This window comes from Nomascus leucogenys, chromosome 1a (assembly GCF_006542625.1).
Source record: "Nomascus leucogenys isolate Asia chromosome 1a, Asia_NLE_v1, whole genome shotgun sequence".
Classification (NCBI taxonomy): Eukaryota; Metazoa; Chordata; class Mammalia; order Primates; family Hylobatidae; genus Nomascus; species Nomascus leucogenys.
The window spans coordinates 67,677,048-67,965,405 of record NC_044381.1 but is presented as its reverse complement, the minus strand read 5'-3'; the positions used below and the strand labels follow the sequence as shown (position 1 = coordinate 67,965,405).

At 41.3% G+C, this 288,358-nt stretch overlaps 3 protein-coding genes across 10 annotated transcripts; 2 read left to right on the top strand and 1 right to left on the bottom strand.

The window, feature by feature from the left end:
• Positions 1 to 52,342: 52,342 nt before the first annotated feature.
• TRIM9 (tripartite motif containing 9) lies at positions 52,343 to 169,550 on the top strand. 7 transcript variants are annotated; one of them, XM_030810448.1, is made up of 13 exons: positions 53,289 to 54,281; positions 119,025 to 119,120; positions 121,447 to 121,569; positions 134,226 to 134,336; positions 135,493 to 135,646; positions 143,899 to 144,056; positions 146,562 to 146,700; positions 158,628 to 158,816; positions 161,377 to 161,418; positions 161,833 to 161,856; positions 162,695 to 162,944; positions 165,257 to 165,419; positions 167,467 to 169,550. In XM_030810448.1, the coding sequence occupies exons 1-13, from the start codon at positions 53,460 to 53,462 to the stop codon at positions 167,527 to 167,529; spliced, it is 2,334 nt and encodes a 777-aa protein (XP_030666308.1). In that variant the 5' UTR covers positions 53,289 to 53,459; the 3' UTR covers positions 167,530 to 169,550. The 7 variants fall into 7 exon arrangements, 6 of the variants coding, with proteins under 6 accessions (XP_003267727.2, XP_012359937.2, XP_030666308.1 ...); XM_030810439.1 differs by having other exon boundaries at positions 162,695 to 162,998; XM_012504483.2 differs by lacking the exon at positions 167,467 to 169,550 and having other exon boundaries at positions 53,070 to 54,281; positions 143,911 to 144,056; positions 162,695 to 162,998; positions 165,257 to 167,460.
• A 27,287-nt stretch (positions 169,551 to 196,837) lies between these two features.
• On the top strand, positions 196,838 to 236,741 carry PYGL (glycogen phosphorylase L). Its single transcript, XM_003267673.3, has 20 exons — positions 196,838 to 197,207; positions 203,812 to 203,913; positions 206,473 to 206,551; positions 210,191 to 210,294; positions 217,894 to 218,025; positions 220,922 to 221,033; positions 221,370 to 221,452; positions 224,900 to 225,043; positions 225,275 to 225,367; positions 226,040 to 226,186; positions 226,515 to 226,678; positions 227,200 to 227,314; positions 228,859 to 228,960; positions 229,688 to 229,835; positions 229,955 to 230,013; positions 230,119 to 230,260; positions 231,884 to 232,091; positions 233,029 to 233,163; positions 233,647 to 233,713; positions 236,403 to 236,741. The coding sequence occupies exons 1-20, from the start codon at positions 196,965 to 196,967 to the stop codon at positions 236,565 to 236,567; spliced, it is 2,544 nt and encodes an 847-aa protein (XP_003267721.1). The 5' UTR covers positions 196,838 to 196,964; the 3' UTR covers positions 236,568 to 236,741.
• Positions 236,742 to 236,987: 246 nt separating this feature from the next.
• Positions 236,988 to 266,711, bottom strand: ABHD12B (abhydrolase domain containing 12B). Of its 2 annotated transcripts, XM_003267677.2 has the most exons (13): positions 266,486 to 266,711; positions 260,664 to 260,791; positions 259,896 to 259,998; positions 258,147 to 258,266; positions 257,091 to 257,121; positions 253,447 to 253,492; positions 253,211 to 253,340; positions 252,408 to 252,445; positions 250,180 to 250,259; positions 240,030 to 240,112; positions 238,484 to 238,562; positions 237,765 to 237,883; positions 236,988 to 237,618 (listed from the first exon to the last, which is right to left on the bottom strand). In XM_003267677.2, exons 1-13 carry the CDS (start codon positions 266,587 to 266,589, stop codon positions 237,591 to 237,593), a joined length of 1,089 nt encoding a protein of 362 aa, XP_003267725.2. In that variant the 5' UTR covers positions 266,590 to 266,711; the 3' UTR covers positions 236,988 to 237,590. The 2 variants fall into 2 exon arrangements, with proteins under 2 accessions (XP_003267725.2, XP_003267724.2); XM_003267676.2 differs by lacking the exons at positions 259,896 to 259,998; positions 260,664 to 260,791 and having other exon boundaries at positions 266,486 to 266,598.
• Positions 266,712 to 288,358: the final 21,647 nt, after the last annotated feature.

The window sequence follows — 288,358 nt, the reverse complement described above, 5'->3', positions numbered from 1 at the left end:
TTAGTAGAGACAGGGTTTCACCATGTTGGCCAGGCTGGTCTCCAACTCCTGACCTTAAGTGATCCGCCTGCCTTGGCCTCCCAAACTGCTGGGATTACAGGTGTGAGCCATGGTGCCCAGCCACACAGGAAATGTTTTTTAAATGAAAACGTTTTATGTCAGATTCCTCATTTATTACTTTACTTGAAAAAACTCTTATTCTCATGTAGCAACAATCAGAATTAATAAGAGGTGTCCCTTGCAAACTGCTCTCTGCCTGTCCAAAGCCCTCAGAGGGTACCTTCACCCACTTATCCTACTTGTCTGACTCCTGGGAGCATCTATTTGCCTCCTCAGGCCTGATACCTTCAGCCACTCAGCTGCTCTCACTTCCTGTATCCTGAGTCCATGTTCATCATACAGCCTTCTAGGGCTGGCCTGACTTCTTTTCTTGGTCTTCTACAGTGAGAGAATGTGCTAGTCATGTTGATGTGAGGACTCTTGCCGATGTAACAGTTTTATGTGCCATAAAACTGTACAAACAAACTGGCAATTTGATTTTACTGATCAGTCTCTAGTAAGTCAGCCTTCAAGAGATGGATTCATTCTTGGTGTGTGCACAAAACCAAGCACTGGTCTTCAAGGCTGAGAGTCAAAACAGCAATGTAGTTGCTGCTAAATTCACATTGATTGTGCTCCCTGGTAAAATGACTTGGGACTGAACTGCCAAATGTCACCATATGAAAGCCTCTACAAACTGAACTTTTCTAAACTGTATTTCTGTATTCAGAAGGTATTTCATGCACTGATTTTGTTTTATAAATCACATTTGCTTTACAACATTATACTTTTATATGTAGGGGTGTGTGTGTGTGTGTGTGTGTGTAAAAATCAGAAAATGAGAGATTAAGTTGGTAGAAGAGCATATAAAAATTTCAGGTCAAAAATAAAATTATTGGCCTGGCATGATGGCTCATGCCTATAATCCCAGCACTTTGGGAGGCCAAGGTGGGTGGATTGCCTGAGGTCAGGAGTTTGAGACTAGCCTGGCCAACATAGTGAAACCCTGTCTCTACTAAAAATACAAAAAGATTAGCTGGGCATGGTGGTGTGCACCTGTAATCTCAGCTACTCAGGAGGCCAAGGCAGGAGAATCGCTTGAACCGGGGAGGTGGAGGTTACAGTGAGCCAAGATTGCACCATTGCACTCCCCAGTCTGGGTGACAGAGCAAGACTCCATCTAAAAAAAAATTAAAATAAAATAAAATAAAATAAAATAATCTTTGTCTTTGTAGTCTCCCCTTCCTGCAGAGGGCTGGTATATGTTTTTGGTTGCTTAATTCTTTCTGTTGGTATAATATTTCGTGGCTCTTCATAAATTGTAAAAAAAAAAAATTGCCTTTTCTAATTATCTGATTCTTATCTTCTCCATTTTATTAATGTCATTGCCTCTGCACTCACCCACTAGCCTCCTTTATTTTATAATTTAGCAAATGTCCACCTACATATTGCACCTTAATTGGGTCATCTGCCAAAAAGCAAGTTGATTGGGAAAGAAAATCTTAAAAACACTTCCTACACATTCACACATTGCAGAGGCCTTACATCACAGGCATTTGGGAGTCCCAGTGTGTCTGGAAGAACTTTAGGACAATTCATGCAGAAGACAACTTAGGAAAAGATGAACGCTGAAGGATTCTCTTTAGCACAAGTATTGCAGTGCTGACTCGTGTAACAGCTCAGAAATGTTTAAGATCTTCCAACTCTTGCCCCACTGCAGCCATAAACGTAAATATCTCATTCATTCATTCAAAAATTGGTTATCAAGCATCTACTACAGACATGTGGCAAAAGACACACCTAAAGCCATTGGAAAGCAAAGTTTTCCTAAACTCAGAGTCAATGATGATGATGATGATGATGATAGTAAACAAAGACATTTTTTGTTTTTGCAATGACATAAGTGATTTCTGCTGTTTTGTTTCTTGTGTTCCAGAATAGAACCGTTTGGCAGCTTACAAGAATTTCCAGAAAGTACCAGGTAGATCTATACTTATGATTTGTGTTTTTCTTCTATAAAGAAGTATCTTTGGATGTCAAATTAAAGATTGCTACAGAATGCAGGCTGAAAGCTGACAGCTAATTAGAGAATATTTCTGAATACTGCTTCCAATTAATTTTAAAAACACATCAGAATGTCAGAAATTTATTTTCTATCCCTGTCTTCCCTGTATCATTCCTATGTCAGCATCACTTATGGTTAAAACATCTTAAAATGAAAAGTAAATGTGAATTATATTAATAAATAACAAATTAATAGATCTCCAAAGTATGTCTTTTAAATCACATTTGTAATTGATTAATAAATCAGTCACAAATAAAAGGATCCTAATTGAGCAACTTCTGAGGCGTTTAATTTCTAAAAAAAAAATGGAATACTTCCTGCCGGGCGCGGTGGCTCACGCTTGTAATCCCAGCACTTTGGGAGGCCGAGGCAGGCGGATCACGAGGTCAGGAGATCGAGACCACGGTAAAACCCCGTCTGTACTAAAAATACAAAAAATTAGCCGGGCGTGGTGGCGGGCGCCTGTAGTCCCAGCTACTCGGAGAGGCTGAGGCAGGAGAATGGCGTGAACCCGGGAGGCGGAGCTTGCAGTGAGCCAAGATTGCGCCACTGCACTCCAGCCTGGGCGACAGAGCAAGACTCCGTCTCAAAAAAAAAAAAAAAAAGGAATACTTCCAAGGCTGACATTTCAATAACTAAAATACAAAAGGCACATTTCATCTTCAACAACAGAAAGAAGTGTTTGGGTCAATTATTCATCAAGGGTACAAACTTTAAGTTTATTTTTGTTCTTGCTTTCTGAGAATCAGAATAATAGAAGAATAGAAATAGAACCACATTTTTAAAGGACAAAAAATTGACGTTTTAATTATAGAATTGACAATCCAGCTCCAGTCACACTCACTCGCATTGGTATAGGAATGGGTTTTATCCCAAAAGAGTGATGTACTTTGTACTTTTAGTGAAAAATTAGAATTCAGATTGAGATGAGACTATCATATATATATATATCATATACATATATATATCATATACATATATATCATATACATATATATATCATATACATATATAATATACATATATATCATATACATATATATATATGAATGATTTTTTTTTGAGGCAGGGTCTTTCACTCTGTCTCCCAGGCTGGAGTACAATGATGTGATCATAGCTCACTGCAGCCTTGAACTCCTGTACTCAAGCAGTCCTCCTGCCTCAGCTGCCCAAGTAGCTGGGATTACAGGCACATGCCATCACACACTTGGCTAGAGATATAATTTTAAGTAAACATTAGTGTATGTAAGATCCACTCCCTTTTGTCCTAAAATAGATCAGCTCAACTAAAAACTTTTTCCTTTTTCTGTAAACTCTGTCAGCAACAAGCTAAGGAATTTAGTAACCTGAACAAGTGTTCTGGAAGGCATGTGAGATATATTGTTAAAACTGCACGGAGTTACCGTTAACTTTTAAATGATAAGAGACATTGCACTATTTTATAATAAAAAGTGACAAAACAATGACTGTGAGTTTCATATGAGAATCCCGTGATTAATTTTGAAACTGCCTTAGTAATCTACAGGTAGACTTAAAGATGTGAAACCAATGAGGACATTTGACAGGAGTGGACTTGATATGGTATTTTATTATAGAAGGGGAAAAAATCAAGCTGAATGCCAAGTATCATGGATTCTGTAAGGAACCACAGCATGACCTGCTGGAAGATAGCATACATATTTACCCGCACTGCTCAAAGCCACTACCAAGCTGCTCCAATTGTGAACAACAGAAGGCAGATGATACCCCACTGCCTGATATTTGCTTTGAAAGGCAAGGACTGCAATGAGTCCATCCCACTCCAGAACCACAGGCTTCAGAACTGGATACTTGGGATATATGTGACCTTAGCCAGTTTCCATAACCTGAATCTAACATTTTACCTATAACATTACTGAATTATTATCTGTCAAAATACAATAAAAATTCTTATCCCACAACAACACAGGATTGTTGTAGGGACAAATGAGATCATATCCTTAGCAGTGTGCCTGGTAGATATTAAGTGCCCAATAAATGAGAGGAGTTAGAGTGACTCCCCCACCCTCCACTGCTGCTGGAAGCAAAGGAACGAGCTGCCCCTTCTAGATGCTGCTTTGTCTTTGCCTCACAAATGTCAGCAAAGTAGAATTACAGAAGCTTCTTCTGGTTTCTTTCTAGAGGATGAAAGTTATACATTTAACGACATAATGTATGTGAGTCCCCCTTGTTGACATTGATGAGATGCCAATAGAGGTTGTTTTCCTGAGGAGGACTGATGGAGGGGAATACGTGTATACACTTCTATGTGGGGGCCATCCAGTGTAATTTATAATACCACTATAAACCAAAGATAAATTTCCAACCCCCGCAGCTTAACTGACTGTGAATGGACCCCTTCTTCTTGACCAAAGGGACCCAAGGAAACCTGAAAAACTAGTTTATGCCATAATGAGAAGGAAAGGGGGTCTCCTCCTTTTGGAATTCAGGCACAACTAACCAGCATTAACATTCAAAACATATCTTCAGACTGACAAAGCAGACTCTTTGTAGCAATAAGATACCAAGTTCCAATCTGCCTCTAGGAAATGAAAATATATTACCCCAAAATATGTTTCTTTGCATATTCTGAAATGGCCCTGTAAAGCCATCTTTTGTAGAGGAAAATTTGCATCTGTAAAGAATCTCTAATAACATAACTAGAGCTTTCCCCTTCTAGCCTCTCCCAGTCCTGAAGAGGTTAACTGAGAGTCTACCACCTTTTAAAAGTCTAAGTAGGACACATTTGCCATCTGTTATTTTTAAGGGCAGCCACCTATGAGACTTCACCTACATAATAAAAACCTTGGTTTCCACAACCCCTTTTCTTAATGCAGACACTCCTTTCTATTGATTCCAGATCTTTAGATAGTAACTTAACTGTTTCAACCAATTGCCAATGAGAAAATCTTTGAATGCTCCCATGACCTATAAGCACTACCTCCTGCACCTCCTCCCTTTGAGTTGTGCTGCCTTTCCAGACTGAACCAATATATACCTCACATGTGTTGATTGGTATCTTATGTCTCCCTAAAACATATAAAACCAAGCTGTAACCCAACCTCCTCTCAGGACCTCTTGAGACTGTGCCTCAGGCCATGTCACTCATATTTGGCTCAGAATAAATCTCTTCAAATATTTTACAGAGTTAGGCTTTTTTCATCAATACCACCATGCCCATAGGAAACACAGGTGAAAACCATTTTCCTTATTATGAGTGGGGTTAAACTTTCCCCACCCCGGCCAGGCACAGTGGCTCACACCTGTAATCCCAGCACTTTGGGAGGCCGAGGTGGGCGGATCACTTGAGGCTGGGAATTCGATACCAGCCTGGCCAACATGATGAAAGCCAGTCTCTACTAAACTACCAAAAATTAGCTGGGCATGGTGGCAAGCACCTGTAGTCCCAGCTACTCGGGCAGGCTGAGGCACGAGAATCGCTTGAACCTGGGAGGGGAAGGTTGCAGTGAGCCAAATGGCACCACTGCACCCCAGCCTGGGCGACAAAGTGAGACTCCCATCTCCAAAAAAAAAAAAACTTTCCCCACCCCATGAGACTTCATCTACATAATAAAATGACCCCATGGTCATTTCCCAACTGAAGTCATTGCTCATATATTACCTCCTCAATGAGGCCTCATTTGACCGCCATCTTGAAAACAGCAACCAGTCTCCTCATCCTGATGGTTTCCTTACGTTTTCTGTTTTTTTCTTCCTGAGACCTGCTGATCTAATGGAAAATATTATTTTCAAATTTATTATATTTATTGTATATCATCTGTCTCTTCCAGCTAGAATGTAATCTTTTGGGGTCAGGGAGCTTTGTTTTGTGCCTGGAACAATTGGTAATTGGTTGAATGAACAAATACATAAATAGATTTATTCATATTTGTATATGCACAGAGAAACTCTGGAAACCTTGAGAAAATAATAACATTTGTTGATAGCGTAGGGAAAACTGGAGAGGTGGTCTGTGTGAATTGGAGACAAGAGTGGGAAGAAGATTTCAATTCTTAATTTTTGAACCATGTGAATGATTATATATATATCTCAGACATGACTGGTTCTGAAGTCACCAGCCATCCTTGACAGGCCTGATTTCTTTCTCTCCACTCTTTATAAAGAGACCTCTCTCCCTTCTCTTTTCCCTGTACCTCCTTAATTTCTCCGTCAAGCCTCAAAATAGCAAATGCTCTTCCTGCTACATATGCGCATGCATCTATACATATCTTTTCTGTGTCAATATATGTTTTAAGAAAAGTGTGAAATTAAACTTCAATTTCAAAACAGATATTCTACTCAAATACAGACTGTAATAAAAACATCTTTAATAAAGGCTTACTGAACAACAGCAACAACAAAAAGTTGAATTCAAAGAAGAAGGCCAACCAGGGAAATCCATGGTGACTTTAGAGGGTTTGATGAATTGGTAAATGATGGCAGCTTCTTTAAAGGGCATTGCCTTCATTCCCAGGGACCACATGATGGAAGGTCCATTATGGATTAGGTGAAGTGACCTCTGGGCTGGGAACAGGGACTCTGGGAAGTCCTTGCTGAGCATTCCCTGAGGCCAGGGTGTCTGTGCCTCTGGGCTCCCTCCTCTTCCATTCTGATCAAAGGACTCATTGGTGTTATGGCATTTGAGGCAAATGCCTCAGATTGGCTGAGAGAACACAAACAAGCAGATCTACAACGTGGTGCAAAGAAAACAGAAGGGGCACGTGCATTGAGATGTGTTAAATATTATGAATTCATTTACATAGTCACCAGAGGAAGAACGTGATCTAAAGTCAAGATGAAGCCAAGAGCCTTGCCTTCAAAGCTCTAGCATATTGGAATATAACTAAAATTTAAAAATATATATGCTTTATTCTTCCCTTCCAGCCTCTTTTTCTTCTCCCTCCCATGTTTTCCAGCCAGTTTTAGCCAAGTGAATTATTATTCTAGCCAAATTCCTCTAGGAAGGAAAGAATAAACTCAATTCATCTTCATTTCTCTCCTCTGACAAAATGGGTAAGACAGTGATGATATCAATCTTTTACTGGATTTTGCTCACAGGGATTTAATGAATATTTGTTAATATACTGTGATAAGCAATGCAAAAATATGAAGGCCAGCAGAGTGATAATGGCCATGAATTACAAATTCCTAAGCCTTTATTATGCAGAAAACTAATTTGTTCTTACTACGTTGAGATCTGACCAGCCACAGACCCAGTACCTTTTATGTAGTTCTATGAATTTTCATTATGTAAATAATTAAAATGTGAGGAAAAGAGTCATTTTAAATATAAGGATTTACTTCTAATTTCTCGCAAAATTATCTCTGTTTATAAAGAAGAGCTGGTGAACAGTAGTTCTCCAGCATGGAAAATTGTCAGAATCACATAACTCGATCTAAAAATGTCTTGTATTAAAACAAAGCCTAAAAACGTTTTTAAACAGATTTGTTAGCTTGTCTATTTAATCCACTAACCTAGACAATTAGGTTAATGCAACTGGAAATCGAAAGCAAAATTTTCTATATTGTTGCCTGATACTCTTCAGTGTTGGCGGGTGCTTCTATCCTGAAGCATTGTAAGACACCACTGCTTGAGAGCCTCCCTCTGAAAACAAGACTGTCACATAACACCAGAGCAGCAAGTAGTTGCACATCATTCAGTTCTTTGGTTTGCCCCCTACTTACTCACCACCCTGACTGTAATTATTTTTCCACTGTAGGAGTCACACAATGGAAGAGGAACAGTTCCCGTTACATCTCCAGGTTACATAATCACCCAGCCCGAAGGGAACAACCCAGATCCTCTGAGCAGCACCCACAGAGAGAGGGTTCAGACCCAACATAGTAACTTTGCCCTGAGCAGCAAAAAGAGGATACAATTCCCCTATGACACCCATAAACTGCAATGCAGTCTTTGTAGTTGCAACTGAGCTTTCCTAGAGTGCTCAACAGAAGTCACACCCCAGTGGTCAAGTGCTGAAGGAAGGACCAAGACAGAATCAAAGTCCTAGCAGTTGCCATGGCAACAGCAATAGGGCAATGAAAGGTTTCCAGAAGCAAGTCTGTCTCAAGAGTTTATAATGCAACCATATGCTGTCTCTGTCTAACACATGCCAAACGAAGACAGATTCAGTCTGTTTTCTGACTCCCTCCATCAGTTTGCATTAACTGGTGAAATTCTGGAGAGGCAAGTCAGATGAGGCAGTTCCCAGACCTGGGTCTTCAAGTTACTGTAACAAAGAAGGCTTAGGCCCTTTCTTTCTAGCTTGTGCAGGAAATGCAGGCATAAGCCATCACTTATGTATGTTTAGCTCAGTTGGCTAAAATTTCTGGTTGTACTGTAACCTTTACCAGCCTCTAAGTGCAGAGTGGCTGATCTAATCACAAAACAGATTCAATCATTATTGTACAACTTGGAAATACTAAGAGCTAATCCAGATGCCACAAGGGAATGTTCCTTCTTTGACTCTGAATTTGTTTTAGAAAAAGCAACAAGAGGACATTTTTTTTTCTCTTGATTCCTGTGATGGTGTATTTTATGTGTCAATTTGAGCAGGCCACAGGTTACCCAGATTAGACATTGTTTCTGGATGTGAGGCAAAGGTATTTCTGGCTGAAGTTAGCATTTGAATTGAGTCTATTGTTGGACTCAGCAGAGTAGTTTGCCTTCCTTGATGTGAGTGGGCATCAACCAATCCATTGAGGGCCTGAATAGAACAAAAGGTGGAAGGAAGGAGAATTCACCCTTTTATTCCTACCTCACTGCTTGAGCTGGTAAATCTAACCTCTTCTGCCCTGGGATTGCTCCTGTGGTCAGCTCCCCGGTTCTCAGGCATTTAGACTCAGGCTGAATTACATCACTGGCTTTATTCAGTCTCCAGCTGGCAGATGGCAGATCATGGGATTTAACCTCCATAATCACAAGTGCCACTTCCTCCAATAAATGTCCGGTGTGTTTGTATGTGTGTGTGAGAGAGAGAGAGTGTGTGTGTGTGTGTGTGTATCTCCTATTCTCCTGTTCGAGGTTCATCCATGTTGTAGTATGTGTTAGAATCTTAGACCTTTCTAAAGCTGAATAATATTCTATTATATGGATATACCACATTTTGTTTATTCATTCTTCTGTTGATGGACATTTGAATTGTTTCCATCTTTTGGTGAATGGGAATAATGCTGCTGTGAACATTGGTGTACAAGTATCTGTTTGAGCACCTGCTTTCAATTCTATTGTGTATATATCCAGGAATAGAATTATTGGGTCATGTGGTAATTCTATTTAACTTTTTGAGGAGCCATCAAACTTTCCTCCACCGTGGCTGCACAATATTTTACATTCCTGCCAAGTCCTCCAGCACTCCCTCTTTTAAAACTTATTTCTTCTTAAAAAAAAAGGGATTCATATGCAGAACATGCAGGTTTACATAGGTATACATGTGCCATGGTGGTTTGCTGCACCTATTGACCCATCCTCTATGTTCACTCCCCTTAACCCCCACCCCCCAACAGGCCCTGGTGTGTGTTGTTCCCTGTGTCCATATGTTCTCAATGTTCAACTCCCACTTATGAGTGAGAACATGTGGTGTTTGGTTTTCTGTTCCTGCATTAGTTTGCTGCTGCTGATGGCTTCCAGCTTCATCCATGTCCCTGCAAAGGACATGATCTCATTCCTTTTCATGGCTACATAGTATTCCATGGTGTATATGTACCACATTTTCTCTATCCAGTCTATCATTGATGGGCATTTGGGTTGGTTCCATGTCTTTGCTATTGTAAATAGTGCTGCAATAAACATACATGTGCATGCATTTTTATAGTAGAATGATTTATCATCTTTTGGGTATATATCCAGTAATGGCATTGCTGGGTCAAATGGTATTTCTGGTTCTAGATCCTTGAGGAATCACCATACTGTCTTCCACAGTGGTTGAACTAATTTACATTCCCACCAACAGTGTAAAAGCATTCTTATTTCTCCACAGCCTCGCCAGCATCTATTGTTTCCTGACTTTTTAATAATTGCCATTCTGACTGGCATGAAATGGTATCTCATTGTGGTTTTGATTTGCATTTCTCTGATGATCAGTGATGTTGAGTTTTTTTTTTCCATATGTTTGTTGGCTGCATAAATGTCTTCTTTTGAGAAGTGTCTTGATATCTTTTGCCCACTTTTTGATGGGGTTGTGTTTTTTTCTTGTAAATATGTTTAAGTTCCTTGTAGATTCTGGATATTAGCCCTTTGCCAGATGGAACAAATTACAAAAATTTTCTCTCATTCTGTAGGTTGCCTGTTCACTCTGATGACAGTTTCTTTTGCTGTGGAGAAGCTCTTTAGTTTAATTACATCCCAGTTGTCAATTTTGGCCTTTGTTGCAATTGCTTTTGGTGTTTTTGTCATGAAGTCATTGCCCATGCCTATGTCCTGAATGGTATTGCCTAGGTGTTCTTCTAGGGTCTTTATGGTTTTTGGATTTACATTTAAGTCTTTAATCCGTCTTGAGTTAATTTTTGTATAACGCATAAGGAAGGGGTCAGTTTCAGTTTCCTGCATATGGCTAGCCAGTTTTTCCAGCACTATTTACTGAATAGGAGATCCTTTCCCCATTCCTTGTTTTCATCACGTTTGTCGAAGATCGGATGATTGCAGATGTGTGGTGTTATTTCTGAGGTCTCTGTTCTGCTCCATTGGTCTACATGTCTGTTTTGGTACCAGTACCATGCTGTTTTGGTTACTGTAGCCTTGTAGTATGGTTTGAAGTCAGGTAGTGTGATGCTTCCAGCTTTGTTCTTTTGGCTTAGTATTGTCTTGGATATATGGGGTCTTCTTTGATTCCATATGAAATTTAAAATTGTTTTTTCTAATTCTGTGAAGAATGTCAGTGGTAGTTTGATGGCAGTAGCATTGAATATATAAATTACTTTGGGCAGTATGGCCATTTTCACAATATTGATTTTTCCTATCTATGAGGATGGAATATTTTTCCATTTGTTTGTGCCCTCTCTTATTTCCTTGAGCAGTGGTTTGTAGTTCTCCTTGAAGAAGTCCTTCACATCTTTTGTTAACTGTATTCCTAGGTATTTTATTCTCTTTGTAGCAGTTGTGAATGGGACTTCATTAATGATTTGGCTCTGTGCTTGTTGATTGTTGGTATAAAGGAATGCTTGTGATTTTTGCACATTGACTTTGTATCCTGAGACTTTTGAAGTTGCTTATCAGTTAAAGAAGTTTTGGGGCTGAGATGATGGGGTTTTCTAAATATAAAATCGTGTCGTCTGCAAACAGAGACAATTTGATTTCCTCTCTTCCTATTTGAATACGCTTTATTTCTTTCTCTTGCCTGATTTCCTGGCCAGAAATTCTAATACTATGTCGAATAGGAGTGGTGAGAGGAGAGCATCCTTCTCTTGTACCGGTTTTCAAAGGGAATGCTTCCAGCTTTTCCCCATTCAATATGATAGTGGCTATGGGTTTGTCATAAATAGCTCTTATTATTTTGAGATATGTTCCATCAATACCTAGTTTACTGAGAGTTTTTAACATGAAGTGATGTTGAATTTTATCAAAGGCCTTTTCTGTATCTATTAGATAATCATATGGTTTTGTCTTTGGTTCCATTTATGTGATGGATTACATTTATTGATTTGCATATGTTGAACCAGCCTTGCATCCCAAGGATGAAGCCAACTAGATCATGGTGGATAAGTTTTTTGATGTGCTACTGGATTTGGTTTGCCAGCATTTTATTGAGAATTTTTGCATCTATGTTCATCAGGGATATTGGCCTGAAGTTTTCTTTTTTTGTTGTGTCTCTTCCTGGTTTTGGTATCAGGATGATGCTGGCTTCATAAAATGAGTTAGAGAGGAGTCCCTCCTTTTTAATTGTTTGGAATAGTTTCAGAAGGAATGGTACCAGCTCCTCTTTGTATTTCTGGTAGAATTCAGCTGTGAATCCATCTGGTCCTGGGCTGTTTGTTTGTTTGTTTGTTTGTTTTGGTTGGTAGGCTCTTAATTGCTGCCTCAAATTCAGAGCTTGTTATTGGTCTATTCAGGGATTCAACTTCTTCTTGATTTAGTCTTGGTAGGGTGTATGTGTCCAGGAATTTATCCATTTCTTCTAGATTTTCTAGTTTATTTGCATAGAGATGTTTATAGTATTCTCAGATGGTAGTTTGTATTTCTGTGGAGTCAGTGGTGATATCCTCTTTATCATCTTTTATTGTGTCTATTTGATTCTTCTCTCTCTTCTTCTTTATTAGTTTAGCTAGCAGTCTATCTGTTTTGTTAATTTTTTAAAAAAACCTGCTCCTGGATTCATATAATTTTTGGAGGGTTTTTCATGTCTCTCTCTCATTCAATTCTTCTCTGATCTTAGTTATTTCTTGTCTTCTGCTAGCTTTTGGATTAGTTTGCTCTTGCCTCTCTAGCTCTCTTAATTATGATGTTAAAGTGTCAATGTGAGATCTTTGTAGCTTTCCGATGTAGGCATTTAGTGCTATAAATTTTCTTCTTAACACTGCTTTAGCTGTGTCTCAGGGATTCTGCTGTGTTGTCTCTTTGTTCTCATTGGTTTGAAAGAACTTCTTGATTTCTGCCTTAATTTCATTATTTACACAGGAGTCATTCAGGAGGAGGTCATTCAATTTCCATGAAATTGTGTGCTTTTGAGTGAGTTTCTTAATCTTGAGTTCAAATTTGATTGCATTGTAGTCTGAGAGACTGTTATGATTTCAGTTATTTTGCATTTATTGAGGAGTATTTTACTTCCAGTTGTATGGTCAATTTTAGAATAAGTGCCATGAGCACTGAGAAGAATGTATATTCTGTTGATTTGGGGTAGAGAGTTCTGTAGATGTCTACCAGGTACACTTGATCCAGAGCTGAGTTCAAATCCTGAATATCCTTGTTAATTTTCTGTCTCGTTGATCTGTCTAATACTGATTGGGGTGTTAAAGTCTCCCACCATCATTGTGTGGGAGTCTGTCTCTTTGTAGGTCTCTAAGAACTTGTTTTATTGGGTGCCCCTGTATTGGGTGCATATATATTTATAATAGTTAGCTCTTCTTGAATTGTTCCTTTTACCATTATGTAATGCCCTTCTTTATCCTTTTTGATCTTTTTTGGTTTAAAGTCTGTTTTGTCAGAGCCTAGGACTGTAACCCCCGCTGTTTTTTTTTGTTTTTTTTTTTTTTGAGATGGAGTCTTGCTCTGTCACCCAGGCTGGAGTGCAGTGGCACGAACTTAGCTCACTGCAACCTCTGCCTCCCGGTTCAAGAGATTCTCCTGCCTCGGCTTCCCTAGTAGCTGGGATTACAGGCACCCGCCATCATGCCCAGATAATTTTTGTATTTTTAGTAGAGACAGGGTTTCACCATATTGGCCAGCCTGGTCACAAGCCGAACTCCTGACCTCAGGTGATCTGCCCCCCTCAGACTCCCAAGGTGCTGGGATTACAGGTGTGAGCCACCATGCCTGGCCACCCCTGCTTTTTTTTTTTTTGCTTTCCATTTGCTTGGTAAATTTTCCTCCAACCTTTTGGAGCCTGTGTGTGTCTTTGCAAATAAGTTGGGTCTCCTGAATATAGCACATCGATGGGTCTTGACTCCTTATCCAGTTTGCCAGTCTGTGTCTTGTAATTGGGGCATTTAGTCCATTTACATTTAAGATTAGTATTGTTATGTGTGAATTTGATCCTGTCATCATGATGCCATTTAGTTATTTTGCACACTAGTTGATGGAGTTTCTTCGTAGTGTCATAGGTCTTTATATTTTGTTGTGTTTTTGCAGTGGTTAGTACCAGTTTTTCCTTTCCATATTTAGTGCTTCTTTCAGGAGCTCTTGCAGGGCAGGCCTGGTGGTGATGAAATCCCTCAGCATTTGCTTGTCTGTAAATGATTTTATTTCTCCTTTGCTTATGAAGCTTAGTTTGTCTGGATATGAAATTCTGGGTTGAAAATTATTTTAAGAATGTTGAATATTGGCCCACACTCTCTTCTGGCTTATAGAGTTTTTGCTGAGAGGTCTACTGTTAGTCTGATGGGCTTCCCTTTCTAGGTGACCTGGTCTTTCTCTCTGGCTGCCCTTAACAATTTTTCCTTCATTTCAACCTTGGAGAATCTGATGATTATGTGTCTTGGGGTTGATCTTTTCATGGAGTATCTTAATGGTGTTCTCTGTATTTCCTGAATTTGCATGTTGGCCTGTCTTGCTAGGTTGGAGAAGTTCTCCTGGATAATATCCTGAAGTGTGTTTTCCAGCTTGTTTCCATTCTCCCCATCTCCTCTGGTACTCCAGTCAATCATAGGTTCGGTCTTTTTATGAAGTCCCATATTTCTTAAAGGCTTTGCTCATTCCTTTTCATTCTTTCTTCTCTATTCTTGTCTGCATGTCTTATTTCAGTAAGGTGGTCTTAAAACTCTGATATCCTTTCTTCTACTTGGTCAATTCAGCTGTTGATACACATACACGTGTATGCTTCACGAAGTTCTTGTGCTATGTTTTTCAGCTCCACTGGGTCATTTATGTTCCTCTCTAAACTCGTTATTCTAGTTAGCAATTCCTCTAACCTTTTATCAAGGTTCTTAGCTTCTTTGCATTGGGTTAGAACATGCTTCTGTAGCTCATTGTAGTTTTTTACTATTCATCTTCTGAAGCTTACTTCTGTCAATTCGTCCATCTGATCCTCCGTCCAGTTCTGTGCCCTTGATGGAGAAACATTGCGATCATTTGGAGGAGAAGAGACACTCTGGCCTTTTGGGTTTTCAGCATTTTTTTTGTTGATTATTTCTCATCTTTGTGAGTTTGTCTAGTTTCAGTCTTTGAGGCTGCTGACCCTTGGATGGGGTTTTTGTGGGGGTCTTTTTGTTGTTTTTGTTGTTGTTGATGATGCTATTGTTGTTGCTTTCTGCTTGTTTTTCTTTCAATAGTCCTGTCCCTCCTCTGTAGGGCTGCTGCTGTGTGCTAGGAGTTCACTTCAAGCCCTATTAATCTGATTTGCTCTGTGCTTGGAGATGTCATTCAAGGAGGCTGGAGAGCAGCAAACATGGGTACCTGATTCTTCTTCTGGGACCTCTGACCTTGAAGGACACCAACCTGATACCACTAGGATTGCTCCTGTATGTGGTGTCTGACAACCCATGTTGGAGGGTCTCACCCAGTTGGGTGGCATGGGGAGCAGGACTCATTTAACAAAGCACTTTGTCCCTTGGTGGAAAGGGTATGTTTTGCTGGAGGGAAACCCACTTATCTGGGCTACGCAGATTCCTCAGAACTACCAGGAGGAAGGCTAAGTCTGCTGGTCTACAGAGACTGTGGCCACCCTTCCCCCTACAGACTCAGGCCCAGGGAGACCTGAATTCTGTCCCTGAGCCTCTGGCTGGAGTTATTGGAGATCCTACAGGGAAGCCCCACCAACTAAGGAAGAGGCTTGTAGTAGAGACAGGGTTTCATCATGTTGACCAGGCTGGTGTGATACTCCTAACCTCAAGTGCTCTGCCCGCCTCGGACTCCGAAAGTGCTGGATTGCAGGCATAAGCCACCACTCGCGGCCCAAGTTCCCCCTTTTAATGCCTTTGAGAAGGTATAACCTGTGTCACTTTCTCAGATTTCAAGGTCCAGGGGTAGATTGCCAATAAACCCAATTCTGGGAGTCAGTGTCAGTACATTTACCTGATATCACCCCGAAATCCTGATAAGTTAAAGTCAATAAACATTAGTTGAACACCTGGTATGAGTCAGGCAACATGCCAGGCATTAGAGATACAAAGAGCTCATAGGCTGGTGAGGTGGACAGACATTTAAATGCAAAAATATAGTATAATGAATCCAATAGTAGAAGGATGTGCAAAGCAATAAAATGGCAGGGAAAGCTTTGCAAGAGGAATGGATTGAGGTGGGTTTTGAATGATGAACAGGAGTTTGCCAGGTGGGAATAAGGAAAATAGCACAAGAAGGGAAAAGTAAGTGCAAAGCACATCCAGGGGAACATTGTACTCTCAGGGAACTGAGCATGGTTCATTGTGGCCATAGCTTACTGCCTGGTTTCTGACCTATTGGCACCCCCTCAGAAACTCTGTGGAGAGGGCAGGAAGACATGCATGTGTGTAAGCATATGTTCATCTATGCACTTGAATCTGAGGGTAGGAAGTGATGGCATTTCACAAGGCGGTGTCTGGAATCTTGTGAATTGTGGTCAAATGCAGGAGCCTAGTGATGCTGTGTTAGGAAGGGGATTGCAGGGTGACACCTGACTCCTTGAGGCATTGAGATGATTGTTAATAAACAAAATTATAAGACACCTGGGTGTAGGAAATATGTCCCATTTAGGACTTTAAAAAAATCAACTTTTGATTGATCCAATTTCAGCAATATGGCAGACTGAGAAACATGAAAACCCTCCCACCGCAATGCTTAGAAAGGATTTATAGTTTCTTTTGCTGTGCAGAAGCTCTTTAGTTTAATTAGATCCCATTTGTCAATTTTGGCTTTTGTTGCCATTGCTTTTGGTGTTTTAGACATGAAGTCTTTGCCCACGCCTATGTCCTGAATGGTATTGCCTAGGTTTTCTTGTAGGATTTTAATGGTTTTAGGTCTAACACTTAAGTCTTTAATCCATCTTGAATTAATTTTTGTATAAGGTGTAAGGAAGGGATCCAGTTTCAGCTTTCTACATATGGCTAGCCAGTTTTCCCAGCACCATTTATTAAATAGGGAATCCTTTCCCCATTGCTTGTTTTTGTCAGGTTTGTCAAAGATCAGATAGTTGTAGATATGCGGCATTATTTCTAAGGGCTCTGTTCTGTTCCGTTGATCTATGTCTCTGTTGTGGTACCAGTACCATGCTGTTTTGGTTACTGTAGCCTTGTAGCATAGTTTGAAGTCAGGTAGCGTGATGCCTCCAGCTTTGTTCTTTTGGCTTAGGATTGACTTGGCGATGCGGGCTCTTTTTTGGTTCCATATGAACTTGAAAGTAGTTTTTTCCAATTCTGTGAAGAAAGTCATTGGTAGCTTGATGGGGATGGCATTGAATCTATAAATTACCTTGGGCAGTATGGCCATTTTCACGATATTGATTCTTCCAACCCATGAGCATGGAATGGTCTTCCATTTGTTTGTATCCTCTTTTATTTCATTGAGCAGTGGTTTGTAGTTCTCCTTGAAGAGGTCCTTCACGTCCCTTGTAAGTTGGATTCCTAGGTATTTTATTCTCTTTGAAGCAATTGTGAATGGGAGTTCACTCATGATTTGGCTCTCTGTTTGTCTGTTATTGGTGTTCAAGAATGCTTGTGATTTTTGTACATTGATTTTGTATCCTGAGACTTTGCTGAAGTTGCTAATCAGCTTAAGGAGATTTGGGGCTGAGACGGTGGGGTTTTCTAGATATACAATCATGTCATCTGCAAACAGGGACAATTTGACTTCCTCTTTTCCTAATTGAATACCCTTTATTTCCTTCTCCTGCCTGATTGCCCTGTCCAGAACTTCCAGCACTATGTTGAATAGGAGTGGTGAGAGAGCAAAGAAACTACCATCAGAGTGAACAGGCAACCTACAGAATGGGAGAAAATTTTTGCAACCTACTCATCTGACAAAGGGCTAATATCCTGAATCTACAATGAACTCCAACAAATTTACAAGAAAAAACCAACCCCATCAAAAAGTGGGCAAAGGAAATGAACAGACACTTCTCAAAGGAAGACATTTATGCAGCCAAAAAACACATGAAAAAATGCTCATCATCACTGGCCATCAGAGAAATGCAAATCAAAACCACAGTGAGATACCATCTCACACCAGTTAGAATGGCCATCATTAAAAAGTCAGGAAACAACAGGTGCTGAAGAGGATGTGGAGAAATAGGAACACTTTTACACTGTTGGTGGGACTGTAAACTAGTTCAACCATTGTGGAAGTCAGTGTGGCGATTCCTCAGGGATCTAGAACTAGAAATACCATTTGACCCAGCCATCCCATTACTGGGTATATACTCAAAGGACTATAAATCATGCTGCTATAAAGATACATGCACACGTATGTTTGTTGCAGCACTATTCACAATAGCAAAGACTTGGAACCAACCCAAATGTCCAACAACAATAGACTGGATTAAGAAAATCTGGCACATATACACCATGGAATACTATGCAGCCGTAAAAAATGATGAGTTCATGTCCTTTGTAGGGACATGGATGAAACTGGAAAACATCATTCTCAGTAAACTATCGCAAGGACAAAAAACCAAACACCGCATGTTCTCACTCATAGGTGGGAATTGAACAGTGAGAACTCATGGACACAGGAAGGGAAACATCACACTCCGGGGACTGTTGTGGGTTGGGGGGAGGGTGGAGGAACAGCATTAGGAGATATACCTAATGCTAAATGACGAGTTAATGGGTGCAGCAAACCAACACGGCACATGGATACATATGTAACAAACCTGCACATTGTGCACATGTACCCTAAAACCTAAAGTATAATAATAAAAAAAAAAAGAGAGTAGTTTTCAGAATAACTATTCCCAAAGCCAGTCTATGGAAAAAAGCAACATTCTGAAGTAACTTTTTATGATATTTAGGGTACCAACGAATGGTTTGTGAGTATGGCCTGTTTATTTTTAACAAAGCAACAAAAAATGCCTGAATCTGCATCATTTATTTGCTACGATAAGTAGTCCACCTTAGCACTGAACACCATCAGTTGAACAAGAAACTAGAATCCTCTGGAGCAAATTGACTGAAGCTCAAATTGCTTTCTTTAGGTCTGACCTGGTTCTACTAGGGTCATTACCAGTATTCAAAACATGCACTCACTTCCTCTGGCAATTATGCTGCATGTCAAAGGAGCTTCCTCTAAGAAGTTGAAAAATTCTATTCATTTCACTTGCCCAAGGCCATATATGGAATTTTTTCTTATTTGGCAATGTTTCCCAACAAAATTGAAAAAGGCTATAATGACAGCCAAAAATCATGTCTCTTAATGGCAGAATGTCACTATTAAATATATATATTTTTGCCTTCCTAGTCTCCTCTGTCTCAATTTTTTTAATAGGTTTTTTTTTTTTAACTTGTCTGGGGAGGACATGGCAAGACTGTTGTTTCTTTTATAATAAAACTGCATTTATGTTGTGGTTCTTCAAGTTGCTGAGAAACTCCTCCTTCTATATCTGCTAAACAGAGGTACAACTTAAAGAAAGGAAAATACAGACTAATTTAGTACTAACCGTGAACCAAGTGCTTTATGTATGTTAGCTGACTACTCCGTAATTGAGGTATTATAGTTCCTGTTTTATAGTCAAGAAAATCAAGGGGCTTTGAGAGAAAGAGAGAGAGTTTTGTGTGTGTGTGTGTTTTTTAAAGAGAAAGGGTCTCATTATGTTGTCCAGGCTGGCCTGAACTCCTGGGCTCAAGCCATCCTCTTGCCTTGGCTTCCCAAAGTGCTGGGATTAAAGGCGTGAGCCACCAGGCTTGCCCTCTCTTAAAGATAGTAAATTACTTGCCCAAGGCCATGTATGGAATCAGAATTTGGCGCCACATGGAATCTGACTCCAAAGCCAGTGATCTGTTCACTTCTTCTTTCTCAGTTGGATTTTAATGAAACCTACTGGAATGACACTTATAAATTCACCAAGATTCAACTAATTTAATTTCTGGAGCTAGGATTATTTCCTCATCTTTTTAATTTAATCTACAACTTTCTTATGTTTCACTCGTTTTAGTTGTCAAAAATGTAAGTAATACAATTAAAATACAGTCCCCTGTGGCAAAAACCAAAGTTCCCTTGACTCACAGGCAAGAAAGACAAACTCTTTGCGCATACTCAGAGGAAGCATCATGCTTTAAATTCCTGGCTGTCTCATCAAGTAAGCCTATGTTCAAATCCTCCAAGGGCTTGTTTGAGGACTAAACAAGGTCACGTATGTAGTAAGCACCTAATTAACAAACTCTAAATGGTAACTTAATTTAATGAATGTTTCCAGAGTGGCAAACAAAGCTGACCCATTCCTGCCCCCATTAGAGATGCTGGTTCATAGAAGGGGAGAAAGGGAATAAAAAGTGAAGGGGAGGGGAAGAGGGAAAAGGGGAAGGTTCTCAGGGCCATGGAGCAAAACATAGCTAAGAGCACACAGAGACTAAACCTTCCGCTTTACAAAGTCAAGGGCTGTGGCTTTGCATTATATCCAAGGCTTGTAAAGCTTTCTTCTCCTGTTAGAGAACCTTCCAATTCCCACTTGAGAGGGAAACAATCAAGCTTGACAGATAACAAGCAGTTCTGTGATGACAACAATGCTCAGACATCAAGCCTGTTGACAGAACAAGTTGACAAGTTCAGATCCTCTATGCAGGATTGCAAATTCTCAAATGCGTTTTGCCGCCTTCGAGTGTAGACAGATGTATTTGGAAAAAATGATTTTATTGCAAATTGGATTTCTCATGTGTTGCCGAGCACCCCCTGCAGTTTTGACAGGTGCAAGAGAGGCGGTGGAGGTAGGTTTTCAAATCTAGCCATGATGCCTTCCCCAACTGTGTGAGGGTGATGATCAGCAGGGTGTGCCGATTCAATTCCCATTGGCATTTGTTCCATCAGGATATAAGTGACGAGCTCTGCCTGGAAGAAGCCTTTCTAAACACACCCCACCTGCGTCTTTGATCCTTGATGGTAAAGTTCTTTAGGGAGCTTAATGTGACCAAGCACTGTTCTAAGTGCTCTATGTGTAGTAAAGCACTGTATCTTTACATAGCCTGTGAGGTAGCCACTGTATCATCCCCATTTCCCAAATGAGGAAACAGAGACACAGAGCCGTTAAGGAACTTGGCCATGGTCATGCTTGTAAGTGGTTGAGCCACGTTTTTAACCTAAGCAGAGAGTGCTAGGGTCCACGTGACATGCAGGGTCTTCTATTTGGACAGCAGAGATGCTGGAATCCAGTCTTGGCTCTGCCACTTCCTCATAACAAGGGCTGCATTCACTGAGTGGATGCTGGGGTCCCAGCTCTGTGCTAGGCATCTTTAATAGACTTCTCATTCAATACAACAGTGGAGAAAGTGAATACCATTATTATCCTTTAAAATGGGGAAACTGAGCCTGAGGGTAAAAAACTTACCCAAGTTTGTAAAACTAATTCAGTCTGTCTGACCCCAGAGCTCTTGCTCTTAACTACTACAGTGCCTGTTCTTGGCCTTTACTAGTTGTTTTGTGTATTTTACCTCTCTAAGTTTCAGTTTCTTCATCTGGGAAATGGGGATAATATCAATAACTATCTCAAAAGACCATTGTGCAAGTGAGACAAAGAAAGGCATATGAAGATGATCTATGATGCTCTGTGCAAATCTTAGTTACCTATTATTTTTTCTGAATTGCTCTAGCTTTGTTCCTTAGCTCTTTCAAATATCTATCCCCAGCGAAATACAAGTTTCTCAAGGGTAGAAACAATGATTTATCTGCTTTTTATTTACCTTTCATAGAATTTGGCACTTTTTGGGTGTGCTTGATAAATGTTTATTAAATAAGTATAGATATGTGAGACAGCAATGCCAGAGGTTTCGTCTCAGGAGGAAGCTTTGTTGGGCCACTTTGCAAGGGTTAATTCGGGCTTTTAGCTAATAGTTGTCCTATTTATACTGTAATAACCATGAAATGTATACACATTATTTTCATTTAAAATATTACATAAACTAATGAAAATCAATCTCAAATCAATGTCAGAAAAAACTCCAAGAAAAAAAAAAGTGTCACGGCATGTTACCCCTTATTCTGAGGTGTCCTCCTCACAACACCTGTCCCAAAGGATCTTGTGATTAGAACAAGTAGAGTCCACTCTGTGGGAAATATATGATGATTGTATCAAAACTCATGAAAATGATTTTACTTTTTCTTGAGTTTTCTAACCCATTCCTAGTGTTCAAAGATAAACTCTCTAGATTGTGTTAATGAAAGGATTCTCCCTAATACTAGTTTGTTTGATGTGTGACTATTATGTATATTATCAATAGATATTCTCTACAAGACATGCTGTAAGTTCATATTCTTCCCTAAGCAAATTAATTCTTCAAAATGCTGAAGGTTTGGGCATGTGTGTAGCTCCTCACTGACTTATTGACATAAACATTTAGAGGGCGGAGAGAGAAAAGAAAAACAGAAGGAAGGTCACTTTATTCTATTTTCCCCACCAAGTAGTTTGTGCAGGGGCACTGAAATTCGAAAATCACTGAAGCATGGCCATGCTTTTTAGTCTTCAAATAACGGTGAGAGAATGGCCAATAACTGAGCCTTTTCCTGCAAACATGACAAGGTTCTAATGTGTCAGGGTCTTTGCATTTGCTCCTCCTTCTCTCTGTCCCATATTTTCCCCACACTGCCTCCTTCTCACCTTTCAGATCCCTTTCTCAGAGAGCTCTTCATCCCTGGCTAAAGTAGTTCTTCTCACATGGCCCCATCTGGTAACCCTCTTTGAGCAACTCTGCAACATTTATCTAGGCCTGAATTGATCTTATTTGTTTATGTGTTTATTGTCTGCCTTTTTCAACTTGAGCATAAGCTCCTCAAGAACAGGGAACCCTATTGTGCTCGCTGCATTCCAGATGCTTGGCACAGTGTAGATGCTCAGTAAGTATCTGTGGACTCAATTATGAGAAGACAAGCCTGCCAGCTCCAAGTTAGGAAGGCTGTATTGAGGGTACATCTAAGGAAGTTCCCCTTCTGGGTCCTTGGTGATGCCCTGCAGTCTCACAGTGATACCAGCACTGTAGCCTTGCCTGCAGCAGCCTCAGCTCAAATCCTAATTCACATATTCAGTGCATTTTTCCAAGAATCTATATGATGACTGCCCTGCTCTGAAGCTTGCTAGACAGATAACCTTGAGCTGCTTATTTAAACCCACTGTGCCCAAGTTTGTTTATCCTTGCAATAGAGATATATAACACTTATCCTGGAGAGTTGTGAACATTCACTGAAATAATGCAGGTACCAGGCTTGGCCCAGTGCCTGGCACAGGGTAAGCTCACTATAAATTGCAGCTTTGAATTTATTACTGATGAAAGATCATTTATATTTGTGCCACTATTCCCTCTCCCATGGTAGACCTCACTAATTGATTATGGCATTTTTTTCTTTAAAAAAAAAATGGCCTCACAAACTTCTCAACACCGCCCTTACCTAGACAGTCACTACCCATCAATCATTTGGAGTTGGTGTGCAAACTGAAACGTACTAGCCCTTCCTGACTCAGAAGGCACTTAACAGGCTGTCAAACAGGATTATTCACATTGAGCTGAGTGTCCAAAAGTAAACTGGTAGTTAATTTTGCCTCTAGACAAGTGGCAAATTCAACAGTATGCCCCATGGACAAACTCACTGGCATAGGAAGAGAAAAAGTAATGGGAGAATCTGGCTCTTGATAGATGAGGGTAGAAGGAAGGCCCTGCTTTCTTCATTAGCTTTGGCTCCCAAAAGGTTATAGAAATAACACTTGGAAGGCAGGATGTGAGCAGTGCTCTGGTTTACTTTCTGATATACTCCTTTAGATGAAATAGCTATGATGGAAATTGGGAGTTCACGAAAAACCATCCCTGATGTTGATTGGCTTCCTGTGAATTTCTTATTAAACATTCCAGATACCCACTAATGATTTCTGGATTCCAATCTATATTAACAGGTCTATAATTTTTAATAATATTTTTAAATGATAGAGAATCTAGCAGATTATTACTTTTTTTTTTTTTTTTTGGTCCTATTTCAGAAGTTACAATGGGATTTGTTCAGGACCTTTTCCAAGAGATGAGGAAACTGCCAGCTTGGTTGGAGAGCAATGATGCTTTCAGAACAAAAATGAGAAGAAGCTAGAAAGATTAAATATAGAAACAAAATTAGAAAATGATGCTGTGTTTAATTTAATTGCAGAAGTTTGGTCCTAGCCAAAACAGCAAATTAGGAGATGCTGTCCTTCTAGTTTCTGCCCTTGTTCCCACTTTTGATGGCTTTTCTTCATTCCCTAAAGGACCCAGAGCCCCCAAGTTTCTCCATAAGTTTCACCATCCAAATCTTCTTGCAGGAAATTAGTTGGGGAAAAACTAATTTATACCAGAATGGAAATGTCTAGCTGACTTGATATTTCCTCTTAATGGTAATACACAGACTTCATGGTTTAAGGACTTTTATGAGTTGAACTGTGTTCCCCCCAAATTCATATGTTGAAGCCCTAACCTTCTGTACTGCAGAATGTGACTGTATTTGGGAATAAAGTCTTTAAAGAGATAATTAAGTTTAAATGAATTCATTAGGGTGGGCCCTGATCCAAAATGAGTGGTATCATCATAAGAAGAGTAGATCAGGACATACACAGGCACGGAAGAAAGCTCATGTGAAGACACAGGGAGAAGATGGCCATGTACAAGCCAAGGAGAGAGGCCTCAGAAAAAACCCACCCTGCCGATGCTTTGATCTTGAACTTCTAGTCTCTAGGACCGCAAGGAAATAAGTTTCTGTTGTTCAAGAACCCAGTTTTCGGTACTTTGTTATGGCAGCCTTAGCCAACTAAAACACGTCGTTAAACTTAACATTAGAATCCCAACTCTTCCATTTAGTGACTGTGAGATCTCAGGCAGTTAACTATCTGAACATCAGTTTCCTGAACAATAAACGGAAACAATAATGTCTACCTCATGAGGAGGCTGTGAGGATTAAATGAGGCAATGCACGTTATTGGTTAGCACAGTGCCTGCATTGTACCTGGCACTTAGCTCTTCATAAAGTACCATCATTACTACTGCTATTACTATTATGTTAGCATTTTAACTGGATACAAGTGGATGAAATCAGTACTTCTGTACCGTCACTTATCTTCACACGGTAGAAACTAAAAGATATTTATTAACAAATTACTGTTATGAACAAATTCGCTGATGGCTTTTTACTCCTAAGGGGCCCTTAGTTCCTATACAGGTGCTATTAAAAGCTACAGGTATGGCCTTGGTATCCAGAATGTAGACAAGAATACTGAAAGAATAGAAGCGAAGCCCATTATACAATAAAAGAGGCAGAGAATAGTCTAATCTGTGAGAAAATGCCTGCACCAACTAAAGAATTTTAAACTTATCGAGCTATGAATGGTTACAATTTAAAAATAGCTTATTAAACCATTCACACTAATAAGGAAGTAGTTTGTTTCTAATTAATTTTCTAGGAAAGGCTGTTAAACATAGGTTCTCAGGTAAATGTCTTTTTTTTTTTTTTTTTTTTTTTTTTTTTTTTGAGACGGAGTCTTGCTCTGTCGCCCAGGCTGGAGTGCAGTGGCTCAATCTCGGCTCACTGCAAGCTCCGCCTCCTGGGTTCACGTCATTCTCCTGCCTCAGCCTCTCCGAGTAGCTGGGACTACAGGCGCCCGCCACCACACCCGGCTAATTTTTTGCATTTTTAGTAGAGACGGGGTTTCACTGTAGTCTCGATCTCCTGACCTCGTGATCCGCCCGCCTCGGCCTCCCAAAGTGCTGGGATTACAAGCGTGAGCCACCGCGCCCGGCCGGTAAATGTCTTAACTTGGAGAAAAGGTGTCTAATAATTATGACTTCAGGTCGGCTACATTAAATTTCAAATAAACACTTTGAATTTGATATTTAAATTACTTTTACTAATAAATCATTTCTCTAGCAATAAAAACTTTCAATTTGGGAAGGGAATACATCACTAAAACTTACACTATTTCTCCTATCCCACTGTTTGACAAAAACATTATGAAGTGGATTACTCAAAGCTAGTAACCCAGTAGGCATTATACACAGTCATTATAAATATATTATAAATACGTCATGTTCCCTTATTTCACACCCCGCCCCCCGCCCCTCCCCAGGAAGCAGGAACAGAACAGCTTTGGCCTCTGGGCTCTGGAATTTTAGAAGTGAGTACATTAACATCCACTGCATGTTTTAAGACTTTTCTCATGGTTTTATCAACAAATGGACATAAAGCTGAGGTTGAACCAGCCAGGCACACAACATAAAAATATAAAACTGGAGACAGCTTTCCTTCTGAGTCACATCGCTGATGTGCACAGACAGCCTATACCTGGCCATTCCTTCCCAGCGGCAATGAGCTGTCTCTTCTTTGTCTCTCCCAACTCTGGCAAGAGATGTCTCCATTCATTAATCTTGAGTCCAGTCCATGACATTATCCATTCTGTAGCTGTACATTCTATTCTGCACATGTTGTCCCTCTTGCCAGGCCCTTACCTCCACTCTCTAGTACTCAGAGCCCACCATGCCTCCTCTTCTCAAGATCTCCTCCTTGCCTATATCCTTTGTAATACAGCTGCTAGCATGGTGCCACAGATCAAGGAATCTTGAGCAAAGAGGGTTAGAGGAGGGGAAAACTGGCTCCTATTCTCCTATCAGGCCTCTAGGAGTTTCTGGAGCATAGCTATTAAGAGTATATCATTAGGCCTAGCACAGTGGCTCATTCCTCTAATCCCAGCACTTTGGGAGGCTGAAGCAGGAGGATTGCTTGATTCTAGGAGTTAAAGACCAGCCTGGGCAACATAGCTAGACCCCATCTTTACAAAAATTAGTAAAATTAGTGGGTCTGGTGGCACGTGCCTATAGTCATGCTGCATACCAGCCTGGGCTACAGAGCAAGACCATCTCTCTTAAAAAAAAGTTTTCATTAGCCTGATAATTCAACATCTCCCCAAATCTAGAATCGACCCAATGATGAATTTAATGAATATGCATTAAAATCTTTGGAGATGTAGTCTAACAAAAAAAAATTAGACAAAGGTTTGATTTTTCTAGACTTGTTTTGTAATTAATGACCTCTTCAAAAAGAATATAAACAAGATAATTGCCTTTGAAGTGAAATTCTCTGTAGTAAATGGTTATTTACATGAGACTTGCAGAAAACCATTTCTCAACATCTGCATCCGAACAGGAATGACCACCGTGACATGTTCCCTTAGCATCCACTGGACATCACCCCATCGTCCAGCAGGAGAGAGTAAAGGCTGATGTGTAGTTTTTATAAATGATATAACTAAATCTTGGTTGCATATATATTTTTGCTCACGAAATCTCTGAACCCAGCAATGATGTCAGTATTTGTTTTCCGATTTTCATAACTAATGACAAATCAATTAGTTCATTCAGCTGAGCCTCTTGACATTTACATCTCATGGTAAATCATGGGAGTGGAAGACAGGACCACACTTGGTTACTTTGTATTACATCCTTCAATCTCCAAGAAGCTTTCCTGACTGTTAAGATGACCTCACTCACTAGGCTCCTTAGCTAATCACAGGTAAACTTGGTTTGCAAGTGTACACCCATAGTCTTTGATGCAGTGATTCCCAGCATCACTGAGATGAGTATACTGACTGCCTCTCCTTTCATCACATGTAATTTGTCAGCCAATTTTATCAACAAATCAGTGTTTTTCTTTTTAAAATTATTTTAATCTGTACTGATAAAAGAAGACAAAAGCTGATAATGTTTTAAACCTCCCAGTTTTTTTTTCTAGTGGTTCACATAAGAATTTGGATTAATATTACTGGCTTGCTAGCTTCCATGAATGTTCTGTGATGTCACTTACAGAACCAGATAAAATCTTCATATGCTCTCACGAACAGATCTATACATGGTATATGCAAAAGAACATACTAGACCATATATTTATGATTAGCTTAATCACAGAATTTCCCAAGAATAGTAAATAAAAGCAGAGATTAAAAATGAAATTAAAAGCAGCAAATAGAAAAAGCAGCATTGTTCCTTATAAGCATTTAGTAGATACTTATTAACCGACTAAGAGACAAAGAAGATTCCAAAATGTAACTCAGGTCTACACTGTCAGCGGCCACAGTCACTGACAAATCACAGATACTCATAATGTGAGGCTTCATCAGTCCCTGCAGCAGGTGATGGGGAAACTTGCATGGGGGTAAGTGTCATTTAAAAGGGAAAAGATTTTGTCCTTAGCAGTGGTGATATCAATAAAACAGCTTTCTTTTGTTTAGTGAAAATCACCTGACTAAAGAAATTCTCACCTATTGTTTGGTGGAAAACTGTACCTGTTCATTGTTAACTACAATGCACAAATTTCCAGTTGAGATGGTCAGTGTTCTGTTCCATAATGTATTGGGTCTTTGTCCTTATAAGTAGAAGAAAATTTTAAACAAAGTTTAGCCCCAGTCTGTACTGTCTTTGAAAAATATTGTAAAACTGAATAAGCCAGACTTTAGGAAATGTACTATCAACTATCTGGACTGTCCAAAAGCTCTGACTGATGTGGACTCACTCCTAAAAGGAATGGATATTTCCCCTGTCAATCTCTGGGGAGAAGAAAGGACACACTCCTACCAATCATCTCTGAATGGGAATGGAGGTGGGTCTTGCAATGAGGCAGGACTTTTCTCTTTCTCTATGGTCAGAGGTTATACTGGCTATCTAAGATATGACAGTGGTTGGCGATTTTATTTATTTATTTATTTATTTATTCAAAGAGGAAATGCCTTTATTGGTCATTGCCAATTTTGTTTTTGTTTTTGTTTTTTAATTTTACTTTAAGTTCCGGGATACATGTGCAGAATGTGCAGGTTTCTTACATAGGTATATATGTGCCATGGTGTTCTGCACCTATCAACCCATCACCTAGATTTTAAGCCCCGCATGCGTTAGGTATTTTTCCTAATGCTCTCCCTCTCCTTGCCCCCGATCCCCTGACAAGACTCGGTGTGTGATGTTCCCCTCCCTGTGTCCATGTGTTCTCATTGTTCAACTCCCACTTATGAGTGAGAACATGTGGTGTTTGGTTTTCTGTTCCTGTGTTAGTTTGCTGAGAATAATGGCTTCCAGATTCATCCATGTCCCTGCAAAGGACATGACCTCATTCTTTTTTGTGGCTGCATAGTATTCCATGGTGTATATGTGCCACACTTTCTTTAGCCAGTCTATCATTCATGGGCATTTGGCTTGGTTCCAAGTCTTTGTCATTGTAAATAGTGCTGCAGTAAACATAAAACATACGTGTGCATGTGCCTTTATTGTAGAATGATCTATAATCTTTTGGGTATATAACCAGTAATGGGATTGCTGGGTCAAATGGTATTTCTGGTGGAGATTTTTTTTTTTTTTAGTTTGAGCCAACCTCTACCAGTTAGAGGCCTATTTAGTTATGAGCCTAAGAGTAACCACTTTGCATATCATAGCTAAGCTAGTCTCAAAAGCCAAGTGACTGGCATGAGGCAGTGCACTATCTTCTTTGTCATTTGCAAATCCTATTCTGAATCTAAAAACAGAATGAAATTTCTGAAATGAAATTTCGTATTCACCTTTGTATCCCTAGCATCTAGCATAGTTCTTGGCACACATTTTGTTGGATTGAATTTTTTTAATATTCAGGGTGTCACACTGTCACTTAGGCTGGCATGTAGTGGCATGATCATAGCTTACTGCAACCTCAAACTCTTGGGCTCAAGCGATTGTCCAGTCTCAGCCTTCCAAGTAGGTGGGATTACAGGTGTATGCCACCATGCCCAGCTAATTTTTCTTTTCTTTTCTTTTCTTTTTTTTTTTTTTTTTAGAGAAAACCTCTCACTGTGTTGCCCATGCTGGTCTCAAATTCCTGGCCTCAAGTGATCCTCCCTTCTCAGCCTCTCGAAGCACTGGGATTATAGGCGTGAGCAACCATTCTGGCCTGGATTGAATTTTTATAAAATTCTATGGAATTATCAGTATAGGAAATTTACCTGTATTGAATAAAGAAAGCTAGCCTTTGTGTGACTTAGATTTCTAACTTGAGCTATATCTATGGACAAGGTCTTGTTCAACTATTCTGTTTTCACTTTGTAAACTGAATTTGTTGGTCAAGTCATTGAAAACAGGTGAACCCATTAGTGTTCCCAGATAAACACCAAGAAGCACATCACTGCATCATCCCACCATTCATTCCATGCCCTGTCTCCATTTCACACAGGGCAGGCTTCAGCTGAGCTAGCAAAAAGCATCAAAGCTGGCCGGGCACGGTGGCTCATGCCTGTAATCCCAGCACTTTGGGAGGCCAAGTCAGGCAGATCATGAGGTCAGGAGTTTGAGACCAGCCTGACCAACATGGTGAAACCCCGTCTCTACTAAAAATACAAAAATTAGCCAGGCGTGGTGGTGCAAGCCTGTAATCCCAGCTGCTTGGGAGGCTGAGGCAGGAGAATCGCTGGATCTCAGGAGGCAGAGGTTGCAGTAAGCCGAGATCACACCACTGCACTCCAGCCTGGGTGACAGAGCAAGACTCTGTCTCAAAAAAAAAAAAAAAAAAAAAAAAAGCATCAAAGCCAATATTGGTTTGTTTTCCCAAGCCATGTTGTAAAAACATCATGTTCTTAGCTCTAGAGATACTAAATCAGATACTGAATGTTATGGTTTGGATATTTGTCTCCTCCAAATCTCATGTTGAAATGTGATCCCCAATGCTGGAGGTGGAGCCTGGTGGGAGGTATTTTGGTCATGGGAATGGATTCCTCACAAATGGCTTAGTGCCCTCCCAATGGTAATGAGTTCTCACTCTATTAGCTCATGTGAGAGCTGGTTGTTAAAGGAGCCTGGCTTGTCCTCCCCTGTCTCTTGCTCCTCCTCATGCCTCTCTTGCTCCCACTGTCACCATGTGATGTGTCTGCTTCCCCTTTGCCTTCTGCCATGACTGGAAGCTTCCTGAGGCCCTCACCAGGAGCAGATGCTGGTGCCACACTTCCTGTACACCTTGCAGAAGAATAAGCCAAAGTAAACCTCTTTTCTTTATAAATAACCCAGTCTCAGATATTCCTTTATAGCAATGCAAACAGACTAAGACAATAGTCATAAAAACAAAAAAGGAATTAATTGTTGAAATATATAGTTAAGTGTAATCTTTATCTGAGGATGGAAAGAAAGTCATGTCTTTAGAAACTTGGTATGTGAAATGAAATGTGTTGGATGCTTTCCCCAGTAATTTTCTTGTTTAATTCCTCAATACGAATCTTTGAATTGGGGATATTTCCCATCTTATTAATAATAAAATGAGGGTTCATAAAGCACCATTAATTCACTCAACAAATATTTATGAGGTACTTGTTAAGTTCCTGGCACTGTTCTAGTTACTGGGAATATAGCAGCAAATGAAACAAAATCCTCGTGAAATTTATACCTATGTTCATATGGCTAGTTAGTGGATTTACATCCAGATCTACCAGATATCAGTATTCATGCTTTTTTCACCACACGTGGCAACTGGGATGGAGGATCTCAAAGAAGACTGCAATATTTGAGTAACCTGAATAGATGCTATCTAGCCCCGCCTCAGCTGCCCTCTTCACCAAAAGAGAATAGTATCAAAAAAGTGAAAATACTTTAGTTCTTGATTCTAAATTGTCTTTTTAAACAATGAATGTATATTGTTTTAGTCATTAAAAAGCATACTGTTAAAGATCATTTTTTCCTGTTTATTTTTGTTGTTGTTTTTGTGTTTTTTTGTTTTGTTTTGTTTTTGTATTTTTGTGGTTGGTTTGTGTTTGAGACAGGATCTTGCTCTGTCACCCAGGCTGGAGTGCAGTGGTGGATCACAGTTCACTGTAGCCCCAACCTCCTGAGCTCAGGTGATCCTCTTGCCTCAGCCTCCCAAGTAGCTAGGACCACAAGCATGTGCCACCTATACTTAGACAATTTTATTATTATAGACAAATTTATTCTTTATAGAGATGGAGTCTCCCTATGTTTTCCAGGCTGATCTTGAACTCCTGGCCTCAGGTGATGCTCCTGCCTTGGCCTCCCAAAGTGCTGAAAGTACAGGTGTGAGCCACTGCATCCAGCCCCTTTTCCCTCTTTAGATCCTGGAGAATATCAGATTTTCACTAGTTAGCAAGGAGTTACTCTAAGTCTGTCAGAGGATGCTAAAACTCACGGACATGTTTCTGCCCTGAAGTCCAGCTGCTTCTACCATCCCTATGATCTCATGCCATATATGACCAAAATAATAACTCAGGGCTGATGCCCCTTTACTACATTACATGGTCAAAAGCCCCAAGCTGTAGTTTCTCTGCTTACTGCATGCCCTACTAATCATTTTTCCCTTCCTCAGCTCCTTCTTTTGAATCCTACCCATGAAGACTTCCAAACCTCCTCCACATGTGCTGCTTTCCCTCTTCTGACCCCTGCCACACTCTGGACCCCTTTCCTGGCACTCGTGGTCTTATACTCTGATCATAAATGGCTTGTCTTATACTCTCTAATAAAGCAATTCTGACAGGGCAGGGATGGCTTCATTATATATCTCATAATTAAAAAGTGAGCAATAAGTATTTTTAAATTGAATTGTGTTATTTTAAAAAATTGAGGCCATAATTATCTTTACTTGGGTGTTTTGAACTGCTCTTTTAGAGAACCAGCTATTTTCAAAACCACAAAGAAACTTGCATAAAAGCCCCAAGTTGCGGTTAATTTGAATCTGTAAGAATATAAAAGAAGATGTTAGTTTGACCCATAAATATTTATTACCTATACTGTGCAAGGAGTTATTCAAGGAGAATTGAGGGTCACAGTGAAGAACCAAATGTACAGCCAAATTTGTGAGGTGGTATAAAATAATTCAGCAGTGAATTAATTAAGAGGTGATTGTCAGCAACTCGAAGAGATTTAAATTGTGGATTTGAGGCAAGAAAATGATCATTCTCATTCAGGTTCTCATCAGAAGTAAAATTAGAAAGTTAGTAAAATTTAAAAAGCTAGGAGTTCCAAAACCAGCAACGAAATGAAACTATCCAAAACTCTACATAAAGGCATTCTAGTATAATGTTAATTAGTGGCATCATGGAAGAGAAATATGGAACAGTAAATATTAGCCATCTCATAAAATTTGGCATTTCATTTTACTATATAACTACCCTATAAATATTGCTGAAGCTGAGAAAATGTTACATAGTAGAATGCCACTTCTAAAAAATATGACAACAAAAATTATCTGACAAATTTGATTTGCCTACTCCACTGTCGTCTGCATGAACCTGAACACACTATGTAATTTGTCAGAGCCTCCATTTCTTTAATGTCACTTACTGCCAGGATAGTGAGGACCAAATGAGATCCAATACGTGTTAGTGAAAAATTAGGTACCATACCAAAAGTATTTTAATTTTTTTATCTGCTTGCATTATCAAGCTAATATTTTATTACATTAAACTTGGGTTTTATTTTTAACCATAAATAGATATTCACTGCTTGACAAATTGAATACAAATTTATAGCAAAGAACAGAAAGTAATAATAAAATGGCTAGTAATACTATAGCCATATTTTAGCAATTTTCCTCTCCTGAATGAGCTTGAACTCTATTTTATCCTATTTAGATGTCACTTAAGCAAGTAAATCTGACCATTTATCTGTGCAAGAATGTACCCAAGATGTTTCAAGCACTAAGTGGACCCCAGAGCCCATCCTCATTCTCATCAGGCTGGAGGAAAAGTAATCTGAACATTTTTTCCGTGGAGACTACAGAGCAGATTCTCTTTCTCCTCTTCCTTCTCCTCCTCCTTCTCCTCTTCCTCTTCCTCCTTATTCTCAGAAATACAATGTACGTACTAAAGTCAGAGATTGACAAAGCTTCAAGGGACCTGAGGAACCATCTAGATACTCTTAAGACTTGGAAACTTTAGACCCAAAAGCTACAGGACTCACACAAAATTATACAGCTCATATGATTATGAGAAATCTAGTTGTAGAAGCACAATCGGTACTTTCCCTGTTTAAGGAATGGTCAAGTTGAAAGAATCAGTCCATTCAAGATCTTTAGGCTCATGCCTGTAATCCTAGCATTTTGGGAGGCCAAGGCAAGAAGATGACTTGAGCCTAGGAGTTTGAGACCAGCCTGGGCAACATGAGGATACCTTGTCTCTACAAAAAACACAAAGAATTAGCTAGGCCTGGTGTCAAATGCCTGTAGTCTTAGCTATGTGGGAGGCCGAGGTGGGATCCCTTGAGCCTAGGAGGTTGAGGCTACAGTGAGCCGGTATTGTGCCACTGCACTCCAGCCTGGGTGACAGAGCAAGACCTCCAGCTCAAAAATAAATAAATACATAAATAAATAAATAAATAAATCTTTATATTCAAGTCCGAGATATTTATAAATTCTCTTACCTTATTCTTTCTCTCATTAACTTTTTTTTTACCATTAAAAAATAATAATTTTAGGCCAGGCGCAGTGGCTCACGTCTGTAACCCCAGCACTTTGGGAGGCTGAGGTGGGCGGATCACGAGGTCAGGAGATTGAGACCATCCTGGCTAACACGGTGAAACGTTGTCTCTACTAAAAATACAAAAAATGAGCCAGGCGTGGTGGCGGGCGCCTGTAGTCCCACCTACTCGGGAGGCTGAGGCACGAGAATAGCCTGAACCTGGGAGGCAGAGGTTGCAGTAAGCCGAGATCGTGCCACTGCACTCCAGCCTGGCGACAGAGTGAGACTCCGTTTAAAAAAAAAAAAAAAATTTATTCTTGCTTTTCTGCTAGCTCAGTGTAGTGGAAAGAGAACCGGATTACATGTCAAAAGTCCTGGCTTGGACCTGGCTCTGCTTGTTACTATGTAACCTTAGAGAAGTCATGAGAGTTTTGCACCTGTAAAACTAAGATGCCTGCATTGATTACCTCCCACACTGTAACAGGTTAGATAATGAATACGAATATTTTCTATATATTATACAGTCCTGAATGAACACAGGCACTCTTGTTATATATCCTGTGATGTCCAGAAATATTTTTAAAGTTTAAAATGGAAAATTATATTATACATGCTAGAAATACAATAAACTGAATTCTATTTAAAAATGGAAGGGTGGGCCGGGTGCGGTGGCTCACGCCTATGATCCCAACACTTTGGGAGGCCGAGGCAGGCAGATCACAAGGTCAGGTGTTCGAGACCAGCCTGGCCAATATGGTGAAACCCCGTCTCTACTAAAAATACAAAAATTAGCCAGGCGTGGTGGCGGGCGCCTGTAGTTCCAGCTACGGGAGGCTGAGGCAGGAGAATAGCTTGAATCTGGGAGGCGCAGGTTGCAGTGAACCCAGATCGCACCACTGCACTCCAGCCTGGGGTGACAGAGCGAGACTCTGTCTCAGGGAAAAAAAAAAAAAAAAAAAAAAGAAAGGTGATATCGGCAAGATGGTAGAATAGGAGGCTCCAGTTGTAACTCCCTTGTTAAGAGACCTAACAAGAATGCACAGTCCAAAATCTCTTTACAGGAACTCCAGGAACTGGTTAAGAAGTCAGAGTACCCCAGGTGAGCACAAAGCTGAGAACAGCTGCATTGAAATGAAGGTAAGCCATTGCCTTCTACCTTCAATTACCCCTTACCCAATTTGACATAGCCCAGCACAGTTGGGAGAAAGTGTCCAATTTGTGGTTTCTCCTCAGGAGAGAAAGAGAAGATGGGAGTGGAACATGCATACAATGTTCCAGCTTTTCAGAAGCTGGTCAAGGGACTGGTTTCTTTCTTGCCTAACTTAGTCCTGATGAAACCTGCATACTCTGGATACCTAGAAGCTCAGAGAATAAAATAGAACTCAGAGAATAAAAGTGGCTTCCTTTGCTGCAGCATGAGAGAATCTGCAGCACCACAGTCAGAAGCCAGCACAGCTCAGTGCTATCAGGAGATGATACTCAGTTCTTGGCTTGAAAGAGAAGGGCGCAATGTGCTTCTAATTTTCCAGCTTGTAGAGGATGTGGGGGCTGCCTGAGGGACTGGTTTCTGTCTCACCTGGCTCAGAGTGATGAAAGAAATAGCATACTTTGGATGCCTGGGAGCTACAGAGAGCAAAGGAGAGCTTAGCAACTTGTTGCAGCACCAATAACCTTCAGTACAACAGACAGGCACCAAAGATAAGAAGAGACTACAAGCTCCTGAAAAAGAAATTCACAAACCTCTCTAACTGGGAAATTACATGCACAAGGCTAGAGAAGACACATCTCCAGAAAAAGATTGAGAGGCCCTCAGAATTCTGATCCAGGCTGATTGGTGATGATCTCCCCTTCTCTTGAAGCTACTCAACAAAGGTAAAGAGAAGTAGCTGGTTTTTTAAATTCCCAAGTCTCAAGAATAAGAAAAAAAAAAAAAATCACAAGCAGCCAGGCATAGTGGCTCACGCCTGTAATCCCAGCACTTTGGGAGGCTGAGGTGGGCAGAGCACTTGAGGTCAGAAGTTTGAGACCAGCCTGGCCCATATGATGAAACCCTATCTCTACTAAAAATACAAAAATTAACCAAGTGTGGTGGCAGGTGCCTTTAATCCCAGCTACTCAGGAGGCTGAGGCAGGAGAATTGTTTGAACCTGGGAGGTGGAGGGTGCAGTGAGCCGAGATCATGCCACAGCACTCCAGCCTGGGTGATAGAGCAAGACTCTGTCTCAAAAAAAAAAGAAAAAAAAAAAAACACAAGCATACGAAGAAACAGGGAAACATGGCCCAAATAAAGGAACTAAATTAATGTCCAGAAACTGACCATAGGGAAGTAGAGATCTATAAATTATGTGACAAAGAATTCAAAATAGCCATATTAAATAAGATCAGTGAGCTTAAACAGAACACAGACAATTGAATGAAATCAGGTAAACAATGTATGAACAAAATGAAAATATCAACAAAGAGGTATAAACTTTCAGAGAAAGAGAGAGAATGAATGAAACTGAAATTTTGGAGCAGAAGAGTACAATAACTAAGTTGAAAAAAATCACTACACCAGTCTAACGGCAGGCTTATTCAAGCAGAAGAAATTATCAGTGTAAAGGCAGGTTATTTGAAATTACTGAATTAGAAGAGTAAAAAAAAAAAAAGAATATAAGATGTTTTATGTAAGCCTATAGTAACCACAAAGAAAATACATACAGAAGATACGCAAAAGAAAAAGAAATTAAAATACATCACTACAAAACAATCAATGTGCCAGGTGCGGTGGCTCACGCTTGTAATCCCAGCACTTTGGGAGGCCGAGGCGGGCGGATCACGAGGTCAGGAGATCGAGAACACGGTGAAACCCCGTCTCTACTAAAAATACAAAAAAAAAAATTAGCCGGGCGTGGTGGCGGGCGCCTGTAGTCCCAGCTACTCGGAGAGGCTGAGGCAGGAGAATGGCGTGAACCCGGGAGGCGGAGCTTGCAGTGAGCCGAGATTGCGCCACTGCACTCCAGCCTGGGCGACAGAGCGAGACTCTGTCTCAAAAAAAAAAAAAAAAAAAAAAATCAATGAAACAAAAAAGAAAACAGCAAGAAAGGAAAAGGAGAAAATAATTACAACTCAGAAAAGTATTAACAAAATGGCAATAGTATGTTCTCTCCTATCAATAATTACTTGAAATGTAAATGTATTAAACTCCTCAATCAAAAGACATAGAGTGGCTAAATGAATATAAATCAAGACTCAACTATACGTTGCCTACACGAGACCCATTTTAGACTTAAGGACACACATAGGCTAATAGTGAATGGAAGGAAAAATATATTCAATGAAAGTCATAAACCAAAAAAAGCAGGCTGGCTATCCTTATATGACACAAAATAGACTTTAAGTCAAAAACTCACAATATACAAAGAAACATTTATTCACAATATTTATTCACAAACTCGCAATAAACAAAAATATTTTTGTAAGGATAAAAAGGTCAGTTCTCACAGCATTAGAGCACCAAAATACACAATGCAAACACTGGGAGTTCTAAAGGGACAAATAGCAATACAATAGTAGTAGGGGACTTCAAAAACTCCACTATCAACGACGAATAGAACATTAGAAAGAGTATCAGTTAGAAAATAGTGGATTTAACATTATAGACCAAATAGACCTAATGGATATACAGAACTACGCACACAACAGCAGCAGCATACTCATTCTTTTTAAGCACATACAGAACATTTCCCAGGAGAAATCATGTGTTAAATCACAAAAGAAATCTTAAATTTTGGAAGATTGAAATCATACCAAGTATGTTTTCCAACTACCGTATCTAGTTTTATCAAACTAGAAATAATAGCAAAAGGAAAACTGAAAGTTTCATGAATAGCTTGAAATTAAACAACACACTCTTGAACAACCAATGAGTCAAAGAACAAATCACAAAGAAAATTAGAATATAATTTTAGACAAATGAAACTAAAAATACAACATGCCAAAACTTACTGGATGCAACAAAGCTGTACTAAGAGGAAAATTAGTAGCAGAAAAATCCTACATTAAAAAAGAAAAATGATCTCAAATCAAAAGCCTAACATTACATCTCAAAGATCTAGAAAAAGAAGAGCAAACTAAACCCAAAGTTAGCAGAAGGAAAGAAATAATAAATATTAGAACATATATAGGCGATATAGATAACAGAAAAAACAATACAAAAATCAATAAAACTAAGAGTTGGATTTTTGAAACAAGATTTACAATATTGACAAGACCTTAGCTAGACAAACTTTTTATGCATTAATCCCAGCTTTTCCTAACAAATCTAAGAAAATGAAACCATATGTTTATCCTCATCTTATAAAAGGATAAATTGAGGCCTAGGGAAGGAAGGCAAGTTAGCCAGGGCCTCATACAACTCATAAAAGGAAAAACTAAGGCCGGGCGCGATGGCTCACACCTGTAATCCCAGCACTTTGGGAGGCTGAGGTGGGTGGATCACCTGAGGTCAGGAGTTCTAGACCAGCCTGCCCAACATGGCAAAACCCCGTCTCAGGCATGGTGACGGGTGCCTGTAATCCCAACTACTCAGGAGGCTGAGGCAGGAGAATGGCTTGAACCCAGGAGGTGGAGGTTGCAGTGAGCCAAGATCGTGCCACTGCACTCCAGCTTAGGCAACAAGAGGAAAACTCTGTCTCAAAAAAAAAAATAAATAAAAGGAAAGCTAAGACTGCAACCCAGGTTTGTCTGACCATAAACCCTGTCCTCTGAATCACTGTATTATCTTCTACTGCAAGTAGATCTGTAACCAAAATGTCATGTAGTTGTAATAATATAGTATGTATAGTATGTAGCCTTTTTAGACTGGCTATGTTTGCTTAACAATATGTATTTAAGGTTCTTTCATATCTTCTTGTGGCTTGATAGTTCGTTTCTTTTTATCAGTAAATAGCATTTTATTGTATGAATGCACCACAATATGTTTATCCATTTACCTAATGAACAATATCTAGGTTTGGAAATTTTAATAAAGTTGCTATAAACATTTATGCTGTGGTCTAAATGTTTATCTCCCCCCTCCATTCATATGTTGAAACCCTAACCTCCAAGGTGATGGTATTAGGAGGTGAAGCGTTTGGGAGATGAGTAGATCATGAAGAAGGAGCCCTCATGAATGGGATTAGTGCCCTTATAAAAGAGACCCCAGAGCCGGGCACGGTGGCTCATGCCTGTAATCCCAGCACTTTGGGAGGCCGAGGTGGGTAGATCACCAGGTCAGGAGTTCGAGACCAGACTGGCCAACATAGTGAAATCCCGTCTCTACTAAAAATACAAAAATTAGCCAGGCATGGTGGTACATGCCTGTAGTCCCAGCTACTCAGGAGGCTGAGGCAGGAGAATCGCTTGAACCTGGGAGGCGGAGGTTGTGGTGAGCTAGGATCGCGCCACTGCACTCCAGCCTGGGCAACAGAGCGAGACTCTGTCTCAAAAAAAAAAAAAAAAAAAAAGAGACCCCAGAGACCTTATTTACCCCTTCTACCATGTGAGAACACAGCTAGAACATGTTGTGAGCCAGAAAGCAGACTCTCACCAATCACCAAATCTGCTGGCACCCTGATCTTGGACTTTGACTTCAAGAACTGTGAGAAATGAATTTTTCTTGTTTATAAGCTACCCAGTTTATGATATTTGATTACAGCAGCCCAAAATAGACAAGAACAATTTATGTGCAGCTTTTTGTGTGGATATAAGTTTTCAACTCATTTGAGTAAATACCAAGGAGCATAATTGCTAGACCAGCAATTGGAGTTGTCAATGTTTGGGATTTTAACCATTCTAGTAGGTGTGTAGTGGTACCTCACTGTTGTTTTAATTTGCAATTTCTTAATGACATATATTGCTAAGCATATGAAAATATATTATTTATTTTTGGTGGTATTTCCATTAAGATCTTTTGCCCATTTTTAATTTTTTTCTAATTTTTTAGTTTTAAGAGTCCCTTCTGTATTTTTGGATGTAAGATCTTTATTGGATATGAGTTTTACCAATATTTCCTCCCAGTCTGTGGTTTGTCTTTTCATTCTCATAACAGTGTCTTTCAAAGAGCAAAAATTTTTAATTTTAATAAAGTCCAGCTTATCAATTTTTTTCATGGGTCATGCTTTTGGTGTTATATGTAAAAACTCATCACCAAAGCTAAGGTCACCAAGATTTTCTCCTACCTTTTCCTCTAGAAATTTTAGAGTTCTGCATTTTATACTTAGATCTCTGATCCATTTTGAGTTAACTCTTGTGAAAGGTGTAAAGTCTGTCTGTATTCATTTTTTTTGCATCGAATATCTAGCTGTTCCATCATAAATTACTGAAAAGACTGTCCTTTCTTCATTGAACTGACTTCGCTCCTTTGTAAAAAAAAAATCTGTTGATTCTATTTGTGTGGGTCTGTTTTTAGACCCTCTATTCTTTTCCATTGATTGACTTGTCTATTCATTGCCAATACTACATGGTCTTGATTACTGTAGCTTGGTAGCAGGTCTTGAAGTCGGTAGTGTCAGTTCTCTCTGTTCTTCTTCAACATTTTGTTGACTATTCTGTGTTGACTTTCCACATAAACCTTAGAATCCATTTGTTGATATCCACAAAACAACTTCTGAGATTTTGGTCGTGATTGCATTGAATCTATAGATCAAGTTGGAAAGAACAAATATCTTAATGATACTGAGTCATCCTATCTATGAACATGGAACATTTATCCATTTACTTCAATATTTTTGACTACTTTCATCAAAGGTTTTTGGTTTTCCTCATATAGATCTTATCTATATTTTGTTAGATTTATACATACTTCTCCTCCTCCTCCTTCCTCTTCTTCCTTTTTCTTTTCTTTCCTTTTTTTTTTTTTTTTAAAGACAGGGTTTCACTGTCACCCAGGCTGGAATGCAGCGGTGCAATCTCAGCTCACTGCAACCTCTGCCTCCTGGGCTCAAGCCAACCTCCCACCTTTGCCTCTCGTGTAGCTGGGACTACACACCACTACATGTAGCTAACTTTTTGTATTTTTGTAGAGACAGGGTTTCGCCATGTTGCCCAGGCTAGTCTTGAAGTCCTGGACTCAAGTGATCTGCCCACTTCAGCCTCCCAAAGTGCTGGGACTATAGGTGTGTACTACCACGCCTGGCCGCCACCACCTCCTCCTCCTTCTGTTCCTTCTCCTTCTTTTCTTTTCTTTTTTCTTTTCTTTCTCCTTCCTTCCTTCCTTGCTCTCTCTTTTTCTTTTTTTCCTCCTTCTCCTTTTCCCTCTCCTTCTCCTTCTTCTTCCTTCTTTCTTTCTTCTTCTTCTTTCTTTCTTCTTCTTCCTTCTCCTTGTTTTCTTTTTCCTTCTTTTTTTGCTGCTAATGTAAATGGTGGTGTGTTTTTTATTTCAACCTCCAGTTGTTCAGTTGTTTATTGCCAGTGTATGGGAAAGCAATTGACTTTTGTATATTAACCTTGTACCCTGCAATGTTACCATAATCAACTACTCATTCCAAGAGTTTGTTGTTGATGATAACTAAATTTTTATAGATGAACCATAAATGTATGAATTATATATTAATTTGTGTCTTCAATCATGCCAAGGGTAAAGCCTGACTAATGGACTCTGATAGGCACAATCCTTGACTCCATGCTATAAAGATCTCTAAAGCACAGATCCCTGAGGCCAAGACAGATGTAAACAAAATTAGTCAAAAGAAGCACAGGAATGTATATATCAGAGTGAGTAGAATGAAGAGTACCAAATTACAAATGACCGTTTAGGCTTCTATCAGATCAGAAGAAAATGGAAGAAATTGGCACTCTGAAAAATATAATCAAAGCATAGTGGTGGTATCATCATGAAAGCAAAATAAGTAATACAAAAGGCAGACTGGACAGAACATCACTAAAAATAGATGAAGAAATGACAACTCCATGGGATGAAGCTTCTCTTCATGGCCTATTTATGCACACAGTCAATGGTTTACTGGTTTGGATTTCTCCAAGAAGTATACCCTGAGTCATGAATTAAAGTGTAAACATTTCATTTGAGGATAATCCTAAATAAGACCATTAAGGAAGCGAAATAAGAAAAACTGAGAAGGTGGCTAATAAAGAGTGAGTTTTCAAGCCACTGTGGGCAACTAGTGACACTTGGGGCAAGCCACTTTGAGTTCATGGCAGACATGAGTTCATTGTTCTGGAAGACAATGTGGAACATATCTCAAAAATATCTCACTCAAGAGACAAAGAACCTAGGTATTTATCCACCCAAACCATCACCTATCCAGTATAATTGATTTGTGATATAGTTTGGATGTTGTCCTCTCTAAATCTCATGTTGAATTGTAATCCCCAGTGTTGGAGGTGGGGCCTGGTGGGAGGTGACTGGGTCATGGGAGCAGCTTTCTCATGAATGGCTTAGCACCATCTTCTTGGTGATAAGTGAGTTAATGTGAGATCTGGTTGTTTAAAAGTGTATGGCACCTTCCCCTTCCCTCTCTCTTACTCCAGCTCTGGCCACATGATGTGCCTGCTCCATTTCACCTTCTACCATGACTGAAAGCTCCCTGATGCCTCCTTGGAAGCCGCGCAGATGCTGACATTATGCTTACAGAGCCTGCAAAACCATAAGCCAATTAAACCCCTTCTCTTTATAAATTACCTAGTCTCAGGTATTTCTTTATAGCAGTATAAGAATGGCCTAATACAGTTGGGCTACTTCCAACAGGATTAACTCTCTGGATCTTCTGACTTGACCAATGTGTGGGCTGAGCTTGCTCTCTTACTTAGGAAAATCCCTCCAAGACTCATAGGATTTTGCACTAAGTGGCCTTCAGTGTGAAGAAGTACATGCTAAGAAAATCTGGACAAGGCACCAATAGCATCTGGTACAATGGAGATCTGAATATGTTAAGTGGTTAAAATATGACTAACTAAGTAATTTGATTTTGATGTTTCGATTGCAAGGAAAAAAGGCAAACTTAAGCTAACCAAGAAATGTAAGGTTATTGTAAAGATACCAATAGATTCATGGGCATACAAGTACAGAAACCAAGGTAATGCCAGGCCTAATGGGAAATGAAACTAATAAACCATTAAGAAGCAATGTAGCTACCGTGTCTTCTACAAGGGACACACCCATGACTTGTCTCTGCCTATTTCTTCCCTTCATCTCTGTTGATGAAAAGAGTCAAACTCTGTAAAATATTTGAGGAGATTTATTCTGAGCCAAATATGAGTGACCATGGCCCGTGACACAGCTCTCAGGACGTCCTGAGAACATGTGCCCAAGGTGGTCAGGGCACAGCTTGGTTTTATACATTTTAGGAAGGCATGAGACATCAATAAAATACATTGGTCTGATTCAGAAAGGTGGGACAACTCAAAGTGGGGGGCTTCCAGGCTATAAGTAAATTTAAACATTTTCTGGTTGACAATTGGTTGAGTTTATCTGAAGACCTGGGATCAATAGAAAGGAAATATTCCATATTTCCATAAAGGATTGTGGAGACCAAGTTTTATTGTGCAGAGGAAGCTCTCAGATAGCAGACTTCAGAGAGAGCAGGTTGTAAAATGTTTCTTATCAGACTTAAAAGGGTGTCTGGCTCTTAGTTGATTATCTCCTGGATCTGGAAAGGAAGGAAGGAAAACAAAGGGGAAAGAGGATTCTCTATAGAATGTGGATTTTTCCCACAAGAGACTTTGCAGGGCAATTTCATGGTATGGCAAGGAAATATAGTTTGGGGTAAAACATTTTTATTTTCTTCCTTGTTAGGCCAAAGTCAGATTGGAAAGTAAGTCATGATATACAGGGTTAAATAAAACTCATTTGATGAGAATTTATGGTTTGTAGGGCATGATTCCCCAGACTCCTTAGATAGGAATTTGGGCAAGATAAAAAAAATCAGAGCTTAGTCCTCATCTCTTTACTGCTGTGTTAGTCAGGTTAGGCTACGCTATGTTACACTAATACTGATCCCTCATACCTTCACAACCAAAGTTAATTTCTCCTCTGTTGTTCTCCAGGCAGTGACTCAATGATTCTGATAACTTTCCATGTGGAGATTCAGCTGTCCAAGCAGCTTTGATCTTGTGGTGACACAAAATCTCAGTACATTCTCCATAACATTGTGCAGGAACGATTTTCTGATTTGGTTTAAAAGTAACACTTATCATTTCAGCACACATTTCTTTGGCCAGAACTAGTCACAAGGTCTTACCTAATAACAAAGAGTGTGGATGTATAGTCTCCCATATGTCCAGGAAGGAAAAGACACCGAGATACTGCTAAGCACTACTAATTCTACCACACCTTGAAACATTAGATTCAATATAACCACATTGGCTAATTTGGCTCTGGTACCTCATTACCTTTTTGCCTAGCCCTCCAACTAACATACTCAGTCTTTCAATTTCCCAATTTCAAAATCCTAAGAGTAGAATTCCTATACTCAGTGTCTTCTAGCATTACCCAAAGCAGTAACCATTAAATTTAAAAGAAATTGTGGTGTGAATAACTTCTGACTTAATACAGAAGAGCCTGGGGAAACATTTACTAACCACCTAGAGAAAAGAGATTTTACCAAAAAATGTATTTTTCTGGCAAACTATCTTCATCTTAAAGGCAGGGAAAAATATTTAAAAACTTACAGAATGTAGAGAAACTCACCAGGAAGACAGATCCAGAGAACAATATAGGGAACAATGGCATTGAGACTGTATTGGGAGGCTTAAGATGAAAGTAGCTATGATTTCTAAGAAGGACAGAGCAAATGATATGAATCAGATTAACACTGTAATAGCACACATAAAGTAGAATTCCAAAATAAAAGATTAGAAACATAAGAGGGGTTTCAGAATTCCATTGTGTAACCATGAAGATTAGATAGAAGAATGGGAATCCCAAAGTAGAAGTGCTCACAGTCCTTCAGAAATTAATTCAAAAATCTATTAAAAATTATGTACTAGATGTTTTTCAACTTATAACACATTTATCACATATACTTGTTATAAAAAGTAAAATAACCCAGTCCAATGATGTAGAAAGCCAATCATCTCCCTTTATACTGCGTCCCCAACCCCAACTCCATAGCGATGCTAACAACATAGTATTGTGCACCGTCTTTCTCCTTGTTCACACGTGTAAATTCAAGTGAATGTATTTGTATCTAGGGGTGGATGCGTTGGTTGGTGGCTTCTTAACAAAAGAGAATCATAATACACACATTAGCCTGCAACTTGGTCTTTTTCATTGGATAGGATATTAGAATAACCACATATATCAGTATCTATAAATCTAGGTATTTTTCTTTTAAAACAGACGTGTGTGTGTGTGTGTGTGTGTGTGTGAGAGAGAGAGAGAGAGAGAGAGAGAAAGAGAGGGGGACATACAGTCACTCATAAACTTAGTTTACATAAGTAAAATATCCCATATGCTGGGGAAGTAAAATTGGTACATTTTTAACGGCTTATACTCCACCCCCTCCATCTCCACCTATAATTCACCCCGATTTTTCCAGGTAACCATGGTTTACAACCTGGTGAGCATGCTTTAGTAAGTTTCCACGTCTTCATATAATCATATGTAAACATATGTACATAGAGGTGTTTTAAGGAGGGGCACTGTCAGCCTGACAAAAGTGAAATTATCTTATATACCCTCCTATGTATCTTAGTTTTCCCAATAACAATATTTGATGGAAATCCCTCTAAATCAAATGCTAATGAATTCACTATTTTTAATGGATTTATCACAGTCCATGGCATGGATGCAATCTAATCTATTCAACGATGACACTATCACTGGAAGTTGATTTTTTTTTCTAGTTTGGGGACAATATAAACATCTTTCTACAAGTATTCTTACATATTGATGTTTTTTATAATGTAGTTTTCTAGCAATGGGATTGGTGAGTTGAAAAGTGGGTATATTTTTTACTTTAATGCTGTTTCCATAAAGCTTATTTAGAATCTTTACATACAATTAATTGATTATAGATGTGTGAGTCTATCTCTGGATTCTATTCTTTTTCATTGATCTATATGTCAATCCTTAAGTCACTAACACAATACCTTAATTACTACAGCTTCATAATAAGTTTTAAAATCAGTTAGTATGACTCTTTCAAGTATTATCTTTTTTTTCAAAACAGTTTTAGCTGTTCTAGCTTCTTTGCATATTCATGTACATTTTAGAATCAATTTATCAATTTCCACCAAAAAACAAACCTTCTGAAATTTTTACTGGGAGCATATTGAATCTATATAGATCAATTTGGAGGAAATTACCATTGTAGCCATATTCAGTCTAAGTATATATTTCAATTTAGTGAATATAGCATATTTTTCTGCTTATTGAAGGAGAGGTGGGGGGCCTGTGTGGGTGAGAGGCAAGGAGGAGGGCTGACCCCCCTGTCTCCATCCCATATGAAGAGGAAGGCGTGAGCTGCAGCCCCTCTCACATTCCACTTTCACTTCCATCTGTTTTGCTTCCAATATGGAGCTGCCTTGGACTGGCAGGTGGCCCCTGACCATCCTTGAGGCCCAAGCTGTCAGGAATGGGGAGGGCAGCTTGTTTGCTACAGCTGTCTCTGGGGCACATGTGGGACTCCCCAGTCTAGGAATGCTTCATGCCCCTACCTCAGGGTCCCCTTGGGAGAAGATTCACACTGCTGGGATGCGGACCCCACAGGGGCTCGGATGTATATCTTTCCATTTTTTGAATATAGTATATCTTTTCACTTATTGAGGTCATCTTTAATTTATCTCTGGAATGCTTTATAGTTTTCAGTGCCTCAATCTTGCACATATTTTGTGGAGTTAATTTTCTTAATGTAAATGGTACAGTTTTAATATCAACTGCTCATTGTGCATGGTTAGTACACAGTTGATTTTTGTACATTCAGTGAGTTCTCTTCATTCTGGCTGAAGGGAATATGAATGATTCCTAGTTCTGTGTGTGCTCTTAGAATTGTTTGTATTACAATTCCAATAAATGCTCTTTCTTCAGAAGTTGTTACTGTCCAATCTGGTGGAGGTTCACCCTATACATGCACATACTGTGTTTAGTCAAAAGTCCAAGCAAATCCCCACACAGATACCTGAAACTCTGTTTATCTCTTCACTCTCTGCAAATTCTAGCTCTCTTGGCCTTCCCAAAATTCTCTGTCTCTTCAACTAGGGGAGTTTGGTGAGCTTCATTTGGGTTCCTCTTCTGTGTTCCAAAGCCTGGAAATTGTCATCTGGTAGAAATCCTGGCTGAAGGTAGGGCTCATCTCTTTGTTGGCTTCTCCCAGGAATTAAAGTCCTACACTTCCTGCCAGTGTCTGACAATGGTTGTTTCTTATAGTTATTCCTGCTTTTTAGTCATTGATGGAAGGAAGATTACTCCCATGTGGCCAAAAGAGGGAATTCTTCCCCTTTAATTTGTCATGTAATAAATTCTGTTGATAGTTTTCCTGATACTCAACTATATTTACAGTCCTAGGAAAAACCCTACTTGGTCATAGTTTGTTAATCTTGTTATACAAATCTGAAATCTATTTGCTGACATCCTATTTAGCACTTTTACATCTAAAACTTGGTTTTTGGGCCATAGTTTTTAATTTATTGTGTTTTCTATTAACTATATAATCATGTTTTGTTATTAAAGTTATGATGGCTTCATAAAGTAGACTGGGAAATAGCCCATATTTTTCTTCAGTTTTGATTATTTCAATATCATTAAAGTTGCTTGTTTTAAAAAGTTTAACTAGAACTCAACAGTGCAACCATTCTCTCCTTATTAATGATAAATCTGAAATTATCTTTCAAATCCCTTTTATAGAGGTTGGTCTACTCAATCTTTCTACTTTGAGGGATTGATTCAATTAATATATATTTTGGCAGAAAGTATCCCTTTCCTTTAGGTTTTAAAAATTGTCGTCGTAGAGTTTCACTGAATACTTTTCCAATGTGTGTTAATTTGCAAATTCTATTTTACTTTCCACTGAATAAATAGTTATATTCCTTTCCCAGGCCTAATAATACATGTAATATTTTAATATTATGTGAGAAAAAAGGATACCAAGTAATCCCTCCAACAGAAACATTTCATTTCCCACCTTTCCTTTCTCATTTCTTTCTCCCCAGTATCAGGTCCTTAGGATGCCTTCAGGTCCCCACTTGCTCCTAACCCATTCTGGGGACTCTGTTAAGATTTATTTGTTATTTAAAAGTCTTCTTAAGTATTTTTCTCAGATGGAATGTATGAGTGCTCTATTCTTTAAATTCTTGCAAATATTCTTCTTTGACCAGACAAGTAAATGATCTTTTGGCAGGCTATAAAATATTTAAGCTGTGCTATGGTTTGACTGTGTCCCCCAAAGTTCATGTGTTAGAAACTTGATCCCCAATGAGAAGGTGTCAGGAATTGGGACCTTTAAGAACTATTTAGATCACAGGGGCACCACCCTCATGGATGGATTAATGCCATTACCATGGGAATAGGTTTCTTATCGCGGGAGTGAGTTTCTTATAAAAGGACAAGTTCAGCCCCCTCTTGCCCTCTATCTTGCCCTCTCTCTGCCCTTCCACCATGGGATGATGCAACAAGAAGGCCCTCACCAGATGCCAGTGTCTTGATCTGGGCCTTCCCAGCCTCCAGAACCATGAGCCAATATATTTCTGTTTCTTATAAATTATCCAGTCTGTGGTATTCTGTTATAGCAGCAAAAATGGACTATGACAGGGTGACTTCTTTCACTTTTAGTAGGCTGTAGAATTTGTTTCACATTATTTTCACCTGTAAGGTTGTAGAAAGAAGTCCAATGCCAATCTGATTCTTTTTTCTTTACAATTAAGTTGTTCTTTCTGTCTGGGAGCTTGTAAAATGATCTTTTTTGTTTTCTTCTAAGAATTGTGTCTGTATATAACTAGGTCTTTTTTCATTAATATCATCTATAATTCTAAAATCCTTTCAATCTGTAATTTTATATATTTTTTTGGTTCAGAGAAATGTTTTCCAACTATGGTTTTTCCTCCACCTGTGTTATTTCCTCATTCTGAGATTCCTGTTATTCACAAGTTGGGTCTTCTGGATTTATCCTCCAGCTCTCTTACCTCCATATAGGATTCATTAAATCTTCATTTTCTCCGATTCTCCAGTCTACCCTTCCCAAAGCATCAGTAATATATTATTTACAATAAGAAATACTACAGAATTTGAATATGGCCATCTTCCAGTAGTACTAAATGGGAAAAAGCTCATAATTCACTATAATAATCAAATAATTAAAATTACCAAAGAATATCAACAATAAATGTTATTTAAGAATAGTACAAAATTATAAGTATAAAATTGAATATTAGTGGACTAAATGGGGTAAATTATTCCATAAAAGAAGTTTCTTCAGAATTTCTATTGAGAATAGAAACATCACATTTATCACTTTTCAAGTGATGGCCTTTTACAAACCACATGCAGCAAGACCCTTATTCAAATACCTTAATAAAATATTTTTATATACATGTCAGATAATCTTAAAATGTTAGCACCTAAGATCAGCTCCTTTCACTGATTTCCCCACACACACACACAACTAAGGATAGACTGCTCTAGGAGAGAATGTGGAAAGAAAAACCTTTCTTCTCTGTGTTCATTCTTTAGACTCACAGAGACTGTTTTGTTAATAATCAAGCATTGTAGTCAAAAGCAAATAGGAAAGCAACTCAATTTTTCATTGAAAAACATTTATCAAAAAAAGAAAAACATTTATCTTTCTTTAAAAATGCAAAAGCTGTTATTGCATTTTAAATGTAATTGCTCTCATCACTAAAGAACATAATTTGTGTGAATAGTAAGTTTCAGAGGATAATTAGGCACTTTACACAAAAGAGAACATCTGCAGTCATCCAGGAATGATGAAATTACAGGGCTATCAATCCTTGTGCTTCAGGGCATGGACTCATCACCAGCTGGAAGACAGAAGATATTCCCTCAATAGTATAATATTTCTATAATATTATCAATTACATTTCAATTTTTATTCCCTTTTAAACATAAGTCATTCGGGGGCTATAAAGCACATTATGGCCAAACAGTGCAACATGAGGGGAAAATCTTCAAAGGCCTTCAAAAATATTTTAAAGAAATGAATTCAAGAAAAATAGTAAACTTTTGGCTGGGCGTGGTGGCTCACACGTGTAATCCCAGCACTTCGGGAGACTGAGGCAGGTGGATCACTTGAGGTCAGGAGTTTGAGACCAGTCTGGCCAAAACAGTGAAACCCTGTCTCTACTAAAAAAATGTAAAAATTAGCCAGGCATGGTGGTGCACACCTGTAGTCCCAGCTACTCAGGAGGCTGAGGCACGAGAAACGCTTAAACCTGGGAGGTGGAGGTTGCAGTGGGCCGAGATTGTGCCACTGCACTCCAGCCTGGGGAACACAGCAAGACTCCAGTCTCAAAAAAAAAAAAGGAAAAAATACAAGTAAACTTTCAGGGAAGGTGAGCAGAATATCATAGAAGTTAACAAAGAACATTCTGGGTACTTACCACATTCAGAGCTTGAAGAGAGTAGAACTCAGCACTTGCTGAATGAATGAATGAATGAAGGAAGGAAGGAAGGAAGGAACAAACTTATATGTGCCTGGGTTCCAATCCCAGCCTCACCATATTTGACCTTGAGTACTTAAGTGTCTTTGCTTATCCTCAGTTTATTTATCTGTAAAATGGGAATATTTGTGCCTACATCTTCTTGTAATTATAGGGATTTAACCAAGTAATGTATACAAATAAATAAATCTCCTGTTTGGAACAGGGTGAACTCTCAACAAATGAGTCATTTTAAGAGCTCTCCTAGGATTGACTGATTTAGCTAATTCCTAAACAAACAGATCTAACAATGAAATCATCTCAAGCGACTTCATAGTAGACCAAATCTTTCTATATTGACTATATTATAAATCTGTGTTGTTTTTTTTGCGAACCCAACACTGCATTACACCATGAGACATCCTCTGAGATTCTCCTTTACTTTGAACTAAGCATAAACTTTCTGCTAATAAGATCTCTTAGATGATATACTATCATAAGCAGAGTTCAAATTCATACAAAGTGTAACAGCTGCTCACCTTGCTGGTCCAAGATATTGTGACTTGTGTCAAATGCATACAAAAGCCATAAAAGGACACTCCTTTCTAATATTTTCTCAATAATTAACTTTCATTACAATTCAATTAATACTATATTAAATATAATTATAAGTAATTTCTCTTGGGACCTATAAATTAAGTGTATCCTGCAAGTGCAGCTAATGTCCCAACCATACCTGAAGAAATTTTATCTATGTCTGTAAACAGAGTGCATATACCTTTGGATGCTCTGGTCTCAACTAGTTGAAAGCCAGCTTAAAAATAAATCACGTCACATTTATGATTAACATGTCTTTAAATAACAATGGGGACTTTATTCCCCCACACAGTGATCAACTACTGTTCTCATTGCAACTAAAGATGTTGAAAAGATAACCTAGTTTATTGGACAATTTCTACAAGGGCAGTGTTATAAAATGTCCATTTTTTTTCTGGACAATAAAGTACTTTTAAATCATCAACATAGCTGCATATAATCAAGTTATCTCCTGTCTGGAAGGTGGAAAATTGGAACATTTCTAGAACTTGCAAAAAGTTTTTGTCCTTTACTTCATGAATCATTCAGCAAAAGCCAGCTATGTACTATTTCAAATGTTACTACCTCAGAATGTCACTTGACTCAAAGATTTTCCTTTCCTTTTCTTCCTCCCTCCCTTTCTTCCCTTCCTTCCGCCTTTCCTTTTTCCTCCCTCTTCCTTCCTCCCTCTCTCCCTCTTTCCTTTCTTCCCTCCCTCCCTCCTTTTACAGGGACTAACACTAGAACCACCGCCTCACCATGCCCCTCGTTGGAGGAAACAGAAAGGCACACCATGCTGTAAGCTATGGCAGATGCCCAGGGCACGTGGGGTTGAATAATGCTGTTTGGAGTCAAACACTGAGACTCCGCAGTCACACAGTGATTCATTTACAGAGCTGTACTAAACTACGGGCACTCAAAAATAGACAAACTATTCTTGCCTCAACCGAACCAAAGGCCCTGCAGGCCTCGAGAAAGCTCAGCCAGGTGCTTTGGAAGGTCGGGAGGAGGAAGAAGGATCCGTGGAAGGAAGCACGTTCACACCACGGCACTGAGACCTCTGGGTCGAGCTATAATTTAAAGCATGAAACGATTAGTCATAGATTCTGACTAATGCTGACCATTTCCATCGGTTACCCAGTTGAATCTCATGGCGACACTAGGAAATCGACTTTATACATGCTCTTTAGGAAACGAAGGACGCAGGATGAAAGAAGCCAAGAGTGTGGCCAGGGCTTGCGCCAGCGCCGTCAGACTCCCGGGATGGAGGAGCTCCAGGGCCCGGCGTCACCGGATTCACGGAGAAAGAGAAAAGCCCCACTGCCGTGCAGAAGCCTAGGCCCGGGTGAGGCGCCTGCGAAGGCTGCCAGCAGCGGAAGAGAAGGGGCGTCCTCCGTGCTGCGCAGCACTCTCCCGCAGTAGGTGGGCGCGGAGCTCAGAGCTGGGAGCCAAACGCAAACGCTGGCGAGAAGCCCCAGCCCCCTCCGCCAGCCCACTCGCTGCGGGGAGGGGTTTCTCACGCCCCCAGCTCCTGGGAGACTGCACCGGAGGTCGGAAGGAAGCGGGGCGAGGATGAGTCATCCCACCTAATTCCTCCTTCCCGGTCCCCTAGCCTCCGCACGCCGGCCCCCTCTAGAGATCATGCAGCCGCGAGCGAAGTCTCCCCTATCCTCAGACTCTACCGAACCCCCTGTGGCCTGCGGAGACGAGGAGACGGATAGGTCTGGTGGCCAATGAGAGCTTCGATCTCTTGCCCCCCGCCCAATGGGCCGCTGCTCATGGGCCGGGGCGGGACTAGGAGGGCAGAAGGGGGCGGTCCGGGCTGGCGCGCGGCGCGGCGGCTACGCGGCTGCGGCTCACAGAGCTAGCGCCTCTCCGGGTGTCCGCGCCAGTACTGCGCGGGAAGGCACCACCACCACAGCCGCCGCCGTTGGCCAGGGTGCTGGGCAAGACGGGCCCGTCGGCCACCTCGCCAGCTCAGGCACCCGCTGCAGCCGTCGCTGCCTCCTCCCAGACCGGCCCCCATGGAGGAGATGGAAGAGGAGTTGAAATGCCCCGTGTGCGGCTCCTTCTATCGGGAGCCCATCATCCTGCCCTGCTCTCACAATTTGTGTCAGGCGTGCGCCCGCAACATCCTGGTGCAGACCCCAGAGTCTGAGTCCCCCCAGAGCCGTCGGGCCTCGGGCTCCGGGGTCTCCGACTATGACTATCTGGACCTGGACAAGATGAGCCTATACAGCGAGGCGGACAGCGGCTATGGCTCCTACGGGGGGTTCGCCAGCGCCCCCACTACCCCGTGCCAGAAGTCCCCCAACGGCGTCCGCGTGTTTCCCCCGGCTATGCCGCCACCGGCCACCCACCTGTCACCGGCCCTGGCCCCGGTGCCCCGCAACTCCTGTATCACCTGCCCCCAGTGTCACCGCAGCCTCATCCTGGATGACCGGGGGCTCCGCGGCTTCCCCAAGAATCGCGTACTGGAAGGGGTAATTGACCGCTACCAGCAGAGCAAAGCCGCGGCCCTCAAGTGCCAGCTCTGCGAGAAGGCGCCCAAGGAAGCCACCGTCATGTGCGAACAGTGCGATGTCTTCTACTGCGATCCGTGCCGTCTGCGCTGCCACCCGCCCCGGGGGCCCCTAGCCAAGCACCGCCTGGTGCCCCCGGCCCAGGGTCGTGTGAGCCGGAGGCTGAGCCCACGCAAGGTCTCCACCTGCACAGACCACGAGCTGGAGAACCACAGCATGTACTGCGTGCAATGCAAGATGCCCGTATGCTACCAGTGCTTGGAGGAGGGCAAACACTCCAGCCACGAAGTCAAGGCTCTGGGGGCCATGTGGAAACTACATAAGGTGAGTCCTAAGAAAACCCACTCCTAACTCTGCGTCTCCGATCATCCAGTTTTGCAGCAGACGGTCCCCGTCTCTTGCGCACAGCGCATCCCAGTGGGGGCGCAATGCAGGTGCCTTCAATGTTTACCTCCCCGGTCTGGTGCATTGCAGGAGGCATGGGGGAATCTTAACCGGCGCACGGGGTAGTTGAATGCCCCCACAGAGTTGTTGCGGGGATGCCGTAGAGCGGGTCTCTCGAGGCGCGCTGCCTGCGAGCGGGACTCAGGGCGCCCCCTCTCCGCGGCGAGTCTGCAGCCAGTGGCCGCGGCCAGTGTGGGGGAAAGCACTGCGTAGCTGGGTAGAGCCGCGCCAGTGCCCAGGGCCGCTAGGCACGCTCGAGGCAGGGCGGGCTGCGAACCCCCGGGGAGGGACTGGGATGGGGGCGGTGGGGTCGCGCGGACGGCAGGAGTCTGTCACTGCTGGATGGACGGACCTGGTGAGGCACGGCGGAGGGTCGGGGAGACGCCGCGGGTGGAATACTGATGAGCCCGGCTCTGGGCCAGACCTGACTCTAGAGCTGGAGAGAACTCGGGGTCCTGGTGCCACGTGCTCAAAAGACAGAGCGGAGAGGGCAGCCAGCGGTCGCCATGGCAACGCGACGTGCAGGCTTGGGCCCGAACCCTTCCGGAGTTGGGACCTGAGACTAGAGTGTCAGGACCGGAGTTTGCGCAGTCGCGGCCTGGAAGCCAGACAGGTGAATCTCCTACGGAAACCTTCTCCTCCCAACTATACCCACACCCACTTCTCCAGAATTCAAGCCCTTTCCTCTTTCAGTAGTTATATGTGCAAACTTTGGGACACCTGTTACCAGATTTATCTTTCCAGTCTCTTTTGATGATACTTCCACCATGGCTAGACACGAAGAGGCTTTAGCAACATGTTATGTCGTGCCACTTCTCAGCTCAAAACCTTCCAATTTTTCCCACGCTTCTCAGCCTGTCCTACATGACCCCTTCCATTCTGGCCCCCTCGACCTCATTGCCTCCCACTTACTCCCTCTGCTCCAGCCACACTGCCTCTTGCTGTTCCTCAAGGGATGCCAGGCACCTCCCCACCCCAGGGCCTTTGCATTTGGTGTTCATTCAGCCTGAAGCTCTCTTCCCCAGTTACCTGAGATCCGAATGGGTCCCTTACCTGCATCCTTCAGCTGTTTGCTCAGGTATCATCTTTGCAGCGCCACCCACCCAGACACCCTCTAGTTCCCTCTCAGCTTTATTTTCCTCAGTAGTATTTATCCCTGTGTGGCATGCTATATATTTTAATTATGTTATTTTTTGTATTTATCTATTGCTCCCTGTACACACACAGACATAAACGAAATAAGCCTCATGAGGAAGAAGATCCTTATAATATGCCCACACTGCTTAGAAGGAAGGGAACAACTCTTGAAGAGATGTGCATGAATTTGCTTTTCATGTTTTAAATGATCCATTTAGTTGGGGCTGTGGAGTGCAGGGCAGGGATTCAGGATGATTGGAAGGAGCTTTTCTTTACATCACTGCGTTGCATACCCAAGGATGAGATAGAGCAGTGAAGATGGTGTCCAGGCCTCAGCCGTGGCCTCGCTCAGCGTCTCCCAGAATTCCTTGGAGACTAGAAAGGGTAGCTTTTGCAAGTGGCCAACCGTGGAGTTAAGGCTGGAACATCGATATTTTGTTTACAGCAAGAAAAAAATGTCATTAATTTTCAACAATCAGTGAAAGTTTTCTCAACTCCTTAACCCAGTTGAATGTGATCCACGTTTACAGTCATTCTATTCTCACATATAACCTGTTAAAGCATATTAGTACTGATGGAGATTTCCTTTAGCACAAATTGAAGCCTAACTGGGCACACACCACTGTTTTCAGAACAGTTGAATTTAAATTTTTGAAAATGACATTTAATTTTGAAAGTTTTCAAAACTTGAGTTCACAGCTAGTTTTTTATTCATATTTTGATTTCACTTTTAAACTGCTAATTATAATCCATGTTGAATTGCCCTACAAAGTATCCTTGGAACTAAAAAATTAATCACTCTGTCAGGAAAAAGAATTTAGAGCCACAAGCTAATAGGATGGGTAAACCACAACATTATTTTTTTTTATGACGAGCCTATCCTTGATATATTAAGACCAAAAGAAACCTTTAAATCTCTGTCAAGCCCCTTGTCAATTTGAAATGTTAAATCATTTGTTTTATTGTCAATAGAAATTATGAGTAGACAGACACTGGTGCTGCCTGGGTTGAAATTTAGATATCTACCTGCCAAAAAATAATGTTAAAACCCTTGAAACATGACATAAGTAGGCTAGAAGACCATTTATTCTCTGATCTTTTGCACATTTTTTCCAAAACAGTAAGTACACATAATTTTTTTTCAGTCAATATGAGGATTACTAAACTGCCAAGAAAAAAATAAGACAGAAGGATGACAGATTTTAATATTCACTTGTCATCTGTTAGATGAACAACAAACATTACTCCCCCACCTTATTTACTTAATAAGGAAGTTAATGTGTTAGCAGCCAGTTTTCTCATATAGTTTATGTTTTAGTTAATGGTACTTCTATCTCCACAAAAGCTCATGGGCCAGAATTTCTATGCCCTGCAAAAATAGGACAGCAAAGAATTATACTAACTAGGTCTCCAAAATTGGGCAGTTAGTTATCAACACAGGTTATTACTAGACCTGAAAAGTTTTCATTCATATTCTATCATATTAGTCATTTCTACTGATAAAGCAAGTCCTGTAGATAAGTATTTCCCACAGGCATAAATCATCATCTTACACACTCAAGGTATAACAAAATGGCTGAAGTTTATTTTTAAAGTGGTATTAAAAACATCTGGTTGAAATTCACTAGTTTTCAACTGGCCAGATTAAAATGTTTTTCAGATATTTTTGGCCTTCAAAACTCCGTGAAAAATAATAACACATGAATAAGAATAATAATACTGGTCTTATAAGTTAAATATTTAAGCAGTTTTTATTTAGTACCAGTACTTACTATATTCTGTTATTCAACTTAACTTGTTAAAAGAATTATAATACCAAAAAAGTGATTTTGCAGATAATTTAAAATGGGCAATAGAAACCACTGCTATTACTTTGTGATTTTAAGTGGTTCACATTCCTAAATCCTGATATTATCCTTGAATTCCTAGTGTTTCAATAATCACTGAATCAGGGCTGGGCGCAGTGGATTACGCCTGTAATCCCAGCACTTTGGGAGGCTGAGGCAGACAGATCTCTTGAGGCCAGGAGTTTAAGACCAGCCTGACCAGCATGTTGAGACTCCATTTCTACTGAAAATACAAAAATTAGCTTGGCGTGGTGGCACATGCCTGTAGTCCCAGCTACTTGGGTGACTGAGGCAGGAGAATCGCTTGAACCTGGGAGGCAGAGGTTTCAGTGAGCCGAGATCTCACCACTGCACTGTAGCCTGGCTGACAGAGCGAGACTGTCTCAAAATAAAAAAAAAGAAGTCACTGAATCAGTAATATATTTATAACAATTATTTTGTGTTCATGTTACTGAGCAAAGATTTTCTTTTCCTTTCTATTCTAAGCACTATTCATTCTTAATCTTGTCTCAAATGTTATTTTTCTCTTACCTTTGTTTTTATAAATGAAAATTTGCAATTTAAACAATATTTTAAAATAAACTGTCAGTTAATATGCCTCCAATTCTAAAATATCTGGAAAAAAATATCTACTTAGCTTTATGGTGGCATCTCATTAAATATTTATGTAGCAAAATGTGTTATATAATGCCACTGAAATGATATTCAGTTAACTATATGTCAGCAGTAAACACAATATAGTCTATATATTCCTGTGGTAAATGTAACAGACAGCATATGTTCATGTTTTTACATTTCTTTTGATTTACTTCTAGTACAATTAGAACATTCTGTGTGCCATGTAAACATTTTTACAGATATTAAGGAAAATGTTACAGAGAAGACAGTTATTCCTCTTTGTACCCAGGCATAATGGAAAGAACTAGATAACAGGAGATCCAGGTTATAGAACCGATGCTGCCACTTACTTGCAGGAAACTTTTTGCAAGTATCATCACCTGTCTGTACTTCCCACCTACAAAGATGTAAAGGAGTTAAAACTACATTTGTGAAAGGATTTTGATAAGGTAACCTACATGTTTATAATTTACTAATTTCAGTTCAACACAACCATAAACTATTCATGTAAAACAGAAGTCAGTGTCTCACCAGTCAACAATTACTGCGTAAAAATCTCATCCCCCAACGTGGGGTACTTTTCTGGATCCTTTTCAGAGCATAGGGTACAGTCCAAAGCTGCTCTGAAAGGTGGCCTAAAAGAGTGAGCCTCTTCCTCATGGGTCCAGAGAGAATATTCAGTTGAATTAAGCTCAAGAAATAAGAATACTACACAAAGATTTATATATTAAACAAAAGTATTCTGTTTTTCTATAAGAAAGCTAAAATAGCTGATAAGGCTCAGTTTTTTTCAGATTCTCCAATAAAGATATTGTTACCAGTTTAGAGTAGCAGAAATTGTTTCTCCTGTATATGCCATGAAAAGATGCTATTAATTGGAGTTTCAGGTCAAATCACAGTTTGCATAAAGTAAGAGACAATTATCACAGCCATCTGTTCTTGTGTAATGAGAATAATGTACAGGGAACATTTGTCCTTACCATCAGTGTAATAAATTGCACTTTCCTCACCTAAACAAGTTGATGGACTTTTCAAAGTGTATATACGCATACAACTTAACTTTGGCATACAGAAGGATAGAAGAACCTATTACAAGATAAATGTTTAAGAACCAAATAGTTATAAATAAATATCATTTGTTTATCAGTTTTATCAGGGATTATTCATTGAAAGGATCAGAAACCCACTTAGGTGATCTCAGAGGATTTCATGGAAAGTGAAATAAAATCAACTCACAAGAAGAATGGAACAATAAAGCTAGAAACTAAGTTCACTCTATGTATCAGTCAGGTTAGACTATGCTCCAGAATAAATCTTCGAATCTCAGTGAATTATAACAGCATCTCATTTCTTACTTATTCATGTCAGTGTCCACTGAGAGTCTTTTTTTTTTTTTGCTTTAGCTTGTTTGTGTTGGTTTCCTGCCACTTGCAACCAAGAAGACCTGACTTATAAAAGCATATGAATTAACACATGTAAATACTTTATTTGAAGATTCTACTTTTTATTCATCCTAGATATTGTCTTTAGAATATTATGCTTAGAAGGCTGCATTCTGATGCCATAAATACAAATAGAGGGGCAGATTTTGATTCAATGAAGCAGAAATCATATCATATTCAATGCTATCTACCCATTCACCACTGGGTAGCTTTTATTAGCCTTTTGGTTGTTTTCTTCAGCTATTTTTATTGTGAGGTTGTTCACAAAGAGGCCGAAGAGAATTTTTTTTTTTAACCAACTCAAAATTACTCCATGTATGTAGTGATGACACTTTTAAGAACATTAGGCCAGACAGGGAGGTTCTGAAATCAAACTTCTGCCAATAATTGATTTGTTTGTTTTCAAAGGCAAGAAAACCTCTGAAGATATATATGAGCACTCCACAATTCTTTTTGTTTTATCTATACTCTAGGCCAGCATTTCTCAAACTCTGCTTCCACAAATTTTCCTTAGTTAAATAAGTTTGAGACTCTCCATTCTGAACAGACTGCGGGTAGTTCACATTGTATATTGTATCAATACGCCTATATATACACATCCTGCAGCAAACAAAGCCGCTTGATTCAATGTAGCATTTTCCAAATTTATCCAACTTTGGAAACTCTGTTAGAGTGCCACACAAGTTTGGAGAACACTAGTTCAGGCAGTTATTAGTGAATAAGTTAGTAAGTAATTGTTATTCATTTCTTGTCTATGTAGATTAGAATACCTAAAACTATGTCTGCAGCAAACCTATCCTTAAATCTTAAATCTTGCATTAATTCTTAAAGCAAATGTTAAAAGTTAAATTTATTTTATTTTTTAAACATTAAAAGTCAAAGAGGTAAAAATAATTAACATAAGTTTTGTAATATTTATATGTATGGACTGGAATACATGTTGTCCCCCTTTCTATTGTAAATAACTCAAAAAATGATTTTAGGCATAAGGAATATTAATGTAATATAATGTAAAAAACCACTTCATTCTACTTTAGACTACTTTTAGGTTTTGTATACATGATACCAAATGACTGGTCTAATTGAGTTCTTCATTAATCTGTGGTAGAGAAAAATAGATTGTTTTAAAGATACTTTTGATAGGCAGAAAAAGACAATATTAAAAGCTTAAAACTTTAATATTGCTCTGGGGACAACATAGCATAACAACTTATGAAGGTAAATGCTTGTTTAATACATTCCAGGTTTTGCTAATATTTTTATACTGACATTTGGGTTCAATTTTTAACCTTAGAACAAGAGTTATCTATAAAATGGCCACCACAGTGTACCTACACTATCAGAGACCATCTAGGCTTTGTTAAGCAGCATATCTAATTCAGCCCAAAGGACATCTCAAAGCCAAAATCCTTCCCCTGGGGTGTTCTCACAACCCTAAACTGGGCCCCTATCCTAAACTGAGACCTAACTCCAAGTGAGATTACCCGAGAAAACCTAGGCAAAATATATTTAACAGCAGGTTTTCTTTTTTCTAACTGCATCTGTGTCAGGGAAATCATCATGACATCATTTCACTTTTGTTTGGCCCTGGTTTTGCCTTCTTTTTAAACTATCCAGGCCTAAAGTGCAGCATGTTGGCCATGGGTCTAGTCACAATCCCATCTGCCTGCTTAGCTATCTTCTCCTTGACACCCTCTGACCTTCTCCATAGAGCCCCTCCCTTCCTGTCCACTAGGCTTGCCCTCAAACCTTCAGATCACCAGACCAACTAACCTGGCCACACCCAGTTGAGATGAGTCAGCCTCCACAGCTGTGGACCAGACCAGCCTGCCAACCGGGAACCTGATGCTGCTACCCCACCTACCAGAATTACACCCGCACCAGCAGTGCCTGCCACCTCCCCCCACCCCAGCTGTGTTTAATTGCAGACACTTTTTTATTAAATAACTGTAGAGAGGGAGTTTTCTTCATTTTGGCTGATTCATTTTAAGCTGAAAAAGCAAGAAAACTTTTTTTGAGTGTCTAGTCATGAATAAATAAACATCATTTACTTTTCCCCCCTCCTCAACACGCCTGTCCCAAGAAACTCATCCACTCCGTGGTTTCAATTCCTGCTTGTATCTGATTGTCTGAAACAGATCTGGTCATCTCAATCCCCTTCCTCTTCACAGTTTGGTCCCAGACTCTCTTCCCAGCCCTGTCACCTGTTCACCTCACCCTCCTCCGTAGCGTCCATATCTGTGTTCTAACCCTGAGCATCCTCTCACTGTATTATAACTGCTTCTGTGAGAAATCTTCCACTGAACCCTAATAACTCAATGCTGTAGACTGTTTCTTATCTATCTTCTTTTACTCTGTTTCTGTACTTAGTAGAAGTTAGATAAAGGCTGGTTCAATGAAGAAAATAATCAGTAGAGGAAGACTAATAACTAGCAATATAACCCGGTATTTTAAATTTCTCAAATTAGCCTGACAGTAATCATTAAATTTGAAAGCCTGTATTTTATACTTTTTGCTAAAATGTACTGGGCACTTACTACATGCAGGCACTGCTCTAAGATTTTTACAGCATTTTCTCATTTAATCTTCATAATCCACACATCTTCCTGTGAGAAAACTGGGACACAGGAAGATTATGAAGTCACACCCATTGTAATTGGCAGGGTCAGAGTTTGAATCCTGGCTGTCTGACCCTACAGCTCACATGTTTAACTGCTGTTCTGTTCTACTTTGTGATAAGCCCAGCAAGTATACCTCTAAAGCACAGTTTTATGAACTTACAAACTTCAATGACATAACAAATAGCAAATAGCTGGACTCCTTTAGTTCTCGTGTATGAAAGTTACTGAGAAATTGTGTCATTTTTCTCCTAAGATTCCTTGTGACAAAATAAATTTAGAAAAGAAATTATGGTGCAGGAGGAAAGAGGTGACAAGTATGTTGAATATTCCACAGACCAGATCATCGGAGGTACAGGCCCAATTACCTTGTAGGGAGTTCATCCTGCCTCTCTGTCAGAACTAAGTAACAAATAGGCAGTAAGATTCTACCAGCTCAACCATGGAGCATTGTCTCTCTTCTAACAAAATAATGCATCTCAAAATTTACAGACATAAAAACCATAAACTAATAAGTAGATTTTAATAATTACAGACAAAAACTAGAAGCTAATAAGTAGATTTTAAAAATAAAAATCCATAGGCATTTTAAGTATCTTTATTTCTGCAGATCTAAACATTTATAAGTCTATTTTTGAAAACACAAAATATGTTTAAATCTGTAAGCAAGTATCTGTTTATTTTCAGTTTTTCTTGTACCTTTTGCCTATGTGGTTAAAAGAAAATATGCGTATTCCAGTTCAGAATAGAAAGCTGATCCACCTTTCACCATATAAAAAGGAATATGTGAACCAAGGAGGGTATCGTTTAAGAATGGGTTTAAACACTGCCAAATAAAACTGTTTTTCATAAGCCTTGCACAGAAGCAGAACTGTGTGTTTTACACTAACAGTTCCGATCAAAGAAGAAACTGTTCCTTTTAAAGAGATGGCTTTGGAAATAGAATGCTAAACATTGTTCTTTGGTGCGGGAATAGCCACCTTCTGTCAGGAGTACACGTAAATGGTTAATTCTCATCCACTGCTGATTTATTCATGTGACACTGACTTTCTAGCCAAGTAGCATCAGTTCAGCTTTATTGAGGTTTTTGCTCATCTCCTCTTACTCTTACTTTGCTTGCAGCCTGCACGTTAAGAAGTAACTGTGTGGCACCAAATATTCATCACTCACTCCCATGCTCCAGGAGAGCCTGAGAGAATAACACTGTTCTGGCCTGCACTATCTATCAGTCTAAGGCATTATTAGTCTCTGAACAAAGCAGGTTGCAGAGAGGGGTAAATGGCAATATGGGGAATTAAACACTTTCTGTCTAGAGCAGGTCTTTATAACAGGCTTTGTGATTTTGTAGAGGGCAAAATCTTGGATGGTCAAATATACACAGGCTCAACTGTAAGCCCAGCTCATCCAAAGCCAAATGACTCTATGACATAATCTACCTCTTTTGATTGTCTGTACTTTAGTTTCTTTCATCAGTGCAAAAATCAACAGCTGATTTTACTACAGATATGTATTGTCCATTACCTAGCACTGCTGATATTTATGCAATCATGAAGTGCATCAATTCATAAAACTAATAAAATGGTGTCACTTATGCTGTCCCATTATCTTGGAATAATGTTATCCCAAGAGCATTAGTCACATAAAATCAAATGTAAAACTGGACATTCATCCAATCTAGTAAGTCTAACATGGCACAGATAAATCTATGGTGCTTTTAACAGTTATTATTGATTTTATTGACCATCAGTCATCTAGCCAAGACTTAGCAAGGAAATATGATAAACAGCTTTCGGCACATAATCAATGCAGTATGAAGCTGAATGATGTTTACACACTACCTTGTGTCATCTGGCTACCTTCTGCCATTATGGAAGTGAATCTATCATTGATGGAACTAAAACATTATTCAGTATTAAATAGAATTTTCTCCACTTTTTACTTTAAGGATCAAGAAATATGGAATGTAGAAACTTGTGTGAACACTGAATTTCCAGGCTGGCCTCACCAAGCTCGATAAACAAGGGTTCAAAAATGGCATATTTACACCTGAACTACGACATGGATTTCTGGTTGCTCCGGTCACTAAATATAAAAAAAAAGTGTGGAAAAGTTTGAATTGATAGTAAGCTCTTGTTATTTAGGTATAACGATTCTTACTAAAAGTGTTGGTATTGATTGTCAAATCAGTACATAAATATTTCTCATATATTTTTAAATACTATCAAGCTATAAAGAAAATGAATGCTTCTAGTATTTAGAATATCCTCAATTCTTGTTTAGTTGCCATTCATTATTTGATGTGACATTAACACAACATTTTGAGATTGCTATTATTATTTTCAAGCAGTTGAGTGATGACCTAGAATCATATAGCTTGACAAAGGCAGGGCTTGAACCTTGTTTAACTCTCAAGTCCATTGTACCACACTAAATACTATTTTGGTTAAAATGTATTTCAAAATGTCAGAAGTTCACATTTTTTGTTATTGAGGTCATAGCCATTAATCAAACATTTTGCATTGAACCCTAAAACTCGCTGGCATCTCCACTTGGATATGTATCTCAAGTCCCTCACATTCAGGATGCCCAGATCTGAATTCATCATCTCTCTCCATTTTGTAACTCCAAGATTTCCTTCTCTTACTTTTGGAATAGGAATCAATGAATGCAAGCATCTTAATTCCACAGACGTGTGAAGAATGTTGCTGCAAAGTATTTTAAAACTAAGGATCTCTGCTGGGCGTGGTACCTCATACCTGTAATCGCAGTGCTTTGGGAGGCCGAGGCGGAAGGAGTTTGAAATCAGCCTGGGCAACATACTGAGACCTGGTCTCTAAAAAAATTTTTTTTTTAATTAGCTGGGCATGGTGGCACATGCCTGTAGTCCAAGCTACTGAGGATCCTCCTGAGGCAGGAGGATCACTTGAGCCCAGGAGTTCGAGATTACAGTGAGCCATGATTACACCAATGCACTGCAGCCTGGGTGACAAAGTGAGACCCTGTCTGTAAATTAATTAATTAATTTAAAAAACTAAGGATTTCAAATACACTACTTAAACCCCACACATGTTTCAAAATGTAGGTATTAGAAAACTAGACAAAGATTCACTTCATGAAGAAAAGTATTGAGTTCTAGTCTATCAAAGGAAGCAAGATGTAGGAATCTGTTATATTCCAAGTACACAGTGGTCTAGGCACTGATCTAAGTAATTTCTATGTGTTAACTGAGGGAATTCCCACAACTCCATGAGGCAAAAACCATTACTATTCTCATTTTACAGATGAGGAAACTGAGACTAAGAAACCAAGAAACCCAAAGTCACTGTTCACAAGTGCCAAGACCAAGCTTTCCCCTTAAAGAGCCAGACTCCATATTCTGTGCCTTACCACTATACCCACCATCACTGCACAGAAGAGATCCTACATGTAGCTTTGGTCACACTCCATCTGACAAAGTTGAGGTGGCTTGCTCTTATATGGGGACAGCAAGTCACTTTTTCTTTTTTGAGATGTAACTCACCTACCATAAAATTTACCTTTTTAAAGTGTGTAATTCAATAGTTTTAATTAGATTCATTCACAGATTTGTGCAACCAGCACAGAATCTAATTCCAGAATATTTTTATCATCCCAAAAAGAAACCTCAACTGTTAAGCCACAACTCAACCCCCACAACTCCTGGAAACCACTAATGTACTTTCTGACTCTGTGGATTTGTGTAATCAGGATATTTCATATAAATGTAATCATAAAATATGTGGCCTTTTGCATCAGTCTTCTTTTACTTCGCGTAATGTTTTTAAAGTTCATCCACCTTGTAGCATGCCTCAGTACATCATTCTTTTTGATGACTAATTATCCTATAATAATATCCTATTGTATTGGATATAGCACATTTTGTTTATCCATTTGTCAGTTGGTGGACATTTGGGTTACTTCCACTTTTTGGCTATTACTAATAATGCTGCTGTGAACGTTCATGTACAGGTTTTTATGTGGACACGTTTTCAATTACCTTGAGTATCGTGATATAGTAAATAATATATTTGGTCTTTGTCCATGGTTCCTGGCTCAGAGCTCCTAAAACCCTTGGGATTTCCTGAGTTAGAAGTGTCTTTTGACCAGAGGTGACTCAGGGTGGGCCCCCAGGTCGCTTCAGGATGGGGGCTGGTCACCGGGAAGTCCAAATGTGAACTCTTGCGTTTCTCTAATGACTAGTGATGTTGAGAATCTTTTGGTCACTGGAAAGACCAAATGTGAGCTCTAGGGGTGGGGACTTTCAGTGCCACCCACTGACCTCTGACCTCCAGGGCAGGGAGGGTGGCTGGCGATTGAGTTCTATAAAAACTCTTGAACAACAAGATTTGGAAAGTTTCCAGGTTAGAGAACACGTGGAGGTGCTGGTAGAGTGGCACACAGAGAGGGTGTGGAAGCGCCACCCTCCCCCCAGTACCTTACTCTATGCGTCTCTGCCATTTGGTTGTTCCTGAGTTGTATCCTTTATAATAAACCAGTAAATATAAGTAAAGTGTTCTCCTGAGTTCTGTGAGTCATTCTAGTGAATTATCAAACCTGAGAAGGGGATGATCCAAGGTTGCAATCAAGTCAGAAAGAAGTTCAGGTAGCCTGGGGACCCAGGACTTGGCAACTGGAATCTGAAGTGAGGGCAATCCTGTGGGACTGATCCTTTAAAGCTGTGGAGTCTAACTCTGGTAGTTTGTGTCAGAATAGGATTGAATTGCAGGATGCCTACTGGTGTCAGTAAATTGGAGTCACTGAAGTATATACCTAGGAGTGGAATTGTTGAGTCATATGCTAACTCCATGTTTAAAATTTTGAGGAACTGCCCAGCTGTTTTCCAAAGAAGCTATACCATCTTACATTCCCACCAGCAGTGTATGAGTGTTCCAATTTCTCCACATCCCCACTAACACTTGTAATTGTCTGTCCTTTTTATTATAGTCTTTCTAGTGGATGTGGGGTGAAGTCTTGTAGTTTTGATTTGCATTTCCCTAATGACTAGTGATGTTGAGAATCTTTTCATGTGCTTATTGGCAATTTTATGTCTTTTTTAATACAAATGTCTATTTAAAGTCTTTGCTCTCATTTAATTGGGTTGTCTGTCTTTTATTATTGAGTTATAAGAGTTCTTTATGCTGGATACTTATTCACTTTTAAAATGGAAGAGACATAGGTGTGAGCCTCTCAATTCTCAGACACTCACAGGAGGAAAAAAGCAGACACAGACCTGCGTGGGAGGAAATCTTATCAAGACTGGCCTATCACGACCTACTGCAAATTCTTTGCGTCATATCTCAAAATAAGCCAATTCTGAGACAGAACTTGGATAAAGTCCATCTGGATTGGCTTTGACAAACAGGAAACATGGAAAAGTCCAAAAGCAGGAGGAGGAAATCATGTCTTTATCAGGGTCCCTGGATATAGCAGCTGTTCCTCCTCCTCTTTACCCAACTTCCACTTCTCCTCACTCTGGAAATGGAGTCTACCTCAGTATAATATCATAAGGTTCTTGCCATCTATGGCTCCTAAGGGTTACCGTGGCAGTATTCAAAAAAGTCACTTCCGGGTGTCAAAAAGGTGGCCACCTACTACAGTTGAGAGTTATAAATGGATAGAATTGGGACACTGGATCTTGAAGATCATTTGCTCAACCCTCTTCAAAGTTAGAAAAATCCCAGAACATTAAATCACCCAAGTGACACAGTACATATTGCCAAGACCCCTTTTTTTATTATTTACATTAAGAATTCTGAACCTCCAAAGACTGATTTTTTAGTTGTTTCTCCGTGTGTGTGTGTGTGTGTGTGTTCAATAAAGCTCAATTGAAACACCTGTTCTCCCTTTTGGGGACTCTTCCACGCCCTCAGACACCCAAAATCACATTTTTTCTATATTCCACATTACAACTATCAAAGTTTACATTAACGTTGTTTTCTCTCTTTAAGGGAAGTTATGTATGTCTATACTATTACATGAATGTTCCCTTGTTATAAGTAATATATTCTTTTTTTTTTAACATTGGCTTTCAATAGACATTACCTTTGCCCCAAAGATCAATCTATTGGTAGGAGTTTCCACATGTGTCTAGAAAAGAAAAAAAAATTGTTGATGTTTAGTTTTGCTATGCCTCTCACACAGAAAACACATAGCAGTATGACTGTCCCCTTGGATTGGCTGTCTGGTTGGCTCCTACCTAGCAAAAAGCACAAAAGAAGTTTCTGGGATGAGGCAAAATGCTCCTCTCCCCATTCATTTGCACTACTTGCTAGCTTTTTTGGCATCTTACCACTAGCACTCTCTTCTCCTTCCTTCTCCCTCTGTAGTCTCCTGTGTATCTTCTAGTTTCTGCCTTCATGTCTGCAAGCACGGCTTTGGTTCCAAGGTATGTGCCTTCCCTCCGGGTCATCTCTATGGCTTGTTCTGACCATTGTGTACAGTCTTTTCATCTAGCTCTAGGTCGTTGACCACAAACTGAGGAAGTCTGTCTACCTAGCCCACCTGGTGTGTGTACCCTTTACCTTCAGCCTTGAAGGGCTGACTTGCCCAGCCCTGGCATCATTCCCAGTGAAGATCCCAGTGCTGACAGTTCCTTGAATTATACTTCATGTGTAGCAGCTTTAGGGCTGGCACTGATCCTAACAATAGATTATTGTAATGCACTTGTCCAATAACCTGTAATGTTAAAATAAGATTACAACATACACATCTGGGCTATATAAAAAATGCACTCACATAATTCTTTTCTTTTGAAGCATGCCATAAAATGATTAAACTATATGTAAACACAGAATCCATTGACATTAGCCACCATGGAAATGAAATAGGACAGATACTTAGTAGAACCTGGAAGTTCTACTTACACTGAGGGCAGGAAGTAAAGAATAATTTATAAATTCCATCTGTAAAACAGGGAAGGAGTGAATCAGTAGGTCAGAGTTTATTATTCAATTTGGAGGCTAGCCAAAAATTGGCCAATTATTCTCTTCTGAGTGGAGCCAAATAGTTCAATTATTATTATAGTTTCACTCTCTAAAGTCCTCTATTCTCTTTTATGAGAACAAAGTCATCAATTTTCCATTCACATTATTTAATTTGCATATTATGAAGGCTTTTGGATTAGTGTCTATTATTAAGTTTTCTGAAACTATATGTACAAAAGATTATTGTGAAAGCGCCATCAAAAATTAAACAAGAGCATTTGATTTTGTTTTACTTTAAAATAAATGGTATTGTGCATATTTGAGGTTTACAACATGAATGTTATGGGATACAAATAGAAAAATGATTACTGTAGTAAAGCAGACTAACATTTCTATCATCTCAGCTACTTTTTTGTGTGTGACAAGAGCAGCTAAAATCTACTTATTTAACAAAAATCCCTAATACAATACAATATTATTAACTATAGTCCTCATGTTATACATTCGATCTCCAGGCCTATTTATCCTACATATCTCCTCCTTTGAATTATTGGACCTACATCTCCCTCATTTTCTCCCCACTGTGGTAACCATTATTTTATTCTCTATCTCTGTATATTAGGCTTTTTTAGATTCCACGTAATACTTTAAAATTATCATACAATATCATTGTATGTTGTACAGTAAATATCATACAATATTTTTCTTTCTGTGTCTGGCTTACTTCACGTAGCATAATTTCCTCATTTACTTAGTATAACCCACATTGTGGCAAGTGGCAGGATCTTCTTTTTTAAGGCTGAATGACATTCCATTGTGTATATATGTATTTATATATGTATACATACCATATTTTGTTTATTTGTCTGTTGGTGTACACTTAGGTTATTTCCATATCTTGGCTATTGTGAATCCAAGAGTGTTTTTAGAGAAATTATTTAATTTGTATATCTGAAAAGGTTACTATAAAATTTGTATAAATATTGGATTTGAAAACTAATTTCATTTAGTATTTGTTCATATCTCATGATTTTCTTTAGGTATTAAATCATATTTATCAGTGCCACAATATACCCACTACATTTCTTCCTGTCCTACTGTTCTTTTATCTTCCCAACCATGTTAAAGAATTTAGATCTGTGTTTGGAGCTCCATACTCACTGTAACTACCTCAAGGCCTGATATAGGCTGAGTGAGGCCCTTGCTGTTGTTGATTCAAGTTCAGCATACTGGTGATGAAACCACTGGCTCATCTGATAAGACTATTGATAAGACCGTGAGCTGTTCAGCAGGCACACAGCTTCAGGTTTACTTGGTTGCTTAGTTGGGACGTTCACACAGTGAATGAGATTTCTAGTTTGATGGCATAACCAAAACACTTTTATATGCCCAAAAAGAAGAATGGATAATCATTACACAGATAATGGTGTGTGGCTATTGTAATTCCATGATGCCTCTGAGAAAAACTGGTTTTTATAATATATTGAAACCAAGGTATGGAGCAGAAGTTGCTGGAACAAGACTTGCTATATGAACTATGCTATGAGATGTGATTTCATATCAGTGTCTTTTCCATCAGGAATGTTGATTTAACAGGGAGATTCATTAGAATTGGTTTAGGACAGCCATGAGTGGTGTCTCATGCCTGTAATCCCAGCACTTTGGGAGGCTGAGGCAGGCAGATCACCTGAGGACAGGAGTTCGAGACAAGCCTGGTCAACATGGCAAAACCCCGTCTCTACTAAATATACAAAAATTAAGCAGGCATGGTGGTGTGTGTCTGTAGTCCCAGCTACTCGGAGAGTCTGAGGCAGGAGAATTGCTTGAACCCAGGAGGCAGACATTGCAGTGAGCTGAGATTGTGCCACTGTACTCCAGCCTGAGCAACAGAGCAAGACACTGTCTCAAAAAAAAAAAAAAAAAAAAAAAGAATTGGAGGTGAGACTGAGGGCCAGGACTTAAGTTTGACAGCTCGTGGTTGCCTTACCTCAAACCTTAAAACACCCTATCTTGGCCACCGTGTCACCTATACTGTGTCACCTGTGGAAAACATGAGGCTGCATCCTCCCAGCTCCTAAAAGCGGTTGAATATGTATGCCATTACATTGTAGACAAATCAGTGCTTGTTGGCTGACTGCAAAGGATGACAAGCATTTTGACACTGTACATAAGTTAGAGAACCCAAGATGCACAGCAGAAATTCAAGTTAATGGACAATAAAATAGGAGAAACAGGAAATAGAATGAGCATGGCAGAAAGGCCTTAACCAGTCTCTGTTAAGCCCTTTTATAGCGAGTGCTAAAATGAGAGTTGGAGCCAGAGGACTAGATGCGTCTGAAGAGGCCTTCTCCTAATAAAACCATAGTGGGGCCTTCCCAAATGGCATTGGGCAGTATAGGGTCAGGAAAACTAGAATCTGTTCCAGGGTCTACTTCTATTCAGGCAACACAATTGAGGGGTTAGGAATAAGGACCTGTATTTCGTAGGGGGAAGGACGGTGGTAGGCTGTGAACTTGGGTTAGTTATTTGACTTCTCTGTGCGTTAGTTTTCTCATCTGGAAAATGGAGATAATCAGACCATCCACCAAGTATTGTTGCGAAGATGAAAGGAATGATAGACACAAAGCCCTTAAAACAGAGCCTGGCCAGAATAACCTCCTAATTAATGTGAGTTTTTGGCACATGTTAAATGGTGCTAGTAATTTCTGACTAGATCCAGGGTGGTGATGAGGACTGGATGACAGAATGAATGTATGAGAAAGCCTTTTGTAATAAACCCAGGTTTTTAGTATGATTGTGTATCTATACAGATAGAGGGGTACCTAAAGCATGGAAAGAACAGCTGAAATGCTTACGGCTGCTTCCCCTCACATGTGGGTCCCTCCCCTGGGAATGAGGGAAAGTCATGCAACCAAAGACACAGTGCCTTTCACAGAGCAGGAATGGAGGAATGGAGGAAAGGAGGTCTGGGGGACAAAATCTCTAGCAAGGGGTTGACAGTCCCTTAGAGTCACCCCTCAACTTGAGAACCTATTATTCTTTGGAAAAGGGGGACCAGTACATTCTGAGAAAGAACCCAGGCTTTGGAGCCTGAAAATCTCAACTTCTTCCTCTTGAGTGTGTCTTTGGTAAGTTATTTATCCCATCTGTACCTCGGTTTCCTCATCTGTGAAACAGGCAACACAACACCTCCTATAGTTATAGAGCAGGATCAATGAGATTGTCTTTGAAAGGTTGCCCAGCATTCGCAGGTATTTCATAACAATATCTTTTATCATTCAAAGGTCATTTAGCCATTTGTATTGGTGCTCCAGTACTCTTGTAGGTATTGGGAATACAGCAGTGAAAAAAAAATTAAAATAATAAATAAAAGTGTATTTAATGAAACATTTGTTGAATTCCTGTGTAATCACCTTTTAGATTGTATGTTCTCTGGCAAGAGAGCCCACACCGATTTTTTTGCATTCAGTGGGTTTTACACCAAACAAAGGCAGAAGTTGGGTTAGTCAGAAGGTGGCCAAGAGCAATGAGAAATTCAGATCTATCAGACCCACTCCCCGCCTTGGGAAGTTTTAAAAGGTAGAGCAGCTCAGGCATCCCCGCTGCCACTTTTAATTCCATTTTATTTCAAGGCCTTCAGACTCTCACTCACCTCAGGGAGTCTGCAAAGAATTCGGCCCATAACTTCAAGGAGAGCAGGAAAAATGGGGATAAAACGGTGGACAAGCAACAAGCTGCACAGGGGTGCTTCTGAAATGCAGCCCTCAGTGGGTATGAATTCCCGAAAACTTTGTATAAACTAGATTGGATTGTAAATGTCCTAGAGATATTTTTAATAAAGAAAAATCATTGGTATATAATTTTTAAATGTAAATACATGTGGCAAATCCACATTACCTAGATTCCAGTACACCAACAAGTTACTAACAGGCTTTAAAACGTTTTTTTAAAGAAAAAAACAATAAACAAGAAAAAGAATTACATGAAATAATTGTGAAGTACGTCCCAATTTCAGAACATTAACGTGGAGTAGGAGTGGGAGTGGGGCTCCATCAAGGAATCGAGAATAGCAGTGGCCAAATAGGGTAGACAAACTTGGAGATGCAGTTTGAGGCCCCTGTTTGGATCCTGTGCCTACCTCCTTGGGCGACCCACTTAACTCCTCTGCACCTCCAGCTTCTTGTGTATAAAATAAGAATACAGGATTACATATGAGAGCTAAGGTCCCAGTTAGCGGCAAATTTAATTGGGATCTAGACTTACTGATGTTTCTCTGACTCAGTTCCTGACAAGAGTCTCTTTGGATAAAAATGTCCGCTGCCTGTTGCTTCTGCCTTTGTGAAGAGACACTTTAAATTCCCTCCTCTTTCAAGCTTCTCAGTTGGGGCTTCAACATTGTGAGATCAAAAGGAGATGAACCATGTAGCTGCAGCATCTTTCATTCCCCTCATTTTACCTGGGCCTTGGAAGTGCCCTGGGGGCTCCACAGCCCTGTTGGCCCCTTGTAAGAGAGAGGCAGAAAAGCACAGGGCGGAATGACAGCTAAGTGGAGAGAGGAGAACACACACTGACCAGCTTTGAGCTCTGCCTCCCCATCCTGGGCGGAACAGCCCACTGGTGGGTCTGTAATCACCCTGGTCTATAGGCCACACTCATTGTCATTTCGTTGCTAGGAAAGAAAAGGGCAGGGTGGGGTGGAAGGGTCAAAGAGTAATTAAAAGGCCATTTTGGACTATTTACTTCCTAAAATGAGAAGTAAGATTTGATTGAGAGAGATGAAAGGTGAAAACAAAATGGGCGAATATGGGTAAATATGCTTGTGCCTTCTCATTCCGCAAGAGAGGGATTTTGAGGACTGAGTTGGGATGTAAGCCTGGCCTGGAATTTCTTATCTCAGGGCAAGAGCCAGGTTGGTGCTAAACTTCTTGGGGGAAGACAGTATTATTCATTTTAGATGCCAAATTCTTTGATTTCAAGTGATTGTTAGATTTTTACATACCATTATTTACATACTGTTATTTTCATTGTTGTTATTATTTGAATTTGAATTTTTTTCCATTACTTTTTTTTTTTATAGAGATGGAGTCTTGCTATGTTGCCCAGGCTGGTCTTGAACTCCTGGGCTCAAGTGAACCTCCTGCCTCAGCCTCCTAAAGTGCTGGAATTACAGACGTGAGCCACCGCACCCGCCTATTAGAGTTTTAAATGCAGATGTTTGGTTTCATGGTTATGATCATTACTATTATTCAGTGATTGTTTTGTTTTTATCTCTGTTGCTATTCAGTGGTGTGCTGGCAAACATGGAAAGCTCTGACATGTAGCATTTTCCATGGCTGCCTTCAGACTACCTACCTGAGGTTGCTGACCTTGACTTTTGGAAGTCAGTGCAAGCCAGCCCCAGCAAACCACTGCTTGTTGTCAGTTCTTTGCCTTTATATCCTATGGGAGGAACTGCCAAATTGCAAGTTTTCTAAAATTATTTCGAAGATGATGTAAGCCTGCAGCTGCAAAAAACAACAACAAAAAAGATATGTTACAGAAATTTTTAGTGAAGAAATCATGAATGTACATTTCAATGAATTTCCACAAACTGATCACACCTGTGTAATTAGCAATAAATCAGAAAAACAGAATATCAGAATATCATCGGCCTTCAGAAGCCCCCTGCATGCTCCCTTCCAGTCCAGAGCACCCACACCACACCCCTGCCAAGGATAATGTTCTAGCAGCGTGGTAACTTTGCGTGTGTTTCTGTTTCATATAAATGTCATCATACAGTATGCACTCTTATGCATGGCTTCTCTTGCTCGAAGATATGTTTTTTGGATCCACTCATATTGTTGCATATAGCTTTAGATCATTCTGACTGTTGTATAGTATTCCATTTTTAGGAATGTTTCACAATTTATCCATTCTGTCATTGGTGAGCCTCTTGATAGTTTCCAGATTTGAGCTACTAAGAGTAGTGCAGCTATAAACATTACAGTACCTGTCTTTTGGTGCATAAATGTAAGCATTTCTGTTGGTTGTATCCCTAGGAGGGCAATCACTGGGTGCTCGGGTACACAAACGCTCTGTTAGTATATCCTGCAAGAGTTACCCGATGATGGTGGTGCCATGGTACATCTCTCCCAGTAGTACTCCTCATTCTCACCAGCACTTGCTATTATTTGTCTTTTCATTTTAGCTGTCCTGGTGGGTGTACAGTGGTATCACAGTATTGTGATAACTAATGGTATTAAGCATGTGTTTATATTTTCTGGTCATTTGAATATCATCTTTGGTGTGGTGTCTGCTAAGTCATTTACCCACTTTTCCATTGAGTTGCCTGCCCTTTTAAACTCACTGTCTTTTAAATTTCTTCTTTATCCACAAATACAAAAAAAAAAAAAAAAAAAAAAAAAAAACCTTAATTCTGAAATAAGCTGCCTTTTCCTTGTGGTTTTGTCTTGAGAGCCAGAGGTACTAATCAGAAACAGTTTATCACTTCTGCTTTCTCTTGTAATTTTTTTCTCAGTGCAAATCATCTCTTATACCATACATTGCTCTCTATCAAATCATTATCAGATATTGTGCATATTTCAGAGCTTCACTTAGAAATATTATAAAGCAATTTAGGGAGAGAGGTTCTTAAGTGCAAACAGTACGAATGCAAATAGATTTTCAAAAGAGAACAATTCTTTCTTAAATGAAAGTAAGAGCTATTCAAATAGTCTGTAAGTAAAAAAAAAAGTAATAAATTGAAACTCAATAACCTCAAGAAAGTAATTGTGATTTCATATTAAACATGAATTTTAGAAAGTTTCCAGGAGGGATTATTCTTTTTCCTTTCCATTTTCTCAATAGAAAAACCTTGTTTTTTATTGGTAACTCTCTTTTTAAAAACCTTATCCACTAAAATTGAATTCCTCCTATGTATTGTGTAAGCTGTCTCATTTTAAAAATTCATATTTAGATACCTGGATGCAGTCTATTAATCCATAACTGATTCTATGCAGGAAAGTAGACTACTTTAAAGGATAGTTCACATTTCAGAGGTTTAGGAACTCTCGTTGGATGGCTGGATTCTCACAGAAGCGTAATTGCTTTCCCTTCCTTCGGTGTTTTTTTAAATGTAATAAAATAATAAGATAAAGTATTAAGACTACTATTTCAGGAGACAGAGTTAAGTTTCCCTATGAAAAAAAAGAAATAAATTTCCTAGAATGTTCCAGAAAGAACTGAGGCTATTCCTGGAACCTCCTGAAGGCTCTGGTAGATTTCCCTGAAGCCCAGGTGGCCCAGTCCTGCCACGTGTGCCTTTTCGCTGCACACAGCATGGACAGCCCAGAGAACACTGGGAAGGAAGGAAAGTTTCCCTTCCCTGCCTTCTACTTCCCTTGTGCTGCCCCTTCATGCTGCTCCCTCATGCTGCTGAGTCCAGGATTGGCAAATGTATAGCACCTCACCACCCCTCTCTTCTGGGCCCATGGCAAACAGCACTGTCAATCATGGCACTTTTCCCACTGACTCCAGGTGTGACTCAAATGCAGCTCAGAATTCTTTTTCAAAAATTATTCATTTATTTATTTTTTTGAGACAGGGCTCACTCTGTCACCTGGGCTGGAGTGCAGTGGTGTGACCGCAGCTCACTGCAGCCTTGACCTCCCGCTCTCAAGCAATCCTCCCACCTCAGCTCCTGAGTAGCTGGGACTACAGGCAAACACCACCACGCCTGGTTAAAATTTTTTTTATTTTTAGTAGAGACAAAGTCTCGCCGTGTTGCCCAGGCTGGCCCTGAACTCCTCAGCTCAAGTGATCCTACCGCCTTCACCTCCCAAAGTGGTGGGATTATAGGCATAAACCACCGTACCCAGCTGCAGCTCAGAATTTTTATCACAGCACACTGAGCAACTGGTACCCAGGTATCAGAGTTGGCATTTCAAATGAAGTCGATTTGTCTCCACTTTCTTTTCTTTTCTTTTGTCTTTTCTTTTTTTGTTTTTTTATTTTAGACGGAGTTTCACTCTTGTTTCCCAGGCTGGAATGCGATGGCGTGGTCTCGGCTCACTGCAACCTCCACCTCCTGGGTTCAAGCAATTCTCCTGCCTCAGCCTCCGGAGTAGCTGGGATTACAGGCATGTGCCACCATGGCTGGCTAATTTTGTATTTTTAGTAGAGATAGGGTTTTGCCATGTTGTCCAGGCTGGTTTTGAACTCCTGACCTCAGGTGATCCGCCCACCCTGGCCTCTCAAAGTGCTAGGATTACAGACGTGAGCCACTGTGCCTGGCCACCTCCACTTTCTTAGGTGACAGGATTCTTATTTTGTCTTCCCCATCAGTCCACCAAAACCCCAAAATGTAAATGTATTCCTTTTTCCAGGATCATTTACATTATTTTATATGGTAGTCCCTGGTCTCTGAATCTCTGACTCATCATTTTCTATTCTGGTTCTGGATGCTTCCCATCTCCACCAAAAAAAGAAAGAAAGAGAGAGAGAGAGAAAAGGAAGGAAGGAAGGAGAGAGAGAGAAAGAAAGAGAAAGAAAGAAAAAAGAAAGAGGAAGAAAGAAAAAAGAAAGAAAGAAAGAAAGAAAGAAAGAAAGAAAGAAAGAAAGAAAGAAAGAAAGAAAAAAACGTCTAGGAATGTGAGTCAAATACCTACAGGGGCCAGATGATACAAGCAAGGTGTGCATATTTGGTCCACAGGAATAACAGGAATAGTTTTTACCTTCAGAAACAAATACACTGTGCCATTTTTCTAATAAAATGTGGCCCTCAGTCTATCTTTGGTTTATCCACTTCTGTAAAAGACATGCAGTCAATCCCTGTTATTCCCAGTACAGGCTGAGTATTCTTAATCCAAAATGCTGCAAAATCTGGAACTTTTTGAGCACCAGTATGACACTCAGAGATAATGCTCACTGAAGCATTTCAGAGTTCAGATTTTCAGATTAGAGATGCTGAACCAGTATAATACAAATATTCCAAAATCAAAAAAAAAAAAAAAGAAATCTGAAACACTTCCAGTCAGTCCCAAGCATTTTAGATAGTGAATACTCAACCTGTAGTTATGTTCTATTAAGTCACCAAGAACGCTGAATTAATGAATACTGAATATTGCTCCTAGGGGAAATAGAGGGTTAGGTTCCTGTGAGCCTCTGGTCACAAAATTTTTTTCAACCAATCAATGCATAAACTTGTTTTATGTGTGTTTCTGTTTAAAGATACCTTATTTAATATATATTGTTCATTCATTACCATTGAACTCACAGCCATCGCACTATAACTCATGCTTGAACAACGCTTATCTAATGCATGTAGTTTCTCCACAAGCATTGCAGCCTTCTTGCACTTAGGAATGCTAGACAGCATTTAAGGATTGTGTTTGGGGCCATTTAAACAGCAAATGCACCACCAAAAAGCACCAAAATGAAAAACATGACACTGAATATACCATGAAAAGTACACTTGTTTATTGAATTAGAGCTGAAACAAGGAGCATCACCCTGATCAACTTCAGCTATGAAGTTACACATTGGACAACTCATTTTTTTGCTATTCTGTGAATGACCATGAAAGTGCAGTGAGTATTGATTTGGAAATTACAAGTAAATTTTAGCAAGTTTGCAAATTTGCAAATACAGAATACACAAATAATAGAGATTGACTGTATCTTTCCACCTTGAGAAAGATAAGAACAAAGATAAATGGCAGCTCTCAGTAATTGCTGAGCAGCTCTCATAAATTGCTATTCTCAGTAATTGGGCAGCAAATGGCGTAGACTGGCAAACCAAGGGCTGGGCGTGGTGGCTCATGCTTGTAATCCTAGCACTTTGGGAGGCCGAGGCAGGCGGATCATGAGGTCAGGAGATGGAGACCACGGCGAAACCCCGTCTCTACTAAAAATACAAAAAAAAAAAAAAAATTAGCCGGGCGTGGTGGCGGGCGCCTGTAGTCCCAGCTACTCGGAGAGGCTGAGGCAGGAGAATGGCATGAACCCGGGAGGCGGAGCTTGCAGTGAGCCGAGATTGCACCACTGCACTCCAGCCTGGGCAACAGAGCAAGACTCTGTCTCAAAAAAAAAAAAAAAAGACTGGCAAACCAAGGAATACGGGGTCAGTTATATAGTCCAGTGTAGGCTTGGTGCAATATGGGCACAGGGTTGGCAGATCTTCCAAGAGAAACCTGACATTTGGATCATTCTGATGTGACCTCTCCTGATTTTAAGTGTTGCTTTAAATTAAAAACACCAACAATGCCATGAAACAAATCAAATACATGCCTTCACTATGCCTGGCTTCTCCTGAGGGCCTTGGGTTTGCAGTTTCTCAGTGCAGCTTAGAGCAGGGTTTCTCAATCTCAGCACTGTTGACATTTGGGGATGGGCAATTCTTTGTTCTAGGGAGCCGCCCTATGCATTTACGATGTTGAACTGTATCCCTGGCCTCTAGATACCTGTGTATCCATCCCTCCATCACACTACTCACCTCTGAGTTGTGACAACCAAAAATGCCTGTAGACATTGCCAATGTCTTCTAGGAGGAAAATCACCTCCAGATGAGAACCAGTGGTCTAGATTAACACAGATGAACCACTTAAGGGCACCTTATGACTCATCTTTCTCTGTTCCTGACACTGCTGGAGACTGCTGCATGGACTCTGGAAATGGAATCAATCTGAGAAAGGAAAATATCCATGCACTTGGAAGAAGGCCCAACTCTCTCAGACCGATTCCATTTCTAGAGTCCATCAGTTCTCACTTCAATTCTTCTTTTATTCTTATTAAAATCCTTACCATAGTCCCCTATGTCCTCTCACCTACACTATTGAAATAATCTCCTAATTGGCACCCCACACTCATCTCCCTCTTCTATATTCTATCAGACCAATCACTGCCAAATGATATTTCAAGACACTTTTTAAAAATCATGTTGTCAACCTCATACCATCCCAACCCTCTTTCAAAAACGTTAATTAATGCTTCACTTAACAAATCATTGCTAAGGATCCAACAGTTTATTCAGGAGCTTATCAGAAGAGACATCATGGCAGTAGAACAAACAGGTACTCTAGAGTGCTGGGTGCCTGGTTTAAACCTTGGTTCTGCAACATGGGCTGGCCTCATCACATCTCGTCTTCTAATTCTACCCAACTTTCCATCCTTATTCTTCTCATCTCATAACCCACCCATAGTGGCAAAACAGTGTCTGGCCAAGAGCTTAGGCTCCAAGGTATGCACACTGGTGTTAAAATTCCTAAGGATTTCCTTAACCTTTCTGAGCCCCATTTTTGTCATCTGTAAAACGGGGATAAAAATAACATCTACAAGGTTGTGGTGAGAATTAACTGATGTTTTCCACATAAAGTACTTGACACATTGCAGGCACACAGGCAGCTCTTAATAAATGTCATGTAATATTTATTCTTATTGTATCTTCCCCTTGTGAGATCTTACAGATCTTGTAATCTGTGCTGCCTACTTGACACTTCACATATATTGATTTGGGTTTGTTTTTTGTTTTTGTTTTTGGTGCACACCAAATAGATACACTATTTCTTTTTCTGCTTTGAGTGTGAGCTTACTGGGGGCCAGACACAGGTGTTTACTCCTTTTTCATCCCCATGGTCCTGGCATGGTGCTAAGAAGATACTTGGCAATTAGTAAATACTAGTTCAGTGGTTCTCAAGATGTGGTCTGCAGACCATCACCTGGGAACTTGTTAAAAATACAAAGTCGTAGGAGACACTCCAGACCTATGAATCAGAAATTCTGGGTTTGGGGTCCAGCAATCTGTGTTTTAATAAGCTCTCTAGGTGATTTTGATGCACATTAAAGTTAGAAAACTTTAATTCATGTATTCAGCAAGTGTCAATTGAATGCCTGCTATGTGTCAGTAATTTTTAGGAATTTGGCATACAACAATACATAAGACTTTCTCTGCTGTCTTGGGGCTTAATTCTGTTGGAAGAAATAGACATAACACAAAATAAAATAAACATTTTCAGGTAAGGGCTGGTGCTGTGAGGAAAAGTAAATGGTAGAATGTAATGGAGAGTGTTTGGAAGGAGATGGTAAGGAGGTTGCTTTGTCTCAGGTGGTCAGGGGAAGCCTCTCTGAGAAGAAACACTGAACTGAGACCTAAATGTGATGAGAAGGGGCTGCCCTCTGTGAAGATCTGCAGGAAGGGCCAGCCGAACAGATGAAATAGCACATGCAAAGATCCTTAGGCAGGAATGAAAGGGACAGAAAGAAGCCCAGTGGGCTACAGCAAAGTGGGAGGTAGGAGACATGGTAAGAGATAAGGTCAGAGAGATAGATGGGGGTCTAATTACATACATCCTGGCAAAGGGTTTGAATGTTATTTTAGTTGTAGTAGGAGGCCATGGGAGTGTCTTAAGCAGGAGAATGATGTAATCTGATTTGCATTTTTAAAAGAGTACTCTGGCTGTCAGGGCAAGAACAGACTGTAGAAGTTAGTAGGCTGTTGCAGTGGTCCAGGAGAGAGGTGATGGTGGCTAGGACTAAGATTTTAGAAGTGGAGATGGTAAGAAACTCTTATATTTGGAAGATACTTACAAAAGAGAGAAATCAAGGATGACTACTAGGAGGGGGCCTCAGAAACGGGCTAAATAATGGCACTATGTATTAAGATGAAGAATACTGGGGAGGGAACTGGTTTAATATGTTGAGGGAGGAAATATTAATAGTTCTTTTTTGTCTAAGTTAAATTTGAGGTGCTCATAGACATACAGGTGAAGATGGAGAGTACAAAATCTAATGCCCTGGTCTACAGCTCAAGGAAGAAGTCAGATGTGGGTGATAAATTTGGAAGTCATCAGTCCTGTTAAATTAAACTAAATTTGGCCTGAGGACGCCTCCATACATGAGTCCTTATGTAAGAACTGCAGCCTAATTTAGTATGTAAACTAACTGAAAGCCTAATTTAAGAGTATACTTTTGTAATAAATAGCTAAGTCTCAGCCAATCACAACAGCAGAGCTTCAGTCAATCGCAGGCGGCCACCTGTTCAAACTGTGTTCAAATAAGGCAAACACCGGGCTGCAACCAGTGGAGCTATCTCTATACCTCACTTCCGTTTTCTGCACCTCATTTCCATTTTCTGTCCATAAATGCTGTCTGACCACGCAGCAGACTGGAGTGCTTTGAACGTGCTCTGATTTGGAGAGCATTCAATTCCAGAATCGTGACTAAAAGCCAGTTAAGATCTTTAAACTAGATTTGTAATTTTGTCTTTTAACAGTTCATATACATGATTCGAAGCCATGGGATAAGAGCATGTTGGAAAGAGTATAGAGGTTGAGCCAAGTGAGGAACCAGTAAAGACACTAAGAAGCGACAGCCAGTGACACAAGATGGAAAATCAGGAATGTGGTGTTCCAGAACCTAGTGAAGGAGTTTGAAGAAGAGCAGAATGTTCTCTGTGTCAAGGACTGCTGGGAAGTTGTATGAGACAAGGACAAAGTACTGACCTTTGGGTTTGCGAAGATGGAGATGAATGAGAACTTTTCCAAGAGTGGTTCAGTGAAGCAACAGGGATGAAAAGTCTGACGGGAATTGGTTGAAGAGAGAATGAAAGATGAAACACAGAGACTGAGTTTAGTCAGGACTTTAAAGGTGTTTTGCCATCAAGAACAGAGAAATGGGGCAGTAACTGGAGGAGATATGGTGAAAAGGAAAATTGTCTCCCTCCCCCTCCCCCTCCCTCCCTCCCTCCCTCCCTCCCTCCCTCCCTCCCTCCTTCCTTCCTTCCTTCCTTCCTTCCTTCCTTCCTTCCTTCCTTCCTTCCAAAAGAGATGCTCAGGCCTGCTTGCGCACCAGTGAAAATAATCAGTAAGTGATAAAGAAGTTGATGGCACAGGCCCTGTATTTGATGCTGGGGCTAACGGCTCAGAAAAATCAGGAAAGATTCAAAAATCTTTACCCTTCACTTTAACAAACTCTTTGGATCATTTCAGTTGTGTAAACTCACTTATAAATGTCAAAGCGCCCCCTTCAAGTGGGCCTTATGTTTTACTCTGAAAGGCATAGCAGCTTAAAGGAGCCAAGCTAATGTGAAATGATTGCTATTTAATCAAACTGTTTTCCCTTCCAGAACAATGTAGCAGCCACTTATTTGAATGTTGTCTTAAAATCTCATGCTCATGAAGTGAATCCCAACTCCAGGTCTCTACAGCCGCTTTGGTGTTAAAACCTTCCTCAGCTTAAATCTAACCTTCATCTCAACCCAGCAGTTATACTGTCTACACTTGTCAAAGGAGGGCAAAAATATGTGTCCTTACTTCTTCCACTTAGCTCAGGATTTGTCTTTTTTTTTCCGTGTCCCTTTTCAGAAATGAACCTTGACTTTGTGTTTCATGTAGCTAGATTTTGGCTGGAAGATGACACATTGTGACTGCCCCATACATTGCACTTCCTGGACTCTGTTAAGCATCCATTATCCATCAAGGAGGGTTTTCTGGACTATTGGTTTTACCAAAGCCTTCTCTCTAAAGAGCAACTGAAATTACCAAGCAGCCAGTAAAATATACTCAACACCAGTTTTTCCACCTTTGTTGACATTCAACGGTTTCAAAGTTGACTTCTTAAATAGGCTGATTTCATTTTCCTGGAACATTTCACACATATTGAAGCAATATGCACGTGCCCACATGTACATATACACACAGGGATTCATATATGTAATCCCTGAATTTATGGATCCTACTGTAACTCAAAGCTGTGAGGAAACTAGCCCACAAAATGTTGAGCTATTTTTTTACATTGTTAATATTATTGAGAAGAATTTCTTAACTTCTTGATTCCCTAGGTTTTGAAGGACTGTAAAGCCAGCTGGCTGGATCATAAAGCCTGCTGCAGTGGCCCAAAGTGAGGGGCCAGTCAGAGTTCACCAGTAAAATCATCTGTGCCTTAAGCTTTATTTATGAGAAGCCTTTTTATAATGATTTCAATATTTTAATAGATATGGGATATTCAGAAGTTATATTGCTTCTTGTCTCCATTTGGTTCATTACATTGCAAGAATTTGGCCTTTCTAAAATCTAGGCTGTTGTTGATTTCATTGTAATAAAGCTATTAATAATATTATTATCCTTTTAATATTTATAGGATTTTTTTGTGTGTGATATCCTCTCTTCCATTCTTGTTGTCAGTAGTTTGCGTATTTTCTTTTTGTTTCTTGATTAGTATTTTTCAGAAAACCAACCACCAACTTTGAAATATTTCTGTTCTCAATTTCATTGATTTCTAGTCTTTATTATATCCTTTCCTTTTTCTTCCCTTTACTTTTAACTTTTGATTCTTTATATTTAAAATACACTTTTTATAGATAATTATAGTTGAGACTTATTTATTCCGTCTGCTAGTCTTCACCTTTTAATTGGAGTAGTTAGACTTTTGAATTTAATATAATTATTGCTAAGGTTGGATTTAAGTCTACCATTTTTCTATGTATTCCACCTGCTTATTGCTTGTTTGTAATTTTTACTATTTAATTAAAATTTATCTATTGAGTAGTTGCAATTTTTATTTATTACAGTATTTTATATATTACAGTATTTATTCTAGCTACCCTAGAGATTATATGTTCTTAATTGATCATAGTCAATATACACAGTTTATGTTCTTAATTGATCACAGTCTGCCTACAGCTAACATTCACATCAAATATCAGAACCTTGCAACCATTCAGTTATTTCTCCCACCTTTAATTTTGTGCTGTTATCGTATATATTAAATCTTCATATGTTGTAAGTTCCATAATATAGTGCTATAATTTTTACCTTGGAGAACTGATTTCCCAGGACCATTGTGGAGGTGGGCAAAGCAGGGAAGCTCGTGCTGATTTTGGGGTTGGTCATAGGCCTGGCAGACTTAGCTCTTCCTTTACAGGCCTGTTCTCTAATTTGCCCTAAAGAACTTAGAGAAACTGTGTAGTCAGCCCAAGATTCCACAACCCTTCTTTCCTTCTATAGTCCCTGAAGAAAAATGCAAAACATTACATGAGAATTCTTGCTTGTATGTGGAGAGCTAAGAATATAACTCATTAAGTTTAAGAATCAGCAATATTCTTCTTATTCTTCCAAAAGCTTGTAACAAATCCCATCCATAATCCTCAGAGCATTTGTCATTTTGAATTAGTGTGATAGAGAGAGTCACACCATATGCAGCTGAATTGAAGGGGCTTAAACGTAATAGAAATTTATTTCTTTCATGTAAAAGACAGCTGAGTATATCTGTTATGTTGAAGCCATCCTTGGAGATCTAGGCAGCTGTGGTCTTGGGGCTATCCTCTGGCCCAGGGTGGCTCACCAGCGCACCACCCCAGTGGCCTTCTCACTACCACAGTGGGAACAGATGACGGGAGGGTGTGGCCTGGAGGATGCGTGTACCACTCCCCACTCCACATCTCAATGGCCAGAAGTCAGTTTCAGGGCCACACCCAGCTGAAGAGGAGCTAAGAAATGCAGTCTTTATTCTGGGTGAAGACAATTCACAAGTACCTGAATCAATAACCTAGCTAATACTACTAGATCTCATTTAGGCTTCCCAACCAAGAATGTCGTTAGAGTAGGCAAGGCAGAAATACCTCTTTCCATTTTGTAGATGTGAGCCTCACATCACCTGAGTAACTAGCTCAAGGATGTTTGGATAATAAGGGGTCATGTCTGGAATGAACCTAGGTTTTGGCTCTGAGTTCCATGATTGTGCCGTCCTGTAGTGCAGGGACACTCTCAGGACTACTCTGGGAGACTGACTAGTGCTGGCTTAGGCTGCTACATTACCATGGGACTTTTCTTTAATTTTTCATTTGTTTTTCAGTCTCTTTACTGATAGGCTGTCAGTTGTTGCTCTTACTATAATCTGTTTATAGAAGCATTACTTTCAATCAGTTGAAGACTTAGAAGCTAAATAATCAGGTTTGTTAGAATTTAATTTACAGTCAGAGTAAACTGGCTTGGAATAAGAGCCCAAAAGTCTATCCTTTCAATAAATTGTCTTTAACTGATCTTTAGTGGATAAACTTGTGTACAGACTTGGCTCTGTAGACATCCTTTCCACTTCCCTCCTGTTTCTTATATGAGTGTTTTCATCTCAAAAATCAAAACATAGGGGTTTTATAAGCTTGACCTACTTTTCTAGTCAATAGGCTACATTACTAGAGAAAGATGAATACATTCAGATTAAAAGGCCATGATTTTGATTTTTACCACAAAAATAGAGAAGAAAATAAAACATGATTTTCATGGCTTCTGAAATTTATAATGTGCAGTAATATTTTTGCCTATGTATTTCATATTTTGGGTGGACCATGAATAGTTGGCAAGCAGATTTTAAAGATTAAAAATTTTTAGAAAATTGCTGAATGACAAAAAATTGTTTTCAATTTAGTATCATTTATTTTAGCAGATATAATATACTATAAAAGATAGGAAACTCAGGTTTTAATAATACTAATTATGGTGACTTCCAGAAAACAAATCCTTTTATATACAAGAGGACATAATATTACTTCCATTATAACCATCTTGAAGAAAATTAAGGAAATATCTGTAAATTACTTTGGTAATTTGGTAATTTGGATTATTTTAGAAGACAAAAGCAGCATTTTAATTCTGTAAAAAGCAGCACTCATAATAATCAGGCTAATCGCAGTAATAGAACAATTCATTAGCTCAGTCATTTGCTTCAATAGCCATTCAAATAATCTGCTTCTCATTGAAATAGTGAGCAGCAATGTCTACCAAAGAATTGTGGGGTTTTAGGGTGATGAAAATAAGAATTGGAGAGCTGAGAGCACAGCATCTGTGGCCATGCAGATATAATATGTCTGAGGCCGTGTGCTGGCTACCCAAATGAATGCTTCAAAAAGAAGGCTCCAGTATGATTTTGTTAATGAATAGGAGATGGGTTCATTTATTCATTCTTTCTGATGGGCAGAAGCTAAACCAAATCAGATGAATATTAACAGGTACAAGATATTGCCTGAAATCTCTATTTTGCCTTAATAAATATCTGCCTCATGATTCCAGAAGCTGGAAACGGTGACCTTTGATTTGAGGGAAGATAAGGGAGAGGTTCCAGCAAATTGTATTTGTGTGACAAGACAGCAATGATAGAGGAAACAAAGATATAAGAAGAAAAACTGTTAGACAGAAAAATCAAGATCTTGGGCCAGTTGCAATTATGATCCTGGAACTGTGAAAGTGGGAGTAAGGATAATGGCCTAAGAATAGCAAAAGAATAGTTTTCTTAGATGATTTGCTGAGCTGTTGATGCAAACCACCTGCCTGGGTCATTCATTTTGTATTCAGAGTTGGGTGCCCTCTGATGGATAGCTCATGGTGCACATGTGAAGTGACATTTCCAAACTGCCTGGAAAATGTTGGACTTATTTGTTGAATGTCAGGTTTTGTATTTGAGATTATGAGCTCTGGGATCTAGAGTATATCTTATCTGCCACTGGGGATTATTTCATGATGAATTTGCTTATTTTGTTTTGTTTTTAGAAATTCACCTTTGTATTTAGTAGTTTAGCTGCAAACCATATGTTTGTATAGACTTACTTTCTAGTGGATTGGACCCACAGTTAACACAATGAATTTATTTTTTTAATTTGAAAAACAAATAAATACCAATTAATATTTTTCATTCTCTTGCAGGATAAAGAATTGCTGATTATAGACTAATTTCTGGTCTAGTTACAGAGGCTTTAAAAGTTTTAGAATATTCGAATTTCTTATTATTCTAATTTCTTATCAAAGATTATTAATCCATATGCATAATTTTTGTACCATTGTAGAGGTTTGCTTTTGTACATCTGTAATAAATAGAAGTGAACTAAACATCAGAGACACGGGTGGAGTATTGAGAAGTGAGGTTAGTTTTTGGACATACTTATCTGAATTTATACATTCCAGTGAAGGTTGTCTTCTGTGGCACAGGATTGCATTATTACACTTTTCAAGATTGTCTAAAACATTTATATGAATAATAGCTTAATAAAGCTCATGAATTTATATATCTAGTAAAACATAAATATTGTAACTTCAAATTTGTGCAAGTTATATCGTATTCATGGGTTCTAAAATGTACATTGTATTAGTTTCCTTATCCCTGCCATAACAAATCACAGAAACTTAGTAGCTTGAACAAACACAAATTTATCCTGTTTTACAATTCTGTAGGCTAGAAGTCTGACATGGGTCTTGCTGGGCTAAAATCGAGGTGTCAGTAGAGCTGAATTCTCTAGGAGACAATCCATTTTCCTGCCTTTTCCACCTTCTAGAAGGCACCCACATTCCTTGGCTCATAGCCTCTTCCTCCATCCTCAAAGCCAGCAAACTTGTTTCTCTCTAACCATTCATCCACAGTCGCATCTCCTCCTGACTCTCTTCTGCCTCCCTCTACCACTTTTAAGAGCCTTGTGATTACATTTTGATAGTCTGCCTGTTTACTGCTTAGCAACCTTAATTCCACTTGCAACCTTAATTCTCTTTTGCCATGTGACCTATTTATGGATTCCAGGGATTAGAATGTGGACATGATGTTTGGGGTGCCATTATTCTACCTACCACACACATTTTATAATCTTTGCAATCAATGTGGATTACAAGGATGTATCTTGTAATCAACGTGATAAGAAAACATTTTTTCATACTTCAATTGGCCGTGCTTTTATTTCTTATTGGAATATAAAATAATGGTGTGTCTTACAGTTGATGGCTTTTAGATTTAATGAAATAACAATATCATAACTTCAAAGTAATAAACCAAATGAATATAAAAATGAGTATAAGGGCCAGGCACGGTGGCTCACACCTGTAATCCCAGCACTTTGGGAGGCCAAGGCTGACGGATCACGAGGTCAAGATCAAGACCATCCTGGCCAACATGGTGAAACCTGTCTCTAAAAATGCAAAAATTAGCCGGGCGTGCTGGCACACCCCTGTAGTCCCAGCTACTCGGGTGGCTGAGGCAGGAGAATCACTTGAACCTGGGAGGCAGAGGTTGCAGTGAGCCAAGATAGTGCCATTGCACTCCAGCCTGGGCGACAGAAAGACTCCGTCTCAAAAAAAGAGGCCAGGCACAGTGGCTCACGCTTGTAATCGCAGCACTTTGGGAGGCCAAGGCAGGTGAATCACGAGGTCAAGACCCGTCTCTACTAAAAATACAAAAATTAGCGGGGCGTAGTGGCACGCGCCTGTAGTCCCAGCTACTCGGGCGGCTGAGGCAGGAGAATAGCTTGAACCCGGGAGGCAGAGCTTGCAGTGAGTCGCGCCACTGCACTCCAACTTGGCAAGACTCCTTCTAAAAAAAGGAAAAAGAGTATTGGCCGGCCGCAATGGCTCATGCCTGCAATCTCAGCACTTTGGCAGGCTGAGGCAGGCGGATTGCTTGAGCTCAGGAGCTCAAGACTAGCCTAGGCAGCATAATGACACCCCATCTCTAACAAAAAAAAATACAAAAAATAGCTGGGCATGGTGGCGCACGCCTGTAGTCTCAGCTACTCGGGAGGCTGAGGTGGGAGTATGGCTTGAGCCCAAGAGACAGAGATTGCAGTGAGCCAAGATGGAGCCACTATACTCCAGCCTGGACAACAACAACAAAAAAAAATGAGTATAAATAGGAGTCAATTATTTCTCCTCTGTATAAGTCATAAATCATGCTCTCAAATGATGTCAATGGCTGGTCATGGTGCTATACACCTATAGTCCGAGCTACTGGGGAGACTGAGGTGGGAGGATTGTTTGAGCCCAGGAGCACCAGGCCAGCCTGGTGAGATCTTGTCTCTAAAATTTTTTTTAAACTTTTTAATGATGTCAAAATGATTTCTAAAGAAAGATTAATTCTGTGATAGCCTCTGGACTTCAGTTACTAAGTTTTAAGATAATCAATTTTAAAAGTTAATGTTGGCCACTCATCTGTCTTTAGAGATGATAGCTGATTAAACTGATAACACGCTTTATTAGTGATTTTAAGACAGCAAAACCATTGTAGATTCACTCTCACCCATAATATATTTCTTTTCATTTGATAGTCAATTAGTCTTTACTTTTGGACAATAATTTGTAATTCTTACCATCCATAAGAATACCTATTCTGATCAGTTTTATAGTTGAGCTTGTGTGTCTGAGACATTCTTAGAGTGTGAACTACAAACTGATACAAACCGAGTATTGAATGAACTTTTCTGCATTTTGAGTTGAAGCATCTCCTGTCATGAGTGTGCACTGATTCATCTTAGGACTCTTAAGGTTTGATAAATACTGTGAGAGGACCTAAAATAAAACTCATTTTATGATCATTAATTAAGCATTTCATAAATATGAAATAAAAGTGCTCTGTGTAAGACATTTTTTAAGATTCTTTTTGAGTTTTTCTTTTGTTTTTACTCTACAGATAGTAAAATGACAAGTTTTCTTTTTCTTTTCTTTTCTTTTTTTTTGAGACAGGGTCTCTCTGTCGCCCAGGCTGGAATGCAGTGGTGCAATCTCGGCTGGCTCAGCCACCACACCTGGCTGTTTTCCTTGTACGTTTTTGTAGAGATAGGCTTTCACCATGTTGCCCAGGCTAGTCTCAGACTCCTGAGCTCAAATGATCTGCCCACCGGAGCCTCCCAAAATGTTGGGATTACAGGTATAAGCCACCGTGCTTGGCCTAATGGCAAATTTTCTCCATCAGCGCCAGCAATGAGATTTGGGGCTTGTATAGTGCTCCAGTAAAGTGAGGAGACCTACTGAACTCTAACTCTCAACAACTAGTGATTTATGGGCAATGACGTCTGTGTCCGGAGTCAAAAAGAGGGGGCTAACAAGGAATCTGTGTAAGTAATGAGGTCTGCATCCATAGTGCCAGCAGCTAAACTGAATGTTATAGAATCTTGGCCACCTCTGCCTGCATCAGAATTCCTACTTTAAATCAGAGGCTCATATCACTGAAAAGATGAAATGTCAGACAGACTGTCCTGCTTCAGGCAATCAGGATCACTGTCTCCTTCCCACTTAACATCAAATCCATAGGGATTAAACATAAATTAAATGATGCTAATAGCAACAATAGCCAAAAATAAATAACTCCAAGGGCTGGGGTTGTTGATAATGGAATTCAGTAGCTGGATCATTGTGCCTGTTATATAAAAGACCCTAAATCTGGATGGTTCGACTATTCCTTTCTTTTCTTTTCTCTCTTCTCTTCTCTTCTCTTCTCTTCTCTTCTCTTCTCTCTCTTCTCTTCTCTTCACCTCCCTCCCCTCCCCTCCCCTCCCCTCCCCTCTCCTCCTCTCTCCTCCCTTCCCCTCCTCTCCTCTCCCTTTCCTTTCCCTTCCCTTCTCTTTTCTCTTCTTTTCTTTTTGAGACAGGGTCTCTGTTGCCTAGGCTGGAGTGCCGTGGCATGAACTTGGCTCACTGCAACCTGCATCTCCCGGGTTCAAGCAATTCTCTCGCCTCAGCCTCCTTAGTAGCTGGGATCACAGGCACATGCCACCATGCCCGGCTTATTTTTGTATTTTTAGTAGAGATGGGGTTTCACTATGTTGGCCAGGCTGGCCTTGAACTCCTGACCTCAAGTGATCTGCCCACCTCAGCCTCCCAAAGTGTTGGGATTACAGGCGTGAGCCACTGGGCCCGGACTATTCCATCTTTTTCTTTGGATATCCCATGGTATAGCTCACAATCGATCTCAGTTTAGGGTGATTTATTAATAGCTAATTGCATTATACTCCTCTGCTAATTACACCCACAATAGCAAGTTATATAAATGCATCTCTTCCTGGGTTCTTTCTGTAAAAATCTCCCATCCTTAACATGTAGCAAAGGCCTACCCGGTAAGACTGCCTGCCCTCACCCAACCTGGCCCAAATTCCTCTTCAACTCTTTCTCCACAGTGCTAGTTTTGGCTAAGAGGATCACAGGTCCTCTGAGGGTCCTTGGGCAGGCCAAAGAGAGAGAGAATGAAGAATAACTGCTCCTGCTTCTTTGTCTCATCTCTTCCTTCCTTGCTCTCTTTTCAATCTGTGTCTTTTGAGCTCTCTTTCTCTCCCCCCTTCACTGTTCCCTTCCTTTCTTGCAAAGACAAAAGATATATGAAATTTTCAGGAACAACGACGGTTTCCTATAGTTATCTGGGTATGATAATTTTTTTTGTAACTGGTGAACCAGAACATATGAATTCCTTACTAAAACTCTCCAATGACTTTTCATCATGCTTAAAGTTAAATCTAAGATCCTTACCTTGAACTACAAAGCCTTCCTGAAATCTAGACTCAGACACTGAATAACTAAAAACAACTCATTATCTCTCACAGTTTCTGTGCTCAGAAATCAGCAGCAGCTTCGCTTGGCTTGGTGGTTCTGTTGGAGTCTCCCGAGAGGTTGCGTTCAGATATCAGTTGCTACTATAGTTATCTGAAGGCTTCAGCAGGGTTGTAGAATCCCTTTCTAAGGTGGCTCACTCACGTGGCTGGCAAGGCCGTTGGTGCTGGCTGAGATCCAATGGGGAGCATCCGAGGGGAAAAAATGGAAGGGAGAAAAGGAGAGGGAAAGGAAGAGGGGTGGAGAGGGGGATGGAGGGAAAAACAGAGAGAGTGAGGGAGAAGCCAGCCGGAAGCTGTATTCTTGTTATGACCTGGCTTCAGTAGGCACATAGGATCATATCTGTCATATTCTTTTGGTTGGGACAGTCACAGGCCCCTGCCCAGTTTCAAGGAGGGGGAACATAGACCCTCTGCTGTTGGAGGGTCACATTGTTAAAGACATTGTTTTAGTCTGTTCTCATGCTGCTGATAAAGACATACACAAGACTGGGTAATTTATAAAGACAAAGGGGTTTAATGGACCACATTTCCACGTAGCTGGGGAGGCCTCACAATCATGGCGGAAGGCGAAAGGCATGTCTTACATGGTGGCAGGAAAAGAGAGAATGAGAACCAAGTGAAAGGGGTTTCCTCTTGTAAAACCATCAGATCTCGTGAGACTTATTCACTACCAAGAGAACAGTATGGGGAAAACTGCACCATGATTCGATTATCTCCCACCAGGTCCCTCCCACAACACATGGGAGTTGTGGGAGCTACAATCCAAGATTAAATTTGGGTGGGGACACAGCCAAACCATATCAGGCACATTTCGAAAGGGATAAATACATAGGCATGGCCATCTTTGGAAAATACAGTCTTTTGTAAGAAGGGTGTCCTATGGCCATATGGCCATTTAATACTCTTTGTATGTAATTAGTAAATCAGATCAATATCAATCCCCCACTAAAAACTGTCTCATGGCTCTGCATCATTTACATCCAAAATTTCTTGCCTACAAATCCCTATGCGATTTAGCTTGTCACTCTGAACTCCTTTCTTTCCACTCTTAATGCACCCAACCCCTCCAGCCACACATTTTTGTCACCTTTTACACATACCAGAGCCATTTTCTCTGCCCAGATTATTATAAATGATTTATATATATATATATATATATATATATATTATATTTTTTTTTTTTTTGAGACAGAGTCTCGCTCTGTCACCCAGGCTGGAGTGCAGTGGTGCAATCTCGACTCACTGCAACCTCTGCTTCCTGGGTTAAAGCAATTCTCTGCCTCAACCTCCCGAGTAGCTGGGATTACAGGCACCCACCACCACACCTGACTAATTTTTGTAGTTTTAGTAGAGACGGGGTTTCACCATTTTGGCCTGGCTGGTCTTGAACTCCTGACCTCATGATCCACCCCTCTCGGCCTCCCAAAGTGCTGGGATTACAGGCATGAGCCACCGCGCCTGGCCTATATTATATATTATTACACTTACACATACACTATATTTGTTGAATGAAGGAATGAACAAACAAATGGATGGTAACTCTTTCTGAAGGTCATTCCCAAGTTGTGCTGAGCAATTGTGGCAGCCTTGTAATAGATGTGCCTGAAAGGATTAGGTAGGGTAAGACTCCACTGCACGCACAGCCCCTAACTGCTAAGAAGCATTCACAGTACGGCAAGTCACAGTGAGACCTGGTATAATCTTTTCAATCTGTAAAACAAAATAAGACCAGCCTGGTCAACTTGGCAAAACCCCATCTCTACTAAAAATACAAAAAAATATTAGCCAGCTGTGGTGGCACATGCCTGTAGTCCCAGCTACTTGGGAGGCTGAGGCAGGAAAATCACTTAAACCTGGGAGACAGAGGCTGCAGTGAGCTGGGACTGCACTTCTGCACTCCAGCCTGGGTGACCAAGCAAGACTCCATCTGAAAAAGAACAAGAAAAGCCCATAATGGTGCTTACACTAAACTATGTTCATGTAAATGATAAGGCCAAGATGGGATGTTTTCTTTTCTTTTTTTTTTTTTTTTTTTTTGAGACGGAGTCCCATGCTGTCATCCAGGCTGGAGTGCAGTGGTGCGATCTCAGCTCACTGCAAGCGCCGCCTCCCAGGTTCACGCCATTCTCCTGCCTCAGCCTCCCGAGTAGCTGGGACTACAGGCGCCCGCCACCACGCCCGGCTAATTTTTTGTATTTTTAGTGGAGACAGGGTTTCACCATATTAGCCAGGATGGTCTCGATCTCCTGACCTCGTGATCCACCTGCCTCGGGCTCCCAAAGTGCTGGGATTACCGGCGTGAGCCACCATGCCCGGCCCCCGAGATGGGATGTTTTGTTAAACCACCTCACCCAAAGTAGAACCAGGTGCTTCCTTTCGTTGATTACACAGCACCCTAGACACACACCTATGAAAGCACAGTAACCCTTTTATTTGTTTATGTGCCTGTCCTCTCTTCTGGATCCCCAGCTTCTTGAGGGCAGAGTCTGGGTCGTATTGGCCTTTATGTCCCTAGTAGTTAACCAATGACTTTCACTAGGACACACTCAGGATTTGATGGATGGACAGGCAGACAAACACATGAACTTTCTTAACTGTGCTCCATCAAGAAGAAAGCATAAACACTTACTCAGCATCCCGACACCATGCTCACTGTCTTTTCCTAGACCGTCGCAATGAATGTGGCTCCTATCCACAGGGTCTATAAGCTGAGAACTGTCAGGACTGGTCTCAGGAACAGAGCTGCATGGTATCAGCACAGCCTCTAAAGCCTATACAGATGGACATTCACAAGGCAGAGATTGCCCATGCACTGAGTTTTCCCAAAGCTTTTAGGGAACTGTTTAACCCTGAAAACCTCTGCACTTTCAGATAGTGGGGGGTTTAACTTGGTGTAGCTGTATATTCATTGTTCTAACATTGAGCACAGTCTTGTGTGAGTAGAATTTAAGAAATGGCACCTTGGAGCAAGCTATTAATTGGAGACAAAAACATTATTTATAGGTACCTAAATGAGGGCATTTACTATGCACTTAACGGATTTGGTAAGGGGATTTTGTTTTGTTTTGTTTTGAGACAGGGTCTCACAGTGTCACCCAGGCTGGAGTGCAGTGGCGCGGTCTTGGCTCACTGCTAAGGAGATTTCTAAAAAGATAAACTAGGCCGGGCGCGGTGGCTCACGCTTGTAATCCCAGCACTTTGGGAGGCCGAGGCGGGCGGATCACGAGGTCAGGAGATCGAGACCACGGTGAAACCCCGTCTCTACTAAAAAATACGAAAAAAATTAGCCAGGCGCGGTGGCGGGCACCTGTAGTCCCAGCTACTCGGAGAGGCTGAGGCAGGAGAATGGCGTGAACCCGGGAGGCGGAGCTTGCAGTGAGCTGAGATCGCGCCACTGCACTCCAGCCTGGTTGACAGAGCAAGACTCCATCTCAAAAAAAAAAAAAAAAGATAAACTATATGAGAATATATATACTAAAAATGGATTGTTCTTTTAATGTGAATGAAGTATAAATTTGTGTTAAAAAGCTGTGCGTTCCCTTAACTGAAAGCTTTGTTCTTGTTTTCTAAGATGCATTGCCCATAGCATTGGGTTGGCACCTCTTCATTGGCCATTTTATTTTTTACCTGATACAGATTGTTATATGCGTTTCTTTCTGTACTAGACTATACCTCCCTTGAGTATGTTCCCTTATCCTACTTATGTTTGTACTGCAGAGTCTGGATTACTGCCTTGCAAGTGTTAGGTGCATCATGAACATTTACATCAGAGGTAAGTCAAATAACTTGCTGCAGAGTGTCCTCTCTTAGTTTCTAACTTTATAATACCTCTGGGAACAAATCAATCTTATGGTGTCCTCATTGCACCGAATGATTTTCTAAGCTCTGTGTTCATTCCTCAAAAGTCACCTATAGGTCAACACACCTGTCCTTGTCCTCAAGGAGCTCCGGTGGGAAACAGCCATGGTGGAATGAATGCTGTGGCCCAGGTAGATGAAGATACTGTCAGAGTGATGACTGACTGTCTTACCTAGGGCGGGGCAAGTCAAGGACAGTTTCAGAGGAGGTAATGCTTGAGCTAGGGCTTGAAAGATATTGGAGCTGCTGGGAAGACAGGGAAAGGGAATTCTAGGAAAAAATGGACTGAATGTGAAAAGACCCAGAGACTTAAAGCCACATAGGACCTTCAGGGTAAACACAAGTGTCAACCCCAGCTCAAGCAGAGGCAGATACCGTCACAGGGCTTGAGAAACAACACACTATGCAGATAAATAACACTCCCTGTATCCCCATCCCCATCCTCAAAGGTGACTCTATCCTGAGTTTATATTTATCACTCCTGTGCATTTCTTTACAGTCTTACTCTACATACATGTTTCCATATTCTAGTATCACCTGGTTCAAACTTTATAATGTTCATATAATAAGAGCCAACGGTTTTCCTGGCATTTAAGATGTGCCAAGCACTGTTGAAAACGTTGTACATATATTGAGCCAGTTAATCCTCACAACTCCATGATGTGGATCCTGTTGTTATTCCATTTTACTAAGAAGGAAACGAAGGTATAGAGTTTTTAATTTGCCCAAGGTTTTACGAGTAATACATGGGAAAGCCAGAATTTAGTTTCAGGAGTCTGGTTCCAAAGTCTGCATTCTTTATCCTTGGCTTTTAAAGTCATTTTATTAATGAAATTCTCCTTATTTTTCTCTGAGAATGAAATTTTTATTTTTTATTTTTTATTTTTTTGAGACGGAGTCTTGCTCTGTCGCCCAGGCTGGAGTGCAGTGGCGCAATCTCGGCTCACTGCAAGCTCTGCCTCCCGGGTTCACGCCATTCTCCTGCCTCAGCCTCTCCGAGTAGCTGGGACTACAGGCGCCCACCACCACGCCCGGCTAATTTTTTTGTATTTTTAGTAGAGACGGGGTTTCACTGTGGTCTTGATCTCCTGACCTCGTGATCCGCCCGCCTTGGCCTCCCAAAGTGCTGGGATTACAAGCATGAGCCACCGCACCCGGCTCAAAATTTTTAAAATTCTCTGTTATAGAAGACCAAGAATATTTTCCAGGCTTTTCACATTTGAAGTGGTGTTTCTTTCTTTTTGAATTCAGATGACTGTCGATTCATATGCCATTGTAAGAATTAATGTACAGAAATCCCTTTGACACTTTTCCCAGTTTCTCCCAGTGGTAGCGTTTTGCAAAACAATAGTACAGTATAACAATATTGCTGGATACTGACAGTGATAAAGTACACTGATTTTATTCCCATTTCCCAATTTTCCGTGTACCCATTTGCATGTGTGTGTTGAGAGAGAGTTCAAAACGATTCTATCACCTGTGTAAGTTTGTGTATCCACCACACAGTCAAGATAATAACTAGGTCCAGCCCCACAACTATCCCTTGCATTGACCTATTGTAACCACACCTACTTCTCTCTAGCCCGCCCAACCTGGTTCAGCCCCCACCCCATCACCCCTGTCCCCATCCCTAATCCCTGGCTACTACTAAACTGTCCTCCATTTCTAAAATGTGGTCGTTCCAAAGCCTGCATTTTTACCTCTCTATCATATTGCAATTTGCTTTTTTTTCCAATGAACATTATATTTTGAAGTATTATACATTATGTCAATGTGTGTTGCACTGGTTCGTTTGTTGTAACTGCTGTTTGGGTATTCTCCAATTTATTATCTTTTTTTTTCTGTTGATGGAATTGAAGTTGATTCCAGGATTTTCTTCACCATTACAAAAAATCCATGAACATGCCTCCTTGTGCATACTGTTGCTTCTTTGCACTTGAATTGGGGTCTGCCTTTAATGACCAAAGAAAAGTGAATGAAAAAAATTATTTATTACAAATAATGGACCTATTTGTTATAATGAAGCTCATAGAAGAATCTGATCGGGGCCATTGAATTTCCTTTTTCTGACAAACATCCAGATTACTAGATCTGCCCTTTCACTTTTAATGAAGGTATTAAAGATAAAGCAAACAATGCCACAATAATGACAATAACCTCACATTTACTCTTTACCAATGTGGATTTGTGCTACATTGTTCCTTGAATCATAGGACATCCAGTTGGAAGGGACCTTCCAGGTAAACCACACCAGCGAGGTCTTAAATGCCCTCTACAATACTCGAAATGAAACTTGACATCCTGTCCCTAACCTCCAGGGTCAGGTGACGCAGCCCCTCTTCGGGCAGCCCATCCTGGTAGCTCTGAAAGGTGAAAGTTCTATTTTACATCAAAATGAAATCTGTCTTGTCATAAGAAAGATTGTTTTATGTGTCTGAGTGTCACCCTCACAGGGACACACAAGATAAATTTTGTGTTCTTCAAATATTTAGAGATGACTCTGATATCTCACTCTGTCCCATGTATCTCAGTTCCTCTCAGAGGAGGATCTCCAGGACCAGACATGATGCTCACAGGGGAAGGAGTCTCTGATTTCTCATCACAGATGCCAGCTCACCAGCTGAGCTGCTGGTGGCTTGCAGGCTGAAGCCAGCCCACAAATGAGTCTTGAACAACTCCCAACAATGTCAGACTATGCAGTATTTAATATTTTTTCCATATTTTCACATGACAATCAACAGAAGTTGAGAACCAACTGCCCTCTTAGACAAATAAATTCTCCAGTTCAACACCATCCTCACCAACCCTAAGGTATACTACAGCTATAATATTAGGCTAATGTTAGGATAGCCTGGATTGTTCTTTCTTAAAAGAAAAAAACAAAACAAAAATGACTGCTGACAGAAACTCTCACTTAGTGGAGATGATAGGGAGTGGTGGGAGTGGCAGTTATTTATCTAGCCCATCTCACTCATTTTTTTACTGGCCTCTTGTACAAGTTAGATTAGGTTTAGCCATATAACAAAACAAGGTTGTCTTAAAATCAGGATTTATTCTTCACTCACATAATATAAATACAAAGAAAGGCAATCAGCATACAGTGGCTGCACTCTCATCCGGGGCTTAGATTACTTCTTCCTGGTCCGCCATCCTTGGCCTGAAGTTTCCACTTTCTAAGTTGCCTCATGGTTCAAAATGGCTGCTTGAGTTCCAATCGTTAAGGCCGTGACTCAGAAAGCAGAAAGAATAAAATGGGGGAAAGGGCAAAATGGCACCAACACCACCCATCTGAGTCAGTTCCCTTTAAAGGACTTTCTCAGAAACCCCTCTCAAAAACATCAGCCACATCTCAGTGGCTAATCCTAGCTGCAGAGGAGGTTCAGAAATTATTTTTAGCCAGGTACATTGCTGCCTGGAATAATATAGGGATGGGTTAGGATGGAAGAAGAGGAGGCTTTCTTCCTGGATATTTAGAAGGCAGTTGGTAGCCCCTGGAACAATTTGGATTGTTGACCCTTCCAAAGGATATCTCCTTCATCAGTGCAACCTAATTTTTTTCTGCATCCATATCACTCTGTGGACCCCTGTTGAATCTGCTGTCTGAAATCACTAAATCTTCTTACATGTTTCTGTAAAATCACATGTTACAATCTAGTACTTGTGCAAATTTTTAAAATTTTTTAAAATTAAAAATTAAAAATTGTTTAAAAATTTAATTTCATCAAGGACAGAACACGTAACCTGATTCAATTTAGACTGTTGCGCCAGTCTATCAGAATCTCTTTGGATCCTAAATATGTCATTTAACTTAAATATATGCATTGATTCAGTAAGAATCAATATGACCAGATTTAATATAATAATAATTTAAATGTGTGCACATGTATTTGGCCTCTTGAGCTTTAAGCTTTCTATACTGCATTGAAATAAAAATGTTCAACCAAACAGGACCACTGCCCTATGCCTTTGGAAAGGAAATTCTGGAAAATTCCTACATTGACACATATCTCGGCTACCACCTCTTCTCAGTTTCATTCTGCTGCTAGAGAACTAAAAAGTATTCATATAATTAGTGAGCTGCACAGTTCTGTCAACTCTGTGCATATCCCATAGAAAGGGATAAAAGTTCTCTAGGTCATGAATCCTAATATTTGGTTTTCTGTCCAAATTTCATATAAACTTCTGCAACATCACTCTCCCCTAGTCCCTCAGAGTTGGTCCTAGGTGAGGACACACTAATTAGCTTTCTGGGCCACAGATAGGCTGTAGATAGAACTGCTTAAGTGTGTTTATGGGGCCAACAGGCATTTCAGCACTACCCCAGCTGGCCTAATATTTGATTCCAACTTGTTCTCCATTCTCTATGTATCTCTTGACCTTTCTCTTCCCTTCATTGTTCCCACTATTCCCTGCCGACCCCCTTTGGAAACTCCTTCCTCCAGCTGCATGTCTCAGCTGCCCTCTGCTCACAAGGCCAAAGAGTCTATACACCCTGAGCTTTCTTTCCTTCCCCGTTTTTCCTTCTTCCTCTCTTCTTTTTATACATAACTCCAGTTAATTAGCCATTAGCATATCTGAGTTCTGTCATTCAAAATATATAATAGAAATGAGCAAAAGGTGATATTCTAAGTACAAGACATTTGGGAAGACAATTGTCACAAAACTGAAGCACTCCAGTAACAACATTCTCAGAAATTCAGAGGAAGAAACACTATAAGATATATCACGTATACGTTTTAGGACCTCTTATAAGCAAGTTATGCTATTCACATTATTAACCACCAGCTTTGATAACATTTTATGCCAGGAATAGATGTATAGAGACATGTATGTGTATGTATATATTTACATACCTACATTCCTAGAACAGAGTAGAACAAAGGTTAAAGGAGGCAGGGGTGGTTGTGTTTACCCAGAGAAGGTTGAGAATGGATCTGGAATAAGATGAACTGCCAGGAGGCAGGTCTGTACCAGAGTAGGTTAGTCTTGGGGTCCTGGCAAAGCTCATGAAGAAGGGACACCAGTTCCTCCACCCCTACCTGCAAATAGGACTAAGCCTCCAGTGACCTTAGAGGGATGCTCTTCCCCCAAGGAAGAAGATGTTCAATGTAAGGGATGGGAAAAGAGAGACTTCATCCTGAAAAGATAATATCGGGTTTACCTTTGTAACCATCAAGGTAAAATTAATGTCATTTTAAGGTCCCCTTTCCTGACCAAAACTGTTCCCACTCTTCTCAACATTAATGAAAATTACTTATTTAACTACAGACAAAGTATTTCACTTTACAACTAGAAATAAAAGATTTAAAAGGGAAATCTTTGGTTTAGCTAAAATTTTAATGTGAGTGAATTTCACTGGAAGGAGAATGGGGTATTTGGCCAATCATTCTTAAGTGACAGGTTTCAGATCCTTCCTAAGCTTTGAAAGGAGGAAGGAAGAGGAGACTGGCACCAGAGGATAGGCTGAGGGGACAAGGGAAGCGCACAAAACGGAGATGCAGGCTTTACCAGATTTGGCCATAACTATCTTCTGCTGGGTAGGGACAATGACAGGCTGGGTCTTGAGGGATTTCTGTCACATACTTGCAACGACTTTGAAAAACCAGCTCACTTAGCATAATGCATCATCATGCTGGAGTGAGGGAGTTGATTTAGCTATCAAGTTGGCATTTTGCAGAGGGCCTGTATCATGGTCTTGAATATTCACATCCTTATTCAAAACTGTGCGCTCATCCCCCTCTCAGACCTGTGCTGAGGATGCCACCTCACTCCGACAGAGCTTCCTGCTCCAGCAGTGAGACACATTGTTCAGAAGAAAACCCTGGCTTAATGGATTCAGCGATACAAGGTTACATGGAATTCAGTTTATTAATTTTATACCACTAGATTGCTAGCAATTTTTTCTTACAAGTAGGCATTATTCTTTATATAAATATTATTGGGAAAACATGTTTATTAAACATTATTTGAAACAACATCATATTAGGCTTTAAAATTTTTTAAAACAAAATGGTTCTATGTATTTTTAAGCAATAAAATAAGACAGATTACTCAGAAGAAGAAATAATAGTAAAGAGAAAACAGTGCTATTGTACAATAGCAGCACCTAATCTTAACAGAGAAATAAATAATGAGAAATTAAATTCATACCATACTGGCTGCCTTAAGAACTGCTCTGGGAATCTCATCTTTTCAAGGAACTAATGTTGCTGGAAATCAGGCGAAAGGCAGTTGGAGGTTAATCCTTGTCATTTGCTATGCGATGCTTTAAAACCTATTCCCTACACCTGAGATGGAAACATCATTGACATTCATAAGAGGACCAGGCTGTGGGCTCACACTTGGGCGAGGAGCAGAGTGGGCTGCAGCTCAAAGCAGGCATTTCTCTGCACTTTGTTCTGGGTGTGTGATGTTAGCGGCAGCTTCAGCAATCACCTTGTGTAACCCGCCCTTGCATGTGCAAGCTTATCACAGCCTTTTCTTTGGAAATGATTGCACAGTTATTTTGTCGTTTACAAAATCAACTAATTCCCATGGTGAGATTTATTTTCATGGGAGTCAAATCTTAGATTCTAACTAGCAGAGAGAAAACTGTTGTCATGGAAACCATTCCTATTTTCCCTAGGCTGGAGCTGCAATTCACTGCATGGAAATGGATTGACAACGATGCTGAGGGAAAGGGTGAAAAGAAATCAGACGTGGCTTAAATTCATTTTTCTGAATAATATTGACAGTCGTTACTAATTTTGTTGTGGAAGGAAATTGACCTATAAATACTGAATCCTAATAAGCCTTTCAACACTAGGTATGAAAAAACCTAAATCTATTATAGAAGCTATTTGAGATCTCTCAGAGAGTTTCTCTTTTGCTAGTGAAAATGATCAGATATTAGAATAAAATTGTATTTTATTTTCAGAATAATTGAAGCAGTGGTAGTAAGCAGAAGAGTTAAGGGTCATTTAAATTCAGGCTTGTACATGTAATGTTAGTACTAACAGAGAAGGAATCTGTGGTTCATCATTAATATGAAAGGTTCACACGCTTCTCAAACTCATAATCAAAGTAAAGAAACTGCACACATCTACGCACAAGTTCTTAAAAACTTATGGCATCGTGAGTTGACTAGAAATGGGAGATGTGTACTACAAGCCTTATGGCATTTGAACCTTTTTAAAAAGCAGGACACTTCTCAGAGTGAGTGAAAGTATGAGCAGAGGGTATATGTTGTCCAGTCCCTCAATCCGGGGCTCCAATCACTCCTGCTCCTGCTCCTTCTGAGGAATTGCCGCTTCTCAAGGTAGGCATAAATAAAATTATGTCATTGTGGGAGGGCACAAAGACCAGAGTAGGCAGTTACCATGGGACTAGATGTCAGGTGCTCCCGGGTACAGGCAACAGAAGAAAAGTTGACAACATAACCAGAGGAGAAGGGCATGAGAGATGGTAGAGTCTTCAGCAAAAGCAGTAACAGCCTCTGAGTGAGGGGCCCCAGTATCAAATATTAAAGAAAATTCAGTCAACTATTTCTATTGGTCAATTATAAGTGGCTTGAGGATTTTGTGGATATCTATTTAAATTCAGAGGTCCAACTGAAAATATAAGACCATCCGAGGAAATATTTACTTTTTCTTGCACAGTTGAGGTCTTAATAAAGAGACTTTATCCTCATATACTTTATCCTGTTATATATTTAAAAGTTTGGCCGGGCGCAGTGGCTCACGCCTGTAATCCCAGCACTTTGGGAGGCTGAGGCGGGCGGATCACAAGGTCAGGAGATCGAGACCATCCTGACTAACATGTTAAAACCCTGTGTTTACTGAAAATACTCTAAACTAAAATTTAGAGTCTCTACTGAAAATACAAAAAAGCCGGGCATGGTGGTGGGCACCTGTAGTCCCAGCTACTCAGGATACTGAGGCAGGAGAATGGTGTGAACCTGGGAGGCAGAGCTTGCAGTGAGCCAAGATCGCGCCACTGCACTCCAGCCTGGGCGACAGAGAGACTCCATCTCAAAAAAAAAAAAAGTTTATTTAAAAATATAATTTATAATAAAATACACAAATCTGAGGTTTAAAGTTACATAAACTTAACAAAAATTATTCATGTAACCACCACTCAGATCAAGAGATAGGCCATTCCATACCTCAGAGAATCCCCTCATGACACTTGCCAGTCAACCTGCTGCCTCCTTCCATCGCCATCAAACTGTTCTTGAACTTCATTTAAATACAGCATGTACTATTTGGCTGTGTGGCTTCTTTTGCTCAACATAGTGTTTTTAAAAGCATTCACATTTTGCATGTATCATTAGCTTCCACTTTTTTGTTGCTCAGCAGTATTGAATCGCATGAATACACACGGTTTATTTATGCATGTTACTGTTGGTAGACATCTGAGCTGTTTCCAGCTTGGAGCTATTATAAATAAAACTATTATGAACATCGTATGCAAGTCTTTTGTGGACATATGCTATCATGTAGAGTTGGGAGATGTTTAACTGTATTAGGAAGAGCCAGTTTTCCCAATTGGTTTTACCATTTTAACTCTCTCATTAGCAACACGTGAGGCTCTAGATGTTCCATGTCCTCACCAGCACTCCAAATTGTCAGTCCACTACTGGGTAGTGGTCTCTCACTTGTGTCCCCTTTGTTTTTAAAGAAGCTGTGCCAATCTTTGCATCGGTGTTGTAAAGGCCTGATAAGGCCTTCTAAATTCAGATCTCGTGATTAACATTTCCCAGTCATTTCTAATGACCCCATGCCTTTGAGAAAACTATAGCTTTTTCTAATACAAGGTAAAAGTTTAAATAAGCTGATATTTCAGGGGAAGGCATCAGCTGATGATCAGAACAGTTAAGTTGGAATGGACCACTTTAGTATCCAAAACATACATCACTTTAGGCTTCTGAACTGAACAATGGCCACTTGCTCTGAAGAAACCTAAAATCTCCTGCCTGTCCCTACTTTTAAGATGTTATTGAAACTTAGTAGTTGATTCCAGACTGATGGAGAAGCTTCACTCTTGGTGATTGGTAGGAGGGTCCGTTGAACCAGCTCAGTCTCACAGAATTCCTAGTTCATCAGGTGGTCAGATGCTTTACATACTTCACATGTGGATGAAAAGAGCCGAATACCCCTTTCTTGTTCCTTAATTCAACCTTGGAATGTGTTCACATCGTTGCAGTGGGCCAGATTCTTTTTATTCTCTGTGGTCATTTTGCCTTTCCTCTAAGGCTTTCCTCTCTCCAACTCAAAAGGAGACCAGGAGATGCATATTCTGAACAGGTTTACAAAATATCAGGTGAAGCAGTCCGACCACCGCCAAAGGTGGTAAACATCCAGCTCTTAACCGACTGCCTTCTTAGGTGTATTAGGTTTCTATTGCTGCCATGAAACAGTACCAAAAACTTAGCAACTTAAAACAACATAGATTTTTTACCTTACGCTCCTGTAGGTCAGAAGTCCAACAAATAGGGCTGAGTTCCTTTCCGGATGCTCTAAAGAAGAATCCTTTTCCTTCCTCCATTTTCAAAACCAGCAATGTGGCTTCTCTCTGATCCTACTTCTGTCATCACATCTCCCTTGGACCACAGTCAGGAAAGTTCCTCTGCTTTTAAGGACTCATGTCATTAAATTGGGCCCACCTGGATAATCCAGGATAATCTCTCCATCTCAAGGTCTATAACTTTAATCACATCTGCAAAATCGCCAGTTCTGGGGATTCGGGCATGGACATTTTAGAGGACCATTATTTTGCCTATGGCATCATGAAGCAGAATTCACATGCAGGAGACTGAACCCAGTCACCCTGATTCCATTGGCTGAGCCTGACTCTCAGTGATGCTGCTGAGCCACAGGTCCTCCCTTGAAGTGAACATGTACTAATGCTGCTTAATGGTGTACGTGTAACAAGTACGGCTTTTACCCTCCCGAGGCATCCTGCAGGCTAAGGAATAGATGGTAACGCCACTGGTTGTATTTATCTTCCAGTAAAGTTTAAAGGCAACTTGTGACTTTAATCTTAGATACAGGAGTTGCTTTCATGTTCTTGAAAAAAAAATTTTTTGAAGAGCCAAAGAGACTCTATGTCTTTATTCCAGTATTAAGTTATAAATTTCATTATTAATTAATAATTTCCAAATGAAATGTGTAACTTAATACTGGAATAAAGACACCCTGAAATTATTGGACGTTCAGAACTTAACAACAGTCCACCAGAGCCATCCTGGATGTATGCACTTAAATGCAGAAAAAGCCCCCTCTTTCTTTTCTGATCTGATCACCATTGTAAGTTAGCTTTTAAAGTGTATGATGGCCGGGCGCAGTGGCTCACGCTTGTAATCCCAGCACTTTGGGAGGCCGAGGCGGGCGGATCACGAGGTCAGGAGATCCAGACCACAGTGAAACCCCGTCTCTACTAAAAATACAAAAAAAAATTAGCCGGGCGTGGTGGCGGGCGCCTGTGGTCCCAGCTACTCGGAGAGGCTGAGGCAGGAGAATGGCGTGAACCCGGGAGGCGGAGCTTGCAGTGAGCCGAGATTGTGCCACTGCACTCCAGCCTGGGTGACAGAGCGAGACTCCGTCTCAAAAAAAATAAATAAATAAAATGTATGAGAGGCTGGGAGGTTTTTTGTTTTTGTTTTTGTTTTTATCAGCGGTCTAGGTCATGCATGCAGGATAAGCAAAAGGGAAATAATTTTTCCTGTTTTTCCAAGTTCTATCTAAGAATAGTATTCCTAGTGGGAACCATGTTACACTTGGGTTTCCTAGCTAACCTACACAATCATATTAAAAAGCAATACGTTTGTATAAAGTGGCTCTCTGTATTAGTATCTAGATAATTTATAAATTGAATTTCCTATTTGATCTCGGAGTTATTTAGAATGGTGCTTCTTAATTTCCAAGAGATAGTAACTAGTAAGTAAAGCATTTTGAGGAACGTAGTGATGTGATGGGGAATTACAGTTATTTAATTTTGACTTAATCATGGACAAATCTTGGTTTACATGCGATGAAAGATAGTAAGGTAACAGTTTGCAAAATGGAGAAGCATAGCAAAATGTCCACATTAACTGGCAATTTGGAATTAAGCTATTAAAGGAAATATAAATCTATAAAAGGTAAAAAGAAAAAATGGTTTATTACAACTAGGAATATACACAATGTAGATGGAATAAAGCCAACTATGTCAGTTAACACAATAAATGTAGATAGCCCAAATTTCCCTGTGATAAGGGGAAAAACTGTCAGATTAAGTTAAAAACAAATCTAATTTTAAGATAAATGATGGGCAGTTATACCAGAGAGTGAGAGAGAGGATATACAGTCAGCCCTCTGTGTGCATGGGTTCCGCATAGATTCAACCAACACTGGATCGAAAATACTTGAGAAAAAAATAATTGAGCCTCTACTGATCACGTCAAGACTTTTTTCCTTGTCATTATTCCATAAATAGTATAGTATAACAATTATTTACATAGTACTTACATTGTATTAGGGATTATAAGTAATCTAGAGATGATTTAGGGGTGTCCAAGGGAGGGAATACTGGCATGGGTTCTTAGTTTCTGTTTCTGGTTGGGCCAGTAAAGCCCCTTTCCCCATTCCCCTTTTCCACTTATCACTAGAGACAGAAACTGAAATCCATTGCTTCAAGCTGCTAAAAGCCTAAAACAAAACAAAACCAACAATAACAAAATAAGGCGGGTCAGACAAGCTTGAAGTATATACAGTGGTGTGCTGACAAACCGGCTCTCAAAAAAAAAACAAAAACAATTTCTTATTTGTAGTGTTTGCCAATTTCTATGGTGTAAATACATAGTTGATTTTATGCTACCAACGTGACATTGCTAACATGGAAGAGATGTTGGCGCTTTTGTGCTGTGGGCTGGCTCATGAACATGGCAGGTTTTCACTGCAATGAGATGGAAGAGCCACTTTTTGCCTCAGGGCATGGCAAAAAGAAACTGTTTCCTCACACAATATTCATCGTTTCTTGGGGGAAAATTGATTTGCCAAGTCTCTGTGGCTTTTATCTAGAGTGCTGGAGGCAACAGAATTCTTGCAAGCAATTGTGGTCGAAGGCATGAAACTTTAATACAACGGCAAAGATACAGGCTGTGAAGTCACTACCACTCTGCGCAAGGCTCTGTCAGAGAGCATGCTTTTCTGTGGGTATTCTAAACCATTCTATGTGCATTGTTAGGCAGTTACCAAGTATTTACAACTGAGGATCAAAAATATGCCTTCCTTGGGCTAAGCCTTTGTGTAAATATTGGATTTTACATTCCAGAGATGGAATACAGAATAGATCTCCTTTTTGCACATGCTACCCTCTCTTTTTGAAGAGCCCTAACCAGCAGTCCGTGAGTCCTTTTTCCAGAGAGCTGTTTTCTCTACACATCTCTCTGGCTGCCTTCACGTCCACACTGGACCACCATGTTCTTCCGGGTGGTATAGCGTTCTCCTTTGTCTAAAACTACCAGGGAACAGTTTTAAGATAAGCAAAACGGTTTTGAGATCCAATTATTTTCAGTTCTTTAGATAGAAAATTTCAGTTCTACAAATAGTGTTTTTTCACTAAATAATTTAAAACATGCTATTAGAAATGTATGTATTAAAGTGAAAAATCAGATAAATATTTTTCATATAAAAATGTGAACCTGGGAGGCGGAGCTTGCAGTTAGCCGAGATTGCGTGCCACTGCACTCCAGCCTGGGTGACAGAGCGAGACTCCATCTCAAAAATGATTTGACTGCACTCTTTCAGAGACTCAAATATTAGTGCTAAGAAAGGATAGACTTCTTATTCACCCCTCAAGTTTCCACTTAGATCTATACAGTCAATAAGGCTTTTTTATTTAAGAAATGACTTTTTATTCTTTATTTCAAAAGCAGAACATTCTCATTTCAGAAAAATCAGAAAATCAAAAGAACTTTAAGAAGAAGAAAAAAAGCCCTCAATTTCACCAGAGATACACTACGAATAGCCTTAATAATTAACCCTTAATATGTATCCTTTGAAACATCTTACACATTTATATGGAGATAATGCATGTCTCTATATAACATATGTCAACAAAATTTGAGTCATTTCATATATCTATTGCTATCTTGAAATCTGTTCTTTTCACTTAACGTGTTATAAATATTTTCCCATATGACTAAATACATTACTACCCCCTTTCAATAACTACATAATACTCAGATAACACTTACTATGTGCCAGGGTGGCCTGCCAGGCTTTATACATATACAACCCAGCAAGATGGGTACTATTATTATTCAAAATTTTTATAGGTGATGAAAAAGGACAAGGAAAGTTAAGTGGTCCAAAGTCACAAATCTGTTAAGAAACACAGCAGAGATTCAGACCTAGGTAGTTTGGGGCCAGAATACATGCTATTAACTGCTAAACTATAGTGTAAGTCACTGTATAGGTCTCTATGATTTATTTAATTAATCTCCTATTTTAGCATAGTTTGTTTCCATCTTGTTGCAAAGAGCTGGAGTGAAATTCACGTAGCAAAGATTTGAACACATTCTTGATTATTCTTGTCTCCCGAGGTGAAACTGCGTTAAATTTTCAAATTTAGAGGATTTAAAAAATCATACTCCCAAAATGTCCCTCTGAGTGGTCAATCCAATGCACACTCCTGCTGAAGGTGATGAGAGTACTTCTTTCTTGTATGTCACTCTAAATATTTTCATTTGTATTTTGTTTTTGTAATATGATAAGCAAAGAATGGAATATCCTTTTTAAAAATTTTAGAGATTTTTAAAAATCTCATTTTTAAAAATCTTAAAATTATCAGTATGTGGAGGAGAAGGGACCCTTTTTCAAAAAATTCTTATTGCTCTTTTCCTAGTTAAGGCCTAAATTCTCATTGGGTTTGTTTGTGAAGCACTTAGAAGTGGTCCTAGCACATAGAGTGCTATCTAAGTGTGTGTTAAACAAATGTAGTTTTTTCTCACTGTTGATGACTGTTTGTAATCAAGGTGGGCTTTACCACCAAGAAAGCTTTAGAAGCCAAAAACTGGAAAACAATTTGGAAAATTCAGGTGGCCTCTTGAAGAGGAAGTGAAAAGTCATGGACTACCAGTTTGAAAACTCACGGATTACCAGTTTGAAAACTCATGGATTACCAGTTTTAATAGATTATGGTCAGAGCATCTAGTTCACAGAATCTCTATTCTTCAGCATTTATACTTATTTTGTGGGCAGATACATGTATGTGATAGCCTTTGGTAAACATTCAGTGGGTATATTCTCTTCTATATATAATATAAAGAGAATATGCATAATATAAACCTTTGGAATACATTCATATAAATACAACTGAACTTGTTAATTGGATCATCCAGATAACCTGTATTCTTGCTTATTATTTATCTGCTCTATATTCTAAAATAGATGATTTCTACAAATAAAAATTTGTTTTGGCTTTTGTTTTTTGAGAGCTGGTTTATCAGCACACCACTGATTCTTGTGACAAAGAGGAAGAGCAAAAGAGCTAGCAGAAAATCACAGTGCCTCTTTAGGCTAAAAAGCAAGCCATATGACCAAGGATGACAAGGGGATAGGGACACATGCTCCATCTGCAGGAGGACTGCAAGTCATGTGACAAAATGCGGCCAGAGCAAATTGTTCTGAACAGTACTACAATCTACCCCACTGTTTGAATAATTGTAATTGACCAAACCCTAAGTCAAGACCTGGTATAACAAAAGTGTTTTAGTGATTTATGTATGTATATTTTAACCTTATTCTTACTATAAAAACATCACTGGGCCAGGCACAGTGGCTCACGCCTGTAATCCCAGCACTTTGGGAGGCTGAGGCAGGTGGATCATAAGGTCAGGAGTTCAAGATCATCCTGACCAATATGGTGAAACCCCATCTCTACTAAAAATACAAAAATTAGCTGGGTGTGGTGGCACATGCCTGTAGTCCCAGCTACTCAGGAGGCTGAGGCAGGAGAATCGCTTGAACCTGGGAGGTGGAGGTTGCAGTGAGCTGAGATCGTACCACTGCACTCCAGCCTGGGCGACAGAGCAAGACTCCGTCTCAAAATAAATAAATAAATAAATAAATAAATAAATAAATAAAACATTAGTTGAGTATCTCTTATCCAAAAATTATTAGGACCAGTGTGTTTCAGATTTTGAGTTTTGCAGATTCTGGTATATTTACAATATACTTACCAGTGGAGGATCACTAATCCAAAAATCTGAAATCTGAAGTGCTCCAAAATTCAAAACTTTTTGAGTGCTGACAAAACGCTCAAAGGAAATGTTCATTGAAATATTTCAGATTTTAGATTTTCAGAACAGGGATATTCAACCTGTACTACTTATTGAATTTTAACAATATGCTAGGCATTGTATAGAACTTTATATACATGATTTCATGTAGTCCTCATGGTAGTCCTGTGATGTAGGTTCTGTTATTATCTGCATGCTGCAGATGAGGAAACTGAAGCTTAGTATTTTAGACTGGGTTCCCTGGACACCGACTCTGAGAGACAGTTAGTTGTGTGCTCTTGGTAGATCCACCTGGAAGTGAGGAAGCCAGGATTGAACTGAGGCTGAAGCGAACCTGCAGTGGCCTCAACCAATCCTACTAGAAGTTCTAGATCTGGGATGGTTCTTCAGGGTTGTCCCAAAATTGAAGCAAGGGGGCCCCAGCCATTCACTTGCCATGGGACATCCCCAGAAGGGGACATAGCTTTCAGTAAGGCAGTTAGTTCCCTGTGGCCAAGAGCAATTCCTACTGTAGTCTATCAACAGCTGATATTCCCTGCAGCTGGGAGAAGGATGCATAGTCTTTGAGAGAATATTCTGGGTAGAGCACCACAGTATTCACTACAGTTAGGTAATAGGTCCATGATCACACAACTAGTGAAATGCCACCATTCAAACTCAAGTCCATCTGACTTTGAAGTCTATCCTGTTAACTCCAATGCCATTTTGGTCCCCATTGCTCTGTCTGGCTCAGTTGCTACTATCTGATGGAATAATGGCATGTCTGATACATTTTTTTATGGTTCAAAGAATGAAACAGCATGTTTAGACTTAAATTGTTATTAAAAAGGAGGTAAATGTCACTATGCATTAGCTTTTGGTGTGAATATTTGTGTGCTTGGGCACGCAAGTCTAACAACAAAGAATGGGAAAGGGGATTCTATGTAACAGCCCGTTGGAATAAAAGCACAGAGTCCTCCTCCTTTCTGCCCTCCACACAACTCATAAAGTCAGGTTCACAATAAAAATGGTAAGATTTGTTTAGTATATGAGAGATGTGCTGGCTTAGGTGGAGGAATTTGCATCCTTAGTGATGTGCTCCCTCACTTCAAGGTAACTTTTGCCTGCAGAAGGGTCAGCTCATTGCCCAGAGATTTCCCTGCTCTCCCTGGGTCAGAGGCAGGGCTAGCAACTGTCACTAACTAGCTGGACACTAGTTAAAGTGGTAAGGACAGATTTTAATGCATAAAAAGGACAGATTTTAATCAGTATACTATTGCAGCAGGGAAAAGAGTACATCATGAACTGAACTCAACTTCGATTTTTACAGAAGTGACTGGGCATTTTACAAGGGGAATGAGGGAATAGGAAAGGGGTTGAGCAGGGGCTCATAGTCACAGAAGTGAAAAAATTCCAAACATCAGGAAGGAGAAAATTGGTCTGTATGAAATCCATCTGGGTTTGCTAACTTGTGCTTATTGAAGTTAGACCCCTACCCTCTCACAGAGACTGGCAGATAAAGTCCCTTTCTTCAGGTGTTCAATGGAACAACACCAAATTCTTTTGGCAGCCTTGAATTTTCTCAGACAGGTACTTTAAGGGAGGCTGGGGTCATCTTAGGAATTCAGCCTTGAGCTGTTAGAAACTGTGTTAGTGTTTCTTCAAGTCTTTATAGGCCAAGGTTGAGGCCTGGGTAAGAAGAGGGCTCAAAGGACCCTGGCTATAACTGGGTCAAGGATAGAATCAATCTATCTTTCTTTCTTTCTTTCTTTCTTTCTTTCTTTCTTTCTTTCTTTCTTTAGTTCTTTCTTTCTTTCTTTCCTTCCTTCCTTCCTTCTTTCTTTCTTTCTCTTTTCTTTCTTTTTCTTTTTTTTTTTGAAAGAGTTTCATTCTTGTTGCCCAGGCTGGAGTGCAATGGTGCAAACTCAGCTCACTGCAACCTTCACCTCTCAGGTTCAAGTGATTTTCATGCCTAAACCTACTGAGTAGCTGGAATTACAGGTGCCCGCCACCACGCCTAGCTAATTTTTTGTATTTTTAGTAGAGACAAGGTTTCACCATGTTGATCTTGAACTGCTGGCCTCAAGTGATCTGCCCGCCTTGGCCTCCCAAAGTGCTGGGATTACAAACATGAGCCACCACACCCGGCCTCGAATCTTTCTTACAACCAATTAACAATAAGCAGCAGTTTAATGGAGCAAATCCCTATCCATAAGATTCCTCTGATACCAGCCTTGCCCAAAGCCAAGAGCCTCCCCCAAAGCCAAGAGCCTCCCCTTACTCCACAGATGACATATCTCACATAAAATCACATACATACACATACACATTCTTACATACTTATACACTCTTAAACTCACATTCTTACCCACATACACATAGACTTTCACACACTCACATGCATATGCACACTCATACACACGCACACCATATGCACACACACCCTTTATCCCTATACTGTGTGCTTCCATTCCCAGGCCCAGCTACTCTTTTGCAATTCATAGCCTGTTCACTGCGCCAGCTCTTTGCTGGGCTTAGAGATAAGTTGGCATCTCCAGACCAGCTGGTCTTGGAGGATTCCTGTCCATCTGACTATAGTGAACTGGGGTTGGGGTATATCCAGGATCTTCCAGCACCAGAGAAACCGGAGAAGGGATCTATTCTTGCAGGCACTAAAGGTGCAAGCAGGAGGAATAGAAATGTTTCCTAGAAGGGGAATCAGGACCCTTGGACAGCTCAGCTTGATGGTTCCCCAAGTACCAGTCACTCTGTGAGGTCTCCATCCTTTACTGAATTCCCACTTCACCCAATCTCTGCCCAAGATCTTAGGCCAGTAGTTGACAAAGTTGTCAGTGGACCTGAATCCAAAGCTTCTTCCCTCCTCCATGAGACTCCTCTCTTAGGGGACTTTTTCAAATTCACCAGAAAACTTCATACAGGAAAAAAGTTGAATGTTTCATAGGTTAACTAGTCATGCTGTAATTTACATACTATCTGGCTGCTAAGCATAATCAGACTGCCTCATAATCAATCATAGTCATCCACTCACCTTCTCTGGTTGTACATGCTCTCACCGTGGATTAAACAATTAAACAATTGTTTTGGCGTGTGAGGGTGAGAGAATTCTCTTTTTTGGGGAGGCTGGAGCAAAGAGCATGAGTTTGCCATCAGATGAGGGTTTGTGTTCCAGCTGTTCCATATGTGAGTGGTGAAACCTTCACTCAGGGGTATCCTCTCGGCACCTCTGCAAAATGGCAGGGAGGTGATTGGGATTGCATTGAAAGCACCCATCAGAGTTCCTGGCTCATAAGAAATGACCAATGTATTACAATTATTAGAATTTCTTGCTTATACTTTTTAATTGTACTATGTCAGTAATGTACTGAGTAACCGGCAATGAGTAATTGCTGAGCAATGTGACTCAGAGATCAATATTTCATTAGAAAAACTGTTATTCTCCTTGGCAGCCTTCCCTCAAAGTCCCATTGCATCAATGATCACTTTTTTCCTGAGTGTTGTGTTTACCTTTGTACCTGGGAAGGAGCGGGAGTGGGCTTTGGCTCCTGGGCCTGGTGGTGTTGCAGTGCCTGAATGGCATGCACTGTGATACAGCACCAGAAGGTGCCCCAAGCCCAGGGAGGCAGCTGGGTCGTTTTCTGAGCCATCAAGCTGCCAGTGCTTGTTTGCCGCCTCATCTGTTTTGTACCAACTCTTCGATTGACCCTTTCGACCCATCCTGTGCCTGTAACTTCAGATCCCAGACAGCCAGAAAGCTTCTTTTCATTTGTCCCAGTTTATCTCTATCCAATATTTGTGGTGAATTGAGAGGAAAAGGCCACATGAAGAATGTTTACAGTGGAAAATGGAAAGAAGACACTGTCTTCTGCCTGGGCACACTCAGCAGCTTGGGCAAGTGAGACATTGGGCGGGATGGATTGAATTGCATTACCCATTTGCTGAGTGTGAGAAGTAGGTCCTGAAACGTCCTCCACAGTCACTCCCAGGGAAAGTGCCTGATCTCTTCCTCCTGGGGAGGCAAGGGGAGCCAGGGTCAGAGTGGAAGCTGAGAGCAAAAGCCACGCAAGGAGGGAAGGAGGAGGCAGAGTTCTTTGTTTCTCTCCTTCAGGCTTGAACAACTTGTCATCTTTCTGGGAGACCTCGGTGATTCTCAGCACGCTCCCAGCCGAGAACAACTTGACTGGAGATCAGGGCTTCAGCTGCATCATTTTTCTCCTCTCATTCACCTTCAGATCGTGACACCTTTTCAGTAACCTAGAAAACAAATATCCAAGAAATCTGAATGTCACTGCTTAGGCATTATAAACAGCTTTAGAACGTACCTTTCTCCCTTAAATGACTGCTTGTACTGCCAAAGATGCCGTGATGAAAACACATACTACGTATTTGCATCTTCATTGTTCTGGTCATAAATTTCCAGCACTGCTCTGTGGTCCTGAATACAGAACATCTTTGTTAGCACAGAGTAGGAATTTAAATGCATCTGGGAACAAAATCAGTCAATAATAATGTTCGTCTACATCAGATGGAGCTTATAAATGTGATCAAAATACCATCCTGTAAAAACAGTGTGCATATGAATCCTTACACTAAGAGCACTTTCTAGTGATAGTTTTCCAGGATTTTTCATTGTCTCCTCAATTTCTACACGTGGACAAAGCTTAAGAGAATGATTTCTAGATCTTTATCTTACAGTGCAATTGTTTATCAAATACCAGAACAATCATCAGCCGGCTAGAAGGCATTCTTGGGACGGGCCATAAACACAAAGAGGAAATTGGAAATAAATTGATTTTTGCAGTTCACTTATTGCTTTGTCATATAAAATCCTGGGAATAGATGGGGCCAGAACTCTTTTTCTACTACTAGGAATGATTGTATTTCTAAGTATACAGCAGCAACTGGTCAAAAAATCTTTATGGGTATCAAGTCTGTCTTATACAGATACAATTAATTGCAAGGTTGGAATACAAGACACCAGGCAGCTTCACTTCTGTGTAACCAAATCAATTTTGCTTCTGTACTAAAACATCTAAGTGTGGTTCCTCAACATAGGTTATGATAAAAAGAGGAAGAAAACTATGGTAGTCCAGCAAACTTTTACTCATTCAGGAAAAAAAAAAAGGTATGAGTTCTAAGGTAACAATGAAAAAAAATTTCTTCTTTAAAATATGTCTCTCATATTATTGCCTGCTCTTCCAAATGAGACCATTTTTCCCTCCTTTATCCCTTGGGCTCCTGGAAATATTAATAGTTATTGAGGAGAAACTTTTACTCCAAATAATGTTGTAGCTGAGACCCAATCATAAAGAATTTTGCAACTGTAGGCTCACCTTGAGCTTTATCTTACTCAGTTGTGTTGGTCTTGCCTCTTGGAGCCTGAACACATAGAGAATGTTCTCCAACAGACCCTGTTCCAGGAATCTGTCCTGCGAATCCCTCCAGTCAGCAGGTGTTTGTGTGAGCAAGAATGAAGAAAACAAATAAGAGTTAACAGCTGGTTGGGCACGGTGGCTCACACCTGTAATCCCAGCACTTTGGGAGGTCGAGGTGGGCAGATCACCTGAGGTCAGGAGTTCGAGACCAGCCTGGCCAACATGGAGGAACCCCATCTCTACTAAAAATACAAAAGTTCACTTGGTGTGGTGGTGCACGGCTGTAATCCCAGCTATTCGGGAGGCTGAGGCAGGAGAATCGCTTGAACCTGGGAGGCAGAGATTGCAGTGAGCCAAGATCACACCATTGCACTTCAGCCTGGGTGAGAGAGTGAGACTCTGTCTCAAAAAAAAAAAAAAGTTAACAGCCAGCATTTATTAAGCACACATCATGCACTGTGCACCAGTAGGGTAGTAGGGTTCTGGGCTTTAGATATAGTATCTTATGCAATGCCCACAAAACCCAAGAATAGTATTTGTCCTCTGATTTTTTGAATGAGGTAAAACTATGTATAAAGGGTTGAACAGCCAGTAACTGGCGGCATTTCTGAATTCAGAATTGTTCCCTCAACTAGCAGGAGCTTTCACATTGATTACTGCATTCAACCCTCACAATAACCCAACTACAAAGTATTACTATTCTTCCCACCTTTTCCATTGGAGTAATTCAGACAAAGGTAACTTTCTCAAGGTCACACTTATAGGGAATAGAGCGAGAATCTGCACCCTTTCAAAGCCTATATTCTTTCTACCATCCCACATTGCCTCAACCAAGCATTTGGTGTGCATATTTTTAGAGAGTTGGTGTCCAACTTTGTATTTAAAAGACAAATATAAGAGAAAAGCATTCACAGCACCAAGAGATATAATTTTAAGGTTCTGTCCTTTTACAGAAAGAAAAGGGTAGATGAATCATTGTGTTGGCAAGGAGAATAGGCTTTAGTTTGCAAAGAAGACAGTGCAGGAAAGGGAGTCTGTCTCTGTACCTGAGGTACGGAAGGGTATATCCAGACTGCTAGGAGGGGAAGGAATTTGTATCAAGTACAGTGATACTTGACATAAATTCCTGCTAGCAACAGAAAACTCCAGAACAGTGACTTAAATAGGAGTTAATTTTTATCGCATAACAAGAAAGCTAGCGGTGAAGGTCTCAGGTGTTGGCTCAGCTGCTCCAAGATGCCGTCAGAACCTGGCTCCTTCCCCTCCCATCCCTCCACCCATACCCTACTGGCCTTCTCCTCATGTGAGCCAGAAGACATCACATCCATCCTAAAGTCAGGAACCACAGGGGAGAGGCTGCATCAATCACAGTGGTTCCGTATCAGCAGAAAAGCAAAAGCTTTCTCAGACCCCTCCAGTCCCCAGCAGACTTCCACTTAGGTCTCGTCCATCAGGATTGTGTACCATGGCCTCCCCAGTGGACGAAGAGGCTGGAAGAGCGAGTACCTACCTGGACACTTTGCCAACTCAGCAGAACTGCCTCCTCATATGGATGGGGTGGTGTGGGAAGAAAGAAAGAGAGTAAGCCTTGGTGTCGGAGGCTAGTGTGGAGAGGACACAAATGTGCTAGGGCAGCAGGGGTGTACTTGGGAGAAGGAAGAGGACACGGATGAGGCAGGAGTGGAATGTCATCCTGCCCTTTGAATTTGTGATTATATTTAAGTGGCCCCAGAGGATCACACCAGTACCTACCCCTTCCTTCATCCTGTTCTTGACTCTCTTTATTCTTTCTGCCCTAATCCCAGACCAATAGCCCTTTGTGCTAAGTAATGTTGGTAAGAATTAGATCATCTGACTCACTATTTTCTTTTGCTTTTTTAGTCCTTAGCAAATAATATGTATTCAATAAATGATTGTTTAATCAATGAAGGAGGAGATGAAGAAATTCTAGGTTGATATCGGCTGGTGAGGGCCTTTGACTGCTGTGGCCAGAAGTGTTCACTGCTTCCAAGGAGAAACTACTCAGGAGCACAGGGAGTTTCAACACCAGAATCTACCTGTACAAATGCCAGCAAAAAGGTCCAACCTCAGACAAGAGGAATCTGAGGAGGTTGATGACTCTTCAGTTTTGAGCCTCGCTGAAAACACCTGTGTGGCCTTGTTGGTGTGTCCTGTGATTACAGCTCCATGGCTTCCTTCTTTGTCTTTGCAGAGCCAGCTCTCCCAGGCGCTGAATGGACTGTCAGACAGGGCCAAAGAAGCCAAGGAGTTTCTGGTACAGCTCCGCAACATGGTCCAGCAGATCCAGGTATGGGTGTTACCTGGGACACAAGGAAACCTACAGGTTAATATGTAACTGTGTGGAGGGAGAGTTTCCTTCTCCTCTTATTTTTGTGTGCTGTGGGAAAATTCCTATTTTGTTGTTGTTGTTGTTGTTCTTTACATACAAACACACATAGAGATCAACTTCAAACATACCCCTTCTTAAGGTAGTTACTTTTTGCCAACAAGCCGGAAACACAGCCTGATTTTCCAACTGGTTCCTGTCTTCCACACTGAGGTCCTAATTCTCTACTACTGAATATTCAGAAAGAGGCCTATTTCTTTGTAAATTCCGGGTCCTTATTGCTGAGTTCGTAAAAACCTGTAGGTTTCCAAAACACCTTGTAGTAATTGTATCATTTAAAGGTAACAGATCACAGTTTTCTCTTCTTTTCTTCCTTCATTTCCTTCCTGCCTTCCTTTTTTTCTTTTTCATTCCTCCCTTGTTCCTTCTTCCTCTTTTTTCTTCCTCCCTTTCTGCCTTTCTTTCTTCCTTTCTTCCTCCCTGACCCACAATAATGCTTCTCCTCTGCTTAGACATTTAAATATTTTTCAACCATGATCCCCTGGCAACTATAATTTCAGATTACTTTATCTAGACACAATGACCAGCGATTCAACCAGCATTTAAGAGCTCATAAATTCTCCACTATACATATATATAGCTGAAGGAGAAAACCCATCAACTGTATAAGACACTAAAATAATGACCCTCTGTACTGTTTAGCATTCTTATGTTTTGAGGTTTGCCTCACAGAAATAACTTTAGTTCTGGCCTCCATTAAATTGACTAAGTTCATATTTAACCACGTCAAGGCAGAAATGGATTTTTAAATGTAAGCCACCCTTTCAAAGAATTACACACTGATTTCTTGCCTTTTTTTTTGGCACACATGCCCATGTTAAACTTTTGATTCCCTAACAGCCTAGCAGTTTTGTATACTTCCTTCTGTTTTCCAAAGCAATACAGTTTATCAATCAGTTCTTTCTTTACTCCGCTAGCATAAAATGTGCAGCCCCAGGCTTGCCTCTGCCCAGGCCTCTTCATCAGAGCAGAGCTTTCTTTCTGCTCTAAATCAGTGACAGAGCTTACAAGGAGAAGGTTTCCCCTCACCCCACCCTCCAATATTACCCTGCATGTGGCATAGAGAGCTCTTAAATGATGTTTTCCAAGGGCCTTCTCTGAGAGTTCAAAAGCAATTGCCGTGAAAGCCAAAATTTAGCATTGCTCAAACAATTACGAACGCATTCCTTATACAAAGACCTTGCATTTGAAAACAATTACTAAGTGCCTACCAGTTGATTATTATATAAAGAGACACAGTTCTTTATGACTTTGGTAACAAATTAAAATTTGTGCCTTAAATAAATTAAAATTGTGCCTTTCTTGCCAGCCCCAAAAGTTTACAGTTTACTCAACTGGGTGGTGTTTTTTAAGTACTACTAATGTATATGTGAGTATTTAGCTTTCCTTTACTGTAAATTACTTTTTTTCAGATTATGAGTTAAGAATCAAAATTGCATATATTACTCATTGAAAGGCTTATCTTTAATAACTGCATATAACTCACTGAAAGAATTGCTTAAAATAAATCTCTATGGCATGTACAGGTTTAAATCAAATAAAAATGTTATATCCAGCATTTAATTTAAACATCATAGGGAAGCTACAATTCATTTAGTATGAAGTTGCCTTTCCCCTGCAAGGTGTTGGGTCATATCTGATTTTTATGGCAGGGTGATCCCTGTTACACACATTGATTGTTTTTATCTGCCTACTATTTGCTTTCCTTAATGAAAGGGGCAAGTAGTTTTACTTACTATTTTCGTATCTTATAAACTTCTGTTCTCATTGGATTATTGTTAATATTGAAGACCAGTGCCATCCTTTTTCTTCTTTATTCCTTTGAATTTAATGATTTCTCCTGCCTCAGCAATGCCCCACTCCCTCCTCATTGCCTTTTTGAATGCCAGCTTCCACCATACATAGCTGGACATATGTGGCCCTCAAAAACATTCATACACAACTCTATGAACTAAAGCTTTGTTTTACTTAATAGAATTCAAATTGTGGAGATGATTTCCTTTTGATAAATTTAAGTGATACATATTTATCCTTTTTAATCCAAATTTAAAGCAAAACATGACCACTGTAGAATAAAGTTTATCCAGTTATTTTTTAAAAATTACCAAATGTGCATTGTGGACAGAGTTCCTTTCCATTCCCTTCAGCAGGATGGGGGAGCTCTGTTTTCTCTAGCAGCCTGGGGCACCCAGCACCTTGCAGTTGAGAAATGTGCTCTATTACACAGGAGAACAGTGTGGAGTTTGAAGCCTGTCTGGTGGCCCAATGTGATGCCCTTATCGATGCCCTCAACAGAAGAAAAGCCCAGCTGCTGGCCCGCGTCAACAAGGAGCATGAGCACAAGCTGAAGGTGAGTGCTGCATCATGGGAAGAGCAGAAAGCCAACAAGCCAGGCTCCCAAGGGGCATGATGGACAGGCTGGGAGAATTCCTTCCCATGGACAGGAGGAGAGGATGCCCACAGCCTTGGGTAGCCAGTGGTCTGGCCAGAAAGGAGCAGACACATCCCTTCATTCACTGCCTACTCCTTCATTTACCCAAATAATGTTTGTTGAGTGACTTTTCTCAGCCAGGAATTGCTATGGACACAGGAATAATAAATAAATCAAAATTCTTGCCTTCATGGGACTTATATTCTATCAAGAGGGATAAATAGTAAGCAAGATAAGTGTCTTCCTCTATTTTATGTTGATATAACAGAATCCCACAGACTGGGTGATTATAAATAGTAGAATTATATTTAGCTCATGGTTCTGAAGGCTGGGAAGTCCAAAAGCATGGGGTTGGTTTCTGGTGAGGGCATTCATGCTGCATCATCCCATGGCAGAAGGCAGAAGGACAGGCGAGCATGGGAAACGAGAGGATAAGGGCCAAACTTCAGCCTTTTATTGGGAGCCCACTCCCATGATAATTAACCCACTCCCAAGATAATAGCATTCATCCATTCATGAAGGCAGGGGCCTCATGTCCTAATCACTCCTTAAAGGCTCCACCTCTTAATACTTTTATAATGGCAATTAAATTTCAACGTGGGTTTTGGAAGAGATATTCAAACCATAGCAATAAGTAAGTAAAATATGGAGTATATTAGTAAAAAGTGCTAAGAAAAATTCTAAAAGTAGGAAAAGAGGATGGTGAGTACTGGGGATGGAGGTGGAAATTTTGGATAGGGTGGCTATACAGAGGCAAAAATGTGTTTTTGAATTGAGAAATAGAATCTGTACTTTCTAGAAAATGAACATGATTTGTCTTAACTTCTCAAGTGAACTTTACAGTTGGAAGCTGTACAGAATTTTGTCATGACATGGTGGAATCAATTGGCTATTAGAATGGGACCCTATTGGCAGGACTGGTCCTCCAGGAGACATCTGATATTCCATCTATCACCCCATTGGTGCAGGGCAACAAGATGTGAGAGGAAGGATGAATGGATGGGAAGAGCAAACCAGAAGGGGTCCAGCAGTAGACAATCAGCTAAGGCCCACACATGTGGCTAGCAGACTTCAGAGTGGCTACTGGTGGGTGGTGGGTATGTGGTGTGCAGTGTTGGTATGGCATTAGGATGAAGGGAGAAATGAGGTCTGATCTTACGCTCATAGTGCTGGGCAGGGGAGCAGGAGGATGGAGGGACATGAAGGTGGCTCAGAAGGAGTCCTGCCCTTATGGAGTTTACAGTTCAATGGAAGAGATAAGCTATACCCACAGCTGACTCCAACACAGGTACAGAGTGGGCTTCCAGGAGAGAGGTGCCCAATGTCATAGAAGTTGTGACAGGGCAAAATTACTTGCAGCTAAAATGGTCACAGAGTGCCTCAAGAGCTGGCACCTGAGCAGTCCAAATTGTAGGAAGTGTGTGTTAATGACCACTTACATTCCTACCTGCGGGAATCGGCAAAGCTGTCAGGGAAGAAGTGGGTGATTAGCACATGTGCACTGTGGTCTTGTTCCATCTGGTTAGGCTTGAGGACCAATGGATGTTTTCTATATCCAGCACCTGCCCTAACATTGCTAAAAAACTGTCACTATAGCCCTTCAATTTGAGCACCCTTCAGAAACCCAAAACTTTTATTGTTATAGCAGTCCTCAAAATAACATTCAAATCACATAGAACTGTATAAAATAAAACCACAAATGTCTTTGGGAAATGAAACTGAACAGTTTTCCCCACTAAATAGTGGACCAACTATTTAAGTACCTAGCCATAACATTTTAACTTTCTTCTTAATGGAAATATCTTTTTTGAAACATTGCAAACACTTCCTGGCACTTTTTAACAGAATATGGTGAACAGTTTGCGACAGTCACATGGTGGTGGTAGGGCAACTCCAGCCTTTCTATATGGGAGAGACATAAAGGCAGCAATCTGGAGGGGAGGGGAAATTTTTTGATGATTGAGAATGCATGATTTATCCCTATCAAAGAATGGCAGAAGGCATGAGAAGCCCCATTGCCCTCCTGCTTAGTGCTGCCTCTGCAGAACAGGACTGTGTGAAAATCAGTTAAGGACTGTGCTGTGGCTGCAGATGTCATTGCCCAGGAATGGCTTTCACGCATTGCTGGGATGCCACATCGCGTGACTATGTCCTCTTCCCTCCTCTGATGGTCCATCTGTACTGCCTAGGCTGCCCCAGCAGGGCATCAGAGACAGCTGCCTGCCCTCATTCCACCCTGCCCAGGCTGGAGTTTCCTGCCCAGACCTCAAAGGACTGCAGAAACCAGAGACAGGTGGTTGGCTGTCCCCCACAGCAGCAAAGCTGTTCTGTCTTCTGTCTTGAGTGATTTGTTTCTCTGCTGTTTTCAGCTGATTATATCTGTCATTGCTTCCAAAAACAGCCACCAGTGCCATTCACACTGTCATGACCACTGATACAGGCCTCCACGGCTCGCTCACTCTCCTTCTCCCCCCCTGCCTTTTCCCTTTCTTGTCACTCTTGTTGCTACTCAGATTTGTGAGAAAAGACTGGCCTTTTATAGACATCACTTGCCAAGCACAGTACTTCTTTCTATCTTTGTTGGCTAACCCATCGCTCACTGTCCTGCAGGGGTAATCTTATGTTCTTCCGCTTCCCTTTGGCTGAGTTCTCTGAGGGCCTGCTTTTTGCTGACAAAGAGAGGAGTTGTGTGTGTATTTTTTGGGCAACTCTCTCTCCTTGAGCAATCCAAAAAACTAGGGACGCTGGAAAGTGAGTGTGCACTTACACAGTCTTTATAATCTACTCATGTCCCTCTCTGAAAGCACTGATTGCTTGAATAGATTTAATAGTTCTGGTTCTGAGGCAAGATGGAACTGAGTGGTAAAGAGCCCAGGTTCTGTGTCACAGGGGCTGGGGTGAGAGGACACACTTTCTTACTTACTAGGTTTCTCATCCTGAGCAAGTCTGTGGCTCAAAAGTTTATTTCATCTGCGTGTAAAATAAGGCTAGCAGTGGTACCTCATAGGGCATTGCAAAGCACTTAGCACAATCTTTAATGTATATTAACTGTTATTGTTGTAATTGAGAGAATGACTGGAAATATGGTTTCATTCAACACCCTGAAGGAGAGTTTCCAGGGGCTTGTTTTCTATGATACCATAATTCATAGCCTAGAATTAGCTCATACACTGGTGTTATTATCCATGAACCTGGGAGATTCTTTAGTGGCATGAATTCGTAATTGATCATTGTATAAAATAGTTCACAAAGTTTGGTTAGCTAAAAAAAAGCAAAAAAGCTTTTGAGACATATGCAGGTGTGGACATGTTTGAGGAAAACTGTTTGAAATGTAAATTATAGTTAATACTACTCTGTGGTTTGATAAAGCGCTGGGAGCCAAATATCTATTTTCAGAACGTGGTGAACTAATGCGAATGTCAGAAAGCCACTGAGGGAAGAAGTGTTTTTGAGCTTCCAAGAAAAATATTACTAACTCATATTTGGAACTACTTGGGCAGTATTCCAACAGTCAGCAGAGCACACTGGACCTCCAGGTTTCTTGTCTTGGTCTGTCCGTTGTGTTAACATCCTTCCCAGGTCTGCTTTAGCTGAAGAAAGCCTTGCATTTCCTATCTGTGCTCCTCACAGGGAATTTATGATGACATTTAAACTAAATTGTGCCGTTAATGAGATCTATGCTTTCTTCAGAACTTTACATATGCCACTTTCTCTTGATAAGCCCAAAGACATACCTGAAAATTATTTTTGTTTGTGTAACATTCACAATTTGACATAACCCTGAAATTATCTTAAATGTGTTCTCTCTATATTTTAGAATGAATTCACACATTGAATAGTAAGAGGAGATATGTATTTTCTTGATTACCTTTGAACTCTAAGATAATCTGAAAGAAAAAAATGTTATAGTTATTCCAAATGATTCTGGGGAAAAATTCTAGTTTTCAGTTTCCATGTGTGGTTGGTAAATTTAACATATCAACAAAATTACTCAGCAAGGATGCTGAGGACTGATGATAAAGCTTACCATGCTATGCAGTCTTCATATTAATATTTACTGAGGACCTCCGTGTGCCAATTCTAGTTATCTGTAGAATGCTTGATTTTGAGGCCTAGTGTAACCTTTGAGTTGTGTTAGAATAATTATCATTTTCACCATTATCTTTGTTATTATTTACCATGTATTGCCTGTTATGATCCCATTATGTTTGCCAAAAATTAATTATATCACATATTAAGAACACAAATTTACATTGCGGATATTATTGGCATATGAACTGCTTACTGCAGCTATTTTGCCATCGTTCTATGATGGGCAAAGAATCCTTTGATTCAGATGAGAGAGAGGAAAGAAAGAAAGAAAGGGGGGAAGGAGGAAGGAAAGAAAGAAGGAAGGAAGGAGGGAAAGGAAGGAAGGAAGGAAGGAAGGAAGGAAGGAAGGAAGGAAGGAAGGCAGGCAGGCAGGCAGGAAGGCAGGCAGGCAGGCAGCCAGGCAATCCCAGCTCACAAAAAAATTAAAAACAATTAGATACTATTTGGCTATAGTCATTACTAGAAAGAAAAACCAACTAATTCAAGCCAAGAACCACCTCAATCCCTGTAAAACTAATGACAAAGAACTCCGTTATTCCATCACAATGAAGACATTTGGAAAAATTAGGCACACTGGAACAACTTGAAGCCTTCAACTGCCCTCAGCAGAAGTCTGTAGAAGCCAATTCTAACTATTTAACCACAATTATGATTGATTACAAGCCCATCATGAATGATGAATTCCTTTCAGAATTTCATTTGGCATATTTTGCAGTCTTCTGCTTCCCACCACTTAGGAGCAAAAATCACGAGAGACTGTACGGGACAGGGTGCCCAGGCTACCCATGGAATCACGAGGAAGCCCCATACACAGCTGGAGTTCCTCTAGGTTAGAAGTCACACCCCTGAACAGCCCCCCACTCACTTTGGCAATGCCAATCAAAGTCAGTCTCAGAGCTTCCTTAGTACTCTTTGCTTCAACCCAGATATGGGTGACACCTCTTACCTCCAGAGGGCACCTAACTCATACTTTGGGGAGATGGAGTAATCCACTATACCTTGCTACACTTCACATGCTACAAAACATCATACTGCTTCACTCTTATTGCAACCCACCTTCAGTGGTAAATGTTCTCCTGTGTGGTTGGGACTGCCCAGTGTGTTTCTCTCTCCCAATGTCTTGAATTTCTTCTTTCATTAACTTCTCTGTACGAGGATACAGTATTCTATACATTAAGAGCATGCTTTGCATATTCCACTCCATGTTTATTGGTAAGGCATTGGTGATATTCACACTTCTAGAATAGAAATTTCACAGCTTTACTGTTAAAAATCTCAAGACTTCCTAAAAACAGGTGTGTGTTATATTTAAAGGCCTAAATGATCCTTTTCTTGATTAAAAACTCAAAGCCTCAGACTTGCCTTTGAAATGATTAGTTGCCAGTGTGGGTAAATTAATAACATTAGTATAGAAGGTGGTATCAAGAGAACGGGGAAAATATTTGCCTTAAACTATGAGGGACAGTGGTGGCATGTGAGAAATTTAAAATACTCTTTCTTAAGTTAAATGCTATAAATTTTAGTGAATGTGACAATGATATGGTAGATAATGTTCTACTCTTGGAAAAAAACAGGAGAATTCTTTATTTTACCAGAAAGATTTAACAGCCAAAGCACTTCACCTTTAACTCACACAGTTAATTCAAAGCATCAGTTGGTCATCATGCTTTAGGACACGACGGGACACATAGAAACTCCCTCCTGATCAAAAGGACCCATGGAGAACAAACACTTCAAGCTTGCATCTTAAAAGTACAGTCAGTCCTCCATATCCGTGGGTTTTGCATCCATGAATTCAACCAACAATGGATTGAAAATATTTGAAAACGAAAGTCTCTCCTGAACATGTACAGACTTTTTTCTTATTATTCCTTAAACCACTGGTCCCCAACCTCTTCAGCACCAGGGACCAGTTTCATGGAAGACAGTTGTCTTCCATGGAGTACAATTGTCTCCTCAGTATCTGTGGGGGATTGATTCCACGATTCCCTGCAGATGCCAAAATCCACAGATGCTCAAATCCTTGATATAAAATGGCATAATATCATTAATGTTATTATGTTATTAGTAATAATTAATATGTTATTAGTAATAATATAATTAATATTATGTTAAAAACAATGTTATTGTGTTATTAATAATATGATGTTTTTATTAATATTATTATTAGAGAGAGCTGCAGGGGGGTGTGGGGGTGGGGGGGAATGGTTCTGGGATGAAACTGTTCCACCTCAGATCATCAGGCATTAGATTCTCATAAAGAGCAAGCAACCTAGATCCCTTGCATGTGCAGTTCACAATAGGGTTCCTGCTCTTATAAGAATCTAATGCCACTGCTGATCTGAAAGGAGGTGGCCCGCCGCTCACCTCCTGCTGTGCGGCCCAGTTCTTAACAGGCCACAGACCAGTGCCAGTCCACGGCCCAGGGGTTGAGGACCCTTGCCCTAAACAATACAATATAATACCTATTTACATTGTATTAGGTATTACAAATAATGTAGAGATGATTTAAAGTATATAAGAGGATGTGCATAGGTAATATGCCAATACCATGCCATTTTATATCAGGGACTTGAGCATCTGTGGATTTTGGCATCCTCAGGGAATCGTGGAATCAATCCCCCACAGATACTGAGGAGACAACTGTACCAGACCTTAAACAAAAAGGATTAAAGGATTACCTTATGCTTAGGGGAAATTGTTTTAAACTATAATGGGAAGGCATAGCTTATATTTAAGAAAGAACTTTTTGAAATAGTAGAGAAAGAATGTTAGTGTTTACTTAGTGTTCATTAGTGATATCCCATCAAAACCTATGATGAGAGTACTATAGGAAAAAGCATTGGCCAGGTGTGGTGGCCAGCATTGGCCAGGTGTGGTGGCTCACGCCTGTATTCCCAACGCTTTGGGGGGCCACGGCAGGAGGATCACTTGACACCAAGAGCAGCCTGGGTGACATGGCAAAACCCCGTCTCTACCAAAAATATACACATTAGCCAGGTGGGGTGGCATGTGCCTGTAGTCCCAGCTACTAGGGAGGCTGAGGTGGGAGGATCACTTGAGCCCAGGAGGTTGAGGCTGTGGTAAACTGTGAGTGCGCTGTTGCACTCCAGCCTGGGTGACAGAGGGAGACCCTATCTCAAAAAATAATAATAAAAAAAAAAACAGAAAAGAAAAGAAAGAAAAAAGCATTTATTTAAAAAGGATAAATAAAGAAAAATTTTAAAAGAACCACATGTAAAATGGAGAGGTAAATGGAGGTGGGGGAAGGTGTCAAGGTCATGGTTGGGTTAAGAATGAAATTCCCCTTAATTAACCTCAGGTCTTGCTTCTGGTTGTGTCACATGAACTGCCTGGAGGAAGGAGATTGGTCTGTTAGTGATGGGAGTGTAATTGTGGACAGGCAGGACAAAATTTTACCTGTGTATTGTGTACTCTCTCCTGGGCTGCTCTGTGCTACTGACAATGTCTGAGAATTCAAAGGGACACAACAGTCCTTCAGACTCTCCTTTAACAAATAGATATCAGTGTCATATCCTGACCCAAGAAATGACCTTCATAAATTTGCCACTTAACAAAATAAAACTGTTCAAATGGTCAATAGACACTTGCCATCCAGAACAGATGGTGGCTCCGCTGATAAAATTTTAAAAGCCTTCTCTGAAACTGTGGACTACAGATTAATTCACTGTCCTGTGGGAGCTGGTTTAGGCTTTAGTGCAGATGAAAGCAGGAAGACTGTTCTCCTAGGCCCTATTTGTGTCATTCCTGCAACTTGTTCTGTCCCTGAGAAAAGGACCTCTTGAATTCAGCCCGCTGCACACATGATGCCAAGGGGTTCTCTGGCATGTCAGAGCCAAAGCACAGAAATGTGTCATTCAAAGACAACAGTGAGGTGGCCTGGCTTCCAGGAATCATTTTCTATGAAAAACTCAATGTAGAAATAAATGATCACAAAATATGGTATGAGTAACGCAGGTTGAAGAAGGTAGCAAGTAAGAGAGTTGATAAAGACAACTAGAGAGAAAGTATTTATCCTCTTGAAAGATCTGATTTAAGATAATCTGCCTGATTTCTATAATGTGGGAAATCTTGCTAAATTAATTCAGAAACTCTAAGTTAATTACAGGGCACCCAAAATGCTTCTTTGGGAACCCCATAGTTTAATTTTTAGCAGTGATTTTATCACAGGCTTTTGTGATCATTGTGAATGGTTCATTAAAATGTAAAAAGGTGGACCAAAATCAACTGTAGCAAGAGTGAGGGGTTGAGAGCCAGGAACTCAAGAATATTGAGTCCTTCCAAGGAGCTTGAGTCATAGAATGCAGGAGCCAATGACAAACCCCTGCTGAAACTCACCGGCTCTTTGGCAATGCAACAATTAAGCTTCTTAAGAGTCAGCAGAGAGCCCCAGCACTCAGATAGCTCCTTCAGCACCCAATAAACCATGCTCGATAAGGAAATTCATAGAAGCAAACGTGGAATTTTATGAGGACTGAGTAATGTATTTATTTCAGTACATGAATGCATCATTGAACTGAATCCTCTGGAAAGGAAACACAACAATTCAGTCTATTTTATCTCAAAAGCAGACTGACTCTGGGTTATAGTGCTCAGATTCGATCTGTCCTTGTTAGTCAGACTTCCAGGGCAGTAGTCAAGAGCAGATGTCATTTGGATAATGAAATGATGATTTGAATGAATGAAATGAATGAAATGAAATGATGACTCTGCTACCTAGCAGCACCAATACACTGGCTACCAAAATATAAAAATGTCATCCTGGAAACAAGTTAGTTCAGCCTCATACAGCAGAGGGGAAGAGCATATTAGCTGTAGGTCACCTCTCTTTAATTTTTAAGTGTTTTACTTGTGGGGTTTTCCTCCCCAAGAAATGGAAGCCTAACCTTCCTGTTATTTTCTGAATAAAAAATAAAAGAATTTGTATTCATTGAGCCCAGACCAACATATGATGGTGGTGATTGTCAGGCATACTGGATGTCAGAAGAAAATAAATGAACCAGTGAATTTTAAATTTGATCCCCCCAAAACTCACAAAAATAATCTTTCCATCAAAGTTAGTTCCTTTCACCAGTGACAATAAAGAGATTTTAAATCCTACATTTTAGTTTACTTTTTAATTATTATTAAAAGTTAAAAAGCAGTAACAAATCATCTATCAGAAAATTGGGCGATGTAAATAAACAATCTTGAAAAAGAAGGACAAATTTGAAGTTCTTACATTTCCTAACTTCAAAACTTATTATAAAGCTACAATAATCAAAATAGTGGATACTGGCATAAAGACAGATATATAGACCACTGTAATAGAATAGAATCCAGAAATAAACTCTTACATACTCGCTCAAATGATTTTTCACAAGGTGCCAAGACTATCCAATGGGAAAAAGCCAGGGTTTTCGATAAGTGGTGTGGGGAAAATTGGATATCCACATGCAAAAAAAAAAAAAAAAAAATGAAGTTAGACACTTACCTAACTCCATATCCAAAAATGACCTCATAATAGATCAAAGAACTAAATACAAAACCTAAAACTATAAACTCCTGGGAGAAAACACAGGGGGAAACCTTTGGGACACTGGAATTGGCAATGATTTCTCAGACATGACACCAAAAGCAAAGGAAACAAAAGAAAATATAGGTAAGTTGGAGATATTTATGTCTCAAAGGACACAAGGAGTGAAAAGGCAACCCACGCAACAATATGAAATATTTGAAAATCATATATCTGATAAGAGTTTGATATCCAGAATATATAAAGAACTCCTACAACTCAACAACAACAACACCCAATTTTAAAAATGGGCAAAGACCTGATTAGCAGTGAGGCTACACAAACGGCCAATAAACATTAAAAGATGCTCAGCATCACCAGTCATTAGGGAAATGCAAATCAAAACCACAATGAGATACCACTTTTTTCTTTTTTTTTTTTTTTTTTGAGACGGAGTCTCGCTTTGTCGCCCAGGCTGGAGTGCAGTGGTGCGATCTCAGCTCACTGCAAGCTCCGCCTCCCAGGTTCACGCCATTCTCCTGCCTCAGCCTCCTGAGTAGCTGGGACTACAGGCGCCCGCTACTACACCCGGCTAATTTTTTGTAATTTTTAGTAGAGACCGGGTTTCACTGTGTTAGCCAGGATGGTCTTGATCTCCTGACCTCGTGATCCGCCCGCCTCGGCCCCCCGGAATGCTGGGATTACAGGCGTGAACCACAGCGCCCGGCCGAGATACCACTTTATACATTTACGTTGGCTATATTTTTAAAAATCAGAAAACAGTAAGTGTGGATGAGGATGTGGAAAAATTGGAACCCTTGTGCATTACTGTGGGAACGTAAAATGGTACAGCTGCCGTGGAAAACAGTATGGTGATTCCTCAAAAAATTAAGCATAGCATTACCACATGATCCAGCAACTCCACCTCTGGGTATAATACCCCAAAGAAGTGAAAGCAGAGACTTACAAAGATATTTGTACACTCGTGTTTATAATCGCTTTATTTACAGTAGCCAAAAGTATTCATCAATGGGTGAATGGATAAACAAAATGTGGTATACATACATCGGAGTATTATTTGCTCTTAAGATGAAAATTTTGACACATGCTACAACATGGTTGAATCTCAAAGACATTATGCTAAGTGAAATAAGCCAGTCACAAAAGGACAAATATTATATGATTGCACTTATGTAAGAGGTTCTTAGCATAGTGAAATTCATAGAGAAAGGAAGTAGAATGGTGGCTGCCAGGGGCTGGGAGGAAGGGGAAATGGGGATGTTGTTTAATGGGTGTAAAGTTCTGGAGCTGGATGGTGGTGATAGTTGCACAACAGTGTGAAAGTACTTAATGCTACGGAATTACAACTTGAAAATGGTTACAGTGAAAAATGTCATGCTGTGTATATTTTGCCACAATAAAACATTAGGAACAAAAAAATCAGAAATAATGAATGAATGAGTTGTCAAAATATTAGATAGAAATTAAATGCCCAATAATAAAAGAACAGAAATGATTAAGCAAATTAAGATTACCCACTCAATGGGATATTTTTGTAACCATTGATGGTGGCAACATGAAAAATGCCTGTGATACAGTATTAAGTTGGAGGAAAGGGAAGGTAAAATTGTCATATACAATGAATGCAATGATAAATAAGCCTGGTTCCAGAGAAAAACTAAAAAGAAATGTCAAAGTACTTTAAAAATTTACATTAGAATGATAAGAGTATTTGCTTTTTCTCATCTATTTCCTGTTTGTTTTGGAAAGTGGATGAAATAATATTTAATGGAAAATAAATTTATAGCCAAAAATGAAAAGAAGGAACAAGGAATATTTTAAAATAATTATTATTAGATTCTCTTCCGTAAAATCCAAAATACTAGATTTTTTTAGACTTTTGCAAAGTAGTATAAATATTGAGGATGTGAGTAGTTATGGTTCCTGGAAAATCCTTCTTCAGTTTTACGCTTCAAAAACCATTCAAAGATAGGTGCAGTGTAGTCCCAGCTACTTGGAGACTGAGGTAGGAGGATTGCTTGAGCCCAGGAATTCAAGACCAGCTTGGGCAACATGGGAGGACCCCATCTTTGGAAATAAAAAAATATATAGGCATTCAAGATTTGGGTTACTGAGCAGAGGACACATATGACAAATGCCTCTGAAGAAAAAACTTTTCAAGGAATGTCATGCATTCATCACCGAGCACAGACAGCTTCTTAGAAGCAGAAACCGCTTGCTCAGAGAGATGCCTACTTAGGTTAAAGCAGACTCACAGCTTGGCAAATGAGCAGCCTTTACAACGGCCCTCCAAATGAGGCAGTGGTTTCAGTGGGTTTTTCTTAAAAGTTAATTCTGCATCCGTCTTCTTTCTTCAGCTTGTCGTTAGCTCATTACCTCTCCCAAGCTCCACCTCGGCCCTCCAGGTCCCCTATCATCCACGCAAGGAAAAAGATGCAGAACAATTGACCGTGGGGCTGTGCGGAGGGGCAGGAAGGGAAAGGAACTGGGTTCAGATGGTGATGTCTGCTCTTTAAAAGTAAAGTAGAGGGCACTGAAGGTGGACAGTGTCACCAAGCACAGCTGCAGCCACATCTTGGGGAGCTATACCTCCTCCACAGACCCCCAGCAAACATCGCTCTGCAGAGTCAGCTTCACAGAAAAGTGCAGGGCAAGGGGACCTTTGGAAGGTGCTCATTGATGCGCCAAGGCCATCAGATCTAGGGTTCCAAAATCTACCTGCCTTCCCTTCTGATGGGTCCTGTTACCAATTTCCTTTGATAATCTTATCCCATCTGTCTTCCAGAGCCCTTATCCCCAGCAGACACTGCCAGAAAATACTCTCATAAATTTAGTTCCATTCCAGGATGGAATGGATTCTGGTTTGAAGAAGCTTTCCAATGGTCCAGTTTGCTTCTCTTCTACCCTCTGCCATCTTGGACCATTCTGTTGTATTTTTTAATCCTAGGTGGTTCGAGATCAGATCTCTCACTGCACAGTGAAATTGCGCCAGACCACAGGTCTCATGGAGTACTGCTTGGAGGTGATTAAGGAAAATGATCCTAGTGGCTTTTTGCAGGTAAGAGTTAACTAGTTTCTGCGTCAGATTCTAAATGTCCCATAGGACATAGTCTAGGATGCTTAAGTCAGACTTCCAACAGCCCTGGGTGGGCCTGGGTCCCTCAACAACAGAACCTACCTCACACTGCAGTGTACATGGAAGTAAGTGCCGGCTAAATAAACTCCACTGACTTCCCGGAAGTCTCTGCCACCATGTACTACAAGTCTGAGAGGTGCATGGGCTTTTTTCTTTTTCTTTTTTCTTTTTTTTTTTTTTTGCTTCTTTTTCTTCTTGTGTTTAGTCATGAAAACATAATTCTCTGCAAGTTCTTTCAAAGTGGAGTTATTGCCGTGCCCAAGAATTTGGTCCTTATTCATTAATATCTCTTGGACAGTTTTGTCAGATGTCTACGTGTCTAAGTTTGTTAAGATGTCTACCTTCTTGACACCTTCTACTGGCCAGAAAGTCAGTGATTTCTCAAATGCAGAGATTTCTCATTCTTCAGTGTTAATTGTTTTAGTGAGACGCTATGGTATAAGCTGGATTTTACTTAAGCTTTGATCCCAATGATAAGGAACCTTTTGTTAAGGAACATGTAGATCTCTTGCAAGTCACACTCTACTAAACTGGCCAAGAGTGACAGAAAGAGATTGAATATAAGAAGTGAAAGAGCTTTCTACCAAAGAATACAGTGATAATCACATGAAGTTGATGTGCTTAAACTGTGAGAAATTCCATGTTCACCCTCACTAAACTATTTTATGAAACTCATTTCCAAGTCTTGATAGGATACCCACACTTTAAATTAGAAGGGTTGAGCTATTGATTCTAATAGAAATTAACTAGTTTCCAACATATCATCCTTTAAAGTTGTTGGCATTCAGTAAATCTGTCATAAATAGCATGATCATATATTCAGATTTGTCTAATAAATCAGTTAACACCTGCTAATTATTTATAGTGCCCCCCGACTCACAAAAGTGTTCAGATTTGCTTGATAAATTATGAGTCACCCTAGTCCTAATGGGGTGTTCCTCACCAACAGCACTGAGGCAGTCAGGGTATGAGTCCTCAAGGCAGTTTGGGAGTAATGCTCCTGGAGAGCCAAGGGGCAGTGTTGTGTTTCAAGTGTGGTGGTGTTTTTCTTAGGCTGTGGTCTTCTTTATCTGATTAGATTTCTGACGCCCTCATAAGGAGAGTGCACCTGACTGAGGATCAGTGGGGTAAAGGCACACTCACTCCAAGGATGACCACAGACTTTGACTTGAGTCTGGACAACAGCCCTCTGCTGCAATCCATCCACCAGCTCGACTTCGTGCAAGTGAAAGGTATGTCCTTGCATCCCCCAAGTCAGAGAGCAACATCCTGAGTGGATGCTGGTGCTTGAAGCAGGATCAGTACCCCTTTGGCTAATGTTACAAGAATCTGGAGTGGCTCCTAACTTATGTAATGAAAATGTATCCTTATAAATGTGTGACCTACCTTTCAGCAAGCTGGATAAATTCAGGTCAACTCAATGCTTGCCTTTTTGAGAGTCTTAGAGATTTCAAGTGCTCAGCACCGGAGAACAGCTGATAGGAAAAGAGGAAAGCAGAGAGAGAAAGAGATCATCACAATACATAAATAAAATCTTGGTACAGAAAGGAATCCAGAAATATTGATATAAATCAGGGGAGTCCAGAATTGAAATGACTGCTTCCACATGGATAGAGATAATAAGCAAACGGTTGAGCATGGATCAGTGGGAATTTGAGAGGATCACAGTTGGCCTGCCAATACTGGCAGAAAAATGCAAGCCTGGAAGGAAAATGGAAATTTGATATAAACTTTAAAATTTGATTATGTGATTAAGGGATATGGCAAGGTCTCTTTGAGATTTTGGGTGGGGGCTAAAAATATTTTAAGGAAAACAACTCTTTCAAAGAAAAATAACAACTCAAGCCAACCATGCAACAACATTTTTATGGCAGTGTAATACCCATTTGAAAAATATTTCTTTTTAACTGTTTGTTTTGAAATACACAAGAAGTGACAAAAATAGTAAGAAGTTTTGTTCATCCTCTACCCAGCTTCCCTTGATGGTTACATCTTGTAGCTATAATATAATAGCAAAACCAGGAAGTTGATACTTAACAGTGTGTGTGTATAGTTCTATGCCACCTTATCCTATGTACAGATTCCTATAATCACCACTGCATCGGGATACAGAACGAAGATCTCCCTCCTGCCACCCCTTTAAAGTCATAGCCCTCCCCTCCACCAACTGTAATCTCTGGAAACCCCTAATCTTTTCTCCATCTCTATAGTTTTGTCATTTGCTGATTTTTTAAATTGAAATTGATTTGATCTTTGCAACTCCTGATTTAAGCATCCATATAGTAAATGACTCTTAGCATTCAGTGCTTTAAAAGGTTTGTTTCTTAAGAAAAATCTACCTGCATCCTTTTATCAAAGAGAGATTATATAAGCCAGTAAGTTGTAGGGCTGTCTACTTAGGGTCCACATGATGCAGTTAAGTGCGTTCCTGTACTTGGTACGTGTATGTCTCTCAGCCTTTTAATGGATTTTTGCTCTCTTTTATTTTCAACTTTCTCCTTTTTTTGTTGGTTTAATATGTGTTGCTTTGGGAAGATGCCTTCATAAATTTTTGAAGTAGTGTATAGATTGGAAATAAGTATACTTTGTTACAGTAAGAAAAATGTTTAGCATTTATTGAGTGCTAACCAAACCAGACATTCTCCGAAGTGTTTTACGTATAACTCATTTTATTCTTGTAACCCTAGTAGACAGTTGAAGAAACTGGGGCACAGGAAGACTGGGTTACTTGCCTGAGCTCACACAGCTAGTGAGTGGCAAGGCCAGGATTCAAAGTCATAGAGCATGGCTAGAGAACCAACTCCTACAACTTCTAGTTTGTGCTGTAAAGTTGGTGCCACACTGAGCCACTTCTTCAAGGAATAAGTGAAGTAATCTCTTAATATTAACAAATCTACATTTTTGTTGCAGAAATTCTTTCTTGCTGTTTAAAAAAATATTTTTAATACCAATGTGGTAGCCTGTAAAATAAACCCATGCTTAATAAAATATAGAGCCCCAGATATATCCCCCTGGATCAGCCTCTCTCTGTTCCCAATTCTTTCAATGAGATAAAAATCACTGAAGGGTATATCACAAGTAGCTTAAAGGAAAAAATATGTCACAAAAGAGCAATAGAAAGGCTTTTGGTGAAAGAGGAAAAAATGAGCTAACCCAATTAGCCTTGGTGAGGGGGCAGGAGGAGGAGGCAGTTAGAGGGTAAAATCCTCAGGGTTTTGAAATGCTTTAATCATCTGTCAGAATCCTCTCCTCCCCCATTCATTGCCCTCCTGAGTCATGTCCATCTGCCCACGGTGGAGTCCAGGCCAGTTGGCAGGATGGTAAAGATTGAGCTGGAGTGAACAGGCCCTTCAGTGGGTATGGGAACTGTGAGTTCATGCTCTCTGCATCACAGACCACATTTCTAAAGCACTGTCACTTGGCCACTTAGGACTGCACACAAAAGCAAGAGGGACAAGGCTGTTTGTCCAGTCTGTTCAAGTCTGCACACACAGCAGAGAATACCAAGTATTCTCAGGGCCAAAACGCAGAACCCTCTCCTAGCACAAATCCATCTGAAACCACACAAAAACCAGAACAATGATTCATGAAGTTAACCTAACAGGCCATTTGGTATAATACTGGGTTATAGTCTTCCATTTTCATTTTCTTTTTTAACACTTTGTCTAATTTAATTTACTTCTGATTATTATCACTCTGCCTGGTTAATTTATATGCTTTGCTTTGTGCTCATTGAGTTTAATTAATTCAGTGAGAGCCTAGCCTTCTTTAGAATCTGAATAATTTTCATCTGTCAGATGCTTGCGGTGGAAAGAAAAAGCCAAAGGTCATGACACAATAGAACTTGATTGGCTGGAGTTCAGACTTCTACTGGCCTCTGTAATATCTGTTAATATATACACAACTCTTCCTGTGTGGTGTTAATCTTTTCAATTTTTAAAGATATTCTTAGTTTAATAAACTGCACTTTCACAACTTGTCAGTAAAAAATATGTCAAGAAACTGCACCTCAAAGAAAGAAATAGCATTTGGAGTGGTGTTAAAGTAATCCATCCATTGTGAAACTAACAATACATGTAATTCAATATGTATTTTCTAATTGTGCTAAGTTGATTACAGGAGGAAGTTAAAATATTTTCAAATTTACTTAAAGTGTGCATTTAAAGTACTGACTCAAAATCATAACTAAAATATCTGTTTACTTCTTGACTCAGAATTTTATCAAACATCTCTGGTTTCAAAAGCTCATCATAGATGCCATTGTTGTTGCCGTTGTTTTTGTTGTTGTTGATAACAAAGAAAGTAGGTTTGCAGTTGGCTTTTACATATTTACACTCAGACCAGCTGCTATTCAGCAAGAATGCACTATCTAAAGTTTTACTCTCTTATTAGCTAAGGATTTAACTGGCCTGTTCTGATTCCACACCACCCTCAAGCAATGGAGATCAATTTGGAGAAGGCTGGTACCTTTTTTCAAATATCCCTAAATTGTAATGGCACGTTTTCTGGTTGTATTTTGATTAGAAAATCATCTTACCCTCTTTCCAGAATACTGGAAGTGGCGTTTGATCTTTCAGACTTTTCTTTTATAGAAAACAACATATTAAGCTTTGTCTTCTATTTTTATTAGAGAGTAATTAAAAAATGTTTTCCACTTAATTCTAAGATTCTATAATCAGCTCTTTTCCAGGTCATAGGAAGGAAATTTTAAGTCTTTTCCTAGTCAGCCAAGGGCTTTACTGTTTGGTTGAGAATAGATTTCAGATACCTACTTCCTCCCCCAATAAATATTAACCCAGAATTGTCTAAGTGCACAAAGAATCCCAAGATTCATGAGTCATGGTACTGAAACGAAATGCCAGTTTGTTCATTCTGAACTAGGACGAAGCAATGACCTAACAGTTCACCAAGCCTTTTTAGCACGTAGACCATTAGCTCTTAATCCCTTTAAGTGCCTCTACTCACCTAAGAGTGTATTTATTTTTATTGACTCAAGTTGAATATAAGAGCCCTGAGTATGCACCAAGGTCATGGGCAAGGACAGTGTGATCTGAATAAAGTCTATAAATCACAGGGGGAAAGCTGCCAGAGGGTTAGCGGGGATGGAATGAGCACACACACTTGCATGTAATCTGTTCACGCTGATAGCCTGAAACGCATGGACTCAAAACATGCATTCAGGGTTATCTTTAACAGTGTACTGGTAATAGCTTTCCAGAAACAGCCTGTAGTTCTGCTAAAGTCTAAACTTTCCTCAGATGCCATTTGTATTGTTCAGCCACCATAAAGGGGAATGACAGTCTACAAATGAGCCTTCAGAGAAGATAATGCAGTAAAATTGCATTCCCAGCCACCATAGTTGTGAAGGTAGAATCTTTATTTGGGGAATCTTTATTGTTCACATTATAGGAAACAGAAAGAAACTTGGGGAATTAGACGTGGAGACTTTCCTCCAGTACACTATTTCTAAACACCGGACTGGAGAGGGGCAGTATGATGCAGTGCTAAGCACACAGCCTCTGGGGCCAGGCTGCTTGGCTTCAGATGCCAGTCCTGCCACTTACTAGCTGTAAAACCTTACTGTGTTTCCATTTCCTCAGCTGCACAATAAAGATAATAGCAATACCTTCTTTGTAGGATTGTTGTGAAAATTAAATGAGTGAATACCTGTAAACCTCTCACCACACTGTCTGGCATTCAGTAAAGTGCTTGAAAGCATCCCTTATGATTAGTGTTCCCTGTTGAGGTTGGGAGCCCAGCTTCTCTTCCCACTTGTCCCTGCCACACTCTTGTGTACTTTCACAGAGGAATTCTGGATGGTTGTGAGTGTTCACAATCTGAAAGATTAGTGAAAAAAAAATTAAACAAATAAAACGTGAGATATAATTTGAAATAGAGTGGCCTTAAAAAGGGAAGACATTTGAAAACATTGGTATAAGAAGCTGCTACTGGAAAATTTAATTTTGAACCACAGCTCCACCAGACCTCTTCAAGGAAGTCAGTGAGAATAGCTGCCCCTTGTATTTTAAGAGAAGGATTTTTAGCCTAAAGCTTGATTTTACAGGCTAAAAGAAGGATAAATGCTAGAACCCTGATCAGGTCAGGGGAAATTCATTCTTAAGGAAAAAACAAAAGCTGCCCCAGAATGATCATGAAAGTGTAAAAATCAAGATAGCTATGACAGCCCCAATAACAGGAGTTTCAGTAAAATACAATACTCTTCCTTAGATTTCGGTCCAGAAACTGTAATGCTATCCTTTTCCAAACCATAAAAGATAGATTAATTGGAAAGTACTTTGGATTTCTAGTAGACATTTATTTTGTGCCTAATGAAGTTAAATAGGATAACATAACACCCACTATAAAATATATTTTTCTAGAATGTCAGCCTGAGTCTCTGCTAATGAGGCTGTAATTTTGGCACATTTACCTTTTATATACAACATCACTGGGGGTAAATAAGGAAAAGGGAAAACTAATTCTCAGCACATGGAGGAATAGATTTAGACAGATGCAAATATCTCTGGGTTCGTTCTTTTTTTTTTCCTCTCCACTCCCTTTGACTTTTTGTCCATTTGCTAATTTGTCTAAATCTGGGACAATATCAAAATCTGAAGATTATTGAGAGTCTAGCCTTTTTTTTATCCTTTTGGTCTTTTAAACTGTATCCACCAAGGACTTATAAATTAAGTTCTGATGTTTTAATTACACATGACATCATGTATTTCAGTTACTCTTTTAATTATACCTATGTCTACACAGGTACATTTGAGTTTCTTATCAGAGACATTGTAAGCATTTGCATGATTTAAGTTGAAACCATCTGTGATCTTATTCTTTGATTTTTGTAATTGATGAAATGTAGACTTGCCTGAAACATGAACAAAGGAAGAAAGAAAGACTAATATGGAGCTAATGAAATAAGAGCATAAGGAATTGTCTCATGGTGAGCGCTAACTAATAAGGACAGTTAAGAATAAATACCCCCCGAGGGGAATCATTCATGTCTCTACAAGCCCTTTGAAGAATGGTTTCCCTAAACCTATTATATTTATCTTCCATAGTAAATATGTTGAAAATGTATTTTAATAAAGAAAACATATTTAAAATAAAAAGGAAAGTCCCTAGTAGTTAAAATGACCTAAAGTTAATCCTGCAATTACAACTCCTGGGTCATGCCTATTTATGTTTAGATACTCTCATTAGAAGGCATTATGTCTTCTGTGTCCTTCTCTTTCCAACCAGTCCTGTAGTTTATTTAGTGAGCAAGACAATGAATTTATTTCCTTTCCGGGATTTCTGGGGCTTCTGAGCCTGCAGTATCTGTAGCTCTTTGATAAGATTTCATCCAAACGTTGTGCCGTTGAAGTTTAAAACATGATTTCTTCTCCTAAACCAATTGCCTGCAGTTTTAACAGGCACTAATTTTGATTTAGCTATGTTTGATTTAGTAGCTCAGACATGGTTTTATTGTAATGTCTCACAGTCTTTTCTTAAGTATAAGATAATTGACCGGATTCACCTTCTCATTTCTTACGCTACGGTCACTGCTTTTGTTTTCTAGGTTATCTACCATAGAACCTGTTTTCTAAACTGCTGTAAAATTAAACACTGTTTTGGTTGAGATGACTGACAAGGCATAGATTTAATTCAGTGCACACGACACAGAGTCCAATTTTGGTACAGCATACCAGGTGTTCCATGATGAACATTTGTTCATCTAAATGTCCCTGGATATGGTCCAAGCTGTTCTCTCCTGTTATTAAAGTGCTAAAGTAATAATAGTAATAAATCAATGCTTTGGTGCTGAAAAAAAATTTTTAAGCAGCTGTCAAAAACATGGTTCCCGGCCGGGCACGATGGCTCACACTTGTAATCCCAGCACTTTGGGAGGCCGAGGCAGGTGGATCACGAGGTCAGGAGATCGACACCATCTTGGCTAACATGGTGAAACCCCGTCTGTACTAAAAATACCAAAAAGAAAAAAAAAAAAAGAAAACATCAGCCAGGCATGGTGGCGGGCGCCTGTAGTCCCAGCTACTCAGGAGGCTGAGGCAGGAGAATGGCATGAACCCGGGAGGTGGAGCTTGCAGTGAGCCGAGATCACGCCACTGCACTCCAGCCTGGGCAACAGAGCGAGACTCCGTCTCAAAAAAAAGAAAAACACACACACATACACACACACACAGACACACACACACAAAACCATGGTTCCCAACTACATATATTAAGTTTATATGTGAAGAACTGGGATTCTTCAGTAACTAATATTTCTTTGGTTTTTTTGTTTGTTTGTTTGTTTGTTTGTTTGTTTTTGAGACAGAGTCTCGCTCTGTCGCCCAGGCTGGAGTGCAGTGGCGCAATCTCGGCCCACTGCAAGCTCCACCTCCCGGGTTCACGCCATTCTCCTGCCTCAGCCTCTCTGAGTAGCTGGGACTACAGGCGCCCGCCACCACGCCCGGCTAATTTTTTTTGTATTTTTAGTAGAGACGGGGTTTCACCGTGGTCTCGATCTCCTGACCTCGTGACCCGCCTGCCTCAGCCTCCCAAAGTGCTGGGATTACAAGCGTGAGCCACCGCGCCCGGCCAGTAACTAATATTTCTATGTGTGCCTGAAGGCTCAACTAATTTGCAGTTTAAGTGCTAGAAAAGAGTCACAGTATAAAATGTGGAGGGTGGTGTTATGACTCGTAACAGCATGGCAGACTCTCACGCAGCTGCAAAGACATCTTGAGCCTCCTTGTCATGCTCCAGGCCCCTAGTCCACGTACCAGGCTCACAGTGGGTGTTCTATACCTGAAAATGAGTAGACTTGACCTAGTGCTGTTTTCGAGGTATAGCTACCTTGAGAGAATGACGTCAGGTTCCTCGGAAGTTTTGAAACGGAGAGATCACTGTGATCTCACTTGGATCCAAATTTTCAAAAATCCACTGTTGTAGCTACTTATGTGCACAAGACCTGGAGTAGAATCACTGGTTTTTAAAAAATGATGGAATATTGGAAATGTAGTGGTTTCAGAGCTATTTCTCAGAATAGGCAGTCTCTGGTTTATTAACTTAGGTTTAAATCTCAGAATAAGTTTTATGATAAAATTATTAGCACAGCTTCAGGCACGTTATGAGTTAAATAGGCTTTAGTGGGTTGGACTGGAAGCCCAGCCTCCATGTAAAACATTTCCTTTAGGGATAATGTCTTCAATGCTCAAGGGGATGAGAACAGAGCAGTTCTGTGCATCTGCCTGTCTCCCCTCCAACAGCCACAATGAAGGTGGGAAGGGCCACTGTGCGCTTAGAAAATGGCCTCACAGCAAATCAGGAGCCAGTCTGACTCCTGGGGACTCTGTGAAGGATCCTATTCAGTTCCCTTGTGCACCCCATTCTGCCTACTTCTAACTACGTGTTTATCGGGGGGATGCTTGTCATTCTAAGATACTGGAATATCTGCAGCTTAACAGAAGCCAGAGTTACACTAATTTCTGTTTAGCTTCCTCCCCAGTCCCAGCAACCCCTATACTACAGCTGGAGGAATGCTGTACCCACAACAACAGCGCTACGTTGTCCTGGAAACAGCCACCTCTGTCCACGGTGCCCGCCGATGGATACATTCTGGAGCTGGATGATGGCAACGGTGGTCAGTTCCGGGTCAGTAGAGAGCCCACTACGTACTTGTTAACCCAAAGCAGTGACTCTGTCAGAGGACCTGCCGGGGAGTCTCAGGGCTGGCTTCCCCATCTCTCCCAGGGACAGGCCATCCTGGCAGGGCCTGCCTGCCCTTCACCTGAAGCCTGCTTTCTCCCTCTACCATGAGGGTCGGTGGAGCAGTCTCTGAAACTGCCCTACCCTTCTTAAGAGACAGGACATGCAGTACTGGAGTCAGACTGCCTGCATTCATGTTGGTCTCCTCCACCCTAGCTATGTGGACAATGCCTAATTATCACCCCTTTGAGTCTTCAGGTCCTCATTTATTAATGAGAGGGATGGTAACAATAGCGTGAATCTCATGCCTTGTTGCGAAGAGTCCATTAGATAATTCATACAAAATTCTTAGCATGCTGCCTAGAACATGGCAAGCGTGCATTATTAGCTATTATTATTACCATCATTGCTTATTGCTAATAATATAATTAACCGTTGTCCAAGATTTATTTCTGCAATCCACAGCTTCTAATGTCTTTGACTGGCATTCCTCTTAATTGACATGATCTCCTGTTATAGCTTCCCTATTCTAAGCAGCCTTTCTAGCAAAGGTTTCCCCAGTTCTATAGTTTTGTTCTGGGCCTTTCACCAGATAGAACTGGTACCAGAAGATTGCTACCTTCCCAAGGCAAGGGAGCCCTATCCCCATTGAGAAGGTCATGCTGCCCTCTGAAGGCAGGACAGAATGGCTTCCTGGTAAGACACGGCTGTGGTACCACCAGGTTGATGATTCATGTGCCACCACCTGCCGGCATGTGTCTGCTTCTCTCTCATACAGAGCTTCATTCTCATCCATCCCCTCCCTGCCACCCTCCTTTCCATCCTCTCCACCCTAGTCTTGCCTGGAAGTTCTGATGCTTAGAGCTTCCTAAGGGAGCAGCCCTTCTGGGGACTGAGGCCAGTTCCTGCACTGATGAAGAGGAGACCCCTGTCTAAAAAAACCTCAGGCCCGTGAGGATGAGGCTTTCTTCTGGTCACCAATAGCCAAACCTGAGCCACTAGCTTTCAAGAGCAAAGCCTCTCAAGGCCCCCTTTTCCTGAATGTGTTTTTGATCCCCCACTAGGTTTAAGTACTTGAGAGCAGGGGCCGTGTCTTCTACAATTCTCCTCAAGGACAAAGGTTCTCGCTTTTGATAGAGAAGCCTTATTTACATATATGTTGATTTATTGGCATGATAAAATCTAATTTCTTTCTTTCCAAGATAAGGGCCTCAGGTTCCATTTCACGTCTTTTGCAGTGTGTGTGACAGTGTGTGTGTGTGTGTGGTGTGTGTGTGTAAAATCCTATTTGTCAGTTTCTCATTCTTGACTTTGCCTTTTCAGTTCCTGCGTCATTTTCAGGGCCTTTCTTTTCCCCTTTATTGTCTTTTTTTTTCTCCTGGGAATGTAACTCTCCTGGTTTTCCCAATTCTTTAAATAAATTAATTCTCTGATTTTGTCTTGACTTTTTCCTCTACTCAAAAGTGCGGTCCTCCCCCAGCAGCATTGGTTTCACCTGGGAACTTGTTTAAAATGCAAAATCGAGACCCCACCCCAGACACCTACTGGATGAGCAACTGCATTTTTACAAGATCCTCAGGTGATTCATATGCACGTAAAGTTTGAGAAGCACTGAATGAGAGGACATAATATTCCAATTTTTGTTATTCCAGCAGGAGTAATGAATTGATGGGTGATCTGAGACCCCGGTATTCTTAGTATCCTACCAGAGAGTTGTCATTTTAAGGCTGTGCTTTGAATGCAAATTATTTTTATTCATTACATCAGCATAATTTTGCAATGTGTACAGCTGAAGAGGGAGGCAAATGCCTAACCTATGCTAAAGATGCATTATGCTGGGATTTATTTTAAGCCTTTGAAATGTCATTCTTCCTCCTTTCCCTGTTTCCTCCCCCTTCCCTCTGTACTGTGATGAAAACCTATCCCCCGTGGCTTGGAGTCTAATCTTCGTGACAGTTCTGAAGTTATCAGCGGAGTTCTAAACATAGGATAGAGACCACCTTCCTGTTTTCATGGTTTCAAACATGTTTTCCACAAACCATACTGATGTATAAGGACCTCAGTAGGGGCTATATACTGTACCAATGCCAAGTTAATAAGTGTAATCTGAACTATAAGCACTCAGTTTTATTTTTTTTAAGCCCTAGCTGCTAATAACTACCATTCATTAGGCTGCCTGGCCCATGCTAAATACAAGGCATGATGCTAATCTGCATATACAACATTAAGTAATCCTCCCACCAACCTCATAAGGTGGATATTATTATCCCATTTTACAGATTAGGAAACTGAGGCTAAAAAGGTAAATTAAATGGCCCAATATCTCACAGGATTCAAATCCATATTAGAATGACACCAGGGTTCTTGCTCCTAACCACTGAGCAACACTGCCTCCCTCGCCCCTCAAAAGGGTTCAGGCTAAGTGCTGTCCTGTTCTTTGCTGACTCTCAGGAGGTGTATGTGGGGAAGGAGACAATGTGCACTGTGGATGGTCTTCACTTCAACAGCACCTACAACGCTCGGGTCAAGGCCTTCAACAAAACAGGAGTCAGCCCGTACAGCAAGACCCTGGTCCTCCAAACGTCTGAGGGTAAGGCCCTTCAGCAGTATCCCTCAGAGCGAGAACTGCGTGGCATCTAAAGTGGCTGACAAGCCTGGAGGTAACCCCACCACTGCCCACATTCCTGAAGTGTTTTCATGACTTGCTCTGCATTCTGCACAGAGCCGCTGTTCCTCTCCTGCCTTTAGAGAGCCTATGGTATGTGGATGTGATCAAACCAAAGATTCCACATCGGCAGTTCAAATGGCTTGGGCCGGCGGCTTCCTTTGATAACAATCTAAATAAGCTGCAGTTGAAGAAGCTGAAAAATGAAGGCCTGAATGTGCCCCTGGTGTGTAAGACAAATGTATCTAGGCTCTAGAGCAGGCTCCCATTCTCCACTGATACACATCACGTGCCAGTTTTGCTCAGATGATTCTAAATTACTCTGTAGTACTTGCTTGTTCTGAGGGTGGGACCTAGGTTCTTTCCAGTTGTGGATTTGTATGACTGAATGTGTTTCAAATGGGTGGTGGGGTGCTAGAGCTGTTCAGAGAGGGCCTGTTGGCTGCTCCTGGCTTACCCACTTGGACCGCCTCCGTTTCCTACCCAAAGCGGAGGCCGTCAGCACCAGGATTGAGACTTCCTGTGGGCACCAAACAGGAAGAGACCAGCAACTTCGCATTACCCGCCATTTTCATCTTTGCCAGTCCCTTCAGTCTTGGCTAGGCTACCTAGAGCCACCATACAAGGTTCATCTCTAGAGAATTTTTGCTTCTTAGCTATACTTTAAACATTTTGGTCATCAAAGACAAGTAATGTGTCTCAGATGAGAGGCTTGAATTTGATGGCCAGATATAACCTCTGAGGCTTTTAACATTTTCATTTTAAGAGTAAGCAAGACACATGAAATTAAACCTACAAGGAGGTATTTGTGGCTGGTGCCCAAGCATTCTGACACTTTGGGGTGTCATTTTAATCAAAGAAATCACCCCCCACCTCACCGGGATTCTTCATAACTTCCCTCTGCAGAACTAATTATGTTGATTTTGTTCAAGTTCAAGATGTTAGCTAAAAGAACTATGGTGGTGTTTTTTCCCCACTTCCCACAAACCTCAACATGTGCCAATCACCCTAAAATGCTTCACATGGTTAAAAACAAGCACAATTTTGAATCCCACAGCAAGGATGAAAGGCCCCTAGCCGTGAAAACAGTGCTTTGGGGAGCAGTTGTCAGTCTGAGAGATGCTATTCCAAGAGAAGGATATGCTAAGGGAAAATGCCCACATGACCTGTTCCCATTTGGAGTACAGTGATGTGATAGCTACAGCTTCCCCCAGAATTATCATTTTAGCAACTTCTCTCTGGGATGACCTATCAGTTTGAGAGCAGTTGCCTCTTTTCTCAAAATACCATACTAACTGCTAAAGCCCTCCAAGAGTCTTTCCTAGATGCAATGCAGAAGGCCCTTGCTGGTGATGGCCTCATTTCCCATGTGTGTACAAGGTGGTTTGATTGAAGAGTGAAGTGCATGCCTGCAGAGCAGAGAGAAATTTGTAGCAATGTTGCTAATATGTGTTATCAGATCTGCGGGAAAACTATTTCTATTCATAATACATCATGGGAATCATACTATTCTGCTAAAAATCAGTTATTAGCATAACAGCCTGAGCACTTATGTCTCTCGTTTCATCCTGCAGGAGGATGTAGCGCCTCAGTTTATTTTAATGTTCATAAGATTATGGTGTCTAATAAATTACAGGATTGGAACTGCGATCCTTGGTACCACAGTCACAGAACTGGGGGTCATTTTCTAGATGAAACAAACGGAACAAGTTCTCTTCCAACAAAGAAACTGTACTGTAGAAATTAATTTCCTCCATGAATTTTATATATTGTGTACAAATATAAGGTATGTATCTGAATACAAAGAAAAGCCTATCATCATATAGATATCAGTATTCTCTGTTACTGCACAGAAGTAATTTTCTCATGATGAAATAAAGTTCACACACATACTTTCTCCATAACTTTGGTTTGTTCTATTTGTTTCTCCCTCATTCTAATACATTCAGTGAGACAAGATTTAGAAAGCAAGAAAAAATATAGTGAATAGCTTATTTAAAAAAAAGATATGATGGATCTGTAACAATAGACAAAGCCTATAGGATTAAATAATTATCTCTTTTTTGTTTGTTTTTTAGAAATCAGTGAGAAAAATGCAATTAACAGAGTTTTGGTACATTCACTGCACTTATGCTTTATTAATCTTATTTCCTACAGTTTCCAGAAAGGTTTGCTTTAGAGATTTTTTTTTTCTTTGCTGGTATTGGGGGTGGTGGGGTGGTGCGTTCTGGCTTTCTAGTGTAACAAAATCTTTCACCTTCTTCTTAGCAAGAGTTAATCCCTTTTCAAACTTCAAAACAAAAATTCTGTATCACAGAAAGGTAAAATTTCATATGCGGTAACAAGTCTAACTTGTAATCACATGCATTTAGTCTGAGGTTTAAATTGCTCATCATTTGTACTCTGTACTCTGTGAGCTTTCACAAAACCTTCTGCTGATCTAAAGGTAACATTATGCAGGGGAGATCAAATGTCTACATTACTATAAATTCTGATTGGTTTTTTCTTCAAAAGCAAATTTATCTATTTATTGGGCAGTGCTTGATAAGTGACCACTGTGTGCTAGGCTGTGGGTGTAGAGTGTTGAACAGATGTTATCCCTACTGTCCTGGAGTTTACAAGCTAGGAAAAGAGACAAGCCTTAGAGAAATAAACATATAAATAGTTCCATTCTTACACACTGTGGTAAACACTGAAAAAAAGGGAAAAGGGATTAGCAGGAAGATAAAATTTTTATAGGAGAATTAGGAAAACAATGAAAATTAATTAAATTCAATGGAAATTATAAAGAACGTGCTATTAAGAGAAAAGGAAAGGAGTCAGATGCTGTAGGTGATGCCTGTAATCCCCGATACTTGGGAGGTTGAGATGGGAGGATCCTGTGATCCCAGGAGTTTGAATCCTGCCTGGGCAACATAGTGAGACCCCATCTTAAAAAAGAGAGAGAGAGAGAGAAAAGGAAAGGAGAATGCATTATTATATGAGTTCAAATGTGGTTAGTTCTCTGAAAGCAAAGTTCCTGGAGATGTATCAAAGACACCCATGGAAAAAATGCCAGTTGCACATCTAAACCAAATTACACTGACTTCAGATGAAATATAACTGCAAGGAATTAAGAATTTTAATGAAATTTTAAAATAAGGCCCCCAAGCCCCAAAACTTGGCCATGTATATCTTCAAATTAATTCATCTAATAGCCAACATGGCTGTGCCACAGTCTTTGAAACCATCTGCAAAAGAGTATCTGTTGAAAACATTACACAACAAGGCCATCTTAATACACAGAGTTCTAAGGTTTATGCTTTGTGTGAGACAAGCTGTACTCCTGTTTTTAAAAATCATACAGGGTTGAGAACAGGATAGGACATTTTCTGTTTATTTTTCTCTAGTTTCCCTCTTCCTATCTAAGTAGATTCTGCCTACAAAGTCTATTTAGGTAGGGGCTAGACATCTGACTTTGTAGGACAAAGTCTATCTATTTAGTCTATTTTGATAGACTTTGTGGCTACAAAGCCAGACACGTAGCATCTTCCAATCTCTTTCTGACCTTTCTACCCTCCTTTTTTTGAGACAAGGTCACACTCTGTCACCCAGGCTGCAGTACAGTGGCACAGTCATAGCTCACTGCAGCCTCCTACACCTGGGCTCAAGGAATCCTCCCACCTCAGCCTCCTGAGTAGTTAGGACTACAGGCATGTGCCACCATGTCTGGCTAATTTTTTAAATTTTTTGTAGAGATGTGGTCTTGCTGTGTTGCCCAGGTTTGTCTCAAACTCCTGGCCTCAAGTGATTCTCCTCCCTTGGCCTCCCAAAGTACTGGGATGACAGGCATGAGCCACCATGTAGACCCTACCTGCCTTTGATAAGGACCCTTGTGATAACCTTGAGCCCACCTGGATAATCCAGTATAATCCCCCCATCTCAAGATCCTTAATGTAATCACCTCTGCAGTGTCCCTTTTGCCATGGATAATAACGTATTCACAGGTTCTGGGGATTCGGATGTGGACATTTTTAGATGGCCCATTATTCTTAGTACTATACTTTATGAGGAAGGTATTATCATTGTCATCTTTCTCTACTTATGGGAAACTGAGCTGCTGAGAGGTTAAGTATAATAATATGTCAGATCCAGGATTTTAAGCCGCCAGTGCTCAGCACAGTCCGCTGTGGTGCTAACATTAGAAAAGTGCTATTTGCCCTCAGCCAAATGGAAAGAAAGAGAGGGAAAACTATCCAAAGTCTGTCTGCAAGGTGACTGAAAACACCTTGTCAAAATGAAGCAGCGCTGTGTAGCTGCCTCATGTGCTCATCCAGAAATCCCAGCCAGAAGGCTTTACTACTTGCAGTCATGTTGAGCAGATCTCCTGAGGTCAGGAGTTCGAGACCAGCCTGACCAACATGGAGAAACCTCGTCTCTACTAAAAATACAAAATTAGCTGGGTGTGGTGGCGGGCACCTGTAATCCCAGCTACTTGGGAGGCTGAGGCAGAAGAATCACTTGAACCTGGGAGCCAGAGGTTGCAGTGAGCTGAGATTGCACCATTCCACTCCAGCCTGGGCAACAAAAGTGGAACTCCATCTCAAAAAAAAAAAAAAAAAGAGTTTTGTTGAAAAGAGTAGCATTCCAGCTTTAAGAAGATGTGGGAGTGGCCGTCATTTCCAGCATAATATCCAAACTCTTTATCAGGTCGTGTGCTCATTTTCATGTCTTTGCAGAAATTTCCTCCAGCTCCCTCCCATCCCAAGTGAGCAGGTCACCTACAGAGGCCCTTCCCCCACTGCTACCAGTGGATACTCTTGGCTGGCAGTGACAAGATTTGCCCAGGAAGGAAAAGGAATATCAGAGCTACATCTCTGAGGCCTTTGAAAGTTACTACTGAATGAGATCTGGCACTCAGAGTCCTGCTTGGGTTGACATCACAGAGCCATTTATTCACAGAAGCTTTCCAGCCCTCCCTGTCCTAACTGGAAGGGAAAGTGGGAAGAAGGTAGTCAGCGATAATTAGAGAAAAGAGGGCTGGCTCTCAAGCCATCTACCCAGCATTTTTCAGGATTGTTTTATCTAATGACAAATAGGTTGGGATTCTTGAAACTACATCTTAAAAATTGCTTTCTAAAAAGTGGGCCTAGACAATGTTACTCATAAAGATTAAAATGTCTTTCTCCCCGATTAGATTCTCAGCATCACACTGCCCCTTTCATTGTGGTGGCTCCTTCTTCTGTGCGTCGAAGGAAACCACCCAGAAAAGATTTAATGGTGCAGACAAAATATGAACTTATGCTTCCATTTATCTGAATGCAAATTGGCCTCAGATGCATCTGTCCAGAATCTTTTTGCAATTACTTATTTATTTATTCATTCATTCATTCATTTGTCTTTCCAGAGACAGAGTCTCACTCTGTCACCTAGCTGGAGTGCAGTAGCACGACCGTAGCTCACTGTAAACTTGACCTCCTGGGCTCAAGTGATCCTCCTGCCTCAGCCTCCCGAGTAACTGGCTCTATAGGCACGCCACCACAGCTGGCTTTTTTTTTTTTTCTGTAGACACGGAGTCTCACTATGTTGCCCAGCCTGGTCTCAAACTCCTGGCCTCAAGCGATCCTCATGCCTTGGCCTCCCAAAGTGCTGGGATTACAGGCATGAGCCACCATGCCCAGCTCCTTTGTTCATATTTAATAGTGATTTTGGTCCAGCATAAGTACTGCACCCTGATGTGCTGAGACCTCCAGATATGCTGTAACCTTGTGAGGAACAAAGAACCTGTCAGAAGAACAACTACAGGGAACACCTCAGCCCATCTAATCCCTCTAGCCAAAATTCCAAGGAGGACAGTGATGTGTGTGCCTTTCCAATCCCTAACCACTACATAAACTAAACACTCTATTTAGAGAAGAAAAGATTTATCCTTAACACAGTTGAGGTTTATTAGGTGCTCTACACAAACCTTGGTCCCCACTGAGACCACTGGAACGTGCCCTGGGGCCAGTGGTGTAAACTTTACCTTTTGTATATTTCTAGGTTACAAAGGAGCAGCAATAGTCTTATGACCCCAAAATTTTATCCACCAGGAATTGATCCTACCTGAGTCTCTATTGTATCCCTCCACAGCTGTGGTGTAACTTGGATATGTCCCTTAGCCTCTCTGGACTTCAGTTTTCTCATCTCTAAAACCATGGACTTAGAGCTGAGGACCTCTGAGTCTTTACAATTAGTACCTTTGTGGCTTCTCTCTCTAAAACTACTGTTGAAAGTTGTTTCAGAAAATGCTATGAAGCAGCATTAGATACCTCCTGCCTCCTCCAAGTGTCATAATGAGTCTTAAATTTATGCCTATGATACTGAAAATTCAACAGTAATAGAAAATGATTGATAAAGGATCATATAAGGAAATGTATATGGTCTACTGAAAGATGGTTTTTCTGTCTCTGCTTTTCCTGACCCAGAGCATCTGGGCCTCTCCAAAAATAGTTAGAAGAATATGCATTTCCAGGACAAAGTTCTCAAGGTAGGTAATCATACCTGACCATATTTGGGTAAATTTTACAAAATCCAAGGTGAGAGGCGTAATGATAGGTTTCAGAGCCCAGAAAAGAGAGATACTTTGTTCTTTTAAATTTTGACACATGCATGATATCCCAAGGAATTTCTTGCATTTTTCCATAGGACTGAGATTCAGAACCCTATTTTTGGTTCTGGGAAGTGTGCTTTGCAAATGATACTCTGGAAAGCAGTTTAGTCCTTTGGAATCCTCTGTATCTAATTGAAATACAAGAATTTTCAGTTCTTCTGCTGATAGTTCCTTATAAATAATGCCATGGTATTCTAAATTGGAGTGGAGAACTTGGTGATGAAGTATGAAGCTGTCCTTGGGGTGGCAAAGGCTGTTTCATTCTTCTAAAAGAAGGTTTTCAAAACAGATTTGTTTCTCACTTCTCAATTGCAATTAATGCCACACTTAAGAAAGCTTAAAATACCACCTTTTATTATAAATTATGTACCAGTTGGACATAATTGTGACTTTGGCTGCTTATAAGACCATTTATGAAAACAGCCTCATTCTTCATTCATTTCTTTGTGTCTTTTAAAATCTTCCCAACAAAAGGAAATTATTTTATAGCTGGTTTATAATTGAGTTGAAACTCATCTTTAACACTGTACAATTCTTAGTGACATGTCTTGCCTTACCGTGCTCCAAAATACAACCATCTTATTGGACCTGGGCTCAAGGGCTGCTTAAGTTATGAAGTTGTTCACTGCCAGGCAGGAGGACAACCCAGACTTCTACCAGGGCACAAAGGATGCTGGATTAGTATACACTATCATAAGCAACCACAATCTGTTTGCTTTTCCTCTTTAGATTCCAAAAATAACACCCCAATGGCTACCTTTTCACATATTCTACAACATCTGCAAAAATCTTTAGTACTCTGTCCTTGGAGTCAGTCAAGAAATTCCACCCCCAGAAGTGTAAAAAGCAATCAATAATATATGACACTGATTTTCTCTAAATTATTATTTTTCTTATGGTTGAGTCTCCTGCCAACTTTATGTTTCCCAACTGCTCAATTCTACTGCAATGTCTGGCACATGACAGGTGTTCAATAGCGTTGGCTAATGAACAAATAAAAGAAATATACGGGCTGGGTGCCATGGCTCACGCCTGTAATCTCAACACTGGGGAGGCTGAGGTGGGAGGACTGCTTGAGGCCAGTGGTTTGAGACCAGCTTGGGCCACATAAAAAGACCTTGTCTCTACAAAAAAAAAAAAAAATTAAAATTGGCCAGGTGCAGTGGTATGCACCTGTAGTTCCAGCTACTCGGGAGGCTGAGGGAGGAGGATCCCGTGAGCCCAGGAATTCAAGGCTGCAGTGAGCTATGATCAACACCACTACACTCTAGCCTGGGTGACCAAGTGAGACCCTGTCTCTAAAAAAGAAATAAAGAAACAAAAGAAACATATGGTGGCCAAACAGGAGTACATCACCTAGATATTCTCAGTCAATAATACAAGTGGTTCCCAGCCAATCTTTGCTTTGTTGATTCTTGATTGCTTTTTTTAAGCAGAGGTCTCTGCCCTTATCTAGACCCTAACTCCAGACTCCAGCCAATACTAACGAGGAAGAGAAAGAAGTCCAGGAAAGAGCAAGAGGAAAATGATGGTCATTGACAGAGTTGATGGAAAGCATATCTTGATACATATTCGTTACGAACACGGCCCCATCCTAGAGTTATAGTTATGCCTAGAGTCACCACATTTGGCCATTGACATACTGTTTTCCATTGCTCTTTCCTGCTAAACTGCTTTCACTCAGTAAAGCTCTGCAACCACACGGGATCCCTGCAAGTGATGAAATATGATGTGATGTTAAAAGTCTCTTCAGGAGCTCCTCATTTTTCTCCAGTGATCTATAAAGTTAAAAATTAGTAATAATTATTATCCTGCATATTAGCTGTGACTTGAAACATAGCTTTGTATCATGTATTGTGAAAAAAAAAATGACAACCTCATTCCCCTTTGTCTTTAATAATAGAATATGAACGGCTGAGAAGCCTTCTCCATATTGTGATAGTTGTGTTTTGAAGGGGAGGTGAGGAAGTAGTGTGTGCATTCTTCCTGCATCCCATGGGCATAACGCAGAATACACACTTAAGTAGGTGTGTGCACATTCAATATGAGTTAAGTGTGATTCGGCTAAACCAGGGAGTGGCAATACTGTTCTCAATGTTGTCATATTGTCTTTGATTCATGCGTTTGAACATGTCCAGAGGGCATGACCAGGAGAGTAAAGGATTTGGAATCCATACATAGTGAAATGGTTGGACATTGACTCTATTTAGCCCAGAAAAGGGAAGATTTAAAGAGGATTGGTGACTGGCCTCAAATACTTGAAGAACTAGTGATCTGTTCCATGTGGCCCCAGATAGTAACGCTACAATTGGAGAGTGGAGCTCCCAAAGAGGTATGTCTAGACCAATACAAGCAATAACTGCCAACTAGAGGGAGCTGGCTGGAAGCAATGAGTTCCTCATCCCAGGGGACTTCAAGGGGAAGCTTGATGGCAGCTCCTCTGATGATATTAAGTTTCTTCCCTCTAAGACTCCTGAAATCTAAGGTAATGTGAAGTGGTATAGATGACTTACAGGCAGCTGACCCAGCATGTGCACTACACGCCCATGGGGAAGGGTATGAAGGGAGAATTGCTTGTTTAGTTAAGCTGGGATCAGTTGGAAAGTGTTTCTCTCTTGTAATTCATTTGAAAAGTTCTCATTGCAAGGTAGCATTTTTTTGTTGTTGTTAACAGCTACTTAGAGAAAATACGGTAAAAGCCCAGCTGGTAGGTAATGGGAGGTCATAGATGGGGAAAAAACTCAAAAACAAAAATGAAATGGTTGTACAGTATGGATGTTAAATCAACTTGCCTGATGAGAGAGCATAGTTCAAGAGTGAAAGGAGTCAAGGAAACTTGGGTCATCAGTAAACAGTGGATCCACATGGGAGGCTAGGAAGAGCCATAACCATCTTAGTGCCAAGTTACTAATCCCGTGAATAACCTAGCTACCCTCAGTCCCCACCCTATAAAGGGGTGCCATCACCTACTCTAAGTTCTTCTTGGTGCTGAGAATAGAAAAGGTGAGTACAATTTATGATGGGATTGGATACACTCCCCAAGGTCTGTGTTCAGTAAACATCTCTTCACTGGTTTTCAGATAACTGCTTGGGAATTCAATGCACTCGGAAATTCATATTATTTTATATGTCCTTTCAAGTAAATTTTAAAGCGACAAATATTTTCAATATAATGAATTGACTGTCACCTATAATGAAATGACTGTCATACTATATTTCCAAGCAAATTCTTGTTAATAAAAAAACTTTTAGCCCGGGTGTGGTAGCTCACGCCTGTAATCTCAGCACTTTGGGAGGCTGGGGCAGGCAGATCGCTGTGAGCTCCGGAGTTCAAGACCAGCCTGGACAACATGGCAAAACCCATTTCTACAAAAAATAGAAAAGTTAGCTGGGTGTGATGGCTCACGCCTGTAGTCCCTGCTACTCTGGAGGCTGAGGTTGAAGAATCACTTGATCCGGGAAGCAAAGGTTGCAGTGAGCTGAGATTGTGGCATTGCATTCTGGCCTGGGCAACAGAGTGAGACCCTGTCTCAAAAAATAATAAATAATACTAAATAAATAAATAAAATATTTTATTGATATAAATATAGTTGTAAATGCCTTCGCTCCATAAAAGAAACCCATGCCAGTTTGTGGTGCTTGGGTGTTGTATTTTGAATTTTTCTATTACACTCAAAGGCTAATTTCTCCTTAAGATGATTATAACAAATAATTTTTGATTTATCATATCTGAAGAAAGAAATGATAACACATGATATTAAGTCATTCAAACCATATGAAGTTTAGGTAGAAGAAAAATGTATTCTTAGTGGGAACACAAAGTCTTAACTCCATAAATAGCAATTCTTTTTCTCTGAGATCTGGTTTATACTTCCATTTTTTAAAAGTCATCCCCCCACAGATAAGTCTAAAGCCTGAAAAGCTAACTTTAATATTGTAAGTTCAGAGGCTGACTCTTGGAGGTATTAAATTAAAACTTGCCAGTGCCCTTGTTCTGAGCTCTTCACATAGGATCATATTCTGCACACACACACGCTCCAGTTATTTTTGCTTCAACATGCGAGTAGCATTTTGATAGAAGTGTATGTCCAGCAAAGAATTGCTGCTAACTGATTCAAACCAGAAAAAAAATTCACGGAACTACCCTCTGGTCACAGAAACAAAATTATTATTTCAATGAGAAGAAAGTTCCTTTGTGATTTTGGACATGGAATGTTACCTTCCTACCATCTGTATTTCCTAAATTATTGCTATTAGACTGAATGTTAAGAAGGCTTTAATTGGTGAAAGATCCACCTCTGACTAGACCACACCATGCATAGAACCAGCTATTGTTTGACAAAATAGAAAGGAGCAATTTTAGTAATTCAGAGAAATCAACTCATGCCCTTCTAAAACCAGGTCAAATAATTGTTAAGTCTTTAGTCTGATATAATAATTATCTTCAGGCCAAACCTGACTATCTGAACAGAAACAGACATTTTGCCACCAGTGCACCTCACCACTGCCTACAGTCTGTTTATCATTAGAGAAACAAAGATGGTCAAGTGACATCCCTAGAATCTGATCATAATTCAGAAACAAAGGTAAGCCTCCTTCCCTGCTTACTCGTCCAGCCCTGTCTTCCTTAGACCATCCCACATTTCCTCTCCTATTCAAAGATAGAGTCTGGAGTGTGCTAGTATAAAAAATCAGCTCATCCATCTAATAGAAAAATATACATTAGGAGAGAAATGGGAAAATATGGAATAGGAAACAGTTTGTAAAAAATCACCATGTCTTAAATACAAACCCTTTAAGAGGCCATTGTTGAATAGGTAGTAACCCCCAGGACAACTGAAGGGGGTAAAATAATATCCTCTTGGTCATCAATAGGTAAAATTTGCCTTTACATTTTGTACATTCAATTCTAAAAATATTTTATTTAATTAAAAGGAAACCTTCCAAAATAGGAAACCTTCCAGTTTTCTACCACTAAAAATCGGGAAAGTGACAACAATTGCCTTTGATGTTCGAGGTGTCCTCTGGTCTTGGGTTCTGATCTGCCGAAAATTCCCTCCCTTCCCCCAGGCACATTGGTTTTGTAAATGCCTGAGTGTGGCACCCTGTGGGAAAGATGGGGCTTTGTATGAATGCATTGTTAAGGCAGGTCTTGGGGAACCCTGCACGGGGACATAATAGCAGACTTCTGATCTCTAGTTTGCATTGATCTTACATTTAGACACAGATTCAGAAGAACAGACCCTCCCTTTTCCAGTGCCTTCGGAAAGATTGCCGCTCCGTAGAATGAGTCCTTTCTCCTCCACCCTTAATCTACAACCCAGCTTCCCCGGGAGATCCTACTTTGATTTCCGATCCTCACCCCACCAGCTGAGCTTGCATTCCTCTTTACAGTCTCTCAATGCACCGGGTGAGCTGAGCTCCTCAGACCTTTCCCCTTGATCTCTGTGCCTTGAAGGCATCTCTGAAAACGCGTGTCTTGTTCTTGCTATTCATGTGCGTGGTGAGGGGGATGAGCTAGTCTCTGTCTGTGGCCTGCTTTCCGTATGAGGAGCATCGGGATGGTGGAGCTTTGTGGCGTTCTTGTTTGTGTGGTGGAAGGAGCAACCATGGAGCTGTGGTCTATGTATTACGGCATCAGAAAGCGATGAGTGAAGTTATTCTTTTTGCACAAGCTGGTACCACCATGGATAACCTGCTCTGTCATCACATGCAGTGGCATAGCACGGCACAGGCGCTGGCTGAGTGGAGGCCATGGCAGTAATGTGGAGGTTTGCAGCCCTTTTGTATCCAGGAAACCAGCAGTGTCTGGGAGACTGGATCAGTGCATCCAGCCTGGAGTGGTCTGATTAAACATAGACTCAAGAGATCTTTATTGACAAAGTACAATCAAAGTAAAAACACACCAGCAGCAGAAAGCATCCTATAAAGCAGGCAATCCAGAGAGCAGAAAGTGAAAGCGTTTTCTGCGAAAGCCTGTGCCCACTGCTAGGACAGTGGGGCTCATGGCTGAGTGTTTTCCTAGCAACAGGGCGGGATCACTGGTAGCTGAATTAGAAACCCTTAATTCCTAAAGCCTAATGACCAAAGATCTGAGTAATCAAAAAGTCTGGCCTCCTCGAAGTTTCCCACAGCCAAGCTGGTTGTGACAGAGCCTAAGGCTGATTTCAGCAAAGCTAGACTTGTGTTCCTTTGTAGCGAACACTGCCTAGCAAATAGAATGTTAAAATATCTAAGATGCAGACCTATTTGATCTCTTCAGGACTATATTGTAATCATGGATACACATGATGCACATTTCACATTTCCAAAGGTTTCTTTTGGTTTTTATTTTATTCTTTTTGCTCATCCCACATTCTGGAATGAAGAAGGCCACAGCATGACAGTGCAAAAAGGATGCAGGGACTTCAAGCTCTCTTTAGAATGACATTTTTCTTTGTGCTTTTATGTTTCTTACTGTTTTTCTGTGCACTATGGCTTCCCAACATGCTTTGTTATGAAACTCTTCCCTTGTGTCTAATGTACTGAAATATTGTTACAGTCTTTGTAATGTACATTGTCTCAAGAATAAAATGAAATGTGAGTTTTGGGACATTTGATGGGTGTATTTAAGAACATTATTCTAGTTGTATTGTTGAATCTTAAATGTATGATAATGTATTTAAAGTAGTGCAAAAAGATTTCAGAATATTTGTTTTGAAAAAGAGTTGCACAAGGCATGATTCATTTAAAAGTTTTTAAAGCCCTATTCAGATTCTACAAACTTATTTCCAAAGCTGAATATGAGAGTCGGTTTTAAAACTCCAGCTGTTCCATACTCACTATGCTCTAACACATGAATAGGAATTGAAGTGATAATTGATAGAAACGAAACATAAAACTCAGCCATGAGATGGGAGGAAATGATTCTTTTGCATGTGAATTCATCCCGGAGAAAAGCAAACTAACCAAAAGTAAGATCATAATTTTTATATTTTGTTTTTAACTCAGCCATTAGTCCTTTTTTATAGTAAGTTGCTTTTTTAATTCTTGTAAAATTCTTTTAAGTCAGCACATTATCCTGCAAATGTTTTAGGAATTAGCATATAAAGGCCTTACTAAATAGAAAAGAAAATTAAATGATTCTTTCTTTATCCCCCAGTGTTCATCAAAACCACATTTTCTAGATCAGTCCTTGACACCACTGGAAATTGTAGGTCACACACCTTTGAACAATTTAAGAATAGGCAGTCTTCCTCCACACAATGTAGTTTCTCATGGGGTACAGGTATCCAAAGCCTAGGGAAGGGAGATGGTTGAAAAAGTTCCACAGGGGATTCCAATATACCTCTGAGACCACACCCACTCCGACCATCCCTCCTCCCCTCCCTCAGGTGAGAAGGATCTTGTCTCCTAAGGAGAGCAGGCAGTTTTAACACATTCGTCATGTCATTATTAATAATTATTAATAAGACATATGTATTAACAAATGGATTATATTACACATTTAGTTATATTTAATTTGGGCTCAAGTCACAATGAAGACCTTTTGGCATAACCAGAGTTAGAAGTGCATGGAATAGTGAGAGCAGAGTTTTATCAAAATCCAGTGATTTCTCCGTTTCAATTAAGTACATTTTCCCCATTTTTAAAACAGCTAGCCTTCTTACTGTGGAAACTTTAGAGGAAAGGATTGAACTTGGAAGATGAAAAATTCAGCTACAGAGTTTAGGATCAATTGGAGGAGGATTTATTAAATGGTAAAAAGATGTGCTTTTCATTTTGAAAGAGCAGAGAGGCAGTTTTTTACCCAACAAAGTAAATAATATAAAAAGGGCTTTGTTTTTTCATGGATCAGGCCTCTGGTATCTGTATTCAACTGGTGCTTTTTAAGTGTATACAAGTAATTTTTATTAACCAATAATTTATCAATATTACTTTTATCAAGTAATATTTGTTTCATAGCGTTGATGTGTAGTATCTCTTTATAGGATGCAATTTTGAGACACAATCTGCACCTTACTCTCAATTAGGCAAGTATACCTATTGTAATTATCTTTTACTTACGTGATTGGTGTGCTCAATTTCTTTCACAAAATAAATGGCGGCAACTTGTCTTATGTCAATAAAATTGTCTAATTGTCATTCTAACCCTATTATAGCAGTTTCTCAAACTCTTAAAAAATGGAAAAGATGTTTGTAGTGTTTAATGTTATGCCTCAAAGCTTACTTTTCCCCCAGTTTTCTTATACATCAATACAAAGCACTCTTTATGAGCACTAAATATGGGTAAAGGTACAAGTCAGAGAGCACCTGTTTAGTATATGTGGCGTTTTAAATTGAGTCCTTTCGGGGTACTAGTCTATCAAGAGAGACACGTTTTCTTATCCATGTCAATTTTGCTTCCTATCTCTCTCCCCCATGCCTTTCACTTGGAATGACAACAGTTGACATTAAAAAGCTGTTGGCAGGTATGGAATAACCTTATTCTATTACCAAATAGCAAAGACCAAAGTGCATGTGAGGTGTCTCACAGGTTCAATAAATCAGCAATTACATCTCTCGAGTGTGATATTTATAGGTGGCATTTAGAACTTGAGGCGTAACAATGTGTACAAAGACATCATTCTATCTGCACCTAACGTCCGAAATTCCTACTGCTCCAGCAAAATTTCTGACGTGTTAGTTTCAGGAGTAGCAGGCAAACTGTGTTTTTTAAGTTATGCGGACAGCAACCTGTCCTACATGCAAGTCACAGTCACTCATGAAAATTCGTTTATGTTGCTTATAGCTTCGCAGCTTGTGAGCTTTCACTAGAGCCAAGGAAAACTTCAAAGCGACTAGATGTTAGCACTTCTGCCAAAGGGATATTTCCTGATTTCACTCCATGTGTTTTATCCCTCCTCCATCTAGGACTCTAGCTCCTAGCCTCCCTGCCTCAGGGGTTACACAGGCATCTTAGCGCATCCCCTCTCCCTTTATGTCTCTGGTGCACTGTTCTGCCAGTCACCAGGTGAAGGGACTTGCACCTTCCAAAATCGATGCCACTTCACTCCCGGATCACCTGGTTGGGAGTGCAGTCTGAGCCAGGTAACCCCTGCTGAATCGGTCGTGTGTCCTCCGTCTGCTTCTGGTGCAGAGAGTACCAACTCCCAGGACGTGCCCCTGTCTGCCCTGGCCCTGGACGCCTCCTTCCTGCATGGCAGCATGAAAACGCTACACAATGCTCCTCACCTGCCCAGGAGTATGTTATGGTGCTGAGCTTGTTGGGTCTGTCTTAATAACCCGATTCCCTTCTGTTGTTCCCAGTGGCCTGGTTTGCTTTCGACCCTGGCTCGGCGCACTCCGACATCATCCTCTCCAATGACAACCTGACAGTGACCTGCAGTAGCTATGATGACCGGGTGGTGCTAGGGAAGACTGGCTTCTCCAAGGGTGTCCACTACTGGGAGCTCACGGTAGCTCGCTATGACAACCACCCTGCTCCTGCCTTTGGCGGGGCTCGCATGGACGTGATGAAGGATGTGATGTTAGGAAAAGACGACAAAGCTTGGGCAATGTATGTGGACAATAACCGGAGCTGGTTCATGCACAACAACTCGCACACCAACAGGTACCCTGCAGCCCCCAAACCAAGCCTTCTTCACGTTGGCTTCTGATCAGGAGTGAGAGCCCCAGTTCAAAAACCTATTACATAGACCATATTCAGGAAATCAAGCAGGTGGTCTACATTAAGTAGCACAGGCAATCTATGAGCCTCAGCTGAGTCCATGCTGGTGGTTTACTTTCTATATAATGATAGAGACTTGAATACTTTCCTACTCCCTTCATTGCTGTATTTCACCCATGCCTGGAAACTAAGAATCCCAATGGATATCCATTATAAGAAAATCCAGGATGCTGAAACACCCAGACCTACAACTTATCAGAAAAGCACTTTTGGACAAATTACTTCATTTTTTGAACCTCGGTTTCCAAATCCACCAAATTAGTATAATAACATTTTTCCTTGTGGGAATCTTCTGAAGGTTAAATGAAATATGTGAAAATGCCTTACATTGGAAGCACCTGAAAATAGTAGCCATTGTTCTTATTATGATTCATTAACCTAAAGCTTATGGATGCCAATTTGAATGACTTTTTACTTAAAGAGAACTCTCTTATTACTGTATTAATTCAGAGCAGCCAGTTTGCTAAGGAAAGGAAATACAGTAATCCCCTTGAGGTTTTCTTCTACCGCCAAAATATAGATCATTATAATTGAACACATACTATAATGGATTTCCTTTCTCATTTGATTGTGTTCCTCAAATGTATTTTTCAAAAATTTCCTAGGCAGAGAAATTTCTACTGTGGACCCTGGTCCACCTTATGCTCCAAGATTTCCCCAGGATACATTCTCATTAGTGTCTCTGAAAAAACAAAACAAACCAAAAAAAAACAGTAACGTTCAACCAGATCAAAGGGAAAGCAAGTCAGACATTGGTAGGATAATTGGACTACACTGTTTTATCTTTTTCTGTATGCTCATCACTGACCTTTCTCCAGCCTGTAGACTCCTAAAGCCCCTTTTCCCTTGGATATAGCTTCTATAGCATTCAAGTTTGTATTATTCGCTGTCACTTGAAGTGAACACACACACCATTTCACCATGAAAGCAAATCCTACTGGATGTAGATAAGTGGTTATCTTCAGTGATTGGCATTTTGGGGAACTCTCTGTCAATAGATTCTCAGTGCTATCACCCAAATGCCACACTTACTTTTTCCCTTTTAGCATCTTTATTTTGAAGGAAGGAGTGAATAATGACATAACCATCACACTATGCAGAGAAAAACATTCTTAATGCTGAACACATCTGCTTGCATGCAACCTGCATGTCACTTGTGCTTTCATTGTTAAATCTGTGAAGTAACAAGAGGCAATTTGTAAACCTGTCTTTTAATGACTATGTACAGTCTGTATCCTGCATGCAAGAGGAAATGAATGACACAAAGTCCTGTGCTCTGCTGAGATGAGGATGAAGTTCAATATTGCTAGATCTCAAAAAAACGGGAAAGACAAATCTGATCATCCATGTTTAATGGCATTTTGTGAAACCATCAATTGAAGCATAAGACACAATTCTTTGTAAAATGGCATTTGTATGCAGGTTTCTTAAAATCACTACATCTCAGAGTATAATTATTTCACCGTACAGAGAAGAAGCCTCTTCTTCAGTGCTGTCATTTCACAGACAGCCTCTAAGTTCTTAATTCAAATGCAACAAGCCAAAAAATTACTATCCTTCTGGAATGAGTTTTTCTGTTTAATGGATAACATAAGGCCCCAAATCCAATTTCTCATGCATGTGGTTTAGGTGCAACCAAAGTGCTTCTTTATTTTGACTTTCAAATTAAGTCACTTTGTATTTAATGATATTTAATTCACACCATGTATACAAAGTGTGCAATATTCCTAGAGTCAGACCTCTGATAGCTCGAAGGCGACTTTTTCCTAGTCTTTAATGTTTGGTTTTCTACTGCTGTGACTCAGTGGTAGAGACCCTAATGAATGAGTTCACTCTCAGCAACAGCAGAGCAACTCACAAGGGCAGATATCTCCCCCTAGGAAGTGAAAATTGATGGTGGTGGGGAGGGAGCAAAAAATCATACTCTTTTTATGTATAAAGCACGGATACACACATGGTACCTACAGGTATACAGTATATCTGCAGTATTAAAATTTATGTGCGAGGGATGATTAGGGAAAAAGTTTTGGGGTAGTGATGATTATAAACAGGTTGCAAGACACTGGTTTCACCACACAAAAGGAGGGAGCTTCTAGAGTGACCACAAGGAAGTGAACCCCAATTTTTTTCTTTTCCTACAGAACTGAGGGAGGGATCACAAAAGGGGCCACAATTGGGGTCCTCCTCGACTTAAATAGAAAAAACTTGACATTTTTTATCAACGATGAACAACAAGGTCCCATAGCATTTGATAACGTGGAGGGCCTGTTCTTCCCTGCGGTCAGCCTGAACAGGAACGTGCAGGTAAGCACCCCGCCCCTGAGGTTAAACAGCTGTTGCTGGCTGCCGGTTCAAAGGCTGCCCAGGGCCGTTGAATCCAACCGGAGAGAGGGAAGCTGACAGCGTAAGGCCCAGACCAAGATATGAAGGAGAGGAGGAGAGAAAGGGATCAGTGCTGACAACTTCTATTATTCCACACCAAGCATAAGCACCTGCTTTATACTTGGACACAGACTAGTTAATAGCGCACAGGAAACTAGAATTCTCTTCATGGTTGGCTAATGATCATCTCTATAGCTCTAGTTTCACCTCTAAATAGAAATGAAAGCCAACTGGCATGAAAACAAATGCAATGACTTAACAAAGCTCAGGAGTGCCTGAGAAGAGGTGAGGGTGTAAGATTGAAGCATTAGTATCGGTATCAGAAAATCTGAGCATCTTCTCTGCATTCTTGTTTGGCTGTTAGGTCCTAAGGGGCAGAAAACATAGTCCCTACCTACGACTTTGTTAATTATTATTTATTATAGAATAAAACAACAGCTTCTCATTTATCCATTCAGCAAATATCTACAGAATGCCTTTAATGTGCCAGGCACAGTTATAAGTGTTTGGGATACATCAGTGAAAAAAAAAAAAAAAACAGATAAAAATCTTGCCTTCATAGAACTTACATCTTAGTGATAGGAGACAGACAATAAATAGTAAACATAATTACAATGTTAATCAGATGGTGTGTCAGAAGGTGTTTAGTGCAGTGGAGAAAAGACCAAGGACCCATGAGTGCTGGGGTTGGGAAGGGCAGCCGCAGTCTTAAATAGGATGGTCAGCGTAGGTAGGGCTTTTTGCAGTTACCGGTAAGCTGAGCCTTAAAGGAGTGAGGGAGCGAGTTGTGTGGAGCCTTCCAGACAGAGAGAACAGCCTGTGCACACTTTCTAAGGCATGAGGGGCCTTGCATGGGCAAGGAATGGTGGAGAGACTCTTGGGCTGGGGCCTGGAAGGGGGACCAGAGCCATGCATGGGGGAAGAGCTGTGCCCTGCCAGCCGCTGTCAGGACTTAGGGTTTCACTTCCCTCCTGAGCTGGGCGTCTCATTAACAACTATGAGCCTCATTCCACAAATGGCTGTCTTAAGATAGGGCTTGAGAATTACAACACTACAGATGACTTTTGCCCTATCCAGAACCAGCCTTGGAAACTATTTATCAAAATTCATTGTTGTGTTTCAGTATGTGCAGTAACATTGATTGCAAACTAGCAGCCCCTGCTCTTCTCTTTTCCTGCAAGGAGATGGGGTTTTCTAGAAGGCTGGAATCTAATCTTTCACAGTTCAGCCTCTACACTTTAAGAAAGAAAACCATAAATTACCCTAGAAGCGAGTCTCAGAAAAACCCCATTCAAGGTTTTTCACATTAGCCATTTCCCTTTCAAAGAATATTATACTAGATGCTCTTCAGGGGTTTTCAGGACCTTCTGATTATCTATTGATAAAGACTCTTGTGCTGGAGAAGACAGGGACAAGAACTGCATGAAATGGTTCTAGTTTTATCCATAGTTATCCATTGAGGTTTGGGGATACACGGAAATTGGTGAAATAGTATAATGCTATGTTTTTTCACAACTGGCAGTCATCTATGCAACCCCAGAAAGAAATGTTTGCCCTAATTGCAATAACCAGCAGACAAGTAATAAGGGAAGGGCTGTCTCTGCGAATCTGTCCTCTATCCATGGATTTGGCAGTGGTCACTGTGGTGTGGCCAGCAGGCTCCTCTATCTGAAAACCAAGTCCTGTGTCTTCAGTTGCAAGGAACACAATCTCCCCGGAATCCTTTAAAAGAGGCAGGTGACTAAGAACCATATAATCAAATGTCACCAGGATTTGAGAGCCCGCCATGGTGAGCAGCCTCTTACCATCGGCAGGATTCTTCTTGAGTTCCGTTTAATGCCTGCTAGCCTAGATGTTTAAAGAGAAGGAAACAGAACACTTTCTGAGTTAGGGACACACCCACGGTACACTGTGTAAAGGGACAGGGGGATGCACGATGCCTCTCAGTACTCACAGTCTCATTCCCCAGGTCACGCTGCACACCGGGCTCCCAGTCCCCGACTTCTACTCCAGCAGAGCATCAATAGCCTAAGGATGTGCCGTGGAGGCGCCAGCTGCCTGTTCTTACCTCCGCCTGCGAGAGCCACAGTAAGGAGCTCAGCCAGCCGTGGTGGAGTGCAGACTTGGCAGGAGTGGGAGAAGGAGGAGAGAAAAGCTGGTCCTCTGCAGTCTTCACACCCACAGCTCTGCCCTTTTCCCTTTCAACCTCTCCTTTGCTGTCATGCCTGCTTCCGCTTCCATGTCCAACAATTCTAACCAACAAAGGACCTAGACAGCCCACCATGTCACTTGGTTCCCACTCCCAGATTTTGCTTTTATTTAATTTAATTTTTTATGTAGGTGAGTTATATTTTCTTTCTTTTCTGATCAGGTTATTGGTGACTTACTGGACTGGCACTGCCAGGAGAAAATTCTCCTGCTAACTTTTTTTCTTAAGCTTTCTGTCAAACAATGAGGTTATAGGGGGAGGTAGGGAAGAATGAGCTGAATTTGTAGCATACAGCTTACCTCCTAGAATGTTCTTGCCCTCTTACCTTTCCTGTAGCGTTAGCTCTGCAGAGCTAAGCTTTGGGAGAGTGATCTATCACTGAGAAGTTTTACTACTCATTGAAGCACAAAAATATCCGCTACACAGGTTCCCATCAGGGTAGGATCGTTAGGATGGCCCTATAATTAGGATAGGCCAGAACCCTGGCCACTGTATAAAACTGGAAAGTCTCTAAAACACAGGCAAACCAGGGGACTTAATGATTTGGTTCGTTTATTTAATAAAAGCTTTTAATTGAGAACCTACTATTGACCAGGCACTGTTCAAGACACTAGAACATTATGTTCTAGACACTGTGGGGACACAGTGGTGAACAGACAGGCATAGTCTCTGCCCTTCGGAGCTTATATTCCAGTAGGAGAAAAAGCAAAAATAAAATAATTATAAGTTGTCATATGTACTAGAAAGGAAATGGGCAAGGGTCAAAGAGACTCATGGGCAAGATCTTTCAGGCTTCCTAGAATGATGCTAAAAATCTACACATTCTGGCCATAGCACCAGAAATGCACCAACTCAATGCCTTTTCAGCTGTGCTATTTAATTATGGTACCTGCTGCCACTCATCACAGAGCCCTTCTTGGTAGAAATGATGTCAGCATTCTTATTTGCTGATGCTGCTATGATACCACGCCTTAAAAATTGATAGTTGAAAAAAAAAAGAGTGACCAGAGGGCAAAGGACCCATTCTCAGTAATGGGAGATCTTGAGTTGCAGTCCTCAGCATTCACATTCTCAGGATAAACATGCTTGTCTCCATATAGACTATCTGTGCCTGTTATGAATGAAAAATCCATCCACTCTGCTGCCATTCACAGCCTAATTTTCTGGAGTAGTCCAAACAAGTTTGGAAAAATGGGATTGTATGTCATTACTATGACTGATAGCAGAATAATAATGCATCTTACTTCTATATAGACATAGACTTACATAGGTTACCCTTGAAATTCGTTAGTTTGTTATGAAGTTTTAGGAAAAGTAGGACCCGGAAAGAAGTTCTAATTAGTTGTCTAAATATTTTCAGTGAGCCAAGAAATTCACCATGAAAAAACAAGAATAACGAATAGAAGGGAAGAGACAGGATGGGAAAGCTAACAAATTAAAGTGTAGGCAAAAAGGAATATGTGTAAATAGCTAATTATTTACTTTTGTGCTTACTTTATTTAGATTATTTCTATCAGTTACAATCTTTTTCTAGTTAAGTGTACCTAATTTATGGAATGGGTGCTATCCTGTTTATGTGTGTCTTGGTTTTTCTTGGCTACAGAAAAACTGTTGCAGGGCAACACTAGTTTGATATTTGATTTACTCTCCAATGAGACTCGATGGCTGGGCCGTGGTAGACTCATAGTTCCTCTTGTTCTTTATTAAATTCATCCTGCTAATTAGATTTCTAGTGACTTGTAACATGTAGTTTACACTGAATTGCAATTACAGATGCATATAACTACTATACTAGAAAAAAATTGTCATTTCTGGTGTGCCAATAAATGATTTTTATGAGAGAACAAAATGTCTCTAGAATTTCTTAGTTTTTATCTATTGGGGATGACAGTTCACCTTTGTCAGAGCGATGTTTCTTCAGCAAGGTCTCATTGGAAAGGCCCCCAGAGCTCTGGAGAGCATGTGTTCTTTCCCCTGTTTCCTTGGGCATGTGGCACTGCCTTTTGGTTTTACTCATATGAAATTTAACCTGATGTGAAATGTCCAGTGGAGATGTTTGGGGTCTGCCTCCAAGCATTGGGGATTTACTTCTGTTTTTTTTTTTTTTTTAGACAGAATCTCACTCTGTCACCAGGCTGGAGTGCAGTGATGCAATCTTGGCCCACTGCAATCTCCGCTCCAGGGTTCAAGCAATTCTCCTGCCTCAGCCTCCCGAGTAGCTAGGACTACAGGTGCACACCACCATGCCCAGCTAATTTTTTTGTATTTTTAGTAGAGACAGGGTTTCACCATGTTGGCCAGGATGGTCTTGATCTCTTGACCTTGTGATCCACCCGTCTCAGCCTCCCAAAGTGCTGGGATTACAGGTGTGAGCCACTGTGCCTGGCCTACTTTATTTTTAAAAAGCCACAAATTTGGCTTGCAGTTTTATAGTACTGCAAAACAGAGTGTCACTGACTTTTTCAAACCTAGCTCCTTTAACATTTCTTTGAATGGCGAAACGATACCATTGTTTTTAAACAATTACAACATTATTCATCTACCTAACGTTGTTAGCCACTAAAAAGAATGCCTTGTTTCTTGATTAAAGGAAAAACATTACCTACAAATATATGGTCTGAGTTATAACCTCACAGAGTGGAATAGTACACAGTTGGTAGCTGCTGCTGCTCTCTGTTGATTCCAGTTTCTGCACATTCCTCTTTCTGTCACGGGATCCTTGGGGTGTCACTTCACCAGCCAAAAGCCTCTGTGGCTGGCAGTGCCTTCTGCCTGAGTACTGCCTGCACCTGCTGGGCTCATTCTGCCCACTCGGCCTGGCAGGCTGTGCTCGGCTCACAGTACCAGCCTGGATCCCACACCTGCTAAGGGTGAGTCAGGCACAGAGTGGCAAGGGGTGTGTGGGCAAGTGAGCTCTGGGTCTGGCCACTGCACACGGCCAGGCAGGCCGGCTGCTGCAGCAGGGCAGGCAGCTCCAGGCACCAGCACAGGTGTTGGCTCTGTAAGAGGCTATGGCTGGGCCAGATGTACTGCACACAGCTTCCACTACAGGAACACGCATCTGGCTGAAGGGTATGTGGTGGCACCTGGAAGCTTGGAGACACCAGGAACCACAGAGCCCCAAAGAGGGTGTCACAGCCCTGGCTCCAGGAGCCCCAGGTATGGGCTCCCAGAAGGGCCACAGCTCTTCTCTCCTTCTCATCACCCGCAACATGGCGAGCTGAGGGTGGTGGCTGAGGGTTTCAGCCATGTTTGTGTTACAGCTCTTTCAGACCCACCATTCAGCAGGTCCCAAGTTCTTGTCCTGTATCCAGGAAGAATGAGGTATGTGGACAACCGGAGGGCGAGCAAGGCAGAAAGGAGCTTCACTGAGTGACAGAACAGCTCTCAGGAGACCTGAAGTGGGTAGCTCCCTCCACAGACAGGTCCCCTTGATGTCTGTGCAGACACCAGCAGAGAGGAGACCCAGAGTGGGTAACTCCTTTCTGCAGCAGGTAGTGTCGACGTCTGGCTGAGCCCAGGGTTTTTATGGGCTCAGAAGGAAGGAAGCGTGTACAGAATGACCCATAGGCAGACATGGATGGGCCTGGAAACAGCATCATCAGTTCTCACTCTGGGCCATGGACTCACCCCAGATCTGGCAGCCTGGCCCCCAGGCTTCAGGCCATCCCTGGCTTGAAAGTAGGGTTTCACCGGGGACCTGCCCTTTTCTGTCCAGGAGCATGACTTCCTCCTGCCGCCATCAACATGCCTTCCACAGTACCCAGGATGTTTGGGCTGAGGGGTTCCTGCAGGCCTGCACTGGGCTGTCTTCGGCTCCACCTCGGCCTCCCTCCCATGCTCATCAGCACCCAAAGTTCAGAGGGGGCTGAGGCAGCAGAAGGCTAGTGTGACAGTGCTGTCCCAAGCACACGCACACCTTGGGGGTTTCCGACAGCACCCAGGCTTGACCACAACTTTGCTCCACCCCAGAGTGGGCACCAGGAGCAGGGAGAGGCCAGGGTGCAGGAGCAGGTACTTCTGAGCCTGCGGGGGGAGGGGAGTTTCCCAGGCCCCCAAGAGCACAGGGATGCCCAGGTCCAGATTTATGGCTGGGCTGCTGCAGCTGCACCTGGGAGCGTGGGGCTTTCGCCCTGACAACTCAGTAGGGAGCAGGGCTCTCATCTGTTCCCAGCCCCTAGTGGCCCCAGACTCACCATGCCCCCTGCAGCCAGAGTCTTTGCAGCAGTGGCTCCAGATGGGCCGCTGGTGCCATCATTTCCACTACTGTGATACCTTTTTCTTCTTCCTCTGTTGGTCTCATCTCTCTTCTGGTTTTCTGCTCTTCTGTTTACTACCAAATGGAACACATTACTTATGTGTTACTCTTCTTGTGGTACTAAAGTTAATGGAACTTCTGATTCCCCGTATTTCCTTATAGGAGTGATTAAATGATTTGCAAGAAATCATTTTATTTTCTAGAAATGAGGTCCCTTTAATCTACTGTGGGCATTAATCTTTTTCCTATCTATTCAACTCACTGAGAAGAAAGGAGGGCTTGCTATTGAATCCAGATTTCTGATTATGAATCAAGGGAACTATAATAAACAAATTCTCTGGTCACACTACCTTATGATTTATATGAACACTCTAAAGACACCTGTATGTATTTCTCAAAATATGTGCTAGCCGTTTCCACTAAGGCTGATGTTTAGGGAAGCGTGGGTCTAACCTAATACATCACATACAACTGAGGCTACCTAAATGTTGTATTTATCTGAAGAACCAACTTTTTGGATAAACACAGAATTTGGAGTACTGAATATGAGTGAACAACAAAAGCACCTAAATAGATGTACAGAAACCTCAGTCTGGGCCTTTCAGTTTGTTACTTCTTCACCCTACCATGGCTGTGCTAAGAAAAACTACAGAAATAGATGTGTGGGCCACTGGGAAAAAAGAAAAAGGATCAACGTTTTATCAAATTTCCAGTACAGAATTAGACAGTGGTGGTGGTTGCATAATCTTGTGAATATACTAAAAACCACTGAAATATATACTTTAAGAAGGTGAATTACATGGCATGTAAATTATATCTTAATACAAAAAAAGTTCTATGACAACACTCAAGGATCACTCAGCAGGAAGCAAAGTGCATGGACAGTGCAGGAGCGCTGTCTCAGGCCCCATCAGGCAGGATGCCACCCTTTGCCAGGGCTGTGCTGTAATGCAGTCACTGTGGGGCCATGTTGGACTGGACCCTGAGTCTCATGAGTTCTCTCCTTCCAGCCTCCCTCAAATTACCCATAATAGTCTGCTCCTATTTCCCCAAACCTGTCCACATGTAATAAGCTTCTCAATTTTCTAAAGCTCCTCTCCAACTTATATCTTATATTCTAAACCCCCCTGTATTATCCTTGTTCATACATCACAGCCATCTGTTTTCTTCCCTAATTAAATGGACCCATCTTTATCTTATCTAAACCCACTTCCAGTACCAAAGATTTATTGACTTTATTTATTTATTGTTAGGTTGCCATTTAACAAACAATTTTTAAGGAAAGATGGAGGTATTAAATATGAACTACTCTACACTCTGTTTCTGAACTGTGTTTTCAACCTAGTAGTTTAGTTAGTTTATAATGAGCAAATCACCTGCAGTAAATGAGGATCCTAATTGTTCCTGCTGTAATGCTCATTTTCATATGTGATCTCAATGTATTTTCCTAATTGCCTGGTGGGCACTGTTTCTGTCAGATGTGAAGAAATAAGTCTGCAGGCTTATTGGTTGGGCAGGCTTGCAATGATGACTAGATGAAGGTTAATTGTAGCTTCTCAAGAGGTTGATTTTATCATTGGCATTTTGGCAGAAATAACAGGCTTTGCAGAATATGCAAACTTTATCTAGGTGTAGTGTTGTACTAAGACCTGATATACCAGCAGAAAACCACAAATTTCTTTATAGGAAAGAAATCAGTCAGTCTTTAAAATTTCTGAGGTCCAGCCAAACCTCCATGCCACTATCAAATTCCACATCTTCAAGATTTCAAGTCAGACCAAGAATTAACACATATGCTGAGGCTAAGCTACCTATCATCCTAGCTAAGGGACACTTTGCTTTGATATTAAGAGAATCTGAGCACCTGCTCTCCTTGCCTTAGGGATAGGGAAAGGGAGAATCCCAAGGAATCAGATGAAACACTGAGTCTATTTTTTTTTTTTTTTTTGAGACACAGTTTCGCTCTTGTTGCCCAGGCTGGAGCGCAATGGCACAATCTCGGTTCACCGCAACCTCTGCCTCCCAGGTTCAAGCGATTCTCCTGCCTCAGCCTCCCGAGTAGCTGGGACCACAGGCTTGTGCCACCAAGCCCAGCTAATTTTGTATTTTTAGTAGAGACGGGTTTTCTCCATGTTGGTCAGGCTGATCTCAAACTCCAAGGGGAGTTGGGATGTGAAATCAGGGCCCAAAAGAGTACAGGACACAAGGGTGCACCCAGTGACCAGGAGATTCACACCCATCACACACCATGCTTTTTGTTTTGTGTTGTTTCCCTTTTTTCCTTTTTTTTTTTTCTTTTAGGCATCAAGCTTCATTTCTAAGCTCTTGCCAGGTGTCTGGCAGTAACCAAAGGAAGCTTTATAATAACTGGGGTACACTCTTAGTAAACAATGTCAAAGACACTGTAAAAGGAGAACAACTAAGGATCATCAGTTGTCCCACAAAATTGATCTGACCCAATATGATATTTTTCATGGTCTGAATCCTTCTAGGGCTAGATTAATAATAGCAATTACAATTTCCTTATTTCTCAGATACAAGAGTTGTGTTTTGTGTTTTTCTTTTGAGAGACAGGGTCTTGCATTGTCACTCAGGCTGGCGCACAGTGGCATGATCATAGTTCACTGCAGCTTCAAACTTCTGGGCTCCAGGGATCCTCCTGACTCAGCCTCTTGAGTAGCTGGGACTACAGGCACATACCACCACTACTGGCTAATTTTAAAATTTTTTGTAGGGATGGAACCTTGCTATGTTGCCCAGTCTGGTCTTGAACTCCTGGTCTCAAGGGATCTTCCTGCCTCAGGCTTCCAAAATGCTGGGATTAAAGGCATGAACCACCAGACCCAGCTGGTTTTTTTGTTTTGTTTTTCACACCTTAACATCCCTCAAATCAAGACACATCTTACAACACATGTCAAAAGAAACTCTTCAGCCATTGATAGAGTGGTGGTTCTCAGCCTCCACTGCACACTGAAATCATCTGGGGAACTTTAAGAATACTGATGCTGCCGGGCACGGTGGCTCATACCTGTAATCCCAGCACTTTGGGAGGCCGAGGAGGGCGGATCATGAGGTCAGGAGATCGAGACCATCCTGGCTAACACGGTGAAACCCCGTCTCTACTAAAAATACAAAAAATTAGCCGGGCATAGTGGTGGGCACCTGTAGTCCCAGCTACTCAGGAGGCTGAGGCAGGAGAATGGCGTGAACCCGGGAGGCGGAGTTTGCAGTGAGCCGAGATCGTGCCACTGCACTCCAGCCTGGGCGACAGAGCGAGACTCCGTCTCAAAAAAAAAAAAAAAAAAAGAAAGAAAGAAAGAATACTGACGCCAGGTTACTAATTTAGTGGGTCTAAGATGCAGCCTGAGAATCTGGAATTTGTAAGGTGATTCTAATGTGGGTCTAGGGCTGACAGCCCAGAGGTAAGGAATGAGTGGGTAGTGTATACTCAGCAAAGTTGTTATTGCCTACACATTTGGAAAAACAATAAGATGAGGGGCATCATCTTATAACCAACAAAGCGAATCCTCCAAAACATGAAGTCTTTCCATGTTCGGTGTCATGAAGCCAATACACAAAACTAAAATTGTCTAGTAGAGCAGGCTTTATTCGATGGCCATGGAATTAAGAAGTGGAAGCATGGCTCACAAATCAACTTCTTGACCAGTGAGGGGTGAGGGGTGAAAATAAAGAGTTTCTCTAAGAAAGGGGATGGATATTAAAAATAAAGAGGGGCCAGGCACGGTGGCTCACACCTGTAATCCCAGCACTTTGGGAGGCCAAGGCGGATGGATCACAAGGTCAGGAGTTCAAGACCAGCCTGGCCAATATGGTGAAACCCCGCCTCTACTAAAAAACACAAAAATTAGCTGGGCGTGGTGGCATGCACCTGTAATCCCAGCTACTCAGGAGGCTGGGGTAGAAGAATCACTTGAACCCAGGAGGCAGAGGTTGCAGTGAGCCGAGATGGCGCCATTGCACTACAGCCTGGGTGACAGAGCGAGACTCTGTCTCAAAAAAAAAAAAAAAAAAGAAAAGAAAAAGAAAAAGAAAAATGAAAAGAGGAAGATTCAGGTCTTTTCTGGAAATGGTCAGTGAACTTCCCAGAACTGGAGCAATGCCTTCCTTCTTTTTTGTCCTTTTATAGCTTCTTCCGGTCATTGTCCTAGCAATTGTCCACTGTTATGATGATGGTCAGAGTGTCATTTAGCATGGAAATGAGACTATAATGACGCCCAAGTTCTTTCTGAAGTCATTTGTCAGCTATTTTGGTTCTAGCCAGTCTCAACTGTTCCAGTAACAAAGGGAACTTTTTATTGCAGGCATCCTGTTTCTTAAAGCAGTGTTAGGGCAGAGCTGAAATTCAGCTGTGTCACAGAGGCATTACACCAGCTAACAATTTCATCATTCTGTTACTTCTGTTGAGTTATTTCCTTTGATAGCTGATAAACTTAAATTCACATCTTAATTATCACTTAAAAGGTCTTTTAAAAGATTCCATTATAATGCAGTATAGAAATGAAAAAATATATTGTGCATGCATAAAATTAATAATCATTCATTGGATAATATACAATTGAAATAGTCATACACTGGATAATATAATTAATAAAATTGTCAAGATGCTGAGAACAAATCACAAATTTTTGAAATCTAGGAAAAGTTTTTGGGACCAACTGATACGTGAAGAGCTATCATTCAGATGTCTAAATCTGTCAAAAGCTTCCAGCTACTTCCCAGAAGCTCTTTATTTCCTATTATTTATAATTCAGTTAACAGTAGCAATACAAACAAAATAGCCAAAAGAGAAATGCAAAAAAAAAAAAAAGAAAGAAAGAAACACACACGTAATCCCACTGCATTCTTTAAATTATTCTGCAGCCTCTCAAATATGCTAGCAAGGTCCAGATCTCGTGCAAGGGTAATCATTACATTACATATAACTGCCAGTGGCCCTGCTTGATAGAGAGGCATTTGGGGCCCCAATTGTGTTTGTTAGTCTGAAGAGCAAAGTAGCATGTATTTTGGCAGACAATGCATGCTATTGTAAGTAGAGTTTTTCAAAATGGCATATATTAAATGTTGAACTTGGCTTTGGCTTTCTCCAAAACAGCTCCTTTTTTTTTTTTGAGACGGAGTTTTGCTCTTATTGCCCAGGCTGAAGTGCAGTGGTGCGATCTTGGCTCACTGCAACCTCCACCTCCCAGGTTCAATCAATTATCCTGCCTCAGCCTCCTGAGTAGCTGGGACTACAGGTGCGTGCCACCATGCCAGGCTAATTTTTGTATTTTTAGTAGAGACAGGGTTTCACCATGTTGGCCAGGCTGGTCTTGAACTCTTGACCTCAGGTGATCCGCCCGCCTTGGTCTCCGAAAGTGCTGGGATTACAGGCATGAGCCACCATGCCCGGCCAAAAGAGCTACTAATAAGCCAGTAGTGCATCGTACAATCTCTAACTAGAACTTCTTACAATTGAGAAATCCAATCACGCATCATATCCGCAGGTTCCACATGGGTGCATTGAAACAACCTTGGGTTGAAAATACTGGGAAGGAAATAAAAAAACAAGAAAAATCATACAAATAAAAGCAATGCAGCATAACAACTATTTACAAAGCATTTACATTGCATTAGGTATTATAAGTAATCTAGAGATTTAAAGTATATAGGAGAAATGCTACACCATTTTATATCAGCGACTTAACTATCTGTGAATTTTGGTATCCCAGAGGTGTCCTGAAACCAAGCCTTCACGGATACGGAGAGATGACCATGCTCTAATAATATAAGTTGCCAAATATTGAATCTTATTGTTTTCCAGGCAATGTACCAAGGGCTTTTAGTGAATCATCTTACTTACTCTTCATCTTACTTATGCATTTTTATTATTACCATTTTAGAAATGAAGAAACTGAAGCACAAGAGGTTAAGCAACTTGCCCAAAGTCACACAGTATACAAGTATGACAGCCAGGGTTTGAACCCAAATAGTCTGACTCCAGGACACAGGCTCTTAACCTGTAGGTTATATGACATATGATTGCTACACATAGGATGTACCACAGACAACACACTCATTCATTCAATTAATATTTAATGAGCACCTATTAAGTGATAAATACTGTTGTAACAATGCTATTACCAGGAATACCAGTGAATAAAATAGACAAGGTCCCTACATTCTTAGAGCTGATATTCTAATAGGGAAATAATAAGTAAACAAAGATCAAAATCATTTTAAGTATTAATAAATACAACACAGGAAATCCAACAGGCTATGAGATAGAGAGATATAGAAAAGTCAGCAATTACCTCTTTGAAGGGGTGATGTTTGGGTTGAAGAAGCCAGGACCAAGGGCAGGGGTAAAGGCCTTGAGGCAGAAACAAGCCCAGTAAGTCAAAGAGTTAGTGAGGGTGAGGTGCAGTGAGAGGAAGGAGGGTGGAGAGCCCAGCCTGCTGAGGTTATATGCAAATGCTACACCATTTTACATCAGGGACTTGAGTATCTGTGAATTTCAGTATCTCAGGGAGGTCCTGGAACCAATGCCCCCACAGACACTGAGGGACAACTGCAGGGAGGCCCTGCCAGGCAGGTGTGCCAGGTAGGAATCTTAGGCTACAAAAACACCCAACCTGACTGTGGCTGACCTAAAGGCATAGAAGGAATATGTGAGAAAGACATGGGGCAGCTTAGAAAGATGGGAACCAGGGCAGCTCTGGGGATCAAGGTAGCAGGAACTGATGAATATCGGTCTTATCAGAGACTGCCAAGGGGGCACAAAAGCTCCAGCTCGTCCTTATTTTATTGTCTCACTGCTCAAGATTTAATTCCAGAAAGATGGTGTCTGACTTTGCTTGGGTCCTGGGTCTGCCTCTTAGCTGAGGGAGGGCGGGACATCACCGCTTAGAATTCCAGCCACTGAATCCAATTTGAGTGCTATTTCTAGAAAAGTAGGGATGGATGCTTGGCAGCAAAATGAGCAAGGTCCCCTGCACCATGATGAAGTATTTGGGCTTATTCCAAGAGCAGCAGGAAGCCACTGGTGGGTTTTAAGCAAAGTGAAGTGACAGGTTATATCTACGTAATGTTTTAAATGAATGAATGCTGTTTAGTCTGGGCCTTTAATTTCTGGGATTTTTTTTTTTTTAACAAAAGTAAATGTTTTGGAAATGGCAGAAAGCTGGGAGACATTTACAATCGTAGCAGAGAATAAACAGTGAGAGGGGAGGTTCTCTTCTATATTGACTTTATGTCTCAGAATGTCAAATGCTCACAACTCATCTAGCTCAAAAAACAACATAGCCTTCCGCAACTCAGTAGAAACTGGGACCACAGCCAATTTTACTTGACACTTCTTTCCCAAGAAATGAACACAAGAAATTGCTGCCTCTAAGCTACGAGAAACTGAGCTGGGAATTTTTTTCTGACATAAAGATCCACACAACTGGTTTCAAAACTTTTTTAATTCTTTGAATCTTATTCACCTGAAAATCTGTCTCGTGGACTCTGGGGTCACAAAAACCCAGTTCTCAGCCCAGGTCAATCACTTACTAGATGTGAGCTTAGACAAGGTAATTAACCTTAAACAATAGTTTTAGCTTACCATAAATTGGAGATAATAATATCTGTATCCTAAGGTGGTTGTGAGGATTAAGTTAGAAAATATGCTGTGTCTAGTGCAGGAGGAGCTCACGGAGATTCCTCTTGTCTAAGCTGTTAAGTTTATCCTTGCAATGGAGAACGGTCAGTACATAATTAAACATACATTGCTATTACGTTCACAGTGAGGATGTGGAGGGGTAAAATGATTTACAATGGGTTTTGATTTTGAGTAACTTAAAAAGATTTATAGTCCTTGAATATAGTTCCCACCAATACTTCTTAGGGCAGGTATTAACTGCTACTGTTACTGAAGTGCTCAGTGTGTCAGGCACTATTTGAAGCATTTCATATTTATTAACTCATTTAATTTATACAACAACGTCATGTCATTGGATTACCATTATCCCCTGTTATAAAAATTAGGAAACAATAGCAAATAAAGTTTCTGTATTTGCACAAGGCCACACAGCTGGTAACTGACAGAGCTGGAATTTAAACACTTACATGTCGGTTCTAGGGCCTTCACTCTATTTATTTATTTATTTATTTATTTATTTATTTATTTATTTGAGACAGAGTCTTACTCCGTCACCCAGTCTGGAGTGCAGTGGCGTGATCTCAGCTCACTGCAACCTCCACCTCCCAGGCTCAAGCAGTTCTCCTGCCTCAGCCTACCAAGTAGCAGCCTACCACAGACACCTGCCACCATGCCCGACTAATTTTTATATTTTTAGTAGAGACGGGGTTTCGCCATGCTGGCCAGGCTGGTCTCAAACTCCTGACCTCAGGTGATCTGCCCACCTCAGCCTCCCAAAGTGCTGGGATTATGGGAGTGAGCCACTGTGCCCAGCCCTGGGGCCTTCGATCTTAACCATACTTTCCACATAGCAGAGAAGCACGAATCCACACATTGCCCAGCGAGCTGCTCAACTCCCTTCCGTCCTCATATGCAAAGTTGTTCCACTTGGGATTTGGAGTAACAAATTAAAATTCCAGTTTTATGTGTATTTTGTGGATCCTCAAACATAGATTTGAATGATTTTCAAGTTTTAAATTTTGTTTAGCAGTACTTTATGTGAATATGCGTTACCTGGAGGCAGAGACCATGTCTTCTGCAATATGACTCCATGCACGTATTGTTCCCTGTAAGCTGTTCCATGTGCACGTGAACAAACCAACCACAACTGCCCATGCACACACCTCTAATACTTAATACTGAGCAAGGCTTCTCAGCTCCATCTGCTCACTGCACTGGCATGTATGGCTTAAAGAAGATGTTATCAACTGGCATCAGAGAGTGGCTTTGGAGGAGAAGGAAATCAGTCTTTCTCCCCCATTCTCTGGAATAGATTGAAATGGTTTATGTCCAGGACCTGGAGAAATTTTGATAGAGAACTGGTCTCCCTGCAAGCTGGCCCTGGCCCTCCCAGAGGACCACCAAGATGGTATAAAAGAGACTCTTCTCGGTAGGGTCTTAGTCCCCACCAAGTGTCCTGGAGGACAGTGAACAAGGCCAACCTCACGCAAAGCTCCCAAGTAAGCCAGGTGTCTCCCTGGCACCCCCTCACTTTACTTTCTGTGCCAAACAATTCTCACCAGGAATACAGTGTCCGAAGTGTGGAAAGCTTCCAATACTACAGCTTACCCCATGCTTCCAGAGCCATCCTCTGCTCAATCTCTTTTCTGTTTCCTCAATTAAATCTCCCAGTCTTCAATGTTCAGGTCATTGCTGATCAAGGTAATAATCTCTAATAAAATTTCTTACAACTTCCCACTAAGAAACCCATAAGAGCTTCTTAAAATTTAGAAGTTTCAATAGCATTAGAAATCCTGTCAACCATTTGACAGTGCATATATGAAAGGGTCATAAAGGCAAAGTGGACCCCAAATGCCGAAGGAGCCAAGACACCAAAGAATGAGGCAGACAAATTCAGTCTGTGATATAAAGTGATTTATTGGGGGGCTGGGTATGGTGGCTCACGCCTGTGATCCCAGCACTTTGGGAGGCTGAGGTGGGCAGATCACTTGAGGTCAGGAGTTTGAGACCAGCCTGGCCAACATGGGGAAACCCCGTCTCTATAAAGATAAAAAAATTAGCCGGGCATGATGGCACGTGCCTGTAGTCCCAGCTGCTCAGAAGCTTGAAGCAGGAGAATTGCTTGAACCTAGGAGGCAGAGGTGGCAGTGAGCTGAGATCACACCATAGCTCTCCAGCCTGGATGATGAAGTGAGACTCTGTCTCAAAAAATAAAAATAAAATAAATTGATTTATTGGGGGGAACTTACAAACAGAAGCTTGGTCTTAGGCAGCTGGCTACAAGACAGGTAAATCTCTGCACTGCGATTGCCCAGACCCAGGATGTGTATCTTGAGGAAAAAGTATCTATACTCTGGAAAGAATATGTAGGTGGCTATAAGCATCACAGCCTATGATTTCTGCAACATTATCAAGGGTTGTTTTGAGGGAAACTTATAATGAATAAGTGTTCCTACATAAACAGTAATACATCACCTAGACATTTTGGAGGCATTCCCAGACTTGGGGTTAGTCAGCAGATTAGCATTTAAAATAAAGTCACTTACGTCCCTACTAGTGCCTAAAAAGCATTTAGATCAATGTCAGCATAAAGGAGGCTGGACTGCGAAACACAACTGTGTGCAAAGGGAATTTGTTGAAATAAACAGGCTGTACCCTCTGGGACAGAGAAGCATGGTCACCTGGGAAGGAGAGAAAAGGGAGCTTGGGTCACTCCAGTATCAGCAGCCAGCTCAGAAATGTAGACCTGCACAAAATAATACCCTGGCAGCTATGAGAATATCTGCTGCAGCCAAGAGGGCACCCCGCCTACTCTTTTCATATCCAGTGAAGACCGTCCCTCTCCGTGACACCAGGACTGGAGGCAGTGGATACACCGTGCTGCGGAGGTGATGCTGCATCTGAGGGCTGAAATACAAGATCTTCAAAGGCCAGCCATGCTCAGGGCATTTTGCTCACATTCTTGAGGACAAAAATTATGCTTCTCTGTGTAGCAGAACAAAAGAGGGGAGTTGAGAGTAAGATGGCTAGAAGGATGGGAATTTTTAAGTTCCAGCCATTGCTGCATTGAGGACACTAGAAGGGTGTTTTCAGAAAAAAACTGCTTATTTTCTTCTCCCTGCCTGCTTTTGTTGTTAAAATGCTTTCATGGAACCTCTGATTATGCAAAAGGAAAACCCCAGCCCTGCCCAGCAGAGATGACTGAGATAATGTGGAACTAAATTGTTCTGTGCAGTAATTCATCTTTGTGCAGATAGCATCTGGGAATGGGAGCTGGTTGTTTTCTTTTTTCTTTTCTTTTTCTTTTTTTTTTTTTTTTTTTTTTTTTTGAGACAGAGTCTCGCTCTGTCGCCCAGGCTGGAGTGCAGTGGCGCGATCTCGGCTCATTGCAACCTCTGCCTCCCAGGTTCAACTGATTCTGGTACCTCAATCTCCTGAGCAACTGGGATTATAGGCGCCCGCCACCACACCCAGCTAAATTTTTGTATTTTTAGTAGAGACGGGGTTTCACCATGTTGGCCAGGCTGGTCTTGAACTCCTGGGCTCAAGCGAGCCACTCGCCTCTGCCTCCCAAAGTGCTGGAATTATAGGCATGAGCCACTGCACCTGGCCTGGTTGGTTTCATTTTAAGGGACTCCTTTTTGCTTCTGGCAAGCTCAGAGATTGCAGTTGGAGTTCTCAAGACAAAAGGACATAGTAAAAGCCATTTTGCTCCAAAACAATGGTCACCAGAAACATGGAAGCAGAATAAGACCCAAGGAAAGAAACAGCCAGTAACGAATTCCCTTGGACAGTGTTTGTCTAATGGACTTTGGGTGCAATGATGTCTGATATCCAATTTTAAGGCATGTCCTGCTCTGTGAGATTATTCTCTTCCATTACCTCCCTCCCTGCCAAGTTTTTGAAAAGCCTTCCTTAATTTATATAGACCAATGTCAGTCTTTTTAAATTTTATTTATTTATTTATTTTTAGACGGAATTTTGCTCTGTCACCCAGGCTGGAGTACAGTGGCACAATCTCGGCTCACCTGCAACCTCTGCCTCTGGGGTTCAAGCGATTCTTCTGCCTCAGCCTCCTGAGTAGTTGGAACTACAGGTGTGCACCACCACGCCTGGCTAATTTTTGTATTTTTAGTAGAGACAGGGTTTCCCCATGTTGGCCAGGCTGGTCTCGAACTCCTGACCTCATGATCTGCCAGCCTTGGCCTCCCAAAGTGCTGGGATTACAGGCATGAGCCACTGCGCCCAGCCTAAACCAGTGTCAGTCTTAAGTGAAAAGCGCTTGTATGATTGAGACTAAGTGATTTGGGGATTGGAGAGTAAGCTAATATGGGCAGAGTTGATTGTGAATAAGCCAACGCCCAAACAACACACTTCCTCTAATATTTCTTCTACTCAAAAAGTTATATGCCCAACGTTATCCTAAGGGCCTTTGTGAAAGTAGAGGTAATGACTCATCTGGTAACTTAATTTCCTAGTGGGTCATCATTTCAAGGGCCCCCAAGACCACCCTCATGTTTAGTGATTTGCTAGAAGGATTCAAAGGACTCAGAAGTAAATGTATTCACAGTTACAGTTTCTTGCAGTGAGAGGACACAAAACAAAACCAGCAAAAGCAAAATCAGATACAAAGCAAAATCAGCACACGGGGCAAAGCCCAAAGGAAACCAGACATAAGCTTCCAGGGTCCTCCCAGTAAAATGGCACAGGATGCACTTAACTCCTCCAGCAACAACATGAGGCAACATATGCAAAGTGCTCTCTACTAGAGAAGCTCATAAGATTCAGAGCCTACGGTTTTTATTGGGGACTGGTCATAGAAACCCTCTGCCTAGCACATACAAAATTTCAGACTTCCAGCAGGACAATGGTATTCAGCATAAACCATATTGTTTGTACAAACAGTCTAGGCACAGTAAACCATCCTTCTCAATTACGGAATGGTAGGAAGACTCCTGAAAGCCAAGTTCCCGGATGCTGGCCATGGGTCAACCCTGCAAGTAGGCCTTTCTGAGGTCTGCTGTCTCGGGGCTGCTGTGTTAGCTCTTTTTCATTACAGTCACCCAGAGATCCCCTCTGCAGCTTCTCCATCACCACCACTGACCTTAGAGTTGTTCTGGATTCTGTTGTATAAGTTATGGTCTTGGAGACCCTATAAAGGGTTGCAGGATTTCTGGTTCTGTTCAGTTTTGCCATCTACACACAAGAAGTTCTCAGAAACATATGTGTTGAACAAATGAGCTATGTTTAAAAAAAGGGGGTACTTTAAAAACTGAAAAAAAAGTACTCCAAAATATTAAGAAAGGATGATGTTATTACATATAATTTTTATTTCTATTTGTATACGTTTTCCAAATTTTCTAGAATAAACACATTCTATTTTTATTATTAGAAAATAAATAAAACAAATATTAGCTTCCAACAAATCTGCTAAACGATACTCCTGTAGATTAGACGCCCAATCCACAAGGTTGAGCCAAGATCCACTGGATAACTTTGACCCTCCAGGGATACTTTTAGCCACAGACATTCTGAGTGAGGCCCACATCACAAAGCATTTGTTTCTTAGGACTCAGACTTAGTGTTGCTCCTTTTCAAACAGTCTTCATAGCTTAAGCTCATGAAACACAGTGGTCAATGCTTACAACAAATTTGCCAACTTATTAACTAAAAATAAAAAATTAGAAGATTCACTGATTTTTCCTGGTTTCTAATGGTAAAGGCTACAAACTACAAGTGCCGCAATCAGCTTTTAACCATCTGCACAGATAGGAAGAAAATTTTTTAATTAAAAATTACTTTCCAAGCCTATTGTCCCGGGGTTAATATTAATAATTAGTTTGCAGGATGAGGCATTCTAAAAAGATTCTAGATAGCAGTACAAAACTATCCTGCAAGTTTTTAAATCTGTCATGAGTAATGAAATGGTTTACAGTGTTACCACTTATAACTTATGATAACTAATCAAGATTCGACCTTAATAAATAACATAAATACATAAATAAAATTATCAGTACCCAGCTACTCTAAATAATGTCAACTCTTTCTTTCTGGATTTCTAGTCAAATTAACTTTCTTCATTGCTTCAAATATTTTACTTCCAAAGAACAGTACATCTGTACCCAAACAACACTTTTCACATACAGAAGAAAATGCATTAAAACTTATATATCAGATCTAGCAGTTATATTTCCAACAGAAATGAGGACATGCATGCAATAAAAAACATATACAGGCTGGGCACGGTAGCTCATGCCTGTAATCCCAACACTTCGGGAGGCCAAGGTGGGTGGATTGCTTAAGCCCAGGAGTTCAAGACCAGCCTGGGCAATTTAGTAAAACCCCATTGCAACTAAAAATACAAAAAGTTAGCTGGATGTGGTGGTGCATGCCTATAATCTCAGTTACCCAGGAGTCTGAGGCATGAGAATTGCTTCAACCCGGGAGGTAGAGGTTGCAGTGAGCTGAGATCACATCACTGCACTCTAGCCTAGGCAACAGAATGAGACTGTCTTGAAACAGAACAAAACATGTACAAATAGGTTTATGGCAGCTTTGTTCATAATAACCCCAAACTGGGTGCAATCCAAATGTCCATCAGCAGCAAAATGGATATATAAAATTGTGCTTTGGGAGGCCGAGGCGGGCAGATCGTGAGGAAAGGAGATTGAGACCATCTTGGCTAACACGGAGAAATCCCCTTTCTACCAAAAATACAAAAAATTAGCTGGGCGTGATGGCTCATGCCTGTAGTCCCAGCTACTCAGGAGGCTGAGGCAGGAGAATCACTTGAACCCTGGAGGTGGATGTTGCAGTAAGCCAAGATCGTGCCACTGCATTCCAGCCTGGGCAACAGAGAGAGACTCCATCTCAAAAAAAAAAAAAAAAAAATGTGCTACATTAATATAATGGAATACTACATAATGATGAAAACATAAGAAATCTGGCAAGAACATAAATGAAACTTACAGATACAATGTTGACTAAATGAAGTCAGACAAATAGAGACATACTGTATAATTCCATTTATACAAAGTTTAAAACTGGCAAAAGTAATCTGCCATATTGGAAATCAGGGTAGCAATTACCTTTAGGAGAGAGTGACAGGAAGCGGGCACAGGCGGGGCTTCTGAGCTGCTCATAATGTTCTGTAGCTCAGTCTAGCTACAGAACATGAGTCATCCATTTGGAGAAATTCATTGCGACACAAACTTAAGATTTCCACACATTTTAATAAGTACGTTTTACTGCTAGAAAAATATTATCCTCTCCAAAAAAGAGGGTTTACAAAGAGCTTACACATAAAAAGACATCATTTATTAAAGTTCTTTTAGTAAATGTTTGAAAACTCTGATAACTTGACATATATATATATATATACACACACACATATACACACATATATGAGATGTGAGATGTGTGTATGTGCTGATTATGTGTGAAAGAGAGATGCATACCTCTCCAGTTCCCCTGAGTCTTTGAATCAGAGGGCATTCCATTAACTCCAACACAAATGCCAGTGGTTCTCACTCCCATTTGTCTCACCAAACCTCCAACTATCATGTCCTGTATTTCTGGGAGTCTCCAGGAGGTGTCTCCACGTGCTGCTCCCAGTCCTGTTGGCTACACCCTGCCCCACTGGTCATCACAGTTCATCCAGATCCTCCTCTAAGATACAAGAGAATGACTCACTTCTTTCAGTTAGAAGGTGTGACGCTGTTTCTGAGTCTGAGTATTTTCTATAAAGCTTGGTGAGAAAATTCTTTCAGGGTTTGCTGACAGCCCTCTACATCCACAGGGTATACAGGCTTCTAGGTAGCTGGACCAGGGAACAGAATCCAGAAACTGCTACCATGCCATAGTCAGACTTACTGCTCCCTTCTGACAACTAAGGCTTCTTCCTGGGTGAAGTGAATCAGCAGACTCCTGCCCTTAGGGTGAGTTCTCACCCAGGAACCTCCTCAGCCCTCACAGCTTGCTAGACATGCCCGCATACATCTAAATCCCAGCAGTGGGTGTGACCTGACATCTTTCCCAGATGGCTCCACCTCCCCTAGTCACATCGAGTTCACCCAGGCCTGTCTTGCCAGTTCACAGATGTGCCCAGACAGGCCTGAAACCCTGTGCTGGACCCCAGCGCCGCTCCCTCTACTTCATGACCCTAATCCTGTAAGCTCATGTGGTTCACTGGGAGGCCCAAGCCACTAGCACATCAAACTTTGAGTGTTCTTTAAATCTGTCATAAGAATGTTGAAACCCCATAAATTTTTATAATTTTTAAATTTCTCCAATTTATCAGAATAATTTTTTCTTTAGATTTCGATGTATTTACATCTAAGATTTTAAGACGGAGAAAATGCCATCTCTTTATGCTCTGTCTAGAGTGATAAAAATAATCCATTTTTATTTATCTTCTTCAGATTATGGGTCATTTTCTCACAGGGTTTTGGTGCATAAATATCTGGAACAAAGAAAGGGAAATGAAGCAGTGATTAAAATTGCAGTCACATCCTGCTGAACCATTCACTAGCCTATGATGTGGAGTTCAAATGGTGAATTCTTCCACCTGCTGGTATCAGCCTGTCTCTGCAATTCACACATCGACTCCCTAAAAAACATAAAATGAAAATTCTGAGTGGGGAGAAACTTTACATTTTCATCTTAAGCTGGAAATGTATTATGACTCAATGACTGAGAAACTATCATTCAATAAGGTGGAGAAGGAAATGGAACTTCTAGGAAGATAGAGAAATGGCTGTTATCATTTGGTTTCTAGACAAATGCAAGATGTTCTTTTCTTCCTGTGACCTCAGATACCACCTAAGATCTGGGCTACTTGTTTTTTCTTTAGCATAGTCTGCCTTGTACTTTAATGCGAATATGGTGCCTTGAACTAGTTTAAAGTTCTGGGTAAGGCAGATGCCATGAACTGAATTTTTTTACCATTAGCAGCAAGCACAGTACCTTGTATACAGTGAGTACCCATTCAATGATCGCATTGTTGATATTCCAAGTTGGCTAATGCTCAGTTCTTCTTTCATGACCCTACAGGAGTCCTATAGTCATGTTTGTAAAAACTGGGTCAGGGTGTAAAACAGCCATTGCTACAGTAAGTATAGGGACTTGGACTTAAAGGTAAGACCAGAAGCAGGAAGATAAAGAGAAGAGGGTGGTTCTCAGAAGATAGGATCCTGGGGAGACAAGGTGTTTTGTTATTCTACAGTCAGTTTGGTTCACTGTTAAGTGTCCAGCACAATGCTGGACTCATAGTAGGTGCTTAACAAATATTTTCCTAATAAATCAATAAATTAGAAACATTGAATTTGAAAAACAGAGGTAGGTTATGCTATGAAAGCTATGCTCAATGAACTATAATCTATTTAATACAAGAAATGCAAAAAGAAAAGCCCTCATTTGTATATGAGATCAGCCTTCAGTATATCATCAGACTCCCAGCCTCCATCCTAGGAAATATTAAGTGAAAGGGAAGTTATTTTCTTCCTGTATTTCTGTATGTTTTAAGCTAACACATGTTATCCTTCACTACTCTAAGCACCTTGCTAGTTAGAACTTTAACGATGGATAAACAGCTTAGAGAAGTTAAAGTATTTGGCATTTGAGAATTTGGGGTTTGTGATTCCTTAGGTTCACCCCCATAACGGACAAAACTCTAAAAATCAATAATATTTTTTATAGAAGCCTATATGTTTTATATAGTTAAAGCCTGCAATTAATCAATCATGTACAAAGGACAAGTCAAAATGTGGGCTCAATGGAGGGTTTGCATGACAAAGACCTGAGACAAGGCAGCAAAGAGGCTGTGCCTTGTGCACGTTGCATCATGGTTATCTGCTGAAACCCTGTGCTTAGCACACTTTTCACTTCCTTTCCTTGGTAAGGATTTGTTCATATCTCTTTGCAAAATTGTCCGGAATTACTCTCCTCATTTGTTCCCATACAAAGGTGAAAGCTTGGCTAGGCACGATGGCTCACACCTGTAATCCCAGCACTTTGGGAGGCTCAGGTGGGTGGATAATCTGAGGTCAAGAACTCAAGACCAGCCTGGCCAACATGGTGAAACCCTGTCTCTACTAAAAATACAAAAATTAGCCGGGCATGGTGGCATGTGCCTGTAATCCCAGCTATTCTGGAGGCTGAGGCAGGAGAATCGCTTGAACCCGGGAGGCAGAGGTTGCAGTGAGCCGAGATCGTGCCATTGCACTCCAGCCTGGGCAACAAGAGCAAAACTCCGTCTCAAAACAAACAAACAAAAAACAAAGGTGAAAGTTTTTCTGGAACATGTCTTATTGGATTAGTAATAACTCCAGTGGGCAAGGCAAATACAAACAGCGTATAAACTCAGATGTGCAAGGAATGCAGTGTTTCATGTGCCCGTGTGAAGAGACCACAAACAGGCTTTGTATGAGCAACAAGGCTGTTTATTTCACCTGGGTGCAGGCGGGCTGAGTCCGAAAAAGGAGTCAGCAAAGGGTGGTGGGATTATCATTAGTTCTTATAGGTTTTGGGATAGGCGGTGGAGTTATGAATAATGTTTTGGGGGCAGGGGGTGGATCTCACAAAGTACATTCTCAAGGGTGGGGAGAATTACAAAGGACCTTCTTAAGGGTGGGAGAGATTATAAAGAACCATCCTAAGGGTGGGGGAGACTACAAAGTACATTGATCAGTTAGGTTGTGGCAGAAATAAAACACAATGGTGGAATGTCATCAGTTAAGGCTATTTTCACTTTTTTACAAGCCAGTTGCTTCAGGCCATCTGGATGTATACGTGCAGGTCACTGGGGATATGATGGCTTAGCTTAGGCTCAGAGGCCTGACATGCAGCTTTATACTTTTTGTATCAGTTTAACTGCTTTTTTTTGTTTTGTTTTTTTGAGGCAGAGTCTTGTCCTCTTGCCAGGCTACAGTGAGTGCAGTGGCACCCTCTTGGCTCACTACAACCTCTGCCTCCCAGATTCAAGTGATTCTCATGCCTCAGCTTCCCAAATAGCTAGAACTACAGGCGTGCACCACCACACCCAGCTAATTTTTGTATTTTTAGTAGAGATGGGGTTTTGCTGTGTTGCCGAGGGTGGTCTCAAACTCCTGGCCTCAAGCAATCCACCGGCCTCAGCCTCCCCAAGTGCTGGGATTACAGCTGTGAGCCACCTTGCCCTGGCCTGTAACAGTTTCAGTTTAACTTCTAATGTGAGCTCTCATTCCTCCAGGGAAGAAATTTGATCTCAAATTCAGTCAACCAGTCTATTCAACTGAGGACCCCTCAGCAGGGGTACCCTGTGCTAAGGCCCTGGTGGCAGGAGCCGGTGGAGAGAAGCCTCTAGCCTTGATACCTCTCCCTTGGGTACTCTCTGAATCAGTCTTCAGTGCTGGGGATTCGGTCAATGGCTGCCCTGAGCCTCCCTGGGGATGAGGAGCCTTTGTGAACCTTGTCCAAGCCCTGACTACTGAGACCCTCCAGGCAGTCACTTCCTCCTTGGGCTCTTCTCAGGAAGCAGAGCAAAGTCCTGGACACTTCTCAGATACTCAGCCTGCCTGGGATTTCTGCTACCTGATCAAGGAAGCCAGCTCCAGGATCCTGACTCCAAGACCAGTGATGTCTCTACTCCCCACACCTCCGTGTCATCTTCTCATTACTGCCCCACTCTCCTCAGACCCTTGCCCTCACTCTTACTGTGTGTTAACTTGGAGCTCAAAACCAGGAAGGCTCACATCTTCCTCAGAGATTATAAGCACCTCAAGTGCCACAGCAGCTCCCCAAGGGAGATAGGGAAAAAGTAAACCATCAGGAGAAAATCAAAACACTGGTTAATATGTCAAAATATAATCCCAACCCAGAAGTTTCTATCTTAATAATGCTTTTACCATTTCCTGGCACTTCTCCACTCATATCTCTTTTGAGCCTAGCCATCCTTTTTTTTTTTTTTTTTCTTTTTTCAGACCGAGTCTCACTCTGTTTCCTGGGCTGGAGTACAGTGGTGCAATCTCAGCTCATTGCAACCTCCGTCTCCAGGGTACAAGCGATTCTCCTGCCTCAGCCTCCCGAGTAGCTGGGATTATAGGTGCCCGCCACTATGCCCAGCGAATTTTTTGTATTTTTAGTAGAGATGAGGTTTCACCATGTTGGCCAGGCTGGTCTCGAACTCCTGACTTCGTGATTCGCCTGCTTTGGCCTCCCAAAGTGCTGGGATAACAGGCGTGAGCCACCGCACCCAGCCGAGCTTAGCCATTTTATGGAGTGAGAAGGACAGACAGCTTTGTCCTTACTTTGCAGAAGTTGAAATCAAGGCACTAAGTGATTCTGCAATCTCAGCGTATTCCACAATAGGCATATGAAGGCTGTCAGTGATTTGAGGGAGAGGAAGAAGATAGGCTGGAAGTATTTCTATCTTTTCAGGAACTCCCACTGGACTATGCCTAAGAATTCAAACTACTGTATCAATGAGCAAATCAAATATGACAGGACCTGAAAGTGTCAGGAGCATCCGCTTGTTTCAAGACAAGCCAAATATACTCAGGTAACGAGGCAACGAGTAAATGGTCACTGTCACAGCCAATTATAGAGATGGCAATGCAGTCTGCAGACAGTAAGGGAATTCAAAAGTAAAATAAATCCAGGTTCTCAGTCATCTTTCCTTTTCTTTTTCTTTTTCTTTTTTTTTTTTTTTTTTTTTTGAGACGGAGTCTTGCTCTGTCGCCCAGGCTGGAGTGCAGTGGTGCGATCTCCGCTCACTACAAGCTCCGCCTCCCGGGTTCACGCCATTCTCCTGCCTCAGCCTCCCAAGTAGCTGGGACTACAGGCGCCCGCCACCACGCCCAGCTAATTTTTTGTACTTTTAGTAGAGACGGGGTTTCACCATGTTAGCCAGGATGGTCTCGATCTCTTGACCTCGTGATCCACCTGCCTCGGCCCCCCAAAGTGCTGGGATTACAGGCGTGAGGCACTGCACCCGGCCCTCAGTCATCTTTCTAAATATTTGAAACAGCGGAGCCTGGATAACAACCTTGGTTAACAGATTCATACATTAAATGTGCTGAGTGCAGTGTACTCAAATTCCCTCACTGAGCATAAAGCTCAGCCCATTTTTTACACCACCCCTTTCCAGAGTGTAAGTGACCTGTGTGTGGGGACACTGTGGACCTCTGGCATTTCCCTGGATTGCAAAACTGATTAGAAGAAGGTCAAAAACCAACAAACAGCACAAAACAGGCCAGGTGTGGTGGCTCACGCCTACAATCCCAGTACTTTGGGAGGCCAAGGCAGGTGAATTACCTCAGGTCATGAATTTGAGACCAGCCTGACCAACATGGTGAAACCCCCTCTCTACTAAAAATACAAACAACTAGCCAGGCATGGTGGCGCATGTCTGTAATCCCAGCTATTCAAGAGGGTGGGGCAGGAGAATCACTTGAACCTGGGAGGCAAAGGTTGCACTGAGCCAAGATGGCACCATTGCACTCCAGCCTGGGCGACAAGAGCGAGATTCCACCTCAAAAACAAAACAAAACAAAACAAACCAAGTGAGTAGGGTAATAGGTTAGCTGAGATGCAGTCAGAATTCAGGTTTACTTAACAGATCACAAATCCTGTTTCAGGGGAGGAGAAACAACATTAAGGGATTTGAAAACCTCTTCCATCACTTACTGGTGAGGTGACCTTGAGCAAGCTACTCACCTTCTCTAAGCCTCGATTTCCTCATCTGTGAAATGGAAAGAAAAGCAGAACTTGTCCCACAGAGCTGATGAGAAGATTAAATGAGGTAATGCGCATTATGAGCTTTGCCAGAGTCCTTGGAAAATGCTACTTGCCATTTGGATGAATCTGAAAGTGGTATGCCACCACAGTAGGCCCTGCTTTGAAACATAGTGGATATTAACCTGGATTTGTTTATCTCATATCTTTCTGTGATGGTCACCAGAAAGGACCTCATAGACGCCCCAAGCTGCAGGAAGCATGACAGACCCAGGGCTCCAGATAGCCCTGCAGAGGCCATGCCTCCGGGAGGATGCTCCCACCAATGACTGAGCAGAGTACCCTGGACTCCTGACAGCAGATGCACCCCAGAACTGCCCAGTGGCGCTGCTGGATCTTCCCGGGACTACAGGGCTGTCTGAGATATGCCCTTCTACCCTTCCCTGTCTCTCTCCTTCACTCTAGGTCACACTGGCATCACAGTCTGATGCTCTCTCTAGCTAGCACTCCCTATTTTTTCCTCCCACAAGCACTTACCCCAATAAAAAATCTTAACGTGTTTAATCCTGCTTTAGCTTCTGCTTCTCTGAAGACCCGAACTAACACACTTTCTCATGTTTTTTTGTATTTCCAACAGTGGGAAACTTACACTTGTCCTATGAGTTCTGGACTGTTTGTTCAGCTATTTACAAACGCCATTTCGTTACAGCAGTCGTGGGGAAGCAGTGGATGAGAGGCAGGAATAATATAGGCCATTGTGAGTAAGGCTGCTATAAACATGTGAGCCACTGAAATCTGATACTTTTTCAGGGATCCATAGTTTCTGGTTCTTTCTGGTCAAGAGAGGCTAAAGGAAAGGTTTTTAAAGATACTAATTTTCTTAGTCAAGTAACTTAACCTCTCAAGGCCTCAGTGTCCTAGACTAGCACAGAACAAGCAGATGAAACAAAGTTTATATCAGAATGTCAACTGAAAAAGTATCATTTACCATAAATGGAAGATAATTGTATTAAATTCTAGTTAGATGCTAAAACTTCAAGAACTTTTAGAGTCTGGATCTGCATTCTGTTAAAAATATAGATGAAAAAATGCTAACATGTTAACACAAAAGACTTTCCAGAAAGACTTAAAGAAAAGTGAAAAGGGAATAACTGTCTTGCAGTGTAATTTATTGTCGTCTAAGACTGGGTCTATGGAGCACCCTAAATCACCTGGTTCCATCATGTTCTTTTTAACATGGAGATGGATGGTTTTTCCCCATACTCTATATATTAAGCATTCTATAGCTCATGATTTTTCTGCATAGAGAATTGTTCAAGTCGGGGGTGCAGGCTCACCGACTGGATAGTGAATCAAGAAAATAGTGTGTTCATTAGTTCATCATTACCCTGAGTTTCTAACAAGAATTTAGTACAGGAAAGTAGACAGCAGAGCTGGGAGTCATCTATTTGAAACTGTCTTAAGCAAAACTAAGAAACCGAGTAAGCTTGCTTTTGGTGTCTTTCATCCCTTCTTTTGTGCCCCCTAATTATTCACTCCCCAGTGCCCAGACATTATGATGCCTTCTGCTCAGAGAACTTTTTGGGAGGAAGACCTACTCAGACCTGGTATTCCCTCATCCCAGGCTCTACCCTATTTTTCATCCAGCTGTTAAAGCTGAGTGACTAATTTCACACTTATGTACGAATGACCCATAACTGGCTTAATGCTGTGACCATCTTGGGGGTATTCGAAGCTGATAAACACTTTTTTAAGTTATATAATAATCAAACAACCTTATCTTTCTGCTTTATTTCAAATTTTACCCCACAAGCCTTACTTATTTTTAAGATCAATGATTTTGACGGGCTCTCCTTCCCACTCTTAATTCAGGGTATTTCTGGCCCCATCCAGATCCAAACTCTAATGCTCATCTCTTCTATAAATACTGTCCTTTGCAGGTCATCGGTATTGCGAGAATTGCATAAGGCCCAATTCACTCTCTGCCCCAAAGGCTCAAGTCCAAACTTCAGAATCTGGGAGGACAAGGATTCAGGAAATTTTGTCAGACCTATGAGCTTTGAACTTTCACTTTTATGGTGAGGATCACATTTGGTCTGAATCAATTAATCCATTATCCCCCCCACCACCACCACCACCACCATGTGTGAATTCAAAATAATCAACTTTGGTTTATTATAAAAAGCAAAATATATTAATATAAGTATACTAAGATTTTTCTAGAAAACTTGGCCGGGTGCGGTGGCTCACGCCTGTAATCTCAGCACGTTGGGAGACTGAGGAGGGCGGATCACAAGGTCAGGAGATCGAGACCATCCTGGCTAACACGGTGAAACCCCCTCTCTACTAAAAATACAAAAAATTAGCTGGGCGTGGTGGCGGGCGCCCTTAGTCCCAGCTACTCGGGAGGCTGAGGCGGGAGAATGGCGTGAACCCGGGAGGCAGAGCTTGCAGTGAGCCGAGATTGCGCCACTGCACTCCAGCCTGGGCAACAGAGTGAGACTCCATCTCAAAAAAAAAAAAAAAAAAAGGAAAAGAAAAAGGAAAAAGAAAACTTAATTCTGGCAATGGACTGTTTCTAAAATAATATATTAATACTACTTAATGAGGAAGAAAAAAACCGCTGACATCCTAAAATGCCAAGTGTTTGCCTTTGCCAAGGTTTAAGCACACATAAACACGCATATTCAAATACCACCCAAAGGAGGTGCAAAGATCAGCCTGTACCGCACAGTAACACAGACTGGGTTGTTTTTTGTAAAGAAGGCAACTAGTCCAGTGAGTAATCCCTTCATTTTCCACACACATACCCTTCTGTTTTCTCCCCCTCCTCCCCCCACACCCTCCACTGCAGTTAAAACGTAATTCGAAGAAGAAGCCTAAGGTAAAAGCCCCTGCCGCATAATGAGCCTAGAGCTTCACCTCACCTACTCTGATTCTTAGTAACCTACCTCTAAGGATGAGCGACAGGGTGCTACGGGCAGGGCGAACTTTGATCCAGGAGTTAAGAAACCTGAACCCTGGAGTCCTCAAAAAAATGAATGAAAACAACAGAGGCGCCCTGAGGATCCAAGCTGGGGCGGTGCCAAGGGCTGGCAAGGGAGGTTGGGACAACAGAAGTCAAACGTGCCATCCTTCCAGATCCCGGCACTTGTGGCGGAAGCCACTCCAGGTGAGAAATCTTAACAGTCATAATGGCATAACAAATAAACATCGGCAAAACAGCAGACTGACAACGACGTGCTTCCCTACACAGACGTCCTCCTGTCTCCACACTCTAGAGGGGAGAGGCGGGACAAATGCTGTCTCCGCCGATTTTGGAAATCCGGAAGGGAGCCTCCAAGCTCAGGTCCCGGGCTGGCAGGGGTCTCGCTGGCGCTTGGACCTGGGCTCCCACCCCCGAGCCCACCGCGGCCTCAGAGCCCGGGAGGGGCCGGGCACTTCCTCTGCCCTCCGGCCTGGGGCAGGGGCCGGGACGCGGTGGGAGTGCAGCGGGGACGGCACCGCCCGAGGGGGCGGGCCCCAAACTTTCGTGCGCGTTGAAAGCTGCTGGCGCGGCGTGGCGGACTCCACCCCTGCCCGGCAGCCCAGCGCCTCTGGCCGCACATCCAGCTCTCTGCGCAGCCCGCCGCGCAGCCCGCCGCCCCAGCCATGGCGAAGCCCCTGACGGACCAGGAGAAGCGGCGGCAGATCAGCATCCGCGGCATTGTGGGCGTGGAGAACGTGGCAGAGCTGAAGAAGAGCTTCAACCGGCACCTGCACTTCACGCTGGTCAAGGACCGCAACGTGGCCACCACCCGCGACTACTTCTTCGCGCTGGCGCACACGGTGCGCGACCACCTGGTGGGGCGCTGGATCCGCACGCAGCAGCACTACTACGACAAATGCCCCAAGGTAACCGGGGGCGGGCGGGGCAGGGTCCAGCCCGGAGTCGGAGTCTCCGGCCGCGGCCGGGCGGGACGAGATGGAGAACCCCTCAGAGTGGTCCCTTGCACCCCGTCCTTGCCCCGAAGTCCAGAGGAGACGTGTCTAGGCTGTGGGCGGGCAGCCTGGGGGACAGATTCGGCCTTCCCACCGACGCCGCACTCATGTCTCCGAGGTGCCACCAGCCAGTGTCCCTTCCAAACCACTGTGCCGTCCGCCCCTGGAAACCTCCAGGTGGGCAGAAGTCCAGGACCCTCTCGCCTGTCCACTTCACAAACTTTTTTGGAACTTTGACTCTGAGCATTTAATCAAGCGGTGACGGGGGCCTCTTGTCCTGTATGCCGGACACTGTTCTCTGCCCTGGACACTCAGCCCTAAACAAAAGGGACAAATATCTTGCCTTGCTGGAGCTTGGTATTTTGGGAGGGGAGACAAATGCCGAGCTGAGAAAAGGTCGAAAGTCTCAGGCCTCTCGGAGTGGCTAAGTGTGGTGCAGAGAAGGGGCAGGGTCCTGCTCCAAGCGTAGAGCTCCGCCCACGCATTCTCCTGAGTCGGGTGTGTAGCTCCTGGGCTTCCGTGAGTCCTGCGCAAAGAAGGCCCAGGGCCAGGCAATACCCTGAACTCGTACTCCCGGGAGACCCACACTCCGCCCACCCTTAGCCCCTCCACCCCCGAGGCCTGCCCCCAGAGCTGCTGAGGAAGGCTAGTCAGGGACCACCTCCATCCACGGCGTGGGGGCGGGACCCGAGACCTCCTTAGGGTGATTTTGGACCTACAGAGGGACAATATCTCTGCCTGACAGTTTGCGAAGAGGGCGAGAGGCAGTGGGGAAGGACTGGGGAGGACATGGCAGGGAGAGGGATTGTGTGCAGACTGGAGTGAGGGCGGGTGTGAGTCTGTATTGGGAGAGGAAACTGGAGAAGCCAGGTGGAGACATATTGGAAAGAATAAAAGATTGGGATACATCCCAGGGGCAGTGGGAAATATATAAAAACATTTATTAGAACTTTTTAATTATGTAAAGGTGTGAAGAAAAAACAACGGTCTATAATCCCAGTGCCCAAGAAACCCCGTAGGAATTTTTAAGAAAGGAAATGAATGTAAATTGTCATAGTAAGAAATTGCAAGGCCGGGCGCAGTGGCTCACGCTTGTAATCCCAGCACTTTGGGAGGCCGAGGCGGGCGGATCACGAGGTCAGGAGATCCACACCACGGTGAAACCCCGTCTCTACTAAAATACAAAAAAATTAGCCGGGCGTGGTGGCGGGTGCCTGTAGTCCCAGCTACTCGGAGAGGCTGAGGCAGGAGAATGGCGTGAACCTGGGAGGCGGAGCTTGCTGTGAGCGGAGATTGCACCACTGCACTCCAGCCTGGGTGACAGAGCGAGACTCCGTCTCAAAAAAAAAAAAAAAAAAAAAAAAAAGAAAGAAATTGCAACTGTAACAGCTTTCAAATGGAAAGTAACTCTTCACCCCAAAGTAGCAACTGCTAAAATGTACCCTTAAAATTTTAAATGCATCTTAGAAAACACTTTATGTATACATATATTTACTGTTTCGTTGTTTTGTTTTGTTTTGTTTGAGACAGAGTCTCACTCTCGCCCAGGCTAGAGTGCAGTGGCGCCATCTTGGCTCACTGCATCCTTCGCCTCCAGGGTTGAAGCGATTCTCCTGCCTCAGCCTCTCGAGTAGCTGGGACTACAGGACGCTACCACTACACCTGGCTAAGTTTGTATTTTTAGTAGAGACAAGGTTTCACCATGTTGGCCAGGCTGCTCTCAAACTCCTTGCCTCAAATGATCCTCCTTCCTTGGCCTCCCACAGTGCTGGGATTACAGGTGTGAGCCACCACACCCGGCCACTATCTTTTAAAAATTTATTCACACAAAGGGAATGCTACTAAGTACACCATACTGCGCCTCTCGTTAAAAATTATTTTTAACAATTTTAAGCGGAAGGGTGGGACACTGAGCATATATTAGAAACACACACTCATGCCTCTGTAGCATTTAGCATCACAGAGCACCAGAGAGTCTTGTATGTTTTTCCTTCAGTGGCTTATGCTGTGCTTTATGGTTTTCTTGGTTCTCTGGCCAGTTTCTTCACTGGGCTCTCCTTTTCTGCGTGAGTGCAGGTATAAGCCAGGAATTCTGACGTGTATAAACCAGCTATTCTGATAGCAATACACTGGGGATACAACAATGAACATGTTTCATTCCACACGTGTTCATCAAATATCTACTCCATCACAGTCGTCTGTCTATACAGGATGGTTCCTGCCCTCGTAAAGTAGAGCCAGTAGGTGTTCCAAGCTCCTCTCTCACCTCTCTTGCTCTCTAATAACTGTGCAGATGAATCCCAAATATGGATCCCTAGTCTGAATTCCTTTTCTAACTCTATGCATACATTTCTGAGTGTTTAGCGAACATACCTAGATATCTTCCTATTTCCTCAAACTCAGCACGTTAAAAACTCAAACCATTATTTCTCCCAATCCTGCCCCATCTTCTGTGTTTTGTTTTGTTTTGTTTTGTTTTGAGACAGAGTCTCGCTCTGTCACCCAGGTTGAAGTGCAATGGTGCAATCTTGGCTCACTGCAACTTCCGCCTCTCGGGTTCAAGCGATTCTCCTGCCTCAGCCTCCCAAGCAGCTGGGATTACAGGTGCATGCCACGATGCCCAGCTACTTTTTGTATTTTTAGTAGAGGCAGGATTCCACCATGTTGGACAGGCTGGTCTCAAACTCCTGACCTGGTGATCCACCCACCTCAGCCTCCCAAAGTGCTAGGATTACAGGCATGAGCCACCACGCCTGGCCTCTGTGTTTTTTATTTTCATGGCATTGTCATCTTGACAATCCAGACACAAACCAACTGTTTGCCAATTTCTGTTGATTTCTACAGGTTCCCTTGAATGACCTGCTCTCCTCCATTCTTCCTGCCTTGGTGAGGCTCTAGCTACCCATTTGTTGCAGCTGACTTCTACGTGGTTATTTTGTTTTCCAGAAGTGGTAAAACTGGCAGCCTGAGGCTGAATAAGGATAGCATGTCTGCTATGCTTTGTTTTGTTGGCCAAGACATTTTTCAGGAGTTTAATTTTTAGCGCCTGTGGGCAGGACTTGCACACTCCATTTCTTAGCCCAGTACTCTTCTTTGTTTTATGTGACCTCAATTACACATGTATTTTCTCTGCCTAGCTCCTGAAGGCATTTGAGTATATGATCCCATCTCATTCTGTGCATTGTAGTCTGCTCAAGCTTCCTAAAGCAACACATCTTGCCTCTGCTCAGTTATCATTGGCTCCTCTTGCCTGCCGTAGTCCTTAAGCAAATATTCAAAAGCCCTTCTCAGTCCAGGTGGGCCTGTTCTTCCCTTGTTATCTTCCATTACCTCCTGTACCCACCTTGCGCTCCCAATAAACCAATCCCCACTGCTGGGCTCCCAATTCACTTGCAGTGTCCTTCCTAACACATTTCTATGCTCAACTTTTGCCTGTCCTGCAAGTCTCAGGTTTATTGGCAGGTGTTCCAGAGGTCTTCCCAGAAGTACCCAGGCCTCTGACTAATGCTGGGGATAAAAATAAAACACACATTTTAAAAATATTTGTTATATCTTCTTTATTTTATTTTACAGGCCTTTTGAAAATATCTACTTTTTACATAAAATACTAGTAATCATAGTACATGCATGTAATTTATAAAGGATATTGGAGATGCTCATATATTTTACTATCAGGCATATATAACAAATATTTAGAGACCATTAAGTAAGAGGATGGCCAAGATCTATTTTTTGAGGTCTTATATATTCCCAAATATAAGGAGAGATTACCTCTAAAAAGTTATTTGTGAGAAAACAGGGAATCACCTTACATTCCTGTCCTTATAAAGTCTGTCATGCAAGGAAGTATTTTCTCATTTACTTTATTTTGAGCAACCACATATTTCTCAAGACTTTGAAATATTTTTAAAAAGACTTAAGTTCGTGCTGATGTGGAATCATTAAAAAGGAGGCAAATTTAATACAGATATAGTCATTATTCCTGGGGGTATAACCTCACAATTGCAAGTGTGGAATATATACTATATAAACAAGCTTTTTGTAGATTACTTAAAAAGGCAAAACATCATGGTTATAGAGATAACAAAAATATACACAGGGAAGGACTTTTTTTAAACTGGGTGATACTATGCAAATGGGTATTTGTGGCTTAAGATACTATTTCCTGTGACAGCAGTCATCATGTACTAGAGCACCAGCCATTGCCTATGTCTGCCCCAGAGAAGGTACTTTTATCCAGTCATTTGAAGGTATCTAATAGCTGGTGAGGGTTCTAGTAACAGCATTATAGACATTCAAACAACTTGGATGAAAATGAAGATGATGTGTTCTGGAAAGCAGTCTTAGGTGGCCCGTTAGGTCATGGATGTTGACCATTTGTTATGAAATTTAGAACTCAATTGTTCATAAAAGGAAAATGGGAAAGAATGAAATTTCCAAGTTGACGTTTTCAAATAATATTTTGTTTTAAATATTTATGTGTAACTAGTATGTTAAATATGATAATAGGACTTTATTATACTGAATTCTATTCACAATTTTTTTTTTGATTGGCCAAATTATTATTTTTTCTTTTCTTACTTCTTATCTTATGGAAATCGGGCAATCCCTAAAATTTGAGGTAACTATATTGGTGCATTTACAGATTTTTGCTGTTTTGTTTTGTGTCTCGTAGAGAAGAGAGGATAAATGATATGGAGAATAAGATATTGTAAAAGGGGGCAATGAAGTTACTCACTGGTGCTATTTTATTTTTTTAATTAGTAAACTGTGCTTGTATATAAAGAAGGTTTTCAGCAGGTCTGACCTTTGTACCTCTCACCTTCAACTCTGATGATATTTGCCTGACTTTTACCATGTCAAAGGCAAATAATGTCTAAGTCAATAGAGAAATTTCCAATTTCAATAAGAACAAACACCGATAAACCTTAGGTAGTCTCCTTGTTCATAAGTTGCCAGTAAATGGACTTCATAGAAAAATTTGATTCTAAAATTAATTGTAGGCCAGGTGCTTGGCTCACGCCTGTAATCCCAGCACTTTGGGAGGCCAAGGCAGGCAGATCACCTGAGGTCAGGAGTTCAAGACCAGGCTGGCCAACATGGCAAAACCTCGTTTCTACTAAAAATACAAAAATTAGCTGGGCATGGTGGCAGGTGCCTGTAGTCCCAGCTACTCAGGAGGCTGAGGGAGAATTGCTTGAACTAGGAGACAGAGGTTGCAGTGAGCCGAGATCATGCCACTGCACTCCAGCCTGGCCGACAGAGGGAGACTCTGTCTCAATCAATCCATCCATCCATCAATAAATAAATAAATAAATAAATAAATAAATAAAACTGTAAAATTTCTTACAGTAATCAGCCAAGGAGGAATATTTTCTAGACATGGGGTATGTGGGAGTTAATCTTCGTGTTTCTTGGATGACTTGAGATAGTCATAGCCAACCCACCTTACCAGCACCCACCAAGGTGCCCTATAAATATTTTATTAATGAATGGTGAGCTATGGCTGTCTGACTTCTGTTTGTCCAAAACCTATGCTTTATTCATGAGGCTCATGATCAGGAGAGGGAAAAAACACAAAACATTGAATCTACTTAGTTAGAGGAGTTTGCTTTTTTTCTCCCCGGGGATAAAAGATACTGAATTACTTTGCCAAAAATAGTGCTTTGCCAAAACCTGTTGTCAGTAATACTTTTACTTAGTCCTTCATACATCTCTATAGGAATGTTAGTGGAAAGGAGTCACCATCCCAGACCCCAAGAGAGGGTTCTTGGGTCCCGCACAAGAATTTGAGGCAAATCCACAGAGTAAAGTGAAAGCAAGTTTATTAAGAAAGTAAAGGGGCCGGGCGCAGTGGCTCACGCCTCTAATCCCAGCACTTTGGGAGGCCGAGGTGGGCGGATCACCTGAGGTCAGGAGTTCGAGACCAGCCTGACCAACATGGAGAAATCCCATCTCTACTAAAAATACAAAAATTAGCTGGGCATGGTGGCGCATGCCTGTAGTCCCAGCTCCTCGAGAGGCTGAGGCAGGACAATCTTTTGAACCCAGGAGGTGGAGGTTGCAGTGAGCTGATATTGGACCATTGCACTTTAGCCTGGTGACGGAGTAAGACTTTGTCTTTAAAAAAGAAAAGAAAAGAAGATTTTGAAATATTTTTAAATATCTTAAGTCCATGCTAATTTGGAATCATTAAAAAGGAGGCAAAGGAAACCTTTTATCAGCAAGGTTTTTGTGACCTGTATCTTGTGCAGACCTCCTATTTCATCCTGTGACTTAGAATGCCAAACCTTCTGAGAATGCAGCCCAGTAGGTCTCAGCCTTATTTTACCCAGCTCCTATTCAAGATGGAGTCGCTTTGGTTCAAACACCTCTGACAGGAGTCTCATTTTAACCTGTGGCGACATAGTCCTGCCTATTTGTTTCTTATTGGTGACCTAACACATGACCTTGTGTTTTTATGTTAAGTAAGGTTGATCTCTTAGGGGAAACATTGTCTCTCTTTTCTTTATTTCAGAGGGTTTATTACCTCTCTCTGGAATTTTACATGGGCCGAACATTACAGAACACCATGATCAACCTCGGTCTGCAAAATGCCTGTGATGAGGCCATTTACCAGGTACATTGTTCCTAGATTTCTCTCATCCTGTCTCTTTAAATTTCATGTGCACTTCAGGAAACTTGGGGACATTGCACAAAAAAATAAAGTAAAATAAGAATGAAAAATCGCCTCTGTAGATGTGGCTATTACAAACTTTTAGAAATATACATCACTAGTAATCTCTCATTTAAGAGGAACAACCAGAAAAAGTTAGAGAACTTGTTATGATTCATGAGAATTTTCTTTTGGAGTCAAAGTCTTTGACAGCATTCCTCACAAATTACATTTCAGAAATTAGTGTCTGAACAAGCCTTTTAAAAGTACTTGAGTCTTCTGCTATCAGAATCACAAGCTTTACTTTGGGCTTCTATCTCATTTTTAAGAAATGATCAAACTTTGTTATTCATGTATCAAGGCAATTTGTGAAAATGATCAGCTTTAAAAATTCTGTTGTCATACTTTCTCTGTTGCTTAATGAGATGTAAAATACACTTCCTTCTTAAAGGAGGAGCTTGAAGTCTTAACCCTAATGTGCTAAGTTGTTTTCATGAATATATTTAACTTTTTCTTTCCTGAGCTTCAGGCACCTTCATACCCAAAACAGGTAGCCCTTAACCTTTTTGATGTGGTTGAAAGGAGAAATGTGTATTTGCAAAGACAAATTCTAAATGAGAGACTGTTCAAACTTTTCCTTTCCTTTGCCATGGGATTGTCCCCTCATGTGTCCTTCGCTCAAGAACAAATACATCTACAACCAGGTCATACCTAACTCACATACATGTGGGTTGGGTGGAGTATTTCCTGTGAAAGAACCCCTGCAGGTCCTCTCCATGTCCCTTCCCTCTCCTTCCCCTAATATCAACTGAAAATAACATCCTTCCCTTGGAGTAGCCTATAGCCAGGCAGCGTGACGTGATCCATGTCTACTTGCTCAAAATTTATATCATACTTTTTTTTTTTTGAGACAGAGTCTCGTTCTGTTACGCAAGCTGGAGTGCAGTGGCATGATCTCGGCTCCCTGCAACCTCCACCTGCCAGCCTCAGCCTCCTGAGGGTAGCTGGGATTACAGGCATGCACCACCTTGCCCAGCTCATTTCTGTATTTTTAGTAGAGATGGGATTTCGCCATTTTGGCCAAGCTGGTCTTGAACTCCTGACCTCGGGTGATCCACCCGCCTTGGCCTCCCAAACTGCTGGAATTACAAGTGTGAGTCACCGTGCCGGCCTATATCACACTTTAGACTGACGTTTTTAGAATTTAAAAATTCTGAGTGTTAGCACCAGCAGTTGGTCTACACAAGGAACCTAGTAAGCTCTAATCTGCAGAGAGCAAATTCGAAAGGCCCTTTAACACTGAACAGAAGCATAACCAAGATTGAACTCGTAAAATATACTTGTCAAGACCTATGTGAGAAAGCAACTTTTGGCATAAAGGTAGGGATCAAAACAGGTGGCTCCATGGAAACTGGGGCACAACTTCAAGCAGTGGTGCATCTTCCACATATGTCTTCAAATGTGCAAATTATTTTTCCATTTAAAGAAAATACCCAGTTTCATGGGTTGCCTAACTTCAGATAAGAACCCAATTGTTTCACAATAGGCCACCTTTAGCCATGCCTGGGCTAGATTAGCATCTAGTGAGCATGGAACAAGTCATTTGCCTGACCAACAATTCTTTCATTGTAAAATGAGCAATCCAATGTGATCTCCAGGGCGGCAGAGCTCTGTCACGAGTGCACAGTGGTGCTGTGGACTCTGCTGTGTGATCCCCAGCACTTTGGGGCAGGGAGCTGGCTGGCAATCAGTCCCATCCGTGCCCAAGTTCACAGACGCTATTTGGCTTCCCACAGCCTCTTATCCACCCCAGGGAGAAGTAAAGGATTTTAACCCATCCAGTTGGATTGCAGGACTGCGGTTTCCCTGCCTGCTGTCAGGACCCAGGTCTCCAGGGCAGTGACTCACTAACTGGTTTTGAGTTAACAACTTTTGACCCTACTGAGTAAATATGCTGTGGTCATGCAAAGATGAACTTTAGTCCATTCTGGAACGTCTGACCTCAGACCTTTTGGTCATTTTCAAAATCCCTCAGTCCAATTAATATCAGCTTGGTACTGGGCTGTTTCTGAGGTTTTAACCCTACTGTACACACACACACAAAATTTTTTTAATAATAGCTAACATTTATTGAGGGATATCTGCCCAAGAATAGTTCTAAATGCTTTGTTTGTATAATCTCATTTAATTCACGGCAATCATCAGTGAGGTAGGTACTGTTAGCCTCCACTTTTTTAAATAGGAAAATTGAGGCATAGTTAGTAGTTTGCCCAGGGTCATATAGGAAGTAACAGAGTCAATAATGGACTTTTAAAGCCTATACTCTTCTCCATGCTGCAGCTGCACCATCTCATACAGTTTGCCTTTGCAGTCAGTATCTGATGCCAGAACAAGCTGCAAGGGGGCTGGATTAGGTACACAGCTAAACCTGAATACCTTTACCCAGAGCTGTAGGAAATGGCTGTCCCTCCAAATGACCTGAATTTGTATCTGCTTCCAATATTGTTTTCCCTTCATTACCAGCTTGGATTGGATATAGAAGAGTTAGAAGAAATTGAAGAAGATGCTGGACTTGGCAATGGTGGTCTTGGGAGACTTGCTGGTAAGTGACATTGTGAATGTGTTATATTGTCTGGCCGATTGAAGACATCTCAGATGCCATGCATGACCATGCTTGGAAGAACGAGGCAGGCTTCCTAGAAGAAGTACAAGGTATGACCTGGTTGTAGATGTATTTGTTCTTGAGTTTGCACTTTGGTTTGATCAATTCTAGACAAATAGTAGAGATGGGAACTTGAACAAAAGAGACAATGCTTAAAACTCAGTTAACCAGATCCTTCCCATGCACTTAAGGGTATGTTAAATGTTAACACACTAAAAAATTTATTATGCCATGTTCTCACTCATAGGTGGGAATTGAACAGTGAGAACTCATGGACACAGGAAGGGGAACATCACACTCCAGGGACTGTTGTGGGGTGGGGGGAGGGGGGAGGGACATCATTAGGAGATATACCTAATGCTAAATGACGAGTTAATGGGTGCAGGAAATCAACATGGCACATGGATACATATGTAACAAACCTGCACATTGTGCACATGTACCTTAAAACCTAAAGTATAAAAAAAAAAAAATTTATTATGCCAGCACCCCCTTTGATCACTACCCCAGTTCTGTACTCCTCCCTATAGGGGGTCATAGGGAACAGTTTAGTATTTAGAATTCCATATCTTTTTTCTGCATATTCATTCACATTATATGTATATATGTAAACACACACATACACACATATATATACACACACATACACACACACGTAGATGCCTGGAATATATATCTTCCAGACCTTTTTTCTACATATTTACAAACACACACACACACACAGACGCACATATTCACAGAAAATATTTAATTTTTAAAAAACATAAATGTTATCACACTGTATGGCTTTAATACAATGTGATTTCTTTTTTAATTTGGAGATCTATCCAGGAAAGTACATCTAGGTCAAAAGTAGCACCTTTACTTCACTATTACTTGTTCAAAGCCTCTCAGTTCACATCCTTGTGTGGCGTGACCTAAGTTAAGTTGCTGTTGTTTTATTTTATTTTTTCAGTGGTAGACTCCAGGTCAGAGGCATGACCCCAGTTGGTCAACCATTGTCTTGCCTTGTGCACTTGACTGCTTGATTGACTAGTGGGCAATGATACACTAATATTATTGGTATGATTTTGTTAATAACGTCCTTTTTGTATGTGGATACAATTTGAGTTCTTTGCTTTTTTCAGGGAATAATTTTTCAGCAAATATAGAGGAAAGCACTAAAAATACAATACCAGCTCCATTAATTTAGAAAATACACATCTGTATAACCAAGTAATTCCACTTGATATCTACCCTAAAGAAGCACACACATAAGAAGACATGTGGGGAAAATAATTGTTACAGTGTAGTTTATAAAAGTACTACACTGATTGTCGAAGAATAAAATTGACCTAGATGTACTTTCCTAGATAGATCTCCAAATTAAAAGAGAAATCAAATTGCGTTAAAGCCATACAATGTGATACCATTTATGTGTTTTAAAAATTAAATATTTTCTGTGAATATATATATATATATATATGTGTGTCTGTGTGTGTGTGTGTGTGTTAATATATAGGAAAAATGTCTGGAAGATATATATTCCAGACATATATGTGTGTGTGTATGTGTGTGTGTATATGTGAGTGTGTGTGTGTATGTGTGTGTGTGTATATATATGTGTGTGTACATATGTATATAATGTGAATATGTAGAAAAAAAGGTCTGCAGTTTTAAATACTAAACTGTTCCCTATGACCCCCTGTAGGGAGGAGTGCAGAACTGGGGTAGCGATCAAAACGGATGCTGGCATAATCAATTTTTTTGTCTGTAACTTTTAATATTTTTAAGGAAGATGCATTAATGTATTATCTGTGAAATTTAAATTTAAAAATAAAAATGTACTACCACACATGTATCAGATTGTATTCTGTGAAAAATAATTATCTCCTCTCTTGTTCAAAAATCTTCTGATTTTGCATACACTCAAGTTACTAGAAAGCCATTTGCATCTGTCTCGTTTTTTTTCATCCTTAGTGCATTAGTCACAGTGTGCTTTAACATTACCATTAATAATGAACAAAACAAAATAAAACAATGCCTGTGGGATACTTGCCACCTTCCTGTGAAGTTAATTATCAGACAATTTAGTAGGCTTTCTATGGGACTGCAGGAAGGCCAGCAGCGCTGATGGAATGCACATCTAAGAATAAGAACCAGCCTGCCTACCTTTTATGTGAAGCCCGAGCCCTCAATCTTTGTTGGCTAGGTTAACTCTGTGTCTGACATTCATGACATCGCTCCTTGAGTTCACTGATGAAGTCGGAGTGAAGAGGCTGATGAAGCTGAGAATTCTCATTAGATGATCTCATCTAAGTTGGGACCCCTCTCTAAGGATAATCTGATCAGGACTCAGGAAAAGCCGCAGAGCCACAGCTCAAAGAGAACAGGAATGGGAGCAGAGCCAGGCCATATGTGAGCACAGGGACTGGTGATGTAAGAAAAACTTGAAAGCCTAGGCCATTTGTGTCTGTGGATCTCTGTTTTAAGGGCTGTACCACCAACCTCATTCAGTCCCTTTCTGTTTGATCTACAGCTTTTAATATTCTTGTCAGTTTTAACTCCTACTGTACACTTCCTCATTCTCTGTATATTTCTCAGCTTAAATTCCTGGGAGGTACAATCTGATTAGTGTAACGCCTTAGTTTGCACCCATCCACAAGACAGATCCTTACCCAGCCTGTTGGTTAACTGTTCTGGATCAGACACCCTGTCATGAAATAACAGAAAACCTAGCAAAAATGCTTCAGTCAACAAGGACATGTGTGATCACATAACAAGAACTCCAGAGGTTAGGCCATTCCAAGACTGGTTTATTCGGCAGCAGGAGTATAGCAGGATTCCAGGTCCCTGGGCCTTTTGTCTTTCCCCTCATGGAAAAAAGATAGTGGCAGCAAGGAAAATCTTTCCCAGAATTCTTCTATACCCAACAGACTTTCTAGCACCTCTCATCTGGTTGAATGTCATTTTATGCCCATGGAGAAGGAAACACAATTGCTGTTATTGGCTTAGCAGATTAGACCAATCGAGCAAGATTCACTTCCTGGTTCAGCCTCCCTGAAGCACATGATCATCTAATATCTGAACAACAGTGGAATTCCATTAGCCAGGAAGAAACAGAGCTGGCCACAGAATATCTTGTCAGTCAGTTGCTGGAAGGGTATGGGACACATAAGTTATATTCTCCTGGGACTGTCTTTTCCAATGGGGTGAGTCTTAGGGGAGGATAGAGACAGCTTCCCTTGGAAAAGGCAGTGTGGGGACAATAATCCACATTATCTCGTGCAGGTTGGCTTCCTTATCTGTTCTCAAATAAAATGTACACAGTAGTTATTTCAAGATGGTGAGGTCATAGATGACATTTTCTTCTTTATACATTTTTGCATTTTCTAACTTTTCTGTGGTATTAACTTTATAATTAGAAATGAGTTATTTTTAAAAATCAATACCCATTGTGCAGTAGTATCTGTGCTTTAGAATACAAATGTGGTTCTTCATATAGCAATGTTTTGTGGCTGCCATGTGTTTTAGGGAAAGACTGGAAAATTTGACTCAGCTTAATGACTCTATCTTTTGCCTGTGCTCTGTTGAATGTAGCCTGCTTCTTGGATTCCATGGCAACCCTGGGACTTGCAGCCTATGGATACGGCATTCGGTATGAATATGGGATTTTCAATCAGAAGATCCGAGATGGATGGCAGGTGTGTGAGCCATCTTTTTAAATTTTATCATTAAGGTACTTCTCTTTCATGGTGCTCTGGATGATTTATAATATATGGACCTTTAACATAGAGCTGTACTAATTTCTCTGGCATTTGGTTGGTATCAGTGAGTTCTATCTATCCATCTTCCCGCTTCAGAATGTATGTTGCCCAAGAACAGAGAGCCTTCCAGGATCACTCATCACCAGATCCATTGCACTGAGGGCGGTGGCTGACACACAAGGTGCTCTGGAAATATTTATCACTGACTGCCTGAATGTGGAGCACCTACAATGTGTGATGTTCCATTCTGTGCAGCAGTCATAATGGAGGAACACATCGTTGACTCATGATCTCAGCCAAGAACCGTTGATAATAGGAAGCACATTGCCATTTTGTACGTGAGAACACTGAGTCTCTGAGGAAGTAGAGTTACTCAGATCACACTGCTGGCCAATACATGTCTGTATCCCCAGATTCCCAGGACCACATTCAGTATTCTCTTCTACACTCAGTCTTGCCTTCCTTAATATGCCATGGTTACAAGATACAAGCCAAGTGTCCTGATTTTTTTATAAGATGAAATCAGACAGTGTTGTTAACTGTTATAGCAAATAAATCTGGCACGCATTTAATATGTATAATTACACTGCCCCATAGAAATTTGTACAAATCTATCCAAATGACACTACTTTTACTTTATATAATCAAACCAGATTGTTGGGTACTTATTTAGTTTTATCTCTGGTAACTGTTTGAGTCTACAGTTGCCCTAGTGTGGACAGTTTTTGCTAATACGAAGTGTGATTTAGGCTTTTTCTCTCCCTATTTTTGTCTCATACATACACCACTGACAGAAATATATATTTTCAGTTTCCAAAAACCCTGAGCTCTCTGAGCCTTTCCCACACTTATGAGATGAGTCCAACAAAAAAATGCTCAGGGACTGGATGCAGAGACCTAGGCTGTGCCAGGAGAAAGGAAGATGACCCATTAAGAATGAGTTTAGTGTCACCACTGCCCTCTTTCCCCTCCCTCAGTGTTTGGATTCTTTGTGAACCAAAAAAAGGAGGAACTAAAAAATTTGGTTTGATGAGAGAATGTGCCAAGGAAAAAGACTCAGGAGAATATTAGGGATAGAGTGGAAGACAAACTTCCACATTTTGCTAAGAACCAGTGCTGTTTATCTTTACCTACCTCCAAATAAATAAAAGCTGAGAGGCAGCATCTTGTAGAAGAGAAGCCTGGGTCCTAATTTCTCATTTGAGACCTAATGTCAACTTAGGAGACCTGATTACTTTTATGAGATATGCTGCCTCAATTAGGTTACCAAACTTCCCTGAACCTCAGTTTTCTCAACGGCAAAATGGAGATACAAACTCTACAGAATTATTATAAAAACATGTAAAATATCTGGCACACAATAAAATGCTAATATTAGTAAGCACACAATAAAATGCTAATTTTGCCTAAGAAAAGGAGGACGCTTTAATAAATTGTGCTATTCTATAATAAAATATTAGTGAAGCCATTCATATTATATTTTTGATTAATTTTAATAAAATAGGAAATCATTTTGATACCTATAAGTAGAGGATATAGAGTTATAAGGGTAATATAACCTCAGCTACCCAGAGGAGGCCGAAAGATAAAGGAGAAGTGCTAGAAAAAAATACATCAAAGCTTCAACAGAAGTCATCTCTGGAAGATGGGCAACTTTTACTGTCTGCTATGTACTCTTCTACATACCTCATTTTCTGTAAGAAATATATATACTATCTTCTATTTACTCTTCTACATGTTTTATATTCCATAAGTAATGTGTATTTTGTAATCATTAAAAGTTATAAAAATGAAATAAGTTGTTCCTCTCCCCAGTGGAGTAACCTGGAGTTCCATGGTGAGAGCCTAGTTTAGCAGGCATGTCCAGGACAACCAACACTTTGACACAACCTAACCAAACAACACATGGTGTCTAATTTTAGCATTTGAAAAGGATACCGTATGCTACTCACTATACTCCAGAATTTCCAAGGATCTCATTTCTTATCTCTTAACTACTGTCAGATGGAAGATTTAAAAGAAACTCAGAAAACAAATCTCAATTTTTTTTTTTGTCTCAGGTATATTTTCCCCTTACATTTTATGAAGGGTCACTATTATCACATCTACCTTTGCTCTTTTTAAATAATCTTTATTCCAGGAAACTATCTCTTTCTCTCCCATCAGACCAAGAAAGCATGTATTCCAGTGTTCTTTAAAAAGAAAAATAAAGACCAAATAGGTTTTGCTCATTCAAAATATTGCAAAGCTGGCCAGGTGCAGTGGCTCACGCCTGTAATCGCAGCACTTTGGGAGGCCGAAGTGGGTGGATCATTTGAGGTCAGGAGTTCAAGACCAACCTAGCTAACATGGTGAAACCCTCGTCTCTACTAAAAATACAAAAAGTAGCCGGGAGATAGTGGCGCGTGCCTGTAATCCCAGCTACTTGGGGGCTGAGGCAGGAGAGTCACTTGAGCCTTGGAGGCGGAGGTTGCAATGAGCTGAGATAGTGCCACTGCACTCCGATCTGGGCAAGTGAGTGAGACCCTGTTTCAAAAATAAAATAAGATAAGATACGATATGATAAAATAAATTCCAAAGCTAACCTTATCAACCATCATCACTTCTTTCATTATGACTTGAAATTTAATCAGAAGGGTATATAATTTTACTTACCACCTCCATTGTTTACTGGGATGGGATTTTAACTGTCAAACATAAAATACATCATACCATAAAAAAGAAATTATTTCCATAAAAAGCAAAAAGCATCTGTCAAGAAAGCAGCAGGCCTCTTCAGAGTATAGTGATGCCCCCACTCACACGTAACACTGTTCTTACAAGGGCAGATTTGGAGAAGGCTGATGAAAATTCCACATGCTGGGAAGATTTTTAAAGGTCGATGGGCTTTTAATTTTTGAGTCTCTTCAAGGAAGATTTGCAGGCGTGGAGTGTTCATTGTGAACCCCCTGAGGAAAATAATTGTATTGCTAAAATTCTATATTTACCATCTCCTCTCATGGGGAGTGCAGTAATAGTCCTCTATGAAAATAGCTGGCCCCTAGGAGGAAGTGGGGAGAAAGACAATTGCAACAACCTCACAGAAGTTTCACAATCACACCAAAGCCCTGGGTGGAAAGGCGCTAACAGTATGTATCTCGGAGCTGGATCCAAGTGGCTTCTGCAACCCTTCTCTTGCCTCTTAGCACCCACACCAAGTTCGTGATAGCCAGTCATGCATGATTCACATTACCCAGCAAGCTTCTAATTATCATTGTGGAATTCTTGGTGTGCCACAGAAACATTTATCAGTTATTTATAACATCAGAAAGCCAAGTTCGTGGGCTCTCCTGATGACTGTTCACTGGTTCTTTGTGGACTCTGTATCCCACAGGTGAAGAGAAGAACATTTCTTAGAATTCAGTCGACAGAGTCCCCTGGGCTGACCTCTCCATCCCCGCTGCCTTGGACAGATTCCATTGAGTCATTCCTCTAAAGAAATACCTAGTCCAGCTGCCACCTGTACCCAGGTTGGCTCTTCTACTCCACAGATCTGCACTTGCTTTCTTCAGCCCCGTGCAGCCTCTGGGATGAAACAGCTCTGAGAGCTCACTTGGATGTAGATGAAAGTTCTCCCATCTCGGCCCCCACCCCTACCCCTTCATATGATTAGCATGTTAGTGCATTTGGGGATCACTGGCTACATGGAAACCTAAATTTACAGATCAATTTGTCAATTCATTGGAAGAAAGCAAGGTAGAGAGAAGGTTTATTACCATCTTGCAGCTTCTGTAGATTTAGTGGAGGCAGCAAGGGATAGTTCTCTCCTCAGATCTACTCAGGTCAACTTGTTATGAAACACTTGTTTCTCAATCTACCTTAAAAACAAGCCTTGTAAAATTGATAGAATCATTCACCGATTCTTTATTGAATCAGCGAGAGATTCACAATAAAGAACAGCAAGCAAATAAAGTCTCCTACAAGTTGTTAGCCCCATAAAGCTAAAACCAATAATTACTTGGCAGGAAAAAAATTCACCCAATGTTTGATGGCATTAAGAATGTCATGTAAGAGTGTAGCCTCAAAAGAGCAAATGTGGCTTATCATGGTGGCTCACGCTTGTAATCCCAGCACTTTGGGAGGCCGAGGCAGGCGGATCACTTGAGGTCAGGAATTCAAGATCAGCCTGGTCAACATGGTGAAACCCTGTCTCTACTAAAATTACAAAAATTAGCTGTGTGTGGTGGCAGGCACCTGTAATCCCAGGTACTTGGGAGGCTGAGGCAGGAGAATCACTTGAATCTGGGAGGCAGATGTTGCAGTGAGCCAAGATTGTGCCACTGGACTCCAGCCTGGGCGACAGAGCAAAACTGTGTCTCAGAGAAACTGAAAATCAAAATAAAAAGAGTAAATGCATCCTCTGACTTCCACAGGAGTCAGGGACTGAGTCCACAGGAGGAAGTTCAGAGCCTATCCTCTCATATCTGAGCATTTCAGGCTTCTTGAGGGCAGGACAGTATATCATCCTGCTGCATTTCTCAGCAAAAAAATATGTCATCAGTTCTCCCGTGGTCATGAGTTTTCAGAGGAAAACTGTTTCTGCCTCATCATCCTCCTATTTCATACAATACCTTCAGATGGGTTTTACAACAGCCCTGCGTGCTGAAACGAGGCAAACAGGCCTATGGTTCTTTCCTGTTACAGGAAGCAGTGTTCACATGCTCAGCATTTTAAAACCCAAAATTGGCCCTTGCCTAAGTGCAGCATAAAGTATTTTGTAAGTCAAGATGTTTTGATCCTTTGTTGATGTCGTCATTTTATTTATTATAGCGTTTCTAGTTATGAACACAAGTTAATGGACTTTTTTTTTTTTTTTTTTGAGACAGAGTCTCACTCTGTCACCCAGGCTGGAGTGCAGTGGCACAATCTCTGCTCACTGCAAACTCTGCCTCCCGGATTCAAATGATTCTCTTGCCTCAGCCTCCTGAGTAGCTGGGATTACAGGCACCCGCCACCATGCCTAGCTAATTTTCGTATTTTTAGTAGAGACGGGGTTTCACCATGTTGGCCAGCTGGTCTTGAACTCCTGACCTCATGATCAGCCCACCTCGGCCTCCCAGAGTGCTGGGATTACAGGTGTTGCCACCACACCTGGCCAAGTTAATGGACTCTTAAACAAGCTTCTTGTCAACTGGCGAACTTCAACAGTTTCTTTATTAAAATTTTATTTTATTTTATTTTATTTTATTTTACTTTACTTTTTGAGATGGAGTCTCTCTCTGTCACCCAGGGTGGAGTACAGTGGCATGATCACAGCTCACTGTAGCCCGGACCTCCTGGGCTTAAGCAGTCCTCCCACCTCAGCTTCCTGAGTAGCTGGGACTACAGGTGCACACCACCACACTTGGCTAATTTTTAAATTTTTTTAAGACATAGGTTCTCACTATGTTGCCCAGGCTGCTCTCAAACTCCTGGGATCAAGTGACCTTCCTGCCTCAAAAAAACTTTATCTTTGTTCTCTTATGACTGGGATAGTGGAAGTTTAGTTTTTAATTCTGAATTACGGAATTACAGTTATTGACTTTGCATTGCCTTGTAGCTCTTGGCTGCTCTTTGTGGGGTTCAGGGACCAGTAGAATCAGGAGCCCCTGGGAGCTTATTAGGAATGCAGAATTTCAGGCCCCTCCCCAGACCTACTGAGAATCTGCATTTTAAGAAGATGTGACTTTCTGACGAGCTCAGGTCTCTCTCCAGCCTTCCCTAGGGTTCATCTTGCATCTGACACCTCCTCCTTCCTCCAGTGGCTCTCTAACTCCTAGCTCTCCTAACTAAAGATGTTGTTGCTATGAGTCCCATTTCCATTCATCATTACGCTGATAGTTAATATTAGTGGGAAGCTTACTGGCTTTCTTGATAAAAAATCACTATCAAAACTTGAATAAGTGAACTTGTATTCATTTCTCTGGCTGTTGACAATAATGTTTAGTCTAAATTCTCGAAAGATAGTGGCTGTGTTTATTTTTGTCTCTTCACACTGTTCCTGAGACAGGCATTACACTCATGTTTAGGTGATCATGAGATGTCCAACATTGTGTTGTAATTCTTCAGCAATATCTTCTAAAACTAAAGCTGAGTTTTCTAAGAGGTGAATATGAGGAATCAAATAAGTAGAATAACCATATTGGAGATGATCTCATTGACAAAGCTGCTTTTTTTACCCCCTTCTGGCCAGAACACAATTCCGTTTTTTAATATATAGTCATGCACCACATAATGACATTTCAGTCAACAATAGAGCACATATGCAATAGTGGTCCCGTAAGATGGTAATGGAGCTGCCCCCTACACGTGTACCATTTATGTTTTATACTGAATTTTTACTGTACCATTTCTATGTTTGGATATGTTTAGATACACAAACACCATCGTGTTACCATTGCCTACAGTATTCAGCACAGTAACGTGCTGTACGGGTTTGTAGTCTAGGAGCAGGAGGCCATACCATATAGCTTAGGTGTGTAGTAGGCAACACCATCTGGGTTTGTGTAAGTGCGCTCTGTGACGTTTGCACAATGACAACATTGCCTAACAACACATTTTTCAGAATGTATCCCTGTCGTTAAGCAATCCACAATTGTATGTGTAATATTTTAAAGGTTTCAATAATTTAAAAATACATCCCCCTCCAGTGTGTTTGGTGGTGGTGGTGTTCTTATTTTGATGTGTTTGTTTATTTGTTGCAAATGAAAATGTATTTGATGTCCAGGATATCCTAAATAGAAACCATAGTCTAAAATTGTATATAAGAAATATTTTGTTATAAATTGACATAGATACCTAGGAAAATATTGAAATTGTCAATAAAATAAGTACATTACCTCTTAGAATATGTTATTTTCAAAATAAACTATAATCTATAGTTCATTATCAAATCAAAATTACATAAGGATTAAGATAAGCAAAGACTACATAATGCAATAATGTTCTGTACCTATACCAATAAGCTTGATTAAGAGTGTTCTGCAAGTAGCATTTTCTAACTGATTCTGTATATTCTAGCCACAAGAATCTTGATTGAACCCATTGTGTAGGACTCAACAGGCCCAGGTATCCAATGATAAACATCCCTGTAAGACCTCTGTCTTTAGCTGAAGCTGGACAATTGGATTCACAGATGTTAAGACAGAGGCTCTGGAACACAGAGACCTAAGGGCAGATCTTATCTCTATCGTTTACTGTTTGACCTTGAGATCTTATCTCTACCGTTTACTGTTTGACCTTAAGCAGTTACAATTCCTCATCTTTAAAAGAGGAATCATAGTTCCCTCCTATATGGTTGATATAATGTGAGGATTAAATGCAGTAATACATATAAAATATTTAGAGCTGTATTAACGAGTATTATTATTGTTGATGTAGGCTGTAAAACAGTTACAAAACAGTACTCAGTATTCATAAGTGGTTTCAGTTAAAGATGTTTTAAATTTAATATAATTGAAGTGCTAGGTTCACATTTCCTGACAAATAAATTCTAAGCAATACTGTATCCTTTTGCAGGTAGAAGAAGCAGATGATTGGCTCAGATATGGAAACCCTTGGGAGAAGTCCCGCCCAGAATTCATGCTGCCTGTGCACTTCTATGGAAAAGTAGAACACACCAACACCGGGGCCAAGTGGATTGACACTCAGGTATTCAGAGCGCTCGTATAGCCAGCATTTTGTATAGTATTTAGTACAGTAGATAATACATTGACTATGTAGCATATAGTGGTGATATTGAGTATAGGGCATGTCGTGTATTGAATAATAGAATATATTTTTGTAAATAAATCTGTTACTTCTCTTAGCGCAGCCCACTCATTTTGGAGACAAGGGAGCTGAGGCCAAGAGAGGAGTGACTTTTATAAGGGTCATTTTGCAATCAGCTTTGTCAGAAAATTGTCAGTTCTTTTTTTTTTTTTTTTTTTGCCAGAAAATTGTCAGTTCTATAGTAACCAGCATGCTTACCTCTTTGGTTTTATATTAAGGTGTTGACAGCAAAATTGAATAATTTTAAATGTCATTCCTGGCTGGGTGCAGTGGCTCACAACTGTAATCCCAGCACTGTGGGAGGCCGAAGCGGGCAGATCACCTGAGGTCAGGAGTTCAAGACCAGCCTGGCCAACATGGTGAAACCCTATCTCTACTAAAAATATAAAAATTAGCCAGGCGTGGTGGCACATGCCTGTAATCCCAGCTATTTGGGAGGCTGAGGCAGGAAAATCACTTGAACCCAGGAGGCGGAGGTTGCAGTGAGCCGAGATCATGTCACTGTACTCCAGCCTGGGCGACAGAGCGAGACTCCATCTCAAAAAAAATATAAAATAAAATAAAATTAAAATTAAAGTATGCAGTTTACACAATCAATCCTGGAAGCATTTTATTTACACTGTGGGTCCCACTGCTGAGCTAATTTGTATTTACAAAGCACCTCTAGATATTTTCATAATGTACCCAGAAATTCAATTACAGAAAGTATGTGTTTCTGGGCCCACACAGGCAAGGTTAGGGGGCAGAGGTAATATAAGTGAGCTGGCCCAAGCCATGCAACTTAGCTTCATAGATTGAAGTCATCACATGAATTAACCCCAAACTGGTACCCAGTGATGTCAGAGCATGAGTCCAGATGTGCTCTGTGCGTGCATGGGATGGCTTCCAATAAAGTCAAATGACAGTCATGTGGCAGTTTTGGTCCTCTAGGAAACAGACACCAGAGAGAATGAGAAGTGCAAGTGGCATATTTGGGGATGCCTATGAAAGATAAAGGGGAGAGGGAGCAGGATGAGGTGGGAAGGCTTCAGACTGTGACACAGGTGTGCCACCTGTGAAAAGTGAAGGGGAAGGAAGCAGCATTCTCAGGGAGAGCCTCAGACCGCAGTGCCGCTCTGCGCAAGTGGCCAGGTTGATGGAGCCTGAGACTAAAGATTGCCCATTAGAGAAGTCCCGGCCCTAGTGTCCCAGCCACATGGAGCAGCCCAGAGAGCACAGCTTTGGTATGAGCTCTGAGGGAGCAAGTTCTCTTTGAGGTTCTCTGAAAGAAGATCTAAGCTGTGCACTTCCTGGGCTGCCTTAATTATGCTTCAAGGGTCAGAAGGGTCAAACTCTTGTTTGAACCGAGACTCAATCCCACCCTGCAAATTACTTTCCCTGATTGATTACAACTTGCTTTAAAAGTCCAGAGACTTTTATCTCTTAAGAAAGATATTTAAATGAGGGTGATTTCTTACTTTGAGGTCATGGTCATCATGAAAGTATGACTGAATATATGTGATTGATATGGGCTATAATGCTTCATTCATTCACAATTCAGCAGACCAAATTAAAGAGATGCTTGTTTAGGTTTCAATCCTGCCATGACTGTGACCTTGGACAAGTCACTTCTCTCTCAGCTTCAGCTCCCTCATGTCCAAAATAAGTGGGTTGCACTAAATGAGATCCAGCATCCTCCAGTTCAATTACTCTGTCATTCTCCTTCCTTCGAGCTTGACTCTGATGAGGCCGGGAATAAAAATAAATGATTTCTCACTTGAATTTTCGATGCACTGTGAAACATAGTTAATCTTCCTCTTCTCTATTTTAGTGGCTGTCACAAAGATCAAGCTAGATTTTCCAAAGCTTACCTCTTAGACTCAACTCAGCTAATTATCAGCTGATTTGGCAGATCACTATAGGAATCACTAAAATAACTCCTTATGCAACTTTAAAAAACTAGCATAGCATTTTAAATATTATATGAGATGTTATAGCTTCATAAATTTCCTGTTCCATTTATTTTCATCATACTTGAAATCAGTTCACTGAAAAACCTATGCAAAACATATTCTAAGTGCTGTTTTTTGGTGGGTACAGATTCACATTGTCACTTTGTTTGCATATCATATTTTATTATTATTAGAGCAATGGCTTGATCTGAAACATGAAAGATAAACTTTTTTGGCTGGGTGCAGTGGCTCACGCCTGTAATCCCAGCACTTTGGGAGGCCGAGATGGATGGATCACGAGGTCAGGAGATCGAAACCATCCTGGCTAACACGGTGAAACCCTGTCTCTACTAAAAATACAAAAAAATTAGCCGGGCATGGTGGCAGGCACCTGTAGTCCCAGCTACTCGGGAGGCTGAGGCAGGAGAATGGTGTGAACTTGCAGTGAGCTGAGATTGCACCACTGCACTCCAGCCTGGGCAACAGAGTGAGACTCCGTCTTGAAAAAAAAAAAGATAAACTTTTTTGAATACCAATACCATATCATTCCATTCCACTGCATTTATATCAGGGCAAGGGCACATGGAGAGTCAACATAGAAATACTGTAAAGGACCATCAGTGTGGATGGTTTCAGTCACTAGATTGTACCAGGTGGAGGAGGAACCACATGTTCCTCTAATACGCTCTGCAGCCCTGAGACCCTCTTCTCCATTTAGGCCTCACAAAATTTAAGTTGGTGATGGAGCCAGGAATAGAATTCCATTGCAGTCTCCCAGTCCCTTGTTCAACCTATGTCATCACACTTGGGAAACGATGAGCAGCTGCTTCTGTTTAATCCCACAGGTGGTCCTGGCTCTGCCATATGACACCCCGGTGCCCGGCTACATGAATAACACTGTCAACACCATGCGCCTCTGGTCTGCTCGGGCACCGAATGACTTTAACCTCAGAGACTGTGAGTACAGCACAGGCCTTGGTTTCTTTATGCATGTGCTTAATCTTTTTGATTGGTAGTTAGAACCAAATTGAGCTTGAAACAAACAAACAAAAAAGCCTTGAGTTTCTGATCTGAACTTCAGTGACTAAACAGGCATTGTATGGAGGAAGTAGGGAGGGCATTTTTAAAGCAATTTTCATGTGAAGTCCAGCATGATGGTGTGTTGAAATCCTTTGTGTTTTTTAGGAATTTTAGGAATCACACATGACACACAGCACAGAGCCAGTGAGATCAAGAGGTTTCCAACAACAATGGCTCGTTTCTCTATTTATTGTTTCTCTAACTTTCCCCTAGTTAATGTTGGAGACTACATTCAGGCTGTGCTGGACCGAAACGTGGCCGAGAACATCTCCCGGGTCCTCTATCCCAATGACAATGTGAGTGATCAAGGTTGCTTTCTTAGTGGCAACAGGTGCAGCTTATTTCACAAGAGCCTGTTCAGTAACTTATAAAACACATTTAATATTGATGTTTTTCCATGTGCAGAACAAACTCTGTATTTCTTCCTGAATTGTCTAGATTTCCCCTCCCAACCAAGTAAGGAAAACAAATCTGTATAGTTCATGAAATCAGAATTGGTATTTTGCCCTTGATTAGTGACCCCATCACTAATTGGGAAGTTCTAGAGATGTATTTTAAAACAAAACCTGGATATAAGAGATGAAGTAAATCACTGGTGAAGCACTAGTTCCTTTCCAGATAGAAATTTTATCTGCAAAGTCAGAAGTCACTGAATATTTTCTGCCTCGCCTCTTCTCTCACTGACTAGGCTCTTTCTGGTCCTCTGCCCTGATGCTAGATGGAGTCAGAGACCCTGGGGCAGACCCATGAACAAACATCTGTTTTTTCTGCCACTGACTTGTATCTTTTTCTTATAGTCGATTATTCTAATTTTATTGTAAATATAGCTTAGTTAAGAAAAAACACTTGGGGCCAGGTGCAATGGCTCATGCCTATAATCCCAGCACTTTGGGACGCTGAGGCAGGCAAATCATTTGAGGTCAGAAGTTCGAGACCAGCCTGGCCAACATGACGAAACCCCATCCCTACTAAAAATACAAAACGTTAGCCAGGTATGGTGGTAGGTGCCTGTAATCCCAGCTACTGGAGAGGCTGAGGCAGGAAAATCACTTGAGCCTGGGAGACAGAGATTGCAGTGAGCCGAGATTGCACCACTGCATTCCAGCCTAGGTGACAGAGTGAGACTCCATCTCAAAACACATACACACACACACACACACACCACTTGGAACTGGATCTCGGATAACTGCTATTGATTCTTAGTTGTTTTAAATATATGTAACTCTAAACTTCTCTATGGGTAAAATCATTTTCATGAAGCTGTAATGATTTTTTTAAAGCGGTCTCAGAAGCAATAAAATTAGTACTCTGCTTTACAAAGATGGCAGAAAACAAGGATCTTGGGGGGACTAGGACATAAATAGTCCTTAATACCAGATATCCATCTGGTGTTAAATCATAATCTCTCAGAAGGGAAGATGATTATGTGGATTTTGCTGGAGCATTTTTAGGAACCTAATGGTATATGTTATTATTCCTTTGTGGAAAACATTGTGGCTTCAGTACATTTCAGAGAAATCTCTAACCCAAAAGCAAAACGTTATTCTATGTCAGGGTCAAAGTAAGAGTTCTTCCAAGTCTGGGACCATACTGCCAACCTAAACCCAGTCTGCAGGGGCTTGAAATTCATCCTCCTGTCTTCAGTAAGGACCAAAAGTAACTTTACTGGGAAATAATCATCTGCAGTAACTGACAATATATACTAAGTTAGCATGGGGTAAAAAGTTGACTAGATTTGTTGGGTAAAAGGGAGTTCTCAGGATCATATTTTTGTTTGTTTGTTTGTTTGTTTTTAAGAGTAAGCTGATAAATCCTTTTATACTGTAATTACAATAACAAATTCATTCTTCTCCTCAACTTGGCCATAGCCCTGGCATAGGTCAGTGATTATACTTTTAAGTATTAGGGAGTTCAGAGCCCCAGATATTCTATATGCAGACCTCTATGCTCATATTCATTAGTTTTAATAAGACTCTGGTCCAAGGCTTACATTTGGGGGGTGGGGTGCTCATCATTTTAAAAATTTTAATTTTAATAGTTTTAGGGGTACAGGTAGTTTTGGTTACATGGATAAGTTCTTTAGTGGTAATTTCTGAGATTTTACGCACCTGTCACCGGAGCAGTGTACATCCAATAAATTGTCTTTTATCCCTCAAGTCCCCAAAGTCCGTTACATCATTCTCATGCCTTTGCATCCTCATAGCTTAGCTCCCACTTACAAGTGAGAACATACGATATTCGGTTTTCCATTCCTGAGTTACTTCACTTAAAATAATAGCTTCCAGCTTCATCCAAGTTGCTGCAAAAGACATTATTTGGTTCCTTTTTATGGCTGAGTAGTATTCCATGGTATATATATATACCACATATTGTTGTTGGTTGATGGGCACCTAGACTGATTCCACATCTTTGTAATTGCGAATTGTGCTGCTATAAACATGTGTGTGTGTACATGTGTCTTTTTCATATAATGACTTCTTTTCCTTTGGCTAGATACCCAGTAGTGGGATTGCTGGATCCAATGGTAGTTCTACTTTTAGTTCTTTAAGGAATCTCCATACTGTTTAACAGAGTAACTGTACTAATTTATATTCCCACCAACAGTGTAAAAAGTGTTCCCTTTTCACCACATCCACGCCAACACTATTGTTTTTTGACTTTTTAATTATGGCCATTCTTGCAGGAGTAAGGTGGTATCTCATTGTGATTTTAATTTGCCTCTCCCTGATAATTAGTGATATTGAGCATTTTTTCATATGTTTGTTGGCTATTTGTATATCTTCTTTTCAGAATTGTCTGTTCATGTCCTTTGCCACTTTTTCATGGGATTTTTTTTTTCTTGCTGATTTGTTTGAGTTCCTTGTAGATTCTGGATATTAGTCAAGGCCCACATTTTTAATAGAAGTTACAGTTTTTAATTCTACGACCAGGTAAAGACAGGGAAGCTCCATGATCTATAAAAATCGAAGTGTGATGGCTCAGGGTTAGGACCGTTTCTTGGTGACATTTACACGGTTCAGTTGACCGACAGCAAATCTATGGTGGGAGGAACTTGGAAGCTGGCCGCCATCATGGCCTCTAAGGCCTCCACCCTGCACACCATGGCCTGGCTGCATTCCTGTCTCACAGTCATGTAGAGCATTCTCAGCCAGTCGTTGTTCTCCACACGGTCCATGACTGCCAGTGCTTGCTGATGCGTTGCCTGCCAGGAATGTGACTGCAGGGAGGAGGGTGGTCCTGTGCTGGTTGTGCTCAGCTGCAGGAACTGGGGATAAGGTCGGAGGCCAAGTGTCCTCAGGCTGTCATTAACCTTTTCCTTCATCTTCTTCCCTACTTCCGAGTACTTGATACTACCAATTCCTGAGCCTTGGGAAGTTCCAATGTACACACTGAGTTGCTTTTTGGCTTTTCCCCACTACCAGGTCAGGATTTGGCTGTCTTGGATCTTCTTCTGAATCACTTACCACTCATGCATCTGGTTTTCAGCCTCTAAAAGGTTGTTGCTATTGTCTTTATCCCAACCTCTTTATCTTTTATCTGTTTGCCTTTAGAGAATCCTTTTACTGCCATTTTCATGGGGTCTCAGGACAGAGCAAAGGCTCACAGTTTGGCATTCAAACCACCACCCCTCAGCAGATGTCCAATGGGCCTTAGTCTTAAAGTTCCCAGTGCAGGAGACACCAGTCACATTTTGGCCACACCTACAATATGAACCATTTTTATTCTATCTCTCTGGCTTGAAGTTTTTTGAAGGGAAGGAGCTAAGACTGAAGCAGGAATACTTTGTGGTGGCTGCAACCTTGCAAGATATCATCCGCCGTTTCAAAGCCTCCAAGTTTGTCTCCACCCGTGGTGCAGGAACTGTGTTTGATGCCTTCCCAGATCAGGCAAGTATTTAGTCTGTGGATGCAGTTGGGGTCCACTGAGGGATTGACTGGGATTTCCTATCAGATTAATTCCTCTCTCTCAGTGCTAAAAACGTTGAGCAGGAATAGTGTGCATCAAGCCTTTCATAGAAGGTGGGCATATCATCCAGTGCTTTCTCCAAATGTGTTAGGATGAAGAAGCCAGACCCTGAGCCATCCGTTGCCTTCATGTTGATGTCTTTCCCCACCCAGGTGGCCATCCAGCTGAATGACACTCACCCTGCACTCGCCATCCCTGAGCTGATGAGGATTTTTGTGGATATTGAAAAACTGCCCTGGTCCAAGGTCTGGATAGTTTGGCTTCTTTTTCCTTTAATTAACCAGAATGGCTGCATTGAAAGACTGCCAAAAACTCCCTTTTTAGTTTTTCAAAGTAAGTTATTGTTGCTAACTTTCAACAGTTAAAGGTACATTTTCCCTGACGCTGACATTTTCCATCCTTAGAGTTTTACAGGGAGTAAGACTATAAAATAAATGAGTACATTCCTAATGGGACACAAATCAATAGCTGTATTAAGGCTTATATTGTGTTTACCATTTTTGTGTTGAAAAAGATTAAAAATTAATTTATCTAACCTCAGAAGACAGCTAATTGAGTGTCCCCATAGCTTTAGAAGTCAGCATTTTACATACTTTGTACTTGCTGAGAGCACTATTTACGTTTTTATCCCTCAATCTTTGTGTATTTAATAAATGAAAGACACGTAAGGATAGTAGATAGATTGATCGGAATGCTGTCTTAAGCTTCATCAGTAGCTTTACAAGTGGCTTTCCCCTCACACCCAGAACATGTTTCTATTATCTGGACTATTCAGGAACTTAGTGGAATTGAGTGCATCTGACTATGCACACTCGGAATTGTCCTGTTGCAGGCAGGGCAGGGTTGAAGAAGGGTTTGGCCTGTGCAGTGGGGTGCCCACCCTCAGGGCAAGCAGCTGACTCCTTCCTTTCCCCCAGGCGTGGGAGCTCACCCAGAAGACCTTCGCCTACACCAACCACACAGTGCTCCCAGAAGCCCTGGAGCGCTGGCCCGTGGACCTGGTGGAGAAGCTGCTCCCTCGACATTTGGAAATCATTTATGAGATAAATCAGAAGCATTTAGATGTAAGTCATTTTGAGAGATTTTTTTCTCTTCATGAGTGTAAGGTCTTAAGGTGTTACAGATGGCTACAGTGTTCCCTCTTACCAAACATCTTCAATCATTGATACAGCAAAAGTATTCAAGTCCGAGTGGGGCTCCGGCAAAGGCAGCTTTTTGAAAGTGCTGAAATGGAGGGATGGCACCTCCATAGAGCTAACTCAACCCCTCCCCGTGGAAGTGAAGTTAATTATATTGAGTATATCGAAGATTTTGCTTAAGACATCAACAGCATTATCCCAATGTTGCTTTAAACCTGAGTGACCAGCAAGGGCTTTCTCTTCCTTTGGCTAGAGAATTGTGGCCTTGTTTCCTAAAGACGTGGACCGTCTGAGAAGGATGTCTCTGATAGAAGAGGAAGGAAGCAAAAGGATCAACATGGCCCATCTCTGCATTGTCGGTTCCCATGCTGTGAATGGTGTGGCTAAAATCCACTCAGACATCGTGAAGACTAAAGTGTGAGCCTCCATTACTCTGGCAGTGGGTCTGACACTGACCCGTTAATGGAATGATGCTACTAAATGCAGGGTTGCACTTAGGGATGAGGAAAGGCCTTGTTATGTTTAAAAGTATTTTCTTCTATACAAAAAACTCTCCTCTAAAAAAAAAAAAAAGAAAAGGAAAGAAAAAAATGCTTTCTTCTCAGAGCCATCTTAATACTAGGCATAGGAGCCAAAACAAACAAACAAACAAACAAAATACCAAAAAACTATTCTACTGAAAGTGTGGTATATATGTCAGTGTGAAGAAGTCAGATGGAAGTGACTAGCTTTGGAATTTTTCTGGTAATTCTTTTGAGTTGCAAGTGAATTTCTATTTAAATGACAGCCATAGCTACTGTCAGCCTGTCCCTCCACCTTTATTTAAACTTTCAAGAAGCCTGCACTTGGCTTCTTGAATATACCTCCGAACTTTGTCCAGTGTGCAGGACCCTTTGCCGTTTCAGCCAAATTCAGTGATGTGTCTCCTCCGTCTCCAGATTCAAGGACTTCAGTGAGCTAGAACCTGACAAGTTTCAGAATAAAACCAATGGGATCACTCCAAGGCGCTGGCTCCTACTCTGCAACCCAGGACTTGCAGAGCTCATAGCAGAGGTAACTGGGAAGTGCTGAGAGGAAAGGAGGCCTGACTCAAATGCAAGAGGCATATGACTATACTTGTAACTTGTAAATCCAGTCTGCAGCAGGGCTGGCTTCCTCAGCATGTGGCTTGTGCAGTCACACAGGGCTCCCTGCTGGGTTTCTCTGCTGTAGTCATCTTGAAATTATTTATTATTATTATTATTATTATTGAGACAGAGTTTCACTCTATTGCCCAGGCTGGAGTACAGTGGTGCAATCTCTGCTGACTGCAACCTCCACCTCCCGGGTTCAAGTGATTCTCCTGCCTCAGCCTTCCGAGTAGCTGGGATTACAGGCACACATCACCATGCCAAGCTAATTTTTGTATTTTTAGTAGAGACGGGGTTTTACCATGTTGGCCAGGCTGATCTTGAACTCCCGACCTCAGGTGATCTGCTCCCCCTTGGCCTCCCAAAGTGCTGGGAATACAGGCATGAGCCATCACACATAGCTGTCATCTTGAAATTCTTAATTTTTGAACAAAAGGTCCTGCAAATTATGTAGCTAGTTACAGCTAACAGTATTCATAGGACACTCACATAGAAGATGGTTTTCTCTAGTAAAAGAGGATAATAAAGCTCATATAAATAACTAACAGAACCTGGGTTCCTGGTCACTCTTATAAGTAGATTTCCTGTTTTTAACACTTTAATACCAGTGAAGCTGGCCGGGTGTGATGGCTCATGCATGTAATCCAGTGCTTTGGGAGGCCTAGGCAGGAGACTCACTTGAGGCCAGGAGTTTGAAACTAGCCTGGGCAACACGAGACCCACTCCCACCACCACCACCCATCTCTACAAAAATAAAAATAATTAGCCAGGTGTTGTGGCATGCACCTGTAATCCTAGCTGCTCAGAGGCTGAGGCAAGAGGATTGCTTGAGCCCAGGAGGTCAAGGCTGCAGTGAGCTATGATCACGACATTGGTCTCCAGCCTGGATGACAGAGTGAGATCCTGTCTCCAAAAAAATTAAATAAAAATAAAAATAATTTTTAGGCTGGGCGCGGTGGCTCACGCCTGTAGTCCCAGCACTTTGGGAGTCCGAGGCAGGTGGATCACGAGGTCAGGAGATCAAAATCATCCTGGCTAACACGGTGAAACCCCGTCTCTACTAAAAATACAAAAAAAAATTAGCCAGGCGTGGTGGCAGCACCTGTAATCCCAGCTACTCGGGAGGCTGAGGCAGGAGAATGGCGTGAACCCGGGAGGCGGAGCTTGCAGTGAGCCAAGATCGCGCCACTGCACTACAGCCTGGGAGACAGCGAGACTCCATCTAAAAAATGAATAAATAAATAAAAATAATTTTAAAAAACTGCTGAAAATACATTTAAGATACTAGCAAAAGTATTTTTCCCACATAGACTTTATAGCCTCTTCTTTGAGTCAAACTATATCATGTTCTGTGTGATACGTGAACTATACTGTGGTAGATGACAGAGAGAAATACTGACAGAAACTGCCCATTTGGACTTGATTACTATCCCTAAATTGAAGTCACCTTTTCCTTTGAATTGAAAGAAAATTGGAGAAGACTATGTGAAAGACCTGAGCCAGCTGACGAAGCTCCACAGCTTCCTGGGTGATGATGTCTTCCTCCGGGAACTCGCCAAGGTGAAGCAGGTGAGCCTTCCAGGTGTGGGTCCCCTCCTGGGCACTCACTGTGAGAGTTTATCCTGTAGTTTTTGTTTGTTTATTTTTTGAGACAGAGTCTCGCTCTGTTGCCCAGGCTGGAGTGCAGTGGCACGATCTCGGCTCGCTGCAACCTCTGCCTCCCGGGTTCAAGCGATTATCCTGCCTCAGCCTTCCAAGCAGCTGGGATGACAGGCACCCGCCACCGCGCCCAGCTAATTTTTGTATTTTTAGTAGAGACAGGGTTACACTATGTTGGCTAGGCTGTTCTCGAACTCCTGACCTCAAGTGATCCACCCACCTCAGCCTCTCAAAGTACTGAGATTACAGCCACGAGCCACCACGCCCAGCCTATCCTGTAGTTTTTAAAAAGAGACCACCCAGCCGGGCGCAGTGGCTCATCCCTATAATCCTAGCACTTGGGCGGCCAAGGAGGGTGAATCACCTGAGGTCAAGCATTCAAGACCACTCTGGCCAACATGGTGAAACCCATCTCTATTAAAAATACAAAAATTAGCCAGGCAGTAGTGGCGGATACCTGTAATCCCCGATAGGATAATCGCTTGAACGTGGGAGGTGAAGGCTGCGGTGATCTGAGATCATGCCACTGCACTCCAGCCTGGGCAAAGAGTGAGACTCCATCTCAAAAAATAGAAAAACCAGACCACCCAATGCTTCTAAGCCAAAAGAGCTCTGGCACCATGCATTGTCTCAACAGGAGAATAAGCTGAAGTTTTCTCAGTTCCTGGAGACAGAGTACAAAGTGAAGATCAACCCATCCTCCATGTTTGATGTCCAGGTGAAGAGGATACACGAATACAAGCGACAGCTCTTGAACTGTCTGCATGTGATCACGATGTACAACCGTGAGTCAGCCCCGTAGCCAACAAGCCCTCTTGCAGGTGGAAGCAGCAGCCTCAGCATAGGTCTCACTGCCCCGACCGTCAGCTGTCTTCCATTCCATCCACTTCTCCATCTTTTTCAGGCATTAAGAAAGACCCTAAGAAGTTATTCGTGCCAAGGACAGTTATCATTGGTGGTAAAGTAAGTTGATTCTATTCAATGGGGACTTGAGGGCTCTAATCTCTTGCCATTCTTCTACTTCATCATGGCTTCCTTCTGTCAATGCGTTTGACCTTCTTCCCCAAGGCTGCCCCAGGATATCACATGGCCAAAATGATCATAAAGCTGATCACTTCAGTGGCAGATGTGGTGAACAAAGACCCCATGGTTGGAAGCAAGTTGAAAGTCATCTTCTTGGAGAACTACAGAGTATCTCTTGCTGAAAAAGGTACTACCCTCATTGCAAAACATGCAGGGGCCAGGGCAAACTCTAGAGATTACATGGTATGAAAGATGGGGCAGCCAACCTCCAGGAGCTAGTAACTTAGGATAGAAGGTATCACTCTTTTGCAGAATAAGGGCCTATGGAAACAGGTTTTAAAGTGACCCAAGTCACAATGAAATTGATGTCCTGGAGTCAGTATCACAGGATTATACTTGCAAGTACATTTTCTTCCAAGCCAGTGAGAGCTAGGTGCTGGGGGAGGCAGCCCTGAGGTTTCAGCATCATTCAGAACCCGCTCTGTAAAACAGAGGAAAGGTCTTCAGTTCCCAGCTCCAGTTTTGCAAGAGAACACCAAATCCCCAGTCCTCAGATATTCCTTTGGTCACCCTGTGAGAAGAAGAGCTGTCACTTGCTCTTGTAGCAATAATAAATGAGGGCAGATGTCAGGCTGCCAAAGCACGAGGCTTAGATGTGCCTCACATGGGCACTTCAGCATCAAGCATGATGCTCCCACATGGGGACAGCCAGATGGGCAAGAAGCCAGTGTCCCTTTCTCTTCCACTGGGACCTTTGGTTATTTGGGTCACAAGCTCACAGAGCACCATCCACATGCAAATGCCCAACTGTGTATTCACCCACTTCCCAAACTGAAAAGGTAGAAAGGGAGCTTTTTCTTTTTGTGGTGTTTTTAGGTCCTCTGATGTTACTATTTAAGAACTCTCTGCATAAAGAGAAAAGAGCCAGGTTCCCAGGGATGCAAAAGAAGATACATCTAATCCACAAATAAGCTCTCAGAGAAAAGCAGAAAAGTGGTCCTGACCTTTGTAGTCAAAGGAAGTGCTTCAGGCAGCTCTAATTTGTGTTCAAATCAGCCTGAAAGGTCAGGGGCTAGAAGTCTAGCCCCAGGCACACCTCAATTACGTGTGGCTTATTTCCCTGCAGGGAAAGTGGAAGGAAGGAGGTGAGAAGTAGAAGGAATACAGACAATCCAGTCTCCTCAGGTTGCCAAAGAGGAGTCCTGGAGAGACCCTCTGAATGTTATGGATCAAGAGAGAGAAGTTCAGCCTGGGCAACATAGGGAGATCCCATACCCACAACAATTTTTAAAAATTAGCTGGACATGGTGGCGCTCGCCTGTAGTTGCAGCTACTTGGGAGGCTGGGGCAGGAAGATTGCTTGAGCCTAGGAGGTCAAGGCTGCAGTGAGCTGTAATTGCACCACTGCACTCCAGCCTGGGTGAGAGAGTGAGACCCTGTACCAAAAAAAAAGAAAGAAAAAGAATTTCAATATATTTTATAAAGTAGAAGAAATAAAAATAAAACCGTAACAAAAATTGGAAGGAATAAAAGGAAGAAGAGAAATGTAGTATCAATGTTTGTCGCAGTCAATAGATACTCTTCAAAGTTTATAGCTCGAGAAAGAAATATAAACATATAAAATGGACAAAAGTGGTTGCCTGAGTCAAGGGGAAAGAGTGTGATCTGCCTTCTAGACCATTTGAATGTTTATCTTAATGTGCATGTATTACTTTAATTATCAAAACAGCCCAACTTAATAAATGCTTCAATACAATACAAGCAGATCTAGACAGACAAAATTACTAATTTTAACTTACCTTTCTTGCAGTCATTCCAGCCACAGATCTGTCAGAGCAGATTTCCACTGCAGGCACCGAAGCCTCGGGGACAGGCAATATGAAGTTCATGCTAAATGGGGCCCTAACCATCGGGACCATGGATGGGGCCAACGTGGAAATGGCAGAAGAAGCCGGGGAAGAGAACCTGTTCATCTTTGGCATGAGGGTAGATGATGTGGCTGCTTTGGACAAGAAAGGGTGAGAGAATAGCTTCTCTTTGCTAGGCAGGACCCCACCCCCCCCAGAAGGTATGTGACCTCAGAGGGCTTCCTGCCCACACAGATATCCCACTGAAGTTGGATCACATAAGAGGTGGCAGCAGAACATCTCCCATGATGAGGCAGGAGAGCCTCCTGGCCACAGATTAATATTATTAAACCCAGCAAGTAAAAGTACAGACACATGGAGGAGTTACTATTTGTTATCGGCCATTGCAGAGCTGGCCTCAAAGAGCTATTTTTCCTCCATACGTTTGATTTTTACTTTGATCAAAAGATGAACCAGTTTCTGGTTAGAAGGTTATCTATAATTTAAATCATGATCTAGTGCTCCTTTAAGATATCAAAGAAATGGATGAAAATGTGATAGAGAATAGATACGGGTGTACAGAAGTAATTGGAAACATTTATTTTCACTTAATATCTGGATGGGTTTATTAACCTGAGTTCAAGCACAAAATAAAGAGTACTGCCCAAAGAAGCAACATTTGGAGGATATTGAATATACTTCCAGACCCTTGGAAGTCAGTTTCACTCAGTAGCAACAACTTTTGAGAATCTGTGGATCCAAAAAGCAACTGATCTACTTCATACAATGTTCATTTAGAGCCATAAAGTCTGCTTTGAAATGGACCTTGCTATATTCTACCACATCAGACTCTTGATCTTTGACTACAGTTTTCATTATCTATTGTTCTTAGTGTCTTTGGTTATAAGGAATCAAATTTACAGGGAGAAGGACTTACAGATCTAGTTAAAAGTTATATATACTCCTGGCGAAATCTATAATGACTTCTTTGAATGCTAGTATTTCTGAATGTATTTTTTCACAGTGAATGCAGTGTCTAGTGTGTTGTTAATCACACAACACAATAACAGAGCCTTTTTCTTATCACCCACCCACCCCTACCCCACAGGTACGAGGCAAAAGAATACTATGAGGCACTTCCAGAGCTGAAGCTGGTCATTGATCAAATTGACAATGGCTTTTTTTCTCCCAAGCAGCCTGACCTCTTCAAAGATATCATCAACATGCTATTTTATCACGACAGGTGAGTTCCCATAAGAAGATGGTGCTATTTGGACCATGAAAGGGGGACAAGAAAATCTTAAACCAACCAACTCTAAAACCAACAAGAAAATCTTAAACCAATCTTAAACCAACTTAAACCCACTCATGTAGATCCGCATAAATTAGCGTGATCTGCTCAGGTAATTTAGGCTTGGGAAAAAAGTTAGATATTCTCCACCAACGATGCCAGTAAGGTTTAAGAATAACACACAAAAATCTGGTTCTCTTTTTCTCCTTCCACTGATATTCCCAACTTCCAAATGCATCCAAGTGATGACATTCTCACATGTGAGAACCATAAGAAGGTTGAGGGCTGGTTAAAAGTCTTACAAACAGAAATATGAATTTGGTAAACCAGCCATGCCCGATATTAAGCAAAAGATGATTTACATGGAATTTTAGCATATATCTATTAATGAAGCTTTTGACTGTTTTTTTTCCTCTTCCAATCACAAAATAAAAGGTTTAAAGTCTTTGCAGACTATGAAGCCTATGTCAAGTGTCAAGATAAAGTGAGTCAGCTGTACATGGTGAGTAAATTGCCAAGATTTATAAAGAAAACCAGTTTACTATGATTTAAAGTGTGGGTTTTTAAAATTAAATCTAAATAGCAGATCCCCATTAAGCAATCAAAAAAAAACAACAAAAACAAACAAACAACAACAACAAAAAAAAACCTTGACTTTTCCCAAGTTCAGGCCAAGGTTGAGATTTGACATTTCAGCAGGAGTTGTAATTTTTTTTTCTTTTTTTGAGACAGATCTCACTCTGTCGCTCAGATGGGAGTGCAGTGACGCGATCTTGACTCACCGCAACCTTCACCTCTCGGCCTCCCAAGTAGCTGGGATTACAGGCATGTGCCACTACACTGAGCTAATTTTTGTATTTTTTGTGGAGATGGGGTTTCACCGTGGTGGCCAGGCTGGTCTAGAACTCCTGACCTCAGGTGATTCGCCCACCTCTGCCTCCTGAAGTGCTGGCATTACAGGCATGAGCCACCATGCCCAGCCAGTTGTAAATTTTTTAATATCCAAGTTTTTTAAAAGTCACAAATAATTCAATATTTATTGAGCACCCACTCCGTAGCAGACATGTCCTGGAAGCTAAGGAAATAAAGCCTCAGAGGGGCATTCGGTGTCTTTTTCATGCCAGGCACTGTGCTGGCACTGAGAACACAGCATGAGCAAAGTTGAGGTCTCGCCCTCCCTCCCCTCCCTCAAGGAGCCTGTTTGAACATCGAGATTCTTAACCAGAGGTACACATCAAAATCACCAAAGTAGCTTCATCATAGTACAGATGCCAGCCCCGCCACTGAGAGATTCTTTCCCAGTAGTGGGTAGGGTTACCATCAGGATTTGAGAAACCTGCCATGATGTTTCTAAGGCTAAACCATGGTTTGTTAAGATAAGGACTGACCCCTATTCTTTGAAAATTGCAAAATAAGTACCTCTTGTGGACTTCTCATGGAGGGGGCTGTATCAATAGAATATAAATGTGTAGAAAGAGAAAGCTTCATAACTGAATTTTTAAAAAAAGAAAGAAGAATAAAGAGACAATACTATACTGAGGGGAAAAAAAAGGGATGGGTAGAGCCGTGTGAATAGGCCTCCACATGCAAAGTTATACGCTTTATCAAACAACTCTCTAGCTGTGTTTTGTAAATATGTAAAAAGGTTGATCATCTCTGATAGGAGAGACTTTTGTGAATTTCAGATACTCTAGAGGAATGGATACTGGAGGGGGCTAGCTCTGTGCCAAGACTCCAGGGTGGGTTTTACTAACATTTCTTTCTATTCCTTTCCCAAGGCAGATAAAAGGGTAGTTCCTACAGTCATCCTAAATGTCCCACTGGGATTTTAAAAAGGATCATTCAACGCCTGTGCTGCTTTACAGCCCTTATCTTCTAATAGAATAATGGCCAGTTCCCCAGTGGCATATAGACCAGAATAAGTTCAAGTTAATGGCTACAAACAAGCAGGACAGTGCTAGAGCTAAGCTCAGGGGCTCACTACCTGCTTCCTGTACATTGGAGAGAAAAGCCATATACAGGCCCCAAGAATGCAAAGACACAGGGAAGAGAATGGCCACCTCAAGACAGATCAATAAAACAGCACAGGAAAGAAAAATATGTTCTTTTTTCTTTCCTGTGACAAATGTGAATGTCTGCTCTGTTAAAATTATGGCCCAAATCCAAAGCGTGCTCATCTAGAAACCCAGCATTTGATTTGGTCTTCCTTGTTCATTAGTGCAAATTGCAGCTTTTTACTCTTAACAATGATTGTATTGTTGAGACTTAGTAAACATGACCCATATGGCTGGGAAGTCTATTCATTATCCATTTAAATAGTTAAAGAAAATGAAGAGAGAAGGCTTTTCTCCTCCTCTTATTATAGGAAGTTTCCAAAGTCTGAATAAACAAATTTCAGATGCTGTTTTGCTGTACCTTAAGGAATGATGGTAGTTTTAGTCTTTCTCGTAAGCATTTATAATGCATTGATAACATTTTTGAATAATGTTCTGTTCACTTCCAATACACTTTTAGAGTTCCTTACAAAATTAAGAGGCTATAAAATAAATTCTTTCTTATCATATTCTTTTATATAAAAATTATGAAATTTTGATATATTTTTATTAAGGATAAAGACTCAATTGACCCTGTTTTGAAGCCCCAGTGGAGTGTTTGGGACTCAGTGTAAGCCTACTAGGGTGCGTACCTTCAGAAAGAACAAGAAAAGCTAAGTAGGTCAATAAAGCCTGTCACTGAATTGTTTGCCTGCATAATAGCTAACATTTTAGGGTAGTGTTTTTCAAACTCTGTGAGCCATAGGATAAGTCTCTTGACATGGCATTTAGCAGACAATGATTCCTCCCCTATAGTTTAAAGGGAAGTATCTTCATTCATAAGAAAGCATGGGAAATATGGCTTACATGCCAAAACATTGTAACCATAGCAGGAATTGCCAACTAGGCAATGTACATCCATGATTTCTCTTAGAGTGAAAAATACTTTTTTCATTCCTAAGAGAATTATACTCTAAATATGAGAAAAGTGCATTCTATTCTACCTCTCAACAGACAAGCAAGAATATTTGTAATTTACTGTAATTTATTCCTGTCATTTTCCCTCATGAAATGTGTTTGGATGTGCTTGGCTGATGTTTATTATAAAGCTCACTGCACACTGGGACTCTGGGCTGTATATGCATATGTTGTTTACAGAATCCAAAGGCCTGGAACACAATGGTACTCAAAAACATAGCTGCCTCGGGGAAATTCTCCAGTGACCGAACAATTAAAGAATATGCCCGGGACATCTGGAACGTGGAACCTTCAGATCTAAAGATTTCTCTATCCAATGAATCTAACAAAGTCAATGGAAATTGAACTCTAGAATGTCTCTAGAAAACATAGCTTCTTACTGAGCTTGAACATTTTTACAACATTCACTGGTTTTTGTTTTGTTAGCTAATAATCTATAATAGTTGAGTATCTCTGGGAATGGGGAGGGAAATTATATGTAATAGAGCTTAAAAATAAAGTGTCAATTTCCAAGGGCTACATGAGTGCCAAAACTAATTTTATAGCAAATCTAGTGATGCTTTGCTACTGCTAGGATTTACCCCAAAACTAGTCATAAAATTAGAAAACTGCTTAGAAATTTCAAATGCCATTTAAATGAACTAAACTAAAATATAAAAAACTTAACTATGTAGAAGCAACTTCCTTACACTGCTATCTGAGTCCAAACCAAAGACCAATGTCTTAGTCCCTGTGGGCCGCTAAAACAAAATGGCATAAACTGGGTAGCTTACAAACAACAGAAATTTATTTCTCACAGTTCTGGGGGCTGGGAAGTCCAAGAGCAAGGCACTGGCCGATTCAGTGTCTGATGAGGGCTACTTTGTGGTTCATAGTTGAAGCCTTCTCACTGTATCCTCAAACGGTAGGAGGAGTGAAGAGCTCTTTTGGTCATAATTTATAAGGGCACTAATCTTATTCATGAGAGCTCAGCCCCACCTCCTATTACCGTCACACTGGTGATTAGGTTTCAACATAATTTGGGGGGCAGGCCCAGATGTTTGGACCATAGCAACTACCTTATTCACAAATATCCATAGAATGTTTGATAACTACATATTTTTAGATAGGATCTAGATTTTACCAAATTCTGGTTCTCCACAGTGAGGTTCCAGCATGTTTTACAAAGTAGATTATGATAAGCTAAACGAGAACATTCCATACTGCCTAACATTTGTACTCTCTGTTGTTAAAATGGCAAGTGATTTGTAGAGAAGTCAATGGCTTCAGCTCATCCGACCAGCCCAGTACAATTTTACATTAAAACAATACATATCACAGGTGGTGTTTGGACCAAGTCTTCATTGAAGATTTCCACTCCTCCCAGACTCATGACCACTGCTTGCTCAGGAAATCTCTGTAGAAAAAGGACCCAGATCAGCTCATACCCTTTCCCTACCTAAACAAGCAAAATATTATACATTTTTGTGTTGTGGCCTAAGTAAGCCAGAGCAGCCCTAATTGCCTTGAAGGGCAACATACATTTAGCAAAGCAACTCTTACCTCACGGTTATTAACAGTGTGGGGCTTTTACAAAGCAAGTTGTGTTGGAAGCCAGGAGGAAAGATAACCATCTTGACCCTCTCTTTGTTCCTGTATGCATTGCATGCAATTTCATAGAGCTGCAAGGGACAGAAAGAGACTCAAAGGCTGGCCGTTCAAAGCTGTAGATTTTTCTAGTCCAATTTCCCTAAAAGTGTACAGAAACAGCTAACTTGGGGAGTTTGTTCCATTAAGCCAGAGACACAAAAACTCTCCATGTCCCAGTTGGCTGTCTCTACAGCTAAAGATCTGAATGCTGCTCAGCTAATATAGAATACTGATAAAACCTCATCCTTCCCTGCTTGAACCCCCCTGCAAAATGACAAGGAATTGCTATGGACCCACTCTAGTAGAAGTTTGTTTAAATTCTGCATCTTCCATTTTAGAGCCACTACAGTAGAGATGACATAGAGGTTCCCACAGCAGCCTGGGATACCCTACACTTGCAGCTCCACACAACCCAGATGAGGAGCCAGGCTCTGCCACAAACACTCCTTTGAGCTAAAGTAGCCAAGAACACTGATAGCCATTTTATAAACCTATAGAGGCTATTTAGGGGTGTAGAGAATCGCCTATAATGTCAGAGACCCTCCTTTAGGCTCTAATCAAAGTTTGGCTGAATGAAAAAAATGGTGAAATGAGTCTAGTATATTTCAGTCAGCATTGAGCCCTTAGTTTACCTTTTTCCCATACTCCAAAGGCACTGTCCTGTCATCCTCTCCATGTAAGATGAGAAGAGGAGAAGAAAGGAATTTAACACTGGGGACAAGTAGAAGAAAAGCATTCAGTTAAAGAATTATACATTGAGATTTCTCCTCTTCTAAGTTAAAGCTTTAGCAAAACATGAGGCCTGTCTAAATTACAAGAAATTTCTTTCCTTCCTTCCAAGGAATAACAATATCACACATTTAAAAATTTCACGTAGTAGCTTTTTTTCTCCATGCAAGTTTCCCTCTCTCCCACTTACTCATGCAATTTAACTGGCTGTTTAATTAATATACTTCTGCATAATTTTCGGAAATACTAAAAAAAAAAGCACTGAAACACTGATTTTGTACACTGTTAGAAGAACCTTATATTCTTCTTTACTCCACCTATTTTGTAACATCTGAAATATTTTATTAAAAGACTGGAAAAGAAAACAAAACTCAAAACCTCAATAAAACAAAAACTATGACAGAATCAGAGACCTCTTTGTAGCAATTTGTTTACTTTTCTCCATAAATGTAGAGGATAGACACAGAGTTAACAGGTCTGATTAGCTTCCTGGTCAACCCCCTAGTTTGCTAATTCAAAAGGGCTATGGCATGAAGAATGTCTTGTCTCCCACTCCAGTTACTTCCTCAAACAATGCTTTCCTGTCCCCCCAAAATTCTGATAGCCATCCATCTCTGCCACAGTGATTCACTGACACCCCTGAGAATGTTGGATTTTCTCAAGTGTGTTGACATAGAAAAGTGTATTGGTAACAACTATTTGGAAGCATTCTTAAATTCTCTAACTGTAACAGGCTAACTTGATAAATTCTAGTCATTGGATTTGCTGTCACGTTAGTAAGGTGGATGGTAGATGAGTTTTCATTATATGGGGAAAAAGGCCTAGAAGTCAGAGATGCCTCAAGAAATGTTAGGCTGGTTGTTTGTTTGTTTGTTTGTTTTACAGGATGTCACTCTGTCACCCAGGCTGGAGTGCAGTAGCACAATCACAGCTGACTGCAACCTCAACCTCGCAGGCTCAAGTGATCCTCCTACTTCAGCCCCACATGTAGTTGGGATGACAGGCACGTGCCCCCACGCCTGGCTAATTTTAAAAATTTTTGGTAGAGATGGTGTCTCTCTATGTTGCCCAGGCTGGTTTCAAACTTCTGGGCTCAAGCTATCCTCTCACTTCAGCCTCCCAAAGTGCTGGGATTATAGGCATACGCTAACACTCCCAGCCCTTTAAAAGGTCTTGATAGGCCATAGATATACAACTTCGTTTATGAATTCAGACAGAGTACTGAATTGGTGAAGTCATTGAATTAGACATGAGGAAAATAGCAAATACTAAAAATTCATAGATACTTTACCCAAATCTTAGTGCCCATCTAAGAAGCGCAGAACAATATTCTAAGAATAAGAATGATATTCAGGATGTCTCATGTCACCATCCAGTAAGTCACATGATAGTTGCCCCTAAAATCCTTTAGATACAGTAATAATGCATGTCTTTTCATCATTAACTTACTTTTCATCATTAGGAAAGACTATTTTGTCTTTTCTCAGGGCATCCATAAGTGTACGTAAAAATCCTGGAATGTTCCGGTAAATCTATTTTTAAAAAAGAAAAAAAATGAATATTTGCCCCATAGCTATGCCATTTGTTATATAGTCTTTCACTATGAACCAGGGTAACACAGAGAGTAGTGACTCTCTAAATAAGGTAAAGTCACAAAAAACTTTTACGATTTAAAAAGTAATGCACGTCGGGAATTTGGAAAAAAAGAAAGGAACGTGGAAGAAAAAAGCACACATAATCCTGCCATCATAGATCATCATTGTTAACATTTTGTTTTCACTTCCTACAAATGGCACCACTAACTCTTACTTCTCCATGTAGAAGCAGTGGTATGCAAAACCTAAAAATTGCTTCTACTGTGAACATAACTGGTTTAGTTGGTGGACAGAATATTCTGATTAGTCAAAAATTCTGATGAAAATATACAATACATAGAAAATTGATTTTAGAGAATTTGAACATTACAAACTTTTGAATATGATTTAATATGCCAATGCCTTAAAAGACATTTTAGTTTTTAACAATGACCGCAGGATTCCAGATATAACAATGCTCACTCTAGACGTACTAAATTTGTTGTTTAATAGCAAAATCCAAGAAATAGAATGCTAGCTAAATCCACTTTTACAATGTTTTGACTCACATAGTCAACATGTAAGTTAGTTTATATGCCCTAGAAATATCCATTTCATCTGGAAATAAGGAGTAAAGGATAAAAACTCTGAGCAATATTGCACCTTTCTCACAAACTTTGAATCCTGCCTCCAAAACTGCATCCCAAACCCATTCATTTCTCCCCATCCCTACTATCACTTAGCCTAAGTCACCCTTCATCTCTTGCTTATACTAAGCTGCGATTCCAAGTGGCTCCCCGCTTCTGGCTTCACCCTTCCATAATCCAGTTCCCACAGGAAAACCAGAATGATTATTTTAATGCGCAAATCAGATTGTAGCACTCTTGCTTAACACCCTCCAAAGGCAATTGGATTAAACCTGAACATGTCACCTTGGCCTCCAAGGCCCTGCAGAATCCGGTGGCTTCCTGCCTCCCTCTCCAGCCTCATCTCCTATCACTAAGCCCCTTCCTGTCCACCTCCTGGCTCTGCTGCCTTCTGCTTCTGGAACATGTCAGGCCTGATCCCACCTCAAGGCCCTTGTCTTTACTTTTACCCCAGCCTGAGATCTCTATATTTTCCCGTCAGCTGGCTTCATCTCAGGCAGGCCTCAGTTCAGATGCTATTTCTTCAGAGCTGTTTTCCATAACCACCTATCAAACCTTGCCCCCGCCACCCAGCCATTCTCCATCACATTATTTTGGTGCTTTCACAGAACTTCTCACTATTGGATTTCTTTTTTAATGTATTTATCTTCCATCTGTTTCTCCATCAACAATATGAACTTCATAGGTAAATGGACCACAGCTTTCTTATTCCCTGTGGTGTCCTCAAAAACTAGAAAAGTTCCTGGTACATAATAGACACTTGACAAATATTTGCTAAAGACAAATGAGTCTATTATGCAAATATCCCTGGCATACACTTTGTTATTATCTGTCATTTTCATCTTAGTATGATTGAATTTCAGATATTACCTATTTTATTTATTTGTTTGTTTATTTTGAGACAGGGTCTCAGTCTGTTGCCTAGACTGGGAGTGGGTGCAGTGGCATGATCATGGCTCACTGCAGCGCTCAAACTCCTGGGCTCAAGCAATCCTCCCTCCTCAGCCTCCATACTAGCTGGGACTACAGGGGTGCACCACCACACCCGACTAACTTTTTGTAGAGAAGGGATTTCACCATGTTTCCTAGACTGGTCTTGAACTCCTGGGCTCAAAGCCATCTTCTGGCCTCGACCACCCAAAGGGCTGGGATTACAGGCATGAGCCACAGTGCCTGGCCCAGATTTAAATTTTTCTTTTTTCTTTTTTTTTTCAGAGTCTCACTCTGTCGCCCAGGCTGGAGTGCAGTGGTGCAATCTCGGCTCACTGCAACCTCTGCCTCCTGGGTTCAAGCAATTCTCCTGCCTCAGCCACCCAAGTAGCTGGGACTACAGGCATGCATTACCACACCCAGGTAATTTTGTATTTTTAGTAGAGATAGTGTTTTGCCATGTTGGCTAGGCTGGTCTCGAACTCTGACCTCAAATGATCCGCCCGTCTCGGCTTCCCAAAGTGCTGGGATTACAAATCTTTGCAATAAATTTGCAAAGAGGAAAAATAAGCAAGGTATTATACATTTTCGTGTTGTGCCTGAGAGAGGAGGGGTAGAGGGGGTAGTAAATGGGACATGGCCAAGGGAAGGAAATAGGCACAGAATAGGGAGGCTGGACCCAATGAATACAAACTTCTGCTTCACAATTTTTTAAAAAGAAAAGAAACTAAAACTTGCCCCATGGCTATAATGTCATTTGTTAATAATCTCCTACTATGAACTGTAGTAATAGAATAGAGACTTTCTAAATAGAATAAACTTAAATATAATTTTTCTGATTTTAGAAAGTGATTGATGTCATTTTAGAGAATGTGGTAAGGAAATGGGTATAAAATAGGTAAGCCAGTGCCACTAAATAGAATTGCTGCTTCATAGTTCTGGCTTAGGCCTGCTATTCCTCAGGAATCTCCTTGGTTTTTTGTTTTGTTTTGTTTTTTTGAGACGGAGTTTCACTCTTGTTGGCCAGGCTGGAGTGCGGTGGCGCGATCTCGGCTCACTGCACCTCCGCCTCCCGGGTTCAAGTGATTTTCCTGCCTCAACCTCCCGAGTAGCTGGGATTACAGGCACCTGCCACAACGCCCAGCTAATTTTTGTATTTTTAGTAGAGACAGGGTCTCGCCATGTTGGCCAGGCTGGTCTTGAATTCCAGACCTCGGGTGATCCACCCGTCTCGGCCTCCCAAAGTGCTGGGATTACAGACGTGAGCCACCGTGCCCAGCCGGAATCTCCTTGGTTCTTTGGAATTTGTCTGGCCTGAACTTTTTGCCCTGGTCTCATAGCAACTGATCTGCATTCAGGTGTGCCCTGGACTTCCTGACACTGCCTTTCCTTCTCTTTCTTCTCCCTCCTCCTCCATGCTAAGGGCAAGATTTCTTGTTTTGTTTTCTCTTTTGTCTTCTGGTACTCTCACCCCTGGAATTAAGACTCCCCTGAGGAGAATTCAATAAGAGAAGTCCTTCAGCAATTCATCTCAAATTCTGAAAGAGTAGGAAGAAAGCAAACCCAGGTCAATCTACTCTCATTATTCCTCATTCCCTTCCAGCCAGGAGTGCCCTTTGAGACTTACAGGTCATACCTTCCCCTCCAGCCTAGACCACGGCAATGGGCTCTCCTAATTGGTCTTCCTACCTTCCTCTCTCTTCTGTAACACCACCAGATAAACATCCTTAAAATACCAGTTATATTAAATCTGCTGTTACAAAGCTTTGGGCATGCCACACTATCTACTGAAAACAACAACTAGACAGCAAGCCCATCCACATCTGGCCACAATCTTTCATTCCAAACCCTGCTCACCTCCAGTCTATCTGCCTGCAATTAGAAGATGTAGGTTTGAGTCTCATTTCTTCTTCTTATAAGATATGTGATGATTAGGCAAGCCTCTAGGTCTCCATTTCTCTCATCTCTTAGTGGAAGCAATGATGACAAACTCACAGAGTTGCTGTGAGGATTTAAAAGAATAACGAGTGCGAAAGACTTGTGTAGAAGCCCTCTATTAACTCTCAGGCAATTTATAACATAGAACAGCCCCATTTCTGCCAGGTGTCTGAGTTCACATTCACCTGTTCCTTGCTCTGTTTCCTAACTGCTTTCCCTCACCTTCAAGAAAGAAGCTTAGGTCCAATACGCTGTGAAGTCTTCATTGGCCACACCTGTGAGCAAAGCCTCTCTCTTCTGTAATTCTCCCTACCTTGAATTCTCCTTGCCTTTTCCTGCCATACATAACACTTTAGCCTAATTTGTAACAGAAAGAGGGATGGAAAGGAACAAGTATTTGTCTAGTGCTTACTAGCAGCTGGGTACTTTACATACGTTATCTTACTTCATTCAATCTTCACAACAACCCTGTGCAGTGGTCATCACCAATCCCTTGGTAAAAAAATGGGAAAACTTAGAGAGGGAGAAACAACTTACCAAGGTCACAAAGGGTATGTGGCCAAGGACAGATTTGAACCCAAGTCTGAGTGGCTCCACAGCCCATGCTCTTTTCCACAACATCATGCTGCCTTTTGATTCTGAGTAACAAAACTGAGTCCAAAGAGACCCTTAGAAATCCCTGTTGTTACTTTATACCTCCTATTTATGTCCTGTCTCCCCAACAAAACAGAAAGCCTCTTGAGGTTGAGAACACATGCCTTTTACTACATCTGTATGTCTCACTCCATTTACACCTTCTTATTCACTAATGATCAGTTACAGCATTCTACTGAGCATAAAAATAGCTGACATCCACTGAGGGCTCACTCTCTGCCAGGCACAACTGTAGATGTGTTTCATATATCAATTCACTTATCACAGCAATCTTGAATAGACTATAATTACCCCATTTTACAGATGAGGCAGTCAAAGCATTAAAAGTAAGTTTACACAGCTATTAAATGACAATCCTGGGAATCAAACCTGGCAAGTCTGACACTAGAGCCATCATTCTTAAAGACTGTGAAATACACAGGACTGTTACACTTCTAGACCTTAGAGTACCTATTAAACTTCTAGACCTTAAAGTACCTATTAAACTAAATTTTATGACATTTTAAATTAAATCCCAAACTTGAAACAATGGGGAAATTTACCTCTTCTAGTAATAGAAGAATTGTTACAGACGAAACCTTTTGCCAAAGACAACTAGAGAAATTGGACAAAATATTTTTTTAAAACTCTCTTGAAGATGCCAGAGAGCTACCAAGGCAGTGAGATCTGGGGACATTTAGATCCTAGAGAGAAGGGGTTATCAGAGAGGTGAGCCTGACACCATATTTCTCTTTGAGACAGAGCTGTCAAGTCAAAAGAAAGCAAGAAACTAGAGGCAAAAGAACACAGAACAGATGACACAAAAAAGAACATAAGAGAGCATATTTGAACCTCAATATATAATGGTTACATAAAATATAAATAGACTAAATACTACAATTAATAAAGTTTATTATGTCAGAAATCAAAACCCTACTATATGGTGCTTACAAGAGATATATATTAAATGCAAGAATTTACAAAAGTTGAGATCAAGTAATAGAAAAACATACCAGGCAAATACTAATCAAAATAAAGATATAAAAATATTGGACAAAGTTGACTTTAAGTCAAGAAGCAATATTGATCAAAAAAAGGTGGACATTTTATGATGAAAATGATGAATCCACCTGGAAGATATGAAAACTAAATCATAGGCTGGGAATGGTGGCTCATGCTTGTAATCTCAGCAGTTTGGGAGGCTGAGGCAGGTGGATCACCTGAGGTCAAGAGTTTAAGACTAGCCTGATCAACATGGTGAAACCCTGTCTCTACTAAAAATACAAAAAATTAACCTGGTGTGTTGGCACATGCCTGTAATCCCAGCTACTTGGGAGGCTAGGGCAGGAGAATAGCTTGAACTCAGGAGGCAGAGGTTGCCGTGAGATGAGATTACACTACTGCACTCCAGTCTGGGCAACAAGAGTGAAACTCCATCTCAAAAAAAAAAAAAAAACTAAACTAAATCATAATATTATTAGGCATATGTACCTAACAACATAACCTCAAAAAAACTGAAACAAAAATTAACAGTACTAAAATAGAAATAAACAATTCCATAATCGTGATGAGGTATTTTAATAATCCTCTTTGAGTAACTGAAAAAACAAGCAGTCCAAAAAATCAGTAACAATAGACAAAATTTGAGCATGGTTAATAATCCCAATTCAATCGACATACATAGAACACTGCATGAAAAACAGCAGAACACATTCTTTTCAAGCATATGGAAAATTTGCCAAAATTGACCATACATTAGTACATAAAGTGAGTCTCAGCAAATTTCAAAAGACTAAAATCATACACAGTTTATTCTTGGATCTTGAGAGAATTAAGGTAAAAATCAATAAAAATCATAATCAAATGCCCAAATGCATAGAAGTTATGAATCATACTTCTAAATAATCCATATAGTGAAGGAGGAATCACAATAATATTATAAAATATTTTTAACTAAATGGTAATTAGAACACACTTCAAATTTTGGATGCAGCTGAAGTGTGATTTAGGTGAAGTATGCCTTAGTACATAAATTAGAAAAAAATAGTAAAAATAAATTATTAGATGATATTAAGTATTATCTAAAGAAATTTTTAAATAATAACAAATTAAATCCAAAGAACATATGAGAAAGGGAATAATACAGGTAAAACGAGAAATTAAAAATATAGAAACCACATAACACAGATGACGAACAAAGTCAAAGTTGGTTCTTTGAAAATACTGACAAAATTAATTAACTGCTGTGAGTGTTGGCTGCTTCTCCTTATTCTTAGATGACGGAAGCCATCACTCCTAAAAGGTTTTGCCATCCTCCCGCCCCTCCTCCACTGCCTACCCTAGGGGACAGCAGAAACAACAGGCCCTTTGCCTCAAAGCTTAGCACCCCGCCTGAATCAGGCCAAAGCTAGACTTTGCTGGAGGTCACATCCTTGTTCTGCTCTTCCCCCTTTCCAGTGCTACTATCCTCATTCCCTTTTGGATTTTTTCCTGAAAAACATTTCCTCAATAAATCAAACACACCAAATCTCTGTCTCAGGCTTTGCTTCTAGGAGAATACGACCTAAAACTGAAACTAAACAAAATCTAAATGAGAAATAAATGTAAAATTAAATAAATAAATAATAAATAAAACACAATACTCATGAATTTGAAGACTCAATATTAGAAAGATACCAAGTCCCCCAAATTGATCTCAAGTCCCCCAAATAGATCCAATGCAATCCCAAAGTCCCAGCAAGTTTTCTGTAGAACATGACAGGTGTATTTCAAAATGTATATTGAAATGCAAAGTGTTAAGAATAGCCAAGACAATCTTGAATAAGAAGACCAAGCTGAGGAACTTATACAACCAGATATCAAGACATATTATAAAACTATAGTAATTAAAAGACCATAGTATATTAAGATTGACAGATAGACAATGGAGAGAAATGAGAACCTACCACCAGACCTCTCTCTATATATGTAGACACTGATATATGCAAACATTAGCACTGCATAGTGGTGGGGAAGATCCATTTAATAAATGACTGTAGACCAATTAGACATTCATGTGGACCCCTGCCTCCATACAAAAATCTAAACCTGTGGATCATAGCTTTACATGTAAAAGGTAAAATAGAGCTTCCAGAAGACAACATAGAAGAGTATCTTGATAATCTTTGGGTAAGCATAGTTTTATTATAAATGACACAAAAGTTACCATAAAGAAAAATATTGGTAAATTGGTCCACATTAAATTTAGAAATCTCTCCTTATCAGCCGGGCGCAGTGGCTCACACCTGTAATCCCAGCACTTTGGGAGACCGAGGTGGGCGGATCACGAGGTCAGGAGATGGAGATCATCCTGCCTAACACAGTGAAACCCTGTCTCTACTAAAAACACAGAAAAATTAGCCAGGCATGGTGGTGGGCGCCTGTAGTCCCAGCTACTCAGGAGGCTGAGGCAGGAGAATGGCGTGAACCTGGGAGGCAGAGCTTGCAGTGAGCCAAGATCACGCCACTGCACTCCAGCCTGGGCAACAGAGCGAGACTCTACCTCAAAGAGAAACATCTCTTTATCATGACATATCATTAAGAAAGTGAAAAGACAAAACAAAATAATACAATATATTTACAATACAAATAATTTTCTGACTCATATCCAGCATCTATGAAGAAATTCAACAAATAAAAAGAAATACAATCTACCTGAAAAATGGGCAAAAGACATAAACAAGTACCTCACAAGGGATGATATCCAAATGGCTAATAAACATATTAAAAGTTGCCCAACCTCACTGGTTATAAGGGAAATGCAAATTAAAACCATATTGATATATCAATATGAGGGCAAGGATTTGAAACAACTGGAGCTCTCGTACAGGATTGGTGAGAGAGTAAAGTGGTAAAGTCATTTAGGAAAACTTGCACTATAATTATTAAAGCTGGCCATGTGGATACCTTATTACCCCACAATTCCACTCCTAGGGTATACCCCGGTGAAATTCTTGTACATGTTTACAGAAGACAGGTTCAAGAACATTCATAACAACAATATTGTTAATTTCCCCAAACTGAAAGTAATACAAATAAACGACACAATAGATCAATAAATTTTGGTATGTGCAATGGAATAGTATATAGCAATGAAAAAACCAACCTACAGCTATACTATACACATCCTGAATAAAATCCCACAAATATAATGTTGGGTGAAAAAATAAAATATATTCCATATAATTTTACTTTTGTATAAAGTTCACAGACAAAACAATATTGCCCAGAGATGCATGTACAGGTGGTAACACTATAAATAAATGCATAGATATGATTACCGTAAAATTCATCTAAGAATTCCATCTAAGGACTAAGGATTACATCTAAAATAAGGCTTACTGGATTGGGAAGTAATATACAGAAGACTTCTAGAGTGTGGATGATGCTCATTCCTTGATGTAGGTGATAGTTACGTGGGTGTTCAGTTTATAATTGCTCACTAAATCATGTATTTTCCTTATTTCGTTAAATTTCAACATTTTAAAAAATGAACTAAATAAAAAGATTGCATTTGACTTATGTTACATACCTACAATTTAATGAATTTATTAGTAATGACTTAGAGTAATATGATAGATATGCAATTAATGGTTATATTATATTAAAATGAATGTTCAGTTTCTAGAACCAATTGAAAATATCTTATTTATTATATCTGAAATTACTCAGCATTCAGTATTTTGCATTGTAGAGGGGATTCCTGTATTTAGTTAAACTTAGATATTAAAGCCATTTTCAAGAGTATGTGATTATGCAAACTCGCTGTCCTAGGAAGTGGTGAGCTACTTTTCCCTGAAAATAGTTAAGTAAGTTTCAGAAATTCTGTCTATGATGGAATTCTGTCTATGATGGTTTATTGTACAAAAAAATTCCTAAAGTTGTTAGAGTAACATACTCCAAGATGTCTTATAGTACGAAACAACAATGTAGAATAATTTTAAAATTGAGGCCATGTATCCCTCTAAGACTTTCGCTCTCTCTCTCTCCCACCTCTCATTTGCTAACATTTATACGTATGTACAACTATAAACAATTGAGCATTAGGTATAGAATAAGATTATAAAGTTAGGGTAGTCTACACAATAGATTTTTTTTCTTTCTTTGAGACGAAGTCTCGCTCTGTCGCCAGGCTGGAGTGTAGTGGCATGATCTTGGCTCACTGCAACCTCTGCTTCCCGGGTTCAAGCGACTCTCCTGCCTCAGCCTCCTGAGTAGCTGGGACTACAGGTGTGCGCCACCATGCCCAGCTAATTTTTGTATTTTTAGTAGAGACGGGGTTTCACCATGTTGGCCAGGATGGTCTCGATCTCTTGACCTTGTGATCCACCCACCTCGGCCTCCCAAAATGCTGGGATTACAGGTGGGAGCCACCACGCCCGGCCTTTGTACTTATTTTCTTAGAAAGTTTGTCTTCATCTGGGATACTGTGTAAAAGTATTTGGCAGCTTTCTTAAATTCTCTAGAAACTTTCTTATGATAAAGTTATGAAAGATATATGAATGACATTCATAGGGCTCAAAAATGATGTATGAAATGTTTGTTTTCACTTTTAAGAAGAAAATAAAAATAAAGAATAAACTTAAGGCAAGTCTATCTACTACAAAATTATAAAACAGATATCGTTAGAAGAAAATAAAAGAAATATCAAATCCAACAGCCATGAGTTTCCTTTAGTGGTAACTGGTTAATAAACTGTCTCAGATTAGAATAACTTAAAAGCATATAAAACTACTTAAGAAAAGGAAGACTGTTAATAAACATACATGTGTAGAAATAGCCTACACTGTATCAAAATAGCCTATTTTGATCCCTTGTAAAGATGAATCAGAGTCTCACCTTTAACAAGGGATAATTGATACTTGCAACCCACATGTTGGTAAATGGAGCTTCCAAGACAATAGCATCAACTGGGCATCCTTGAAATGAAAGAAAGAAAGAAAGGAATCAGTAACTCCCCTATTCAAATACCCTCTTTCCTAGATAAGGGGTCTTCAAGATCTTGTACATGAGCTACGTGCATCAAAATTATTTGTGAAGGTTATTAATAATGCAAATTCCTGGAACCCACCTCATATTTATGAGTCAGATTCTCCAGGGTGAGGGCTGAGAATGTGCATTTTAACATGCTTCCACTCTCCCCTCCCCAAGAGGTTTCTGTGCACATGATATAATTGAAAACCACTACCTTCTTCTAAGAACACAACCAGGTCATCATGGCTTGGATAACAAGAAAGCAAGGCCGGGCACGGTGGCTCACACCTGTAATACCAGCATTTTGGGAGGCCAAGGTGGGCGAATCACGAGGTCAGGAGATGGAGACCATCCTGGCCAACATGGTGAAACCCCATCTCTACTAAAAATACAAAAATCAGCCGGGCGTGGTGGCGGGCGCCTGTAATCCCAGCTACTCGAGAGGCTGAGGCAGGAGAATCGCTTGAACCCGGGAGGCAGAGGTTGTAGTGAGCCGAGATTGCGCCACTGCACTCCAGCCTGGCGACAGAGCAAGACTCCGCCTCAAAAAAAAAAAAAAAAAAAAAGAAAGAAAGCAAAGTACTACAGGAAGACGGTGCTCTGCAGTCCGTGCAGTCCGTTGCTAAGAGTGTGCCAGACTGACTAGGTTGTTTTGGTCAACATTGCCTCTAAGAACAATTAGAAAAGATGTGGTTGGTTAAGGTATGTATACATATATGTTTGAATGGATATGGGGGCTACTGGTCAGTGAGAAACTACAGAACCAATACCAAAAGAGAGAAGTCCAGAGAGTTTGAGCTGCCTTTTCCCTCAACTCAGTTGAAAGCAATAGTGGTGGCTGAGAGAATCAGAAATGAGGCAAAGCTTTCAGCATTCTGACAAAATCCAAATGACAGAAATTAGAGTTCAGGATCTGACAAAAAAGAGGACCCTAGTACATTTCTCAGGCTTTTGGTTGTGATCTCAAAGAACTACAGTCTAAGAGTAATGTGAACTAGAAATAGACCAGCCATCATAAAGACTGAAGACCAGCTTCAGATCAGCTCAATCTCTAATTAGATTAAGGTGATCTGTCCCTACCGTAACTGCCTTTCAGGAGAAGAGTAAATTATATCTGGAAGAAGATAATATCACTTCAAGCCTCAAATCATTTCTATGATTTTCCATAAACCATGTGTAGCCCTTAATCAAAAATAGCCATACAATGATGAGCAAAACACACACACCCAAAAGCAGATAATTGTAATGTAAATGTTTAAATTGTACGGCATTAGGGTAATGAATATTTGCATTTATATAGCATCTCTATATATGGAGTAAGTTCTAATTTTAATTTTTTTTTAAATGACTTGACCCTGTTCACAGAGATTCGAATTCTTCAAATCAGCTAGGGTCGAAGATTCTGATACAAACAGTTAGATCACTTTGAGAAACCCTGACATAAATATTACTAAGAAGGGCTGCAGAAAGCCAGTTCTGTGTATCATTTAATGACACAGTATTTTTTTATCCTGTAATTTAAATTAATATGATATCACTAGGAGGACTCTTTTTTTTTTTTTTCTGAGACAGACTCTTGCTCTGTCACCCAGGCTAGAATGCAGTGGCAATCTCGGCTTACTGCAACCTCCGCCTCCTGGGTTCAAGCAATTCTCCTGCCTCAGCCTCCCAAGTAGCTGGGATTACAGGTAGCCACCACTGTGCCTGGCAAATTTTTGTATTTTTAGTAGAGACAGGGTTTCACCATCTTGGCCAGGCTGGTCTCGAACTCCTGACCTCGTGATCCGCCCGCCTCGGCCTCCAAAAGTGCTGGGATTACAGGCGTGAGCCACCACATCGGCCAAGGAGGACTCTTTCAAAGGTGATTTTAACTTGTTCCTTCGTATTTATTTTTAACTGCAGAACCTGAAAAAACAGCTATTATTTTATATTAAAGGGAGATAAAAAAGAAAGCTTGTTGCACTGCCAGAAACCATCTAAAGTTGGGATGCTTTTGGTGTCTGTATGTTCAAAGTGTACACAATAGTCTCTTGACTGTTTTTACTTTCCCATCTGAAGATGGGAAATTATACCACTTAAGCATTTTATATTACCTTTTTCTTCTAGCACTTTTGCAGCATTTGTTGCAACTCTGTAAAGCAATGAAAATTAGTACATATGTTAAGCAATAACTTTACAGTACAAAATGCAACTTCTGGTATGAGCATCTGATAAAAGCTCTGGGCTCTCTGGTTAGAAAAATGCATGTAGAAACAAAATTTGCACACTATTTCAAAGGGTTCCACAGGCCCTACATTAAAGGTCATTTACTTTCTTTCTTTTTTTTTTTTTTTTTTGGATACAGAGCCTCACTCTGTCACCCAGGCTGGAGTGCAATGGTACAATCTCTGCTCACTGCAACCTCTACCTCCCTGGGCTCAAGTGATTCTCCTGCCTCAGCTTCCTGAGTAGCTGGGATTACAGGCACGCACCACCAAGCCCAGCTAATTTTTGGTATTTTTAGTAAAGACGGGGTTTGGCCATGTTGGCCAGGCTAGTCTCGAACTCCTGGCCTCAAGTGATCGGCCTACCTCAGCCTCCCATAGTGCTAGAATTACAGGTGTGAGCCACCCCGCCTCGCAAAGGATCCTTTTCTTTAAAACCCTCAGAAAGACTTGGACTTCAATGTAATAGATAACCGTAGAGCTGAAGGGACCTTCTCTTGTTTTACAAATAGCATGGTAAGATGGCAAGATCTTCAGCCACTTCTAGAGTGTGAAAATCATCAGCAAAGAGTCCTTGTCTTCTGGCTCAGTGCTCCTTCCACTACTGGCTTTGTTATCAACTCCTATCGTAGTTGATAGGACACTAAAGCCTCAAGGACCTGCCTAAGGACACATTTGCAGATCTCACTTACCCTGTGCCCAGAGAGTGGCCCCAGAGACACACGGGAGTGATGCCACTTCTTGCTCTGGTCCACTCATAGACACGAACGGCATCCGTAGTAAGTCCCTCCTCTGTGGGCTTACCTGTAGAGTCCCCAAATCCTGGCAGCAAGAAAAGGCAAACACAGTATCACTGCCTTCAAAATGAGGGGTCATCAGAGGCCCCATGCTTACTGAAAAATCTTTGTATACCGTTCTTAACACATACCTCTGTAGTCAACAGACAAGACATGAAAGCCACCATCACTCAGCACCTAGGTAACAAAGGAGCTGTTATCAGTTTAATTAGAAGATGTAAACAGAAAAGGCTTCTCCTCCCTATATCCATCCATATCACATCACAAGGAGGGCTCTTTCAAAGGTAATTTTAACTTGTTCATTAGTATTTATTTTTTAACTGCAGAACCTAGAAAAACAGCTATTATTTTATATTAGATGAAGATTGAAAAGAAAGTTTGTTGCATGTCAGAAACTCTCTGAAGTTAGGATGCTCTAGGTATCTGTATGTTCAAAGCGTACACACAAGTTTAACAGGTGGGGAAAGATGTATTTTTGAAATCTGGTGTTTGACTTCCAACTTGAGAAGCCAAGACTCAGTGGGAGAGACGGAGAGCGGGAAGGCTGAGCAGGGTCAGACACCCAGGGTCTCACGCTGGCTCTGCCACTTACCTGCTGTGCGACCTTGGCCAAGTTATTTAACATTTACATATGTAAATATTATTCTGAAAAGTGAGAAACAATAATAGTCACCTTTAGGTCTATAAATGTCTCTTTTTAAAAATTCCTTGAGAATAAGAACTCTACACAGAGTTGTAGTAGAAGCAATCAAAAAGGGGAAGCTATTTATATTAAATATGAATAAAGAGTTAATTTAAATAAAAAAAATAAAGAGATCACCCTAATATATGAGACCACTGCCAGGCTTCTAGTAGGTAAAGAAGGAGAGACTATGAAAACATAATTGTTCATGAAATGAAATACAATGATTGTTGGGTGTGGTGCTGCACACCTGTAATCCCAGGACTCAGGAGGCTGAGGCAGGAGAATCGCTTGAACCTAGGAGGCTAAGGCTGGAGTGAGCAACCAAGATCACACCACTGCACTCCAGCCTGGGCGACAGAGACTCCGTCTCAAAAAAATAAAAGAAGAAATACAATCATAGATAAAGAAAAGAGAGATAAAAAAGACAAAATTTTACTGTGCAGGCACTTTGGAAACTTTATTTAATCCTCACAACTGTACTGTAAAGTAGATATTATCCCCATTTTACAGATAAACTGAGCCTTGCGGAGCTTAAGTAACTTTTTCAAGATCACCCAACTAGTGATCACCCAGATTCACTCCTGGGTCTGCCTGTGTCCAAATACTGTGCTTCCTCCCACTGCATTTTATATCCAGGTGGCAAAACCTCATTAGGAACTTGTAAATACAAATTAAACTAATAACGAGGAGCTAAATATACCTTTTACATATCTGTTACATTCCCTCCAAGAAAGTTAGCCAAGACACATGGCGGCTAAGCATCCAGGAAAATAGGAATATGCATGTGTGTTGCAGCACGTGTTGAAGGACCACTAGGCAATACAACCCAAGAACCACAACAGCAACAAACCCTACTCCTAAGAATTCATTTCTAGGAAAAAGACATGAAAGAAGAAAAATCTAGATGCTTATAGTTTTCTGAAACAATATTAGTTAAGCAAATGCAGGGAGAAAAATTCTTATATCCAATAGCAGTGGAATAGTCAAGTAAACAATTGCTTATAAATATAATGGAGAATGACACAGCCTTTAAACTGGCTAACTATGATGACTGTGAAAACATGGAAGAATGTCTATAAAACAGTGTGAAGTAAAAGAGCACAACATAAAAGTATATATAGATACAATCATAGTAGCAAAAGCCTTTTATAAGGAGAAATAAAAAGTAGGTGGGAATGCAAATAAATGAAAATAGCTGTATTAGTCTGTTGCAGTGATGAATACATGAATGAATGAAAATTTAATAATGAAAATTTATTGTTTTAAAAAAATCACCTATCCAGAGGAGGAAAGGAAGGGCTGAGGAAGTTTGGTCCTGTTGGGCAATGATGACGCCCGCACTCGATGCCCACAATCTTCCTGGGGGCAAAGTCCTGCCATACTAGCCGCTCTCCTTCCCCACCCATCCTAACTACCACAAGGATCACCTGGCTGCATTTCACACCTACAGCTCTTCTCGTTTCTGGGAACATTGAGACAGCTCTGAGTGGGAGGGGAAAAGCGCACACATTCTCATGGACATTGGCTTTACCACGTTCCACATGGGGAATGCGAAGGGCAGGGTGCAGAGGGGAAAGCAAACCTAAAAGTGAATAAACATGGTACTCCTGGGCAGCGCTGCACCCAGCCCCCTGCCACTCCACAAGCATTGGCTCTGAGAAGGCAGTGATGAGGGGATGAGGGGAGGGGACAGGAGAGGAGCTTCCTGTCTGCACAGGGGAGGAAGGATGAAGAAAGCACTGGAGATACTGGTACGGCCAGGATTCTGGGCCCCACTAATATTGTTTGATCAGGAAAGAACTCCGAGGTGGGAGCCAGCATGTGGGAGGAGAGACCAAGTCCCTGTGGTCAACAGCCGGCCACCTGCAGTGGAGGTTACCTAACCAGAGGGTGGAAGAGGATAAACAGGCAGCTTGCTTAACCAGTTCTGAGGCAGATATGGCTAAGTGGAAAGCCTGCCATCTTCTGCATACCTGGAAACACAGGGGCTGTCCCAACAAACCAGTCATGCAGCAGGGAGTGAGGAGAGCAAGTGTGGCCATGATGCTACTCTACAAAGCCTTACATGGGCTGAAGCCAGGGTTTCAATGACTTTTTTTTTTTTTATTTGAGTCAGGGTCTCCTCACTCTGTCGTTCAGGCTGCAGTGTGGTGGCACAATCCTAGCTTATTGCAGCCTCAAACTCCCAGGCTCAAGCAGTCCTCTCACCTCAGCCTCCTGAGTAGCTGGAATTGCAGGCAAGTACCACCACATCTGGCTAATTTTAAAATTATTTGTAGAGACAGGGTCTCATTAAGTTGAGACCCCCGTCTTGAACTCCTGGTCTCAGCCTCCCAAAGTGTTGGTATTGCGGGCGTGAACCACTGCCCCCAGCCTTGAATGACTTTTAAAAGCAGATATTCTGGCCGGGTGTGGTGGCTCATACCTGTAATCCCAGCACTTTCGGAGGCCAAGGCAGGCAGACCACGAGGTCAGGAGATCGAGACCATCTTGGCTAACATGGTGAAACCCCGTCTCTACTAAAAATACAAAAACAAAATTAGCTGGGCGTGGTGGCGGGCACCTGTAATCCCAGCTACTTGGGAGGCTGAGGCAGGAGAATGGCGTGAACCGAGAAGGCGAAGCTTGCAGTGAGCCGAGATGGCACCACTGCACTCCAGCCTGAGCAACAGAACAAGACTCTGTCTCAAAAAAAAAAAAACAGACATTCTGTGTCTTTAGCCTATAACCACTAGAAACTAAAAAGGTTGGTTCTTTTAAAAGAAGTGACCACTTTGCACCTTAATAATACTCTCTCAACCCATCCCCCAGCCCTCAGAGAAAGCAAATAAAAATGTCTTCACCTCCATTTGGCAATGAGGTTATTAAGTTCACGAAGGTACTTTGGGACCTAGACACGCTCGGTTCTGTTTTGATGAGTGTAGGAGCAGAAGTCCACCGGTGGGACTTTGAGCCCCAGACACCACAACCCACCCTGATCAGAACCCTGGAGACCTCTCAAAAGACAACCACGCTGAGGACCTGAGGACAATCTTATGACATATTAAACAGACCTACGAAATGGGTGCTTTGAGGCCTCTTCAGACATACCTTTACCAGCTTCAGTCTGTGAGAAGCTGCCCTGTGAAGGAAGTTTAAAAAAAAAAAAAAGCAAGAATTAGGAATGATGATAGCAAATTCAATAAAAATCACTCTTATGCTGCTGGTATCTGATCTCATGCCTTTCTCTTTCAGGTTGGAGGAATAAATAACTAGGAGAAGGGGAAATGCAAAAAAAAAAAAAATGCTGGGTTTCACAGGAAATTTCAGTAAATGTGACTCTAAAATGGACACATCAAAAAAGCCCCTTGAGAAAATGCGAGTCTTGAGAAAGGCGAGTCACCTGCCAGAAAAAGACAGGGAGGAAGGGAGTACAGGCAGGTGCTCCTCCCAAGATGGAGGAGATCTGTGGGTTTCCGAGGAACATCGCCCCTGTCCCAAGCTGAAGGGGCACAGTCACAGCTGATGATCATCACCCCACATAATTATACAGGCCCAAAAAGGCTCCGACAGCACAACAAAGGGGAGCCAGACTCCTGGGAGACGTCCTTTGTTACAAAGTGAGGTTGGGACTACAGAGAATGGGCCGAGGCATGAATGTTCTAGAATTAGTCAGACGGTCCCCAGTACCTGTGGTCAGAATTCCATGTGACCTATCTTAAGGAGTCTTATTTTCGGCTAATAACACTAAAGCTAAATAAAAGACTCTCCACTGTAGTGTTCTGAAAAATCTCTGATCTGGAAATGGCTCTTCCTTTCCCCCATAATCCGTGCCTATTCCCTTTCCTGTCATTCATGGGTTCAATCCATCATTTCAGACACTCTTAGGGAGCAAAGGAATCATCACTTTCTTTGAAATCAACATCCAACTTTTGGAAGAGTTATTCTTTTCTCCTTCTCAGTTAGGGATCCACATCATTCTACATATAGAATAATCTTTTTAAGTGAAGCTTATTGCCAGAACACCCTCAGATTTCAACATAGGAAAAGAAATATGTGAAGGCATGCCTACAAAGTTAAAAACAGAGCCCTGTCCTTCTTCATTCCTCCATGGGGCTGAAATGCTCTCAATCTCTTGAAAAAAAATATGTAAGCAGAGCCACTGACCTGTGTTCTGCACTGCCATGAAGATAAACAATAATTGGATTCCCATCGCAAAGGGCTGCTTCATACCAGCAACGGTCCTTCCCCTTGGCATCTTCCCCCCGGCAGCTGGGGACTGTGTGCCTGAAGAGCAAGGGAGGTTTAAACAAATGTAGCAAGAGGAATTCTCCATCCTCTCCAAAGGCTGAAACTCTCCTTATGATATATATATATATATATATATACACACATATATTTTAATTTTTTATCTGAGTAATATATGCACATGGTAAAAATAAAAATCTAACACCACAAAATGTCTTATGATGAGAACCACTACTCCCCTACCCCATGTCCCCATGCACAGAGACAATGCCTTTTAACGACTTACTATTTTAGTTCTTCTGACTTCTGCACCTGTTAATTTTCCAAGACTGCAGTTCTTAGGTACAGCCCATTGAAATTGTTTTTTTAAAAAGGGAAACAAATAAAAGATAATAGATATTTACCATCTGCCATGAGTTTGGCTGAAGAGACAAGTAGGAAATAATTTAAAGAGAAACCAGTTTATGTAAGAGAAAAGAACTAAAACACTAAATTATTTTGCTCCAGAAACCAAGTAACCTTGTGATTTTAAACATATGCGTGAGTTCCAGTTTCTCCACTTCGTTAAACCAGTGAATGCTGCAAATGCAAACACTGCCATATGACATGTCACCATGAGATGTGGAGAACTGGCTAAGGGTGACAAATCTTCTGTCCTCTCCATCATTTAAGGGCAGAAAGTCTGCCATCATCCCCAGGTCCTCTGTACTCAGAATATAGGCACTGCTGCCTCCTGGATGAGCTGATCTTGATGAAATAGCTGACTCACCAAACCAAGGACCAGTGGGACAAAAGCAAAGAATAAAAAGATTTCTAAATTCCAACACTATTGGGTGAACAGTACCCTGCAGAGGAGGAAGAAGTTATGGGTTGGTTCCTAAACATTTTATGATCAAAGGTTTGAACTCAGGGAGATGAAATAGAAAACAGGTCACTGGAATCTTGGCAGCCAATAATGACTATTACAACTAAACAGAAGAAATGTTAAGGTTAGCATTGTAAGACAATAGAATATTCATGACCTCATCTGACATATTTACTGAATGCCCTTTATGTGCCAAACATTGTGCTAAGCAATGAAAACCCACCAACAAAGTCTATCACCTGCTGAAGCTATAGTCTTGTAAGGAAGACAAATATTAACCAAATCATCACACAAACATTTATTTCACGACAATGGGAATAATCGTCAAAAGGGACAAGCACGGGTGGCCATGACAGCACATACTTAAAATGGGCAGTGAGGAAAGGCTTTCCTGAAAATTACCAACTAAAGTAAGATCCAATAGATGAGTAGACAGTTAGCAAGGCAAGAAGAGGGAAGGCAGGGAGCTGAGAAATAGAAGGAAGCCTTGAGGGCAGAGCATGTCCTGGGAGGGCAGTGTGTCTGGAGTTGAGGGCATGAAGGCAAGGGTGGTATGGAATAAGGCAGAAGGGATGGGTGAGGCCAGAAGCCAAGGGCAACACCTGAAAGTCTATACTCCAAAGCAAAATTCTTAGAAAGTAAAATCAAGCAAATCAACAGAAGAGGAAGGTGTAGGAAACAGCCTCCAGGTACCTCCAGGAGCACCGACCTCTCCATGGGCAGGTAACACAGCACTGCTCCTCTGCATCCTAACAGGAACACCTGCCCCATCAAGCAACCCAGTATCCCATCCGTGCACTCACCAGATCCCTAGCATCACCCCAGGTTCAACTCTCAGGTAGAAGTTCACTGTGTGAGGAATCTTTAACTCTGGTTTCTTTAAATCCACAAGAAATGGGGCTTTGACTGGAAAGTAAGAATCATTATCAACTTCAAGAATCAAATTCCATGGCTTCTAATCACAATCAAAGAAAGGAATTAGCCTATATAGGTTTACAGGCTTCTAAGTTGCAAGCTACTACACTAAACTCCTAGCAGAGTGTTTTATTTTATCAGCTAGGACTAGCCTGCAGAAGAGGGGCAAAAAACAAAAACCTAAAAGCTAGATTTAAAAATAGCATCAATGTGATGGCTCATAACAGAGAAACAGGAGTTATTCAACCCTTATCCTTGTCTCCAGCTTTTTAAAAGCAGCGGAGACCATTCCCCTAAGAAGGTAAAAAGGCCTAGAAGAAAATAAGAAGTATTCTGCTACTTTGGTGAAACCTAATCATCAGCCAAAAGGCAAGAAATGTCCAGAATTCACACACACCAGGAGGCGAGCAGGTAAGAACTAGAAGAACTGTGAATGGAACCCCCACCCACAAGGCCATGCATCTCTCTTTACTCCCAACAGTTTGCAAGGATTCTTGCTAGACTTCAAAGTCAATATTAAATAAGTTTCAGACCATTTCAGTCTAGCCACAATTTTACAGCTGACATGTCTTTTCACTACATCACAACTTTAAGGGTAGTGAGGTCTTTATTTGGGAAAAATTATATAGGCAAATTTATGGAAGGTCCATACTTACAAAAATTAAAATAAATTAGCATGTCTATCAGAGGAGGGAAAACATGTTCTTCTAAGGATTTACTAGTAAAGCTGTCATACAGAGCAGCAATTTTTCTTCTGAGCATTGAACAGGATTGTGGAAAAGATCTGCAAGATATTGGGAAACACACAAGGTTTTCGAAGTTAATCCGTTTGTCTTGGTTTGTTTTTTTCTTTTTCTTTCTTCTTTTTTTTCTTTTTTGGACAGAGTTTTGCTCTTGTTGCCCAGGCTGGAGTGCAATGGCGTGTTCTCAGCTCACTGCAACCTCTGCCTCCCAGGTTCAAGCAATTCTCCTGCCTGAGCCTCCCGAGTAGCTGGCATTACAAGCACCCGCCATCAGCCCTGGCTAATTTTTGTATTTTTAGTAGAGACAGGGTTTCACCACGTTGGCCAGGCTGGTCTCGAACTCCTGACCTCAGGTGATCTGCCCCTAAATTTCAGAGACTAACACTGGGAATTCCAGGTCAGTTGGCATTTAAGCAAAATCTTTTACACAATGACATGGAATTATCTACAGGGCAAGTCAAGACTGGGACTAAGGGGAAACCAGGTAAGGAGAGTAATAAGGCAGGGCCCCAACCAGTAGCTGAAAAAGCCAGAACATGGCAGAGACAGGAGGGGAAGGGAAATGTTCGCACCACAGCCAGGTTTGGTCCCTTACTGTAGCCCCATAGAAGGCTGAGGCTGGACCCCAAAGTCACCAATAAACAGGATTCAGACAGTTTAACAGTTGCTGCAGTTTTTAATTATATCACAATTCTGCACTATATGTGTTAGCTATTCTTATCATTAGTCTCAGGCAGTGAGGGAATAATCCTTAGATCCTCTATATTCTGGCTGCATCTTAGGAAGAAATGAGCCAGTGTTAGAAGACCCCACTTCTGAGATGAAAGCCCTGGAAGAGATGGACCCATGAGGCACAGGGCTGGAGCCTGGTCAGGGAGTGGGATGGACACATGCACATCTTGCCTACGCTATTGTTCCCTGTGACACAAACCACCCAATCAGGAGCTGTCAGCACACAAGTGACAATTTGTCCATGAGGGGTCACTAAGGACACCTCTGCCTCAAGCCACCTCTCTTGTGACGGTCTTAGAGAGATGAGGGATACAGGAGGTCAATGTCATCACCTCCTGCTTCCAGTTTTTGCCCACTTTATCCATTAAGTCCCTTTCCATGTTGTAAGAGGTCATTGTTAAAACTGTTTAATGTAATCAAATGGTAAGGTTGAGGGGCTAGAAACCATTTTTGATAAATTGTCTCTCCTGCCCTGATTTCTATGCTAGACCAGAGGCATTTTTGGAAGATAATTATTACCTTTGCTTTGCAAATGAGACTGGAAAGTTAAGTAATCTTTCCAAGGTCACAAGTGAATGAATGGCAGAGCCACACATACCCAGGTCTGTCTGATCCCATAGTCTTATAATGATCTCCAGGATGTCACAGTCTTGGTGACATCCATGTAAACAGAAATGAACCCCAGGAGCAAGGCTGGCCTCTGGCAAAATTCTGCCCATAGACAATCTTGTTTTAAGATCTCCTTCTGCACCTTAGCCCTCTCAGCAGTGTCCTGTCCTTTCTTCTTTCCTCCTTCCTGCTCCTGTATTCTCAGGAGCCCTCTGATAACAAAGTCATCAAAGAAAGACCTCTAAAAAAATTAATTCCCCCTAAAGTGTTAATGACTTAAAAATCAGAGCACTTATATGTGTTTGGAAGAGGCATGAAGAGAGAAGTTAATGAATCTCTGATGAATTTCCAGCAGTTCTGCAAGAAGTGGAAAAGATATGTGGGCTAAGGGTAATGGATAGATTTTTGAAAACATCATACACTGGCAATTGCCTACTCATAAAATCAGCAAGAAAGAACTGAAAATGATTGTTTCATAATCCTTTAAAATAGCACCTCCCCACCCCTGCCATGAAGGCGGCAGGAAGGAGAGGACATTGTTGTTCTGATTTTAGAGATAAGAAATCAAAACCCAGAGAAGCCACTTTGAGCCACAGATCAAGCCCAAATGGACAGAACTGAACCCAAGGCTGAACTGTGCCTCCTTCCAGCCGCTGGCTCCTGCTGGCCTCCCTCTAAGCTCCCCTCACTCACCTCCACCCTGCCTGTTAGTCTCCCCCTAAGCTGTCTTTTGAAGGTAGGCCGGGTAGTCTCCCGCTAAGTTATGTTTTGAAGGTCTGCTTGGGAAGCAGAGGCAGTAGAGGGAAATGCGTGTCTGTTTTTAAGGAATAATTCATACACAATCCTTCTCTCAAATAGCTGGAGGCACTTCTCTGAGATGCACTGCGGGAAGAGAACAGAGTGACCAGATCTTCAGAGCATCAATAATGCAAAGCAGCTTCTTTTAACTAAGGGGTTGTCAATTTGACTTCCCCTAGATCAGTAGGGGATCAAAAGTCACCAGTGGCTAATAGACCTTATTTGAGCGGAGGATGCAGTTTCAGCCCAATCCCCGCTAACGGCCAGCCACATCAAACGGCCACCTTGGTGCTTTGGTGTTCTTTCACTTGCCCTTTAATCAGCTGCAGCTGTAACCGCACAGCGTCCCACAGGGGACTCAGAACCTAACTGGATGATTCTTACTGGTGAAAGCTGGTGGAGTCTGAGCTGCTACAAGGTGAATCACTCATGCCCAGAGGTTTCTGCAAACCAACTTTGGGAAGCCCAAATCTAACTACATTTACTATTTCAAATATTAAGACAGGTACCTTCAACCTATTGCCAATTCACTCAGTCGACATGTGTTTGTCACCAAGCACCAGGAGACACCCTCCCAACCAAATCCCCTCTTCCTTCACACCCATGGAAGTATCTCTTTTTTGTCAGTCTCCTGGAGAGATCATTCCATGGTGACCTCTCCTCTCTTGTCTTTCCTCTCACAAATAATAATGGGGCCTCGGCTGGCCTTGAATTGTTCTCTGATGGCTTTCCCATTATTAGCCCTGTCTTCTCCACTCTATCAGGCCACAGACAACAAGAACAACATGGCATAGAATGCTTCCTTTACATTTCCCTCTGCCTAGCCCAGGGCTGAGCTCAGTAAATATTTATTGAAGCATAGGTTGAAAATAGAAAGAAAGTGCATTTATTTTGTAAGGGAGAAGGAAGCAACATTTATTGGTAGCTTCGGAGGAAAGAGGAAGGACTTCATTTTCTTTTTTTTACTTACAATTGCAAATGAATCAATGTGTGCTCCACAGAGCAAGGATTTTGTCTGTTTTATTTACTGCTGTGTGACCAAGACTAGAATAGTGTCCAATAGATAATAAAGAACCAACGCTGTGGAAAGAATGAACACATTTATCAGCCCACTCCTGCACATTTTCTGAGCACTACCTAGGATTGTAATGACTTGGGGTGGAATGGGGGAAATGAGGAGGAAAATAAACCTTTGGTTTCCCCCAACTTCCTTCTGGAGCACGTTTTCCATTTTTCTTTTTTTATTTTTTTTTTTATTTTATTTTTTTTTTTTTTGAGACGGAGTCTCGCTCTGTCACCCAGGCTGGAGTGCAGTGGTGCGATCTCGGCTCACTCCAACCTCCGCCTCCCAGGTTCAAGCAATTCTCCTGCCTCAGCCTCCGGAGTAGCTGGGACTACAGGTGTGTGCCGCCATGCCTGGCTAATTTTTTGTGTTTTTAGTAGAGACAGGGTTTCACTGTGTTAGCCAGGATGGTCTCGATCTCCTAACCTCATGATCTGCCCGCCTTGGCTGCCCAAAGTGCTGGGATTACAGGTGTGAGCCACAATGCCTGGCCTCATTTTTCTAATTTAAAGAAAACCAGTTGTAAGGTGGAGACTTACTCTTCTTGGCCCACCCACCTTAAGCAGCAACTGGATTCGATAAAAATTTTTGTAAAATAAAAAACTAGATTCCCAAGGCATTAAAAAATACCCACTGAAAAAATCATATGATGAAATGTTCTTGGGTCTCACAACACATCCCACTAGTTCCAGTGCCATGATCAGGGCCAGGGGCATGGCAAGCCCTCCATGAAGGTTTGCGCACCTAAATGAAGCCGGCTCCAAGAATCAAAGAGGACTTGGGATAGTGGAAATGGGTCTGGACCTCAGCCTCAGCACATCTTATGGTAGCCAATAATCTTCTGCTCAGATGAAGACATATGCCAGTATTTTATTCTTTCAGGAAGTATCTCTTGAGACTTTTTTCACTAATTAGTAAGGCAAGTAATAGATGGTCCCCGACTCCCCATCTCCCACTCCATTATCAACAAAGTGGGTTATTCTCTATGAGTGTGAAGTGCAACTTTGATTCTCTGCCTAATAAATGCCCTTTACTGCCAAATAAATGTTAAATAATCAGCCATCAATTCCACAGAGATCATCAAAGCGAGAAACATTAGATGTCAATGTTCCCAGAATCACCACATCTGGGAGAGAAGTCCTGTTAATATGCAGTTTGACAAGTGCAATCAGGACATTCTGCCAGGTGTTCAGATCCAACCCAGAGCTGGAAGGCATGGGTTCTAGGTGACTGGGCCCCTGCAGAGCTGCCAGCACTCTGCTGTCTGCAATGAGAATAAAAAGGAATAGAAGAGAAAAGAGGCCAGGTGCAGTGGCTCACACCTGTAATCCCAACACTTTGGGGTGCCAAGGCAGGTGGAACCTGTGAGCTCCAGGAGTTTGAGACAAACCTAGGCAATGTAGTGAAAACCCGTATCTACACAACATACAAAAATTAGCTCAGTGTGGTGGTGGGCGCCTGTAGTCCCAGCTACTGGGGAGGCTGAGGAGGGAGGATCGCTTGAGCCTTGGGAATGAGCCGAGATTGTGCCACTGCACTCCAGCCTGGGCAACAGAGTGAAACCCTTGTCTCAAAAAAAAAAAAAAAAAAAGAGAGAGAGAGAGAAAAGATCCCTGTTTGTCATCATCACTCTGGGCACTCCAAAGTGAGGTCTCCTGTGTCTGGATGTAATTTTTGGATATTTTCTAATCAGCACAAATTAAACAAAAGGAATAGAAAGAGGGAAGTAAAAATGCCAATACCTTCCCACACCAACAAAACTAAATGAAATACCCACGTGTCCTGGGTCCAGGATCTCCAACCAATACCTGGCTTCAGTGCAAACAACACTGGCAATATGTTGCTGGTGGATTCAGGTAATTTAAGATTACTGTTTAAACTGAGGGTCCATGGGAGGAAGAAAACAGAAACAAAAACCAAAACACCCACTGATTTATTTCAGATTTAAACAACATAAGAACTTGGCACAGGTAATGCCAAGTTATGGTTTCAACACACTATGTACATCTTTAGCATACTGGAGGTGTGTTCTTTAAATACATGCCAGGGAGTTCACACTCAGGGAGCTAGGCAGGGATTTTCTGATTCTTTTCCACCTACACAGATAGGCCCTTGACCTAAGAGGACCCCGTCCAAGATTACAACATATATTACTATTGTCACTATTACTAATGTCATTCAGATCCATCTTGTATGTTAGCAAAATGGTCAGATAATAGAGATTGGTATAGGAATTCAACCATCTCCCTGGCATCTGCATTTCGGAAGCCCCCAAAAGTTGTAACTTCCTGAAATACCAAACCTGAGAGTCTCACTGGTCCAGGTTGGGACTGAGGCTGAGGATACCAAGGGCAACCAAAGAGCCCTGGAGTTCGCAGGGGGCCGCCGAGGTCTCCCGGGAGCCACAATGCTGGGCCTTGGGCCCGGGCCAGCAGAGGGGATTACGGCCTCGGCCTCGCCCTGGCCCCCTGCCCCATCCCCGCGCTGCCTGAGCCGTCGGGGCCCGGCCAGGGGTGGACCTGGCGGTACTCACCGCAGGTTGCGGTCGACCATGTCCCACCAGGCGGCCACGCAGCCACGGGTTGGGGGCCCGGGCGACTCGGGCGTCGCGGCCTCCTGGCAGTCCTGCGCGTCCATCCCGCGCCGTGTCCCAAGCCGCCGCCACCGCCGCGGGAGCTGCAGCCCTGAGCAGCCGCCCGCGACCTTCCCGCCCCGGCGGCGTCGCTCCCGCCCTCCTCCTCCGCGCGGTCAAGCAGGCTGGTACGGCGGGGGAGACGCGGCCCGAGGGTGCGCTCCGCCCGGGTCAGGCTGTTCGCGGCCACACACACACACACAGATGTCCTACGCTTATAGCTAGCTATGCAACATTTTATTTTAAATTGATTTCCGTTATACTTCTGTGTGTGTGTGCGGGTGTGAGGCGCGCACAACGCAGTAAAATATGTTTTCACCATGGTACTACTAACACAAAAGTTTGACAGCCACAGCTTTTGATTTTCATGAAGAATATAAGCTTTCCTCTACTTAGACCCCACTTTTTTCTTTTTCTCTTTTTCTGAAGGCTCCTTGTCTCCCATTCCCCATCCACCCCCAGCATCCTCACAGCCCCCCCACCCTGTCACCCTTACTATAGAAAGAATTTCGTTGGCTCCCTTTGATTTACTAATGATTTGTCTGTCCACGTGGGGTTATGAACACAATTACTCCATGTAGCAAAAAATTAAGACCTTTTCGGTATTTTGTTTACGTAGCAGCATGTAGCAGAACCTCACCGTTGTACCAAGGAGTTCACACCAAGAAACTTTGACCTTGGTACAGGTTTACATCTTGGTGCAGGTTTACATTGTGCAGCTGTCTCCTAGGAGCAGGAACTGTCTACCAGAGCTGCTCTAGGGAAACCATGGCGTGCGTGTGTGGGGACAAAGGAGGAAGAAAGGGAATTAGGTTTTATTTGGATACATTCGGATGCCAGCATCAAGGCTTCATCTTGGAGGCAAGGTGCAAATCTTAAGAGGTGAAATTGGTTTTTTGTAGTGTCTGTGTTCAGAGGGCACAGCAGGGGGCTGTCAGCACCAGAAAGTGCCTGGAAACCCATCTGCTTGAAGATAGTAAGACGGTCTGGGGGAGAATACCCACACTTTTCAAGAAAGGGAAGTTTTCTTTGAGGACTAGTTCATTTCATGGAACTGTCAGGGCAAAGGGGGATTTTGTTCACTGCCTTTTAATACTCTTATACTTGCTCTGGGAATGTTTGTTTTCTTTGTTTCTTTCTCTTTCCTTTCTTTCTTTTTTCTTTCTTTCTTTCTTTCTCTCTCTCTCTCTTTCTCTTCTCTCTTTCTTTCTCTCTCTCTCTTTCTCTCTCTCTCTTTCTTTCTTTCTTTCTTTCCTTCTTTCCTTCTTTCCTTCTTTCCTTCTTTCTTTCTTCTTGTCATGATCTTACCCTGTCACTGAGGCTGGAGTGCAGTGGTGCAATCATAGCTCACTGTACTTGAACTCACTTGAACTCCTGGACTCAAGCAATCCTTCCACTCCAGCCTCCCAAGTAGCTGGGACTACAAGCAGGCACCACTATGCCTGGTGCGCGCACGCGTGTGTGTGAGTGTGCATGTGCGTGCGCTTGTGTGTATAGAGATGAGATCTCACTATGTTGCCCAGGCTGCTATCAAACTCCTGGCCTCAAGCAATTCTCCCACTTCGGCCTCCCAAAGTGCTGGGATTACAGGTGTCTGTCACCACACCTGGCTGAAATGTTCAATTTCTGATTCACACACATCAAGATAGAAGAGGAATTAGCTCAGAAAGGACCAATGGGATCCAAGCCTGACTGATGAGCCAGCAGCAGGTGGGTTTTTACAGAGCCACACCCTGCATGATGAGAAAGCTTCAAGCAGATGTTGATTCTACCCCTGGAGTTCTTCATAAACTTGGTCTGGAATCTCACAGAACTTGTTCAAGGAAGCTCTGGGTGGGACTCTGGGGCCAGGCCAAGTGGAGATGGAGGGATCAAAGATGGGGAGGAGAGGTTGGAGGAGAGAAGAACAGCTGCATATGGTCCCAGAGTCTATTTCCATCTACTTGCTCAGGTTGAGAGAGGATATTTCCATCTACTTGCTGGATGAACAAAGTTGTAAGCCCCAAGTTTAGGGATATGTTTGAAATGCTCAGCAAAAATCTCTGAAGTTGGAAATCACTGTGGCCCATTTTTTGAAAGATTGCATAAGACTCTGCAAGAAGGCCTTTCTCAACATAAATAGCCCCTTTCAAACGGCACATCCTGGAAATCAGAGAACAAAGTCTCCAGTATGATTTGATAGAAACTGAAAAACAAAATATTCATTCATTTATTCGGCACCCATTTACTGAGCACCTTTTAGGTACCAGGTACCACATTGGGCACTGTAGGGATACAAATCAGGATCCCAGCTGGTAGAGATTCATTTCAGGATGAACCATGAGAACACAGAACAGGAAATGAAAAGTGTCTTAAGGGTAGAGATTAGATCAGGGGATAGCAGGGGCTGGAGGTGGGGAGGAGAGGTTGACTACAAAGGGGTGTGAAGAGACATTTTAGAGTGATGGGAATAGTCAACATCTCAAGTGTGGTGGTGGTTACTATAAATATCCACCAAAATGCATATAACTCATAGGTGAATTTGACTGAATATGAATTATACCTCAACAAACCTAACTTTTGAAAAGTGACCTAAGAAATGTACAGATAAACTGTATACATGAACATGTCCTATGTCATGTTGTATAAATGTTAAGACAAAGCTGATGGTACAAATACATCAGAAACCAACAGTTGAATGTTATTTGCACTAGCAGAAAAATAAATCTTGATTGGAGATAGATTAATTTGATCACGTAAAATTATTCTGGAAAAACAGGGAACGGGGAATAAGACTGACCACCTCTCAGCTGCTGCACAGCCGTAAAGGTAAACTGCTGGTAATAAGGGAGTTGGGTGTTGAAGACCTAGATATCTTGAATAGAAAGGATGCATCCCCCTTGTGTTTTATTTTAAATAAAGCATTATTGAGACATAAAATTCACAACTATAAATTCACTATTTTAAAGTATACAACTCAGTAATTTTAGTATATTCACAGAGTTGTGCATCTATCACTATTATTTACAATAACTTTAGAACATTTTTATCACACCCCCCCCAAAGAAATCCTATACCCATTAGCACTCACCATTCCTCCCTTCACCTGCCCTAAGCAATCACTAATCTACTTTCTGGCTGTATGCATTTGCCTATTCTGGACATTTCATATAAATGAATCAACCAATATGTTGCATTTTGTGTCTGGCTTCTTTAACTTAGTATAGTGTTTTCAAGGTTCATCCATGTGCTATCTGAATGAATACTTCATTCGTTTTGGTGGCTGAATAATATTTTTTTGTATGGATATACCACATTGTGCTTATCTACTCATCAGTTGGTGGACATTTGGGTTGTTTCCACCTTTTGTCTATTATAAATAATGCTGTTATAAATATTTGCATACAAGTTTTTGTGTGGACTTATGTTTTCATATCTCTTTATTGTACAGCTAGGAGTGAAATTGCTAGGTCATATAGGTAACTCTATGTTTAATTGTTTGAGGAACTGCCAAATTGTTTTCCAAAGTGGCTACCCCATTATACAATCCCACCAGCATAAGCACCATGTACCTTTTTCACCCTTTCTCCCGCACTTTCCATGCACAGGTAGGAATTTTTTTTAGTCTAATATTGTTGAGATTGAAATAAACCATTAAAGGGAAGTTCGAGTCTAGTCCCAGATGATAGGGAAAGAATGACGTAACTAACTCACTCAGAATATTTATTTTTCTATGTTGTTAGTTTTGGATTGTCTTCCTCTATATTAGATCTAATTTTAAGACAATTCATTATAGCTTCAAGAGTAGCTGTTGGATTATTCTCATGTGCTTAGAATTGGAGTGTTAATATGGGTTTCCTTTTAGCTAACAGGGTGATTTCTTTGAGAAGAGAAAATGATAATGCATGGGCCTCTTTCAGTTGAAACTGGAAGTGCTTGCGTACATTGGGTACCCTGTTTCTTCCAAAGAGCTCTCCGCATTCCCAGACATGGCTCATAGGGTCCTTGCTGTTCCACAGTAAGACATGAGACTTGGTTTTCCTAATATCTGTGGAAGAACTGAGCTGGGATTAAACCCCAGCAGTTACAACTCCCTCCTACCTCTCTGGGTATTTCTTTCCAAATTCCTCCAGCCATTCCTTAAAACTTAGCTGTTCTCAGGTTTCCTTCCTAGCTCTGCTTCTCTTCTTGTGTTGTATACACCGGTATTTCCAAAATCTATTGGGAAAGAGGCCAGGCACTGTGGCTCACACCTGTAATCTCAGCATTTCGGGAGGCCGAGGCGGGCAGATCACTTGAGGTCAGGAGTTCGAGACCAGCCTGGCCAATATGGCAAAACCCCATCTCTACTAAAAATAAAAAATTGGCCAGGCATGGTGGCACATGCCTGTAATCCCAGCTACTCGGAAGGTTGAGGTGGGAGAACTGCCAGAACCCAGGAGGCGGAGGTTGCAGTGAGCTGAGATTATGCCACTGTACTCTAGCCTGGGTGACAGGGCAAGACTCAGTCTCAATTAAAAAAATAATAAAAATTTTAAAAGCTATTGGGAAAGAAAGGAAACTTTTTATCTCAGAAGTATGAGCCCCTTTGAATTATCAGGCCCAGTGAGGCATTGAAATGTGACAGCAGTCACCTCTCACTCCTCCCTTCAGCTAAGTAATCTCTTCTTGCTCTGTGGGCTGTACACCGAGTGATGTTAAGTAGCCATAAATTAACCTAACAATCCCACATGCTGGACACCGTAACTCATACCCTAGAGTTCAACAATGTATAGCTAACCACTAATCAATGTTACTTCTGTGAAACAATGAGAATCCCCGGCAAACAACTTTTGTAACTGCCCCCTCTCCTTATTAGTCCTTTGCACTTCCTTTGATTCCCAGGCTGCACTCCTCAACCTTGGCCCAAATAAACTTGCTACCTATATTAATTTTGCCTCGGTTTCTTTCTTTAGATCAACACTATGTTTAGTCATTTGGGAAGCTCTGGGCTAAACACAGTAATAATATGTTCATTTGGCCAAGATTTCATATCTCAAAATCTTTTCTTGTTTAATGATCTTTGAGAGTCTCCCAGAAAAAGGTATAGAATGTGGCACTTCACTAAAGTCATCTGCTCTCCTTCCTTCTCCAAACCTGTACCACTTGCAGAATTCCCTATCTTGAAGAACAAGATCATCATACACCAAGTTTCCCTAACCACAAACTTGACATTTATCTTGATTCTTCTGTTTTCTGAAGCCCAGTGTTCCCTCTAGTAAACATTAAGATTAAGCCTTTGGGTGATATGTCTTTATTTGTATATTTTGTATAGTATCTGGCTTTGGAAGCCTACACTCTAATTGCAAGGGAAGGACCTACATATATGAAAAGCTAAATAACAACCTGAGGAGTACCACCAGATAATAAGAAGGCCCAGTGAGAAACACCTGTGTGGGCTGAAGAGGTCGGGCAAGGATTCCGGGGAAGTATTACTGTGTTGCTTAGAAACAGCCTTGGGCCGGGCACGGTGGCTTACGCTTGTAATCCCAGCACTTTGGGAGGCCGAGGCGGGCGGATCACGAGGTCAGGAGATCGAGACCACGGTGAAACCCCATCTCTACTAAAAATACAAAAAAATTAGCCGGGCGTGGTGGTGGGCGCCTGTAGTCCCAGCTACTCGGAGAGGCTGAGGCAGGAGAATGGCGTGAACCCGGGAGGCGGAGCTTGCAGTGAGCCGAGATGGCGCCACTGCACTCCAGCCTGGGCGACAGAGCGAGACTCCGTCTCAAAAAAAAAAAAAAAGAAACAGCCTTGGAGATAGGAGGTAATGTAAAATGGCTATCCAGAGAGTCCTATAGAATGTTAAAGCTGGAAAATACGTAAGCACTCATTTGCTAATAATCTCACTTTATATAGAGGAAACTGAGACTGAAACAGACCAAATGATGGATGATAAGCTGCATTCATTCAGTATTTATTGAGTACCCACTGAGTGCATGCACAGCATGGGCTACACTTATACAAAAGAGCAGGCAAGGTGAGACTATCAAATAGCACTGGTACTTGGCAAAAACTAAACCTATCACAGCATCCCAAGGGGCAGGTCTTTGAGGCAAAGGTGGTCGGGCCAACTGGTAGTTATAAACTGGGTCACTAGTTCTTCCACTTACCCTTGAAAATAGCAGAATTTAAATAGTTACTCACAGGTTAGGTAGGCACTAATTATTTCTGCTTCATGAGTAATCAGGGTGGAAGAATTTATCACCACCTACAGTGTCCTGTCATTTCATATCTGGATATACAGACATCCAGGTAGAAAATTCTGAAGCAATCTTTACAGTGGACACAAGCCTAAATGTTTGTGATCTGGGAACACCGCAGCTGGTTTAGGATTATGGAGACAGAGAGGTAGGGAGAGCCTCCCGATCAGAGATTATTTTATTTTCTTGACTTCTCTTTATTTTTTTAAATGCCCCTCTAATAAATTCAGAGTAAGGGCATTTCCAAGATGTGCAGTTCTTCAGCCTTAGGATAAATAATGACACTGAATTTTTAGCCTATTGAAGTTCAACAGGAAAAGCTATTACAAAAGATAAGCAAGATTATGTAAAAATATCTTCCTGTTAATGGAAGCGCACATGAAGAAATTGTGAAGACAGGAAAAAAGTCACAGCTGTAGATAGAGTAAACAGGAACTGGTTTTCAGTCCTAAAAGATGACGGGTCTGTAATTCTGGGCTTTCTGAATCCCTGCCATCAGTTTGAATTAATCTGTTCCTCATCGTTTAGAGAATCTCCAAAGATGGTCCTGAAAGCAGCTTCATTTCCTCAGTTCCCCTGCTCATGTCCGAGTGTACATGTACTCCCAGCACAGCTTGAAATTAGTGTGCTTTTTCATCTTGGCCTTCAGTTTTTAAACAAGCAGGCAAAGACCCCAGGAGACTTGGACAGGCTGGCCTGATGGTACAAACGGTGTCCGGTAGCCCGAGGCGGGACTTCATTATCTTCACATGGCCTGGCTTAGCATGCAAGGAACAACCTGCCCCTAGAGAGGAGTTTTAAAATAATCATATGTAGTGTGAGATGAGATCATAGATATGAAAGCTCTTCTTTGAAGTTAAAAAAAAATTTCAGCCTACAAATGCACAGTATTGGTATTATTTATTAATGAGTGTATTTGATACTCTCTTTGTCAGGCTGCTGGGCGGATTTGCATGCATTCATTTACAAAGACAATCATCAACATTATGGCTTATAGACCAACATAGAAGTTTAATTACTAATAAATATGAATAGATACACAAATGTACCTAGGAGTCCATGCAGTTATCCTGTTCTACTTCACTGCTTACCAAAAGCAATTAAAAATTGATACCAGCAGGAGACTCATACCCTTCCTTGCAGAGCGAGAGACAAAGGAGTGTGTGAGAGTGGGGGTGCATAATGTTCTTCCTTCTCCTGCCTGCTAAGTGTCAAAGAGGATGGGAACTCCCAAAGGAGTCCTCCCAACCCAGCAATCACAAGTTACTTAGCAAATATCAGCTCATTAATCCGGAGGTGAGGGTTGGGTAGCTTTGCGAGGTGACCACTTGAACAATTTTTCAGCAGAAGGGCTACAGTGTTTCACATGCAATTCTATAGTCTTGCACTATCTAAATCAGGAATCTTTTTTGTGTTTGGTGTTACTTGTTAGGTTTGGAACAAAATTTCACACATACAGGCTGTGTGTATCTCCAGCACCTAGCATAATGTCTGGCACAAAGCCGGTGCTCAATACGTGTTTTGTAAGTAATTGAAAAACTTGTATCTGTACTGCAGCCAGTCCGTGAAACTCCATCACATACATTCTCCATAGGCCCCTGTGGCATTCTCTAGTTTGCACCTATACAATTCTGAACTGCGGGATGACAGGAAAGAAACCAGAGTAAGTGAAAGGGCTGAAAGGTGCACTAAGCTGGCCTGGTCTGGGGTCGGCTGCCCTGTTTTCACCTCCCCCACCCAGAGGGAAGTTCTATGCCTAGCATAGTTGTCATGTCATGTGTAAAGGTGCGATTCCACCCCACCCCACCCCTGACCCATCTAGAGATTAAATAGGTAGTCCTTCTCTTGTGCAATCCCCACTCAGCAAGCATCATCAAATGCCAGCTGTACATATTCCAGCATATGAAGCCTTGTAGAGGAAAGGGAAAAGACAAGTCATGGCCCCTGAACTCAGGAACTAATATTATCATTAGGGAGACTATTTATTATTACTTATTTATTCTACAAACATATATTGAGCACATGTGCTAAATACTCTTCTGAGTGTTGGGGATTCAAAGTTGACCAAGACAAATAATTTTCCTCCTCTCATTATGCTAACATTTTAGAGGGGGAAAAGCAATCATGCAAATAAATAAATTATATAAATTCAGATTAGTGCTATCAAAACCAAATCAGATAATAGGAAAACTACTTTATCTGAGATTTATTTTTTGAGACGGAGTTTCGCTCTGTCTCCCAGGCTGGAGTGTAGTGGCGCGATCGCGGCTCACTGCAAGCTCCGCCTCCCGGGTTCAAGCCATTCTCCTGCCTCAGCCTCCGAAGTAGCTGGGACTACAGGCGCCCGCCACCATGCCCTGCTAATTTTTTGTATTTTTAGTAAAGACGGGGTTTCACCGTGTTAGCCAGGATGGTCTCGTCGCCATCTCCTGACCTTGTGATCCGCCCGCCTCGGCCTCCCAAAGTGCTGGGATTACAGGCGTGAGCCACCGCGCCCGGCCTATCTGAGATCTTAATGACAAGACTTAAGAGTGGGGTTCCGGTCGGACTCAGTGGCTCCCGCTTGTAATTTCAGCACTTTGGGAGGCCGAGGCGGGTGGATCACAAGGTCAGGAGATCGAGATGAGACCATCCTGGCTAACACGGTGAAACCCCGTCTCTATTAAAAATACAAAAATTAGCTGTGCGTGGTGGGGCGTGCCTGTAGTCCCAGCTACTCAGGAGGCTGAGGCAGGAGAATCGCTTGAACCTGGGAAGCAGAGGATGCAGCTGGCCAAGATCATGCCACTGCACTCCAGCCTGGCGAGAGAGCTAGACTCCATCAAAAAAAAAAAGAAGAAGAAGAAAAAGAAAAAAGAAAAAAAAGAGTGGGGTTCCAGCCAGAAGTAATAGCAAGTTCAAGGACTCCCAGGTAGGGTACAAGCTGAAAGTAATCAAGACCCATCAAAAAAGCTGGTGTGGCTGAAGCATTGGGACTGACAGGGGGAGAGAAAGGAGACAAGATTGGAGAAATAGCCAGGAGCCAGATCGTGCAAGATCATGTTCCTTGCTACTCAAAGTACGGTCCTTGGATCAGCTGCACCAGCATCACCTGAGACTTTGTTTAAATTACCCCAATGTTCATTTCCCTTCTTTTACAGCCATAGGACTATCAAATTTCAGGTAGCAAACACCTGCCTCCAAGAAAGACCACTTCTCCAACTCTGGCAAATAGTTGCAGCCATGTGACATAAAGGAAGTGCTGTATATGACTTCTCAGAAGTCTCCCTAAAGGTAAATCCTTTCCTCCTTCCTGCTGTCTGGAACACAAATTTAAAGGCTCCTTTCTCTGGCAGCTATCTTGTCTCAGGAGATATCTTTGAGTATGGAAGCTACTCAAGGCAAAACAACAAGACAGAGGAGCTGTGTCTTTGACCCTGTGAATGGCCATACCAGCCCTCTCAAACTTGTCAGTATGAGGAAAATAGAAATGTCCATTTTCTTAAGCTACTGTTACTTTGGATTTTTTCTGTTACTTATAGCCGAATTTAATCCCAACAAATTCACACTCTATGATATATTGTCATTTATTTTAATAAAACTGTATATGTTCCTAAGCTTTGAGTAAAATCAACAATCCAAGAAGATGTGCTATATTTATTCTATAGCTTCAATAACTCCCACTAGGTCCTCTGTCACCTCCATTCCTCTACAGACACACATACAGCAATTAAGTAGCATGGTCCCAACTGGATGGTGGTCAGGAGAATGGACATGGTAGAGGTCAGTGGCAAAGGTAAAGACACAAGGTTAAGGCAGGCTTGGACTCCAGGACCTCTGCTTCTTCCCTGCTGAGAGTACTTAGAGAAGGGGACCCCTCCAGGCTGAACTGACAAGCCTGAAGACTTGCAGGCATTGCAGGCATCTCCCTACTCTGAGATTTCTAAAACTGTTACACAACCATAGATCCCCTGGTCTGTTGAACAGACTTCAACTTAGGCTGAATAAACTCTTCACACCATGTTTCTATATTTAGAATGAGCCTATTGTTTGAAAAACTGAAAGAATGACCACTGAATTCTCTTCAATGACAGTTCCAACGGGCAGCTCCAACAGCGACCCTCAGAGCCACCCGTAATAAATACACAGTAGAAAACAGTGTGCTTGAATGCAAATACAACCTCAAGGCATTCTCTCCAGCCCTGTTATCCAATCAGTCACCTCAACACTCCTCCTATGTAGAAATTCTCAAGTCCCTGCTGCCAAGGTTGTCAGCTGCCTTTCCAGACATTGATAGGCACCTTGCCTGTTAGGGTTAAATGTCTGTAGGTGTGCTGAACCTGGAATGTTACTAGAAACACAGGGAAGACTTGGTCAGAGCAATGTCAATGGCCAAGAAATACTGGACTTGTATCTCATTTTGTGACCCATAATCTCTGCCTTACCTTGCAGAGTGGTAAAGCTGGTCTTAACCTAGCTCACCGGAACCTCACACAGGTGACTGAAAGAATTCCAAGACATGATGAGCATTCTACCAAGTGCTCTTCTTACTTACAGTGATATCAGCTGCCCATTCAGACTTCAGTTGCCCTTCACAGCTTTCCTTTGGGAGTACACTGGGGTTGGATCTAAGAGAATCTGCCCCCCTAGGCCCTATGTGGGCACTGACTTTAACCAGCCTTGTTTGATTGCTTTGGTAGGAGGTAAAGCCTCAGCCCTCTCTTCAAGAGCTGTTTTTAGATTGAACAGTGAAAGATCATTAAGATCCATAAATGGCACTCAGGTTTTAGTGGATGACTTTGGGAAGTCTCACTAAAGTATAGGAAGATTCTGGTGTGAGTATTGGGAACCAGTGGCCATTTCTTCCATACAGGTAATGTTGAAGAGGAGACTGTGTTCTTTCTGCATAAAGGAAAAGGCCCCCTGATCTATTCAGGATGGAAGGCACTTTCCAAATTCCATCTAGAGCAGCATGATATTCTGTGTGGTCCCAGTTTTTACAAAGCAAAAAGTGACTCAGATAAACTACATAGATGAGCAAGAAATAGGAAAAATTGGTGCTCAGTAGAAATCACAGAGGCAGCCTAGTTTCACATCAAAACGGTGATCCAATCTGCTCACTACATACAAAGGTACCAGGTGAACACAAAGAAGCTGGCCTTTGGTGAATGTTTGAGCCTTGTGTCAGAAATTCTCTCACATCACAGACCCTTTGTGATTGAAAGCAAACTTTCAATCATGCTAAACATAGGGTTTTTATGTAATGTTATAAAATAAACTCTAATGCAGGTCAATAAGTAACTCATGTAGTTTCTCAGGAAGAGGATATCATTAGTAAGACTTACGTCACTAATATAATCATAACCACTCCCTCTAAGAATTAAATTTATCCCTTCAGCAAAGGCTCAATGAATTGCAAAAAAAAAAAAAAAGTAATCTAATGATATCTTCTCGAATGAAAGGCTTGTTGAAAATTCACCTGGGTTATACAGCTGTCACTAACAAGCTAAAACATTGCTTTCATTGTATACCGTTTGTCGTCATGGGAGCTAATAGGTTGCGGGCGGGGAGGGGGCGGTGGGACTTTTCTCCATTTATTTGCAAAGCATAAAATTGAGAACAAGCTCTGTGTTGTGATTTTTAGATCAGACACGCGGGGGCAGCAGTGAGCTGATGAGGAGCACAAACAATGGTGACACCTTGGAGCCAAAAAGTTTGAATCTGGAGATTGAGATGCCGGCTAGCTCTGTTTTAAAATTATTTACACCAAAAAGATACACATTTTTAAAACCTTTAAAATTAAATACTAGAGGAATTCCTTCTAGCAGATGTTTCCTGCTCCTCATTAGTGCTTAATTTTCTAATTTCCCTGATGTTTTTGCTTTATCTATTGACAATTTTTTTTTAAATCCGTTGAGGAATTTGATCATTTTAAAGCTGAGAAACTTCCTCCTGACCAGCCGAGTTGAAACCCGGGGATCACAGGCGGGATATTCCCCTCCCACAGGCTCAGAAAACGAGCTCTGTGCGGTGCAGAGAGTAAAAGGACTGCCTTTGTGGGGAGCCCACTTTGGCCTGGAGCTGACAACATCGCGAGAGCAAATCGGTTCCAACGGCTCCTTTTTATAAAACGGGGAAACACAGTGGCACTCCTTCCTTCCCAGAGACGGATGTGTTTCATCCCTGCCTATCTGGAGCTGCTGTTCTAGTATGGCACAGGCAGATCGCCCATCTCTGAAGAGCAAGATGGGCCTGTACCCGGTTTCACTTTCACTGCAGACAGGAGAGTCTGTACACAAAGGTACCACAGCCGATCCATCTTTTTTTTTTTTTTTTTTTTGAGACGGAGTCTCGCTTTGTCGCCCAGGCCGGAGTGCAGTGGCGCGGCTGATCCATCTTTAAACCCCCAGCTGAGGCGGCTTGTTTACTGAGGACAGGCTGGTCCACCTGAAGAGGCTGTTGGAGAATGACCTCCCAAAGGCAGAAAGGGAGGGATTCCCCACGTGGCCCCAGAACAGCCTCACGAGGGCGGCCAGGACAGCCCCTCTTGCTGCGCCTGACAAGAGGCCCTTTGTCAGGCTGTCAGGCCGGGTTTTATTTTTAGACTCAGCCAGGGCTGCCTCCTGCCCGGAGCTTTCCCCTCGCACAGCTGTTGCCTCTGCTTTCCAAAGCCCTAGCCTACGGGTGCTGTGCTTCCCTTGGCCTTGGTGTGGCTTGACAAGTTGGAAGAATGATGGTGGCTTTAAAGAGAAGGGTTGAGGAGGGGTGAGCTCGCAGGTAGGCTGGGCCCTTCCTGCTCAGCCCCGGGGCAGCTTGCTTCCCCCCATCCCAGCATGCACTTCCAGCCCAGGCATTTTAAAACCAAACAATCCAGGGCCCCCAAGATGGGCAGCCTCATTGCATTGGGTGGTTGGTTACCCCTCTTACCCCTCTGTCTGGGTGTGGGACACTTTACCTGGCACTGACCTGTTGAGTAGCCAGTGAGAAAGCTCAGAGCCAGGAGTCAAACTGCACAGCCACTCCTGAACCTCAGGCTCTCTCTGATCAAAAGAGTTCCTTGTATGTATTGTATTCTAGATAGCTTATTTCTTCCACTACAAAAGAAATGTGCATTTATTGTAGCATTTCCATCCAGCTCGACTCTCTAGACAAGTCTAGGCATAATTTTACATTTCTGATGCCATACTGGATTTGTAACTTTGACCCTTCATATGTGTATTTAAAATCCACACTGAAACAGGGACTATCTCTGGGGACTAGGATCAGGGAAATGAGGCAGTTTTGCTTTTTATTTTCTACCCTTTTGTATTGTTTAATCTTTTCCCAAGAAATGAATTTATTGTATTTCTTTCTTTAATTTTGTATCTTTTATTTTTTTAAAGATGGGGGTCTCACTCTGTTGCCCAGGCTGAAGTGCAGTGGTGCAGTCATAGCTCTTTGTCACTTAGAATTCCTGGGCTCAACTGATCCTTCCACCTTGGCCTCACCAGTAGCTGGGACTACAGGTGCAAGCCACCATGCCAGGATAGAAATGAATTATTTTGTAATGTAAAAAATAAAGGAAAGAGGACAGATCTAACTAAAGTCAGGGCTACTGCTATGTTGGACATGCCTCAGCCAGGACTCAGCACAGCAAGTGGGTTTTCTCTGTTCTTAAAAATATACTTAAGTAGGGCCGGGCGTGGTGGCTCACACCTGTAATCCCAGCACTTTGGGAGGCCAAGGCAGGTGGATCACAAAGTCAGGAGATCGAGACCATCCTGAGTAACACGGTGAAACTAAAATACAAAAAATTAGCTGGGCATGGTGGCACACACCTGTAGTTCCAGCTACTGAGGAGGCTGAGACAGGAGAATTGCTTGAACCCAGGAGGCGGAGGTTGCAGTGAGCAGAGATTGCGCCACTGCACTCCAGCCTGGGCAACAAAGCGAGACTCTGTCTCCAAAAAAATAAAATAATAATAAAAAATATATTTTTTTATTTTATTTTTTATATGTATATATAAGTTCTTGCTCCCACTGCTGTGGTCCCTTTAGCTAAAAGAGTTTGAAATGGCTATAGTGTCCCTGGAGACCTATTTTTGAGGAGCAGGCTGAGAGCTTCCTTCCTCTGCCCAGCCCCCTTCCCCCATGACTTTTTTTTCCTCTCTTTTTCAGAAGACTGATGCTATCAGGCCCAAGAATTGGCCAGGAAAGGACTCAGTACAGACAGGACCACTCAGAGAAACAATAAGATAAGTCTGCGTATTTACAATACTCTGAAAAGCAAATTGTTCAGAGAGGGGAAGAGAACTAGCTATTCTTTATCTTTGTTAGCACTTTTGTCCTTTGATTTGTATTCTCTCTTTCCATTCAGCCTCTGCTATGGTCTGAGTGTTTGTGTCTCCCCAAAATTCATATGCTGAAAGCCTAACCCCAGAGGTGATGGTATTAGAAGGTGATCAGGTCCCTCATGAATGGGGTTAGTGCCCTTATAAAAGAGGCAGGAGAAAGCCCGTTTGCCCCTTCCACCATGTGAGGACACAGAGAGAAGGCTCCATCTATGAGAAAGCAGGCCCTTACCAGGCACATCTGCCAGAACCTTGATCTTGGACTTCCCAATCTCCAAAACTGTGAGAAGTAAATTTCTGGCTCTAGGCGGCACCTGGGTTATGAATGAGGGTGCCACATTCCCTGCCTGGAGGACTACATGTTCAATGCAGGACACAGGTAAGTGACGAGCCTGTGGTGAGTTGGGCAGGTGGGTAATGAAGTCCAGAGCAGCCAGCCCAGCTCAGCCCAGCCCAGGTCAGAGAAGGTTCTCAGGATGGGGAGATGCCTGCATCTTAAAGGACTCATTAGGTGAGCAGAGACCAAGAGAAAGGCTATTTCCCCAGGAAAACAGGATTTCATAGCAAGGCCCCTGTACTGAGCTTTTCTATACATCACGGCCCTGCTCTGCACGGGTCTCATGTGGTATATCACTGCATCCCCACAGCCCTGTGCAGCCATTGCTCTCATCACTCCCATTCTGAAGCTGAGGTCCCTAAGGCACAGAGGAGCCAAGGGCCATTACCAAGGCCATCCAGTCAGTGACTGATGGAGCTGGGATTTGAACTAAGGCACGCTGGCTCTCGAGTCCCCACTTTTAACCCCTCGGTCATCCTGCAGCTTGGATAACTCAAGAAAGGAGGGGTGGCTGGAACACAGAGTTGCAGGAGCTGGGTTGGAAAGGTGGACAGAAAGCCACACCACACTAAGGAGCCTGAATTTCATCCTGAAGACAGCCAGGAGGATGAAAACAGCCACGCACCCTGATCCAACCTGGGTTCTAAATAGGTGTGTGCCTTTGCAAGAAGGATTGGTGAGGCCAGGAGAGGATAGCAGTGTGGAGGCTGTTGTAATCACCTAACGAAGAAGGCAGGCACTGGAGGTGGGTGGAGAGGGTGGCAAACCTGAGCTCCGTTGAGGAGTCAGGACTCCATCCAAATAGGATGTGGAGAGGGAGGCCTGATGCTCAGCTTCTGGCATAGATGAGTGGGTGGCAGCAGCTCCTCTCAGGTACACAGGGAACACTGAAATAACAGCAGGCTTAGGAGAAAGGGGAGGACTCAGTTTGGGTGGCTGTGGTGAGTCCACGTGGAGATGGGACTCTATTTAGGTCAGTGGCAGGAGGAATGGAAAAGAGGAGGTGAGTGCCAGGGATCACTTTAAAAAGCCAGGGATCACTTTAAAAAGCCAGAGCTCAGGGGTCTGTACACTTGTGTAGGAAAAGCATTGTGTCTTTATTTTCACTTCCCTCCTACTAAAGTTTATCATCTTCTTCAATTACTAATGTTAAGAGAATGACTATAGTAATGTTAGCAATATCTATGACTTTGTCGTCAATAGAATCACAGATTTTTCACACCATATTTTCACCTCACATTTCAGTTGTTGCATATATTTTCTTTTCTTTTTTTTTTTTTTTTTTTTTTTTGAGACGGAGTCTGGCTCTGTCACCTAGGCTGGAGTGCAGTGGCACAATCTCGGCTCACTGCAAGCTCCGCTTCCCGGGTTCACACCATTCTCCTGCCTCAGCCTCTCGAGTAGCTGGGACTACAGGTGCCCACCACCACGCCTGGGTAATTTTTTTTTTTTTTGTATTTTTAGTAGAGACGGGGTTTCACCATGTTACCCAGGATGGTCTTGATCTCCTGACCTCGTGATCCGCCCCCCTAGGCCTCCCAAAGTGCTGGGATTACAGGCATGAGCCACTGCGCCCGGCTATTGCAGATATTTTCAAATATCATTTATGTTCATCACTACTTAAAAATGACGTTATGCCAGGTGTGGTGGCTCACACCTGTAATCCCAGCACTTTGGGAGGCCAAGGCAGGAGGATTGCTTGAGCCCAAGAGCTCAAGACCAGCCTGGGCAACACAGCAAGATGATGCCTGTAGTCCCAGCTTGCAACTTCAAAAACAGACCTTCTTGCTGCTTGTAGAAATGCTATAATTCTATCTCACGTGATTCCCATTAAGAAAGAAAAAATGTCTCTTAGCTCAGGCTGCTATAGCAAAATACCATACACTAGGTGGCTTAAACAACAGATGTTTATTTCCCACAGTTCTAAAGGCTGAAAGTTCAAGATCAGGGTGGAGTTTTGGTCAGGGCTCCCTACCTGGCTTGTAGACAGGTACTTTCTTGCTTATAGATTCACATGGGGAGGGGAGAGAGAGAGGAGGCTCTCTGATTTCTTTTCATATAAGGACCCAACTCTCATGGCCTCATCTAAATAAAGTCACCTCCCAAAGGCCCTGTCTCCAAATACCATCACACTGGGGGTTAGGGCTTCAACATATGAAGCGGGGAGTGGGGAGAGAGCACAAACATTTAGCCCATAACCATGCATTTATAATCATAAATGCTGCATTCTCTAGTAAGTTCCTGAGAGGGAAAGACTTCTGTTTTGACTGTGCCCTGAGAACCAAATCCTCCTATTACAATTTTATTTTATTTTATTTTTAGTATGTATTATTTTGGGGGTTTTTTGTTTGTTTTTGTAGGCATCTCACTCTGTCACCCAGCCTATAGTGCAGTGGCACAATAATGGCTCACTGCATCCTCAAACTCCTGGGCTCAGGCAGTCCTCCCACATCAGCCTCCTGAGTAGCTAAAACTGTAGGTGCAGGCCACCATGCCTGGCTAATTTTTTAATGTTTTTGTAGGGACAGGGTCTCACTATGTTGCTCAGGTTGGTCTTGAATTCCTGGCCTCAAGCAATCCACCTGCCTTGGCCTCCCAAAGTGCTGGGATTACAGGAGCGAGCCACCATGCCCGGCCCACTTACAATTTTATATGCCAGAGAATTATCAGAATTTTCCAAAGATTAACTTCTCGCTCTGCACATTTTGAGCCCAGTTTTCCTCTCTACCCACGTGCCTCTGCTGCGAGGCTCTGTGAGACACATTAGCATCACCATGTCCTGCCCCGCAGCACAGTGGACACCGGAGTCCTAGGAGCTGCTTCCACACGAGCATGACCAGCTGTCACTGAAATCAGCAGGGAAGTGGACAAACCACATGGACATTCCCACACTAAACCCAAACTAATTGTGTCTCCAACTCAGCTTCCTGTGAGCTGGATCCCCAAATGCCCATGGCCACCTCAATGCCACTAACATAAGGAAACAGATGGCATCTTAACCAATTGTGGTTAAAATATCTTACTTTTGCAAACTTGACTAAAGCACCTCATGAACGCAGTGTGAGGGCCCCTCTCAGACACCTGGAAGGGGCCTGGCACGTGAGGACTCCACCTTCACAGTGAATCCACCTCTGCCTCTAGGACACCAGTTATGGATGTGTTGGCCACAGTGAAACCACTGCTTAAAATAAGGTAGCTGACAGTTACATAGCACCTACCAAGGGAAATGCTTTGTATGTTATTAAGTTATTTAATCCTTATAACAACCCTAAGATGTTGGTGTTATGATAATCATCATTTTATAGATAGAGAAGGCCAGCTAACTTGCCCAGGGTCACACATGTGGTAAGTGTTGGACCTGGAATTTGAACCCAGGCAGCCTGGCTTAAGCTAGCACCTCATACACTTTCCACAGCAGCCCCACAGCCTCCACCACCATTCCAGGACTCTACATTCTTACCTATCACCTTCTAACATAGCACACATTTTACTGATTTGCCTATCATCTATCCCTTGTTACTAAAATATAGACTATGAGGACAGAGCTGTTTGTTTTGTTCACTGCTGAATCGCCAGCACCTACAACAGTGCTTGGCACATCATAGGTATGTAATGAATCTTTTGTGATTCTCTCTTCCTCCCTCCTCCTCCTCCTTCTTACTCTTTGAGACAGAGTCTCACTCTGTCACCCAGGCTGGAGTCCATTGGCACCATCGGGGCTTACTGCAGCCTCTACCTCCCTGGGCTTTGGTGATCCTCCCACCTCAGCCTCCTGAGGAGGCACGCCACCATGTCTGGCTATATATATGTGTGTGTGTGTGTGTGTGGTGTGTGTGTGTGTGTGTGTATTTTATATATATATATTTGTATTTTTTTTTTTGTAGAGACAGGGTTTCACCATGTTGCCCAGGCTGGTCTCAAACTCCTGGGCTCAATCCATCCGCCTACCTCAGCCTCCCAAAGCGCTGGGATTAGAAGTGTGAGCCACTGCACCTAGCTGTGATTCCTTTAAATGCTTTACTTCTCCTCCCAGAAAGTAACCTATTTACTTCCTGAAAACGGCAAAAGAAAATAAAAACAAGAGAGGGAAAACACACACCAAAAAATGTGAACAGTCTGGTTCACATGAAATCCAAGGAGAAAATACTTTTTAAGAAGCTAGTTGGCCGGGCGCAGTGACTCACGCCTGTAATCCCAGCACTTTGGGAGGCCGAGACGGGCGGATCACGAGGTCAGGAGATTGAGACCATCCTGGCTAAAATGGTGAAACCCCGTCTCTACTAAAAATACAAAAAATTAGCCAGGCGTGGTGGTGGGCGCCTGTAGTTCCAGCTACTTGGGAGGCTGAGGCAGGAGAATGGCGTGAACCCAGGAGGCGGAGCTTGCAGTGAGCCAAGATCGCACCACTGCACTCCAGCCTGGGCGACAGAGTGAGACTCCATGTCAAAAAAAAAGCTAGTTAGTGGCCGGGTGAGGTGGCTCACGCCTGTAATTCCAGCACTTTGGGAGGCCAAGGCGGAAGGCTCACAAGGTCAGCAGATCAAGACCATCCTGGCTAACATGGTGAAACCCCATCGCTACTAAAAAAATACAAAAAATTAGCCAGGCACGGTGGCGGGTGCCTGTAGTCCCAGCTACTGGGGAGGCTGAGGCAGGAGAATGGCATGAACCCAGGAGGAGGAGCTTGCAGTGAGCAGAGATAGCGCCACTGCACCCGGTCTGGGAGAAAGAGCGAGACTCCATCTCAAAAAAAAAAAAACAAAAACCTAGTTAGCTGTGTCCTTAGTGCCAGTGATTCATAGTCCCACATATTTCAGACCAGGCAAGTTGTACAGAAAGCCAACTAAGGATGATCAAAAACTTTCAGATGATCTTGACTGTTCAGTTGAGGTTTGAAATTAAAAATCTATATGAGCACCTGACTGTATAATTATGTGATTTTTTTTCCCAGTAATATAAAGAGCCAAGGAAAACAGGGGGGTAGGTGGATCCAAGATTGAGGATTTGTTGGTGGGCTGTGCCAGCAAGTCAAAGAAGTGTCCTTCAAGCCAAGAGCTCTGGAGGTCATTCAAAGGGAACGCTGAAGGTCGGATGCTTTGTTAAGCCTGAAGCTTGGTCGGGTACGGTGGCTCACACTTGTAATCCCAGCACTTTGGGAGGCTGAGGCAGGTGGATCACTTGAGATCAGGAGTTCAAGACCAGCCTGACCAATATGGTGAAACCCAGTCTCTACTAAAAATACAAAAATTAGCTGGGCATGGTGGCACGCACCTGTAATCTCAGCTACTCAGGAGGCTGAGGCATGAGAATTGCTTGAACCTAGGAGGCAGAGGTTGCAGTGAGCCGAGATTGCATCACTGCACTCCAGCCTGGGCAACAGAGCGAGACTCTGTCTCAAAAAAAAAAAAAAAAAAAGACTGAAGCTTGGCAGGATGAAGGTGTAGGGGAGGGAAAAGGAATGGGGTTGAGGACAGAGTGGAATTTCAAAGTTCAAGATTTCAGAGGAGAAGCAATTACAGGTGATGACCAGGTCTTGAAACAGGATAGGAGATACTGATGACAAGTGAGTAGCGCTCTAAGATGAGTCACAGGACAAGAGAAAATTTGATATTATGTGGAATAGGCACTAATGTGTACATTTATAAGCTGGAGCCATGATTTGTAAAACTTACAAACTGTAATGCCAGCTTTAAATGTCACCTTCTCCAGCAATCTACTTTTGATTGAAAATACTCTGTTTATAGTAATTCTAGGCCAGGCATGGTGGCTCAAGTCCTGTAATCACAACACTTTGGGAGGCCAAGGCAGGTGGATCACTTGAGGTCAGGAGTTCGAGACCAGCCTGGCCAACATGGTGAAACCCCATCTCTACTAAAAAATACAAAAATTAGCCACGCTTGGTGGTGGGCACCTGTAATCCCATCTACTCGAGAGGCTGAGGGAGGAGAATCGCTTGAACCTGGGAGGTGGAGGTTGCAGTGAGCTGAGATCATGCCACCGCACTCCAGCCTGTGCGACAGAGTGAAACTCAGTCTAAAAAATAAAAAATTTAAAAAAGTTCTAAAATAGCAATCCTCTTAAAATTAACAAACCAGGATAGTAACATCACCTCAATTTGGTAGGTTCATAAAGTTGGGGATTGTGAGTTAGGCTTGTTGAAGTTGATTCTGTTCAAAGAATCATTTGCAATTCAACACGTACCAAAAAAGTATGAATTTTATAGCTCCAGATTAAAAGTCCCTTTTGATATAATACTGAAGAATTCATATCTTATTCAGTGCTACATACATCATAGAAGATCTTTAGTCTCCAGAAGTTCACATTGCAAGGCTACCAGACACTCAATAAATACATAAATATAATGGCAAACAATGGTAGGGTGGGAAAAAAGCACTTAAATCTCCCAGACACCCAATCCATTGAAATGCTCCAATTAGATGTAACCAGCAGATTTTCAGAGAAACAAAAAACATTAGTAATTTTTTGTTCTCCGGTCACTTAAAAAAAAAAAGATAATAGGAGGTTGAAATTACATGCAATGTCTAGTGAGAAGCAAAATTTCAACTTTTTTCACTGCCAAGTATAGCTGGGATAGGGAGAGAAATTTTTGTTCATATTTTTAAAAATCCAGTACTTAGCTTGAAACATTGAAGAAAGAGATCATAAATCCCAAATCAACTGTAGCCTGCAAGTAAATTGATTATATTCTCCTTTGAGGAAATTCATAATAAAAGAACTAACATGTGCATTTCATTAAATTCACCTGAAGTGATAAGAAGCCTTACTGAACTCTTTCAAAGTAGTGGCTGGGTAAAAGGCTTTTCATCCTGTGAACTTTCCAACCAGGAGACAACTAAGCAATATCCCCTTTCCCTGCTTTGAGAGGCACAAGCGCCTGGAGCCAATGC

Coding starts and splice junctions, on each gene's coding strand:
- TRIM9 (XM_012504483.2), top strand. CDS start 53,460: ATGGAGGAGATGGAAGAGGAGTTGAAATGCCCCGTGTGCGGCTCCTTC. Junction 121,570..134,225: donor AGCATGAGCACAAGCTGAAG/GTGAGTGCTGCA, acceptor TTTTAATCCTAG/GTGGTTCGAGATCAGATCTC. Junction 162,999..165,256: donor AACAACTCGCACACCAACAG/GTACCCTGCAGC, acceptor CTTTTCCTACAG/AACTGAGGGAGGGATCACAA.
- PYGL (XM_003267673.3), top strand. CDS start 196,965: ATGGCGAAGCCCCTGACGGACCAGGAGAAGCGGCGGCAGATCAGCATC. Junction 197,208..203,811: donor ACTACGACAAATGCCCCAAG/GTAACCGGGGGC, acceptor TCTTTATTTCAG/AGGGTTTATTACCTCTCTCT. Junction 227,315..228,858: donor TTGCAGAGCTCATAGCAGAG/GTAACTGGGAAG, acceptor TTGAATTGAAAG/AAAATTGGAGAAGACTATGT.
- ABHD12B (XM_003267677.2), bottom strand. CDS start 266,589: ATGGACGCGCAGGACTGCCAGGAGGCCGCGACGCCCGAGTCGCCCGGG. Junction 257,122..258,146: donor CATGGCAGTGCAGAACACAG/GTCAGTGGCTCT, acceptor CTTCCTTCACAG/GGCAGCTTCTCACAGACTGA. Junction 237,619..237,764: donor ACACTGTTAATAACCGTGAG/GTAAGAGTTGCT, acceptor CTTTTTCTACAG/AGATTTCCTGAGCAAGCAGT.